Below are 288,358 nucleotides of genomic sequence, written 5' to 3'. Positions count from 1 at the left end.
CCTCCCTTAAGGGCAGTTTGATCAGTTGACCATATTTTAGCTGATTAGGTATTAACTTCTATGACTTAATGGTGGGCTCTGTGTGGCTGCTTGTTGATTTGTCAGTTTTAGTTAACCATCTGCCAGCATCCCAATTGGAAAATGAAATTTTCATTTCTTTCCTCCCTCCGTCCCCCCAAACCACCTCTCTTTCTCACTTCCTTTCCTCCCAACAGAACTATCTTGTAGTCAATATTCAGTGTACGTTATCGCAGCTGTGGAAGTGCTTCACAGTGGAGCCTTCCAGTAAACTAGATCACTTTTCTTTTTGTGGAAGAATGCATTCTTTGGTCATTTCTGCCAGGGGCTCATGGGAAGTAAATTGAGATTTACGTGAAAAGAAAAAAAAAAAAAAATCCACCCCGTCTCCCCACTGTGCTGGGATAAAGTTCACATGCCTTAACTCAGCACCCACACCCTTCCTTGCTCCAACTCCCACCAGCCCTCCCGCCAGCCGTTCTTTGCTCACGTTCTTCCCTCTGCTTCTAGTGCCCCTCCCTCCCTGTCTGGTGAAATCCCCTTTCTTCGGGGCCTGGCTTGGGTGACACTTGGGGTGGCCTTTCCAGCTGTGTGTCCGCCGCACTGTGTGTGTATTGAGGCCTTAGTGTTTATCACGCTGCCTTATACTTGTCTATTTACTGCTTGAATTTAAATCTTGGTTCTGCCATTTCCCAGCTCCGTGGCTTCAGGCATGTTACCCTCGGGCCTCAGTTTTCCTCTTCGTAAAATGCGAATAACAGCAGTATAGCACCTGCCTGATCAGGCTGTGATTGCACGAATTGAAAGCATTTGTGGTCACGTCTGCCACATAGTAAATTGCCCATCTGGGCTCTGCATCCCTCTCCCTCCCTCAGAAAGGCAGGCTTGGTGGGCTATATTCACCCGTGCCCAGAATAGCTCTTGGCAAATCAACAGTCTCCGGGAGCCGGGCTGGGCACCTCAATGGGTGATGCAGGCTGGCTGTGATTCAGGCAAAGGGCTGGTGGGGACTGGAAAGGGAAAGCCGGGCTGGGCACCTCAATGGGTGATGCAGGCTGGCTGTGATTCAGGCAAAGGGCTGGTGGGGACTGGAAAGGGAAATCTCTTTCTAAGGGGGCGTCTCCTCCACTTCTAGCCAGTGGTTTCCAGGTAGGAATGAGGGCCCCATGTTGCTAGATTATCAGATTCTTTTTATGAGAAAATTGAGAATCCACTTTAAAAAAAAAAAAATACAGATTTTCCTGACATTTAGTACCCAGCGTACGGACCAAAGGCACTAAGCCTACTGGCCCAGGGGCCACTGGTTTGGGGCCCAATTCTCATTTTACAAAAGAGACCCGGAGTGATGATGTGATCTGCCCTGGGTCACACGCTGTTGATGGCCCTCCGTTTTCTCACCTGTGGTCTGGATACAGCACTGGTCCTGCGTCTCGTCAGGGTGGGGACTTGAAGAATTCAGTCATGCTTGTGAGTGCATTTGCAAAGCATCTGCCTACACGGTGTGACAGGTTGTTACTTCCGTCCTGTCAGCTGCCCCTGCCTCAGAGGGACGACCTCCGTGTTTTTAAAACAGGATCATGGGTCTCTTTTTGTGCCAGGTGGTAATGGGGGATTGCGTGTACTTGCTGAGCATGTGCTGTGCATCCAGGAGCTATTAGTTGTGTTACATTTGCATTCTCCTTTATTCCTTTTTTTCTGCCCTCCCTATGAGATGGAAAGTAACGATTTAATTGGTAATAAAAATGATGAGTCCAGAAGTTGCCTGATGAGGGCCTCACAGAGGTTTGGTGGAGATTGGATCCATCTCTCTGGTTAAAAAAAGAAAAAAAAAATCCCGGGCTTCAGACAACATGCTGCCTCCTACATATTGGAAATGCAGTCTGGCCGGGGCTCAGCGGGGCTAGTCCCTGGGCTGCCCTGTGCACCCACGCCACTTCCTCTCCAGGACAGACCTGGTGTGCTTTGTTTCCAGAAGCTGTAGCAGGTGACTGCGGGCCTGGCCACATAGAAGAGAAGGCAGAGAAGAAGATGATGATACGGGGCCCGCGGAAGGGACCAAGGCCAGTGTCAGAAGTAGGATGGGGCTCAGGAGCTGAGAAGCGCCCATGTGAGGCAAAGGCAGCACCCTCGTATGCTCGAGTGCCGGCATCATTTTCAAACCCATCTGGCAAGTCCTGGTGCAGTAGGATGGAGGACACACAAGTGGGACACACAAGTGGGACACACAAGTGGGACACACAAGTGGGCAGAGCCTTCTTCACCCCCTTGAGCCATCCCCTTGGCCCAAGAGGCCCCTACAGTTCGATGCTTAGAGATAGTCTTCAGATAGTTGCTCATGAGGCGGGCCCTCTGCAGCCAGTGGAGCACACGTGTTTGTGTGTTTGTTTTAATTTTTTTTAACGTTTGTTTTTGAGAGAGAGAGAGGGAGGGAGGGAGGGGCAGAGAGAGAGGGAGACACAGAATGTGAAGCAGGCTCCAGGCTCCGAGCTGTCAGTACAGAGCCCGACGTAGTGCTCAAACTCACGAACCTCAAGATCATGACCTGAGCCGAAGATCGGACGCTTCACTGACTGAGCCACCCAGGTGCCCCAGCACATGTGTTTTACCAGCTGGGTGGCTGCTCGGTCTTGGGGCAGCCCCACGGCTGGTGTTCATGCATTGTTCCTTCTCTGAGTATCTATTTCCCCTCTCAGATGTGTGCCCCTTTCATCCCACCCCCACGAGGCTGTGTCAGGCAAATGCCTAAGGGAAAAGGAGTAGAGGGGTGTGGGGTCTGGAAAGTACTAACCCAACCCTCCAATATGTCGCCCTAGACATTGGACTGAGTTCCTTCTTTTTAATTTTATTTCCTCCTCGTGAAGTCCGTGGATCTGGGTTTCTTGACTTTGACACTGTGGTTAAGCCTAGAATGGCCTGCCTCCCTCTTCCTCCCTTCCAACCCCTAATTGAGACCTAAGTTGCTTGTAGCTGCCTCCAGGATGGGTGGCCACCCTTATCTCTTGCTGTTTTCCACATTTCAGACTTCTAGTTTCATTCAGACCGTGCCGTTCCCTCTCCCCTCTTGGCTGAATATGGCTTCTCTGCCTGCTCGGGGCTCAGTATCTCCTCTCCCTCTCTCCCAAGTGACCATTCATGCTCCGGGCTTCTGTATAGATATCACCCCTCTGGATGTTTTCCAAGCCTCTCTCTCACCACCCCGTCCCGCCTTACCAGACCTTGTGAGGTTCTCTGCTGCTGGGTTCCGTGGCACCTGTACCAGTCTCATCCTGGCTTGGACTTTTCTGGAATGGCTATAATGCCTACCTCACCCGCCAGACTGGACGTGTCCTGTGGGCAGGGACCAAGCCCCACACCCAGCATAGGGTCTGGCATGTGAGAAGTTTCTGATCAGTGTTTCTGCATGGAGGACTACATTATATGGTTGAGGACTCCATGGGAGCATAGGACATGGTGCCATCACTGAAGCTGCCCACTGAGGAGATAGAGCTTTTAAATCAAGCCTGAGCTGTCCACCTTCATATAGTAGTCGCTGGCCACACTTACTTTTATTTTTATTTACTTTCATTAAAAACTTTTTTGGGGGCGCCTGGGTGGCTCAGCCGGTTGAGCCTCCGACTTCAGCTCAGGTAGTGATCTCACGGTCCGTGAATTTGAGCCCCGCGTCGGGCTCTGTGCTGACTGCTCAGAGCCTGGAGCCTGTTTCGGATTCTGTGTCTCCCTCTCTCTCTGACCCTCCCCCATTCATGCTCTGCCTCTCGCTGTCTCAAAGATAAATAAATGTTTAAAAAAAAAAAATTAAAAACTTTTTTTAATGTTTATTTTTGAGAGAGAGAGCACAAGTGGAGGAGCAGAGGGAGAGGGAGACACAGAATCCGAAGCAGGCTCCAGGCTCTGAACTGTCAGCAGAGCCCCGCGAGGGACTGCGAGATCATGACCTGAGCCAAAGTTGGCTGCTTAACCGACTGAGCCACCCCGGTGCCCCCGTGCTTATTTTTAAAATAGAAATATACTTAATTAAAACTGAATAAATTGGAAACCCATTTCCTCAGCCTCCTTAGCCAATTTCAAGTGCTCAGTAGCCAAATGTGGCTAGTGGCTACCATATTAGACAGTGTGATAGAACATTTCCAGTATCACAGAGTTTTAGACGGTGCTGCTCACAAAGATATTAATTTAGGAGCTTGTAGGTTCTGTGAAGGCCCTCCTTGGTGCTTTTGGATAGAGAAAGTCGATTTTCGCGGATGCCTCCTTAAGCCTCAACTGTTCCTCGTTTTCTCTTGGCTGCAGGATGCTCGTCAGAAGTTCCGCTCCGTTCTGGTGGAAGCAACGGTGAAGCTGGACGAGCTGGTGAAGAAAATTGGCAAAGCTGTGGAAGACTCGAAGCCCTACTGGGAGGCCCGGAGGGTGGCGAGGCAGGTAAGGTAGCCCCGCTGACCGTCTCCCTTGCCTCCGCCCCAAACCGTGTTTTGGATGCGCCTTCTGACTTCTGTGTCCCCGGTCGAAGGTTAGAAGCACGAATCCCCCAGGATGCAGAGCCACCACGACTTTGTATACACTGCATTTGAAGACAGCGTCTTGCTTTCTCCTTCCCCCTACCCAAGCTGCTCCATTCCAGCTCCTGATGCTATTAATAGAGTGTGGGTGCTGGCATTTGGCCGACCCTGTGAGTGGGTGCCACCTGGATACCGAGATAGTGCCCAGATCCGCCCCTCCCAGGCAGCTGGGCCAGCTGGTGTGGACGAGAGGACGTGTCTAGAAGACAAGGTGTCTTCCTCTGCCCTCTCTGGTGATCGGCTGGCAGGCAGCAGGCAGAAGACTCCCTCCCTTGCAGCGTTTCCTCTCTGGTTTGAGAGGAATTTACCATTTGCTTCTCTTGAGACGTGGGTTCTTTGCCCCGACAGCCCAAATCGGCAACTGGGGAACTGGCACCAACAAAGGGGCAGCAGAGGGGAGCTGTGGTCAGGCGATTGCTGGACGGCATGGGACCGGGCTCTGGTTTCAGAGTGTGTCCTCCTTTGTCCCCACTGAGGTGGTGCAGTGTTCTGCCTCTGTCCCCTCCCAGCCTCCGCTAGCCGGGCCCCATGAGTGGGGGGAGGAAAAGAGCCCCCGACCCTCACCGGTGTCTGCTGGGTGCCAGCCTCGGGGCTTTCGCACACCCCCGCTCGCTCTGGCTTCCTCGCACCATGTCTTTTCAGTGTGCGTGGCCACCCAGAACGGGCCTAAGCGGTTGGTCCAGAGTGTCGGTCCCATCCGTGTCGTGTGTTTATGTGACGGAAGGTGCCGGTAAGAAAGTGTTCAGTGAGTGATGGGACGTGTGCACCAGGGTGCACATGCGTGCGGTTGGGCACGGTAGAGCAGGGAGGGTGAACTCTTGGGGAGACGAAGCCTCAGAAATCTAGGAACATGTTCAGACCAGACCTGTTGAGGGTCAGGGGCCAGGACTTGGGCGTTCTTCCTCTTTGCCCTGCCTCCGCGGGCCTCTCAAATTTCTCATCAGGGGATTCCCTTGATGCTTTAGTGGCTCTCCTGAGATCCTAGCTGCATATGTGTGTTCATACTCTGAACCCTGAGCTGAGCTTTCTGTTTGGAACCTGCCAGATAGGTTGCCTTATTCCTAGACAGAATGGCCACCTGAACCCTTCCTCCTTCCTGACCAGCTAAACCGGGTTGGTCAGCATGAGTGCCTGTTACTCACTGGGCTGCAGCAAACTCTGAGCAGCCGCCCCCTCTTTCTGCCTTTCTCTGGGAGGTGAAACCCTTCTTAAAAGGTCCTCCGGACCCTGAGGTATTGTCTCCAAAGTGCCTGTGTCTCACTGGTCTTTAAGGGGCACCCCCAGCTGGGATGTAGCCCAGAGTAGCAGTATTCTTGACCTGAAATTGCAGTGCAAAGGGTTTGGGTTTTGGGTTTGAGGAGAAATTTACGATAATTTAACATAAACATTGATCAGTACCAAGGAGGTCGTGAAACCTTTTCTGAAAGTCTTCAACACTTGAATTTATTGCCCTCTGACTCTCTTGAGCCCACAAATATCTCTTAGAACTGTCTATGTGCCCGTGCCTCGGGATCGTTAAGACTGGTCTGTTAACCTCTTGGAGTTGTGGCAGTGGTTTCCTCACTTGGTCCCCTGAGCTCGGGCTTCGACACCAAGCTGGTGAACAGGACCTTTGTGTTCAGGGACCAGTGGAGGTTGGCCCATCAGGTCACTGGCCCCAGCAGGTGGGAGGTGTCCATTTTTGGCTGTACTTGTGTCACATGTGCTCCTACCTCAGAGTCGTGGAATTTGCTGGTCCTTCTGTTTGGCATTGTCTAGTTTTTTAGTGTTTATTTTGAGAGAGAGCGTGCACAAGTGGGGGAAGAGCAGAGGTGGGGAGAGAGAGAGAGAGAATGAATGAACGAACGAACGAATGAATGAATGAATTAATCCCAAGCAGGCTCCACGCTGTCAGCACAGAGCCCGACATGGGACTTGAACTCATGAGCCGTGAGATCGTGACCTGAGCCGAAATCGAGAGTCAGATGCTTAACTGTCTGAGCCAGCCAGGTGCCCCTCTGTTTGGCATTGTCTTAACCCCAGAATCTTCGTGGTCTGCTCACTCAGCTGTTCTTCACTTTTCTGCTCAAATGTCACTTTATCAACAACAAAGCCTCCCTGGGCCACCATTTAAATAACTGCTACTTGCTGTCTCCACCACCGCCATCCCTTGTTCCTTGATGTGCTTTTTCTCCATGGCACTCTTTCTGACTTGTTATTGTTGTTTGTAGTAGCGAAGCTCCGTGAGGGCTAACGGAACAAATGAGTGAACCATGCATTGACAGGCCTCCAGCAGGGCCAGTGTTCCTCCCGGCCCTTCCTTGGCATTCTGAGCGTTTCCTTTGTTGTCCCTGGTCCTCCCCACCCCCCCGCCCCCCGGCTTTCCTGCCCTGTGGCCACATAAGCGGAAGGATAGGAACACAGCTGGCAAATCTGTTCATTTAAATCTCATTTGCCGGGTAGGTCCCCAGTTGTCTGTGACACATCTGGGATAGATCTCCTACCACTCTCTTCTTTTCCCTCCCCAAATCCTCTTTGATGGGAAAAGAGGTAGGAGGGAGCTGGGTTGGCAGAGTCTCACTGCTGGGCAGCTGTGAACTATGGCATCGCTCCTTCCTCTCATCCCTTCTCGTGGCTAGTGAGGCTAGTGATCGTGACAATTACGGAGTCCCTTGGGTGAGCCACTGAGTCATCAGGTCTCACAAGATAATAGCCAGACCCTGGGGATGACTGAGTGACTCACTGTCAACCGGCAGAGGCCAAGAAGAATGTGAAGGGAACCCCTGCCTTCTTGCAGGTGGGGCAGGAAAAGGAGGGCGGAGAAGGCCCAGAGTGACCTCTGCCCCTCGCCCGCAAGGGACCTTGCTGGCGTATAGCCGAGGAACTGGAAGGATGCTCAAAGGCTGAGGCAGGGCACGGATGTCACATTTCATCTGGGCCCACGGTGGGCTCTCTGGGCTTGGGCCAGGTGACTGGGTCTGTTTGTGTACCAGCATCCTCTGACCTTCCTGATGGCGAAGGGGGTGGGGCCCACCTCCAGCGGCTGCCAGTTGGGCTTCCTGTTTTCTTCCTCTCTCTGATCCCCACCCCCTTCCCTTCTGTATTTACAGACCCTCTGGCTGTGTACAGCAGGGGCGGTCTCTGAGCATCTCCTTCAACGTGTATCGTGAGGCACTGTGTTCCCAGAGCCTCTGCCTCCTGGTCTAGGAAGCAGGGGTGGTTACGGGAGCCGCCTCGGCTCTCCCGTGAGGTTGTCTCAGGACTTCAGGGAGGCACCGTGTTTGACAGGGGAATCCCTGCATGAGCGTAGGTTTCAGCTGCATTAAACAACTTTTTTTGTTGGAGAAAATTTCGAAAATAGACGAAATGAAGAAAAGAAGTCCCTGTATCTTCTGTTAATATTTGATGTGTGTCTCCTTTTTTTTTTTGTTTTTTTGTATGAGATCATCCTGGTGGTGGTTTTATGATCTGTCTCTCTGAATGCCCATCCGAGCCCTGATGCAGAAGAGACTTAAAGAGCTTGGTTTTCCATAAAGAGTCTACAAAGAGTTGTAATTGTTGGGTCAGTAGAAATTGTATTTGCTCATCAAAAATTTGCGTTAACTTTATTGGTCCTGTTGTCACGTTGGATAAGGGATGAGTCAGCTCCAGTCCTCTGATTGTGAAAATCCAGCCCAAATTCCGCCAAGAGGAGGGAGAACATAGCCCCCCATGCCCAGCTGGGGTGGGGGCAGGGAACTGGCTTTCATTTATTTGAGGGTTTTTGTCCTTGAGCCAGAGCATGTGTGTAAGGCTGCTTTGACATACCTGTCAGCCCACGTGGCCTTCAGCGTGTAGAAGGCGTCAGTGTCTGATGAGGGGGTGGAGCCATGTGAGCCCGAACAGTTGAGCGTTTCTTGCTAGCTTTGCTCCTGGGGCTCTGACTGGTCTAGCAGTGGCCCTGGGCCTGTCGTTTTTATCACTGCCAGTCCCAATGCTTCCGCTTTTTTGTTTCTCTTTTGAAAGTGTGGTAAACTATAGAGAAGGTACATATCACCATTTGAGCCATTTCGAAATGTGTAACCGAGCAGCATTAAGTATGTTCCTATTAGGGAGCAGCCCCACCGCCATCCATCTTCAAGTTGTGTTAGATGCCAACTCTCCCTTCCTCCCTCCACCCCAGCCCTTGGCAACCATGGTTCTACTTTCTGTCTCTGGGATTTTGAGTCTTGAAGTGCCCCATACAAGTGGAATCATGCAGGGGCGCCTGGGTGGCGCAGTTGGTTAAGCGTCCGACTTCAGCCAGGTCACGATCTCGTGGTCCGTGAGTTCGAGCCCCGCGTCAGGCTCTGGGCTGATGGCTCGGAGCCTGGAGCCTGTTTCTGATTCTGTGTCTCCCTCTCTCTCTGCCCCTCCCCCGTTCATGCTCTGTCTCTCTCTGTCCCAAAAATAAATAAACGTTGAAAAAAAAATTAAAAAAAAAAAACAACAAGTGGAATCATGCAGTATTTGCCCTTCTGTGACTGGCTGATTTCACTTTGCATAACCTCTTCAAGGTTCGTCCATGTTACGGTGTATGTTAAAATTTCATTCTTTTTTAAGGCTGAGTAATATTTTGTGGTATGGGTATAGCACATTTTGTTAATCTGATGGTGAACATTTGGGCAACTTTTGTTTTTTATTAAGTTTGTTTGTTTATTTATTTATTTATTTATTTATTTATTTTGAGAGAGAGCAAGACACAGACCACAAGCAGGGAAGGGGCAGAGAGAGAGAATCTCAAGCAGGCTCTGCACTGAGCCCAATGCGGGGCTTGAACCCATGAACCATGAGATCATGACTTGAGCTGAAACCAAGCGTCAGATGCTTAACTGACTGAGCCACCAGGATGCCCCAACTCGTATTTTTAAATGGTTGCAGTGTGTCAGAAGACTTTGCAAACCTGAAGAGCAACATAAATGCAAAATAGGGTCATTCAGTGCTAGAAGTTGCCTGTATTGTGTTTATGAGGCCATGTGAGTCCACGTTCTATACTCAGCCTCCTTTGGGGAAGTAGGTGAGAGGAGAGGCATTTGAAACTTGTAGAGTGACTTAGCTGTAGGACAACCGGCAAATCTTGGCCTTTCCTCTGAGCCAGACAGATTGGCTTTGAATCCCACCTTACCATTTAATAGGTGTGGGACTTGGGGTGGATTACTTAATCTCTGTGCCTCAGTTTCTTCATCTATAAAATTGTGTATGTTAGCTTTTTCTGTGAAACAAACCACCCCAAACCTAAAATGGCCTAAAACATTTATTTAGCTCATGATTCGGGTGGGCAGTTTTTCTGATGTTAGATGGCTTCATCTGTTAGGCACTTGGCCTGTCGTCAGCGAAGGCATCCCGGGTGACTGGACCATATGAGTCTCATCCAACAGGCTGGCTTCTTCCCGTGGTGTTGGGATTCCAGGAACTAAAAGGACAAGCTCTCTTCGAGCCTCTTCCTGCATCACATGTGTTAATGTCCTGTTGGGCAGAATAAGGCACACGGTCAGTCCAAATTCAAGAGGTGGGGAAAAATAAAGTCCACCTGTAAAGCACCTGTGAAATGTTGTAGCCATTTTTGGCAACTTACCATAGTAATGGAATTAGTACTTGTAAAACGTTTGCACCAAAAAAAAAAAAAAAAAAAATCTTCTTATTCCAGATGTATTTTCCTCTCAAATATTGTGTCTGTCTCTCTGGTGAATCTGCTGCCTTGAAAACAAAAGACCACCACACCAAAAACCTCTGGATGGAAGAAACAGTCCTGTGTTGGGTAAAGTGTCAAGAGTGTGAGGACAGGAGGGTGACCCCACGCAGTCAAGGAAATACCGAGTTGCTTGTGGGGGTAACATGTGCCAGAAGGTCAATAATAATGCAGAGGGAGTCTCTGACTTGCCTGTTCACTGATCGCAAACACCCTGAGCCCTCACAGACAGTGTGGTGAGGGCCTTGAATGCGTGGATGGAGAGTCACGTTTGCCACGAGATGAGACCGGTCAAGTGCATCAAATAATGCCTTGAATTCTTACGTTAGTCATAGAGGAACAGAGCATTGTAGTCTTTTTTTTGGTTGGGGAATTCTAGATGCTGATTTTGTTGGCAGGAGACCTTCGGTAAGTAGAGAAGTAGAGGGCCAGGTTCCACAAACTTGGGACGCAAACTCGAAGACATGTGAAGCATGGGTCCTTGCTCTCTTTACTTGTTGGTTTTGTTTTTTTTTCCTTCTAATTTATTTTCTTTCATTCAACAAGTATTTACTGGGTTCCTACTAATTGTAGAGCACTGTTGTAGCCACTTGTCAAGAATGGGACAAAGACCCTAACCCTGTGGAGCTGGCATTCCCCTTTTAGTCTTATAAAAGCATGTGGGGTGGGGTGGGGTGTTTGGGGGCAAAAGTGGAATCTCTGTTACTGATCTGATTTAAAGTGTGGGGTTGCTCCCCCCTCCATCTGAGACATAGAGTGAGTCCGTGGATTATAGTGGGCTAGTGGGTTGGCAAGTTAAAGGTTTCTGAAAGTGTTTTCTGAGCATCTCCCCTTTGTCTGTGCTGGCCATTGTGGAGCATAAAATGTGGTCTGTATCATCCAGGAGCCCTGTCAACACATACAAATAAGATGATTTTTACGGCATAGGTAATTACAGTCCATTGTTCTTATTCACAATAGTTATGTTCTCCAAAGCCCCTACCCGGATGCCTGGGTGGCTCAGTCAGGGGTCTGACTCGGTTTCAGCTCAGGTCATGATCTCACAGTTTGTGGGATTATTGGGCTCTGTGCTGACAGCATGGAACCTGTTTGGGATTCTCTCACTTCCCTCCCCTGCTCATTTGCATGCTCTTTCGCTCTCAAAATAAACTTAAAAAGTTGCTACCCGTGCTGAATTAGAGAGGCATCCTGTTGAGGTATTGCTTGTAGGTGAAATACAGGGTCAAGTTCCTGAGAGCCTCTGGTCACATTTTCATCAACTGCCCCATACGTAGCCTTGTTTTACATATGTCTGTCTTTAAAGGCATCTTACTTTATATATTTCTTAATAATTATATACAGCACTTCTTTATAACAAAACACTAGCCAAGGAGGGTCAAACATTTTTCCGACCCCGGGTGACACGATTGTAAATTTACTTGGCTTTGAGCATCACACAGTGCTTTTTAAGTTGGTCAAGACCTCCCATGCATTGATACCAAACAGAGTCCACAAATTTAAACTTGTCCGTAGCTTCCTCATGCGCTACGGACGTGACTTTAGCACTCACTGGAACAGCCTCTTGTAGGAATCTGCAAATTTCCTCTTTCTTTTTCTAGATGCACTGTATTGTTGATTCATTAACAGTAGACTCATGGCCAACAGCACTATGACTCACACCTGAATGAAGCTTATGTAAAACATGTATTTTCTCCTTACATAAGGCATGTCAGAGCCTTCTTGCACTTAGGAGCACTAGACAGCGCTTCAGCACTAGGCTTGGGGGCCAAACAGCTGAATCGAACAAAAAGCACAAAAATGTGAGAAATGTGGCACTAAGACAGAGATGGACAGTTGTTTACAACATGAGAGTTGAAACAAGGAGGCAGAGTGTTGCCTTGTTGGACCTCAGCTGGGAACATGCATGTTGAATAACTAAATGTTTTGCTTCTCTCGGTGGGTCTGGACCCTGGAGATACCATAAATGCTGATTTGGGGTAACAAGTTGTAGCGAGTAGACACATTTGCAAATATGGGATCCGTGAATAAGGAGAATCATTTGTATTCACTGAGTAAAGAGTCCGATGGGTGAGGCTCGTTGGTTAGACAACTGAACCACAGGGCACAGAGGTAGACATCGTGTGGAAGAAGCCAGCGGGTGGTGAGGTCACTGTAGGGGCTGGAGTTGGAAGCCTGGGCAGAAAGGTGCACCTGAGCCCCGAAGTGCAAGAGTCTGGGTAGAAAAGAGAAAAGAGCTGAGATCTGAGGGAGAAGTCAGTGTGGACGTAACCTGGGGTAAGTGCATCATCAGCTCCAGAGCTGTGGAAAGGAAGCTTTCTGGGAGCTGAAGAGCCAGAAAGGGAAGGAATGACGGCCAGCTGAGCGAGTACCAGACAGCCTCAGCCCGGCCTCCACTCAGGGTTGAGATACCACAGAGCAGCCACAGTGGGCTCTTATGTGGGGGGTTCTATTCTTTGAGACGGTGATTAGACATTGAAGCCAAATATTGTGTCTTCCGTTAATAGCGGCATCATCTTTTGAGATCTGTGTGCCAGGCACCATGTGTACTGCTCTGTGTAAGGGAGAGCATTTATCTTTCCTGTTTGTCCCCATATCACAGGTGAGGGACCTGGTCTTAGAGCCCAAAGACCATTACTTGTGTCCGTGCGTAAACCCTTCTGGTGTCATGGCTTAGTCTGAGAGCATACGAAGGCCAGCTTTAACAGATAGAGTGGTTAACCGGCAGTCAAGAATGAGTCACTGGGAACTCCGAGGTTTTGACCTGAATAGCCTGAATGCTAGTAGGAAGTTGACTGTGGGGATCCAGCTTTGGGAGAAGGGGTTGCGCTCACCCTCCTGAATGTTAAGCCACGACGGGGGCCGCGGTGGGAATGTCATGGGCGAGGATGCAGGATGGCTTGGAGGGGGGGAGCTGGGAGTCGACTCTGGACAGTTTACTGGAAGCGTGTGCATGGAAAGAACTGAGTCAGAGCTTCAGGATGGAGGGAAGGAGGGAGAGGAGAGGAACTTTGGCACTCTGTGTACAGAGCACTTTTCTACATACTTCAGATGCAGGAGGGAGGTACTTTTGTAGGTTTTGCAGAGCGGGAAACTGAGGTTTAGCGAAGTCGAGTTACTCAAGGCAGTGTCCCTGCCTTTTCTGCTCAGGGGGTAACTGTGAGGCTCTTCTTCCAAGCAATTTGGGGCCCTTTGAAACTCCTTCCCCTTGTGGCACGCCCTCCTGGTTCTCCTGCGACTCGGGCGCGACCTCGTCATGCCTCCCTTCTTCCCGGCCACCTTTCATTTCCGCTGGGCGGCAGCTCCCACGTAGGACTCGGGTGAGGAGGTCTGGGTCACTGACGTCCTTCCCCATGGCCCCGATCATGTTCCCACTGGGGGGCCACAGGCCAGTTTCTGGGAACTGCGTCATCCCTGCGGCCCAGGGTAAGGGCAGGCGGTGAGTGATGGGGCACCTGCCCCAAGGCAGAGCTCCTGGTGATTTACAGTCGGAGAGGAGAATGGACTGTTAACTCTTGCCTGTAAGACTGCATCCTGCTTTGCAGTCTTGCTTAGAATTTCTGGGGAAGAAGCAGGTGCATTTGGGAAGCCTAGATGCTTGATCACAGATGGGGTCAGTGGGAGGGTCGAAGTGACCCAGGTCGAAGCCTCCTGACACAGAGTAGGTCTTGAGGCTTACGTCGTCAGGGCTCACCTCCCTGGAGTCACTGCGCCTCGTGCTTGGCTGGCTGTGCATCAGGCTGTGTTGGGGCTGCAGCAGGGCGTGTTGCTGATCCTGGGGTTTTCTCCTCTGGTGGTGCAGTGGGCCGCTTGCTTTGACCCTTTCCTGCCTGGCAGGTGTCAGGAAGCTACCAGTGCGGGTCTGGTCGCAACAGAGTCTCAGCCCAGCAGTATTACCCCCCATTACCTTGTCAGTTGGGAGTGTCGTCAGGGCCAATTCCCTCTTCCTTGTCCCCTTTGCCTTTCATGGGGTCATGGCTGATGCCCAGTAAGTGCTGCTTGGCGGGCAATGTGCTGCCTGAAGCTGACACAGGTGGTTTGTCACCGCGGCTCGAAGGTAGTGGGAGGTGTGGAGTTTGGTACTGTATCCAAAACCGTGAGGCTTCTTGGATGTTTCTCTTCTTTCTTTCCATCTTCAATAAAATTGTTGCGTTAACACGGATCGACCCTTCCCTCCCCTCTCTGTAAACCGCTCTGGAACCAGTGGTAGGACGACCGATGTCTCAGCTGAAGAAAATCAGACTATGGGACATATTTTTGTTTTGTAAATGGGGGTGGGTCTTTTTATGCTGTCAGGTAACAAGGTTTGGTGCCGGACAGATGGTGGTGTTTCTCTTGAGCGCTTTTGGCTCACCTTTTCGTTCCCTTTCCTCACCTTGTGGATACCGTCTGCCCACCCTGCTTTCCTTCCTTTCTCCTCCAGTCCCCCTCCAAGCCCTCCCAGTGTGACTTCATATTCTCCTCCTTTCCTTCTGTGAAAATCTACCCTGAAGAATCGATGGCCTTATTCACACTAAGAAGCAGATGAGCGAAAACAGTCAATCAGAGAAAGACAAATACCATATGATTTCACTCGTATGTGGACTTTAAGAAACAAAACAGATGAACATAGGGGAAGGGTGGGTGGGGTAGAGAAGAGAGGGAAAAAACCACAAGAGACTTTTTTTTTTTTTTAATTTTTTTTTTCAACGTTTATTTATTTTTGGGACAGAGAGAGACAGAGCATGAACGGGGGAGGGGCAGAGAGAGAGGGAGACACAGAATCGGAAACAGGCTCCAGGCTCTGAGCCATCAGCCCAGAGCCTGACGCGGGGCTCGAACTCCCGGACCGCGAGATCGTGACCTGGCTGAAGTCGGACGCTTAACCGACTGCGCCACCCAGGCGCCCCCACAAGAGACTTTTAAGGACAGAACAAACTGAGGGTTGACGGAGAGAGGTGGTAGGGGATGGGCTAGATGTATAATGGGCATTAAGGAGGGCACTTGTGATGAGCACTGGGTGTTATATGAAAGTGATGAACCACTGAAATCTACTCCTGAAACTTGTATTACACTGTGTGTTAACTAACTTAAAAAAGAAACACTCAAAATAATAAATTAAAATTAAAGCAATGTAAATACCTGAACCTAAAAAAAAAAAAAAAAGTAGATGAGTGATAAGGCTTAGGGATTTACAGACTCTGGACATCTGAGTAGCTCTGCTTTAGAAGCATTCCCCTGTGTTGGGACACTCTGCTTCCTGTGTGTAGGACTGCAGATTCCCAGCTCAGGGTCTGTGGCACAGCAGAAGCTTCTTGTGTGTGAAGGAACCACATCCATTCCCAGGAGGGGAGTGTGTGTTCATTTCCGCATGGTGGAATGTTTTCATGGAACGTAAACCAGAGGTGGAGGCAGCAGACAGAATACAGGATTTTTGGTTGATATGAATTTCAGATAGTTTTTTAAAAATACCTCCGTCTTATCAAACTCAACACCCCAAAAACAAATAGTCCAGTGAAGAAATGGGCAAAAGACATGAATAGACACTTCTCCCCCAAAGAAGCCATCCAGGTGGCTAACGGACACATGAAAAAACGCTCAACATCACTTGCCATCCAGGAAATACAAATCAACACCACAAAGAGATACCACCTCACACCCGTCAGAATGGCTAAAATTAACAACTCAGGAAACAACAGATGTTAACAGGATGCGGATAAAGAGGGACCCTTTTGCACTGCTGGTGGGAATGCAAACTGGTGCAGCTACTTGGGAAAACAGTGTGGAGGTTCCTCAAAAAATTAAAAATGGAACTACCCTATGATCCCACAATTGCACTAGGTATTTATCTGAGGGATACAGGTGTGATGTTTTGAAGGGGCACATGCACCCCCATGTTTATAGCAGCCCTATCGACAATAGCCAAAGTATGGAAAGAGCCCAAATGTCCATCGACGGATGAATGGATAAAGAAGATGTGGTGTATATATATATGATGGAGTATTACTTGGCAATCAAAAAGAATGAAATCTTGCCATTTGCAACTACGTGGATGGAACTGGAGGGTATTATGCTAACTGAAATTAGAGAAAGACAAATATCATATGACTTCACTCGTATGAAGAATTTAAGATACAAGACAGATGAGCATAAGGGAAGGGAAGCAAAAATAATATAAAAACAGGGAGGGGGACCAAACATAAGAGACTCTTAAACATGGAGGATAAACAGAAGGTTGCCGGAGGGGTTGTGGGAGGGGGGATGAGCTAAATGGGTAAGGGGCTTAAGGAATCTACTCCTGAAACCATTGTTGCATTGTATGCTAATAATTGGATGTGAATTAAAAAGTAAATTAAAAAAGGTAAAAGATACCTCTATCTCATGTGATATTTGGGACTTACGTAACTAAAAAAAAATTATTTGTTGTGTACCTGAAATAAAATTTCACTGGGAGTCCTCTGTTTGTATGTGTTAGATCTAGCAGCCCTCCAAAGGATGGGAGCTGTGTCATCAGCCAGATGGATAAGGTGGTTTTTGGAGTCAGCCCTGCCCCACCTCAGGTCCCTGAATTCATGGCATGTGCTGCTATGGAGGGATTCTGGTCCCTGCTGTGCCATTCCTTAGTCTGTAGCCTTGGGCGGGTACAAGGGAACGTGTAGGAGCGTCCAGGACAACTGAGAGCACTCAGCATCTCTCACTGAAGTTCTGCTCTCCTAAGCCTAGTGTTCCCAGGAAGCAATGGGTTTCTAAGAAAAGTGGCTGAGTCTACGATCACGGCCCCCCTCAGCCTTACCAGCTTGATTGCTGAGAGCTGGTCAGCTCCAGACAGAATTCTGAAGGGCTCCGTGAACGGGCCACACAAACTAGGTCTCTTCTGAAGGATCTTCCCAAATGTGGGCCCCTCAGCCACTCTTTCCCCCCGACTTATCCAGGCACCAACTGGCATCTGCCTCCCTTGAACTGTCTCCCCTTCCCCGTGCTCAAGTGTCTTTGTTAGTTTGATCGTTTATTCACGTTTGTGTGTTAATTTTTCATTTGAAAGCTTTGCTAGGCGCCGCGGCGCCTACATTCTCACAGGGGAAGGAGTGCCTCTTTGGTTCACTTAGGGCAATGATCTGCTAAGTTCAGGAAGCCTTGCTTTGTATGTTTCCCTTGGAGGAAGTAGGTTGAATGGAAGTAAGGAGGAGACCATTTGTTCTTCAATTCGTTACCAGCCTCAGCACATTCCTGTGGCAGAACACCGTACCGCAGAGAAGATGGTGGGCCTTTTTTATTTCTAAAAGTCATGGTGTATCGATCTCCTCTAAGCTTCTCTTATTCTTTGAATTTAAGTCTCTTGATCTCAGGCTGAGGCCAACTAAGAGAAGGTTGTCTTTACACAGAGGAGACTGGGAAGTCTGTTTTCACACCGGCCTGGGCACTCAACCAAGGTGATTGAAGGCATCTCTAGTGGGTTCTTTTGAGAACAGTTGGAAGGAAATCATGAGAAGAGGGCGCTGTATTGAGTTTATGTAGATTCCTCTTCTGTCTGGCCTCATCCCAACACCTCAGGCCGTAAGAAGATATAAAGCTCCACAGCCTGAAGTCCTGAAATTTACATTGCCTTATGCACAAAATAATGGCCTCCTCTTATGTCAACCAGGAATTGCATTTGGTTGCAAGTAACCAAGGACTCAAAGACAGTCGTCTACACACATTAGGATACTTTCTCCTGCTTAAAAGGAGGACCCGAAGGAGGCAGTCTAGGTTGGTGCTCTGACCCCATGGTCATCTGAGACCTAGCGACTTACGTGTTGCTCAGTCCTATGTGAGTCCCAGCCTCCAAGCCACATCATGGTCCAGGGTAGCTCCGGGAGCTCCAACTGTCACATCTGCATTTCAGAAGAGAAGGGGTAAAAGAGGAGTGGGGAAGAGACATGTGCTTCTTCTCTTTTAAAGAGTCTACTTGGGGGGCGCCTGGGTGGTGCAGTCGGTTAAGCGTCCGACTTCAGCCAGGTCACGATCTCGCGGTCCGTGGGTTCGAGCCCCGCGTCGGGCTCTGGGCTGATGGCTCAGAGCCTGGAGCCTGTTTCCGATTCTGTGTCTCCCTCTCTCTCTGGCCCTGCCCCGTTCATGCTCTGTCTCTCTCTGTCCCAAAAATAAATAAACATTGAAAAAAAAAATTAAAAAAAAAAAAAAGAGTCTACTTGGAATTCTCAGACACCACTCTGCTTCCATTTTACTTCCAGAACCCAGTCACATAGTCATGGGTAGCTGCAAGGGAGGCTTGGTTTGGGTGGTTTTTTAGTTGTACGTTAGGGTGGAGGGGAGGATAGATATTGGGAGGCAGCCAACCAATTGTGCCACGTCTGTGCTGTGGTTTGCCTGTCTGTCTTGTAGAAAGACTCTGGGTTGGAAGGAGTTAGAGGTGAGCAGGTGTGACCCCAGAGCAGACCAAGGACTCACTGGAGTAGGGAAATGTTACACCCCGTTTTCCTCTGCTATGTCACTTCCCTCCCTTCGTGGTATGTGGAGAGACTTCCTGTCCTTTATATTATGTGGGAGACCTAGGAGGAAATCGTAGTAGCTTCCCACGAAGGTGTAACCGTGTGCGTGTATGTGTTTTGTCAAGTCACAGAATCCATTGATACTTTTCTTTTAACAAATACGAATTAAATGACTCATTTCCTATCGACACTTCTTTGGTAGAAGCCCTGCTGTCTTGCGGGGATGATTGAAATAGCCTTTCAGTTGGTGTCCCTGCCTCCTGGTGCGCGCCCCCCCCCCCCCCCAATGCCTCCCAACTGAATCTTGCCAGAGTCAGTTCTGCTGGTAGTTCCCAAAAAGTTTGGCGTGCGGGCGGGATGGTTGATTTTGTATGTCAACTTGGCTGGGCCACACCAGCGCCGAGGTATGTGGTCAAACATCATTCTGAACGTTTCTGTGAGGGTGTTTATCGGATGAGATTTGCATTCAAACTGGTGGGATTGGAGTAAAGCAGATTGCCCTCCATAATGGGGGGGGGGGGGGAAGGTGCTTGTCCAATCAGTTGAAGGCCTGAATGGAACAAAAGAGCGACCTGCCCCAAGCAAAAGAGAGTTCTGTAGCAGATGGTCTCTGGACTTGATTAAAGTAGTGGCTGTTCTCTGAGTGTTCAGCCTGTTGTCCCACCCTGCAGATTTGGACCTGCCAGCCCCATAGTTACGTGAGTTGATTCCCTAAAACCGTTTTCTTTACAAACAGACATACCTTGGGGATATGGCAGGCTTGGTTCCAGACCACTGCAGTGGCACAGTAAAGCAAGTCAAGTGATTTTTTTTTTTCCACCGTGCATACATAAACTTTGTTTATCTTGTACCGTAGCGTATTAAAAGTGCAATAGCATTATGTCTAAAAAAAAAAAAAAAAAAGCACATGCCTTAATTTAATCGCCCAGTCAGTAGGTTGAGCGTCCAACTCTTGATTTCAGCTCAGGTCGTGATCCCGGGGTCACGGGATGAAGCCCTGTGTCAGGCTACGCACTTAGCATGGAGCCTGCTTGGGGTTCTCACTGTCCCTCCCTCCCTCTCCCCCCCCCCCACCTCTCTCTCTCTCTCTCTCTCTCTCTCTCTCTCTGCCCTTCTCTCTTGCTCATGTGCTTGGTCGCTCTTTTAAAACAAAAGGCCTTAATTTAAAAATATCTTATTGCTTGAAAGAAACGTGTTAACCGTCATCTGAGCTTTCAGTGAGTTGTAATCTTTTTGCCGGTGGAGGGTTCGTCTTGGTGAATGATCAGACGGTAGTTGGTGCAGGTTGGGGTGACTGGGGCACTTTCTTCAGACAACAGTGTGAAGTCTGCCTTTTCAGTTGATTTTCCCTTTCTCGAATGATTTCTCTGCAGCGTGTGATGCTGTTTGATAACATTTTACCCGCAGTAGAATTTCTTTCAAAGTTGGGAGTCAGGGGGCGCCTGGGTGGCTCAGTCAGTTGAGCGTCCGACTTCCGCTCAGGTCACGATCTCGCGGTCCGTGGGTTCGCTCCCCGCGTCGGTCTCTGGGCTGATGGCTCGGAGCCTGGAGCCTGCTTCCGATTCTGTGTCTCCCTCTCTCTCTGCCCCTCCCCCGCTCATGCTCTGTCTCTCTCTGTCTCAAAAATAAATACATGTTAAAAAAAAAAATTAAAAAAAGTTGGGAGTCAGTCTTCCCACACCCTGCTGCTGCTTCGTCAACTAAGTTTACGCGATACTCTAAATCCTTCATTGTCATTTGAACGACGTTCACGGCATTTTCACCGGGAGTAGTTCCCATCTCAAGGAACCACTTACGTTGCTCATCCCTGCAAAGCACATCCTCATCCATTCGAGTTCTATCGTGACATTGCAGCAACCCAATATAATAATAATGAAAACGTTTGAAATATTACGGGAATCACCAAAACGTGACAGACTTGTGAATAGATGCTGTCGAAAAGTGGCGCTGATGGGCTTGCGGGACACAAGGTTGCTACAGACCTTCAGTTTGTAAAAACCTCAGTGCTCTTGAAGTGCAGTAAAGGGAAGCAGCATGGACGTCGGTGGGCACGTCCTTTTGGTTCTGTTTCTCTGGAAAACCTTGACCCGTACAGCATTCCTGTGTCCAATGTCAGGCCCGGATCTGAGTGCGGACACAGGGCTTTTCAGTCTGGCTCGTGCACTGGCACCTGTGTTCTCGGTGCTGCGCCCCCATGTACACCCTCAGCCCCCCGCCCCCGCCGCTGGGTCCATCCTATGGTTGTGCTCCCAGCTTCGGAGCACACGATCCAGCATTTTGCATTGTTGCGTATTCTGTTCTCTGCCTGTGGTGTCTTCCTCCTCAAGCTGACTGGCTCTGTGATGAGCAGAATGGCAGCCGTTAGCCACATGTGACTACTTAAAGGCCAGTTAATGAAACTGAAAGTTCAGTTCTTCAGTCTCCTTAGCCACATTTCAGATGCCCAGAAGCCACATGAGGCCGATGGCTACTATTTTGGGGACGGCACACATAGAGAACATTTCTGTCATTGCAGAAAGTTCTCTTGGGCAGCTCTACTTGGCTTTTATCCTTTGCCTAGTTAACAGGAGGGCACAGGTAACTGCTGCAGTTGCCCTGCAGTCCCCTCGTTCACTAAGCTTTCCTTCAGCTTTGCTTCTTGAGAATTCGATGAAGTCTACGGCCATCCCACCCTGAACGCGCCCGATCTTGTCTGATCTCGAGAATTCGATGAAGGCTACGGGTATTATCCTCGGAAAACCTGTGTGCACGGGGGCATAAATTACAAACATAGTTTCAAGGTATTCACCAGCTTCCCTTAAAGGTCACCCACGTCCTGTGGGTTAATAACTATGAGCTAATAGTGCTCATGCCGCTCGCCTATGTAACCGCTGGCACTTCTGGAAGGCTTACCGTGTGCCTGTTCTGAGCAGTTGGCGTGTATTAACGCATTCCTCTGAGCCACACCATGAGCTAGCTTCTGTCGTCACCTGCATTTTGCAGATGAGGAAATTGAGGCACAGAGAATGGAAGTGCTTGGGGTCACCCAGCCAGTGAGAGGCCTGGCCGGGATTTGACCCAGGCAATCTGGGTTCCAAGTCTGCGTTCCTCACCTCTACGCCCGGGGCTATGAACCCTGCCCTGGAAACCTGAGCTCCCCGAAGACAGAAATTGCTTGTTATCCTTTGCAGACCTTCACAATGTGCGGTGCACAGTGAAGGTGAAACAAATGCCTGACGAAAGGAATGCTTGGAATTGAGTTACACAGGCTTAAGGCATAATCGTCTTGGCCCTGGGACGTTTGGATTCTTCCACGGGGTGTCTTATCCTTTTTCTTAGTTTTATTGGCTGCAATTTGTTTCTGACCCCTTAGAGCTGGGAGACAGCCCGAGTGCTCAGAGCAGCTTTGCTTGGCAATCGCAGGCGGAAAGGAGAGGGTTTGCCGGGAGACCCGGCTCACTTGGAACACCCCCGCCACGCCAGCTAGTGCTGCCCTGAGCTGGGGACCCAGCTGCCGCTGCGGCCCTGCCACAAGGCCGTTCCTGTCTTTTTCAGATTCCTAGGTGACTCAAAGTGGCACCACTCTAGCAGCCAGGGGGCCCTGGATGCCTGTGTTCTTGTGTCCCCGTCACTTTCTGACCGTCAGCTCCTGCTGGGGTTTGCTGGCCTTAACCTTGTTGACGTCTTTGCCTTGTACTGCAGGAGACCCCCAGCTTTTCCATTTACTGAGCTAAGCAGGGAGCTGTGTTGTGCTAACTCCGGTTTATGTCAAGCCCTCCTTTTCATCTGCATCCCCCTGACCTTGAATTCTTTTGGAGATCTTACTGCAGGTAGAAGTTAAAATTAAGCCAAGTCATGCTGACCCAGAGACAGAAGATGGGCTGGAGGGGAGGGGGGTTGACATTTCAGTGAATTGGTTGTTCCCCTGGCCGTACTTAAGTGTACCTGGCAACGAATAGTGCCAGATGATCCAGGGAAGCCCGAAACTCAGAGAAGGTGGGAAGAGGCAGCCAAGGTCTTTGGCTCAAGAGGGTTTGGAATAGTCTCTAAGTGCAGATTCTTCATTATTCTGGTCATAGTGACTCACAAAGGTACAGAACGTGGTCGCTGCCTTCTGGGAGTTTGTAATTTCGAGAAGACCCAAATGAAGAGCAAAATAATTCAAGAGACGTGTTATCCATGTGTTCACATACTGGGCAGTTTTCAAAGTGCTTTTCCACTATCTTGTGATGTGGCGAACTGCTGACATGAGTATAGAAACTTGGTCCTATGGATTCAGAGGGGGTAAAGTTTCACCCAGGAACAAATTTTCTGGAGACCCACTGGGACCTGGGTTACGTATCTTTTTAGCTTGGAGGAGGCAAGGTGGAGTGGAAGGGGGAATTATTTCGATCTTGAGAGAATAGCATTCACACCACACAATTTAGCACAATTTAGTATATACAGTTAGGCCATTATTCAGGTGAGTTTTCACATCATGTAAATGGGCATTTCCAAGGAGAATTGCACCCAGAGAGACATTAATCTGAGTGTGTGAGCCACAGAAGAAAAAGAATCACAAGGCGTATTAAAAGATTGACCACAAGGGAGTTGTCTGAGGCTTATCATTGGTACCCAACCTGGTACCTTGATGAAACACGTATTTATTGAACAACTGCAGCCATGGGCCACTAGGGCTAGGTTTGGGGAATTTAAAAATTCAGTGACACAGTCCCTGTTCTTCTGAGGCTCCCCGGGTCACCACTGGTGATGGTGCTGCAGAGGTCATAGAAACCCCATGCATTGTGCAGAAAGATTCTGTGGGTCCTGGGCCTTTTCTGCTATAGCACCGACTCCAAGGATTCTGGGTCTGTGGCACTGACCAGGTGTCTCTCATCGCTGAGCCTGTGGCAGTGGCCCTGGGGTTGAGCTGTCCTACTGTTAACCTCTCTTCCCTCATCTCCCTTCAGTCCCCCTCGGTGGGTTTCTCCCAGGCTTCCAGACCAAGAATAGAAAACTTTGAGAACCTTCTTTCCAGTCATCTGTTCTGGGTTGCCAAGTGAGTTAGTGTTAAAGGAAGTCACTTTGTCTAGAATGGGGGTGTCCTCTGCCTTGTTCATGGCAGCCTTGCAGGAGTGAGGCCCAGCAGCTGTGGACCGGTGGCTCATGGGAGACCAGCGCTGGCTGATACAAGGAGGCTCTCCAGTTGAGAACTTCTTTTTATGGATCCCAGCTGGCAGGGAAGGGGCCGTCAACAGTTACTCCCGTTCATTATTTCTTGTCTCCGAGGCAGGAGGAATGTTCATGACTTTGAACCCATTTATTTTATTTATTTTTAAATGTTATTTGTTTTTGAGAGAGAACAAAAATGCTCCAGTGGGGGAGAGGCAGAGAGGGAGAGGGAGAATCCCAAGCAGGTTCTGTGCTCAGGGCAGAGCCTGACTCTGGGTGCGGTACGAAGACTGCGAAATCACGACCTGAGCTGAAATCAAGAGTTGGGCCCTTAACCTACTGAGCCACACAGGCACCCCTATTTTAGTCGTGTTAGAAAGCAGCCTCCAAATGGAGACAAGCGGAGCACAGGTAGCTCGTGAAAGTTTGGCACGCGGCATGTGTAGCCAGCGGGCGGGGGGCGAGGAGGACGAGGGGAGCTCTGGATGGCTCTGTTATCCAGAGAGTTAGCCTCCCTGTGGTGCGCTTAGTGATGTCACTCTGTCCTTTATTGTCCGTATCACCTTAGGTTAGTTTCTTAGTGATCCGAATGTGATTCGAAGGAGTTGGAGTCTTTATTGTTTTGGGAATGGTGGGTGTCTCCCGAACCAGTCAACTCTAGGCTGCTAATTAGTCTTCCTGCCTATGTCAGCAGAGTGGGATCATGGCCCCCCTTAGCAAAATGGGATACAGGAGCCAGGGATGGACAGTATAACCAGAGTGCCTGGGAGAGCAGCTTTGGGTGGGGATGTGCGTTCATCTCTGTGCTGGTCTTTGTGAGTGGTAAGGTATAAACCATACTTCCTGCCCTCAGAAAGGTTTCATTGTGCAAACTTTCACGTACCCAGCTGCTTTGGGGCAGTGCAGGTCAACCTGAATGACTTCTCCATCAAGTGTTGGAAAATTAATCAGTGGAGGTTGAGAAAAGAGGGAAACCTGTAAGTCCTAGAAGAATAGGACTGTTCACTTCGAGGAAGAGGTTGAAGGATGACAAGGACTTTTTTTTTTTTTTTTGCCTATGAAGTGTCATAAGAAAGAAGATATGATTGTTTAACAAATGAGTCCAGCCAGCTGCAGTGAAAAGAGAATTCACAGAAGATGGGGTATTTGAGATGGGTTTTAAAGGATGAATAGGAGTTCCCTAGGTGGAGACAAGGACGAAGGGCATGTGTTGCTGGCGGAAGGCATGGGACATACAAGAGCGAGGAGCGTTGAAGGAATGGTGAGTGGTCGGGCATCACTGGGTGGATGGGAAGTGAGAACCTGGGCTGTGGCTGGTGGTGTTGGGGTGGGGAGAGTGTCAGGCAGGGAGTGACATCATCAGATATACACTTCGGACAGATGACCAGGTGTCCTAAGTGGTATTGTGTGAGACTACGTGGATGCCGTGCGGAGTTTCTATGGCTATATGGGATTGGAAGCTAGGAGACGAGTTGGAAAGCTTGTAAAATAATCTGGGTAAGAACCGATGCTGGACAACATCTGCTGAGGTTCCCTTAGGGCACGTTTGTTCCTTGGTGCAGAGCTTCGAGGGGAGGGGAGCTTGGGCAGGGCTCCTCAAGCCTCTGGATGCTCTACAGAGAAAACACTTGGCCACAGTGCTCGGCGAAGTTGGTGTGCAGATGGTGTGGTGGAGATTGTTTACCGGACTGAGGGTGGCCCCTAGGGTCCTGTGATTTCTCATCCGGATCTAGGGAATCAGTTTTGTAAGTGTCCCTGCTGGAGAAGTGAGTAATACAGGGCTCTGTGTTTATGCTTTTCCTCTCTGGGCCACTGGAGTCAGAGGGCTTGGGTTTGAGTTTCCTGTCCTTTCTAGCACGTGACCTTGGGCCAGATTTCTTAACCTCCGTTTCTTTGGATGTGAAATGGGTACAACAGGACTTAACCAGCAGGGGCTATAGGATAGATTCCGTGACGGGGGACAGCTGGCACACAGCAGGATTGAATAAACACCCCTGCCCCAGCTCCTTTGTCCTTCCTCTCCCATGGCAATAGAGACACAGGGAGGGACAGGACTTAGATGCCTGCAGTTCGGTTTCAGCCTGCCTTATGTGTGCTTTGTTGCCAGTGGGTATATGTATTTTTCTTCTCTGTCTCTGCCAGAGTCGGAGAAAGAGCTGAGGGCTTCAAGTCATAGCAGAAGAGACAGAGAGATGAGAACTTCTGGATCACTCGAGTGGTTTGGCCACTAGCAGGATGTCGGGGGGCCAGTGTTGGATCCCCATGTTTTGATGCAACTTAAACGTTGCACATGGGCAGGATGGGCTTTGAGGGATCAGGAGCCCTTTCAGTCTTGGAAACTTGTCTTTCGCTTGGACAGCATTCTGACTCCAACTTTCCCTCCTTGGCGGTCTTACTCTTCTGTGGTTTTATTTATTCTTTTGCTTAAATTTTGCCTTTAGTGAGGACAACCTTTGACAAATGTCTTTGGTTTCTCTATCCTTTCAGTGAGTAGTGTTTTCTTGAGTTTTGTGATTCTGTGGTGGGTAAATAGGCAAGCCTTCAAAAAACATTTCTTTGGGGCGCCTGGGTGGCTCCATTGGGTAAGCGTCCGACTCCGGCTCAGGTCACGATCTCACGGTCCGCGAGTTCGAGCCCCGCGTCGGGCTCTGTGCTGACAGCTCAGAGCCTGGAGCCTGTTACAGATTCTGTGTCTCCCTCTCTCTCTGCCCCTCCCCTGTTCATGCTCTGTCTCTCTCTGTCTCAAAAATAAATAAACATTAAAAAAAAAACACAACAAAAAAACATTTCTTCACCATTTTTTATTATGAAATGTTTCAAGTATATACAAAAGGGAGAGAGTAGTCAGTGAACCCCCTGTATGCATCCCCAGCAACTAACATCTTGCCAGTCACGTCTTCTCCACTCTCCTGTTTTCTTCTTCTTCTTCTTTTCTTCTTCTCCTCCGCCTCCTCCTTATTTATTTTTATTTTTGAGGGAAAGAGCAAGTGGGGGAGGGGCACAGAGAGAGGGAGAATCCCAAGCAGGTTCTGCACTGTCAGCACAGAGCCCTCTGTGGGGCTCAAACTCGCCCATGAGATCCTGACCTGAGCCAAAATCAAGACTCAGGCGCTTAACCAACTGAGCCACCCGTACGCCCCTGTTTTCATATTTTACAATGTCACGGATATCCTATCACTTCTACCGTAAATACTTCAGTATTTTATCTCTAATAGATAAAAACTGGTAAAAGATCACATTTTCTTACCAAAGAAAATTAAAGTTCTTGTAATATTCTCTAGTACCCAGTCCTTTTTCAGATTTCCCAGCTGTATCAAAAGTTTTTCTCACTATTAAAGCACCTGACCTGGAACAGCTGTTCTGTTTTGACTGGACAGTATGGGCCTCCCCTTGCCCTTGCGTTCTGCCATTGCTCAACCCAGTGACCTAGTTTTGAGTGGATAGAAAGCATCATGGAGTAGATAAATAGCGAAGTGATAGCTGACTGAGAGGGGCACCGAGAAGCAATTTTGTGAACTTTTTATTTTGGGAAACTCGCAAACATGCGCAGTAAAAATGACGGCAAAAGTGAAACAGCTCGGTGGTCAGCTCCCCTGCTGAGTGACCGTTTGCACCTGTTTAAGCCGGACACTGCCTTCCAGAATGACCTTGTGAGTCCTGCTGTGATTGTGTATCCTCAATACTGAAAACACAGCTCCCTGGGAGTTAACAGAAGGCTTGGCATTCCCGTCTCAGGAGTCTGATGACTTACTTGTTCAAGGTTGTAGACGCAAGACAATGGCCCTTGTGGGTGCTAGGATTTGACCCCGTTGCTCCCAGTTCTTTGGACGTAGTGTGCTGCCTCACGGAGGCCCAGCTGTCCTGTTGAATCAGCGCCAGCTCTGTGCAGGGCTTTGGAGCGTTTCTTTTGTCGCTACCGTGGTCTGTTAAGAGCTGGGGTCCCTGGGGGTTGGAGAGTTGCAAGGGAGGCCCATTTGTCCCCTTTGCTGTTCGAGGCACTATATCTCTAGAGGGAAGTCCCCTGGAAGTGCCGCCAGCCGTGTGTGCACTTGCTGGTAGAGAGAGCTATGCCTTGGGGGGCCGAGCGGGGTTGGGGGTGGGGAGGGGTGAGGGCGACCAGCCACCTGGCTTCTCCACCGGAGGGGAAGAGGAGAGAAGCAGGGGATCAGAGCTTTGCCCCAGGGGCACCTCATGGCTTTTAGCCCTTGGCTCCCCGGCTGTGGCCGAAGGGAGGGAGATGCTGTCCCCAGTTCTGACACCCCAGTTCTTCCTACGCCCACCTCTCGGCCTCTCCATTCTTACAGGATACATGGCAGCAGCTGACTGGCGGGAGAAAGACTGTCATGTAGTTATAGAGTACGAGGTTTCTCTCCACGTGAGGGGTTCTGGTTCGCCCCCAGCCCCCGCGCTGCAGCACAGACAGCATTCTTCACTCCCTCAGAATCCAGGGTGGTGATCAGGCCACGTGTCGTGGCCTTTTGTGGTGCGGGTCTGCGTCGTGTTTCCTTGGGAAGGAGGACATGGCTCCCCTGATTGGGGTGTGTGTGTGTGTGTGTGTATCTGGCCTTGGGACGGGGTGATGCTGATGCTTCCTGGGTCCTGGGAATGACAGTGTGGGGGGCCGAGGCGGGGAGGGAAATACATTTGAGTGGACTTGCAGAGAGGAAGGTGCGGCCATGCTGAATTTGGGGAAACCCTCCGCGTTTGAAGAATTTAAGAGATGGGGTATGTGACTTACGCCCTCGAGCAGGCCATTTTAACTTGTTAGGCTCTTGAATTTTCTTCCGTAAAGTAAAAGGATTGGTTTACACCGTTTCCATTGCCTTGAGCCCGAAGACTCGGTGGTTTGTGGACCAGGGATCAAGGTGTGGTGGTGGCTCCTGGGACCGTGTTGGGTCACGTGGGCTTTGACTTTGGGCCTTGCTGCCGGCCTCTGCCTCGGGCCTCTGCCTCAAGCCTGACCCCAGACCTTGCCGGTTTGTAATTCTGTAGCCAGCGGACACTGCTCCAGCCCAGCCAGCCTGTGTGCGAGAGCAAGAGGAAGCCCGTAGAGGAACACGGATGTTGCCTTGCTAGCTGGGGTGGGGACGGCTAGGCACCTGTCGTGTCCCTGCACCCACAGAAAGGATTTGGTTTGGGGTCCTGCAGGGAGGTGCCACTCCTGGTTAGCAGGTTTCGTAATCCGCTGGTAGTTGAATGGGGTAGGAGTATGTGAAGGGGTCAGAGACCTCCCGCTGGCTGACCAGCTCTGACATGCCGAACTGGACTAAGTAGCCCCTGGTGGCCTGGGGAAGTACAAGGCATGTGCCTTCCTCCTGCCGGAGTTTTTGGCTGAACTGGGGAGATTCGGTAGGATGACAGTGGTGCCACCCTAAAGCAGAGGGACAAGGGGCACACGAGTGGATCCGGAAGCCCTTTGGTCTGATTGGGATGCGTATGCTTGCGTCCAGAGGTGAGTTGCGGGCTGATGCCCAGCACAGAAGAGGAGACAAGGTGGGCTCAATCTTGGAGGAACCTCCCCAAAGCCCCCAACTGAAACCCTTGAGTTCGACCCACCTCTGGTCAGCACGAGGCCCGGCGTGACCACGGGGAGTAGGGGATCATCCGGCCGGAAACTAAGTCACTGCACACTATTGGGTTGGCTGGGCCTTCCCATACCCAAGGTCTAGTCACATCGTAGCCTCCAGGTTCATTATGGGTTTTTAATTTTTTTTTTCATGTTTCTTAGAGAGAGAGAGACAGAGTGAGAGCAGGGGAGGGCAGAGAGAGAGGGAGACAGAATCCGAAGCAGGCTCCAGACTGAATTGTCTGCACAGAGCCCAACACAGGGCTGGAACTCATGAATTGCAAGATCGTGACCTGAGCTGAAGTCAGACGCTTAACCGACTGAGCCAGCCAGGCGCCCCATATTATGGTTTTTAAACGTATGATTATTTATAATCTAAAGCAGGAATGCAGATGCTGTTTTATTATTATTATTTTTTAATTTTTTTAACGTTTATTTATTTTTGAGACAGGGAGAGGCAGACCATGAACGGGGGAGGGTCAGAGAGAGGGAGACACAGAATCCGAAACAGGCTCCAGGCTCTGAGCTGTCAGCACAGAGCCCGACGCGGGGCTCGAACTCACGGACTGCGAGATCATGACCTGAGCCGAAGTCGGATGCTTAACCGACTGAGCCACCCAGGCGCCCCTACCTGTACTATTTTGAAGCAGGTAATAGCTTTTTAATTTTTATTATTTTTTTTTTTTAATTTTTTTTTCAACGTTTATTTATTTTTGGGACAGAGAGAGACAGAGCATGAACGGGGGAGGGGCAGAGAGAGAGGGAGACACAGAATCGAAACAGGCTCCAGGCTCCGAGCCATCGGCCCAGAGCCCGACGCGGGGCTCGAACTCACGGACCGCGAGATCGTAACCTGGCTGAAGTCGGACGCTTAACCGACTGCGCCACCCAGGCGCCCCTTTAATTTTTATTATTAAACAGCTTGTCTCCAGGACAGAGCAAAACTATTTGACCTTGATTTTTCTGATCCCCTGAGGCTCCTCGGACCCGGGATCTGTTAAAGAGCTTTGGGGCCTGTCCCCTGAAATGGCTTCAGGCCCTCCGTTATATCTCCCGGAACTGCGCACAGCTTCCTCATGGGTTTCAGATATACATACCATGGACCTTTCACTTAACTTAGAATCTCTATCGTTTCGTTTACTGTATCCTGTATTAGGCAATTTGCTGTTAACTGATAATGGCTCAACCTGTACCTGATAACAGTTGGGACTGAGTGAGAATTGTTGTCCCGTATGCTCAATTGATTCTTAGATGTGTACAAAATCGATCCAGGAAAACTGAACTGGGTAGAACTGATGAAAAGCTCCATGGCACAAGCTGCATTTAGTAAAGGTTGATATGGATGAAACTATTCAGTGGATCAAACCTATGGATTTGAAATAGGAAAGAACTGATCCTAATTAAAATAACTGACCAAAGAAAAATGAAAAAAATTAGGAACACTGGGTTTGAAAAATGATCAAGGACCTAAATGGGCTTAATGGCATTTTTTCTAGAAAATGCTTGCAAATGAAAATGTGTCTACTCTGGGATAACTCTGATTAAAATGTTTGTATCCAAAACATCCTCAGGGGCCGAATGGCCTCGTCAAAATGGCCGGCACCCACCTCTGGCCAGACAGTAATTTTTGCTCAGACAGAAGTTGTTTTTTGGTTTTTTGTTTGTTTGTTTGTTTTTTACTTTTTTTAAAGTTTGTTTATTTTGAGAGAGAGCGTGTGCTCGCGCAAGGAAGCAGGGGAGGGGCAGAGAGAGAAGGAGAGCGAGAATCCCAACAGGCTCTGTGCTGACACAGAGATCGAACCCACGAACCGTGACCTGAGCTGAAATCAAGAGTCAGATGCTTCATGGACTGAGCCACCCAGATGCCCCCCCCCCCCAGAAGTTTGAAAAGGGAGAAGAAGGAGAGGAAAATTTCCGAATGGAAAGACTCAGACTGTCAGCTGCTGATGAGTGGGATTGCTCGGAATAGACGCAAAACTCTGGAGCTTGAATTGAACTGAGAACGGATGCCGCTGTTGTCACTGTCTGTTGTCCCCTTTGATGTTCATCAAACATGCCTCCCTCCCTGAGGCCAGCCCGGTTTTTGATCCTGCTTTCAAACATTTTGATTTCCTCAGGTGGCCTGGAGAGGAATCTGGGACTTTTCTTCACGAGCTTCTAGCTGGAAGATGGGTTCTTTTCAGCAGCACATACAACATTCACTCTAAAGGGCAAGGGCAAAATTGTATCAAGTGTAAAAAAAAAAAAAAAAAGACAAAAGGCCGGGACAGAGGGTGTCCTCCTGGTGGTTGCTCAGTGCAGCGACCATACCCTGGCGCCTGTGGGGCTCAGGGCCAGCCCAGTCAGAGCACCGACCCGGCAGGAATAGGCCAGGCCTCTCTTTCCCCAGTGACCTGCGGCTCATGTCAGCTGAAGGGTCAGTGCTGACCTCATTCTCGGGCAGCCTCTGCTTCCCCCCCACAGGCTGATGTCTTTCCGACCCTGTTTAGATGGAAGTGGGCGTGCCCCCCACTTCCATTTCATGCCCAAGTATCCAGCGGCTTCTGGAAACCTCGTTGCTCTGTAACTTGCCCTTCCAGGAGGGCCCACACTTCCCTGTGTCTCTTCCTTCCCCGCCCCCCCCCCCCCAGCTTCCCTGTGAGTGGATCCCAAGTTGTTCCCAACAGCAGATAGGGAAACGGTGTTGGGTGGCAGGAGAAGTTAAACCCAGCATTCAGGATCAGCTCCCAGACCCCACGGTCGGCATGCTGGCTCCACACTGTGAACACTCTGCTCTGACGAAGCAGCCTGTTCCCTGCCTGCTCTGGTGGGGGGGGGGGGGGGGCGGGGAACAACGTGCTCCCCTTGGTGGTTGGCCTGGTTTCTCCCGGTAACCCCCCTACCTTCTTTGATCTGTGTAGCAGTGGCCAGTGTGGCCTTGATTAGGGTGAAGGCGTAAGACCCAACTTAGCTTGACCTCTTTGTGAGGAGTTTGTAGCCCCAGCAGGTGGTATTTAATAGAAATCTAGAACGGAGGCTCAGGGTTTGAACCTTGACCTCACCCTTGGTGATGTGGAGCAATTTATTCAACCTTTCTGTGCCTTGGTCTCCTTTATAAAATAGGGATGATCATTGGACCACCCTCATCGCATAATTTTGAGATGGAAATGAGGCACTGTACTCAGAACACCTTTCATACGTTATCGGACTCAGGAGAAATGCCCAAACAGTAACTGCTATGATTATTATCCTATAACCATCTATGTCCACCCTTAGGGGTTTGCTAGTGGTCGGGTACAAGACTGGTCTCATCGTGGGGGCTTCCTCTGTGACGTAAGGCCATCCCCAGCTGGAGTATGGCTTTGGGAAGCCATGTGACAAGACTCCTTCATCTTTCCGGTTTCCTTAGCTGACTGGCTGGTGTGTTAGTGACACCTGCATGAGCCATAGTGGGAGGCAGCAGTCCCACACGACAGCTTGAATTCCCGTCTCATCTTTGGCCCCCTGAGCAGCTCTTCTTGCTGTGTATTAGTTACAGGTAGGCTGTCCAACTCTCCAATGATTGTGTCCTTGCCAGAGGTCTACACCTTGGCAGATACTGCCTGGCGGAAGAGAAACAGCCCTGTTTAGGGGTCAGAGGCTCTGGTTTCCTGGCTCTGGCCAGGCCTCAAGAGCTGTGTGACATTCGGCAAGTTGCCTTGCATTTCTGGGCTGTCTTTTGAAAAGTGAAAATGAAGGTCTTGAACCGGGTGGTCTGTAAACTTCCTCCTACTCTGAACCTTTGTTGCAACCACGTAAATGTCCGGATACCGTTGTTCCTTCCTGAGACCAAATATGGGCCGGGTTGGAAGTCCAATGCAGCCTCTCTCTTCTCCCGGCAGCCTCAACCACGGGGTCCTCTTCCCTCATGCCCCCCCCACCCCGCCCCGCCTTGTTGATGACACAGGGGACAATACGTGTGAGTGCTTCATAGTCACAACTGGCCCCAGGCCAGAGTCTAATGAAGGTCACTGTCAAATTCATTCGTAAGCAGCCTTTTAAAATTCTTTCCAGCGAGCTGTTTCCATGAAAGTCATTAGTATCCCTGAGTCATGAAGATATTTCAAATTTTCCTATGTTGCGTCTGACAGTGAAAACCCAGCTCCCCCAACATTTTCCTCGTCGGTGCTCTTCTAAGTAGAGCCTCAGCCAGTTTGCTAACTGGGTTTCTCTGCAATGAGACCCACTGTCTGATTTGTGTACACCGGGGAGTAATATATTCGTAACTAGAGCTTGAAAGGGCCTTTTTTTTCTTTTTTAGAGTTTGAAGATAAAACTTGTTGGTGTTGGTCATGCCAAAGATTTCTGGGTGTCCTCTTTCATACATTGGTGAGAACCAGATAGTCAGCTCTTGGTGGGATTGCTAAGTCAGTTTCTGATTTTGGTGGTCATGTGTCCCCCTTGTGACGAGCCGTCTCGGAGGTAAGCCCTCCCCAGGTAGATATGTGTGTAAACTCATGGGTGCCTCCTGTATTTCCATGACCTAGCCTGGTGTCTCACCCTCTCCTGGATGAATCTTCCTTAGGAAACCTTTGATAAATCATTCTGTCTTCCCTGTGTTCCCATAGCGCTTTCCACCTCTGTTAAGGTCACGATCTGTCTTGGATTGGAGTTTGTACTGAACGTGTCTGTTTTCCTGACTGACTTGGAACCCCTTATTTGGTGTGGGCCCCCTGTCTCCAGAAATCAGGTTCCAAGACGTATCTCAGCAGTGTTGAACGGAGTATATCCTACTAGCAAGGGTACGATAGAATGTTTCCTGCCTTGCGTGTGCACCTGCCTGTGAATGTGGTTTTAGAAAATGTCTTATGAAATGCCTTACAAAGAAGCTATGAACTTTGGGATTCTTTAGGAATCCCCGAAAGTTTGGTTCCTTGGGCTTATTAGTAGTAAAATGGGCTGTGAGCAGCCAGAAAGCTGTTGAGGGAGATTTGGCCAGTCTATGCTAGTTGCTGTAGTCCCTTCTGTCATGTTTACAGAATAGCCCAGCTGTATAGAAGGGAACGTGTGATCACTTGGGTTTAGATTTAACCAAATGTAGCACAAAACTGGCTTAAACATGAGTCTTTATTATATTTTTTTCTGTCATTTAAAAAGTTAGGAGGTAGGCAATCCAGGGCAGGGACCTAACTTACTTTTCTTGTACCCTTAGGAGAGTTGCCTCATGATCCAAAATGGCTGTTGAAGCACCAGCCATTGTGTTGATAACACAAATGGAAAGACAAAGAAGCCCTCTTGGAAGGCTCCAAGAGTGTCCATTTATATCTCATTAGCTAGAAGTTAGTAACAGGAGTCCTAGCTAACTTGACGGCTGGGAAGTAAGGTCTTTAGCTGGCACATTGCCTCGCCGTAAGACACAAAGGCTCTCTCACCAGGGAAGATGGAGAGAACAGACTGTGGTCCTGAAGAGCCACCCACCATTTACTTGAATAAATGAGTAGGTAGGGAAGGGATGGAGAGATGCCAGTCGGTTTCCGTGGGTCAAGTGTTGACTGAAGCCTCCGACTAGATCTTTGATATGACAAGGCCAGCACATTTCTGACACCACCACGTGGGAGAAAGAGCCTTGAGGAAAATTCAGAAACTCACAGACTTGACAGAAAGCATGTTCTTCTAAAGGCCCCTTCAGATGGGCCTCCTTTTTTCCTTCCTTGTAGAGATCCGGTTCCCTTACTTCGAACTCATCAGATGCAAGATAGCAGGCGAAAAGGGTGCGGGTCTGTGATACAGCAGCCACATTTCAGCTCGCTCTTTTGTTTGCTGGAAGAAAGAAAAGCTTCATAATTCAAATAGGGAGACGGCGGGGGGGGGGGTACGAGGGGGGGGTGGGGGTGGGGGCGGGGAAGAGAGTTTACCCTTAAATGGTGCTGAATTGAAATACTAACATTTCCGGAGCGCCTGGGTGGCTCAGTCAGTTAAGCGTCTGACTTTGGCTCAGGTCATGATCTCACGGTCTGTGAGTTCGAGCCCCACGTCGGGCTCTGTGCTGACAGCTCAGAGCCTGGAGCCTGTTTTGGATTCTGTGTCTCCCTCTCTTTCTGACCCTCCTCCGCTCATGCTCTGTCTCTCTCTGTCTCAAAAATAAATAAACATTAAAAAAAAATTAAAAAAGAGAAATACTAACATTTCCTTGAAAAAAAACAAACACAAGTACAAATCCCGCCTAGGGAACTGTTAGAATCCTGTGGGATTGATGGTCTCTTGGTGTGGTTCAAAGCCCATAGGTGGTCTGTGGGGCAGGTTGGGGGTAGCTTTGAAGTGCCAGGTCCCAGTGCCTCCCCACTTGTCCCTCAGTGCACCTAGGCAGAAGGGGGTGGGAGAGCCACCGGGGCTGTCCTCTCATGGGACTTCCATGGACTGGCCTAGAGGCCTGGGGTCTGGAGTGACGTGTCATGTGCCGAGAGCATCCACACGTGCTCAGTTGGTCAGTTCTGTAGGACGCAGGCCCCTTGTCCCCATGTGTGGCTGAGTTACGCCTGTGTGGGCATGTGGCCTGGGGCCACGCAATGGTCACAGCAGGCAGGCCCCTGGGCTACTGGTTGAAGCATTAGCCGGGCGTTCCCTCAGGCCCACGCTCTTCATGTTTTTTGAAACTTTTTTTTTTTTTTAAGTTTACTTACGTATTTTGAAAGAGCGCATGTGAGTGGTGGAGGGGAGGGGCAGAGAGAGACGGAGAGAGAGAAGCCCAAGTAGCCCAACATGGGGCTCTACCCCACCGACCCCGGAGATCATGATCTGAGTGAAATCAAGAGTCAGACGCTCAACCGACTGAGCCACCCAGGTGCTCCTGTGTCATTTTTGATAGCAATGTACGTATTTTAATTTTAATTCTAGCGGAGTTAACATACAGGGCTATATTAGTTTCAGGAGTGCGATATAGTGATTCAGCAATTCCATACGTCACCCAGGGCTCCTCGAGATACGTGTGCCCTTCCATTTTGAAATTTTGATCCTCCTCTTTGTCAAGGTCTCCTGCAGATACCGTGTCTCATGAGGCCCCTTCCTCCTGGCCCCCCCACCAAGGCTGAATTTTTCAGGTCATCTTGTCCTCCAGTCCTCCGTTCCTGCTCATTCTCTTTTCGGAAGGAGCCCCGGATTCCCTCTCCTGGAACCAGTTTCCTCTTCACACCCTGGTACTGTCTGTATCTCCCTCCAGTAGCAGTCTTCGCGCGCAGCTCTTGAGAACGGTTTCTGGATGTCCGCTCCATGCCTGTTTCTGTTCCCCGACCAGATTGTCATCCTGGAAGGTCAGGCTGGGTGTGGTGCACAGCACGAGTCCACCGTTTGCTGAAGGGTGGAGAGCGGCACCCACAGGGTCGCAGAGCTGTTCCTTGCCTCGGGGGCTGCTGTGTTCCAGGTCTGTTTTGTTCCCCTTAACCGTCTGTGCCCTGTGGTTCCCGAAGACTTCCTCTAAGTCATGTGAGACTCACCCTGGGGATGGATGGGGATGGTTGTTCCTCTTGCTCCTGAGCCCCAGGGGCTACCCCGTGGATGTCCCCGGGGTTTGTGGAACTGATCTGGTTAACCAAAGGTGGTGGGTAGGCGGCTGCAACGGGCCAGCGTGTGCTTGTGCTCTGCTGGGAAATTCAGAGTGGTGGCCGGAGGGTTTTGTTGCTGGTTCCTGATGCAATCTCATGGGCCACTCTTGGGGGAGAAGTGTTTACTGTCCAAAAGAAATAGAAAGTGAGCCAACAATGTAATTTTAAATTATCCGGTAGTTTCATTAAAAAAAAAAAAAAGTCGAAAGACACAGGTGAATTAAGATAGTCTATTCAACCAACGATATCCGAAATACCATCATTTCATCATGTAGTCATTCTGAATACGGAGATGGTTTAACAATTCTTTTTTCGTACTAAGTCTTTAAAATTTGGGGCGCTTTAGGGGCACCTGGGTGGCTCAGTTGGTTAAGCGTCTGACTCTTGGTTGGTCTCAGCTCAGGTCATGATCTCACGGTTCGTGGGTTCAAGCCCTTGTGTCAGGCTCTGTGCTGACAGTGCAGAGCCTGCTTGGGGTCCTCTCTCCCTCTCTTTCTGCCCCTCCCCTGCTCGCGCGCTCTCTCTCTCTCTCTCTCTCAAATAAACTTAAAAAAAAAATACAGAAAAATACCTTTAAAATAAAGTCTGAGGTGCTTTGCACTCAGCATGGATTAAGGACCTTTGAGGTGCTCAACAGGCGCGTGCGGCTAGCGGTGCTCTAACATACAGCCCGCTACGATTTGTGTCCGTCGCTCCCTCTGCCTGTCGCTGTTGGTGAGTGCGAATTGGACGAGAGCCTATCTGGCAGAGTGACAGCACTTAGTGGGACTTTGAGTAACTGGGGTCACAGCTCTGCTGCTCGCCCGTGTCGGGTGGCCTGGCCGGGTCTCTCAGAGCCACAGTTACCACCTGTAGAATGAAGGAGGCCGTTGGACTGCAATCCCCTGGGCCCCTCTGGCTCTGACCTGTGGGCAGAGAGCCACGGATCTGGGCAGGGATGGTGCTGGGAACTGCTGTGTCTGCCGTGGCATCCTTAGCAAATGAGAGCTGCTCTACGAAAGGCCACAGCCGGCCTCACCTGGCTCGTGAGGGGCTGGTTTGCCGTCTCCAGCTGACTGAGCCGGCATCCGTATCTGACCTCTTGGGTCCTGGACTCTGGAAATCGTCTGCTCCTCTACCTGCTGCCTGTCCCCTTATCCAGCATTTGCGAGGCCCTGCAGGTGCCCGGCTTGTCCCCACGTGGGAAGGCAGAGATGGACAGGGCAGCCCCCGACCCTCAGGAAGCTCATCTTTTGGAGGGTGTGACGGGCCAGAGGGAGCCCCTGCCGTTTCCTGAGGCCTCATGAGGGTTCTTTCTTGCACAGGCCCAGCTAGAAGCTCAGAAAGCCACACAGGACTTCCAGAGGGCCACAGAGGTGCTCCGAGCCGCCAAGGAAACCATCTCCTTGGCTGAACAGCGGCTGCTGGAGGATGACAAGCGGCAGTTCGACTCAGCCTGGCAGGAGATGCTGAATCATGCCACCCAGAGGGTATGAGTCACAGCCATGTGTGCCGGGAGTGGGGGGGGGGGGGCTGGTTCGTGCGCATGTGTCTGTGTCTGCAGGTGGGTGGGGGGGCATCTGCGTCAGTGCCTCCCCTTTGTGGGTGGGGGGTGGGAGCATCCTTCACACTGCTCGTCCATGCGATCCAGACTGGTTCTTTTATTTATTTATTTATTTTAACGTTTATTTATTTTTGAGACAGAGAGAGCATGAACGGGGGAGGGGCAGAGAGAGAGGGAGACACAGAATCGGAAGCAGGCTGTAGGCTCTGAGCCATCAGCCCAGAGCCCGATGTGGGGCTCGAACTCACGGACCGCGAGATCGTGACCTGAGCGGAAGTCGGACGCTTAACTGACTGAGCCACCCAGGCGCCCCGCGACCCAGACTGGTTCTGATGAGCTCTGCGTGCCCTGCTTCTCCCAGCAGAGGCTTGGTGCCTAAAAACACTCTCTGAAAGTCACAGGCTGTCTCTCCCTGGGGTCTCTGCTGGCCTGGTACTAAGGTGTACTCGGAGTGAGTCTCCCAGTAATGGGTACAGCTGTTCCTTCCCTGGTCACTTGAGTTTGTCTGGTTCGGATCCTCTCTCTGAAGGTCTTGACTGTGGATTGGCCTTCCCAGAGGGACCAAGTTGTTTTCCGGGGTCTGTTCCCACTAAGTTCCAGGAGAATGGTTGAATATAGAATCCAAGGTGGAAAACCTTGATTAACGGCCCCAAACCACGTAGGGCCTGGACTGTGTGTGTGTGTATGCACGCCCGCACGTGTCTATAACGTTGGCGGGAGGGTGGGGGCCATGGTAGATGAAACCAGAATCCAGTGGCCACTCCAGCTTGGCCTTTGGGCTCGGCTGGGATTTGAGGTGGCAGCACGGGAGCCGGAAGTGGGCCGTGTATGATCTTGACCCCAATTTGACTCCTAGGTTTTGTAGCCATTATTGTTCGGGTCTTTACCAGCTCACATGACCTGCGCTCTGACCACACTGCTCAGAATCGAGACAGCTGCTCGGTTCAGCAGGACTTGATACCTTCACCTAACTCCACTGGGTTTTCTAGGAGTCGCACTGAGTGTTCTCGATACCCCCCGCCCCCCCAGGCTGACTTGGCTTGCCGCAGGGTGGGTGGGTGAGCTGACATGTGGCTTTGGCGGCTGTAGCTAAGGCCTTAGACGGAGGGGTGATGGAGAGGAGGCAGTGGGGGAGGGTAGCCACAATTCCCCCTGGCCTTGCCACCTGTGGGGCTAGGAAAGTCAGGAGTTGGTGCCACAGCCTCTCCTTTTTCAATGTCACCTGCCACAGTTCAAGTCCCAGGGGATCTGATAATTAAAGATGGGCTTGTGCTTCCCTAAATAGAAAGCCTGACATGCAAATAAATGACTTCCAGTCAAATCAGCGTCGAGTGTACTGCCTCCCTCTGAAGCCTGAGATACGGGCCTGGCTTTGTGTGGCTTTGGGCCTCCTGCCCCCTCGTGGACATGATGCCCAGAGAGCCAGACACAGGCCGAGCTAGCTTTTCTGGGTCAGCCCGTCAAAAACCCAAGTAGAAGTTGGAAATCTTGGAAGTTTACAAGCCACAGGCTGACAGATGTGGAAAGGACCAAAACAAAAAGAAGGGAGGTGGCGGGGGGGTGGGGTGGCTCAGTCAGTTAAGCGTTTGACTTCGGCTCAGGTCATGATCTTCCGGTTTGTGAGTTCTGGCCCCGTGTCGGGCTTCTTCTGTCAGCGTGGAGTCCACTTTGGATCCTCTGTCCCCTTCTCCCTGCCCCTCCCCCTCTTGTTCTTTCTCTCTCTCTCTCAAAACATAAACACTTAAGAAAAAAAAAGGGGGGGTAGCTTCTTCTAAGAAATTAGCGAAAGAGCCGTTTCCTTTTTGCCCTCCCTCCCCCCCAACTGGAGCTCAAAATCAGGCTTAATAAAATCATTTCAGAAGCTATTTAATCTGTTCTTTAGAAAGGAACAAATCATGTGTGTGCTTAAAACAACAACAACAAAAGCATGTATTTTTTAAGTCCCAGGGTGCTAGCATGGATGGTGAGCGGCTGGTCAAGGAGAGGTGTCCCCAGGACCTCTACGTTGCACAACTCTTGGGAGCACCGTTTATGCCATCGTCTTTGAGAATGATGCTTCTTGGGGTTGGGCAGTGCATAACTTGTGGGGCTAAGAAGGCAGTGAGGTCACACGGGCTCCTAAGGGCCTGGGAAGGGTCATCTGAAGTGTGCCCTCCCTGAGGCCACTGGAGGTTTCTAGGCGGTGGGGATGACTACTGCAGATTAGCAGGTGCTCTGGGTCACAGGCCGGGATTTCCCCCCTGGAGCCGCCATTCTGCTTTCCCAGGTTCCTTCACGGTTGCACAGGTTTGAACCACTGAGAGAGAAGCAAAGTTCGAAACTGAAACCAGCAAGAGACAGGCTCTGGTGGCAGAGCCTTCCCCAACCAAGGCCCTGTGTTGCTGAGAACCTTAACCTGGAACGGGGCATGCGGAATTTGATGGGGGTGGGGTGCAGACCCTCACTTTCGGCCTGGCTGTGGGTCTCCGTCTGGATTTAGCACTCACGAAGTGGGGTTCGTGTTGCCTGCTCCCCAGACCTCATGGGGCTGGCACACCCAACCTGCTGCATGCTGGGTGGTGAGGACAGTGACAAGTGCAGACTGTTTCCTGCCTTGTCTGACTTCCGGATGCTCCAGGAAGCCCATTCTTTCAGAAGGAGCTAGCTTTATCTCACCCTCTTCTTCCGAGGAAAGTGCCACTTAATGGTCTAGTCAGAGATCCAGAGCTCAGAAAGGTCCGCCGTCTTGAGAAAGTGGCAGTGGTTTGGGCTGCGTGATGCCCTCACCCCAGGCAATTGGAGAAATGCTGGAGTGAGCGCCCTTGTTCCTTGCCCAAGCCCATCAGTGTGTCCCCTTTGCTCCCTTTAGACTTCTTATGGTGACGTGGGGCAGCCACACCCTGAAGCCATGGCTGAAGCCAGAATTCTAGGAGACCCTGAGCAATGCCAGGAGTCCCAGTTTCTCTGTTAGGCCACATGTAATGCCAGACAGGGACAAAGGGACAGTTCTCCACTTGGTGTTGGGGTCAAGGAGGGCCTTAAAAGCCACAGTGGGTGAGGCAGCGTGGCTGAGCAGGCCATACCTGTACGTAAGTGGCTTTCCAGAGGACACACGGCCTAGGGTCCCTGCTGCTCACCACTTGGGGCCTTGGGCAGCAGAGGCCCCTACAGCCTCGGCCGTTTTGGCCTTGAAACAGCCTTTTTGGGAAGGGGATAGCTTTTCATCAAATGGGAGAGGAGGCCCAGCATCTGAGGGGAGAGGAATTGGCTTTTCTTTAAAAAAAAAAAAAAAAAAAAAAAAAAAAATTTTTAATGTTTATTTTTGAGAGAGAGTGTGAGTGGGGCAGGGGCAGAGAAAGAGGGAGACACAGAATCCAAAGCAGGCTCCAGGCTCCAAGCTGTCAGCACAGTGCCCGACGCGGGGCTTGAACCCGCAAACTGTGAGATCATGACCTGAGCCGAAGTCGGACGCTCAACCGACTGAGCCACCCCGGCGCCCCAGAATTGGCTTTTCTGATTGATATCTGTTGAAAGAGAGCAGATTGGGGAAGGGGCTGTGACTTGGAAATGGGGAGGCATTAACTGTGGGTGAGCAGGCAGCAGGTGGCCTCTGGGGAGGAAAGGGCACAGGGCCAGCGTCTCACCCCAGGTCTGGGTGCGTGGAGACTGCCTGGCAGCGGGGATCCAAGGCCTGGGGTGGCACACGCGGAGCCGGTGAGGCCAGCTGCCCTGGGCTGCCTCCCGCACGGCGGTGAGAAGCCATCTCCGCGGGCCCCCTTGCCCAGGGAGGCAGCAGAATCAGAAAACATTGAGGAGCTGACTGAGGTTCTGAGAACCCGCAACCGCCCTCCCTGGGAGGACCCTGATTTTGGCTCTGGGATGTCAGGGGTGGTGGAGCGAGGGTGGAATGCTTTGGGGCTTGAAGAGGAGTTGAGAAAGGGGGAACTCGAGGCCATGAGGGGCCAGGCCAGGTAGAGGTCTTCTGGCCGGTGCGGGTGGTTCTGCAGGCGTGGGGCCAGGGGGAGGCTGGGCCCAGTGCAGCTGGCACACCAGCTCGGTGCCCATCAGGATCCGGGCAGGACGGCCGCAGCTGTTTGAGCAGCTGTGTGCTGCTGTGAGCAGGGTCCCTTGGACCGTTGGGACCCAGCTGCCTGCCTGCCCTGGGCTTTCAGGAGGGGCCAGTTGGGCATCCCGGACCCCACGCTTCTCTCTGTCCTGCTGACCTAGGAGGAGGGGCAGAGACCTGTGTCTTTCCCCGGATCCTGAGCACAGGTGGCTGCTGGCCTGCGTGCTCTCCCCAGGGCCCCCTGCCCGCTTGCCTGCCCATGCCTATCCTGGAGCAGACCCTTCGGCACTGGTTCTAGCCACTCGGGGTGACCAGGCCCCAAGCCTTGCCGTTGGGCCCCGGTGGATGGTCGGTTCTTGAGCATTTGGGACAGACCCTGAGATGGACACACCCAGAAGTGGACACAGCCAGAGGGTTACCTCCAGGACTGGGTCCTCTCTGGGGAGAGAGTTCTCAACTACCCCGAGGGAGTCCAAGACTGTTCCTGTTGAACAGTTCCTTCCTTCTGGAGCCTTCCAGCTCCAGGAGAGGAGGTGGGAAGCCCAGCACTGCCTGTCTTCCTTTGTTGAGTCCTCATGCACATCCCAGTGGGGGTGGCAGATGGGGCTTGGGGGACGTGTGCGAGGCAGGGGAGGGCTGTCCGTGCTGACCCCGTTTCAGCCAGCCCTGCTTCCTCCCTTCATAGCCTTGACCCCAGCTGCCCACCCTGAAGACCTCTCTCGAGTGCCCCCTCCGAGCTGCCGTGGCCGTCCTGACAGCCCAGACCCCCTGCTGCCTTGAATGGAGGCCGCTGCTGCCGGGCAGATCTATCCCTGCTGGGCTGTCCGCCCGAGGTTTGGTCTACGGCGTGCCCCGTGCGCACGGCAGGTGCTTGAGCACCGTGTGTGGCTCCGAATTGAGTGGGAAGGTGGCAAAAACGCCAGAGCATGGCACAGACGTGGGGGCAGCTCTGTGCAGAGGTTAGAGTCAGGACCCAATAGCTATCGATCCCAGGCTCCGAGGAGGGCAGGGGTGGCCCCGGGAGGCCCAGGGTGATGGCGGTGTGCACCCCAGTTCTGAGTTGCACCTGCCCATTGGGTTGCTCGGCCTGGCTCGTGACTGCCCTGGGGTGCCGAGGGGCTTAGTTGTTGCTTTATTTCGTGGCTCTCCCTGTTTCCTGTGGCTTCAGCCTCCCTAGCGGAGCCCCTGTTCCCGTGCTGCCCTGCCCTCTCTTTCCCCGCCATTGCAGACCTCTCGTGCCTGATGCTGGGCTTCAGATGGGGGTGCTCCTTGGTTACCCTGCAGCCAAGGCAACATGCATGGTGTCTTTCTCCCTGGAGGTGGAAGGAGGAGTTCGGGGGGTTGGGGGTCTCCTCCAGGAGCTGGGGGTTGTTTTTCTGTGGGAGTGCAGATCGGGATGGGATACGGCAGACATGGCCTGGTAGGGGTGAAGCGGGGGACCGTGACACGTCTCTTCCTCAGTCTTCACTGGCTCCAAGTCCTCAGAGCTTTCTGAGTGTTTAATTTCAGACAGACTTGGCTTCTTTTTGCAGACTAGGGGCTGAGATAGACGAGGGCCTGTGTGCAGCTGGTGTGGATCCTGCTTCTGGTGGGGACCCTTCTTGTTCTGTAGCCACAAATCACAGCTTTTGTGAATCGGTCTATTTAAAATGCTTTCGCCAGCTCCTTGAAGGGAACCCTGTGTCGCCTCCTGTTGTAATGGGACAGTTCTCCACCAGTACGAGTCTTCATCTGCCTGATAAAGTTGGGGTTTGTGCTTTCGTGAAGGTTACACCGGTAAATCCTTAGCACTTACCATTTAAGACGAGGCTGAAGAGTTACTGCGGTTTCCCTAAGTGGTCAAGTTTTTGTGCACTTCGTTTCAAAATTGTGAAATCTTTGGTGTTTGAAGCCAAGGGAAAGGGGTTTCTTAGCCCCTTGGGCTTGGCTGAGAAGTCATTTTAGGGAGCATGTTCCCTCCTGCCCACTTAGCTCAGTTCCTCATACTTCCCTGCTTTGGCGTGGTTTTAATTCCATTGTTTAAAAGTATCTCAAGCATTGAAGCCTTTTGCTAAGGTATGTATATTTTTTAAAAAAAAAAGCATAACTGGTAAATATAAAGTGTTCAAAATTTTAACTCTCTCATTGAGGACACTAATGAGATGTTACAGTTATTTCAAAGGAGAATTACACACACGCACACACGCACACACACATCAGGAATGCTGAAATGAATTTACAAACATACGAAATTGGTCAATATTTACGGGCAATCAATAATCAGATCCATCTCTACCGGGACATAATTCATCTTCATTTCTAGGGAGAAGAATCATTTGTATTACTATTCGTTTCTACAACGTGTACAGGGTTGTAAAATACCTCCGAGACCATAAAACCCAGGATAACCTGGAAGGGTACACTAGGCAGGACACCCGCTAGTTTTTTTATGCTCATTTGAGTCTTTCATAATTTTTTCTGACACTTTAAACAATCTTTTTTTTTTTTTTAAGTTTATTAATTTGAGAGAGAGTGAGTGAGCACGAGCTGGGTAAGGGCAGAGAGAGAGGGGCGGGGTGGACAGAGAGAATTCCAAGTAGGCTCCCTACTGTCAGCACAAAGCTGGATGCGGGGCTCGAACTCATGAACTGTGAGGTCATGACCTGAGCCAAAATCAAGAATCAGACACTTAGCTGAGCCACGCAGACGCCCCTAAAATCCTTCTTATGAGTAAGTGCATAAACAAACGCTCTCAGGGCTGCCTGGCTGTTGACTGGAGGGGATGGTAGGGCGTCAGCAGCCTCAAGTTAAAGGCATGGTGGTGCCTCCCTAAAGTTGTCCTGCTGGGGTCCGAGGGAGTGGACCCATGACCTGAGGGCCCTCTGGGCTCCACTCTGATGCTCTTCAAGTAAAAATAAGTATGGGCCTGTAGCCTGACCTCGCCCCTGCCTCCAGTTGACTTTAATTATTTTTAATTTTTTAAGTTAAAAATGTTTTAAGGATTTATTTTTGAGAGAGAGTGAGCACGAGCAAGCATGAGTGGGAGAGGGGCAGGAAGAGAAGGAGACACAGAATCCGAAGCAGGCTCCAGGCTCTGAGCTGTCAGCACAGAGCCCGATGTGGGGCTCAAACCCACGAACCATGAGATCATGACCTGAGCCAAAGTCAGTAGCTTTACCGACTGAGCCACCCAGCCAACTGGTTGACTTTATAACATGTGTGTGAGCTCTAACAGGAAGATGGGATAGAACTGGTGAGCTGGGCCTGTGGCCTCAGCTGCCTTTCGTTTCCTTCATCCTCTCTCCTCAAGGCAGGCCTCCTTCTGATGCTTTTCTTTCGCTAAGAACTAACATTTCCATGTGTTAGGGAACGTGCTTTCAGCCTCCTTGTTTTTGGCCATCGACGGCTCCTGATTGTTGGTTTTAAAACTCATTTTTATCAACAGGCTCAACACAATGTTTCCTCCAGAATTTCCTGCCAGGATGCTGACTGGTCTCCTCCTGGTCACGAATGTCTGTGAACCTCAAACTCTTGATATGAATGACTTGGTACTAATTTGTTTAAATGTTAACGTTTGACTCTTTTGGATCCTGGGTTCTGGTGTGTCCATTGGCTAGTGCAGGATATTTGGGAAAGGGCCAACAAGCTGAGATTGCGATTGCCTTGCTATTCTGATGCAGTCATGCCTGGTTGTGCTAGGCGTGACCGTCCCTTGACATCTCTGCCGGTGCTGTTGGCCCATTTGTGAGCCCGTCAGCCCCTGTCTCAAGGCAGGAACCCAGGAGTCCATGGTGGTTACTTAGTGCCAGGAGGGAGGAGCAGGAGAAAGTGGACATTGGTTGACTCACAGAATGTTTTCAGTTTTCTGATTTTTCTTTCTCCTTGTTTTCTTTCTCAGTCATTGCCACAGCCGGTTTTGGCTGTTTAATCTCACCTAATAAGACTTTGCCGGAACAGATCAATGAGAAAAGTGATCCTCTCCTGTTTGGAATTTAGTTTAATCTTAGTCCACTAAATCCCTCGAGGAATATTTTTAAAAAATGATATAAGTAATACTCCAACAGGGGACAGTCTGGTCAGCTGACATCTGCTGTTGTTTGAAGGTCATGGAGGCGGAGCAGACCAAGACGCGGAGCGAGCTGGTGCACAAGGAGACCGCGGCCAGGTACAACGCGGCCATGGGCCGCATGCGGCAGCTGGAGAAGAAACTCAAGAGAGCCATCAACAAGTCCAAGTGAGTCTGGCCACGTGGGTCCCCGGCGCTGTGTGTGATTGTCCTCCTCGTGCAGCTTCTTCTCCTTTCGTGTTCTCAGGGACCCGCCTCATCAGAGCCTCCCGCCCCGGGCTGTGTCTGCCCCCCAAGTTCTGTATAACCCCCAGAGGCAGGAAGTGCTGCTCCAGGCACGACCGACCCAGGAGACAAAGAAAAAGCATTTTCAGAAGCAAACTATTGCGTGGTTCATTGGCTGGGGCTTGAGGCTGGCCTTTGGGAAACGCTGATTGTGCCCTTGGCTCTGGGGCAGCCAGTGTGGACGAGCCCTGTCCTTCATTTTACCTGTCAGCATCCTGGGGAGGAGCTGTGTGGACCAAGAGCTGATGAGATGACCCAAGACTCATTTTGATGGGGGTTTTTGCAAACTTTTTTCACTATTCCTCCTATATATTTTTATTTTTAATTTTTATTATTTTTAACTTTTATTTTTTTAATTTACATCCAAGTTAGCATATAGTGCAACAGTGATTTCAGGAGAAGATTCCTTAATGTCCTTTACCCATTTAGCCCATCCCCCCTCCCACATTCCCTCTAGTAACCCTGTGTTTGTTCTCCATATTTAAGAGTCTCTTATTTTTTGTCCCCCTCCCTGTTTTTATATTATTTTTGCTTTCCTTCCCTTATGTTCATCTGTTTTGTCTCTTAAAGTCCTCATATGAGTGAAGTCATATGATATTTGTCTTTCTCTGACTTATTTCGCTTAGCATAATACCCCCTAGTTCCATCCATGTAGTTGCAAATGGCAAGATTTCATTCTTTTTGATTGCCGAGTAATACTCTATTGTATATATATACCACATCTTCTGTATCCATTCATCCATCAATGGACATCTGGGCTCTTTCCATACTGTGGCTATTGTTGGTAGTGCTGCTATAAACATGGGGGTGCATGTGTCCCTTCGAAACAGCACACCTGTATCCTGTGGATAGATGCCTAGTAGTGCAACTGCTGGGTCGTAGGATAGTTCTATTTTTAGTTTTTTGAGGAACCTCCATACTGTTTCCCAGAGTAGCTGCACCAGCTTGCATTCCCAGCAACAATGCAAAAGAGATCCTCTTTCTCCGCATCCTCACCAACATCTGTTGTTGCCTGGGTTGTTAATGTTAGCCATTCTGACAGGTGTGAGGTGGTATCTCATGTCATTTTGATTTATATTTCCCTGATGATGAGTGATGCGGAGCATTTTCTCATGTGTCGGTTGGCCATCTGGATGTCTTCTGTGGAGAAGTGTCTATTCATGTCTTTAGCCCATTTCTTCACTGGATTTTTTTTGGGGGGTGGGGGAGGTTGTTGAGTTTGATGCATTCTTTATAGATTTCGGATACTAACCCTTTATCTGATATGTTGTGTGCAAATATCTTCTCCCATTCCATCAGTTGCCTTTTAGTTTTGCCTTCTATATATTTTTAAATAGTAATCATCTTGGGGACATGCTCCCTGCTTCATTCACAGTTGCTGGGTCTCCAAGCAAAAGAGCTTCGTAGCGGGTGAACAGCTGGAGAAAAAAGCTCTGGTCTACTCTTAATGCTCAGACACCCAAGTTCCTAAAAAGAGCCAGGGTCTTTTGACCCAGAGCCGGAGGACTAGTAGAATGTTGGCATTTGTCCTCTCTCTTGCCCATGACCTGGCCAGGTCTGCAGACCGTCTGATACCTCCGGTCCTGGACAGAATTCAAGAGGACCAGTCTGAGACCCCCTCATTTTGGTGAGGGAGGGATGGCACTTTTCCCTTCCCCCAGTGATCTCAGCAGAGAAGGGAATGTGTTGAGGCAGTCCCCTCCCCCGCCCCATCTAGCCTTCATTCTCGGGGGAGCCGACGTCCTCCTCAGGAGAGGAGATCCAGGCTGCCTCAGCTGCCGGGCACACACTGTGTGGCCCTGAACAACCTCTTAGAGAGGAAAGCGAGCCAGGGTACAAAGGCTCAGGATAAGCGTTCCCATGTGTGGGTTCCGCAGATCTTGAGGTGGGCCTTCTGTCAGCTCAGCCCCAGGTGAGTCCAGCAGCAGTGACTGGCTCATGTACCTCCCTGGCTCCAGAGCTGGGTGCGATCTCTTCATCTGATGGCCTTGTCAGGGTTTGCTAAATCCCGGGCGGGTGGCCTGCCAGCCATAGCTAATGCCTCTTATCCGCCCTGTGCTGTCTACTGTGGCCATCGTATTCTGTTACGCTTACGGTTTTCCTTTGTGTCTTCCACAGGCCTTATTTTGAACTCAAGGCAAAGTACTACGTGCAGCTTGAGGTAGGTGTGGCCTTCTCTGGCTTTGTCGTTGATGGGATTTTTAGTCCCACTTTTGTGGTAGCGGAGCTTTCAAATGGCACATTTGCCACAAGAGGAGGGTGGGGAGAGACACGTCCTTGACTGAGCGTTCAGTCCTCGAAATGGTCTTCGTCGGGTCTTCAGGGAGTGGCCTCTGAGGTCCTGTAAATCTGCCGTTCAGCCGCTTGCTGTATCGTGCTGGGGTGGTGGCTCTCAGTGGCTCTGAGGGGCCAGGGGCCTCAGCATCCCCGAGGAGGTGCAGATTCCTGAGCCCCACCCCAGGTCTACCGAATTAGAAACTGCAGGTGGAGCCCGGCCAGCCCGGTTTTAAAAAGGCCTCCAGGGGATTCAGATGCAAACTCCAGGGTGAAAAACCACAGTACAAGGGCTGGAATGTGTGTTTGCCACCCACTGATGTTTCTCCAATGGGGTTTATTCTGCCAGCGGTAGTTTCTGGTTATTGGCTTGAGTTTGTCACCCGGATGGGAGCCGGGGCTGGCATGTGGAGAGCCGGATAAGAGAAAATCAGCTCAGCAGTCGTGTCTCAGGGAGGTCGGGGGAGTGGAGTGAGTGCTGGGCAGAGAGTGTGCTTGAACCTTGACCTCGATCCCGAGGCCGGTAGGGGTTGCCTCCACTTACTGAGCCTTCTGTTCTCCTGACCAGCAACTGAAGAAGACCGTGGACGACCTGCAGGCCAAACTGGCTCTGGCGAAAGGCGAGTACAAGACGGCCCTGAAGAACCTGGAGATGATCTCGGACGAGATCCACGAGCGGCGGCGCTCCAGCGCCATGGGGCCTCGGGGCTGCGGTGTGGGGGCCGAGGGCAGCAGCACGTCTGTGGAGGACCTTTCGGGGAGCAAGCCTGAGCCAGACGCTGTTTCGGGTGAGCTGGGGGCTCGTGTGCGCCTGGGAGATGACGCAGCTTGTGTGGTCTCCTTCCAGGCCCGTCTCACCGATCGTGGAAGGGCTGAGAGTTGGGCACGCCTCAGGGCTCTTTCTGGTGGCTTCCCACATCTTGTGGAACACTGTGTTCATCAGGGTGCTACTGAGTGTTCCTCGGAGTCAGGATTCTGTGGTGCCTAAGTTCAGAAAATGTTACACTTTCACCCCTGACGTTCGGAGTACCTATCAGAACATTCAGGGCTCTGAGAAGTACTGCAGGAAAGAGGAGTTGCCTATGAATACGGACCGTGCAATCAGATTTGATTCAAATCCTGGCTTCCCTGTAGTACATGATGTGGGCAAGGGCTTAGCTATGTCTGTTTCTTTACCTGTAAAATGGGGACTATGAATGTCTGCTACCCACTGTGTAGACGGAGGCTGGCACCCAGTAAGTCTGAGAACGGTGGTTCTCACTGGTGTCTAACTGTGGAGACCTTTTTTCCCCAGGGCCACTCCTTGGGAAACTGATACAGAGGTTTGCTGTGCCCCTCCCCCCATTTTTTTTCATCATGATAAATGTACTCTTTAATCCCCATTCTCCCCCCCCCCCCCCCCCCACCTCCCCTCTGGTAACCATCAGTTCTCTATAGTTGAGTCTGTTTCTTGGTTTGGCTCTCTCTCTTTTGTTTTTTTTTTTTTCCATTGCTTATTTGTTTCTTAAATTCCACGTATGACTGAAATCATATGGTCTGACGTCTTTTGCTTAGTATTATATTCTCGACCTCCATCCACGTTGCAAGGGGCAAGATTTCAGTACTCCACTGCATGCGTGTGTGCATCTTCTTTGTCCATTCATCAGTCCATGGACGCCTGGGCTCTTTCTACAATTTCGCTATCGTTGATAATGCCGTAAATATCAGGGTGCGTGTATCTGTTCAAATCCCTATTTCTGTGTCCTTTGGGTAAACACCTAGTAGTACAATTGCTGGACCATAGGGTAGTTCTATTTTTAACCTTTTGAGGAAGCTCTATACTGTTTTCCACAGTGGCTGCACCAGTTTGTAGTCCCACCAGCAGTGCGTTTTTCTCCTCCTTGCCGACACTTGTTTCTTGAGTTTTTGACTTTAGCCCTTCTGACATGTACGAGGCGATACTTCATTGTCCTTTTGATTTGCATTTCCCTGATGTCGAATGACGTTGAGCGTCTTTTCGTGTGTCTGTTGGCCATCTGTGTGTTTTCTTTGGAGAAATATCTGTTCACGTCTTCTGCCCATTTTTAAAATGGATTATTTGTCTGTTGGGTGTTGAGTTGTAGCAGTTCTTCATTTTTGGATACTAACCCTTTATCAGATAGGTGATTTGCAGGAATCTTCCCCCATTCATTAGGTGGCCACTTAGTTTTGTTGATAGTTTCTTTCATTGTGCAGAAGCTTTAATTTTGAAGTAAACCCAATAGCTTATTTTTGCTTTTATCTTCCTTGCCTCAGGAGACCTATCTAGAAAAATGTTGCTATGGCCAATGTCAGACATTAGTGCCTGTGGTCTCTTCTAGTATTTTTATGGTTTCAGATCTCACGTGTAGGTCTTGAATCTATTTTGTGTTTATTTTTGTGTATGGTGTAAGAAAATGGTCCAGTTTTCCCTGTGTGAATTACGAAAACCTTTCCAGATTGTCTTTGAACACTGTCTGTCTTTCCTTGTCTGTGGAATCATTCCTCTTGGTGCTCTCCAAAGTTTTCCTTCCTCAGGAATTTTTAAATTCAGTTAACAAGTGTTTAAATGCCAGGCCCAAAGGAAGGTAAAGGAAACTAAAATTTGAGGGTCAGTGATGTGTGAGGTACTCTAATACTCATCCTTTCATATGGAGAGGAAGATGAAGCTCAGAGAGGTTAAGTAACCTGACCAAGAGTACACAGCAAGTAGCGGAGGCAGGATCTGAATTCAGGTAGGACCCTGTTTTCTGTCCTCAGCGTTACAGTGCTTCTCGTTTATGGTAGTCCTCTAGGGGACGCTACCGAGGCTGTTTTTAAAGATGAGGGAGGAGGGAAGATGAGTAGAACATGAAAGCTCTAATCAGGCTCGTGTGCAGGCTGAGGGGAAAACAGTTAAAGGTTGAAGTGGCTTTCAAACCACAAGAATGACCTGTCCTCTGGGCCTTGGTTATTCTGATCCACAAAACGAGTGAGGCGCCAGCCACAGAGCGTTCATTGTAAAGGAATTTTATCCTTTTGCAGCAAATGGTGACCCAGCTAGTTAGGCCCCGAGTGTGTCTTTTATGCACGTTACCTGGAAGATCACAAAACCCCAACAGACACTCCACACGGGACTGTGGCTTCTAGCAGCTCCTGCTTCTACCGTGTGGAAGATGAAAGCTGCTAAGTCTGACCGGCTTTGTTCAGTACGCGTCACACGGCGCCAGCTGCCTTCCCGCGTCCGTGTGGCTCTGTGCAGGGGCCCGGGGTGGAGAAAAGCCCCTGATCTGTGGCTGAATTCACCTTCCACCTTTAGGTCGTGTCTTCAGGTAGCAGACGCCGACTTCTAGGGCAGGAGCTAGAAAGTTGTTGCAAGGACACGGAGTATCCATGGGATCCAGCCGCTTCCCTTCAAGTTGTTTTATAGTCCGGTCACGCAGGCTCGGGCGCGTGCGCGCGGCGGCAAGGATTGTGCAGGCCCCTTGCCGTGTGGCGCTGCTGGCCAGCAGGGGCCACTTCTGGGGGTGTTGAGGGAACCGGGCGGCTGTCGGGCAGAGCCCTGAGCGGTGTTCTCTCTCATCCTAGTGGCCTCCGAGGCCTTTGAAGACGACAGCTGCAGCAACTTTGTGTCTGAAGACGACTCGGAAACCCAGTCTGTGTCCAGCTTCAGTTCAGGACCAGCGAGCCCGTCTGAGATGCCCGACCAATTCCCTGCGGTCGTAAGGCCTGGCAGCCTGGATCTGCCCAGCCCCGTGTCTCTGGCAGAGTTCGGGATGATGTTCCCGGTGCTGGGCCCTCGCAGCGAATGCAGCGGGGCCTCCTCCCCGGAATGTGAGGTAGAACGAGGTGAGTTACCGCGCTCTCGCCGGTAGTGCCCGTGCCAGACGACTCACTGCCTGGGCGGCCAGACCCCTGCACCGTTCTAGACCTCTGCCGGCTCTCAGGACCCCCGGCGCTGTGGTACGGGGCCCTGTGAATGTGCTGTTACGCGGTCGGTATCGATCCCTGAGACGCCAGCTGCCGTCCTGGGGGCTCCCGGCTCCGCTCCTGAGCTCTTCTTCAGAGTGCACGTTGGGTTCTGGGTCTGTCATCATAGCCGTCCCCTTGACGAACGCAGGCCAGAGAGGTTTGTTTTCCAGCTGTTAGATGAATGTGACAGATCATCTCTAAAGCTAAGGAATATATAAGATGCCTTGAGCAGTAATCCCACGATGGAGAACGCTCTGTGACAGGCACGGCTGGGCAGCGCTGGGAGATCCCAGAGGGCGGAGTTGGCTCGGGCCCAGGTGACTCTTAGAACTGTCAGTACTCACTCAATAATCTTTGCGTTTCTGTAGGAGACAGGGCAGAAGGGGCAGAGAATAAAACAAGCGACAAAGCCAACAACAATCGAGGTCTCGGCAACAGCAGTGGCAAGAGCCAAAGCAGCAGCGCCCGCGAGGGCCAGGCCTTGGAGAACAGGATGAAGCAGCTCTCCCTCCAGTGCTCAAAGGGAAGAGACGGGATTATTGCTGACATAAAAACGGTGCAGATTGGCTGACCCATCCGAAGCCCGGGCCCAAGGGCATATCTGTATTTATACATGGAGCTGTATGGAGAACATTGTGCCAATTATCATTTAATACATGCCAAATCTTAAGCGTTTACTCTACACTGCACTAATGAAGTTGTGACCGTGAGGGCTGAAGAGTTTTCTTCTGGGAAAGAGCTCTTGGGCTGGTTTGTTTTTCAGAGCAGAGGCGTTGTTGCGGTGGACTGTGACCAGGGTCACAGCCTTTGTGGAATATTACCTGTGACCGTGTTGTGGAAGCAATAACTAGTTCCTGTGAAAGAACCAGAGCCAGGAAAGGGACTGGGAAGCTGAGCCAACCTGGGGTCAACAGCTTGCTCCTCTTTCCTTTCTCTTACCCTCAATTTGGGAAAATGGGAGATGTTCTCTCCTTTACATCCCAGGGGATCTAAATGAAAAAACACAAGAACAAAACTCACATCTTCAGAAAACACCTTTTTGACCCAGCAAAGGCTTAAAAAAAAAAAAAAAAAAATCCAAGAACACGATTCCTTTTCACCACCTCTGGTATTCGGAAGGGGCTTTTAAAAAAGCATAGAAGCTGGGATACCCATTAGAACCATTTTCTATAAAGGTTACCACGAACTGCACTTTTTGGGGTGGGAAAGGTGAATGCCAACGTGGGGATGGGAGGGACGGAGAGTAGCAGGGACATACCATAGAAGGTGATTTGTGGCTGTGGGAGAGAAGAGTCTGTAGCATAAACCTTATCCTGCCAGCCAAGGGACTTGATTCTTAAGAGAAGTGCATGTGAAGAATGGTTGCCATTGTTATATCTAGATTGACAAGGTGTCAATTTCTCTGTAGGTTGTGACTTTAAACATAAATTATTTAAGGGTTATGCTGCATTAGTATTTCTTAGAGGGAATCGTTCCTTAAAGATAGGAAAGGGAGTAGGCATGTGTTGGCACAGGCTGTTAAATAGAAGCAATGAAGTCTGTTATGCTAATAGTAGTAAGTGTTAAGATTGCTTTTCTTTAATGTTTTCACGGTTACACGTATTTAGAGCACTGTATTTTATTTGTCCTTTTTTGTTAAGAAAAGTTAGCATTTCTAAAAGGAAAAAAAAAGCAAACCCATTTCAAGTTGTCTGTGAATTCTGACACAGCTTGTCTATTTTAGTCATTTGTAAATCTCTTCATACTATAGTGTTTTCTCCTTTTTTAATGACTGATCCAGTATCCTAATTCCAAGGTTATTTTGTACTTGTCTTAATTCCTTGAGTGTAATAAAAATGGCTTCAGAAACTGTTTACCTTTCTGTGTCTTCAAAGAACAAACCCCGATGTTGCCTAAATCTTCCATTCTAAGCAGCCTGCTTCAAGGAGGGGCATGGAACGCAGTGACCATCGGTCCTCATTTGCAGTTAAGGTCCTGGGTCCTAATAATTGAAGTCCCGATTACCAAGGTTTGAGTTAGAATTCTACTTTGGCTGCTACTAAAGCTGAGCGGTAAGGAGACACGGCATCGGGGAAAAGTAGACAAGGTGATGGTGTTGGAGGAATGCTTCTCAGTCGGCTGCGCTTGAGTCTCCTGGGAAGCTTAAAAACTCCCTGGTCTTAACCCTAGAGACCAGTATTATTAATTTGGGGTATACTTGGGTACTGAGCTTTTAAAAGCTCCCCCAGGTGCTTGTCCTGTGCCTCTAGTTGAGGATCTGTTTTCTGTGTTGGTCCAGCCACACCTGGTCTGCTATGTCTGTAGCACCATGCGTGGAGCTCTATTATAGAATTCAATAGTGTATTGCTCATGTGTAGGCCTCTATTAGAATTTTGAAGGCAGGGATTTGGTTTTATTTCATTTTCCACCCTGTACAATATACAGTAAAATCTTGGATTGCGGTAACTTGTTCTGTGAATTTTCTGCAAGACGAGCAAAGATTTCTAATTTTAAGTTGATACACGAGCCAGGTCTTGCAATAGTAGTATGCGATGCTGAATGTCACATGATCACAACTTAGCCAGCGGTGGTTCGTTCTCTCTGTGGGATTGTGGGTGATGTCTCCCATGCTCAGTCTCAGGCCATAGTGTTCAGCAGAAATCAATGATTTTTCAGAATGTTGGGAGGTGCCTATAACTGGCCCTAGTGTATTTTTTGTCACTTTAAAGCACCTACGGACAGCCCTTTGCTTTTCCATACAAGAGTAAACTTAGGAATGCTTTGCTTCATTCTAGGTCAGGCTGCCTGCGGATGTAGAACCTTTCCTTATTGCCAGTAACATTAAATACAGTATATGACAAGTTTATTAATATCGCAGTCCATATCTGTGCGAGCATATATACAATGGCCCGAATGCGGAAAAAGGTTGAAAAGAAAAGCAGTAAGGCGGAGGAGATCATTACGGCGGAAGTTAAGAAGTCATCGAGAAGTAGGAGCAAGGTATGCAAGTGGCCGAAATTGCAAGATTTTGTAAGAAGTCTACATCTGCGTCTCGTCTAAGAGGAATCCCTCACTTCAAATGAAATTAGGGAGATGTGTAAAATGTGGAAAACAGTGCAAAATTTTGTAGAAAAGCACCACTCGAATAAGGCTGTAGCAGTGTGAGCGATGAATCTGTTTAACGACAACACAATGTCACATTTCCACGATATCCTCAAAAGGAGACAAAAGCAAATGTCATTGGGTAGGTTGTTAAAGTCACACAAAAAGAAAAAGTTTCCATTGAGCCGATAGCCGTGATTCCATTATAGGGAAAGTCGTCCTACACAATCACCCTCCCCTCTCGTCTCCGTCACACCAGCCACGAAGGTTTTCAAAGGTAAGTAAGTGCAGATTTTTTTCTTTATATTTTGTATTATATTACAGTGTTATAATCATTTTTATACGAATTTATTTGGGTTGTGGAATGAATCAACTGAGTTTCCATTATTTCTTATGGAGAAATTCACTTTGATATACAAGTGCTTTGGATTACAAGCATGTTTCTGGAATGAATTATGCTTGCAAACGAAGGTTTTACTGTATTGAATACAAAAGGTTCCAGTCATGTGTTTAAAATACACTTCACGCTACAAATTTTTCTTTTTAAAGGGCTACAGAAAATTAATCCATCTAAAATTGAAAGCACAAAATAGTTACCAAAGTAGAAATCACTGTTCTGAATATGAAACAGATTTAAGTATAAATTTTCATTTAGATGGAACGTACTAGATGAAGTCCTTTAATAATTTCTCTAGGTTAAACTATGCAGTTTCCATAAGTATAAAGATTTTATTTCAATTAAAGGAAGTAGAAATACAAAATAAGTTGTGATAATTATAAAGCAGAGACAATGAAAAATTCCACCTTATTTTCAGATGTTTAAAACCTTGAGCATCATTCTGCTCTGATGGATTTTTATGTAAACTGGGAATTTATACACAGCAGTAGTACCTTGGCAGTTGCTCTAAATGCAACCACAGTTACCATATAAATTTTCCACTGTATTTTCTTCAGTGTCACCATAAGAGCAGTTTTTAAGATTATTACCTTCAGTCAGCCTGATAAAAAATAAGCATTCCAATAATGAATTTATCTCAGTTCTCTTCACATGAATTAATGGGAGACAGGTACCTAAGTTCAACAACCTTCATTGTTAACTAAGTTAAAATATTTCTTAAAGCTTTATTCTTTCATAACATCTGGGCCACAAACACTGAAAGTCATAGTACAGAATTAAAATCTGTTATGGCGACATGATTCATTTGGTAATTCGTTGCCCAAGATGTAGAGTCACAACACAAGCAAGTTTAACTTACGACATGCTTTGCCAAAAGACAAATATAAATATTTCGGGATCTATGTCGGCCTACTATTCCACCATGTGAGCGGATATGTCCTGTTGCTATCTGGTCACAGCTCTTTCAGCAAAGGCATCTCACAGTGCGGAGTCTAACCTTTAATTATCAGCACGTGCTTTTATAAGATGTGGCCCCTCGATGCAAACCAACTCCTTGTACACACAAAACCGTGGAACTAGGACTTCTAAGTGATTTAGGGTAATTCTGACTACATACATTTCTAAACACTGTGACCCAAGCACCAGATCCCACTGTGACATTTTTAGAGATTTAATTCTGTTCTGAGGGTTTCTGTCTTCATTCGGAGAGTTGATGTTCGGTAAGTATAAAATCCAGTAAATGCTGAAATCTGCATCATTGAAGTTGTGTTGTCTTGATGGGGATAACACTATTGAAGTCCAAGAAAAAAGGTCCTTCTTGTTTAGGCAAAAAAGTACTAGGAATGATATTGTAGATCCCGGCAGGTATATTTTCTAATTCCAGGTAGCAAAACCCACACCTGTATGCAAGGAAAATGAGAACAAAGTTTACAGAAGATGAAGCCACAGAAAGTAAAGTACAAGTTAGATGCAATCAAAATGCCAACATTACCTATAGTCACCACTAGATTTCCTCTGAAAGCCATGGGGACCAGGGTCTCCCACCATGGAAACTGTTACAACCTCAAATCCAACACTATATTGCCTGCCAACAACAACAACAAAAACCAATTACTGTTATTAAGTAGTATCAAACACATACCTAAAAATAAAGTACAGATACACTATTAAATCAAGCATATGCTTTCTAAAGCTTTAGGAGCAGGCAACACTCTGAAATGCATACTATTTTTACTCTTAATTATACAAAATACCATTTATATTTTTAAATTGAAGGTATGGAGATTAATATTTAACTTACTTTAGAAGAAACTATTTTTACCACAGGCTCTCAAGAGAATACTGTGGAATTTCAGTGGTAAAATACTGTCTTTGTATGCAGAAAAAGTGGAAGGAGAGGGAAAGCCCTGAAATAAAACCTAAATTTACAAAAGTAATAAGCATATAGTAAACATGACATTCTAAATCCGTAAAGACAGGATTAAGATGGTGAAAAAAAAAAACCCTGTCAAATTGTATTCACACCAAATATACATTCTATGTGGATGTTAACAGTAAACCATAAAAGAACTAGAAAAATGTAAAAATTTGATATCGGGGTGAGATTTCCTGCCCATAGCAAAATAAACTAGAAAAGACAGGTCTGATTACTTTAAACTGGAAATTTTTCTCTATGCAAAACAAAACAAAACAAAACACAATCTGGGAAAAATATTTGCAAATATGTGCTACAGATCCTTATTCATGCTTACAATTCAGAAAAACATGACAATTCCAAGAGAAAAATGGGCAAAAGACATGAATAGGCAAAGGAAAAAATACACACTGTCCAATGCTTTTACTCTATTGACGAATACAAAAGGGCAACTAAATACATTATTTCACCTATCAAACTGTAGAAAAATAGCTTAACCACATCTAAAGGATTGAGTTTTTGAAGTAGTTTGTAAAAAAGGCAAAAACTGTTTTATTTAGATATATGTACTATTCTTATTCTGTGTGCTTTAAACCTTTTTAAGTTGAAAAAAACAGGGGCGCCTGGGTGGCTCGGTCGGTTAAGCGTCCGACTTCAGCTCAGGTCACCATCTCGTGGTCTGTGAGTTCGAGCCCTGCGTCAGGCTCTGGGCTGATGGCTCAGAGCCTGGAGCCTGCTTCCAATTCTGTGTCTCCCTCTCTCTCTGCCCCTCCCCCGTTCATGCTCTGTCTCTGTCTCAAAAATAAACATTAAAAAAAAAAAATTAAAAAACAGAACACAACGTACACAGAATAACCTAAATAACCTATAAATGAATACACATACGGGTTGCCACTACCTAAATCAATACAACCCTCTCTGCACCACAGAAGTCCCTGTACGCTCCTTTCCTTACCAATCCCGTCCCCATAAAGCAAACATTTAACACTTCCTTGCTTTTTAAAAAAAAAGCTTGGTTGACATATCAATTTCAGGAATACAACATAGTGATTCGACAGTTCTCTATGTCATGCTCACCAGGGTAACTGTAGTCACCACATAACAATATTATTGACCGTATTCTCTATGTTGTACTTTTCATCCTTCTGACTTATAAATGGAAGTTTGTGCCTCTGAATCCTTCACCTATCTCACCCAATCTCCAACCTCCTCCTTTTCTTGCTTTTATACAGTTTGATAACCTAAGTGTGCATCTTTAGATAATAGTTTAGTTTTGCCTGACTTCACAGAAGTGGAATCACACAGCTGACATTCTGTTATGTGTGGCTTCTGCTCAGCATTGTTTTTAAGACTTCTCTATCTTATTCTGGGTAGTTGTAATTTATTTTCATTGTCATGCAGGACTCTAGGACTATTCTATAATCTTCAATGCCACGATGAACACTTGGGTTGTTACAAATGGTTGGCTCTTATAAAGGCTTATTAGCCATTTGGGACTCTTCCACTTACATCATGCCTATTTGAGTTTTTATTTTTTTTTTAAACTCGATTTTTTTTTCTTTTTTACTAATGTAGCATATTTATAAATCTTTGTCCTGTAGTCATTAACATAGATTTGATGTGAGAAAGCTGTCTAATGACCTTTTTGGCACACAGATACTCAATTATTTCAGCACATTTACTCAACAGACCATCCTTCCCCCACTCCTCTGCAATGCCATCTTTTTCATTAATCAAGTGCATGTATATGCATAAGTCTGTTTCAAAACCCTACTGTGTTCCACTAAACTCATTTTTAAGAAGATATTAATTTAAGAAAGTTACTTAATCACAAACCTTGGTCCTCTTAGCTCAATCAGTAATGGCCCAGTCTTTTCTATATGGAACTGGTAGATGGGGTTATTTTTGTGAGTTTCCTGGAAATTTCCACATCCTCCAGCACTCTGACCACTCCACTTTCCATTAATCTAATAAAACAAAGTTTCTGTATTAATAAAACTTCTCATTCTCCAATTCTACTTTAAAGACTTTAGAAAGGGAATGAGGTCACCAAGATGGCAACAAAGGTTCCTCCTCTGCTCCCACTCATAAGGACAACAAACAGCTATTCAAGAGTAGGACACCACTGAGAGAATCCTAAACATGGGGGTGAGACTGAAGGACCCCCGTGCACCACAGAGACCAGGACAAACTGCCTTAGAAGGCGAAGAGAAATAATACTTGTGGACCCCATTGTCTCTAGGCCAGCACCGCACCATGTGGACAGGTCTCCCCTGAGTCCGATTACTCCAGTGGCCAACCAGCATCCCCCAGCATTATGGATTACTCTGCAGAAGCCCTTACTCTGACCTTCCACCATGAGGACTGCAGGGCAATCTGCGGCAGCGGAGGCAGGGGGAGCTTGCAACAACCAGTGCATGGACCTTGGCAGACTGAATTCATACCTGCAGTGTCCAAGTAGTAATTGGCTCATGCAGAACCAAGTGCAGGGTACGCTCTGACCAGGGATCTTGGCGGGGTGCAGATCTGCCTGATCTGGACACTCGAACGAGTTTTGCCAGCCCTAGAGCCTGGTTTGCCCATACCCACCCAAGGAGCTGAATCACAGCTCCAACTGCTGTAGAGTGCCTTCCAGCCCAATCTGATCAGAAGGGCTGGTGACAACTACTGGATGCTGTGCGCTCTAGTGGCGCTTTAGCCAAGTGGTAGGCAGAACTGATAGTTTTCAGAGCAAAGCCTGTGGCCTTGTTTGGTTATGGAATGTGGTATATAGGTGGGCTTGTGTTAAGATGACAAAGAGCTGCATCTCCTGCTGAGCCCACCAGGCGAGGAATTTGTAGCCCCGTTCATCATGGAATACAACCTTCAGGCTGTCTAAGGAATCTAACCAGAGCACATGGGAAGCCGCCAAACCCAACACCCCTGCTCACAGTGGCACTCGAGCAAAGCACAGCTTGTGGCTTGCCCTGTCTGCAGAGCAACACTGGTGGCCTCTCCGGACTAGGAAATTCAGTGCACATTCTGGCCTGATTTGGGTTCCCGCACGATGAACTGCACAATGCCTGGGTCCTGTTCTGTTGCCCAGCCAAAGCAGGGAAACTAATTCACTGCTATTACGATCTACTACTGACTACAGTAGTCCCAAGTAGTACGTAAGCCTGACCAGAGAATGTAAGCAGCTGTGCAGCCAGATCCACAGCTTCATTTGGGTAGGGACCAAGCCAGCAGTCCTACCCAACTGTTCTCAGCTAGTGGCACAACCGCCATCCCTGTCCTCAGAGTTCTAACAGCTGCCTTGCCCAAAAACAGACAATCATAGCAGGCCCCAATCTGCCCAAGGCCAATACCAACAGACACACCCAGAAACCCAAACTAAACTAACTGGTGGAAAACTGTTCTTGCCCAAACAAAGCTGTAAAGTCTGCTAGAGGAGCCTGATTACTCAAATGTGAAGATTCACAAACATAAGAAACCAAGGATCACAAAAATGCAGGTAAATATGACATCACTAAAAAAACTAATAATGCTCCAATAACCCTAAGAAAATGGAGATCTAAACTGTCAAAGAATGGAGAATAATCTTTAAGGATGTTTAATGAACTATAAGAAAACAAAATTAAGAAAACAACGAATGAACAAAACAAGTTTGATAAGGAAATAGCAATCATCCAAAGGAAAAAAACAACAACACGCAAACAAATCCTAGAGTTGAAATATACAATAATTGAAGAAATCAGTAGAGAGTTTTAAAGGTAGACTCAATAGTGCTGAAGAAACAATCAACGATCTGGAGCACAGGACATCGAAAACTACCCAGAGGAATAAAACAAAAAAAGAATGAAAAAGAGTGAAGAAAGCCTATAGGAATTATAGGACACAATGAAAAGAAACAATATTTGCATTACATAAATTCTAGAAAGAGAAGAGAGAGAAAGGCAGAGAAAGTATATTTAGAGCAAACCTTTCCCAAACCCTGGGGAGAGAGAGGAATATCCAGGTCCATGAGGCCCAAGGATTAGACAGCTGAACCCAAACTGGGCTACACCAAACACATTATTAATTAAACTGTCAAAAGTCAAAGACAGTTTTAAGAGCAGCAAACGAAAGAGAGATTACATACAAGGACCTCCTATAAGATTATTAGCATATTTCTCAACAGATACTTTTTCAGGCTAGGACAGAACAGGATGACATATTTCAAATACTAAAAGAAGGTAGCAATCAACCAAGAATTCTATACCTGGTGAAGCTATCCTTTAGAAATGGAGGGATAAAAGGGTTTCCTAAACAAAAGCTGAGGGAGTCCATTACCCCTAGATCTGCCTTATAAGAAATGCTAAAGGGAGTTCATTAAGTGGAAGTAAAAGAATGCTAATTAATATCATAAAAACATAAAAAGATAGTGTAAATCTCACTGGTAATAGTAAATATATAGTCATAGTTAGAGTCTGGAATATGGTAATAGTTGATGCATAATTCACTTAGCACTGCAGTTTAAAAGTTAAAAAACCCTGAATGTAGTAAAAATAATAACTACAATAATCTGTTATTAGTTATGCAATATTAAAAACATGTAAACTGTAACAGCAATAACCTAAAATGTGAAGAGGAAGAGAAGTATAAAACATGAATTCCACTGAAGTCATTAAGTTATTATCAGTTTAAAATAAAGTATTATAAGTTTAAGATACTTTATGCATGCCTCATGGTAATAGTAAGGAAAAATCCTGTAGTAATTACACAAAAGAACCCAATAAAGTCAGAGCATACTTATTGTATACCAAAAGACTTCAAAACACACACAAAAAGACAACAGGATAAGAAACAAAGAATGGATCTATAAAACAACCAGAAAACAATAAAATGGCAATAGTAAGTCCTTAACTATCATTAATGTAAACATAAGCGTTAAAATTTCCAATTAAAAGACAAAGAATGGGGCACCTGGGTAGCTCAGTCAGTTAAGCACCTGACTCTTGATTTTGGCTAGGGTTGTGATCTGTTAGTGGGATCAAGCCCCACATCAGGCTCTGCACTGACAGCAAAGAACCTGCTTCGGATTCCCTCTGCTGCTACTGAACTCATGCACTTTCCCTCTCTCTCAAAATAAATAAATAAACAGCAACAAAAAAGAAGCAAGGAAGATCCCAAATAACCTTACTCTATGCCTTAAGGAACTAGAAAAAGAACAAGCTGAGCCCAAAGTTAGCAGAAGGAAATAATAAAGATCAGAGCAGAAATAAATGAAATAGAAAACAGGAAAAAAAAAAAAAAAAGATGAACAGAGTTGGTTCCTTGAAAAGATAAAACTAACAAACCCTTAGACTAAGCAAGAAAAAGGACCCAAGTCAATAAAATTATAAATGAAAAAGGCTACACTGCAACTGATAACATAGAAATTCAAAGGCTCATAACAGGACACCTATATGCTAACAAACTAGACAACCTAGAAGAAATGGAAAATCTGAATAGACCAACTACCAGTAAGGAGACAATCTGTAATCTGAAGATCTGATGAAAAAAAACCCAGGACTAGATGACTTCACGGGTGAATTTTACCAAACATGTAAAAAAGAATTAACACCAATGCTTCTCAAGCTCTTCCAAAAAAATCAAAGAGCGCTCCCAAACTCATTTTACAAGGCCAGCATTATCGGGATACCAACAACAGAAAAGGACACTACTGGAAAAGAAATCTACAGGCCTGGGGCGCCTGGGTGGCTCAGTCAGTTGAACGTCTGACTTGGGCTCAGGGCATGATCTCATGGCTCAGGAGTTCGAGCCCCGTGTGGGGCTCTGTGCTGATGGCTCATAGCCTGAAGCCTGCTTTGGATTCTGTGTGTTTGTGTGTGTGTGTGTCTGCCCCTCCCCTGCTCATGTGCTATCTCTCTTTCTCTCTCTCAAAAATAAAAACATTTATAAAAAAAAAAAAAAAAAGAAATCTATAGGCCAATATATCCCTGATGAACACAGATATAAACATTTTCTTTTTTTTTTTTTAAGTTTATTAATTTTGAAGGAGAACAAATAGGGGAGGCACAGAGAGAGAGGGAGAAAGAGAGAATCCAAAGCAGGCCCCATGCTGCCAGCACAGAGCCTGAGATGGGGCTCGAACTCATGAACCAGTGAGATCATGACCTGAGCGGAGATTGAGAGTTGGATGCTCCACTGAGACATCCAGGCACCCCCAGATATAAATGTTTTCAACAAAATATTTAGCAAATCGAATTCCACTGCACATTAAAACGATCATTCACCACAATTATGTGGGATTTATTCCCAGGGATGCAAGGATGGTTCAGCATATGCTAATCAGTCAATGTGATACATCATAAAAGACAGAACAAAAGAAAACAATCTTCTAATCATCTCAACAGATGCAGAAAAAGCATTTGAGAAAATTCAGTATCTGTTCATGATATAAACTCTTCTCTAAGAAATGAGCCATAGATGGAACATATCTCAACATAATAAAGGCTCACAATTAACATCATACTCTATGGTGAAAAACTGAAAACTTCTCCTCTAAGATCAGGAGAACAAGACAAGGATGTTCACTCTCACCACTGGTATTCAGTATAATTCTGGAAGTCCTAGCTAGAGCAATCAAGCAAGAAAAAGAAAATGTATTAGAACTGGAGGGAAGAAGTAAAATTGTCTCTCTTTGGACGTGACATTTTATATATAGAAAACCCTAAAGACTCAACCAAAAACCTGTTAGATTTAATCAACAAATTCAGTAAAGCTGCGGGATACAAAATTAACATACAGAATATCAGTAATATTTCTGTTAACAAATTTTCTGAAAAAGAAACTGATCCCATTTACAGTAACATCAAAAACAATAAGATCCTTAGGAATAAATTTAAGGAGGTGAAAGATCTCTAATCTGAAAACTACTATATTCTAATAAAAGAAATTGAAGATGACACAATAATGGAAAGGTATTCTATGTTCATGAACTGAAAGAATATTGTTAAAATGTCAACACCACCAAAAGCCATCGATAAATTCAATGCAATCCCTATCAGGACTCTAATGACAAGTAAAAAAAAAAACACTCCTAAAGTTTACATAAAACCACAAAAGACCCTGAATTGCCAAAGAAATCCCAAGAAAGAAAAAGCAGGAGATATCAAACTTTCTGATTTCAAGCTATGCTATAAAGCTACGGTTATCAAAACAATCCCAAATATGTATGGTCAATTAACATTTGACAAGGGAGCCACGAATTCTCCCTCGAATCTTGCGCTACACATCTAGCACACCCTGCAAAACCAGTCTCAAATTCTACTTTAAAGGTTCGTCTACATGATGAACCCTTCCCTAATGACCAAAGTCTACATAATCTTCTTTCTGTGAACTTTAGTTCTTCCCACAGATTCACTGAATGTTGTTCACTGAAGATCTCGTATTCCAACCCAGACTGCAGGCTACTTACATTTCCCTTGTGTTACTGTCAAGTCCAGAATGTTTAATTGTTAAATGTGAAAGATAAAGTGAGAAAAGGAGAAAAAGGCAAGGGAATTCTAAGATTTTTCTGAGATTATGACCCAGAGAAAGAATTCTCTTACCTGTTTTGATAAGGTGTACGGTGAAGGAATCTTTGAAAAAGTAAAGCTGCAGGCTGAATATACCTAGATTAAAAAAAAAGTGATTGAAAAAAAGAAAAAAGTTTATTGTACTGATAAAGTGTATACTTATAAAAATACCAAAGTGATAAAAGAATATATTGGAAGGCTGAAAACTTAGTTGGCATACATAAAAGCCATGATTCTGTACACAGCCTAGTTATCAAGTCAGGTTTAATGAATTGGGAACTGAACAGCTGGGGTTCTTGTCCTGGCTTTCTGTGTGTTTGACGCAGGACAATTTCGCCAGGCCTCAGTTTCTGCATCTGAAGAATAAAGGGGTAGAAGCAGTTCCCCAATGTCTCTAAAAGTCTATTCAAATTGAGCTCCCTTACTGATGTATGGGAAAACAGCCTATGCAGAACAAAATTAAAATAACCTTCCCAGCTACATGAGAACAGTATGTTTATAAGCAATTGATTTCCTTTCACTAAGTTCAAAGTCGTGTTTTTTAACTCAATGAAAGTATTATAGAGGTTAAAGAAGTTTTTAACTGCTTGATCTGAAATAGAACTTATTAGTCCAACATACCACATTACCTTAGGACTAAATTATTATTCTGAAAACTAAAATGTTCACTCAAAATAAAAACATTACTTTTCAAAAGCATTACTCTCTGCAGGAAGCATAATTTAATACCGAACTGATATACAGATAAACACACAAATTTATAGAGGACAATCAATTTTCAGATATAAACTTCTTCTATAGCTAATCCCACTTATGAGGCCAAGCATACTATGTACTTTATATTATCGTGTTCTGTCACTGTATGTTGGTTTACTCACCCGGACAGTGTAATGGATTGTATTCTGTTTTTCATACTGAGAAACCACTAATGTAAAGGTATGGGTCCCAGGCGTGGTCAGCTTTATCTTAGTCAAATAATGAGGGCTGTTAATTCGAATGCCATCAATATATGGAGGTGGGTCACCTACAGAAAAGTAGGTTTATGCTTTAGTTTCTGTAGTTTTTAAATTTAAGTTTTATAATTCATGATACGAAAAAAATTAAATGGATGGACCCCCCCCAACTGATTCAATCTTTAAAATATAATGCTACTAGAGAATTTAAATTTCAACTTAAAACTTTGTAATTAAACACTTTAAAACTTTAAATAATTTCTAGTAAGTAAAAGGAATCTTTTGGAATACATTCAATGAGGTATAAAATAATCCCTAGTAAGCCTTATGTAGCATTTTTCTCTAACGGGATTTTAAAGTCAAGATTGGCTTTGCTTTGTTTTGTTTTGAGGAAATGTTTTAAGATGCAAAGAACTATATAAAAATATACTTCCCACCAACAGATATATTCCCCACCATTCATAACTGAATAACACTTTTTGTCATACTAGATTCTTTATAAAACAAAGTCCCTTTTAAACACCACCCTTAGTCCTATTCTGTTCCACTCTGATGGATTTAGTGGGCTTTTCAGATGCTAACACACACACATCCCTAAAAATGAATGAATGAGTGAATGTTATTTCTGTGGGCATATATCTAAAAAAAGGACAGCATAGGTCTTATTTTAAGCTTTCATTTTGCACTCAACATGTTTTTAAGATTCATATTGTTCTACACAGATACGGTTTATTCCTTTTAAAACTGCCTGCATGATATTCCATTATATGAATGACTTATTTATACCCCCATCTAGTTATTCAGTCTGACAGATTATTTACAGTATTTTTCTATTACAAACAATGTTACTGAATATATTCTCTGATGTCTCCTCAATCAAGGCCAATGCAATAGAATCATTTCATGCATGTCAATTAGTACATGTCATTTAAAATCAATGCTATATCACTTAGCTTATTTAGGAACACTGAATATTTATAATGTAATCTATTGAAATAACTAACATTTTACTATCTATCTGTAACAGGCAAAGTCTCTAATGCTCACAGTGGTGTGATCTAGTGAAGAGAAAAAGGGCCTATCTGTGATCTTGGACAAGGTTTTTTTTTTTTTTTTTTTCAACGTTTTATTTTTTTTTTTATTTTTGGGACAGAGAGAGACAGAGCATGAACGGGGGAGGGGCAGAGAGAGAGGGACACACAGAATCGGAAACAAGCTCCAGGCTCTGAGCCATCAGCCCAGAGCCCGACGCGGGGCTCGAACTCCCGGACCGCGAGATCGTGACCTGGCTGAAGTCGGACGCTTAACCGACTGCGCCACCCAGGCGCCCCAAGGACAAGGTTTTTAACCTTTCTATGTCTCAGTTTACTCTTCTGTGAAATGAGAAACAATTTCAGAGTATTTTAAAAATTTTCTTCAGCGTGTTGTGATGAAAATAAAATTATAAACCAGAAAGTACTCTTTTCTGAAAAGGCAGTATCATCATATGTAAGAGGGAGCATTGTTTTAAAAAAAACAAAAAGAGAATCCAAATAAAAAGAGTAACAAAAATATTTTTGAAGGTCGAAAGCCTACATATAAACATCTTAATGCTAAGAATATATAGCCACAGTATTTGGTTTTTTGGTTGTATAGTGGCCAACATATGAATAGAAAATCTGGCTAGTTTAACTTTAATTCTTAGACATACTGCCTTGTCCATTCCAGGATATCTAGGGATATTGACTGATAGGAATCAGTGCCCGCCTCATGACCTTCACAGTGTAATGGGTATGAGTATCATTTTCCTCTGATTAAATAAGACTTAACAAAACCACTTTCCATCTCATCTCCCCCAGTAATGCCCATTTCTTTGCCCTTTTTAAAAGAACTGTCAATAATTGCTTCCTTACCTCCCAGCCTCTCCTCAATTCACTTCTAACTGGGCTTATAAGTCCACCTATCCACCAACTCTGTTCTTGTTAAGGTCAACAATGACTGCCAAGATGCTATGTCCATTTGTTTCTTCTCTAACCTAAATTTCCTGACCTCTAAAATAGCAACAGATGCAGTTGCTCATTCTTTCCCTCATGAAATATTCTCTCTCCTTGGGTCATGTGAAACCTTATTCTATTTCATCAGGTATTTTGTTCTAATTTTTTGCAGCAACCTTCCTCTGCTCAACTTTAAGATGTTTGAATCCCAGGGTCAGGTTCTGAGTGTTCATCTCTATACCTACAACTCTCTCCATTGGTATACAGTCCTGTCTTCAAATGGCAGGACTTTATCCCAGAACTCTTCCCCCAAATCCAATTGCTTAATTAGTTTATACACTTGCATATCTAATAGATATCTTAAATGTAACAAAACCACAAAATTTACTTTTGATTTTACTCCAGAACAAAACTGGTCCCTCCCCACCCCCACCAACTCTTACCCATCTCAGTAAATGTTGCAGCGGCTTTTTATGAATTAAGCCAAAAAACAGGAAATCAGTCTTGATTCCTCTTTGCCCCCTACATCAACTCAAGTCCTGATAATCCTACTGAAATCCAAATCTGTCCACTCTTTCTCTACTAAGTTCAAACCACCATTATTTCTCATACAAAATCATGTAATTTGTTTCTCTGCTTCTATTTTTTTGCCCCCTCCAATATATTCTACAGAGAATGTTCTTTAAAAAAAAGTTTCTATCAAGTCATTTTCCTGATCAAGGCCCTCCAAAGATTTCTCAACACACTGAGAATGAAATCCAAATCCTTGTGGCTTACAGAACATCATGTGATCTGAGCCTGCATATCTTTCTGACTTCTTGGTATCACACCACCCTTGGCCTACTGGTCTTTTTTCTGTTTCTTTTTCTCATTTCAGAGTCCTTGTATTTGTTCTTCCCTCTGCCTGTAATGCTTTTCCCTCGATTTCTTTACATGACTGATTCCTTTTTGTCATTTAGGGTTCCTCTTATCCTTTCCCAAAGAGGCCCTCCATGGCCACCTAACCAAAGCAACCAACCAGTCACTAACACATGACTCCATTTATCTCTTTACACACATATCACTATCTGGTATTTTTCTTATTATCTGTTTCTCCAACAAGAACATAAACTAACAGTTCCTATCATTTAATATGTGATAAACTTTTTTTAAAATGTGAAAGCAAAGTGGTTCCAATACAGCATGTTAAATGCCTCAGGAGTCCTGCAGAGGGAAAGATTCACTTTGCCTGGCAGAAAGGTTATCACAGAGAAGTAACATATAAGCTGGATATTAACCATGTTCATTACACAAACTAGGGTAAAAGGAAAAAAATGGGTAGAGGACAAGGAGGAGAGAGATCCTTAGGAGAAGAAACTGTATGAAAAGAGGGGAAACAAGGGCATGGTATGTTCAGGAGTAGCCAGTACCTCACTGAGGGTACTGTGAAAAGCTACGGCATGAGATAAAAGGTGACAGGAAGGTTAAGGTCAGAATATCAAAAGGCTTATAAACCATGCCAAAGAGCTTAGATTTTATCCAGGAGTTCAGGGAAAAACCACAGAATTTTTGATCAGAGAAAAAGATATTAGTTTTAGAAATAAAACTCTGACAGCAACATATAAGAATATAGGAATCCCAAATTCCTGAGGTCTCTAAATTAAAAACAAATCAAAACAAAACACAAAAGTAGTATAAATACCACCTCGTCTGTATGAGTGGTTTTTGTTAGTCTATCAGCATTATTATTTCTGCATATTATCTACGTAAAGCGTGTCATTTTAAATGTAATCAGGTAAATAAAATTTCAATTGTTTGTCTGAATGTTTGTCTACCAAACATACCTGGGTAATAAACTTTTTTCCCATCAGTCTTGTATACAACCATTGTGATAAATTCTCGATTATTGGCAAAATCATCCTAAAAGTACAAAGAATCCAATGTAGTTAGGAAAACGGGCTCACAATGCTCTTAAGTGGGAAGAAAATTCAAATTTTAAGAGCATTTAAGCTACTTAGTGTTATAAAAAATGTTCTCTGAATTAAATTCATTTCAAGGATGACTAACACTGTATAAAGTAATACATTAAACAAGACTAAGGCTATTAAGATTATGGTAGTTTCCCTTTATAGAATCAGGCCTAATGATTTAACATCTCCAAACCCCCTTCAGAGTATTTTAATGTTAATACTCTTAAGACCTAAAGCATATATAATCAACCTCAAAACCCTCACTGAAAAGCATAAACTCCCATTTTTCTTCAAAGATGATTTCTGAACAAGATTGTAAGTATATAAATTTCCTTAGAGGAAAACATTTACCTAATACTACACTATTTTCAAGCCACTTACATAAATGAAACAGGCTGGTGATCAAATTACATATCTTGTTCACATTGGTCTAATTACATTTTTTAAAGTTTCTGTACGGGATAGATATATAAGGAAGGGATCAGTACCTTGTCTGTTATGTGTCTGCTGAGCAAAACCCAAACTGCAGCGCCCCCTTGTGGACACTGCACCTCCAGTTTGTACTGGGGATTGTTAGCCAGGCTATAGGCATCTTTCACAGGTCCTTGCTTAGCATCCCAAGTACTAAAAGATAAAGTCAACAAAGAAAGTAGTAATTAATTTCTCATTGAGCTAAAGTAGAACACTATTTTTAAAAGCTTTGTGTGTCTAATACAACTAAGTTATCAGGATTTTTGTTTTATTGTTTAAAAACTTTTTGGCATAACTGAGAAATACATAAACAAAATAACTAATTACGTGGCAGTCATCTGTGGGCATGGCAAAAGAATGCTGGTCTTCATAAATGATATAATATATATATAACTTAATCCTTCATAAATGAATCCTCATATATGAAAAAAGTAGAGACTACCATAAAGCATATTCTGAAATGTGAAAAAAAGTTACCTGTGAATACATGTTGATTCTTTAAAAAGACCTGGATTCCAACTCAAATAAATCACATCATAATACTGGCAGAGATCATCCCATGAAATCCAAAATATTCCTGAAAATTAGATGTCTGTTAATCCATAAAATATCTTAATGATAAATGACTTGAATAAATACCTTTCATATTATGAAACCGTGTTATTTAAAGATCAAATGGTATTAAAATTAAAAAGATACTTACCATTGTCTATTTTCTGAGCTGTTCGAGGATCAAAGTTTAAGTATTTTTGTAACTCTGGGGTCCAGTTTTTTACATCATTTTCACTGTATCTTCCTTTCCAACGTAAATGACTCCAAGGATTTTTCAGTTGGATAAATCGCAGCCCCTATTAATAAAAAAGCAGGAGATAAAGTTGCAAAAGAGTTTTACCCTATTTTTAATTAATTATATTTGAACACTTTTCCTTCCAAATCCACTTGAAATATTCTTTAATCAACACTTTCACTAGGTCACACATCTGATCAAAAACTGTAAATGGCTACCTATTCCTGAGGGCTATGCTGTCCGTATGGTAGTCACTAACCACAGGTGATAATTAAAATTTTAAAATTTAAAAAATCCTTAGTCACACAAGCCACATTCCAAGTGTTCAAGGACCATGTGCAGCTAGCAGTTAATGCGCAGCCCAGATACACAATATTTCCATCACGGTAGGAGGTTCTTTTGCATGGTGCTGCCTTAGAGCATCAAGACTTTCCCATCCTTTCAAAGCCTACTCTGCCCTGGCCCCACTCTATTTTCCAGTATTCATACCCCATGTATCTTTGGCTCTAACTTAGTCTTTCCTCTCAAAATTCCCACAAATAATCCTTATTCAGTTTTACCTCGAAAGGGATTTACCACGCTGTCTCCCTTCCCCAGAAGGCCCTTTCTGATCCCTTGTGACCACCCTCCCTTCAGATCCTGTCAGGTCCTCCTTAGCTTTTTCCTCCACTGACCCTCTCTCAGTGCAGACTGAAGCAGTGAAGAGGAAAAGAACATGGACTTTGGAGTCAGAATGAAATGGGACCGAACACCAGCTCTATCAGTTTTATGGGCCTTGGGTGGGGATCATTTACTCTCTGAGCATTTGTTTCTTCACACATAAAATAAAAATTACAATGTTTCCTAGAACACTCTTGTGAAGATTAAATGAAGTAATGTATGCAAAATATTTAGCAATCAGTTTTCTTCTCCTTTTAATTAATTACTACCTTTTCTTTAAACATTTTAGTGCTAACACTCCATATTACTTTAGTTTAAAACAAATAAGTTCCCATTGTATCTTGCTTCCTACTTGTGCAAATGTACCAGCCTTGACTCCCCAGTGAGATTGTACACTCCCTGAAATGGTAACACTATTGTCCTTTTCAAAAGTCTCCACTGAGCTTATAAAACCGAGCGTTAAGGTTATGGTAAGTGCTCAACAAATACTGGGTATGTCTACAGAACTGATTACATGGACTCAGAAAATCCAAAGAGCTTGTAAATCCAGAAGGGTATTTGTCTTATTTCACGCAGTCAAATTAGGAAATCGTATTAATTTTCTAATGAAGTCATAAACTGTTTGGGGGATGTTTTTGAAAAACACATTCCTCTCCTATTTTTAAATGTGGCAAATCATAGCCTGGGATAGATGTGATTTCTAGACATAAGACTCATTCCTCTCAGGAATCTTCAAATTCCTTTTCTCAGTGTTTTCTTACCACTTGTCCACTCTTGCCCCTGCCACACAGATATTTAACTCTAATTTACTACTATTTTTTTCATTAAACCTAGTTCTACATAAACAGGAAACGTGCCTTATTTCAGAACTCTATCACTTTAAGTTTTTGAGAGAGAGCGCGTGAGTGCACAAGTGGGGGGAGGGCCAGAGCGAGGAAGAGCGAGAATCCCAAGCAGTACCCAAGCGCTACCAGTGCAGAGCTGGACCTAGCGCTCAATCCCGTAAACCAGGAGATCATGACCCAAGCTGGAAATCAAGAGTCAGACGTTCAACGGAGCCACAAGTGCCCCAGAAGTCTAACACTTCTTTAAAAAGGAATATAAAAGAGAGGAAATTGCTGCTAAGCTTTTCTGGGGCAGGTCTGAGCAATCACTGACATTCAAGGACACTAAGATATAGTTGTAGATTTTGTTTGAATAGAGAGCCTACAAGTCAGAGGCCCTGAATAGGGGAAGAAATGTTAGACTAAAAAAGGATCTGGATCTGGTTTACGATGAAACGTCCCATTTTCAAAGTTATTTCCACGTGGCAGCAAATGCAACGTCGTGGATGGATTCAGAAATCCCTTGGTGAGACTTGCTGCACTTAGAGACAGCAGCCTGAGACCGAGATATATCTTCAGAGTAGACTATGGAATATCACCTTAAGGAGGAGACAAAAAAAATGACCCAAAGGACTGCTGAGACTAAAGTCTTAGATCTTAGAAAAGATCTTAGGAAACTCAAGCTGGTTAGAGACAAACAAAAAGGATAACCTTTTCACACAAGTGTTAATAAAATCTTATTTAATGAAGAAACTCACAAATGATAGAAGATTGGCAGTAGCTTTAGTTTAAGATTAGGTCTACCTGCACAACAGAGGTTCTAGAAATTAATGCCTCAGGGAGAGAAATATTTTTGGAAATATTTTTTTTTAAGTTTATTTTGAGAGAGAGAGAGAGAGAAGGAGGGAGAACACGAGTAGGGTAGGGGCAGAGAGAGAGGGAGAGAGAATTTCAAGCAGGCTCCACGCTATCAGCATGGAGCCCAATGTAGGGCTCAAGTTCAAGGTCACGAGATTGCGACCTGAGCCGAAGTTAAGAGTTGGACGCTTAACTGACTGAGCCACCCAGGCACCCCTGGAAATATTTACAAATACAAGTCAGAACTAAGGAATGATCTCAAAATACAGCAAAAATAGCATGAAAATGATGAACCCAGGAAACTCACCAAATGTATAACCAATCAAAGATACTAGAGAAAACCCCTAAAAATTTTAACACATGAAGAAGCCTTTAGATAAAGATCAACACTGACTACAAAGAGTTCATGTAAGCAAAAGGAGAGCAGGGTCAACTCCACAAGGTGAGATGTCTGCTCAAGCTGGGTAATACCGCTTTTGATCAGGGATTTGCACAGAATTAAGATATGACCATAAAGCACACATATGAACCGAGTGAAGAAACCTGTCTTGGGGCCACAGTTTACTCCATCTACACAGGCTCTAAAATGCCTTAATCTCTACGAAATAACTGCCATGTGGAACTGATACTATGTGAATAATGCTTCTGATTTTGTAAAAAGGCTATTATTTGAAATTCTTTACTGACATTCAGCAAATTTTTAAATGTTTTGTTTTCAGGTCAAACCACAGATGCCTATTTCTCTCATAAGCATGTTATCTGTCTAGTTTCCTCTGAACAACCAGAAAAATAGCCTTGTAAATGATATAATCTTCACAGAAAATTTCCTCAAATTCAAGATTAAACTTCCATATTGACTTTCATTATCTAAATTTAATTATCTTACTATTACCTCACTATTGATCACCTATCAGGATGTTTTAACAATAAAATAACATACACATAGTACTAAATAATAGCAACTGTTATTCCTAATGTTTTGACTGATGTTTGTGGAAAATCACATTTCTAAAACACAAAGCTCTCAACTTATTCAATTTCATATATTTTTAATTTTTTTGCTTTAAGTCATCAAATTTTATGCTACTTTTAAAGGAATACATAATTCTACACAGTATGGTTAGGGATACACGAGTGGCTGATTTAGAAAGCCTTGAGACGGGGCGCCTGGGTGGTGCAGTCGGTTAAGCGTCCGACTTCAGCCAGGTCACGATCTCGTGGTCCGCGAGTTCGAGCCCCGCGTCGGGCTCTGGGCTGATGGCTCAGAGCCTGGAGCCTGTTTCCCATTCTGTGTCTCCCTCTCTCTCTGCCCCTCCCCCGTTCATGCTCTGTCTCTCTCTGTCCCAAAAATAAATAAACGTTGAAAAAAAAAAAAAAAAAAGAAAGCCTTGAGACTATAAAGACTTGAAAAACAATGTTGCAGCAGGTCCCGATTGCCTTCATAATTCATATAATTGCATATAATTGCCTGTGTCATCTAAGAAGATCAATCTAATAAATACACAGTGGAACACTGTCATTACTGATTGATAACTACTTCCTTCTGTAAGTTGAAACAGGGGAAAGTGGAACACATGGCTAGTTAAACTTTCTAGTGACTACATAGCTCAGGTACTATATAACATCAGGGAAAATGAATCCTCCTGTAATCTTTGTATTTTCTAATCCGTAGAACAGACCTATTTTTCAGTTGAAAATAACTAATCAATAACCTGAGAAGTAATGAAGTCAACCATTCCAACACCAGAGCACAGGGCCAGGGTCTGAAATACGTGAGGGCAACTAGGAAGAGAAACATTTGCAAAACCAATGGCATGTTTCTTATTCACAGACACTCTCTTATTTTCTGTCCTTTCACAAATATTTATTGAAATCTACCATGCTCTACAGCCTAACACTATGACTGACCCTAACGCCAGAGTATAGCCTGGAACCTTAAGGGCCATGTATTTATCTCAACCCTTTACTTTTATGAACAATAAAAAGAGGCATACAGCATGTCTGTTTTGTCATCAGTATCTGTCCTTGTCATTACATTTCCCATCTTTTGATTTCATAATTTCCAATGGTGAGGTCAAATTATTTAATGGAACATAGGCTGACTGATTTTTAAAACTTCATCCAAACCTTGACTTGTCAGTATTCAAAAGTCTATTATACTATTAGGGATCCTTGCAATGTCTTACTATTAAGTAAGAGAAAGGAGGAAAAAATGTAAAGCAAACCTTGAACTCTCTAATATCCAAAACAGCATATGCGTGTGTGGGAACCAGACCCCACTTCTCTCCTTCAGCTTCCGTCATCATTCCAGTTGATGCAGTGATGAGGACGTCCCCTTTGTGAAATCTGGAATGACCCCGACAGAGAAATAATTAAAGAAAACATTTCTGTAACCTCAGATCACACCAGCTTTCCTTTAGTCTCAAGGTTTACATGAAAATTTCCGCAAATTTGAAATCTTTTCTAAAATGGGCTATTCCCGACACCCTTCAAAGAACAGGAAGTACATTTGTATTTCACAATGTAGCAGATAAATGATCATACTGCCCACTCTCCTCCAGTTTTAGTCAATTATTAGGTAGAAACTTATCAGTGAAGGAAAGTAAATGCTAAGTTTTCAAATGATTTACAAATAAAGTTGAAGATGTGAAATACATTTTGTGAGATCTTTGAAGTTTTCTAGTTTAACTAATGAATGTGTACTGTATAGACAATTTTCCAGTCCTTACATGTGGATCATTCTTTTAAGGCTTAAGCTACCTTCCTCTTTATATTCTCAGACTTCTCTTTTTCCACCTTCCCTCAAATTGTAGGTACTTAGGAAGTACAAAACAAGTTGTCCATAGGACATATTCCAGATTCAAATGTTTTGGGATTATTTATAATCTGGATTAATTGTAACCATCAGTGAGGATAACTGAGGGCTGGCCGTAGCAAGTACATAAAGTGAACTCTATTTTAGAAACACAATTTCCCGGGTTGCCTAGCTGGCTCAGTTGGTGGAGCATGCGACTCTTGATCTCAGGGTTGTTGAGTTCGAGCCCCATGCTGGGTGTCGAGATTACTTAAACCAAAAACAAAATAAATAAAATCACATTTTCTCTAAGTAATTAATAATGTTTCCTCTGCAATATCTCTTCTATAAATAAGGCATAAAGTTTTAAAACAGCCTCTTTTACTACCAAAAAAAGGGGGGGGGGAAGGGAGGGAGAGAGAGAGAGAATATGAGTATGTTTACCTTTGATAAAGCATTCTGAAAGAATTATCCTTACTGAAAGTTTGGCTATCTGAATGCATAGCGATCCTTTCTGGTATCCACCCGGTCAGTGCATGAAGATCAATATTCTGTAACATAAACACATTTTCAGGAGTGTCTATGTTGTTGCCAGACTCTTAAATCCCACTAATTTGATATAATGATTTCGATAGAATAAATCAGAGGGTAGTAAGCTGTTTTCTACCACTAATAAATTTCTTGTTTAACTCAAATTCCTACTTGGATTTAAGCACAAGTTTATCTATTCCTTATAATCTCTGTTGCTTTCCCTGAATGAAAGAATTATTTTACTGGTAAGTATGATGAAAACTCAAAACATGTAACAGGAAAAAGCTGCTTTAATAATGATGGTGACTGTCATTCACCATTTAGTACTCACTAAAGTGACTCACTTGTGAGAGTCACTTTCCTAATGATTTACATATATTCTCATTTTCTAGGCTATGCTGGGTAAATTAAAAGGCACTGAATTGGAAAGCTAAACTGAAAATATTTGAAGGACAGAACAATTGAGCATGCAGGCTGAGAAAAAATTTTAACATACTATTTCATTTACCTATCACCTATACATTCTCTGCCTAACATTGTAAGAACCAGAGAGTGAAGGAGGCCTGTACCAGGCAGGGAAACTAACCAGCTATGAACAATCGATGATTTGCATACATTATTTCATTTAGTCTTTACAATTCTGCGAGGTGGGTGTTATCCTGATATTTTATTTTATTTATTTATTTTTTTTCGACGTTTATTTATTTTTGGGACAGAGAGAGACAGAGCATGAACGGGGGAGGGGCAGAGAGAGAGGGAGACACAGAATCGGAAACAGGCTCCAGGCTCCAAGCCATCAGCCCAGAGCCCGACGCGGGGCTCGAACTCCCGGACCGCGAGATCGTGACCTGGCTGAAGTCGGACGCTTAACCGACTGCGCCACCCAGGCGCCCCTATCCTGATATTTTAGACAAGCAAAGAGGCTAAGAATGCTTAAATACCGTTTCTAAGGCTCCAGACTGGTTAGTGCCATAATTCAAAGTTATACTAATATGACTAATCTAAGCCCAGTTTACCTCATACAACTAAAGGACACTGGCACACACCTTGTTTTATAGGCTAAGTAGTGTTAGGATTGGGAAAAATTAAGAAACAAGAAACCCCTTGAATGTGAATTTATAAAATATATATATACATATGTATGTGTATATATATATATATGTATGTATGTGTGTATATATATATGTATGTATGTATATATACGTAAGGATGACAATATGACACATCCTTTGATCTGAAGAGACTTCTTTGGAAAGGTACACTGTATCTAACCGGTCTTGTATCCCAACAGGACAGGAGACATATATTGTAAGCTTCCCTGAATACTGAGTCTTTACAACGCTCTATCCTTGTAAAAGAAAATAAGTACTTCCTTAATAGGGGAATTGGATCAGCATTTTTCAGGAGTTAATATTGTTTTATTTTCCTTTAAACAAACATACCCTCCATAATCTCTCAAAATAGTCATACTGGATAGTATAAGTCTGTCTGGATCATCCTGTTACTTACTGAATTGGATCCTGGGAAATCATATCCTCCCATGACCTTCATATATGCTTTCTCTATGAGAGAAACCCATAATTCACTTTTGTTGTTAGAATAAGAACAGAGCAATTCTCCCTTATGATCAACAGGTAACTGATCATCAATTATCACCTGGATAAAGAGAACATTAATTTCCTTAGGTGGTACAAAATATCTTAAAATCCTTCCTATCAAGGAAAAAAATACCTTTCATACAGATGAAACAAAGGCACAATATGACTATTATAAAGATCATGATAGTTTCAGATTTCTAGAATCTGGTCAATTATAAAATGTTATACATATATGTCTTTATTCAATTTTATAGGCTAATCTCCCTATCAGGTGATACCTTTGAGCCAACTGGTTAAATGGATCTACCATCAAAATTATTACAGATTCTAGAAATGTACATTATATCTAAAATAATTACAAAAGGGCTTCACTATTAAGGTAAAAATATTATTACTATCTGTAACTTTAACCTAAACCTAGAAAAAGACTCATGTTCAGTTGTAAAAGTAGAATATTATGGCTAAAAAATATATTTAAATAAGGGAAGAGATCACCATAAATACAGTTTCTAGTTCACATTATAAAGTGATTTGGGAAACAAGGATAGGAAGAATTTCGATCTAACACTAATATGAGAATCATGCAACTACATTTTCAAAGATTCTTTAAACAAGGAGTTAAAGATTACAGTTCAGAAAAACCATTCTCAGTAATTTTAAGTAATCAGCTAGAGCAGTTCTCAAAGGGTGTTCTCAGCAGCATCCGTGTCACCTGGGAACTTGTTAGAAATGCAAATTATGGCCCCACCCACAACTTCTGAACCAGAAACTCTGGGTGTGGGGCCCAAAAATCTGTTTTAACAAGCCCTGCACCTACTTCTATACACACAAAAATTTGAGTATTACTGAGCCACTGAACAACAACTCAGCTTCTCAAACTGAAAGGACTGTTTAAATGCAGATTCTCATTCAGTAGGTTCAAGGTAAGGCCTAAAATTCTGCAATTCTAGTAAGTTCCCAGGAAATGCTAATGTTGATCCACAGACTTCAGAGTAGACAAGAGCTAGAGAATCCCAACAATGCCAGGCCATCACAACAGGTTCACAGTTCTTCAAGAAACTAGTGTAATTTAAAACTGCGTATATATTTCATAAAGGAAAACATAATTCTAAAGACTTCTTAGATCTGAAGTTATGAGTATACATATAAACTCTTGTGACCTAACAGATTTAGTTTTGTCTGATTTCCTTTTCTTTTTTAATCAATTAAAAACTATCAGATTAAAGTTTAAGCATTGGTAGTCATTAGATCATTGTTACTTTCTGAAACTTTCTATAAATTTCCCAAAACCATTTTTAAAATGACTTTCTTGATTTTTAGTTTTAATTATTAACATATGATGTTATCGGTAGTAATATGCATAAAACCAGACTCAAAATCTTTTTAAATGTTTACACAAATTAACATTTCTTAATGATTCTACTCAATATTCAAAGGTGGGGAAGGGAGAGAGAGAAGGGGTTGGGGATGGGGAGAGACATTATTCACCTTTCTTGGGACACCATTGAGGTGAAGTTTTACCATATACTTTCCACATGGATTGTATTCTGGCTCACCATCCTTATTCTGAGGATAAATTATGCTTTTGTAAGGAAAATAAATATTGAAATACCAAATTAATATTCAATATAAACTACTAAGCAGGATATTATATTTTATTTAGACAGATGTCTTGGCAATTTTATAAAAATAAACTTGAGAATATTTTTCTATAATAGGCCTAGAAAAAGAATTTCATGCTTATTTAATACAAAGAAAGTATCTTACGAGATCACACAACAGGGAATAAATTTCACAATACTCTGAAAAATACTAAGCTTTTAATTATGTACTCTAATAAATTTTCTACTAAGTGGATATATTTTAAGCCAGTTAAAATAATCTTCTACCACTGGCTCAAGAAAAGACCATTTCAGTTAACCAGAACTACTTAACTACAACTCTGACAGAGATAAAGTTACACAAAATTATCCAATAAGATACTTGTATCAGTATCAATTTTCTTTTACACTACATATTAATTATTTATATGATCTATTTATCCAAGATGGTAAACAGCTTGAAACTAAGGTCTGTATTTAATTCATCTTTGTAGTCTCAGGACTTACACAAAAATCACTCAGGACAAATTGCATGAAAAAATTATAACGCTTAATTTTTACAATGAATGATTTTAAGCTAATAAAACTTTTAAAAATTGAGAAAAAAAGTATTTTGGTAACATTTCAGGACACTCTAAAGCAGTTCTAGCCAACAGAAATATTTTATATTTTTCAGTAGGATATTAAGTTAAAAAGGTGAGATTTTAATATATTTTATTTAACTGAACTTATCCAAAATGCTATTTCAATGTGTTATCACTATAAAAATTTGAGATATTTTCCAATTTTATATTTTTTTGTGCTTTGTTTTAAAAAATCTGATGCATTTTACACTTAACAACCCGTTTTGATTCAGACTAGCCCATTTCAAGTATTCAATATCCACATGTGGCTAGTGGCTACCATAGAGTATAATTATACATGACATAATTTTATTTTACCAATTTACCAATTTCATTTACTTCAAAATATACTTATTTCATATATATGTATACATATATATATATATATATATTTAACACACATGCATATGTTCTTAGACTATTTTAGGGAACCTTTTCACATTCACAAATCATCTGCTTAACACACAAGGTAACATATTCTAAGTGAAATGCCTTCTTCACTTTCTATGCAGATAAGACCTAAGCTATTAATTTCTAGTTAGGAAACAATTACATGAAAAGGGCTAAAGGGACAAATACAAAATTTTACCTGGTAATCAACTTCTTATTAAATCGTCTTTCATAAGCTGCACTGATAGCCAGTGATGCCACAAAGGAACAATCTGATACTATTGTCTGTTAATAAGAATTTATTAATATATCAATTCGTTCATTCATGTAATTTCAACATTATTTAATCACTGCACCTAAGCACCAACTTTTTATACGAAGTACCCTAACTGTTGCTTGAATACTAAAATAATAAATAGAAATGCTATGCTGCCAACTCATACAAATTTTCTTCAAACGAATCCTAGAAAAACTAAGGTATTTCAATACAGTTAATTTAGAATACATATGAATGATGTATTTCTTACATGGATAAAAGCATACTTCACCAAATCCACACATTTTTAATGATAATTTAAAGGTATTTTAAAAAATGGTTTATTATCATATTACCAATTAAAGTGAACACGCACATGAAAAGATTCTTGAATCATAATATTTTAGGACCATTGTTTTTATACCAATTGGAAGATATCTGTACATCAATGCAAAACTTTTATTAATAAAGCTTGCAATAAAGCCATATTGTTGTTCTACCACTGAAGTGTTTTTAATAAGCCTAATAGCTCCCTTTTTAAAAAATATATATTCTCTTATCAAAGGTGATGTTCAGATCTTCAACTTTCTCATCTGTAAGAACATATTGATAAACAGGGTCTATATAAAAATCTGTAACTGCTCAAAACACTTACTTATATTATCCCAGTATGTCTAAGTCAAAGTGTGCAGAATAATCTTTCCAATTATACTCATGCACCTCCGTATATAATAAAAACTAAGAAAAAACCCAAATCTACATTTAAATTACTTCAAAATGTTAGCTTTCATATAAAATTATATAAAATATTTACCTGCTTTATGCTAAAACTGGACACAGTATAAATCATTGTAGGATTGTTGGTGAGGTCTTCTGGTCGTACCCATTTGGAAAATGTAGCTTTTTGTTTAGGTGATAACGGTAGCTTGCCCCATCTATCACTGAGGTAATAATAAAAATTAAATACTACTACTAATAACAAAATTAATCTTTAAAAATAACACAAAAACAAAATTAAATTTCCTAGAGATTTTTTAGGGGGGAGGTATAATGATCATAGCTATGCTTGTACCATCCTAAAATACTGCTTTAAGAATATAACTTAAAAGTTTATTGTAGCATTGTTATATTCAAGGAATTCAGTTTCAATAAAATGGAGCCATTAATTACAATACAAACTGATTCAAATCAAAGGGACCTAGGAAGCTACAGATCCTTACCGTGGCTCGACAGACTCTTTCTGCAAGCTAACATTGAGAGTAGCTAATTACTAAGTAATAACCACGTGTTAGGCATCATGCTAAAGTATTTTACATACGCTATTCATTTAACCTTTAAAACAATTCCATTAAAGCAAGTATTTTTGTAAAAGGCTTAAAGTGATTAACTTGCCAAGGTTACACAGCTAAAAAGTGGCAGAAGTGGTATTTGAATCCAGGTCTCTGGTGCCAAATCCACCATTCTTATCCATTACCCTCTAACTCACTGTGTGTTGGGAATACACTGTGTAGAATTCCTCTAAAATTAATGTATAGCACAAGATAAAAAACATCTACCTTTCCTTAAACCTCTTCTAGAAGAAGGGTAACAGTCTTCAGGTTTCTTAAGATTTCTAGGATAATACAAACTTTATGATATGCAAACTGAAGCAAATATGCTTTTTGCAGAAAGTGTTGATACTAGGCAAAAGGAGGTTCTGTGATCAGGTGTGATCTACAAACTCCTACATTGTTTTTTTCCATTAGAGGACATCTGTAAATGTTTAATAAACCAAGGTTTATGTAAATTTCTTAGACTATCATATATAACACTTCTCAAACTTTTTGATGATCATCTCATAGAACCACTGGTGTTCTAGGTAACATTTTGGTACCTGAGTAGTTAACAGTAGCTGAACGTTAATGGAAAGTGAGCTGAATGAATTAAAAAGAATTTAAAGACAGCCATCACAAAATTTTAGGGGAAAATATAAAGTTAATTCAAATCCACAGTTTAATCACTTTGTATTAACCTGCCATATGAGAATAGAGTAAATCCAAGATTCCTTAATATCCGATCTCTCAAAAGTCCCCACAGTTATCAAATTCAATGTTTTCTTATAACTTTAACCACTCAACCTTTCTAGCCAAAGATTTACAAATTGTGGAGCCCTTCTTCATTAGTCTGTTACCTGTGAATTTTGAAATATTTACTGTTACTTTTTCTTCTGATTACTGGAGCATAATTTAATTAAAGTAGACATGTTCTCTGTCCTTATGAAATTTATAATCCACCGTGGAAGCCTGGCATTAAACAAGTAATCTTATACAAAACATGTAAAATTCCAACTGTGACCGGTGTTATGCCTAAATTAAGGGAATTTGCATGGTGTTACATTTTAGTGTTTCAATTATAAGCATTTTCCCATGTTACTTAATTTCTTGAAAACATGTTGTTCATCGTTGTATAGTATTTGTCTTAAAGACTTTCTGTTGCATGAGCACTAAAAACATGATTTATTTTAACTTGTTACACAAAAACTGGAACTGCAAGTTTACATCTCTACTTGGACATAACCATTTAAGAATATATTAGAATAACTGATTCACACGTTCACAATTACAATATTGATGAATCTCTTTTATATCAATTTTTTACTACATCCATAAACACTTTTCAGAAATGGTTTCCTGAAGTGAAATTATTGTTCAAAGGGATACATTTTTTGTTTTCTTGTGTATTGTAAACACTTTGAAGTGTCTGAAATGTACAACCAAATTTTGTAATATAATTTAGCATTTAACAAAGTAATTATTTTTCTACCAGTTAACCCTTATTATATTAACAATATAACAAGCACCAGTAAGTGCTTTGTATTTTATTGACTAATTACAGTAACACTATGAGGCAGATTCTACTATTATTTTAAAATCTGAGACAGATTTAACAACTTGCCCAGCATCATACAGGATATGAAACTGGATAGTCTGGCTCTAGAATTTGTGTGCCCTTAACATCGATCAATACTATAGAACCTCTCAGATATAAAAATGTCTCAGACTCTAATCAGTAACCAGCATCACGTGGTTGAGTGCAAAAACTTAGGTTGATAACCCATTGGCTTGGAGATATCTAACTTTTGCCCATCTAAGAATAACAAAATACTAGAAAATGGGAAAGAGCCCTTTTGTTCTTTATAGAGCCTTTTACATATTCTGTATATAATAAACAATCAACTCTGATTTTTTTCTGGTAAGTGTAACAAGCTCATTGCAAAAATTTTGAAAAATTTAAAAAAATTAAATCACCCAATTTTCCCATCAAGATAACCACTGTAAATACTGGATGTGTACCTTTATATCTTTTTTCTACATCTCTGTAAATACATAAAAAAGGAAAAATACACATACAACATCCAAATTTTTTCTTTTTTAATTTACTACACTGCAAGCGTTTTCCCTACATCTTTCAAAGATGCGTTTTTTATTGGTAGCATAAACATTTACTATAACATAGATGAGCCATTAATTTAATCATTTCCATATTTTTGGATAGTTTGTTTCAATAATTTTTTGCTCTCACAGATGTTTTGATGAATGCTCTTATTATACACATATTTAGCCAAATCTTTATTTCCTTAGGATTAGTAGAAGCCAGGAGTCATGAACCAAATAACATTTTTAAGGCTCTTAATATAAGTTGCCACAGTGCTGGAAGGCTGTGCTTAACCAACACTTTCAAAATTAACCCTTTCTTGAACTGGATTTTAGTAAACAATGACACTGTCATTCCGTAACTTTTCCATTCAATTTCTTTACTGACTTTGTTGTTGGGATTCAAACACCAATTTGACAAACATTTACTGACGGCTTACTCTGTGCCAGGTACTGTGCTAGTGTAATGGTAGGCAAAAGGAGATTCGTACGTACCCATTACCAGGCAAATGACCACAGAGATACTCTTGCTATGTTGCCTTACCTTTTTCTCACAGCTGTACCTCTCTTCCAAATTTTTATTACAAACTATAATTTCAAGGCTGTGAATTAAGTTGGATTTCAGAGTATGGAAAAACTACAGAAAAATTAAAATGATCTTGGAGGTAGAAATTACAGTAGTACTTACTTACCAAAAAGGCATTGGATAGGCAAAACGTTCCCTCAGATCAATACTCATGAAAGGAACATATTCTATACCATTTATTTTTGATGTTGTCCTATAAAGCACAAGAAAAAAAATCTAATTGTTCAAGTTTATCTTAACTACCAATCTCATTTAAACGCCTTAAAATTATATGACAAGGTATGGCGCTGTAGTAAAATTAAAGTGATAATCTCATACTGTTGATACCTTTATTTTAATATCATTTTCACAAAATAGTTGAATACTAAAAAATAACTGATTCAGTTCAATTCAGTGAGAGTTATCCTTTTAAAACTAACACCCTTCGCAACTAAACCATGGTCTCAAGATAAGCCTATACTAAAGGTATCAAAAGTATCCCTGACACCAGGACACAAAACTTAGGCTTCTATCCTAAGCCCAAAGGGAGAAAGTGATCACTTAGTTATTTTGGAACTTAAAAAACATGACATTTACAATTCTGAAAAATATGTCCTTCAGATATTCTGGTTATGAGCATGAGCGATGGGTAGTGCAAGAAGGAAGCTATGGTCGTTGACAAATTAAAGAAATGTGGTTTGTAGCAGCTTTGCATATTTTGTGTATATGTTTATTTGTATGTAACAACTATTCTCTTCTTCTGTTTCTTTCCCTCATTTTATTTAGAAGTAGTTTCAGGGTAGCTTCACAATTTAGTCTTTAGGTAATAATATTCAGTGAGACTGTGACTGACCTTGAGGACTGGTTAATAATACAGTGAGCAATGGATATAATGACTGTGTATTCTCATTTTGAGAGGATGAGAACTTTTCACCTGTATAAAGGATAGCTGAATTCTGTTAGGTAGAAATGGTAGAGTTGTTTTGTTGTAGCATGAAATTCAAATGTGTGTAGAAAGGAGCATATGGATGCTGAGTGGCCTCAGTGTCGGACTGTGACTTATGGTCTCTCAACTCCAAAACCACCCTTCTTTGTCCTGTGTGTTGTATTGGTTCATGTGCAATTGTTCTAGGCAAAACGAGTCACAATAGTAGAAGAATGAAAATCTTCAGGAAGAAAAAAAAGAAAACTGCCTTCTGGTGGCTGTTGCAAACGAAGGAAGCCTTTCAGTTCAATTTTAGGAAATTAAAAGTGAGACTACATGACTTGCACAGTTATGAGCACTTTGGATCTCCTCCAACTGAAGAAAAGCCACACTGGCTTTAGCCCATCTACACTGGCTCACAACACAATCACAAGGATTTCCACAACTTTGTTGTTTTGCATTTTTAATATCCCCTGAGGCTGCTTCCAGACTCTGAGTTGGCTTCCTAAACAAGGGATTGGCAAATGTTTTCTGTAAAGAACCAGACAGTACATCATTTTGGCTTTGCAATGAGGTCTCTGTCACATATTCTGTTTTTTCTTCATTTTCTTTTTTATAACCCTTTAAAGACCATTCCCTTTGCTGACCTAGGTCTAAACTATTTCAAGGTGACAACTGTTTTCCCTAATGGGCTCTGGTTACCAGTTGCATAGATTATGAGTGGTCTACCATAGCTCTCTTTTATTGTTTAACCTTTTCAGTGTTCGATTTTAAAGTACGTTAGGATTTTCAGAAAGACCTACTAGAAATGCTAACACCAAAATATGTGAGAACAAATTTTAACTATTTCAAGTTATGGCTATATGGCAATATAATTTATACCTGAATAAGAGCACAACACACCATAACAAAGATGTGAATACAACTCAGCGAACCTGATGAAAATTAAATTACCTGTGTTGATTATGTTAACAAAATTATTCATTACAATGAATTGTAAACTGATTTACCTGAGAACTTCTATTTCTTCTGCTGTATATCTCTGTCCTTGTGCATCACATGACTGTGGACTTATAAAGGGCTGAGGTCTTTCAAGGAAGGGACTAGTCCCTAGTGGAAAATGTGCTCTCGTTGGAGGTGGCTTTGGTTTGATATTTGTTGACTTGATTTTACATAATGGTTTTGTTAAAGGCTCACTCAATGCTTCTGCTCTGTAATAGAAAAAGGTACAGAAAAACTGTTCTAGTTTTTAAGCTTTCCAGAAAATAAAATTTACTTCAAGAACCAGTCAAGCATTCCTAATGTAAAACTAGTAAGATTCATACATACCAGTCAACAGTTCACTACTTAAGCTACTTCCCAAAGTAAGATTCAGTATTTCGCTACTGATAAACATTAATTGATAATATTACTGAGAACATTAATTGAGCACTTATTGCATGTCAGATACTATGCAAAGTAAGGGGGATATAAGAATGTATAAAATGCAATCTCTTCTCTTAAGGTGTTCAGAATTTTGTGGGGAAAGAAAGACAACTGCATCAAAAGTGACAGATGCTAGAAGTATTACATGCGAGTGAACGCACGGCAGAAGACATTAACTTAATGACCAAGAAAAAAGGGTGAGTCAGGGGAGGTTTTTCTGAACTGGATGTGTGAGCCACAGAAGTCCACCTGGGGAGTGAGGGAGCATTCTAAGTAGAGAGAAGAGCACGTGCAGATGTGCAGGAGTATGAAATAGCACAACAAGTTAAAGATAACTTCAAAAGAATGGATGACGCCCCTGTGAAAAGTACAAATGAGAGGCAGGAGGAGATGAGACCAGGGCAAGAGTTGATCATGGAATGTGTCACATGATATCCAAGGAAATTGTGGCTTTGTTTTGTCAAAGGTTCAAACAGAAGTTCTTAACTTGAGGTCCACATAGGAGCTTCAGGAATCTTGTGAACACTGAAATTACATGAAATGTACATGAAAAAAATTTTATGTACATTTTTCTTAGGAAGAGGACCCATAATTTTGAACAGACCCTCAAAGAAGCCAATGACCGACCCACCCCTCTGTGCTTAGGGTGCACTCAGAGGATACCGGATGGGTTATCCACATGGGTAATAAACATCACCTATGATTCTGACTAGTGAAGTGAAAATGGAGAAGATAACTATGTGTCAAGTGCTCATACCCTCATGAATCTGGAGACACAAACTAAATGTTAGATGATGGCAACAAAAAGGAAGGATGACTCTTATACCTCAATAAAAAAAAAAGAAGGGCTAGGGGTGGTATAGCTACCTAGTAAGATCCTCAACAAGAGGTAATTTTATTCATACATAAATGTAATTTCCATCCTTTACTTTCATCTCTAACATTTTTTTTTTTTTATTAAATTTTTTTTTTTTTCAACGTTTATTTACTTTTGGGACAGCGAGAGACAGAGCATGAACAGGGGAGGGGCAGAGAGAGAGGGAGACACAGAATCCGAAACAGGCTCCAGGCTCTGAGCCATCAGCCCTGAGCCTGACGCGGGGCTCGAACTCACGGACTGCGAGATCGTGACCTGGCTGAAGTCGGACGCTTAACCGACTGCGCCACCCAGGCGCCCCTCTAACACTCTTTTTTAAGAGGTATAGTTCTCTTGCACAAATCTACTCATTCTCAAATACCCACTGAGCACATACTATATGTCTGGCACTCAGCTAGGTGGCTACGGCATTGAACAAAACAGACAAAATTCTCTGCACTCACAGTTTACGTGGAGGGTTGGAGTTCAAAGGGGCACAGACATTCATAATAGACATGATAAAACTGGTAAATGTCATATACTTTAGAAAGTGGTAAGGTCTGTGGGAAAAAGAGTAAGCAAGATGAAAGTACTGGAGGAGATTCCATCTTAAATGAAATGGTTAGGGCAAAGCCTTGTTGGAAAGTTGACATCTGAGCAAAGAGTTGAAAGAGCTACAGATACTATATAATTTGGGGGTATGTATATGGATGCAGGCCAGCGCAATGTCAATTTCTCTAATTTTAATAGTAGTTCTGGAAGGCTCTCTGGAAATCTGGTATGACACAACAGAAGGAAGTCTTCCACTTCAATATCATAATCGAATCAATATCATAATCATTTTGTTTTACACATAGCAAACACTAAATAAAAAGTGTCTTGACTGATTTGTTATTTCTTGAGTTGAAAGCAGGGAACTAGAAAGAAATAAATTCACCCGGAGGAAGAAGGTCGACTAGCTCTAGATCTCAGGTTAAAGATGGACGTCTGTCACTATGAACTCTACAACACATTTAGAGACATCTGTCAAATTTAAGTAACACAGTACACTGCCATCCATGATAAGAACTTGAGTGACCAAAACTCACCTATCTAGTGCCTGTCGAGCCAACTGTTTCAGTTTATTTTGCAGAGTTTTATCAGCAGTTTCATAAGACTTAAGAGAAAGAGAGACAGACATTCTGAAGCATAATAATTTTTTTCTTTGCTTGATCCATATTTCTAAGCAGATAATTTACAACACAATATATTTCTTCAAATAACAAGAGAATAAACCAAGATGACCATTTGTTTTCATCCTTAAAGGTATCATTTAAAACAGCACTGAAAACTTGTCACTGAGGTAAACTTTAAGACCACGTCATGTGGTAAACGAGCCACAACTGTACAAACATGGTGTCATGGAAAGCTGAGCAGCAGGAGCCTCAGGAGACCAACACTCACCCCCAGTCTCAGGTTCCTACAGTATCAGGCAAGATGGTTTCCCTGGACAAAAAGCCAGTCCTCTGACAATACTGAGAACACCACTCTCTATCATTCCACCTCATCTTCCTATCGAATATACTACACTGCTCTCTCTCATGCCCTAGATGTCCCTTAAAGCTAACGGTCCCAACTAGGGTCCACAGGAAGCAGTAAAAGCCACTCAGCATATAGATTTTACATTGCAACATAATAAAGCTCTCCCAAACCACTTATTTTTTAATGTATGAAATTAAAAAAAAAATGGGGGGAGGTTTATTCTAAATTCATGGATTTGTGTTGGTGAATTCTTCCTGTAATAATTTTAGGTACATGGGTTTAAATAGGTTAAAAAATAACACCTAAAATTAAAAACAACAACAACACTGCCTAACGATTCAATCTTAAAACTCCATTTTTTAACAAAATGTTAAAAACCCATCATTAATTATCTACTCTTCATCATCTTTTAATGAGGAGTGACTTAATTATATTTCTTAACGATACAGTAATTTTTTTTCTTAAAGGAATTGCTAAATAAAATTCACCAGTAACAGAAGAAATCTCTTTGCTTAATCCCACCAAATTTAACTAGTAGCTATACATACGGTTTTCAGACAGAGATCTACAGCTTCGGTATACAATTCTATGGCATCTTCCACATTCCCTTTTTCATCTTCGTCAAAAGCTTGTGTAACAAGGAAATGAGCACGCTCTAAGTCCAACTGATGTTTTGATTTCAAAGGATCTGCACTCTTTGACTGAACTAGGATAGGAAAAGGGCCATATAGATGAAATATTACATTTATGTGTATTTATATATACCCAGGAAACACACCACTTTAATACATTTAAGACATTTTTTATCAAAACTTTGTAATTTTTCATTTTAAAAACAAGGTCAAATAATGATCCCTAAAAACTAATTTCTCCCCTTTCAATCCGAATTTTAAGACCTAAAAAGAAAAAAATCCCTACTTTTGTAATTCATCACACAATACACGCCAGAGACCAAAAATATCAAAAATGTATTATTTACAAAAAAAAAAAAATTTCCCCTGAATTTATCCTTGCCAGCACTTTCTTCCTTTAAAAAATAAAACACCTGGAGTACTCCTCACATACCCCTGCCCTGCCCCAAAGACAAAACAAAAAAATTTGGAAAATGTTGATTCTAAGACAATGTTTTTCAGTACAGACAATAATTGTGTGGCACAATATCTTAGGCCCTGATGATAAAGTTCCTGCTGTTTCCTATTCATCTGAGTCCAGGTTAAATAATCATATATTTTTACTGCTCTTTGAAATAAGTATTTGTTTGTTTTTAATATAAAGGTTTATAAGGGACTTATTTCAAGAATGTAAAAAATCTCTTACAACTAAATAATAAAAAGACAACTCCAATTTTAAAAATGAGTGTGATGATTAATCTTGTCAATTTGTATCAACTCTACTGGGTGCCTAGATACTTGTCTAGACTTGGTTTCTAGGTACATCTAAGAGAGTGATTCTGAATGAAATTAAACTTTGAATTGGTAGTAAAAGCAGACTGTCTTCCCCAATGTAGGTGGGCATCAACTAATCCCCTGAGGAGCTGAAAAGAATAAAAAGGCAGAGGAAGGAAGAATTTACCCTCTCCAAATGATGGCTTTCTGTCTCTCTCTCTCTCTCTTTTTTTTTTTTTAGTCTTTTCCTGCCCCAGGGACTGGGACTTACACAATCAACTCCCCTTGCCTCTCAGGCTTTTCGACTTGGACAAAACTATACCACTGGCTTTCTTAGGTCTTTCTTGCTTGCAGACTGCACATGATGGGATTTCTTAGCCTCCATAATGAGGCTCTGTTATGATTCAATTCCTTATGCTAAATATCTTTATATCCTATTGCTTCCGTTTCTCTGGAAAGCCCTGATTTACATAATAGGCAAAAGATCTGTACAACCCTTTCTCCAAAGACATTCAAATGGCCAACTGGCCCATGAGAAGATGCTCAACATTAGCCAGCAGGGAAATGCATACCAAAACCCAAGATGCCACATTTATACCCACTCGGGTGGCTAAAATTAAGAAAGACAGAAAATAATAAATGTTGGTAAGAATGTGAAGGAAATGGAACCCTCATACATTGCTGGTGGAAATAAATGGTGTTGCTACTTCGGAAAACAGTTCAGCAGTTCCTCAAAAAGTTAGACATAAAACTACCACATGACCCAGCAACTTCACTCCTGGGTATATATCAAAGAGAATGAACAATCTATGTCCACACAAAAACACACACACGTACATTCCAAACAGTATTATTCACAACAGCCAAAAGGTAGAAGCAAGACAATGTCCATCAACTGATGAATCGATAAACAACATATGGTATATTGACACAATGGCTTTATTATTCAGCCATAAAAAGGAATGAAGTGTTGACACATACTACAACACGGATAAACCCTGAAAACATTAATGCTAAAGGAAAGAAGTCAGACACAAAAGGCTACATACTGGATGACTCTATTTACATGAAATGTCCAGAATAGGCAACTCCAGGGAGATACAAAGTAGGTTAGTGTAGTGGCTGCTAGAGGACAGTGGGTGGGAGGAATGGAGAGGGGGTGACTGCTAACGGATAAGAGGTTTCCTTTGGGGCAACAAAAATGTTCTACAATTAGCAGTGATGGCTGCACAACTCTGGAAATATACCAAAAACCACTGAATTGTATACTCTAAAAAGGTGAATCTTATGGTAAGTGAATTACAGCTCAATAAAGCTGTTATTTAAAAAAAAAAAAAAGCTTCACATTTTCTCTCTTAAAGGTATGGTGGCAACTTTTTAGAACTTTAACACCTCTCTGAAGCATATACTCATCCCATTTACAAAATGAAGACACAAAGTTCAAAAATGTTAAAATATCTAGCCCAAAGTTTCTCAGTCACACATGACTGACATTTTCACCTGGATAATTCTTTGCTGTAGACTGTCCTCTGCATCGGAGGATCTTTAGTAAGATCTCTGGCCTTTACCCAACTAGTTGCCATAGTATACTTCCCACCTCTCCCTATTCTAAAACCCCAAAAATCTCTCCAGACACTGCCCAAAATCTTCTGAGGTACAAAACTGTTCCCAGTTGAGATGGACTGATCTAGCCTAAGGTTTTGCAGCTACAAGCTACAATTTAGATCTTTTAATTCTAAATCTTGAGCTCTTTATACTATACTGGTGAATTTCAAACTGTGTTACCCTTCCCCACCCAGAAATCAACTTATCCCTCAAGAGTCCCCTGTCAGCAAAACTTGTTTTACACATTGTCTGAAATGTTCACCTGAAAAGGGATTCTTTTGCTTAAAATAATAATTACTCCATTGGATTCTCTACAAATTATACTTCATTTGTTGAACAAAGAGGGTCAAAAAGCTAGCAAAACAATTAAGGTACGCTATGCTTTAAAAATCCTTTTGAACTTTACCTCTGTTTCACTGGCAAACCTTTACTCCTCAAGAGATTAGAGTTGTCACAATCCATGCCTGAATATCACATTTAAAAATATCTTATTTATAAACTCATTTGGCTGGGAAGACAGAGTTACTTTGAATTTCATGTTATTTTGACTACATGAATCAGCAGAACTTTGTATTAATTGAGGTCAACACAGGCAGTTGACTTTTCAATACATGCAATTTCTGGGCACTGTCTTAAACTAAACTACCTCGTCCTTAAGACGATTATCCTAACAAGAAATCCAATGATGGGATCTACTTTTTCCTAACCATGTGCTAATAACTGCTCTGATCTACTGAGAACAAGTGATGGAAAACAGCACAAAGTCCAGCACGGAATGCTGAATAAAGACTCCTCTAAGCTGCTTGTGGTTTTATTACAGGGTCACAGAAGAAAAGGGGTAAGAAGAGCTCTTAGTGAGATGAATCCATTTTTAAGGCAAAATATCAGTAGGTTACCACTTCCTTTTCTACCATGTCAACAGCAGATTTTGACAGCGGCCACATACCTCTAACAAAACTGTGATCGTTAAGCCTGTGTGCTTGTGTCACAGCATTTGCCATGCTGTTTACTATAAAAGTAAATACAAGTTGTTCCAGGTATCAACTTACATGTTGGTTTCCAAGATATGGCTTAAAAAAAGAGTTTAGTTAAGGTCTTGAGGTTGAGGATACTGATATAGAAGAGATTATGAACACGCTGCTGAAGTCAACACTGGAGACATAACCCCTGAACAATGAAGAGGTTAGGGGCACTGACAGAAATCCGCATGTAACTTTTGACTCCCCCAAAACTTAACTACTAATAGCCTACTGCTCACTGGAAGCCTTACAAGTTGATAAACACGTATTTTAAATATGTGTTATATACTATATTCTTACAATAAAGTAAGCTAGACAAAAGAAGATGTTATTAAGAAAATCATAAGGAAGAAAATATATTCACAGTACCATAAAAAAAGTCTGTGTGTAAGTGGACCTACACAGTTCAAACCCCTGTTTCTTCAAGGGTCAACTGAAGTCATTTAATCTTAATATCAGGAGAGGGCATGTGACAGATATTTAAAAAGTAGACTTTAACAAGGTCCTAATCCTGACTCTGCCACTGATACAGTTTAAGTATAGGTAATTCAGTATCTCTGTACTCCTGAGAAATTAGAGGAGACTGGACTATATTATCCCTAAGTTTCCTATTCACAGATCTATCACTTATTTCCATATTATGACTTATAAAGACATGACTACCAAAAAAGAAATGAGCAGCAAGAGTGAAGATCAAGACGCAATGATGAAAATGAAAAGGAAAGAGAAACATAGGGGGCTAATATAACACTATATATGTCAACTATACTTAATAAAAATTAAAAAAAGAGAAACATGGGGGAAAGGATGTGATGAGAGAAAGAAAAAAATGACATTTAGTAGTCCTTTACTAACCTGCTGAATGCAAAGCCTGAACTCTTTCCAGATACTCATTTATTTTTTCTTGAATATGTTCCAGGCTTGATCCTGCCATCTCAGCATAAATTAAGGCTTGTGCAGCTTCCTAAAAAAAATAAAAATAAAAAAAAAAAAAATCAAAGGAATCTAATAAATGAATTACAATTTGAATTTTCTCTACCACTTTCTAACTCACTACTGCTTTCTATAAATGACAAAATAAGGTCTTTAAGACAGTAGTAAGTGGGTTTTATATAACCCCCTGATACCTTTTCCTCAGTTCTCAATTTTTTCATACTGTTAAAAATTTATAAACTCAAATATGAGATTATAAACATTTTCTCAGGATAGCTGTACGTCTACGTTTTCTGCTTTCCTTTTTTATGCAATAGGTCAGACTTAAAATTAAATACCTTGAAAATATGAATTAGGCCTGAAAAGCATTAGAATAAGTATATAATAATAATACTGGTTATTACTGGTTCATACTAATAGGCTAATGATAACTAAAAAAATTAAGTGTCAAAAAAAGATTGTAAGAAATTATAAAGCTTAGGGTGCCTTGCTGGCTCAGTCAGTAGAGTATGTGACTCCTGATCTCAAGGTTCTAAGTTTGAGCCCCTTGTTGAATGTTGAGATTAAAAATTAAAAAAAAAAAAGGGGGGGGGGGAATTATAAAGGTTAAATATCTCACAGTGGAAAATCTTTTTTTCCATGTAAAACATTGCCAAAGGGTGACACATTTTTTTTAAACTTTATTTTGAGACAGAGAGAGAGATCATGCCAGCTGGAGGGACAGATTGAGAGAAAGAATCCCAAACAGCACTATGCAGAGCTGGAACTCAGGAACAGTGAGATCGTGACCTGACCCCAAATCAAGAGTCGGACCCTTGACTGAGCCATGTAGGTGCCCTAGGTGCCCTTTTAAATCTATTTTAAAGCAGATTTCAGTTGTACGGAATCAACGTATTTTAATTAAGAAAATCTGCATTCATCTTCCAGTTCTTTTAATACTCCCATAGCCAGTTATGCTGCGGCTAGTTCTCCCCATTACCATTTTAGGATAACAGGTTACAAATGCTATGGCGAGAAGGACCATAAAGAGATTTCTCCAAGCAACACCTTCCTAGCAATAACCTAAGCATGTGCACTTTGCAGAGGCTGTTGCCAAATTGTCTGGATCCAAAGAAGCCAGCTATCTACTGAACAAAACTTTCTGAATACAGTTAGTGGAGCAGGGGTTGTTTCACTGAACTTAACAAAATCAGTAAGAAGAGTATGGTTTTGATCCATATGAAAATTTATTGAAAGGCTGTGGGGGGTAAGGAAGATGATTTCCTCAGATTCTGTAACTCAAACATTTCATAGGAGAAAGAAAATTTTACATGTAAACATTAAATATTTTATGTACTATTATTATCTAAATACAACATAGTTTATCTCAAACTGATGTTATATATGTATAAATATATATTTCATACCTCCAATTATCTTGCATGTAAATACTGATTTTCAAATAACTATCTGGCTTAAAAGAAATAAAGCCAACTAAAAACTTGCTGGTATCAGTTTTTATTCATTTAATCTATATTTGAAAATGACAATTAAGGAATCCCTCAACAACAGTATGAAGACAGAAAATGCTAAATATCTGGTAAAGTTTACATAAACAGTTCCTAGAAGCACAACCACTTTTCTGACTTTCTCAAGGATAAAAAATTCTTCATGCATGCAATCTTACAGCAAAATAAGAGGCACTGGTGTAGTATTTTCTTTTGCTTTAGACAAAGCTGTTTCATATGGCACTATTGTAACCTATGAATATCTGTCAGTTATTTCATAAAAGTAAAACACATTGAATTTTAAACACATACCACCTTCGCGAAATTGTTAAAAAAAAAAACAGTCCAAAAGGAATGATTCTGAAACACACCAAAAGTCTCTAAATATGGATTATTAAATGAAGGCAATAAAATAATAATCTGAGAAAAGCAAACCACACATTACTGATAGCAAACACGTTTATATATAAAAAAAAATTACTACTACTGGTATGATCAAAGTCCGACATTCTTTCTTTAAAAAAAAAAAAAAAGATGACTGTATCACGAGGATACAGCTACCTCCACTAGGAAGCAGAGGCCATGGCTAAGAGCTGGAGGAGTGTATTTGCAAATCCTCAGGACCGGAGAGCAGAGAGTGGGCTGTAGAAGGTCATATTCTTTAATTATTCCGCCCCCGGTAATTTAGGAATAAACTGCCAAGAAATGTGTAAAGCGTTAGTTATAAGGAGATTAACAGCACCAATACTTACGATGCTGAAAAATCAGAATGAACCTAAATGTCCATTAGTCTGTAAATAAATTATGGCACATCCACACAATGGAATACTACGCATCTGTCGTTAATAAGATTAAACAAGCAACTTTAATGACTTTTTAAAGCTCAAATACAAAGAACAGGCCAAAATACTATAAACAGCATAATCCAAGTTTGTCTTGTACAGAGAAGCTGAATCACTGTGTTGTTCACCTGAAACTCATGTAACGTTCCACGTCAACTATACTCCCTTTTTTTAAACGTGTGTACGTGCATACGCATAGACAAACAAGCACAAAGATAAATGCTCCGGTAAGAGACGTGTTATTCTTCTTTAAAACTTTATTTTCTTCAACGAACATGCATTATTTCAGTGTTTATCAGAGACCACTTCCCACTAGCCATAAATCAGAGCCAAATGACAGCGAGAATTAGCTGGCTACTTAACAACCCATGCCTAACTACTGCTGCCATGCGTAGCTCTACGGTGGACACTGGCCATCCAAGACTGTAACCAGAGAAGTGGTGGCTCCCAAGCCGCGACCAAACCCGCCCACGGTGGCAGGAGCCCGGGTGGCCTCTCCCCTGCAAAGGAGCGCAACAGAGCAGGAAGAGGGAAAAGCAAAGCTCAGTGGGCCTGGCCGCCGCGGCACCTGGACCCGCCCCCTGGCTTCATAAACAGTGCAGCGATCCCCCCGCTCTACCTTGTAGTAAAACACAGCCTCGGAGTAGCGACCTTCGTGGTCGCGCTGCACCGCCAGCCGGGCGAACTGCACGGCGTCCCGCTCCAGCGCCGTGGCGTCCATGGCGCCAAGGCCCGGCACCGGCGGAGGGAGGGAGGGAAAACCTGACGAACGAAGGCTCCTGGCCGACCTCCGCACAGGCCGGGAGGCGGACTCGAGAACGCCGCCAAAAGAGCAGCAAAGTTTATTTTCAGTGACTGAGGGAGGAGAGCGGGTCTTCCCAGCCCGGGTCCGCGGCCACACCGAACCGCCTCAACGCCGCGCCGGCTCCCAGCCTGTACGGCCACCCCACTTCTCGGCCACCGCATTTCCCCCGTCCCGCCCACCGGTTCCACTGCGCAGGCGCAGCCCGACCCTCGGGAGTTTCTCGGGAGATGGGGCGGCCGAGGCCGGGCTCGCGGGAGTACGTGAGTGATAGGCGGGGCCTGGCCTGCGCGGAGGCAGCGCGCACGTGATCGCCAAGGCTTCGGGGATTGGGCAGGCGAAAGCAGAGTGGCGTTCGGGTGGCCCACCTCCCCTTGGTTTGTGGGGGTGTGGCAATGCCTACGGCGGCTGTTGCTGGCAACGCTAGGCAGGAGCGGCGCATGCGCCTTAGGGAGCTGTTTTCTTCACAAGGTGTAAAGGTGGGGAAGCGTAAAGGGCCATGGAAGAACAGTTTCCAGAGTCATCTGGACCGATTTCTTAAAAATTAGGGACGTAAAATAGGACATAGGATTCTCTTAAGATACCCTTTAATAGCATTTATTTTCTACCAACTCAATCATAACCCTATATAGCACCCCCCACCGTGTGTGATATTGGTTGAATTGTCAACAAACAAGGTGATTTATCTTCACTTGTACTTATCCTTTGTTCAACTCAATGCTGTTGTAATTAATGGCTTAATTAGGTGGTTATTTGATTAATGTCTTTCTCACGTGGCAATATGGATGAAAGTCGAAATTCAATCATGATGATTCAAAGCAGCAAGACGCCAGAGTACATATTGCATGGTTCTGTTCGTAAGAAACACTGGAAAGGACAAGTCTAATCAATAATGCTAGAAATCAATAATTGGGGAGGGATACAAGGGAAACTTGGGATAATGGAAATTTTTTATGTCTTTTATGTCTTTTTACGTGTGCCAAAATGTAAACGTTTGTCAAAACCCATTAAAGTCTACATTTTACATGTGTGATACAATGTTTTTCTTAATAACACCTTAATAAATTTTTTTTTTAGTCATAGTCTTTATTTAAATGGAACTTTCCATAGTTTCTTTAATTCTTCACATTTAGTGACGTTAATAGTAACTATCAAACTGGGCTGTTGTAAAAAGCACAAGAGTTGGACGCTGCGTGGAACAAAGATAGTTCTCGTCACTAGCTACTATATACAGTTTTATAACTGAAGCAGGGATGTCTTCTGTCTTTACCAGTTTTATGGTAATACTGAACACAAGCCTTGATCCACAGCAGGTGTTTAGCAAGTATTGTCAAACATGAATGAATGAACTCCCCTACTAAATATATTCAATGTGCCTTCCCCCATCTTGATTACTGAAGAATGAAATATAAATTCCTTAGCACAGGTTAGAAGGTCCTTCAGAACATGACCTCAGGCCATATTCCCAAGGTATTTACAGTCACTATCTTGCACAAACTGATTAGAAGCTACAGCAGACAAATGCAGTTTTACTCACAAGAGGATTTCTATGACTTAATGTTCTTTCCTTCATTACAGCTTATAGAATTCCTAGTCCATCTTGAAGGAAGCCTTTTCTGGCACTCCTACGTAGTTGTGATCCCTTCCTGTACTTATTCATTTATTCCCCATACACGTAATCCTATTTCTTATTCATTTATTCAATGAACACTGGACACCTACTTTGTGTCAGAGACAGAGCTACTACATATTGAAGACACAAAGGCCAGAGAGTGAAATAAGGCAGGGTAAAAGCAAGTTGAAGCTCCAAAATATCTGCAGTCTCGGGGAAATGGAGTTTTCTAATCCATGAACACAGTAAATCTCTTCATGTGTTCAGGTCTGTTTTATCTTAACAATGTTTTACAGTGCACAGGTCTTGCACATCATTGAATGAATTTTATCACTAAGCATATCACTAATGCTATTTTCAATTGCATTGCTTAGTTTCAATTGTTTTTGGTAGTGTATAGGAAGAGAATTGATATTTATTTATTGACCTTGTATTGGGTAATTATGAATTCTCCAGAAATCTTGAGAGTTTGGTTGTAGAACCTCGTGACAGGCCACCTCCGTGGACCATCTGCCAGGATGTCCAATCACACCTCCACCTTAGGCTAGGTGTGTGACACATATCACAGTAGAACTTGTCCAATGTTAAGGTCAAGAGTCAAAATGCCCTCATCCTTCACTATGACAGCCCACATGGAGAGCTGGGACAGACCCAGAGGGAGGGGTAGGCTTGAGAAGACACTGATCAGCACACAAGCCCTCCTCAGGACGCCCCATGGATTGTCGAATTCCTTGCCGCCCCCCCTGCAAATGGCTTCACTGTCACAGCAGCAAAATAAAGAAGCAGCAAAAGTTTTGCAATTCAGCCTTGCAAAGGGCTTCGGGAAATAGCACTGCCCTGGGACACTGTAGGCGGAAGAGAGAATATCATTGCTAGTAGTAGTGTATTACTCTCTTTAAAGCTGCCAGCCTAGGAATGGTCATTTGTTACTTTGGTCAACAAATGCTAAGAATTCCTTTGACGGGACACGGGGGATTCGGGGGATTCGAACAAAGGGACCGAAGCTGTTCACACTGGAGCAGGTAGGAGGCACAGAAGCTAACAGTGCAAACACCACTGGATGACTGCTGAGAGAGGGGGCAGGCAGGGGCTGGCAGGGCCAGAGGAGCAGCTTGTCAATCAGCCTGGGGAGTCTCACACCCAGTCCCAGAGGAAGGCAGACAAGAGCAAAGCAGAGAGGAATAGACGATGTGTCAGGCTCAGGATGAGGCAGGAGTGTGGAGCCCAGGGTGCAGGGAGGATTTCTGTTCCCGGGTATGGCTGTATGGCTGTATGGCTGTGGGGAAGTGACGGCAATGACACTGGAAGGAGGCAGGGCTCCTCACACTTTGGCTGAATTGGGCTCACCTGGGGGGGGGGGGTAGTGGGGTTCCACCCCCAGGGTTTCTGATTCAGCAGGTCTGGCTGGGGCTCTCTCCAATGTGCATTTCTGACAGGTTCCCAGGTGCTGCTGCTCTAGAGTTTAAAAGGAGGCATGGGAAGCCCAAGGTCAGTTCCCAGCCAAGACTCTTGACCATGGCTCCATGGCCTTGTGGCCTTGAACTTGCAGGGGTCGGGGAGGGCGTGTGTCATGCTAATGATGCCAGGACAGGGCTGGGACCCATGGCTGCTGTGCCAGCTCCATGTTCTTAAACTTTCCTGCTTTCCTAATCTCTTCCTCTGCAGCCCTTTAGGCTGTTTGGGTTTTGGCCCTGCAATGTGTCTGAACACAGCTTTTCCGGGCCTCACCACCTCACAGGGCTTGTAAGGAGACAAAGCTTTTATGAGTTATCTGGGTGCAGGTGGATCGCTCTCGGGTGCTCCCACACTCCCTCCAGACTCCAGTCCTGGTGCCTCAGTCCCTGCCTGACTTGTTGTAGAAACTGTCCGATTTCAGTGACCTCCTTTCCTCCCCACATAATGGGAAAATGGAATAATTTCCCTACCTACCAACACTGCCCTGTGATTTCCCATATGCAAAATAATCATTGGTTTTTGTTTTTTTGTTATAGCTCCTCAACAGTATGAGGAGGGAACAATTTTTCAAATCATAAAGAATTGGGACACTGGAACTAGAAACAACGGAAGAGTCTGGGGAAAAGTTGCACAAAATGAGCTTCGAACGCCAGTAAATATTATTATTTTGGCTCATTTAAAGTATTAGGCTCAGCCATATCAAATCACCGCTTTTGTAGGTCAAAAATAGTCAAATATCTGTCACGATAAGCAACTTCCTATGGTTCAACCTAATTCTACATATATATGTATATACCCTAATTATATATTCAAAATTCTTAATCCCCTTTATATCTATATATTCTAAATATATATCCTAAATTAAATATAAATATAATTAGATATATATTTTAATTGTATATGAATACCCTATGTATAAATTATATATTAATAGGTTATATGTGTAATTATGCATAGATTATATATAATAGGTTATTTTATATATAGCTTAATTATATATCCTTATCAAATATATGCCTGCAATTAGAATAAATATATATACATATGCACAGAATTAGGATATATATATATATGTAAAATTAGAATGTATGCATATATATGTGCATTTGTGTAAGTTAGGGGTTGGTATTAAAATTTTTTTTTTTTCAACGTTTATTTATTTTTGGGCCAGAGAGAGACAGAGCATGAACGGGGGAGGGGCAGAGAGAGAGGGAGACACAGAATCGGAAACAGGCTCCAGGCTCTGAGCCATCAGCCCAGAGCCCGACGCGGGGCTCGAACTCACGGACCGCGAGATCGTGACCTGGCTGAAGTCGGACGCTTAACCGACTGCGCCACCCAGGTGCCCCTAGGGCTTGGTATTAGACACATGTCACAACAGCTTGCTCTCATGACCCAGAACCCTGGCTACCCTAATCCCTGCCTCTCACGCACGTACAGCACATATCCCGCCAACACATAGAGGGCATCTGGGGTCATCCAGGCTGGTGGAGTTCTGATGGGTCTCAAACCACCTGCATAACCTCTAGGGTGAAAGGAGCCCACCTCCTAAAAATCTGTGGTGGCAGCTTTCCACAGTGATAGCTAGTCCCCAGTTACACTGGCTGTCTGATGGGTCCCAGGCTTACCAGTCATCAAAAGTCCCAGGTGTCTTAGGGAAGGCCATCGGGACAGGCCCCATACTAACAAGGCAGTCCAGACTCCTGCAGCTTTACCTTCAGGGCAAATATTTCCTCGCATTTATGTAGATTAAGGGCTTGGAATTAGTCAGGTACCTTTCACCCCCAACAGCCTGTTCCTGTAATCAGGCCTCTCCCCACAGCTGTCCTGTGCCCAGTCTCTGGCTACCCTGACCTGCACCGCTTAGCTTGCAGTAAGCACCTGTCAGCCGGCCTGGAGCTCCAGTGGAAACCACCTATGTGGCCTCCAGGGTGGGGGGACTCCTAGCCTGAAATTCCTTGTGAGGCATCAGTTTTTTGTTTTTGTTTTTTGTCTTTTTTTAGTTTATTTATTTATTTATCTTGAGAGAAGAGAGAGACAGAGAGACAGAGAGAGAGAGAGAGAGAGAGAGAGAGAGCATGAGCAGGGAAGGGGCAGAGAAAGAGGAAGAGAGAATCCCAAGCAGGCTCCACACAGTCAGCGCAGAGCACGATGTGGGGCTCGAACTCACGAACCATGAGATTACGACCCAAGCCAAAACCAAGAGCCAGACGCTTAATGGACTGAGCCACCCCGTTGCCCCAGAGGGAGCAGTTTTAAACTGGCAACAGTCAGTCCCCATCCGACCACATGCCTGATGGGGGTCCTGATCTCAGGCACATGCCTGAGGAGTTCTGATGGGTCCCAGCCCATTGAGGGCAGCTGGGGCCCTCCAGCAACATCGAGCTTGGGTCTTCTCAACTACCTGCATCGTCTCCAGGGCAAAGGGGGCCTAACTCCCCAAAATCTTTCTGAGGCAGCAGCTTTAACCTGGCAGCTTTCAGGCCCCATTTGGCCTGGCTGCCTGACGGAGTCCTTGGTTACTTGTTATCAAGGCTCAGAAATTTCTTACTGGAGGATACCCTGGCAGACCTCGAGGCCCAGCCTGGAAAGGCAGTCCAGACTCTGCCAGCTTTACCTTTGGGGGGACACAGGCACACCTTGTTTTATTGCATTTCACAGTTACTGCGCTTTTTTACAGCTCAAAGGATTGCAGCAACCTTGCATCAAAGAAGTGCCTCAGCACCATTTTCCAATAGTCTTTGCTCACTTGGCGTCTCTTTGTCACATTTTGCTAATTTTTCCAATATTTCAAACTTTGTCATTATTATATTTGTTATGGTGATCTGTGATCAATGATTATGACTCTGAAAGTTCAGATTATGGTTAACCTATTTTAGCAGTAAAATATTTTTAAAATAAGTCATATACATTGTTTAAGACATAATGCTATTGCACACTTAATGGATGACAGTGTGCACGCACTTTTAAATGCACTGAAAAAATTTAAAAAATTCATTTGACTTGCATCGAGATGTTCACTTTGTTGTAGTGAGCTAGAACCAAACCGTAACATCTCTGAGTTATGCCTGGATCATTTATACACACAATGGACATCCAAATTATCTTTCTATCCCGATTTTTTTTTTTTAATTTTTTTTTTCAACGTTTATTTATTTTTGGGACAGAGAGAGACAGAGCATGAACGGGGGAGGGGCAGAGAGAGAGGGAGACACAGAATCGGAAACAGGCTCCAGGCTCTGAGCCATCAGCCCAGAGCCTGACGCGGGGCTCGAACTCACGGACCGCGAGATCGTGACCTGGCTGAAGTCGGACGCTCAACCGACTGCGCCACCCAGGCGCCCCTATCCCGATTTTTAAATATAGCCCAACTATATGTACATATTTTTATCTGTACACACTCTAAATTTATTTGTATATATCTAATATACAGATTTTATAATCCTCATTTATAGAACTCCTAAGTTTATATACATATCCTTATTTTATACTTATATATGCTTATGTACTTATTTCATACATATCCTAATATGTACCCACACTCAAGTGGCCCTAGATTTAAAGCCTGGCAGGTAGTAAGAATGGAGAAAGGACTTGTTTGGACACAGGAGTGTGCTGATGCTGGTCCTTCACAGTTGCCATCTCATACACATAAAAGACCCAAAATGAAACAAAACAGGTCCGAGGAACAACTCGTCCTATTTACTACAGAGCTTCACCAGCCACGCTGGGTTTATGTGAGTTTCTGAGATCACACTGCTACTCCTGTTTCTGTGTGGCCCTGGGGCTGTATACGGTAATGTGACATGGCTGCATGTTACCCCCCAAGTGCTTATGGTCACTAGTTTACTTTTTTTTTTTACTTTTTTTTTTAGCGTTTTTATTTATTTTTGAGACAGAGAGAGACAGAGCATGAACGGGGGAGGGGCAGAGAGAGAGGGAGGCACAGAATCGGAAGCAGGCTCCAGGCTCTGAGCCATCAGCCCAGAGCCTGACGTGGGGCTCGAACTCGCGGACCGTGAGATCGTGACCTGAGCCGAAGTCGGACGCCCAACCGACTAAGCCACCCAGGCGCCCCACTAGTTTACTCTTTTGAACAAATATTTATTTAAAACCCTTACCGTGATGCCCAAGAGCACAATGGTTCCCAGTCCCAAGCCTTTGTGGGGCTAACAGCTCCATCCCTAGGGCAAGGAAAGGAAACAGAAGTAGGCTGGGGTTGGGAAGGGGAGTTGGAGGGTCAATGTCCCACCTAACTGGGCTAGCCACTGCTCAGTTCTTAACAGTTCAAGGGAATTGGGGACCCAGTACTTTTTAATTTTTTAAGTAAGTATTTATTTATTTTGAGAGAGAGAGCACATGCATGCATGGGGGAAGGGCAGAGAGAGAGGGAGAGAGAGAATCCCAAGCAGGCTTCCCGCTGTCAGTGCAAAGCTTGACGCAGGGCTTGATTTCAGAAACTGTGAGATCATGATCTGAGCCAAGATCAAGAGTCCAATGCTCAACTGACTGAGCCACCCAGGCACCCTCCAGTACTTTTTTTTTTTTTTTAACTTTACTTATTTTTGAGAGAGAGAGAGAGAGAGAGAGAGAAACAGAGAGTGAGTGGGGGAGGGACAGAAAGAGAGAGAGACACAGAATCCCAAGCAGGCTCCCCTGACACAGGGCTCATGAACTATGAGATCATGACCTGAGCTGAAGTTGGACGCTTAACTGACTGGCCCACCCAGGCGCCCCTCCAGTACTTTTTAAAAGAGAAGTCAGAACTGAAAATTTTGGTGTAAAAATCTCCGTTTTTAAATAAACATGAATAAACATGTTTTTCTAGATACAATGAGCCAACAGTGTGTATCTGTAGGCTATCATGGGCCCACATCCTGACATTTCGATCTTTTGGTTTGAACTTTATTTCTTTTGCTTTTTATAGAGGGATCTCTGTTGGGGGCATGGGGGAGGGGTAATGCTGGTACCTGTGGACGCAATGGTGAGTGAAAACAGAAACAGCCTTCTGCTTGTGGACCTTTTCGGTCTAGTGGGAGATACAATGACAAAAAAAAAAAATCCACTGGCAAATGAATAGTTACAAGTGGAGATGAATATTCCAAAGGTAATTCTATTCTGGAAGAGCTTATGAAAAGGAAACTGACCTTAACTAGGGGGTCAGCAAAGACTTCCTTCAAATAGAGGGACCTCTTTGTACAGTGGTTCTGTGACCAGACTTAAAAAATGGGACAGGACCACTGTGGCTGAAGCAGAGAGAGTAAGAACAGTAAGATGTACAGAGAGGCTAGGGAGGTGGGTGGTCAAGTACCAGACCTGTAGGGTCTTGCTGGCCATGTTAAGGATTTAGATTCTATCTTAATCCTCAGTACACGTTATAGACCACTGGACCCAATTTTAGTTTTTGACTTGCTTTATGGAAGATGCTTAGCATCTAAACAACCTTTGGAGATCTTTCTGTGTGTTAAAAATATTTTACTATTTTATGATTCAATGATGAAATTCCTTAATGAATAATTACTAAATATTACTACTAACATTACTAAGTAATTCCAATCTATGCTTCAAAAATGCTAGGATAACAGGGAAATAGAGGATGGAATGCCTAAGTCAATGAAGTAATAATGAAATAAATCATTACATGACATCGCTCTTCAGTTTTCTCACTGAATTGCTTGAAGAATTGTATCATCTCTCAAAAAGATATAAAAGAAGTCTGGAGAAACCATCTTTGTAGGATAACTTTAGTGTATTTTAAAAAACTTTTTTTATTTTGAGTTGTGAATTAACATACCATTGTAAGAAATAATACAGATAAACTAAAATAAATAATGCTAAAATTTGTATGCAAGCACAAATGACCCCAAACCATCAAGCAATCTTGAGAAAGAAGAGTAAAGCTGGAGGTATCACAATCTCAGACTCAAGGTATACTATAAAGCCATAGTAATCAAAACAGTATGGTAAGGGCATAAAAATAGACACAGATCAGTGGAACAAGATAGGGCACCCAGAAGTAAACCCACACCTATATGGTCAATTAATCTATAACAAAGGAGGCAAGAATATACAGTGAAGAAAAAGAATCTGTTCAACAAATAATGTTGGGAAAACTGGACAGCAACATGCAGAAGAACGAAACTGGACCACTTTCTTACACCATACTCAAACATAAACTCAAACTGTATTAAAGACCTAAATGTGAGACCTGAAACCATCAGACTCTAAAAGAAAATATAGTAAGTAATTCCTTGGTCTTCACCCATAGCAACATAGTTATGGACACGTCTCCTGAGACAATGGAAAAAAAGCAAAAATAAACAATTGGGACAACACCAAAATAAATAGCCTTTGCACAGTGAAGGAAACCATCAACAAAACAAAAAGGCAACCTATGGAATGGGAGAAGATAGTTGCAAATGATTATGTCCAATAAAGGATTAATATCCAAAATATATAAAGAACTTATATAACTCAATACACACACACACACACACACACACACACACACACACACTAAAAAAAGAAAACAAATAAAAATGGGCAGAGGACCTGAACAGATTTTTTCCAAAGAAAACATACAGGGGACGCCTGGTTAGCTCAGTCAGTTAAGCGTCCAACTCTTGGTTTCAGCTCAGGTCATGATCTCATGGTTTGTGAGTTTGAGCCCCGCATCATGATCTGTGCTGACTGTGTGGAGCCTGCTTGGGATCCTCTCTCTCTTTCTGCCCTTCCCATGAATGCTCACTTTCTCTCTCTCTCTCAAAATAAATGAATAAAATTTAGAATAAAATAAAACAAAATATACGGATGGCCAACAGACATATGAAAAGATGCTCAACACCACTAACCATCAGGGAAATGAAAATCAAAACCACAATGAGATATCACCTCACACCAGTCAGAATAGCTAGTATCAAAAAGATAGGAAATAATAAATGTTGGCAAAGATGTGGAGAAAAGGGAATTCTTATGCGCTGTTGGTGGGAATGCAAATTGGTACAACTAGTGTGGAAAACAGTATGGAGGTTCCTCAAGAAATTAAAAGTAGAATTACCATATGACCCAGTAATTATACTACTGGGCATTTTCCCAAAGAAAATGAAAACACTAAGTTGAAAAGATATATGCACCCCTATGTTTATTGCAGCATTATTTACAATAGCCAACATATGGAAGCACCTCAATTGTCCATTGATAGATGAATGGGTAAAGAAGATGTGCTATGTACAGACACACACACACACACAGAGAATATTAGCCATAGAGAAGAATGTGATCTTGCCATTTGCAACAACATAGATAAACCTAGAGGGCATTATAGTAAGTGAAAGAAATCAGGCAGAGAAAGACAAATACCATATGATTGCGCTTATATGTGGAATCTAAAAAACAAAGCAAATAAACAAAAACCAGAAACAGAATCAGATACTGACAACAAAACTGGTGGTTGCCAAAGGAGAGGGTAGTGGGGTAGGGGGGGTTGGCGAAATAGGTGAAGGGGATTAAGAGGTACAAACTTCCAGTTATATAGAATAAGTAATCGTGGGGATGAAAAGTACAGTATAGGGAATATAGGCCCTAGTATTGTAATAATGTTTTATGGTAACAGATGATAATTACACTTATCATGATAAGCACTAAGTAATGTACAGAATTGTTGAATCACTATATCGTACACCTGAAACTAATATAACACTGTATGTCAACTATACTTCAGTAAGAAAGAAAACAAAGGAAACAATATGGAGAGATCATATCCCATGTACCTTTACCCGGTTTCTTTCAATGGTAACATCTTGCCAATCTGTAATATAATATCATAATCAGGAAAGTAGTGTTGTAACAATCCGCCAATTTATACTTAGGTTTTCACTGGACAAAGTGGAAAATTTAGAAATTTTCATTTCTACCGTAATAGCAAAGACAAGAAAATTGATGGAGAAGGTTGCTTCACAATTTCTGCTACCATCTTCTAGGTTTACAAACTTTGAGCATATTACCTAACATCTCTAAGTCTCAACTATCCCACCTAAGTGGGCCAACATAAATGGGGAGATTTATACAAGCACAGGGTTTGCAGAAGATTGAATGAGATAATGTTGGAAAGGCCCTTTGTACAGTGCCTGGTATATTTGAGGCATTGGACAGTTATGTCCTGCAACACTTTGCTGTGCTCTATAGCCTTCTGGTTGTTTCAGGGGATGATCTGTCAGTGTAGGGCCAAAAGGGATGGTCCTGGAACAGTGTTGCCTTTGAGCTGTTTAGATTCAGCTTCCTGGAGACTGATCACCTTGGTGAAACAGAAGCAACAATAGCATCATCTGAAGAGCTTGGTTATTAATAGGTGATGTGTTTATCAGGTTTTTTTCTTACACTCTGTGGGTGCAGATCCACAATTCTTTTTTTTTTTTTAATTTTTTTTTCAACGTTTTTATTTTATTTTTGGGACAGAGAGAGACAGAGCATGAACGGGGGAGGGGCAGAGAGAGAGGGAGACACAGAATCGGAAACAGGCTCCAGGCTCCGAGCCATCAGCCCAGAGCCTGACTCGGGGCTCGAACTCACAGACCGCGAGATCGTGACCTGGCTGAAGTCGGACGCCTAACCGACTGTGCCACCCAGGCGCCCCCAGATCCACAATTCTTTACAACACCTTTGGAACCAGATGTATTTTGGAATTTGGAATTCATAGGAAAAAATTCCCTGAAAGTAAGAATAAGACCGAGTTCTTTTTCAAGTTTATTTATTTATTTTGAGAGACAGTGTGTGAGCGGGGGAGAGGCAGAGAGTATCCCAAGCAGACTCTGCACTGTCAGTGCAGAGCCCAACGCGGGGCTCAAATCTACGAACTGTGAGATCATGACCTGAGCCGAAATCAAGAGCTGGATGCCCAACTGACTGAGCCACCAAGGTGCCCCAGGACCAAGTTCAAATAAGGAACTGGAAGTGTGTATTCAGCTGGATTTCAGAATTAGTATGAACTATTGCTGTGTGCCTCCTGCCTCCCTTCCCCATGCCCTTTTGAATAAGATTTTCTGTACTGATCGCCCTGTGTCTGTCTTATCATGGTATGTTGAGTACGTGTATATGTGAAGCAAATCACTAGTCTTTTCAATTAACAGCTCCCCAGTCAAAAGGAGTGGTATTAAAGGAGCTGTACCCAGTGAATCACACCCAAGGGTCTCATCCACACCTGGACGTGATGTAGAGGACAAGATCAAGCTCATGCCATAATGGTCTAAGGCAGGTTGCTCATGTGGACCAATTATCACCTATACCTTCCAGGAAGTTTGTCTGCCACCAAGGGGCAGGCCTCTCCTTCAAATAGGTTACTCTGGTAGGATGCATATGCCCGTGGCAACCATACCCTCTGCCAGGAGACCTGAATGTCAGCCTTCCAGGGCACCGTAGCCCGTGCCTAAATTTCTCAGCTCCTTCCTTGCTCACTTTCTCTCAGCCATAGTAGTGGTAGCTTTCTGCAATTGCTACTTCTATAGGACTAAGAATGCTAAAAAAAAACCCAAAAAATCCTTTTCAGTAATTAACTACCTTTTAAGAGTTAGCATTTCTTCATGTTTAATTTTCCAATTGGCATTACTTAAATGGTTTCTATCTCCTATTACCTTCTATCTCATAATTAAATATGCTTTTACTACACCCTGTAGTTAATTATGCCCACTGATTGTAGAATCCAGAACAAAGAAAGAATACATCGTTTCTAGTAAAGGAGGTAAAGGTTCTTGGAACTAGATGACAAGATTGTCAATGTTTTAGTGGTTTTACTAGTTAAGCTTCCATCTGGCTGGTGTCTAAAATAGTATCCACCAACCTTTCCTGGGTAGCAATTTAAAAGTACTTCCTCCCCACAAATTCCCAAAGGTTAAATGTGTAATATCAAATTAAGGAAGTTTATGCTTTTCTGGTGATCTCAAGCTGGTGTATGAAGCAGAAACAGAAAATATGATTGTTTTCCATCTTTTTCTAAAGAAATTACGTGTTTCTATTTCAGATATTCCTGTTGTCCAATACATGGCAGTTGGGTTGGTTTGTACACATCTTTTCCTGGGCGTGGGGAGCCATCCTAGGATGCGCAGAATTAAAAACATCAGCAGGAAAGGAAAGGAAAAGCTCTCTGATGGCGACTACCCGGTAAAGAGCTGTTTCAGCTCAAGTTTAAGAAAATGAACAATGAATGTGTGCATGCCTTGCACACTGCCGGCGGGTTGTGTCTCTTCCCACGTCCGCCTGAAGAGTACCTCTGCTAGTTCAGAGCCCCACTCCACCCTCTTTGTCGCAGAGTACCATCCAGGAGTTCCACATTGTGTTTCTGTGCATTTACAAACATCCTCCTACTAAGCCTCTTGACGTTCTGGGGGGCTGCCTAGATTATTTCAACCTAACAACTGTTCCTTTTTTTAGGGATTGGTTACAAAGTTGCACAGGTTGTGAGTGATCCACTCACAGCCCTCCTGGTAGGGTCCCCTCCCTAAGGAAAGAAGAAAAAAAAAAAACCTCAAGCAACCTGGCTATATATAGGTGACAACATTCCTCACGACCTTGTAACTCTTGTAAGGGGAGAACACCTACTCGGACTTTATGTTTGTGTGTTACCATATATGGTAGACAAAGAAGTAAAAGATATGTAAAAAAAAACTATGCCACATGGCGTTTGGGGCTCCGTTCTTCGGATACAAACCCAGTTGAGCCATGTGGGCACCAATAAAGTTGTTTCCTGGAAAGAAAAGCCTTGGTGTCATGGCTCTGTGTGAAAATCCCGCTACACCCTATTTTTCTTCATTAGTTTCCAGTGCTTAATTTTGCAGACTACCAGGCCAGGTATGTCAGAAACTTATCATGTCTAGAAGGAATGCATATTAAAGACTGTTAGAGGCAACACATTTTAGCAGATTATTTCAAGTTTTGACTACAGGGTGATATCACTTCTAATTACATAATAACAATACTATACACTGTGACACAGGTTTGAGTAGGAGAAGCCTAATGAGAATAAAATTGCCTGCCTTTATCATGTTAACAAAATCCCTCATGTCAGTGACTCATAAGCTAGTTCCTGACTTATCTGAGCATTTTCATATAGCATTTTCATATAGCATTTCTTCTGCTATGTATCTCTATCCTGGTACGTCACATGACTGTGGATTTATAAATGGCTTTCCAGGATGGGATTAGATTCTAGGGGAAAATGTGCTCTCACTAAGACGTTTCTCTTTAATATTTGTTGACTTGGTTTTCTAACATGACTGTCAAGAGGTCACTCAACGTTTCTCTTCTAAAATGAAAGGAAAAATATAGGTGGAGAAAAGTGTTTTTCTTCTCACATTTAAGCTTTCCAGGACATCAAATTTATTTCAAGACCCAGTAAAATATTCTTTTGACAAAATTTTAAAAATTTTATATTTGAGAAAGAGAGAGACAGAGCACGAGCAGGGGAGGGGCAGAGAGACAGAGACAGAATCTGAAGCAGGCTCCAGGCTCTGAGCTGTCAGCCCAGCGCCAGATGTGGGCTTGAACTCACTAGCAGTGAGATCTTGACCTGAGCTGAAGTCAGGCGCTTCACCAACTGAGCCACCCAGGCGCCCCGACCCAGTAATATATTCTTAGTGCAATAATTAATACATACAATTCATACATATCTGCCAGCAACTGACAGTGTAAACTATTTCCAAAGGTAAGGTAAGTATTTTTCTAAACAACATTCCGTTAACATTAATTGGGCACCAGTTGCATTGCAGACTTGACACAAGGTGATAGGGATACCATGTGTAAAACACAACCCTACCCTGAAGGTGCTCAAAGTTTTGTGGAGGAAGACAGATGTTTGAACAAATTATTGTGTCAAAAAGTATCAAAAAGCTGTATCAAATAGTATTGCGGATGCTAGCACCGAAGTGATTGAAAGCACAACAGAAGATATTAACTCAATGGCTGGGAAGAGTGTGTGTCAGGGAAGGTTTCTTTTAATCAATATTTGAGCTGCAGAGAAGTCCACTTGAGGGGTGAGAAAGCATTGTTAAGTAGAGAGAAGAGCATGTAGATGTGCAGAAGTATGAAACAGCATAGCGAGTTACGCAAACTGCAAAAGGATGGATGGAGCCCCTGTGAAAACTAAAGGTGAGAGGCAGTGGAGAGTTGGTACCAGAAAGGACGGTGGGGTTCAATGGCAGAATGCCTCTCATGATATACAAGGGAATTTTGACTTCGTTCTGTGGAAGAAATGAACTAAAGATACACACTCTTAACCTGGGATTCATTGATAGCTTTAGGAGTGCTGTGGACACCAGGAAATTAGATGCAACATTTTGTTTATGTACATTTTTCTTTGCAAAAGGGACCATAGGTTTTAAGATCCCCAGAGAAGTCCATGGCTACTTCTTCCTGCCAGGCACTTAGGAGCACTGGGAGAACACTGGATGGGTCATCCATGTAGGTAATAATGACACTTATGATTCTGCCTGGTGACAGAAGTAGAAATGGAGAGGACAGCTGTGTGGCAAGTGCCCAGCTCTTCATGAATTTGGGGGAACAAACCAAAGTTTGGTATATGATGGTGAAAAGGAGGAGTGTTATATCTCAGTGAAAACATAAAAAAGAGAAGGGCTGGGGTGGTACAGCGGCCTCATCAGAACGTCAAAAGGAGACAATTTTATTCATTCATGCTATTAGTACAAACGCAATCCCTGCCTTTTCCCTTTGTCCACAATACTCTTTAACTTCCCTACTTTTTAGCAGACTTCTTCTCCTTGAAAGCACTTGACATGTGGCTAGCCCAAATTGAGATGTGCTGTACGTATAAAATTTATACCAGATCTCGAAGGCTTAGTACAAAAGAGAACAGAAAATATCTCATTAATTATTTTTAATATTGGTTACATGTTGAAATGACAATATTCTAAACAAGGTGGGTTAAATAAGATATTTAAAAAAGAAATTTCACCTGGTTTGTTAACCTTTTATATGTGTCTACCAGAAAATTAAAAACTATACATGTGGCTAACATATCTCTGTCGTCAGCATTATTCTAAGACATTCTGTCAGGGCATTTCATTCAGACTGTAACACTTGCTTTTCTTTTTAAAAAAATTTTTTTTAACGTTTTTTATTTATTTTTGGGCCAGAGAGAGACAGAGCATGAACGGGGGAGGGGCAGAGAGAGAGGGAGACACAGAATCGGAAACAGGCTCCAGGCTCTGAGCCATTAGCCCAGAGCCCGACACAGGGCTCGAACTCACAGACCGGGAGATTGTGACCTGGCTGAAGTCGGACGCTTAACCGACTGCGCCACCCAGGCACCCCTAACACTTGCTTTTCAAACAACATCTAGGTGGTGCTCTAGTCCTATGTAACATGCTGGGTTCTCCGGGAATCAGAGGCTGAAATGGACAAAAAGGAGTCTTATTGGGAACACTTGGGAAAGAAAGTGGGAGGAAGAAAGATTGGGAAGGCGAGTGATTGGCCAGCTATATAGACAAAGCCTCCCCTGGTCTATTGGGAAACTTCAGAGCAAATACTGTTCTCTAGAGGTGTCTCGCTTGGGGCATGTCAGGTCCTTGTATTGCTGCCTTGCTCTGATATAGCTTGAGGGCTGTTGCCAGAAGAGGATGCCTCCATTGAAAGCTGAAGCAGATGCAAAAGGGTTAACAGCTGGAAGCACTCAGTTAACCATACTCTTCTTCACTATAGATCGAGTTTTTCCTTGAAGGGGTTCTGACCAGAACATCCCTGTGTCTGCTAGATTATGTTTAAGCTCACTTTTCAAGGTCCCTCCTTTACATTCTCTAAGGGTCAATAGCCTGAACAATTTCGTATAAAATGTAATAAGAGCTACTCTTTGGCAAGTACATCCAGCTCCGAATTGCACACGTCCCTAGGGATTCTAATTTGTTTGATCTTTTACAAATTTAGTAATAATAATAATCCAATAAAGTGCACAAGTTGCATGTGTGTATCTCAATACACTCTTACATTTGTGTACCATATTTAGCCATACCCAAATTAGATTATAAAACATTTCCAACATCCTAGAAGAGTCCCTTCTGTCACCTTGCAGGCAGTATCTCCCTTCACCCAGAAATGAGCACTATTCTGACTACTATTATATAGATTAGTTTTACCTGTACTTTAATTTTATACATTTGCACTCGTATGGTTATGTACTCTTTTAGTCTTGTTTCTGTAACCCATCATTATGTTTTCAGATTAAAAATTTTTTTTAAGTTTATTTATTTATTTTGAGAGAGACAGAGACAGTGCAAGTAGAGGAGGGGCAGAGAGAGAGGGAGAGAGACAGAGATTATCCCAAGCAGGCTCCACGCTGTCTGCGCAAAGACCGATGCGGGGCTTGAACCCATGAATCATGAGATCATGACCTGAGCTGAAATCAAGAGCCAGATGCTTAACCCACTAAGCCACCCAGATGCCCCTTATTTCAAGATTTATTCATATTTTTAATGTATCAGCATCAGTGATTTTTTTCCTGTAAAGAACTACTGTATGATATTCAATTGTAGAGGTATGGCAGAATTTATCCATTCTATTCATGATGAACATTTGGTTGTTTACGGTTTTGTGCTATTATGAATAAAGTTGCCGAGAACATTTTTCCACATGTCTTTTAGTGGACACATGCACTCATTTTTCTTGGGTGTATACCTGGGAATAAACTTGCTGAATCTAGGATATGCATATGTTCAGCTCTATAAGATATTACAAAAACAGCTCTTCAAAGTGGTGTAATAGTTTACATACCTGTTGGGAATGTGATAAAAAGGACATGACCCCCTATTGACCTGTGAGCTGGACCCGGGCACTCGGAGGCTCCTTTCCCCTGTATTTGGAGGGTGGGTTCCCCTTGCTTTTTCTGCTCCCAGAGGCTGCTCCAAGGATGTAGCCTCTAGATGGTGATGGGAGTGTTAAAACACATGCACAGTATGTGTTACTGAGCCCAGTTAGGGACACTTTATAAGCTTTTAAGATTTCAAGGGTGGGTGCAGGGATCCATTGTCTTACTGACGCCCAAGATAAGCCTTATATGTAAGTTCCCTTTGCTATTATTATTATTTTTCAAGTTTATTTATTTTGAGAGACAGAGAGAGAGAGAGAATCCCAAGCAGACTCTGCACTGTCAGTGCAGAGCCTTATGCGAGGCTCGATTTTGTCAATCGTGAGGTCATGACATGAGCCAAAATCAAGAGTCAGATGCTTAACAAACTGAGCCACACAGGGACCCCTCCTTAGTTATTTATTAAAACTGCCAACCTGGGGGGGTGGTGCCTGGGTGACTCAGTCGGTTAAGTGTCTGACTTCGGCTCAGGTCATGGTCTCACTGTTCATAGGTTCAAGCCCCGTGTTGGGCTCTGTGCTGACAGTCTGGAGCCTACTTTGGATCCTCTGTCTCCCTCTCTCTGCCCACCCCCCCCCCCCCCGCCGTCCACCACTGTGCTCTATCAAAAATAAACAAACTTTTTTTTATTATATGAAATTTATTGTCAAATTAGTTTCCATACAACACCCAGTGCTCATCCCAGAAGATGCCCTCTTCAATGCCCATCACCTACCCTACCCTCCCTCCTACCCCCCATCAACCCTCAGTTTGTTCTCAGTTAAAAAAAATTTTTTTTGATGTTTTTATTTATTTTTGAGACAGAGAGAGCATGAGCAGGGGAGGGGCAGAGAGAGAGGGAGACACAGAATCCGAAGCAGGCTCCAGGCTGTCAGCACAGAGCCTGACGTGGGGCTCGAACCCACGGACCGTGAGATCATGACCTGAGCCGAAGTCGGACGCTTAACCGACTGAGTCACCCAGGTGCACCTGTTCTCAGTTTCTAAGAGTCTCTTATGCTTTGGCTCTCTCTCCCACTCTAACCTCTTTTTTTCTTTTTTTTTTCCTTCCCCTCTCCCATGGGTTTCTGTTAAGTTTCTCAGGATCCACATAAGAGTGAAACATATGGTATCTGTCTTTCTCTGTATGGCTTATTTCACTTAGCATAACAGTCTCCAGTTCCATCCAAGTTGCTACAAAGGGCCATATTTCATTCTTTCTCATTGCCACGTAGTACTCCATTGTGTATATAAACCATAATTTCTTTATCCATTCATCAGTTGGTGGACATTTAGGCTTTTTCCACAATTTGGCTATTGTTGAGAGTGCTGCTATAAACATTGGGGTACAAGTGCCCCTATGCATCAGTACTCCTGTATCCCTTGGGTAAATTCCTGGCAGTGCTATTGCTGGGTCATAGGGTAGGTCTATTTTTACTTTTGGGGGAACCTCCACACTGTTTTCCAGAGCGGCTGCACCAGTTTGCATTCCCACCAACAGTGCAAGAGGGTTCCCGAAAAATAAACAAACATTTTGACAACAACAACAACAACAACAACAAAAAACAACTGCCACCTACCAACCTGCCTCTTTCTTTGGTTTCTCCCTGCCCTGTGTATGCAGGGCTGGTTTCAGATTATACCAGGAAAGCTCCAGAGAGGGTTGTGAACTTGCAACACCCATCAGCAATGTATGAACATTCCAGTTCCTCCACATTTTCACCAACACTTCATGTTGTCAGCCTTATCAATTTTAGTCATTCTGGTGGGGGTTCTAATGTATTTTTATTAGTTTTGAATTCTCTTGGTACTAGTCACAGTGAGCAGGGGTATGGTTGATCTCGAGCTTTGTGCACATTTTCCTCTACCAATTTAACCCCCACCTTAGATGGTGAGATGTACTGAAGCAGATGCTTAGCTCCTTGTTAAGGTGGGGGAGGGGAGAGGTACTATTTGTTCCTCTTTATCACCTACTCTCTGTTATGTGACTTGCCAAGATTAAGAACTGGCAGATTGTTAGCTTATTCCAGAGCAAAGTCTGTAGGTATGCTAGACTGCTGTGCTTTTTACCAGTCTAGAAAATACTCTTATCAATGTAGATGTTAGGAATTGCCATTTTTGTAACCTCATGAGAGGAGGGCTGTGTCTGTGTTTGCTCACTACTGTATCCCCAGGGGTCAGTATTTATCCGCTCTCATTCATGAGGCCCCACCAGAATGATGGAAAGGGATACAGAAAGGGATAAAGAAAACCAGGGGTTCCAAACCGGCAGGATGTGAGCTGAGCCCACAGACGCATGATGTTGGCTTACGGTGTTTAGACATAATTAGAATTTGCTGTTATGTAAAAGTTGGATTTTCACACCAAAATTTGAATTTCTGGCTTCTCTTGGGAGAGAATACTAGGCCCATACTCTCTTCTGCCTTCTTGGAGAAGCTGTCTAGAGCTGAGCAGTGACTGCTCCAGTTAGGTGGGACATGAGCTGTTCTACTTGCTTCCTACACCCAGCCTGCTTCGCACACGGACGTTCTTTGCATGCGGTATGAAGCTAATGTTGTCTGAAGAGCTCCAGAGAAACTTCAGACTACAAATCATCGTACCTGGAATCTATCCTTGTGCAAAGTTCATAGTAGGTGTTAAATAAATGTTTACTAAACGAACAAACGAGCGGCCACAAGTCCCTTCCAGAGTAAGAGGCTATGAGACTCACAGTTCCTCAAGGAGACACAAGGTGGTGATGTGCTCTCAGAAATCCACATACGTCCGAGGTGTAGCCAGAGAAGTGGAACAGAACAGTCCTGATTTTCTTCACAGGCCAGAATTTCAATTCTGTCTGCCATGAATGTGTGTGCACATCTTTTAATAACATAAATATATTGTAATTTTACGTATTTCCTAATGTGTGTTTCTTTACCCCCACATATCCACACATATCACATGTAATAAAAATGTTTAAAATTAGAAGATACATAATTAGGATATATCTAATTGACATGTAATTGGGATATAAATCTGATTAGGATATATGATAGAATGTATAGGTATAGTTAAAATACATTTACAATTTGTTATATAATTAAAGTATATATACATATATATAAAACTAGTGTCTGTTAAATACATATAATTAGGATATATATGAAATTAGGATATGTAATCAGAAATACATTAAAGACAAGTAAGATATATATGTATAGAATTATATATATTTAATACAAGTAGAATATAAGATTATGTCGAATCATATGAAAGCACAAATATTTGACTATTTAGACCTTCAAAATCAGCAGTTTTCTGGAGTTGACCCGAATGTTTCAAGTGGGCCACATTTATTTTATCTGTTAGAAAACAAAGCTTAACTTATGTTCACTTTCACTAGGATCTTCTCTCTTAGTTTCTAGTTCAAATGTCCTCAATCCGTCAGTGACATGAAAAATTGGTCCCTTTTTGGAATAAGTGAGACAATATAAACAAGAAACCAAGGACCAACAGTTATTTTTGCTTCTCCCATGTGGGAAATCACAGGGCAGTGTTGGTAGGTAGGGAAATTATTCCATTTTCCCATTATGTGGGGAGGAAAGGAGGTCACTGAAATCGGACAGTTTCTACAACAAGTCAGGCAGGGACTGAGGCACCAGGACTGGAGTCTGGAGGGAGTGTGGGAGCACCCGAGGGCGATCCACCTGCACCCAGATAACTCATAAAAGCTTTGTCTCCTTACAAGCCCTGTGAGGTGGTGAGGCCCGGAAAAGCTGTGTTCAGACACATTGCAGGGCCAAAACCCAAACAGCCTAAAGGGCTGCAGAGGAAGAGATTAGGAAAGCAGGAAAGTTTAAGAACATGGAGCTGGCACAGCAGCCATGGGTCCCAGCCCTGTCCTGGCATCATTAGCATGACACACGCCCTCTCTGAGCCCTGCAAGTTCAAGGCCACGAGGCCATGGAGCCATGGTCAAGAGTCTTGGCTGGGAACTGACCTTGGGCTTCCCATGCCTCCTTTTAAACTCCAGAGCAGCAGCACCTGGGAACCTGTCAGAAATGCACTTTGGAGAGAGCCCCAGCCAGACCTGCTGAATCAGAAACCCTGGGGGTGGAACCCCACTACCCCCCCCCCCCCCCCAGGGTGAGCCCGATTCAGCCAAAGTGTGAGGAGCCCTGCCTCCTTCCAGGGTCATTGCCGTCACTTCCCCACAGCCATACAGCCATACAGCCATACCCGGGAACGGAAATCCTCCCTGCACCCTGGGCTCCACACTCCTGCCTCATCCTGAGCCTGACACATCCCTCTATTCCTCTCTGCTTTGCTCTTGTCTGCCTTCCTCTGGGACTGGGTGTGAGACTCCCCAGGCTGATTGACAAGCTGCTCCTCTGGCCCTGCCAGCCCCTGCCTGCCCCCTCTCTCAGCAGTCATCCAGTGGTGTTTGCACTGTTAGCTTCTGTGCCTCCTACGGGCTCCAGTGTGAACAGCTTCGGTCCCTTTGTTCGAATTCCTCGTGTCCCGTCCAAGGAATTCTTAGCATTTGTTGACCAAAGTAACAAATGACCATTCCTAGGCTGGCAGCTTTAAAGAGAGTAATACACTACTACTAGCAATGATATTCTCTCTTCCGCCTACAGCGTCCCAGGGCAGTGCTATTTCCCGAAGCCCTTTGCAAGGCTGAATTGCAAAACTTTTGCTGCTTCTTTATTTTGCTGCTGTGACAGTGAAGCCATTTGCAGGGAGGGCGGCAAGGAATTCGACAACCCATGGGGCGTCCTGAGGAGGGCTTGTGTGCTGATCAGTGTCTTCTCAAGCCTACCCCTCCCTCTGGGTCTGTCCCAGCTCTCCATGTGGGTTGTCACTGTGCAGGATGAGGGTATTTTGACCAAGTAGCTTTGAGTCCTTAACATTGGACAAGTTCTTTTTTTTTTTTTTTTTTTTTTTTTTGAGAGAACGAGGGAGAGAGGGCTCAAATGAATGAGGGGCAGAGAGAGAGAGAGAGGGAGAGAGAGAGAGAAGCAGGGCTGGAGCTCACCCGATGTGGGACTCCAACTCACGAACCATGAGATCATGACCTGAGCCGAAGTCAGATGCTTCACCGGCTGAGCCACCCAGGTGCCCCAACATTGGACAAATTCTGCTGTGGTACAGTCACAGACCTGGCCTAAGGTGGAAGTGTGATTGGACATCCTGGCAGACAATCCACAGAGACGGCCTGTCACAAGGTTCCAAATCTCAAGAGTTTCTGGGGAATCCATGAACTACTGTAGGTGTGTTCCTTCCTAGCCTCATCAGCCTATTCAGTACAGAATGCGACTCTAGATTCATTGCCTGTTTCCAGCCTCACCCCCCCCCCCGCCCCCTGGAAAATGTGCAGATAAGACCCACTGTAAGTTTTGTAGTCTCCCATCTCCCATAAATCCTGTTTTCGCTTTTGTTCCTTCACGCATTTTACCCATTCCCTAATAACTGAGCAAACGATTTGCATGCAAAACAACCAAATAGCATGAAGAGTGGCTAACTATGTGTATGAGTTACTCTTTGACACATTTAAATTGTCCTGGGAAGAAACTCTTGCTAAGGCAGCAAAACAATACACTCAGAATAATACTAATGGTATGATTTAGTATATGTAAACGTTTCTTTTAAAGATATATATATTTCTGTGTACATTAACATTTAATCGTATATATACATTTAATCGTATATATACATTGAATCGTATATATACATTTAATCGTATATATACACAGGTATGGATGTATACAGAAATGCATAAAGAAGAGACTGGAAGGGTGCATACAAAACTAGTGGTTTTGTATACAAAATTTTGTATTTTTTTTAAAAAAGCTTGGGACATCTGGGTGGCTCAGTTGGTTAAGCATCTGACTTTGGCTCAGGTCATGGCTCAGGGCTCATGAGTTCGAGCCCTGCACTAGGCTCCGTGCTGACAGCTCAGAGCCTGGAGCCTGCTTTGGGTTCTGTGTCTCCCTTTCTCTTTGCCCCTCCCTCACTCTCTCTCTCTCCCCTCCTCAAAAATCAGTAAACACTAAAAAAATTTTTTTTTAAGTTTATTTATTTCTTTTGAGAGAGAGAGCATGAGCAGGGGAGGGGCAGAGAGAGAGAGAGGGAGAGAGACAATCCCAAGCAGGCACAGAGCCTGACTCAGGGCACAAACTCACTAACAGCGAGATATGACCTAAGCTGAAACCAAGAGTCAGATACTTAAGTGACTGAGCCACCTAAGTGCCCTCCAATTTTGTATTTTGTCTACAAAAATAGTGGTTACCTCTGGGGAGCGGGTGGGGAGGTGCTGGAGGGTTTAGAAGGAGGACTTTCACATAGGGCTCGATACACCTAAATGCTGTGTGAATACCAAATATCTTAGTTTGGGTTCTCTAGAGTCCGGCCCCTACACTTAGGAAGTACAAACCTGGGGAGCAGGAGTGAGGGATGGTTGTGAGGGAGGAGGTGGAACCTAGGCAGAGAGTTATTGAGTTGGCTGTTTTGTTTAATCCCATGGGGTCCTCCACCTAAGTTTGTTAAGACTGCTCAGTCTCGGGGCTGTCTGGAGTCAGTTAAACATGGTGAATTCAAAGGAGAAACACCACTCTTGCACATAAAGGAAATTTCACTTTGGTGGCCAGTGGTGCCCAGGGGTCAGCGGTGCACAGATTACCCCAAGAGGTTCATTCTTAGAAGGCTGGTTGGGTTTAGTTTTACCAGTCTGCTTTCTTTATGACTCTGAGGTCAGAGCCTATGAGCCGACATATATATATATATATATATATATATATATATATATATAGGAAGCAGTAGTGACCAAGGGTCTGGCTATCTTTGCTTGGTGGCATAAGGAGGAAGAAGGTTGTCAAGAAGGTACCAGATATAGGAACTCCCATATATGCCTGCCCATGGACGAGGATGACTTCAACCGACACGTGTGAGGGAAGCAGCTATGAAGTTGATGTTAATACTCTCAAACCCCATGCTCTCTCTTTAAGTTCTCGGTGGATAGAATCTTCCGGCAAACCAGATGCTAATAAACATTTCCTTGCTTTGTGAAGCATTGATCTGGCTCGGGCTGGCTTTGTTCCAAGGCTGCTTTCTCCAGGGGAAAAAGTGCTTTTAGGGACCCCATTTATGTAGAAAAAACTGAGGAGGGGCCTGGGTGGCCCAGCCGCTTGAACTCCTGACTCTTGATTTCAGTTCAGGTCATGACATGATCTCACGATTTGTGGCATTGAGCCCCACATCGGGCTCCGTGCTGTCAGCATGGAGCCTGCTTGAGATTCTCTCCCTCCCTCTCTCTTTGCCCTTCCCCCCCCAACTCGTTCAATCTCTGTCTCTCAAAATAGATAAATAAACATTAAAAAAATTAAAGAAAAAACCCCCCTGATTCCCAAGTCCTTAGTGTGGCATACACTCCCTCTGTGATCTGGCCATAGTTTGTCTTACTCTACGTCTCCCCACTGCCCCTCGCACACTTTTACTACAGCTGTGGTCAGTCCTGTGAGGTCATACAGTCTGTCCCGGGTAAAGTACGGTACTGTCCCCGCTGCCAGAATTCTTGTTACCATCTCTTCCCAGTTACATCTGGCTGGCTTCTCTTTCTACAGTCACCTCCTTCGAGAAGCCTTCCCTGGGGCACCTGGGTGGCTCAGTTGGTTAAGCATCCGACTTCGGCTCAGGGCATGATCTCACGGTTCGTGAGTTCAAGCCCCACGCCGGGCTCTGGGCTGACAGCTCGGAGCCTGGAGCCTGCTTCAGATTCTGTGTCTCCCTCTCTCTCTGCCCCTCCCCCTCTCATGCTCTGTCTTCTGTCTCTCAAAAATAAACATTGAAAAAAAAAAAAAAAAAGAAGAAGCTTTCCCTGAATACTCCTCATCTCCAATTGGGTTAGTTCTCCTCACTTCCCCCAGTTATGGAGCTGGTCCTACCGTATTGCATTCCCTCTTTGTGGGTCGTCTCTCCACTAAGCAGAAAGCTCTTTGAGAGAAAAGCCCACAGTCTTGTTTGCCAGCGCCTCATAGATGCCTGCCACATAATAGTACTACAGCACTTACTGAATGAAAGAAGAAACTTAATTGCAAGATTTTTATAGCTTATTTATAGTATTTATAGCTTATTATACTAAGATAATTTGGGTTAAAATCCAGTTCATCACAAGAGAATGAAAAGACACATACTGGGAGAAAATATTTGCAGAAGACACATCGGATAAAGGACTGTTTCCCAAATACACAAAGAACACTTACAACTCGATAATGAGAAGACAAACAACCTGATTTGTAAAACGTGGACAAAATATCTGAACAGAAACCTCACCAAAGAGGCGGTACAGATGGCAAGGAAGCATGTGAAAAGATGCTCACATCATATCATTAGGGAATTGCAAATTAAACAACTTTGAGACTGCGCTGCACCTATTAGAATGGCAAAAGCCCAGAACACTGACCTCACCAAATGCTGGCTAGGATATGGAGCGACAGGAGCTCTCATTTCTCCGTGCTGGGAATGGAAAATAGTACAGCCACTTTAGAAGACAGTTTGGAAGTTTTTTTTATAAGACTAAACAATGCTCCAGCAACAATGCTCCTTGGCATTGACCCCCATGAGCCAAATCCTCACAAAAACCTGCACACCGATGTTTGTATGCAGCTTTATTCACAATTGCCCAAACGTGGAAGCAATCACGATGTTCTTCAGTGGATGAATGGGTAAATTGTGCTGCCTGCAGACAATGGAATATTATTCAACACTGAAAATTAGTGAGCTATGAAACCAGAAATGTTAACATTAGCCGGTGTGTAGATTTTGCTGCGACAGATATAACAGAGCCGTGTCAAATAGTTTCTCTAGCTGAAGGAAATCGGCTAGACCTGGGCTGGAGAAATCTTGCTCAGGGACCTACAGGTCCCTGGTGTGGTAATGGTGACATATGGGTGATGATGGTGGCGATGGTGGATGTGGGAGAAAGCCTAGCACAGGTGACAGTGGTAGGGATGGTGATGGTTGTGGTGATGAAAATGACCTTGGTGGTGCTAATGCTATGTGGTATGTCTGGGGTTGAAGGTGATAATTGTGACCATGGTGGGAGCAGTGGCAGTGAGGCACGTGACGCTGGTGACGATGGTCTAGCTTGAAGAAGAAATTGCCTCTGCCAAGAAGTTACCAGGTAGCAGAGGGAGCCCCCAGGAAATGGGGTTCTCTTATGGACCAGACATCGTGCAAGTGTTTTTCCTACAGGAATTCACCGAGTTTTTACAACGTTCCCATCTTGCAATAAGCTCATACCGCAGCTGAGAAAACCCAGGCCTCAAGTTATACTTTGTCTTAGCCTGAATTCCCTGAGAAAGCAGAAGGTGAGATGAGGGCTTGTGTGCAAGTTGTTTATTTTGGAAAGTGATCCCAGAGAATATGAATGCAAGGAGGAAAACTAATGCCAGGGTGGATTGTCTTGAATTGGCCATCACTCTAGGCAACAGGGGCTGCTTCCTCATAGCTTTCTCGGGGAATCTTCTGAGGAGCTGAGTAGAATGTGCTTCAGAATTATGTGCATGGGAGAGAAAAGTAAAGACTTTGTTATGGGCTCTGGACCCCTGTGGTTAAGGTTACGTCAGGGATGGAACATATGCGTGAAGGGCATCCCAAGCACCCTCTGCCTTAGAGGAGCCTTGGGCAAGACACAAGGAGATACTCAGCGAAGCCGGGGCCAGCCGCCATCACTCTACACAGGCTACACCTGTGAGCCAAGATGTGCAATCAGGCACAAAATGTGGCCGTAGCTTTTAGGTGACAGAGCCGGGATTTCAACCAAGTCTGCCGAATTCCAAAGTCCGTGTTCTTTCCATTCTCGCAAGCAGTCAAGGAAGGACACACAGCAAATTCTCACAGTTACTTACGACTAAAAAAAAATCAAACCCTCATCATTGGTGGTTCCCAAAGTTCAGTCTCTTGTTTGCTGCAGTCAAGCACAGAGGACGTCTTGTTTTGCACTTAGCGTGTGCCCCTAGTGGCCTTTAGGTGGCGCTAGTACATCTTGGCTGCTTGGAGGCGGGTAAAACGTGTGGGTTGTTCGGCAAGTCACAACTGGAGCATGTGATTTGGTAACCGGCAAGTTTTTTTATTAATAGAGCAAGTAACATTTATGAGCCCTCAATAAATAGAATTTTAAAATAACCTTTAGAACATCATGCTAACATAAATAGCAAATTTTTAATCTCCCACCGCTGCCTTTCTGTAAAGATACTCTCTGATGTTCCCTCAATTAAAATAACCTGCAGCCACCAGCTTTTGCAGCCGGGGTAGATTTGGGAGTTTGCAAGTTGACTTGCAAGCCGCTAGAAAAGTCTTGAGTGTGGACTAAGGTTCACTGGTGGGAGAATCATTTTGGGTGTTAGTTGAAACACAGATTCCCGGGAGTCCTCCCGGACCTTCCAGGATCATGGGGGGGGGGGGGGGAATCTGTATGTTTACCACAAAGTGGGGGATTTTTATGGAGTCCAATTTCTGTGTCTAGATTGCATTTCTCATCTTGTCCTGAAGAGCCAGCTTGTCAAGAATCTGTCCTGAGTTGCCTCCCTTGGCTAATTGGTATGAAATCCATCTGAAATCAATTACACCTCCTAAAATTTCCAAGGTTGCAGTTTGCACTCTGCCCCTCTTCTGTTCAACATCTTTTCTGAGAACTGGCTGTGAGTTAGGGTTTATCGCCAGCACCTGATTCTTGTGCTTAGACCCTCTCTGAGTTGGAGCAAGGAGCTTCACCCTCAGGAGAGTCTGACTTCTGGCCACCATGCCAGGGGTTGTGGTGGGTTTCTTTCACGTCGACTCCTCTTAGTTGGGACTACATTTTCCAGAGTTTTCTTTTCTGCATGGTGGGGACCCCATGTGACATTTTGTGTGAAACTTGGAAGGCAGAAATGAATCAGCAGCTATATTGTCTTCAGTGCTTGGAAGGTGGGTTTGGGGTACTGGTTGGTGTGGTAGGTGATGCTTGTTGTTGCTCTTCACCTGGTTGGTGGGGGGGCAGCAGCCCTGTCCGTAGAGACTCTGCTTCTGCCGAATCTCCTCTCTGGCTTCTCCAACTCCCGTGCCAGCTGCGTGTTTATCTCTGTGACAAAGGGCACCAACTTTGCCTACAGGTCCCTGCATCACCGAAGATGGCGGCTGGGAGGCCGTGAGAGTCTGACATGGCTCCATCCATCTTTGTGCTTTCCTGCTCAGCCTGAAAAGTCTAGCTTGTCCCGTTTTCTCCCACTTCATATCCACCTTTGCTTTCGCCGACCAGCCCTGCTGACTCAGTCCCCCGTACCAGATGTGGAAACAACAGCCCTGTATAAACTGTTTAACTGGCGCTCATGATTACGAACGTTCAGATCCCTTTAAAAAAGCCATAATTGCTTATATTTCTCCTGGCGGTTCTCTGATTAAACCCTGACTGATACAGGTATGGAAAGAAACAATATTAGCAGCCAAATTTGAAGCCTGTCTACATACTGCTTTCTTATGACTCCCAGTTTCTTGAATTTACCACAGCCACCATATAGCGCCAGTGTCAAAACAGATTAAAAAAAAATAAAACCTGTCAACTATTACCTTGTTTAGTAACTTGATTAGGAAATCAGCATTTCTTGAGCTCCTATTGCTTCCCAGGTGCCGTGTATGAGGTGCTGAGTCTCAAAGAGGTGTGAAAGCTGCGCCTGGGACTGGCAGGGGGGCGGAACAGTGGGACTGAGGGTTTTGGAGGCTGCACGAGACCGGATATGCTCTGTCAGCCCCATTCTTTGTCTCTCGGTTTCCCGGAAGTCCCAGGAAAAGTCCAGGCCTGAGACTGCAGCTGCTGAAGCCAGGGTGTTGGTCAGGCCCCGGCTCTACAAAATCAGAGGTCGGTCCGCAGTCCCCTGCTCGCCACAGGCCAGTGTGGCAGGGTCTGATCAGGTTGGATGCCAGCTTTTCTGCCCCCCACCCCTTCCCCTGGATGGATTAGGTTGCAAAGAGCTACACCCCCACCACAGTCCAGGATTCTGCAAACGTGGACCTTCTTTTCAGATACCCTTGCCAACAAAGGTAGTCAGAGCTGGTTTTGTAATTATAAATTATTCCTGAAGCTTTTCTTAAGATTCTACTTTATTTTTTTTTCTAATGAAGAGCCACGATAAGACAGTTTGGGACAGCCTCTAGGTTACTTTGCTTCTTGTCACTGTTAGTACAATTTACAATAATATGAAAATAATATTAAACTTCCCTATTTAATTGCGATTTGAATAAATCACAGGTGTTCAGCTTTGAGAGAGGTCTTATAAACATGGGAAATGTTCTTCTCAGTTGCCCTTCCTGGATAAAGACTTACATAAGCGGACGAGTGAAAATTTGCTTGGCTTCCTTTCAGGTTCTGGCAAGGGATGTGGCCGTCCTGCTAATAAGACTACAGCCCAGAACTTTGTTAAGCCACAGCCTAGGTGTTGCCTTTGTTATCTAGTTAATCCCCAGGAAGTCTGATCTTTTTTCTGCTAGAAATAATAGCCCCCATGTATTGAGCTCTTACTATGCACCAGGACTGTACTAAACATTTAAAATACATTACTTCCGTTCTTTCCACAGTCGTTGGAAGTGAGAGTGTGGATGAAGAACGTCTCTGTCATTTGCCCAGATTCAAGTAGCTAGCAAACAGCCTGCTCTTTCCCTACACCAGTGGCTCCCTTGCTGCAGTCCCCAGAGCAGCAGCATCGCCTGGGAGCTCGTCAGAAATGCAGGTTCTTGAGCCCCGTCCCATACCTGCTGAATTAGAAACCCTGGGAGTGGAGCCCAGCAATCTGTTTAAAACCCTCCAGGTGCTTCTTATGCACACCAGCATTTGGGGAGCACTGAATTAAAGAGTTTACAAGGTCATAGACAACCAACTGTTAAGTTGGATTCTAAAGGTCCTAAAATACTGGATGGCATTGGGAAAAAGAGACGTATAATGGGTACTACAGGGAGGTTCTTGGGGAGTGGATTTGGTTTATACAAAAGTGTCAGAGACTGGACTTAGTGTAGCAGAAAGGAAGAAATTTGGGAGTGATGTTTCATATTTTTTTTTACAAATACTTTTACGATTTTAAGGATTAAACTATAATTAACATACAATGTTATGTTACTTTCAGGTGTACACCATATTGATTAGACAAGTCTATATATTATTCAGTGATCATCATGGTAAGTGTAGTGACCATCTGTCATCATCTAATGTTATCACAATATCATTGCCTATATTCCCTATGCTGGATTTTTAATACCTGTGACTTATTTATTTTATAATTGGAAGTCTGTACCTATTAATCCTACCACCCACTATCCCTCTGGCAATGACCAGTTTGTACTCTGTATGTAAGAGTCTGTTTGTTTGAATTTTTTGGTTTGTTTTATTTTTTAGGTTCTATATAAGTAAAATCATATGGTATTTATCTTTCTCTGTCTGACTTATTTCACTTAGCATGATATCCTCTAGTTCCATCCCATGTTGTTGCAAATAACAAGACATTCTTTTTTTTTAAAATATATGAAATTTATTGTCATATTGGTTTCCATACAACACCCAGTGCTCATCCCAACAGGTGCCCTCCTCAATACCCATCACCCATCCTCCCCACCCTCCCACCCCCCATCAGTCCTCAGTTTGTTGTCAGTTTTTAAAATTTTTTTTAATGTTTTTATTTATTTTTGAGACAGAGAGAGACAGAGCATGAGCAGGGGAGGGGCAGAGAGAGAGGGAGACACAGAATCCGAAGAAGGCTCCAGGCTCTGAGCTGTCAGCACAGAGCCCGACGCAGGGCTCGAACCCACGAACCCCTTGAGATCATTGCCTGAGCTGAAGTCGGATGCTTAACCGACTGAGCCACCCAGGCGCCCCTGTTCTCAGTTTTTAAGAGTCTCTTATGCTTTGGCTCTCTCCCACTCTAACCTCTTTTTTTTTTCACTTCCCCTCCCCATGGGTTCCTGTTAAGTTTCTCAGGATCCACATAAGAATGAACACATATGGTATCTGTCTTTCTCTGTATGGTTTATTTCACTTACCATAACACTCGTTCCATCCACGTTGCTACAGAGGGCCATATTTCATTCTTTCTCATTGCCACGTAGTACTCCATTGTGTATATAAACCACAATTCTTTATCCATACAAGATATTCTTTTTTTTGGCAGAATAATATATATATATCTTTTTAAAAAATTTTTTAATGTTTATTTTTGGGACAGAGAGACAGATCATGAGCAGGGGAGGGGCAGAGAGAGAGGGAGACACAGAATCTGAAGCAGTCTCCAGGCTCTGAGCTGTCAGCACAGAGACCAACGTGGGGCTTGAACTCATGAACTATGAGATCAAGACTTGAGCCAAAGTTGGATACTTAACCAACTGAGCCACCCAGATACCCCTATATATATATATTATATATGTTATATAGGTTACATAGGTGTTATATATATGTTATATAGGTGTTATATGTATATAGGTTATATAGGTGTTATATGTATTATATGTGTTGTGTTATATGTGTTATATATGTTATGTATATATATATATAAAATTTCTTATTTATGTTTCTTATATATGTATCTTTATCCATTCATCTATCAGTAGGCACTTGGGTTACTTCCATATCTTGGCTATTGTAAATAATACTGTAATAAACATAGGGTGCATGTATTTTTTTGAATTAGTGTTTCATTTTCTTTGAGAAAATACCCAGTAGTAGAATAACTGGATCATGCAGTAATTCTATTTTTAAGTTTTTGAGGATCCTCCATACTATTATCCAGTGGTTGCACTAATTTACATTCCCACCAACAGTGCACAAGGGTTCCCTTGTCTCCACATCCTTGTCAACACTTGTTATTTCTTGCCTTTTTGATACTAGCCGTTCTGACTTGTGTGAGGTGGTATCTCATTGTGGTTTTAGTTTTCATTTCCCTGATGGTTACTGGTGTTGAGCATCTTTTTCATGTGTCTGTTGGCCATCTGTATGTCTTCTTTGGAAAAATGTCTATTCAGGTCCTTTACCCATTTTTTAATTGAATTGTTTGGGTCTTTTTGGTGTTGGATTATATGGATTCTTTGTGTTTTTTTTGGATATTAACCCCTTATCAGATACGTCCTTTGCAAATATCTTTTCCCATTCAGTAGCTTGCTTTTTTGTTTTGTTGATGGTTTCCTTCACCGTGCAAAAGCTTTTTATTTTGGTGTAGTCCCAATTGCTTAGTTTTGCTTTTCCCCCTTTGTTTGAAGAGATCTATCTATACATGTGTTGCTACAAGTGATGGCCAAGAGATTAATGTTTTCTTCTAGGAGTTTGATGGTTTCAGGCCTCATTTTTAGGTCTTTAATCCATTTTGAGTTTATGTTTGTATAGAGTGTAAGAAAGTGGTCCACTTTCATTCTTTTGCATGTAGCTATCTAGTCTTTCCAACACCATTTATTGAAAAGACTGTCTTTCCCCCATTGTATATTCTTGCCTCCTTTGCTGTAGAGTAATTGACAATATAGGTGTGGATTTATTTCTGGGCTCTCTATTCTGTTCCACTGATCTATGTATCTGTTTTTATGCCAGTATCATACTATTTTGATTACTACAGCTGTGTAGTGTATCTTGAAATCTGAGATTGTGATACCTCCTGCTTTGTTCTTCTTTCTCAAGATTGTTTTGACTAGTTAGGGTTTAATTTTACGGTTCCATACAAATTTTAGGAGTATTTGTTCTAGTTCTATGAAAAATGCCATTGATATTTTGATAGGGATTGCATTGAATTTGTAGATTGCTAGATTGCTTTGGGGAGTATGGATATTTTAACAATATTAGTTCTTCAAATCTATGAGCATGACATATCTTTCCACTTGTTTGTGTCCTTTTTCATCAATGTCTTATAGTTTTCATAGTATAGGTCTTGCACCTCCTTGGTAAAATTCATTCCTAGGTAGTTTGTTCTTTTCAGTGTAATTGTAAATGGAATTGTTTTCTTAATTTCTCTTTCTTTTACTTTGTTATTAGTGTATAGAAATGTGACCGGTTTCTATATATTAATTTTGTATCCCACAACTGCACTGAATTCATGTATCAGTTGTAATAGTTTTTTGGTGGAGTCTTGAGGGTTTTCTCTATATGGTATCATGTCATCTGTGAACAGTGACACTTTTAACCTCTTCCTTACCACTTTGGATGCCTTTTATTATTATTTATTATTATTTATTATTTATTATTCTTTTTCTTATTTTATTGCTGAAGCTAGGTCTTCAAGTACTGTGTTGAATAAAAGTGATGAGTGGACACCCCTGTCTTGTTCCTGATCTTAGAGGAAACGCTTTCGGTTTGTCACCATTGAGTATGATGTTACCTGTGGGTTTTTCATATATGGACTTTGTTATTTTGAGGAATACTCCTTCTTAACCCACTTTGTTGAGAGTTTTTATCATGAGTGGATGTCTATTTTGTCAAATGCTTTTTTTTGCATCTATTGAGGTACTCTTATGGTTTTTATCGTCTCTCCTACTAATGTAATATATCACATTGATTTGTGATTGTTGAACTACCTTTGCATCTCTGGAATAAATCTCATTTGATTGTGGTGAATAATTTTTATAATGTTGAATTTGGCTTGCTAATATTTTGTTGAGGATTTTTGCATCTATGTTCATCAGAGATACTGGCTTGTAGCTGCTTTTTTTTTTTTTTTTTTGGCGTGTCTTTGTCTGTTTTTGGTATCTGAGTAATGCTGGCCTTGTAGAATGAACATGGAAGTTTTACTTTCTTATCTACTTCTTAGAATACAGTGCTTTAAAATTTTACTGATGAAAGGAGTATTGCTCATACTGCAATGAGCAATATGGAGCTATTCTAAGTCTGAGCAAGGGAGTGGTCCAGTTGGCTCAACAAACTGGGAAAGTTTGCTGAGTTGGGGAATTTTTTGTGCCTTTATATTTCAGTGAAAAAAAAAAGCTGGAGTAAATTTCAGGTGCAGGATGTGTGGATGTGCACATGTGTGTAAGTGTGTGAGTGTGTGTAAAGTGCTGGGATGGTGCAGCTCCTTCCATGGGGCAACTTCCATGGGGCAGCTACGTTCAGTGACACTTGTGAGGAATCAGGGGATGGGGAAGATGTTGGCTAACTTACTAAGACAAAGCATTTTTGCCCATTACCTATGCTTACTCCATTTTGGGCAATAAACAACCATTATTGATTCGTATTAACCTCTATTCTTACATCTTCAGCTGTCTTCACACAATGTTGGCAAGAGTAGAGATGAGGGAAAATGTGCTGAGATGCAATTTCTGGGAATTTATTAAGATATGCAAACTAACAATGTTTATACTTACACATTTCAAGAATAATTTTCATTTCTAAGGAAATTTTCAGTGTAAACATTAATCTCACAGTCGGTCTCCTTCAAAGAATCGTATGGGTTTATCTTTCTATGTTACTTCTGTCAGGAAACAACTTGTAATGAAACATTGTGCAGTGGATGGGGAATGCAAAAAGACTAGAGATTCTCAAATGCAAGCATATGACATTAAAGACTGCATTATGCTACTGCAAGCTGAAGATTGGGATATGGAGTCAGGGATAACTGGATCTGAATTTTAGGTCCCCTACTTAGCAAACTGTGTGGCCTTGGGCAGGTCACATTTTTCCAAACCTCTAGAGAGATAGAAATAATTGACCTTTGAGAGTTGTGCAAAAGATTAGAAAGAATAGGTGTAAAGCAGGTAGCATGCTGGGCACATGGAAGGCCACGTAATAATAATTAGGATCATCTAATATACTTAATAGTGTTGTGGTCTCCTTAAATGGAGAAATGCACCCAGATTTTTTCTTCTTTTTTTAGTGGAAATGCTGGCTCTACTTCTTGAACACTCCTGAAATATTGGAGTTGACTTGTAATTTGCGTTGACCACATCCGGAAGTTAAATTCCCAGAAGTGGAATTGATCCATCTAAGAGTATATGCATTTGTAATTTTGATACATATTCCCAAATTGGTTTCTATGGGGCTTATGTTAATTTATTTTCCCACCAGCAGAGTATATGAGTTAGGCAGATACTTTTTGAACGCCACCAGATGACATTTTGGTGGAAGTTTTACATGTCTGCACATTCTTTGATGCACCTCCCATCGGGAGGTAGACTGTATGTCCCCTCCCTCTGAACCTGGATGGGTTGTGACTGCTTCAAGAAATAGTTGTGGTCAAGTGATGCTCTATGATTTCTGAGGCTATGCCATAAAAGGCCATGTAGCTTCTACCCAGTTCAGTTTGGGAGCTCGCACTATGGAAAGCAACCATTATGAAAGAAGTCTGACCACCCTGACCACCAGGCTGGAGTGGCCGCGTGTAGGCACTCCAGTCGACAGCTCAGCTGAACTGCCAGCCACAGAAAGGACTAACTGGTGGCCATGTGAGTGAGGGCGACATCTGGACCTCCAGGACAGTGGAGCCATTAGATGAGCACAGGCCCAGCTGACATCTGGCTGCAACTTCATTAGATACCCCAACCATGTTGGACACCCCCAGGAGCGAAAACTGTAGGCAAGCCCTTCCTGAATCCCTGACCCAGAGTAGTGAGCAAAATGAAACGGTTGCCTCAAGTGTTGGGGTACTTTGTTATGCAGCAATAGTAACTTGGACGCTTTTCTACATTGGTTCTTAAACTTTATTTTCAGCTTCCCTAGAAAGCTTTTACAGTGAGGGTTACATGGGTTTACCCGGGTGAGATGGAATTTCTAGCTCCCAGTCCAACTCCAGTCCTCTCTAGGCCAAGAAAACATAGAAGGAAGTGACTAAGAATGACAGTACCATCGGGACAACTTGGAATCAGCACTAACTTACATTTTTAAAAGTTATTCATTAGTTAATTACAATATTTCAGCTATTATCCAGGAGACAGGGAAAGGACACAAGAGGCCTTCTTTGAGGTCTGAGAGACCTTGCTGTGAGAATTTGGGAAAGATGCTTCATTTCTCTGAGCCTCATTTTATCCATTTGTATTGTTAATATTCAGCTCATGGAGTTCCCGGGACATTAAATGATACAATGTAGGGAAAATGCATAATGGTGACTGTCTAAATACTTTAGCTAGGATATGATGGAGAGTTTCCTATAACTCCTGCCCTCCTAGGCAGTCGCTCAAGGCTGGGCATCACTAGGCTTATTACAGGAAGCCACTCCCTGCAGAAGTGATACTTCTGTAAAACTAATACTTATAACCTCCTCAAGTAGTTGCCCTGCTCCCACCTTTGCCCTCTCTTTTCACCTCACAGGTAGTGTGATTTTAAGTTAAATCCTATCACTTCTCTGCTCAGAGCTGTCTGATGGCTCCCATTTCATCCAGGGTAAAAGCCAGCGTCCTTACTGTAACTTAGAAGACATATTTACCTCATCTTCTGTTACCACTCCTCGCCTCAGTCAGCTCCAGCCTCTTAGACCTCCTTGCTGTTCCTTGAGCCCTCCCAGAACCACCACAATCCGTTGTGTGAATTGAGCTCTGTAGGAAGCACCCAACCAAGGGGGCAGAGAGAGGAGAAATCCAGCCTGGGCTGCACTTGGCACTCTCTGTTCTTGGCATGATTGACACCAAGGTGTCCTCTTACCTGGCAGCAGTCTTGATTTCCTAAGGCATGCTCCTTCCCCAGGGCCTTTGCACTTGTTGTTGTTTGCCTTGTATTTTCTCCACTCAGAATACCTGAATTGCTCATTAACTTCCCTCAGGCCCTTCCTCAAATGGTACCTTAATCAGAGAAATCTCCTCTGAGCCCTGTGGACGAGCTATCACCCACCTCCTTCTCCCTGCTTTGTTTTTCTTCACATTACTAATTGCCATCTGGCATATGCTGTCTTTACTTACTTTACCTTCTAGACAATGATTCTAGAAGATCAGCTCCTCGACCAGCAGGAGCAGCCTTACCTGGGAACTTGTCAGAAATGCAAACTTCCTGGCCCTACCCCAGACCTTTTGAATCAGAAACCCTGGAAGTGGGACCCATTTACCTGTGTTTTAATAAACCCTGGAAGTAATTCTGATGCACACTCAAGTTTGTTTTTTTGTTTGTTTTTTGTCTATTTTTCATTAGCACCATGCACTAGGAATTCTAAACATTGCCCAGGATAAAATACTCCTTCCTATGGATTAGACTGTATAGCAGCCTACCTCCTCCCTTGCTATACCGCTGAACATACGTAGGTAAATGCTTGTGTATACCATATACATGCAGGCAAATGTATAAATACGTATTTTGCACAACATCTATTCTTTGCCAAATACAAATGGAATAGCACTATGCATTTTTTTTAATTTTTAAAAATTATTTTATTTTTATTTTAAAATTTGCATCCCAGTGAGCTAGCATACAGTGCAGTAATGATTTCAGGAGTAGAATCCAGTGTTTCATGCCCTACGTATAACACCCAGTGATGCACATGCAAGTTTGAGAATCACTGGTCTGGGAAATGAGAGAGAAGAAGTTTTATCTGTTCGTTTTCTGCCACATCTTCAGAACTTAGAACAGTGTCTGACATAAAGTAGGTGTTCAGTGAATATCTGTTGAGTGAGGACTGAATTTATTGAGCACTTCCCAAGAACAGGGCTGCCTTTTCGTGCTTTATAAATATTAATTCATTTCAGCCTCAATCAGTGCTATGAATTAGATACTATGATTATCACATTTTATAGCTGAGGAACCTGAAGCACAGACTAGGTAATGAGCTCAAGGTCAGAATGGCAGAGCCAGGAACCCAGAGCTCATGTGTTTAACTACAGGCTGCACGACACTGACTTTCGGTGGGACCAGGGGGGGCTCCAGGGGAAGTGCTGGGCTGCTTTGAGATCCCAGGTAGGGGAGCTTTTTGTAAGAAAAGAAGAGAGGGAAGGATCTCCGTGTCCTGCCGTCATGAGTGGGGCTGGGGCTGAAGGAAGACTGTGTCAGGTAGCAGGAGACCCAGATTCAGTCCTTTGTTCCCACTTTCTGGAGGTGCGAAATTGCAAGCCATTCAAACTCTTTGAACCTCAACTGTGAAATGAGGTTAATGCTGGAATGCGCCTAAAGCTGGAAGTCTGGAAATTGGGGCCAGGATGGGTCTGCAGCCAGCTCACGCTGTGCTGAAGCGGACACCGTCTGTGCCCCCCTTCATGTCTCCTTGGCCACCTCTGACTTCAGCAGCTGCTGTGGTGGAGAGTGCAGGGGGAGCCCAGAAGCCCCTTACCCTGATGACTTGCCCCTCAAGTGTGGCCCCTGAATCTCCCCTCTTTTTGAAAAATTTTTTAAAATATTTATTTTTGAGAGAGATGGGGGGAGAGAGGGGCAGAGAGAGAGGGAGACACAGAATCCGAAGCAGGCTCCAGGCTCCGAGCTGTCAGCACAGAGCCTGACGTGGGACTCAAGCCCACGAACTGTGAGATCATGACCTGAGCTGAAGTCAGATGCGTGACTGACTGAGCCACCCAGGGGCCCTGAACGTCCCCACTTTTTTTTTTTTAAATGGTTATTTATTTTTGAGAGAGAGAGAGAGAGAAAGAGAGAGAGAGCAAGCAGGGAAGGGGCAGAGAGAGACGCACACACACACAGAATCTGAAGTCAGGCTCCAGGCTCCCAGCTGTCAGCACAGAACCTGTCGCAGGGCTCGAACTCCTGAACAATGAGATCATGACCTGAGCAGAAGTCAGACGCTTAAATGACTGAGCCACCCAGGTGCCCCTCCCCTCTTTTTAATCCAGGGCTTTCTCCAATGCTAAGGGGGGCAGTCCATTGGGCTTTTTGGTCAGCTTGGTTGAAGTTGATGCCCTTGGAAGCGACGCTCAGCTAAGAGGTAACTGAGCCATTCAGTGTGGTTTACTTCTCACAAGGCTGCAGCAGGATCAGGCCCTCACCTGGTTTGGTAACACAGCCTCCGGTCTGCCTTTCCTCCTTCCCTGCCTTCCTCTCTCCTGCTTCCTGGCCTTACCTTCCAAATTAATCACCTGCCTCCAGGTTGCTGTGTCTAAGGCTCTGCTTTAACTAAAACACTTATCTCTCTCCAGGTTGGGGAAAAAAGGAAACCACTCAGGGAGAACACAGATCCAAGGTGCACATCTCTGCCAGGAGTGTGGCTGGACGATTGCCTTTGGGCTGTAAATGTGCCTGGCAGCCCGAATTCTGGTCTAAGCTCTGATCAGATAGATGGGGAAACAGATTTTTTCCTCTTTCCTCTGGCAATCAGCTCATTCATTCCAGATTTTAAATGAGCTTTGCAGAAAGACTGACATCTCCAGCATTGTGTTCAGAAGCTGGAGCCAGAGGCTAAAATTTGCTGAAAGTTCAGCTTTTATCCTTTGGATTCAGGAAAGACCTGCCAAGAAAACCCTGCCAGTGGCCGTGCTGTGTAGATCAGAGAGATCAATTCAGCTGCTGGTGGTCATGTGGCCAACCCAAGTCTTCATCTCTGCCCTCTGGGCCATTCTTTTTTTTCCCCCCTCTGGGCAGTACCTGGCTCATCTCACACCACTTCCAAACACAGGAAGGAAAACAACCTTCAAAGAGCAAAACAAGGCACATTTTCCTTTTTAAAAGGATCCCTGAGGTTATTTCTGAGTGATGGGTTGTATTATGGGTGATGTTTATTTTTCCTTTAGGCTTGCTTGTATTTTTTAGATTTTTTGTTAATACCCTGGGACATGTATTTTGTGTGTGTGTGCATGCGTGTGTGTGCAGCACAAAGATTAAAAAAAAATAAATTCAGCTGCACAGATAATTTGTAAATTAAATAAATCATCAAACAGCTGAACGTAGAGAGGGATAATACATATATGTACATATATTTATATCTGTATATATTTCCTTCCTTAGGTCTTAAGTCAAATTCCTGCATACTTGGTCCAAATCTCTCCACCAACCCCACCCTGCACCGACTCCACAGCAGCTTTGCAGAAACAAGCTTAAATCTTAGGAACTCAACTTCCTGCAGAACAAAGTGAGAAACAGAAGTAAGACACTTTTGCCGATGGGCAATATTATTATTTTTTTTAAGTTTATTTATTTTAAAGTTTATTTATTTTGAGAGAGAGAGAGAGAATGAACCAGTGGGGGAAGAGCAGAAGGAGAGAGAATCTCAAGCAAGCCCCACACTGTCATCACAGAGCCTGACATGGGGCCTGAACCCACGAACCACGAGATTGTGACCTGAGCTGAAACCAAGAGTTGGGTGGTTAACTCACGGAGCCATCCAGGTGTCCCTAAGTTTTTTTTTTTTTTTTTTTTTTTGAGAAAGAGGGACAGGGGATCTGAAGCAGGCTCCGCACTGACAGCAGAGAGCCCGATGTGGGGCTCAAACTGGACACCTAACTGACTGAGCCACTGAGGTGCCCCTAAAATTGTTCTTAAGGACGTAGTTCATCCCTGCTGAGGGCTGTAGATGTAGCAGGTGTGACTTTTACTCCACTGCATTTGAGTTTCAGAATAAGTAACTGGCCCAAGTCACACAGCTAATAAGGGGCAGGGCCAGAATTTAAACCTAGAACTATCTGGCCCCAGAGTCCCTGCTCTCAACTCTGTACTTTTTTCTCTCACTGTGGTGACCTCTTCCAAGGATCCCTCTACCTGGCTGGCAGGAAACTTCAGATATTACTGAGGTTCTCGTCTCTGCAGGGTCAAATACAAATTCTCAGCTTGGAGCGAGGAGGGGGTCATGAGTCCAAGGTGCTCTCCCTTGGACTGTGACTCCTTGAGTTCCATAGTGGCAGCCATCCTCAGAACTGGTTTTCCCACCTGGCTCCTAGCAAGCTAAGGAGGCACTCTTCAGGACCCCTGCATGGGCCCCCATCTACTGGGCCCCACTCCAAGAGTATAGTCTCACGGCATTTCTGCCTCCTTTCTCAATCCAGATAATGGCCCCTGTCATCTCTTCCTGCAAACGCCCGGTTGAATCCTCAGTTGTGCTGAAACAAAGGATTTTTGATTAATTCATGAGGTTGCCTGGAGAAGGGGGCAAATATCTTAGTGCCATCCCTCCGATCAGGGTGGGAGGTAGGGAAGGACAGACTAATAGCATGTATAAGTTTGTAAATAATTTATCCTCCTGCACATTCCCATGAACCAAGAGCATGTGAAGTAAACGAATCAGGAGGGAAGCAGAGGTGGGAAGCAGAAAAGCAAGAATGCCTTGAGGATGATTGTTAAAAATACCCAAACGCCACCCCAGATTAATGGAATCAGAATCCACCAGAGGTTTTTATAACGATGAGCACGTGAGATCCTTAGGTCTGCAGGGTCGGGAAACGTGTTGCTCCACCCATGAACTGGCCTCCTACTGTTGAGCAAGGAAAGGTAGTAGATAAGGCCTATCAGGACAGCTAGAGCAAACCTCATGGCTCTGCCCCAGCAATGGGAGGCAATGTCATGTGTGCGTGTGCAAGTGGGGTTGTTGGGGGTTGCTCCTGGCAGCACAATCAGAGGGAAAACAGGTCACTTGTTGGTTGACCGACATTAAGAAAAAAGGAAGTGTTCAGGAGAATTATCTAAAACCTGAGAAGGAAGTAAAAAGATGATTGTGTGACATTTTAAATGGCATGCCAGAGCATTTTCTAAGCCTGCCTCAGGATCATCTGAAGCTCAGGGAATGGAACTTTGTTTGATTTGCTGTTCACAAGTTGATTAGATCCCATTCATTACACAGCTCTAAAAAGTTAGAGATTAAGTTGCATTAAACTAACAATGGATTTTTTTTTTCTTGTCCAGTAGAGGAGATTACTCAGACATTACAGTTTTATTGCCTTGTGTGGCGTTCCTCAACATTGTACATCTGACCATATGAACCAAATTTCTCATAGCCTCCTAGAACTGTCTTTGCCTTTCTGCTAGTTCCCACATTAATGAATTGAATACAACTTTGAGTGTGCTTATTACCATTTGTATGAGAATTATGATAACCTTCAAATTATGTTTGGGCAAAGCATACTGAGTGTTTTTAGGTCTGAGGAGGAAGCTGAGGCAGCGAACAGGAAACTAGTCAGATGCCAGCTGACAGGAAGAGCCCTAGGAAAGGTGTGGTGAGCAGTTCAGAATGAAGGTCACGAACCCAAAAAGCCTCACGAGAGTCATACTATTCAGGTGCAGCATCGCTGGGGTGGACTGGGATTGTTTTGAGGAACTGTTCTGGACCAATCACCCAACTCTTGCCCTGTTAGGAAGTTCAATATTAAGTCCTATGCTCATTTGTTCTTCCTCTTTTCAGCCCACAGGTTTTTACTCATTTTTCTCCATTCTTATTTTTTTCTTAATTGGTCTGGTTTTTTTTCTTTATTTAAATACTGGTTACTTAGCATACAGTGCTGTATTGATTTCAAGAGTAGAATTCAGTGATTCATCACTTACATACAACACCCAGGACTTATTACAACAAGTACCCTCCTTAATACCCACCACCCATTTAGCCCATCTCCTACCCATACTCCCTCCAGCAACCCTCAGTTTCTTCTACGTATTTAAGAGTCTCTTATGATTTGTTCCCCCCCCTCTTTTTCCCTACCCAGATACGTTCATCTGTTTTGTTTCTTTAATTTGTAAAATCATATGGTATTTGTCTTTCTGTGAATTACTTATTTCACTCAGTATAATACACTATAGCTCCATCCATATTGTTACAAACAGCAAGATTTCATTTTTTTGATGGCTGAGCAATATTCCATTGTGTGTGTGTGTGGGGGGGTGTATACCACATCTTCTTTATTCATTCATCAGTCAGTGGACACTTGGGCTCTTACCATAATTTGGGTGTTGTTGATAATTCTGCTATAAACATTAGGGTACATCTATGCCTTCAAATCTGTATTCTTGGATCCTTTGGGGAAATACTTAGCAGTGCAGTTGCTGGATCATAGGTAATTCTATCTTTAACTCTTTGAGGAACCTCCATATGGTTTTCCAGAGTGGCTGCACCAGTTTGCATTCTCACCAACAGTGTAAGAGGGTTCCCCTTTCTCCACTTCCTCACCAACACCTGTTGTCTCTTGTGTTGTTAATTTTAGCCATTCTGACTGGTATGATATGGTATCTCATTGTGGTTGTGATTTGTATTTCCCTGATGATAAGTGATATTGAGCATCTTTTCATGTGTCTGTTAGCCATCTGGGTGTCTTCTGTCCATTTCTTCACAGGATTATTTGTTTTTTGGATGTCGAGTTTGATAAGTTCTTTGTAGATTTTGGATAGTAACCCTTTATTAGATATGTCATTTACAAATATCTTCTTCCATTCTGTAGGCTGCCTTTTAGTTGCCTTTTAGTTTTGTTGATTATGTCCTTCGCGATGCAGAAGCTTTTTATCTTGAAGTCCCAATAGTTTATTTTTTTTTTTTATTTAAAAAAATTTTTTTTTTCAACGTTTATTTATTTTTGGGACAGAGAGAGACAGAGCATGAACCGGGGAGGGGCAGAGAGAGAGGGAGACACAGAATCGGAAACAGGCTCCGGGCTCTGAGCCATCAGCCCAGAGCCCGACGCGGGGCTCGAACTCGCGGACCGCGAGATCGTGACCTGGCTGAAGTCGGACGCTTAACCGACTGCGCCACCCAGGCGCCCCCCAATAGTTTATTTTTGATTTGTTTTCCGTGCCTCTGGTGATGTGTCTAGTAAGAAGTTGCTCCGGTCAAGGGGAAAGAGGTTGTGGCCTGTGTTCTCCTCTAGGATTTTGATGGTTTCCTGTCTTGCATTTAGGTCTTTCATCCATTTTGAATTTATTTTTATGTATGGTGTAAGAAAGTGGTCCAGTTTCATTCTAACATGTTGCTGTCCAGTTTTCCCAATACTAGTTGTTGAATAGGCTGTCTTTTTTTGATTGGATGTTCTTTCCTACTTTGTTGAAGATTAGTTGACCATATAGTATGGGGGCATTTCTGGATTTTCTATTTTGTTCCCTTGATCTCTGTGTCTGTTTTTGTGCCAGTATCATACTGTCTTGATGACTACAGCTTTGTAATATAGCCTGAAGTCCAGAATCATGATGACTCCAGCTCTGCTTTTCTTTGTCAGGATTGCTTTGGCTATTTAGGGTCTTTGAGGTTCCATACAAATGTTAGGGTTGTTTGTTCTAGCTCTGTGAAAAATACTGGTGGTTTTGATAGGGGTTGCATTAAATGCAACAATATTCTTTTAACAATGTTTGTTCTTTTAACAAACAATGTTTGTTCTTTCAATCCATGAGCATGGAATGTTTTTCCATTGTTTTGTGTCCTCTTCAGTTTCTTTCATAAATGTTCTATAGTTTTCAGAGTACAGATCACTTACCTCTTTGGTTAGGTTTATTGATAGGTATCTTACTGTTTTTGGTACAGTTGTAAATGGGATTGAACCCTTGATTTTTTTTTTCTGTTGCTTCATTATCGGTGTATAGAGACGCAACCAATGTCTGTAAATTGATTTTATATCCTGCGATTTTGCTGAATCTGTGTCTTAGTTCTAGCAATGTTTTGGTGGAATCTTTCAGGTTGTCTACATACAGGATCATGTTGTGAGCATATAGTGAAAATTTGACTTCTTCCTTGCTGATTTAGATGCCTTTTATTTCTTTTTGTTGTCTGATTGCTGAGGCTAAGACTTCTAGTACTATGTTAAATAGTAATGGTGGGAACAAAATCCCTATTTTGTTCCTGCCTGTAGGGGAAAGGCTCTCAGATTTTCCCCATTGAGGATGATATTAGTTGTGCGTCTTTCATATGTGGCTTTATGATGTTGATCAATTCCTACTTTAATGAGGGTTTTCATTAAGAATGGATGCTATATTTTGTCAAATGCTTTCTCTGAATCTATTGAGAAGATCATATGGTCCTTATTCTCTTTAGTAATGTTGTGTATCATGTTGATTGATTTGCAGATACTGAACCAAACAAATCCCATTTGGTCATGGTGAATAATTCTTTTAATGTACTGTTGGATTCTATTTGTTAGTATCTTGTTTAGAATTTTTGCATCCATGTTCCTCAGGGATATGGCTTATAGTTCTCCATTTTAATGGCATCTTGGTCTGGTTTTGGAATCAAGGTAATGCTGTCCTTATAGTATGAGTTTGGAAGTTTTCATTCCATTTCTATTTTTTGGAACAGTTTGAGAAGAATAGGTATGAACTCTTCTTTAAATGTCTGATAGAATTCTTCTGGGATGCCATATGGCCTTTGACTTTTGTTTGTTGGGAGATTTTTGATCAGTGTTTCAATTTCTTTGATGGTTACGGGTCTATTCAAATTATCTATTTCTTCCTGTTTCAGTTTTGGTAGTTTTTATGTTTCTAGGAATTTGTCCATTTCTTCCAGGTTGCCCATTTGTTGGCATATAATTTTTCATAATATTCTCTTATAATTGTTTGTACTTCTGTGATGTTGGTTGTGATCTTTCCTCTTTCATTTGTGACTTTGTTTATTTGGGTCCTTTCTATTTTCTTTTTGATAAGTCTGGCTAGGGGGTTATTAATTTTATAAATTCTTTCAAAGAACCAGCTCTTAGTTTCATTGATCTCTTCTACTGGTTTGTTTGTTTGTTTGTATATCATTTATTTTTGCTGTAGTCTTTATTATTTCCCCTTTTCTGCTGGCTTTAGGCTTTATTTGCTATTCCTTTTCCAGCTCCTTTAGGTGTAAGATTAGGTTGTGTATTTGAGACTTTTCTTGCTTCTTGAAGTAGGTCTGTATTGCAATATACTTCCCTTTTTGGACTATGTTTGCATCCCAAAGGTTTTGGACTATTGTGTTTTCATTTTCATTTGCTTCTGTGTACTTTTTAATTTCTTCTTTAATTTCCTGGTCAATCCCACCATTCTTTAGGAGGATGGTCTTTAATCTCCATGTATTTGTGGTCTTTCCAATTTTTTTCTTGTGGTTGACTTCAAGTTTCATAGCGTGTGTTCAGAAGATATTCATGGTATGAGCTCAATATTTTTGTACTTGTTGAGGCTTGATTTGTGACCCAGTATGTAATCTATTCTGGAGAATGTCCCATGTGCATGTGAGAAGAATGTGTATTCTGCTGCTTTAGGATTGAATGTTCTGAATATATCTGTTAAGTCCATCCATTCCAGTGTGTCATTCAGAGCTATTGTTTCCTTGTTGATTTTCTGCTTAGATGATCTGTCCATTGCTATAAGTGGGGTTTCAAATCCCCCTACAATTATTGTATTATTATTAATGAGTTCTTTATGTTTGTGATTAATTGATTTACATATTTGGGTGTTCCAAGTTGGCATAAATATTTATAATTGTTAGATCTTCTCTGTGGGTAGACCTCTTAATTATGATGTAATGCCCTTCTTCATCTCTTTTTACAGTCTTTGGTTTAAAGTCTAGATTGTCTGATATAAGTATGGCTACTCCGTCATTCTTTTGATGTCTATTAGCATAATAGATTGTTATCCATTCCCTTGCTTTGAATCTGCAGGTGCCTTGTGTCTAAAATGAGTGTCTTGTAGGAAACCTATGGATGGATCCTGTTATTTTATCCATTCTGATACTCTATGTCTTTTGATTGGAGCATTTAGTCCATTTACATTCAGAGTGATTATTGATAGATGTGAATTTCATGCCTTTGTGTTACCTGTAGAGTTGGTGTTTCTGGTAATGCTCTTTGTTGCTTTTGGTCACCCCACCCCCTGCAAAGAGTCCCCTTTAGTATTTCTTTCAGGGCTGGTTTAGTGGTCATGAACTCCCTTAGTTTTTGTTTGTCTGGGAAACTCTTTATCTCTCCCTTCATTCTGAATGTCAGCCTTGCTGGATAAAGTATTCTTGGCTGCCTAGTTGTCCCATTCAGCATGTTCAATATATCATGCCATTCCCTTCTGTCCTGTCACGTTTGTGTGACAGATGTGCTGCAAACCTGATCTGTCTTCTCTTATAGGTGAGGACTTAATCCCCCCTTGCTGCTTTTAGGATGCTTTCTTTGTCTTTGTATTTTGTGAATTTGAGTATGGTATGTCTTAGTGATGGCTGGCTTTTGTTGAATTTAATGGGAGTTCTCTATTTCTTGGATTTCGATGTCTGTTTCCATCCCCAGGTGAAGGAAATTTTCAACTATAATTTGTTCAAATAAACCTCCTGCCCCTTTTTTTCTCTCTTCATCTTCTGGGACTCCTATGATATGAATGTTATGCTTTAAGGAGTTGCTGAATATCCTTTGTCTACATTCGTAATCCAATACTTATCTTTTCCCTCTGTAGACAAGCTTACGCCCACCACTCCTCGGGAAGCCCTCATAGAAGAGCAAACAATCACTCCTCCTGTGTCCCTAGCTTGTGTCAGATCTCTGCCTTCTCCCTGTGTCTGAGCTGTCCACCTGGTTCCCCTGTGTTTTATCGTAGGTGCAGGTGGGTTTCAAAGCTCCAAACTTCAGGGACCCTCATGGCACAGACCCATAATGATTCTCAGGCAGAGGTCCTCCCTGTGCTGTGGCCAGGAGCTGTTTTTTCCTGGCCGGAAAAAGGGTCGGTCAACCACATAGCACCTTGGAGTTTATGGTAAAGCATAGCAGGAAGCCGGCACCAAGGCTCACTGCCCGCAGTCAGAGTCCCTGTTCCTATGCTAGTGAATGGGGCAGCTCAATGGTGCCCTCAGGGTTTTTTGTCCCCAAAGAGGCCGTGCCACCTCTCCCAAATCACTCCAAGAAGAGGAACTATTTCTCCCCATGTGACCCAGGAACTGTTTCTCTCCATATGACTCAGATGGAGCTGCCCAATTCCTAGTCTCTGCCCTCCTTCCCCACCGGAACATTGCTAAGCCCACAGGCATGACTCTGGTGATGGTGCAGACCTCTAAAACTTCAGACTTTGCTCTATGTTGCTTATTAAAACTTGTGGTTATTTATCCCCCCCTCCTTTTTCCAATCAATGGGTTTAGGAAGAGTTTTTCTTGTGGAATCACTTGTGCATGTTTTCACTCTCTCTCTCTCTTTCTCCCTTGCTCCTCTCTTTGTGATCAGGGTTCTTTTCCCTTAAAAGCACTTGTAGCCCCTTTCTTGCCCAAATGAACTCTCTGCAGCTCCTACCTTCTATGAGGTGGTCATTTTTCTACTTGTGTATGTGCAGTTTTGTTCTCTCAGTTGTCCGATCAATTTCTTGGATATTCACAATAATTTGATATTTATCTCACTGTGTTTGAGGGACAAGGCAAGCTTGGGGTCCCTCTACTCCTCTGCCAGCTTAACTCCTCCCTTCTTTTGTTTTGTGTTTGTTATTTGAAGTACCATTATATTATAAGCTGTTTAAATTCCTGTTATAACTTAGCAGAGAAAGAAAAATCCACAAAATAAAGGTAGATGCCTCAGTATTAAAACCTGATTTAAGTGGACATGGTTGTCCATAATTATTATGCCCTTTGTTTTTATTTTGTTTTACTTATTGATTAACATCTATTGTGTCCAATACTTAGAGGCTAGAGCTGTAAGTCTAGATATAAGTCTTTATATTAAGTTCTAAGAGAGCAAGTTTCAAGTTACATTTATGCAGTTAGACATTTATGCTTAAGCAGGAACAAACAAGCAGAGTAAAGTTGGAATTAGAGTTAGTTTACAGACCACCTGCTTGGCAAGATCTGGAAAGTTCTAGTTCTTTATCTTGTAGGAGTTTTTTTCTTGTTTTTGTTTTTGTTTTGTTTTGTGTTTTGTGTTTTGTCTTTTTGTTTTTTTCCCTGTAAGCTTTATACTCAGTGCAGAGCCCAATGTGGGGCTTGAACTTATGGCCCTGAAATCAAGACTTGAGCTAAGATCAAGAGTCAGATGCTCAATTGACTGAGCCACCCAGGCACCATTTGTAGTAGCTCTTGATAGCACCTTGCACAAAAGAAAGTCTCTCTAACATGACAATGTTCTAGGGATATGGTTTGGCTCACTGTTTAGGTAAGTGAGGGAACCAAGAATCCTTTTAATTAAGGGGCTAGACCCAGAACTTTTGAGAATCATCTCTCAGGCAACATTTCCAAAAATATACCAGGATTGTTAAATTCTTATATCCTGTTTGTATAATGATGGGAAGCATCTGTAGCATATGTGGAAATTCCCATATGTAGGACATCACTGATTTCACCAAAGAATCCATTTCCAATGGTCATGTTAATTAACAAAATACCTGGTGTTGGAGATAAAAACATCTAAAACACTGGTGGTAGCGATCTCTGGTGTGTGGCCTTTTGATTAAGTGCTACTTGACCATTCAGATTAGGGCAATACACTTCTCCTAGGGTGTAGATGAAAACCAAAACCTACATGCCATACTGTGGGAAAATGTTTTAAAGAATTTTCCATAGCATCACACTCAGGATATGGGAAAATTTACTGAGCTCTATCTGGCTTGTGTAGGAATTAAATAATAAGTCAGTCAGAATATCTTTGAGTCAAAGTTTGATAATTTCCATAGCAGTAACTTTGAAAAAATAGTAAGTGCTTTGAAAATGGAAAGCACTGCTTTATGTAGATTATGATAATTAAAAAAGAAACTTCAAAAAATGGGATTAAGCATGCTTTTAACCTGTATCTTGGCATCATAAAGTTGACTTTCAGGCTAAGTCAGTTTTCTAGAAAGGCAGAGTTTCCTGTAATACTCAAAAGTTTACTTAATATAAACCTTGGAAAGATTGTTGATTAGTAACCTTGGGATCATTAGTTTGTGTTATGAGGAACTACATTTGTTAGAATATTTATTATAGCCTGCAGCGTTTATCATTTAAAGTTGAAAGCTATGTTTGTCATTGAGATTGAATTTATGGCTAACCTTGGGATCACTGATCCCCTGACTATGATCTCTTGATCTTATTGTAATTAGCAAGTCATAGCATGAAAATGAACTTTTTTTTTTTTTTAGGAAGGACTGTTATTCTTCCTTCCATAAGTTCTATCTAAATAAACATTAAATATGTGACATAAAACAAATTATTTTTCTCCCACAATGGGTTTGGATCTCTTGCCCTGTAGCCTGATGAAGTTGTGTTACAGAATTACTGAATATTCTGGATATAGTTTTAAAAATGATGATATTACATGAATGACCAAAAGTGTAGGCTTTGACTATATGAAGATAGGCTGTTCTTTTTGTTTGTGTTTTGTTTCTTAATTCCTTCCTATGTGCTCTTTGTCATGGGTGCAGAAATCTTGTCTCTCCAAAGAACATAGAGTTTGGGATTAGTCTGGATTCCAAGAGCCAATGAAGTACCACTCCCACTGTGAATTTTCAGCTTGCATTTGTTGGTGATGACTGGGGTTCTTCATCTTTGGGGATCCAAAAATCCTCATATCTTCCTTTCTGGCCCCAAATGAAGAAGGTCTTTAGGTCTCTGTTCTTTAGGTCTCTGTTTATAGGGATGAGGATGGAGGACAAGACTGTGGTCCTGAGTGTCCCTTCCAGCTTCCAGATCAAGAGATGTTTGAGAGGGGGACAAGGCTGATGTTACCAATGAAGTTAGTTTTTTCGCTAAGGCATAGTCTTCTGATGGGGTCTGATGTTGGTTCATGGAGTTGACAATTATCCATCTTCTTCATGGCAGCTAGCATCTTACCTCCTGAAGACTTCATAAAGGCAGTATGAATCACAGATGACATTTCTTGCATCACTTCCCCTCTTGCTATTTTTCATCCATGAAGGGCTTGTGAGGGGTGGCTTACATCTGAGATTCTGTTGCAGGCTGGCTGTTATACACCTTTAATTGAATACACCAAGTTATAAACTTGTGACTAGCATTGCCTGACTCATTCCATGAGTCGCATGTAAATGTCTTTAAGTTTTCAGAGTACTAGAGCTGTAATCATTTTTTAGGAATTCCTGTGTATAGCACCAAGCCTAAGTCTTCTCTTGACAGCCTTAAAACTCTCTTCCCTGGCTCCTCAATAATCCCTTCCCTTTCTGGAATCACTGTGAACTCCATCTCTCATGTAAACTTCCAGGCTTTCAGTAGGGCCTGAAAAATATTTACTCCTTGGTTAAATTCTGTTATAGGTGCCCCTTTCCCTCCATAACTTCCTAGAATCATCCCTTCATCCTCTGCCATCTGTCCTCCCATTAGTGAAGATGAAAATGGAGATGGTTATTTAAGGCAGTTTTCAGGTAGAAGAGCAGAGAGAATATAACAGCAGTAGAGTGAGTAGAGGTCATTAGTTATTGAAGAAAATTACCATTAATTGCTTACGTGTTTCTTGGGAAAATTGCATCACCTTTTATGACCTCAAGTTTTCCCTGCAAAATAATGAGATTTGACTAGATGATCTGAAAGATCCTTTCCAGGGCTAAATTTTGTAAACTGCACAAATATTTGTTGCTGCTGAATATTGTATTTGACTCTAGGATTCCTGGTAGCAAAAGAAAACAGGAAGAGATGTTGAATTATCTGGTGTTCATTGACAAAAAGATATGTAGGCTTGCATCTGCAGAAAGGGAATAAAACTCAAGAAAATCTAATATTGGACCCTGGAAAAAGTTTTAGATTGTGTCCACCTAAGTGTCATAATGATGATTCTGAGTTACAAATGACAAAAATCAAAATAAAACAACCACCCCCAAACAAACAAAAACAGTAGAAGGGCAGATACTTGAATGCCCTCAGAGTTTCATCTCTGCTTTCCTTTGCATTTTGAGGTCAGGCTGGCTGCCCATGAAGTTGAAACCATGGCAACAGACAAATTCAGCATCATATCTTAAAAAAGTTTTTTTTAATGTTTATTTTTGAGAGACAGAGTGTGAGCAGGTGAGGGGCAGAGAGGGAGACACAGAATCTGAAGCAGGCTCCAGGCTGCACCGAGCTGTCAGCACAGAGCCAGATACAGGGCTTGAACTCACGAACCATGAGATCATGACCTGAGCCGAAGTCAGATGCTTAACCGACTGAGCTACCCAGGTGCCCCTATGCTTTTAAAACTTTATAACTGAGATGTTGGGGGGGGGGGAAATCTAAGGAAGAATTTTGATTGGCCAGTCTTGGGTCACATGCTGATTCCTAGACCAATCATGGGGTGGGGACTGCAGCTCCCACTGGAACAGAGGTTGGAATGGAAGTTTCTCACAAGGTGGCTGGTTATCATTCCAGGTGGGCAAAAAGTAAATGATTGTTTTACCTTGTCCTGGTTGTTCTCTTTATCCCTTCTACTCTAGGTTTGGGTCTACCATATAAATTTGCCCTTCTCAAAAGTTCATTATACAGTGAAAGCCCTAGGTCTTCCAAAAAAAATTATGACTTAGCTCCTGACCAAAGTTTATGTGCCCAGTCTTCTCAGTGTCTCTCTCTAAGGGCTTTTTATGATAATGACTAGCAACCTTGATCAATTTGTGCTACTAGCAAATTGGCCAGAGATGATTAAAGTCCATCTGATAAAAACCACCAAGGAGACACTTCTCATCCAACAAAGTTAACCTGCTGAGCAAGGGGACTCATGCACCAAAAGGATGATAGGACACCTCACCAAAGGAAGACACAAGCTTGTCCTAGTATTTGGGGAAATGGTGGGGTTTAAGTAAAATTTCAACAAAGCAGTGATAGGCTCACTCAGAGCAAAGCGGTGGGGGTATATTAAGAGTTGACATTAGGCCTGGACTGAGATGAGAACTCAGGGTCCTGTTTCCTGGGAAACTACACAGTTGAGATAAGTATGGAATGTTGTGTTTAAAACCCTTATCTGAAGCTCTGGATCTGGGTTGGAAATCCAGGCTGTTTTTCTGTGTTAAAATGACTTAGATCCTCTAGGCAAAAAAGAGGTGTTTCATTCTCACTAAATGTGATTTCAAACAGCAGTTTCTGACAGTCAATGATTTTAGAGAACAAGTTTTTTCATGTCCTTTTGTTAATTAACAAAAGCATTTTTTTTTTCCTCCCAGAGCTTCACAGAAGAGATTCTTTCTCTTCTACTTATCAGATATATGCTTGATCAGGGTCTCTCTTGAAATACCAGCATGGCTTTTGTAGCCAATATCAAGGAGTGAGTTAAGGTGGAAATGTCATGTCATTCACAAAGAGAAGTTGAAGGATCTTAGGAGTTTCTGTATATTATTGAGGCAATTATTTGCCATTTATTCACTCTGCAGGTATTTGCGGAGCTCCTACTGTGTGTTAATCTTTGCAAAGGAGATAGAATTTCTACCCTTGAGCAGCTCACACTTTAGTGATGGATACAATGAGTAAGGAAAAAAAAAACAACTCCGTGAGCCAGGGTGAGGGCAACAGTGGATTTTGTCATACACGTTTGCGAGAGCAAAGAGGAGGAAGTTGTGAACTCTGAGCTTGGGAATCTGGTTCTACCCATGGGGAGAACAGTCAGTGGGAGGAGGAATCTGGGGTCCTGAGGAGAGGAGACTTTGTTCTGAAGAAGTTGGCATGCGTAGGAGACACTGTTGGTGCCATGCTCCAGATCCACTCAATGCATCTCTGAGCTCCCCTGCAGCCCAGCACAGTTTCTGAGCATGTGTACAGTTGCCCACCACAGCCTTCCAGCTTCTCCACTTGAAGGAGGGCTTTTTTGATTGCCAAGGAGGCTTACTCAGTCTGCTCACAGGGCAGCTTGGAAGTGCCCAGGACTTCATCCTTCCCATTCCCCCTACCCCTGTAGTTCTCAACCACCGAGAGATGGCATTTAGTGATGAAATCCAAGCTGTCTCTCACTGGGATGGTTCTGAGGGACATTCTGAGTTTTTCAGAGGGTCCCCAGTGAGACTGAACCTCAGTTGCCTACAGAGTTAACACATACGTTAAGGCAAATTTTGGCTTTTATTCTTTCAGGTCTTACTTTCCATATTCCCTCTCTTGCTTCCTCACATGGCTTTCCAAATAAATTGCCTACACTGAAGTCCTTGTCTCAGGGTCTGCTTTTGGGGGAACCCAAGAAGCAAGCTTCTTTCTGGTGGGGGGATAGCACACAAGGAGAAGCAGAAATATTGCTTGAAGGTCAAGGAGAGGATACAGAGCACAGCCAAATGGTGACTTCTGAAGTAACAGAATAAATAAGGACCTTGCTATTTAACCAGGGTCAGTGTTAGAGTTTAAGACCTTGAGCCTAAACCTATCTTGGGGTCTAAGCTACCTGTTTGGGGAATGAAAGGGAGACAGAGGAGCGGGATGCTGTTGGGTGGGTGAGTCAGAGGGGAGAACATGACTTCCTGAGCAGGAGGGAACAAAAGACTGAAAGCATCATATGGCATTAAATATCTGCACTTCACTGTTTTCGCTGAAGAATCTTACATATGATAGTTTGATTATTTCCCTCAGGGAATCAGACTATTTAGCGAGCTCTTACTGTTTCTTAGCTATATGTGAAGTGACTCTATTTCCGCGTAGAGCAAAACTTTGCCCCTGTTATCCACACCTCATGAATAATGAAGGGACAATTGATGAAGAGTGAACTAACCTATCATTTTGGAAGTTATCCTCTGTGGAGGAGACTCTCTAGGTTTTATGTCAAATTTAACAATCCCGGAAAAACACAGAGAAGCTTGCATTCAACTCCGTTAATGACACACTGTCCTTCTATTGACAATTTATTTTGAGAAACTTCATTTGACCCCACTTCCTTGAATACTCATGCCAGAAACAAAACAACACTGCATTCCAAGTACGGGTCTTCAGATTTTGAGATAATGGTGAAAAACATGTATACAAAATGTGATGGAGATGGCCGCTGACCACCCCCTCCTCCCCCTCCATTCTCCCTCTCCTTCTTTTATGGTCACAGTTGAGCAAGGCACATGGCTGCCTAGCTGGAAATAAAATCTCAAGTATCCCTGCAGCTGGATGTGGCTGTGTGACTAAGGTCTGACCAGCAGAATGTGAGTGGAAGAACTATGAGCAACCTCTGCCTCACTTGTTTAGGAGGCAGTCTGCAGAGTTAGCTCTTTCACCGTCCCCACTGGCTACCCTGGTGGTAATTGCAGAAACCTCAGGTGCCACATGTTGAATATTAGCCTGGGTCCCTGAATGACTATGTGGAGGAAAGCCTCTTGCTGACCTGGAATAGACACCTTGGACTGAACTATGTGAGAAGGAAATGATCTTGGTTATTACATCTCCTGTTACAGCAGCTTAATTGTTTAACTCATGTATGTGCACACACAAAAATACTTCTCTATTTCCTTTGACTCCATCCTGATCCCTAATCTGGTTGGTATGAGCTAGTTTAGAGCATCCAAGATGCTCTAAGAGCTTTACCTTGTTATCAATGCAGGGAGTGTTTGCTATTGTTCAGTTCATTGATTTATCCACCTATCCATCCATCCATTATATCTGCTGTTTTGAGACCTAGTATGTACAAGGCTCTTTGCTAGGGGATATCCAGGGGATATGAGTGACCCAAAGATGAATTATACCTGTTCCTGCTCTCAAGTGGCTCATAGTCTAGAGACTTCAGGCGGAGACTAAATAATTGAAATAAGGATAATTAGGATTAATTTTTATTCTAGGAATTTTAAATTAAATTTGAAAAAGGTTAGTTTCATTTATATTATTTAAAAAATATTATTATTACTATTTTTTGAGAATACTCTCCCTGGGAACTTTTTGTATTCATTTTTAGGATCAGTGTTTACAGAGTGAAGGATCCTTTTGATTTAATGGCAATAAAGCACGCATAAGAACAAGCAATGCGTCAGTCATCATAAACATCGTTTTTGCTCCTCCCCTCACCACCACCCCCCATTCCCTTTCCCCCAGGAGAGTATTAAATACCGGAAAAGCTGGTGTGTCTTTGTACCCTTGAGACTTCCTGTGCTCTAGGGAATTCCCAAGGCTCAAACAGCTTCTTAAGGGATGAAGACAAGAAGGAGGAATTAAAAGAACAAGTTGCAAAGGTTTTGCCAGGTAGGAGGAAATTCCTTTTCCCTGGGAGAGTTGGGTAGGTGGGAACTCTAGTTTGTTTCTATGTGTTTTTGCAAATACACTGCTTCTCTTTCACTTCCAGGCAGAGAGAGACAGGGACTCAATGATAGACCAACAGAGGAGAAAGTGATAGAGACTGAAAGAGAGATCTTGCAGAGCAAAGAGATGGAGAGAAATTGAGACAGGGACAAAGACACAGAGGAAAAAACCCAAAAGGTATCTCTGTTAGACACACAGAGAAAGAGTAACTTTCAAGGTTCAAACTGTGGCAGAACGAGACGTGTAACTCTGAACTTTTATGGAGCAGGAAAATGTGAAATGTTTTAAGATGGGGTCCAGAATTTACCATCTGTGTGGAAAGGGGAAACCAATGTATGGGGACTCACAGATGTCTCATGAATTATTTCACTGATGCAAATCTTTGGGAGAATTTAAACATGGAGATTAGTATTAGAATCATAAGGCGAAGGGAAGAAGAAAACACTAAAGAATCAGGGAATAAACAGGCTTAGTAGAGATATAAAACTTAGGTAAAAATGACTCTCTCAAAACAATGCCAGGTGCAATTTTGAGTTGGAAATAAAGTTTTCTTCCATCTAGTTTGCCAGGATGCCTGTAACTCCACTACTAGGTTTCTTTTCATTTGACCACCATACACAGTTTTAAGAAACAAGTGAGATGGTTATTTACATTTTTAATAAAAAATTTCAAACATACAGCAAAAGTTAAAGGATCCACAGGGAATACATGTATACTCACCACTTAGATTCACTATGAACATTTTAATATCGTTGTTTTTTCACATCATCCCTCTGGCCATGTGTTACTCTACCTTATTTTTAAATGCATTTTAAATTAGAAACATCAGTAAACTCCCTAAGGACATCAGCATGCATATCATTTACTAGAGCTGAAGAAAATGATTATTTTTATAAAGAACTTCAAGAAAGGTGAATGTGAAATTGATCAGGTTCAGATTTTATGTATAATTTTTTGGTCACTGGGGTTGATACCTACACATTTAAATTCACTGAATTTAGTGATGGTGACAACTATTCAGGATGACTTCTGTGGGGTGGAAGAATCACATATTGACTGAGAATTATTCCACAGGAGTACAGGAGAAAAATCTAGCACCTTTTTGTTCTCTTTTGTATTGATCTTCAGAGGCTACGAAATAAGCCCAGGGAATTGCAAATGTAGGATGGTCCTTTTTATTTCAACCCAGAGTGTGCATGCCACAGGCCTTTGAAAGTAGTCTGCCATCACATAATTTTGTCTGATAGTTTCTGGCTCATAGGAATAGGCCTCGAGAGGTCTGTGGATGCATTTATTCCATCACTGACCAAGAACAATGAAGCCCTGTCTACATTTTTGCAGAAACAGTAAATATGGTCCCTTACAGAGTCGCTAGAAAGTGAAATAATGAATATTATCTACCTGATATTTTGGTCTGAAATAAAAGCACCATGAGTCCTGTTAAAAAGATCCTATAGGAAATTGTTTTGCCCAAACATTCCAACCTAATCTTGTGTCTTTATGTTTGAGCAACTCACTGTATAAGTGGATTTTTGTGACTGTGAGTTTTTAAAGGTTCACCTCTGGCTGCGTCTCTCTCCTGCCTCCTTGGGCACAGTTGTAGTTGCAGACTGGCTCCATTTTGGATTCCTCAAAGGTCTTAAACCAAGACCCTTCAATACTACGCCTGTGATCTGGTTTTACTTATTCTACAAATTTGCCAAATGTTTAGTTTTATGCTATTTGTTCTGATTATATTTTTAATACAAATGAATGAAAAATAGAATTAAAATATAAAAGTGAACCCAACTGGCTTTGAGTCCTCCATTTACCAAAAAAGAATAGCCTAGGGAGCGCCAACCTTCCCAAGAATGCCTCTAAATCTTTGCTTAGAACATTCTGTCTTAAGAACAGGCAATCATTCTTTTTCTGAACAAATGAATTTATGCAACGAATCTTTTTTGAGCACCTACTATATGTCAAGCACTGGGGATATGTCATGGAAAACAAGATTCCTCGTAGTGCTTCTATTCTAGGTGAAGGTGCGGCATGATTACAGGTAATGGATAAAAACCATGATGAATATTACATAGCCTGTTAGAAGGTGATAGGAAAAGAGGAAAAGCAGAGCAGGGTAAGGGGGCTTGGGTGTGCTGGGACAACAAGGGTAGGTTGCAATTTTAAGTAGAATGGCTAAGATGGACTGCACTGAGAAGGTGATACCTGAGCAAAGACTTGACGGAAGTCTTTGTGGACATATGTGGACATATGTGTAGATATGTATAGATATGAGTGGATATATGGGGATATATAATGTTACATGGGAACATATGGGAAAGTATGTAGATATATGGATACCTGTGGGAATATATATGGATATATGTGGACGTAAGTGGATATTTAGGAGATACGTGGATATTTGTGGATATATGTAGATACATGTGGGTATGTGTAGATGTGTGTGGGTATATAGGGATATATGTGAGTAAATGGGGATAGGAGGGGAAGAGCATTCCAGATGGAGGAAACAATAAACAGTATGTACAAAAACCCTAGGCAGTGAGTATAACTGGCTTATCTGAAGAACAGCCAGTAGGCCAAAGTGATCCGAGTCTAACGTGCCAGGGTGAGAAATGAGTCGGAGAAAACTGGGGGCCGGTTTATATAGGAGCTTGTAGTCTATTTTGTTTTTTTACTCTGAATGAAACAGGAAGCCATTGAAAGGCTCTGAGCAGAGGTCACCTAGGTTTTAAAAGGATTTCTCTGGTTATATTTTGAGAATAGACTTCGGAGGGAAAGGTTAGAAATAGGGAGAGCCATGGAGGTTGCTGTAGTAATCAAGCAAGAGACGCTTGAATCAGCCTGTTAGTAGAAATGACAAGAGCATCAGTTTCTGTGTAAACAGCTTTAAAGGTTGATCCAGCATGATTTCCTGGCAGGTTGGATGTAGGGGGTGTGTGTGAGAGAGGAGTTAATGATAGCTCCGTGGCTTTGGGTCCATGCTGTGAGAAGGTTGCAGTTGCCATGAACTGAGAGAAATGAACAGAGGGAGGGAAGAAGGAAGGAAGGGAGAGAGAGAAAAAAGAGAGCAGAGAAAGGAACTGTTCTAGGTGCTGAGCATATATTAATAGTAAAGACACAGTCCTAACAAATCCCAAAGAATTCATTGAAATAAATGTACAGACTTCAGAGGAAGAACAGAACAGGGAGTGCTTTGCCATCAAGCTTGAGTTAGGAAGGTGACGCCTGAGCTGGGTTTTGAAAGGTGAATAGAGCCTGCCGTGTGTGTGTGTGTGTGTGTGTGTGTGTGTGTGTGTGTGCGCGCGCGCGCATGCATGCACATGTGTCCCGGGCCAAGGAGTAGTATGCAGCCTTCCAGGTAAAGGGAAGGAATAATGACATTCAGAATCATCAAAGTCTGATAGACTTGGAAAACCACACTGACTTATAATTCTATAAACTTCAGAAAGATTTGTAGCCTAGTCAGGGCATCTTGGAATCTCTAAGAAATATCGCAAACTTTCTGAGGGTCAGGTAAGTTTGTGTCACTGCATTTAGTGGATATTCTTTCAGTTTGTCTTTAAACATTTTATTATACACTATTTCAGAAACTCAAAAAAGATACAAAGAGAAGTTCAATGGCCCTTAAGTTATTTTAAGCTAAAGCCCTGGAAACAACAGTAAAAGATTAAGCTCAAAGAACATGGACAGCTAAGGTTTCGTAACATAAGGTTTCAAAGAGCTTAGTGAAATAAGCCGTACAGAGAAAGACAGATACCATATGTTTTCACTCTTATGCGGATCCTGAGAAACTTAACAGAAACCCATGGGGGAGGGGAAGGAAAAAAAAAAAGAGGTTAGATTGGGAGAGAGCCAAACATAAGAGACCCTTAAAAACTGAGAACAAACTGAGGGTTGATGGGGGGTGGGAGGGAGGGGAGGGTGGGTGATGGGTATTGAAGAGGGCATTTTTTGGGATGAGCACTGGGTGTTGTATGGAAACCAATTTGACAATAAATTTCATTAAAAAAAAAAAAACAACCCAAAAAACAAAGAGCTTATCTCATCCAGGTGACCACCAGCTTGCTGTCACACCTGGTACTCCACTTCTCTGATTTAGGGAATCTTCTCTCACTACTGTCAAATGTCTGTTACTATCCAAAATCTCACTTACATCATAGTGTGATTATTTCCTAGACATAATGAAGTGAAAATGTAGCCAGGACTCTTTTGGTTCAAGCAATGCATTTCTCTTGGAATAAAAATTCTGAGGCTTGGTTCTAAGGCGACAAAGTATTAAATTTTTGGACTTTTGTTTTGTAGATTATTGCTTGACAAAAGTGATAGTAACCTCTGAAGTTTTCTAGCTTTCTCCAAAGTTTTTGCTACCCCCCATTAGCTTATGTTGTGCCCACAATAACCCTGTCAATAACTGGGTGAAGGCACAGTTTATGCTGCCAGGACTGAGTCTTAGTGAGTTCAAGAGACTTCCAAGAAGCTGCATAACAAGAACGTGGCAGGGTTGAAACTTGAACCAGAACATTCAAAGTCAAGTTCTATGCAATTTTTTATTGCTCCATACGATGCTTGCTTTACAGATTCTGAAGCAACCTTCTTAAAGGACATGAAATAAATAATGGATAGGGTATATGAGGCCAAACCAGACAATTGCAGAGGGCCATCTTGCCCTTATTCACTATCATGACCTGCTCTTCCTACATTTCCTGGTGACAGGAAGTAGGGAGTAGCAGAGTGCGCTGACCTGCCCACCGTCTTTGGAGGGGCCTGATCTGCTTAGCGGATTGCAGGCATTCTTCCTGAATGAAATACTTGAGAAAGACAGGGTAGTTGTCCCCATCTCTCTGGCAAAACCAAGCTCATGAAACGCTGGGGTGGTGGAATTTATAAGTTACACGTCAGTTGTTAAGAGTTTGAATATTCTTTTTCCTTGGATTAAAGCGTTCAGCAGTTTGTTCAAACGTGAAATAATGATCATAAAAGGGAAAGATTTATTCGTTTCAACAACGTAGCCAGCACTACAAAGATTTCTTGGGCCGAGACTCTTCTCTCTGTGTGTTCACAGCCCAGTGGGGTAGATAAATGATCGACGGCAATACATACGGCAAATGGTGTAGGTGATGTATGAACCAGGCACTTTGGGAAACTAGGTGAATCAGGATATGAAAAGGGCCTAAGATAGAGAAAAACTGCCCCAAAGCTGGGATGCTATTCACTTCCAAAATTTTAAATACCTCACAAATCGTGTGCTGATCTTGAAATTATTGCAGCTGATGGGAGTGTCAGGGCCCTGCTGAACTCTGACATTGTCATCCTTATCCCTCCCTGGAGCAATGCTCCAAGATTCTGCATCTTGTTATGGTTTTTTTCTTTTTTGAGCCTAATAACACATTAATTGTCATTGAAATGTTTGACACAGCCTCCCTCAAATATTTTACAACAAAGTTGTGTATATATCCAAGCCGTCATAAGATTTGTGAATGGGCACGGAAGCAAATGTTAATGTTTATGAAATAGGTTAAGGCTAACCTTTAGTTTTTCTTAACTGTTAAACATGCCGTGTGAATTCTAATGTGATGTGTACAGAAGAATCTGTTCACGTCCCCCAATTGTTTGCCTCCTGGAGCTTCCTCTTGCCCAGATGTGGTATACTCCAAGACTATCTTGTAAGAAAGCCAAGTATACACTGCCTGAAAGAGTCCTGTTTAAATGACCAGAAAAATTTGGAAAAAAAAGAAAGGACATAGCTCTTCATTATTTCTGGGAATAGAGTATAATTAGAAGGCAAATTGAAAAATGCATTAAATTAATTTTTCACATTTGCATTGGATCTTTCATCTAAATATTTTGAAGCTTCTGCTTACCTCTCAGTCATGTATATATAAAGAAAACATTTTAAATTGATCGTTTCTTCCCTTTCCCCACGTAGTTGATAAGAGACACTTGTTTTCTTCCCTGTGGAGCTAGAGATGCTGTTGAAAGTCAATGGAGCAGACATCTGCCTGGTTGGGAACCACTGCATGCTAAATGCATGGAAGAATGGTTTTCAAAGTGTGGTCCCTTGATTCCACTCAGCATGCAAATTCTCACCACTCAGACTTACTACATCAGAAACTCTGGAGATGGGGTCCAGGAAACTGGGTTTTAACAGGTCCTCTGGGTGATTCTGACTCAATGCTCAGGCTAAGAACCAGTGGCATAGAACGTTAGAGATGGCGTCTTTTCATTTCATTTTTAAGGGACCCATAGAGGGAGAATAGAAACCTTGAGGGAGACTTGTATATGAAACACTGCTGGTTTAATTAAATGAAGTTAAGGCAGTTTATGGATGAAAACTGAGAAATTCTACCCGGATCGCCTCTTATATCCCACCTTCTGAGTTCATGCATTTCAGAAAGCCAAAGGTTTCTATTAGATGCATGCCCTCAGAGCCTGTGCAGCAAGGGGGTATGAGCTCCAAGAAGGCTTAACCAGGTCTCCTGTGGTCAAAAACCTTAGCTTCCAAGGCCTTGGATGAGCTCAACCTGGGGTGTCCAATACCTCTTCTGAGTCCTTGCTCATGCTGTTCCGACGAATTCCCTTTCTCCACTTGCTCACTTGTACATTTCTACTCCTTTTTTAAGTCTCAACTCCAGCATCATCTGCTCTTTGAAGCCTTTACCAAGTGCAGAGGGATGCTCACCCACTGTGTTCCTCAACACCTTGTACAGATTTCGATATAATTTTGCTCATCCCACAATATTACAATTCATCCATTTCTTCCTCTCCCCTAGGGTTCCAAGTCCTCCCAGGAAAAGAACTATTTCTTTAATACGCCTGACATATTATGTGGTAAACAATAAACACTCAATGAAAAAGTTATAAGATTCTCACCATACGTTGTTTCTTTATGAATTATTATAATTCTGCTGAACATTTGAGAGTAAGTTGGTGACCCCAAGACCCTGTGCTTCATATTATGTATATTTCTTTTTTTTTTTCAACGTTTATTTATTTTTGGGACAGAGAGAGACAGAGCATGAACAGGGGAGGGGCAGAGAGAGAGGGAGACACAGAATCGGAAACAGGCTCCAGGCTCTGAGCCATCAGCCCAGAGCCCGACGCGGGGCTCGAACTCCCAGACCGCGAGATTGTGACCTGGCTGAAGTCGGACGCTTAACTGACTGCGCCACCCAGGTGCCCCATATTATGTATATTTCTTAATAACAAGGGCATTCTCTTACATGACTACAACACAATGATCAAACTCAGGAAATGTAACACTGATACAGAATTATTATATAATATTCGGTCCATGTTTAATTTTTACCTATTATCTCACTTTATGTCCTTTATAGCCGTTTTTTCCCCCCAATCCATGATCATGCATTGCTTTTAGTTTTCATGTCTCTTTAGACTGTTTTAACCTCAGTTGGTTTCTCAGCTTTTCTTTGTTTTTCATGCCATTACTATTTTGGGGGCGCCTGGGTGACTGAGTGGATGGAGCATCCCACTCTTGATTTTGGCTCTGGTCATGATCCCAGGGTCATGGTATGGAGCCCCACATCGGGCTCTGTGCTGAGTGGGGAGCCTGGTTAAGATTCTCTCTCCCCCCGTCCCTCTCTCTCTCCCACTCATGCTTCCTCTCTTTCTCTCTAAAACAAAACAAAACAAAACAAAAATAAAAATAAATATATTTGAGCAGCACAAGCCAGTTGTTTTTTAGACCATCTCCAAGTTTTGGTTTGTTTGTTTATTAGATTTAAGTTGTGGATTTGGAGGAGAACTACCATATAAGTGATGTAGAGTTTTCTCATACATCAGTTCAGGAAGTATGTGATGGTGGTTTATCCCAACATTGTTGGTTAAATCATGTCCACCATGTTCCTCTTTTGTAAACATACTTTTTTACCCTTTATAACTTAGAAGTTATTTGTTAGGAGATATTTTGAAACTTGTGTTAAAATCTTGTTCCCTAACATGCTTCTACCCGATGGTTTTAGCTTCATTTGGTGATTCTTCCCTGAATCAATTATAACTATAGTGGTTGGTTGCAAGGTAATTTTAATTGAATGGATTAATCTTAAAAAAAAAAAAATAGATTGTTCTAGGGTCACCTGAGTGGCTCAGTGAATTGTCTGACTCTTGGTTTCAGCTTAAGTCATGATCTCACAGGTTCTTGAGTTTGAGGCCTGCATCAGGTTCCACATGCTGACAGTGTGGAGCCCGTTAGGGATTCTTTCTCTCTCCCTCTCTCTCTGCCCCTCCTCCTTGCTCACTCTTTCTTTCTTTTTTTTTTTTTTTTAATTTTTTTTAACATTTATTTATTTTTGAGACAGAGACAGAGCATGAACGGGGGAGGGGCAGGGAGAGGGAGACACAGAATCCGAAGCAGGCTCCAGGCTCTGAGCCGTCGGCCCAGAGCCCGACACGGGGCTCGAACTCCCGGACCGCGGGATCGTGACCTGAGTTGAAGTCGGACGCTTAACCGACTGAGCCACCCAGGGGCCCCACTCACTGTTTCTTTCAAAATAAAATAAATAAACATAAAAAATAGATTGTTCTAGTTGACTATTTAACTATTTAACTTCTTTCAGCATACTTTGTGAGAAGTATCTCTCTTCTCCACACCCATTAGAATTATTTTCAGAAAGAATCAGTATCATTCTATGCTAGACCTACCCAATTGCATGCCACTTAGTCGCTTTGGGTTTATTTTTTGTTTTTTCCTTCACAATGGGCCCTACATGTTCAATGCAAAACCCCTTCAGCAGCTTAATTGGATAGAAACATCATCAGGAAATAGTATATATAATATAGGTATTAAGTCCTTAAGCTACAGACATTTTTCTCTTCATTAATGTAAATACAAATATGCACAGCTGTAAATGTTTAGAAACTTTTGACTTTCCCATTGTATTTCCATAAACAGCTCTGGTACTTTATTTACAACTAACTAAAAATACTTCTCATTTTTTGTGATTAATTGCATTAATACTAATAATTAGGACATAGCAGAATATGAAAATGTAGGTACCCTACTTGAAGGTTTTCTACTTCCTCTAATTTCATTAAGAGTTAAAAATTACAGTATTGTGTTTTATTGTAACAATAGCAATAATCATAATATCTGAATTTATTTTCTTTTTTGTTTTGTGTATGTATGAGCAATGCCTTTTTATCTTATTTTTTTCTTTTCAAATTTTTATTTAAATTCTAGTTGGATAACATACAGTGTAATATTGTTTTCAGGTGTAGAATCTGGTGATTCATCACTTACATATAACACCCCCTATTAAACACAAGTGCCCTCCTTAATACCCATTACTCATTTAGTCCATCCCCTACCCACCTCCCTTCATCAACCTTCAATTTTTTTCTATTGTTAACCGTCTTTTATGGTTTGTTTCCCTCTTTCTCTTTTCCACCTTCCCCTACGTTCATCTGTTTTGTTTCTTAAATTTTACAAATGGGTGAAATCATGAGGTACTTGTCTTTCTCTGACCGATTAACTTTCCTTAGCATAATACACTTTAGCTCCATCCATGTCATTGCAAATGGCAAGATTTCATTCTTTTTTTTTTCTTAATTTTTTAATGTTTATTTATTTTGGAGAGACAAAGAAAGAGAGAGCATGAGTGGGGAAGGGGCACAGAGAAGGGGAGAGCGAATTCCAAGCAGACTCTGTGCTGTCAGCACAGACCCAATGTGGGGCTCCATCTCATTAATTGTGAGATCATGACCTGAGCTGAGATCAAGAGTCCAGTACTTAACTGACTGAACTGCCCAGATGCCCCAAGACTTCATTCTTTTTGATGGCTGAGCAATATTCCATTGTGAAATGGAGCGCGCATGTGCGCGCGCGCACACACACACACACACACACACACACACACACACCACATCTTTTTCCATTCATCAGTTGATGGATATTTGGGCTCTTTCCATAGTTTGGCTATTGTTGAGAATGCTTCTATAAACGGCGGGGTATCTCTACCACTTCAAATCTGTATGTTTGTATCCTTTGGGTAAATACCTAGTAGTGCAATTGCTGGATCATATGGTAGTTCTAAATTTAACTTTCTGAGGAACCTCCATACTATTCTCTAGAGTGGCTACACCAGTTTGCATTCCCACAACAGTGGTAGAGGCTTCCCCTTTCTCCACATCCTCACCAACACCTGTTGTTTCTTGTGTTGTTAATTTTAGCCAACCGGACAAGTGTGAGATGGTATCTTATCATGGTTTTGATTTGTATTTCCCTGATGGTGAGTGATGTTGAGCATCTTTTCATGTGTCTATTAGCCATCTGGATGTCTTCTTTGGAAAAGTTTCTATGTATGCTTTCTGTACATTTCTTCACTGGATTATTTGTTTTTTGGATGTTGAGTTTGATAAGTTCTTTATAGATTTTGGATACTAACACTTCATATATGTCATTTGCAAATATCTTCTCCCATTCCATAGACTCCCTTTTAGATTTGCTGATTGTTTCCTTCACTGTGCAGAAGCTATTTATCTTTAAGTCCCAATAGTTTATTTTTGCTTTTGTTTTCCTTGCCTCCGGTGATGTGTCTAGTAAGAAGTTGCTCTGGTCAAGGTCAAAGAGGTTGTGGCCTGCGTTCTCCTCTAGGATTTTGATGATTTCCTGTCTCACATTTAAGTCTTTTATCCATTTTGAATTTATTTTTGTGTATGGGGTAAGAAAGTGGTCCAGTTTCATTCTAACATGTTGCTGTCCAGTTTTCCCAATACTAGTTGTTGAATAGGCTGTCTGTTTTTTGATTGGATGTTCTTTCCTACTTTGTTGAAGATTAGTTGACCGTATAGTATGGGGGCATTTCTGGATTTTCTATTTTGTTCCCTTGATCTCTGTGTCTGTTTTTGTGCCAGTATCATACCGTCTTGATGACTACAGCTTTGTAATATAGCCTGAAGTCCAGAATCATGATGACTCCAGCTCTGCTTTTCTTTGTCAGGATTGCTTTGGCTATTTAGGGTCTTTGAGGTTCCATACAAATGTTAGGGTTGTTTGTTCTAGCTCTGTGAAAAATGGTGGTGTTGTGATAGGGATTGCGTTAAATGTGGAGATTGCTTTGGGTAGTATAGACATTTTAACAATGTTTGTTCTTTCAACATGTTCTTTCATCATGAACATAGAATGTTTTTCCATTTCTTTGTGTCCTCTTCAGTTTCTTTCATAAGTGTTCTATAGTTTTCAGAGTACAGATTACTTACCTCTTTGGTTAGGTTTATTGCTAGGTATCTTACTGTTTTTTGTACAGTTGTAAATGGGATTGAACCCTTGATTTTTCTTTCTGTTGCTTCATTATTGGTGTATAGAGATGCAACTGATTTTTGTACATTGATTTTATATCCTGCAACTTTGCTGAATTCATGTATTAATTCTAGCAATTTTTTGCTGGAGTCTTTCAGGTTTTCTACATGGAGTATCATGTCATCTGCAAATAGTGAAAGTTTGACTTCTTCCTTGCTGATTTGGATGCCTTTTATTTTTTGTTGTTGTTGTTGTCTGATTGCTGAGGCTATGACTTCCAGTACTATAGTAATGGTGAGAGTGGCCATCGCTGTTTTGTTCCTGCCTGTAGGAGAAAGGCTCTCAGTTTTTTCCCCATTGAGAATGATATTAGCTGTGGGTCTTTCATATATTGCCTTATGATGTTGAGGTATGTTCCATATAAAATAAATTGCCTTTTCTTTTTGTAAGGAAAAAAATAACAATATTTCCCTAGAGCTGAAGCTTTATAGTACCCTATGATCAGTAGACTTGGTGCATGTGAGGGGTTTGTGCTAGTCTTCTGGGGGTGGGGCCTGCTTTGCTGATTCTCAGGTAGACTTGCCCTAGAGGTGAGGCACCTGCAGGGCGCAGAGGGGAGGTGGTAGGAGACTTGTGTATGTGGCCCCAGCCTCCACTTGGTGGCGCTGTTTTACCCACTGAAGTTGGTTAGTGCTGACTGGTGAGAGGCATGGCCCCACTCTCTTGTCCCCGGAGTGGGGATCTCACACCTGTCACTCTTCTGGAAGCCCTCAAAGAAGAGCAAGCAATCACCTCTCTTGTGTCCCTGGCTTCTGCCAGATCCCCACCTTTACTCTGCCTGCATCTGAGCTGCCCACTGCCAGGTGGCACAGCACTCCTGTGTTTTATCTCAGGCACGTGGCTGGGTTTCAGAACTGCACATTTTAGCCATCTGCGCAGTGCTGACCCATGCTGATCCTCTGGGGGAGGGTCTCGCTTTGCTGTGGTGGGTACTGGCTTTCCCCAGAATTCAGTTGCGTGAACTTCAGAGTTTATGATAAAGTGCAGCAGAAAGCTGGCACCATGGCTCACTGCCCTCAGCCAGTGACTCTCTTCCTATTCCAGCGAATGGGGCAGCTCATTGGTGCCCACAGAGTCTTTTGCCCCCCATAGGGGCTATGCCACCTCTCCAAAATGTACCCAAGCAGGGGACTTGTTTCTCTCTGTGTGACCCGGGGTCTCCTCAGAACACACTGCCTGCTCCTGGGTGTCTGCCCTCTTTCCCCCCTGCAGCACTGCTAAGCCCACCACGTGTGACCCGGGCAACGACACAGACCTCCAAAACTTCAAGCTCTGTGCTTTGCTCTTTCGAAGAACTTGGAGGTATTCAGCCCCTCTCCCTTTCCCAGTCCATGGTTCTGGGGAAGGATTTTTCTTGTGCAATTCCCTGCACATGCTTTCACTCTTTCTACCTCTCTCCTTTCTCTCTCACTCTCACACTCTCTGCCCAATTAGGGCTCCTTCCTCATCGCAGCACCCACAGCTCTTCTCTCCCCCAAATCAACTCTCTGCAGCCCCTACCTTCCGTGAGGTGACAGTTTTTTCACCTCTAGTTGTACATTTTTGCTCTCTCAGTCCTTGGATGGATTTCTTGGGTTTCAAAATGATTCGATATTTACCTAGCTGTGTTGGAGGGATGAGGCAAGCCTAGGGCCTCCTGACTCCTCGGCCATCTTAACTTCTCTCCTATGCATCCGATTTATTTTGGATCATTCTTCCTGGCACTGTCAGACTCTGAAGCTCTTTACTCTTACACTGCCCTTAATCCATCAGAAGAGTCTATTCTTTATGATCATGCATTCATTTGTTTGCCGTGAGATGAACGTTTGTTGGGGAAGAGGATATTTACAGTCTGAAAGTGCCTTCCCTCAAATTACTTAGTCTCCTTGAGGAGGCATTAGTGGGAGGTTGATGTAGAAACTGAGGAACAGGGAAGTCCAATTATATCACTTGTGCTTATTGGAAAATTACCGGACCAATACCCTGGGGAGTGTTTGTAATATCATGGGAAATGTAGTAGGTGTTCCAAATCAGCACCAAGCCCTTGAGAGTCGGCACATAAACCTTCAAAGGTGAAGTGGATAGCTCAAGTCCACAAAGGCAATGGTCAAGCTGACAGGAGAATCAAGGTTTCCAGCTTCTTTTGAGTTCAAGGCTTCTCCCGGTGTTTTCTGTTAGCATAAGATAATAAAATAGATGTGTTTGTCTCACATCCTTGAATCCTTTCTAAGGAGTAAATTAAACATGAATAGTAGAAATATGTCCTATGGGAAGCAGAATGGCTCCACTTACACTTTCTGGAAAGAGGACTTCAGTTGCTGGGTAGCTGGGATTTCTGGGCATCATGATATAATTTTTACACACTGTCCCACTTAAAGGGCCCAAGACTGCAAAGTGATGTAGGCCCAATGAGATTCTATCTGAAACTCTTTGATATATTTAAAGTACGCGTTTAAACTTTCCTAAATTTCTTCGTGTTTCCGGTGTGTAACATTTCTCTCCCCAAATTGTTCAGTTCTCTAAACGTGAAAGCAGGTTTGTAATTCCATTATCTGGAGGATCTAATACAGTGTTTTGTACATAAAACCGTTGTCTTTGAAGACAAATTGGTGGATGCTAACACTTAGGGCTTGAGCTCACATTTTTACCCCATGGCAAATCGCTCTTCATTTTACATCATTTGGGCTCTGGGGGCAGGCGGGGGGGTGGGGGGGGTGTTGAGTGACAGTCTGGGCTTAGCTATTTTCATTGAAGGGTTTGAGTTCCTGCCATGCACTGCACCCAGGGTCGGGTTACCTGGTATAGAACCTGACAGTCCATGGCCAGGGGGTTGGAATATGCAACTTAACCTTTGTGGGGCCCAATGTCTCCATTTCCATGAACAAGATGAGCAGGGCCTTTCCCAGGCTTGAGGTGAGGAACATAGAGATATTAGCATAGTGACTTACAAAGCAGTGATTGAGAGTGAAAATTAAATAAGTTAAATAAAAACATACAAAACAAAATAACTTCCTTACGAACGTGCACTACAGAGTGTTACTGTTCCTCTGCTTCTACGGATTCTGAGTCTCAAGTTGGGGGCCATACTTTGTCACTTTCACATTGTGGGCATCCAAGGAGACTTATTTCACTTAACAAGCACTGAAAGAGTGATTTCTCTGTGCCAGGTATAGGTGAAGCATTTTGCAGCAATGAGCTCACTTACTCCTGATTTCAAGGCTCTGAGGTAGAGGGGCCAGGCAGTGAAGCAACTTGCCCAAGATTAACTATTAAGTAGCGGGCCTGGGATTCCAACTCAGACGGTTTATCTTCAAGAATCCTTACTTTTAACCTTCGAGGATGCTGAGGGGAGCTGGCTAAGAAGACAAAGGCGGGGTATTCCTTGTTCCAGCTGAAATCTCCTTCAATGTGAATGCCATGATTTTCTTAATTTTAAACACATGGCCTTGCTTTGAGTCAAAAAATAGAATGGAATTGGGGACTTGATCATTTTCATGGAGGCCTTTGGAAATGAGTCCAAGTTGAAGGGAGGACACTGACGCTCTCCTCCTTCTGGCAACGTAGAAAACATTTTCTGGCTAGCCTGAATTCATCAGGCAGATGTGCTCCTCCGATATTTGAATATTTCTGCATGCCACGAATGTTTATAAGGTCACCCAGTGCTTGTATAAAAATACAAGCAAAATCATCCAGAAATGTTTACGTTCCACCAAATGAATTCAGTGTGTGAAATGGAAGTCCAACCCATGCCCTATATACTTTATCCTTTTATAGCCGCATCTGGACAACTTGAAACAGTAAAGTCTGAGGTATAGGCTTTGGGTGTTTACAAAATTCTTCCTGAGTTGGGTCAGCAAGGCCATCTTCTTTGTACAATTGAAACAATGTAGCAACAATCCCTTTATTTTTATCAAGTTTCTGTTGGTCTGTGGAAAGACATGGAGACATATATATATATATACATGTATGTTTGTATGTATACACACACACTATTTATAAATCAACTTTTTGAGATATAATTAACATATGGTATACTCATTTTAAATGTATGAAGACATAATTTTAATTACGAAGTTTTTTTTTTCCCCCCAGGTATATATCTAGAATGGAGATTCGGAAGATGTTTTGGGAGTTCATCTTTCTTGCAGCTAGTTTTGGCTTCGTCAAATCACAGAGAATGGGTAATGCATTGGATTCCCTAAGCCAAAAACGATGACCTTGCTGGGAACCTAGCGGTAGTGATAATCCTAAAAGAAAATATTACAGAAGCTTCATAATTAGCAAAAGGGAAATGCTTCTTTTCAGTAGAGCTTAGAACCTAGAAGCTTTTAGTGAACAGCGGGCACTTGATGTTTTCAAAGCTTAACCTCAAACGGCAAAAAAAAAATAGATGTGAAAAAATGTTCTAATTCTGAATGTATTACCAGGCTGTCAAATGCTTTTGTAAATATAAGCCTGTTCTCTTGACTCTGCATTTTGCTTTCTCTCTTTGGGCAGAGTTGTTCTGAGGGGTAATTGTTGTTACAAGATGGATAGCTTCACTGAACACTAGCGACAGCTTTGCAATTTTTTTTTGCAGTTATTTTAACAGATTGTTGTGACTTTTCACAATGAAAGTCTCATGAAGAGAAGATTGGTTAAGTAGCCTAAAGCCCCACTGAGACAATCTTGAAGCTTAAATATTTATATATAATTACACAGACTGTTATTTGTTAGGAAAAATACATGAAGCTCTCTAAATTTTCCCTCTAGCTCTGAATCCTCTCTCTTGTGGACAGAAGCTGTGACAGTCAGTCTTTTCATGTTTCAAACACCTTCTAAAATGACAAAGGACTTGTGGAGGGGCTAAGAAAAGCAACAATGTATGAAAATGTAATATATCTCTCAAGGTGCACATGATGGAACCAATACTTAATTTGTCTGAAAAGAAATATTCTACAACTGTGAGGTTTCTCCTGATTGGAATGATCAGGAAAATACTTTCACGGTCTGTGTTTGATCTCCTCTGAAAGAAATGTTAAGGGGGGACAAACCAGTTGGCCCTTCCTGGGGCACTCACTGAATACTCTCCTCTCAACAGGAGTGCGTTCTGGAGGGCCAAGGGGAAATAAAGCTCAAAAGGCCATAAGCTCATTTATTATCTGCCTTTTCGGAAATCATGACTCCACTTGGCTTTATGACCAAGATTAGGCAAGCTCCTGAGAGGTAGGACTCTGGGATCTAGAAGTGACAAATGGATTTAGTCTCCCTAGGGTACACCAACCTTCATGAGCTCTTCTCTGCTTAAACTCTCACAGGGTCTTTGCCTTTCTATAATACGGGCTTTTCGCTTAATCTTCATGGCAGTCCAGAGTATGGACTGGATGTCAGGAGACCTGGTTTCTAATATTGACCGTTTGAACTGATTACATGGGTTACTTTGCCTTTCTCGGTCTCATTTTCTGTATCTGTGAGATGGATGAATTGGACTCATTATTCTCTACTCGCATTTTTCAATACAGTGGCCACTAGCCACATATGACTATTTAAATTAAAATAAGTTAAAATTCAGGAAAATTTTAAATTTAGTTTCTCATTTGTACTAGCTACATTCCAAGTGTTCAACAGCCACATGTACCTGGTGGCTACAGTATTTCATTGCATAATCTCATAAGATTATTTGTAACTCTAAAATTTTCTGATTCCCTTATTTGATTTCATAATTTCAATATTTCCATTCTTGTAAGTGACACCTTCTCCTTTTCTCCCTCCCTCTCTCCTTTTCTCTTCCTAAGTATTTATTTCCTTGAATATTTTTGGGGTGATTACTCTAGGCTAGACACGAGTGATGGACAAAGAAAAGTTATGGTATGTGTTTTCATGAAGCCCACAGTCTAATTGGGGAGATTGGCATTAATTGAATAAACACTTTAATGAATGTTGCATTACAAACCAAGATAAAAGAACATGATTCTATGAGAATTTATCAGGAGGAGGAGGGGAGGGAGGGAAAGGAAAAGAAATGAAACTCAATGGAAAGAAACTCAATGGAATTGTATGTTGGAGGCAATAGCAAGTGGGAACGTGGCAGGTTGAGAACTTAGGCTAAGGAGCCTGGACCATGGAGAACAACGTGATAAGGCAGAGAGACAAGGAGAAGGCAGAGAGATCAAACTAGAGAGTGCAGGGTCAGCCCAAGGCAGTATTTAAACCCTCTTCCTGGCACAAAACCAAACATAAGATGTGTTTAACCAGTGTGGGATCATCATCCCCCTTTTTCAGCCACTTGAAACTAACACCATCTTGAGGTGGTTTCTGCTTTTGTTTCTCTTCTCTCTCATCTCTAATTCATGTGTTCTCCTACCATCATCACAGATAATCACATTGCGAGGTATGGGGGAGACGTCATGCTGGTCACTGATGAGTAGATCATAATCACCTCTTCCTTTTTTTTTTTTTTTTGGTCCACACAAGCACTGTGTTTATTTTTTATTTTTTATTTAAAAAAATTTTTTTTTCAACGTTTATTTATTTTTGGGACAGAGAGAGACAGAGCATGAACGGGGGAGGGGCAGAGAGAGAGGGAGACACAGAATTGGAAACAGGCTCCAGGCTCCGAGCCATCAGCCCAGAGCCCGACGCGGGGCTCGAACTCACGGACCGCGAGATCGTGGCCTGGCTGCAGTCGGACGCTTAACCGACTGCGCCACCCAGGCGCCCCACAAGCACTGTGTTTAATCTGTGTACTTATTTCTTGTCACAGAAATGTAATGTTTGAGATGGAAGAAACCAGATCATCTGGTCAAACCCTTATTGTAGAGAAGACGAAATCTGAGAAGCAGAAAGGTTAGCTATTTGCTCAAGTCCTGCAGCCACCTGGTGTCTGATCCCTTCCATATTGGAGACCAGGGTGGGCCCAGCTGGATCACCACTTGTCTGACCACCACTGGGATCATGGTTCCCAGGGTTACAACTGGGTTTGGGAAAAGTAGTTGTACAGTGCAGACTTGAGTTCAGGGAGCCAAAGGACAAATGAGAGCCACACTTATGGTAATGCCATGAGTCAAACTAAAAGGGGATGGTGGTAAGTAGGGAGTGCCAGAGGTCAAAGCTGGAAAGCTGATCTTAGTTCGGGTCTCTAGAAGCAGAGCCTGGGACAGGGATTTGGTGAATGTGTTATTTTGAGGGAGAAACCTATAAGGGAAAGAGAGAAGTGAGATAGGCTGGAGGTGAATAAGCCGAGGAAGGATGTAGTCGCAGGTAAAATGCAGCCTTGGCCTGAGCCATGGAAGATGTCGGAGCATAAATAGCACCATGAATTATTTCAGTTAAAGGAAGGTGGCCAGATGTTTGTATCCCCATGTGATGGAACATTGGCCACCCAGGCAGTGTAACTTTCCAGGTGTCTTCAGATGTGGCTGCTCCTTTCAGCCAGGGTCTGGTCTCTAGACAAAGTCTCAGAGGGGAACAGTTAACTGTAGTGCTTGAAGCAGCTGGGCATAGGTGTGCCCACCAGCAGAGATCTAGGTGAGGTACCAACAGCATCCTCTGCTGGTAGAAAGGTGGTTTCTTTTATTAAGTTTAAGGGATGGGTGGAGGGCCATGGTCAGAGATCTCACTGAAGGGGGCAGGAGTCTGTTAAAATGGAACAGAGGCTGGCAGGTGAACGAGGGGAGCCATGAGGCAGCAAGGGAAGATGGTGGCGTGCCTAAGCCGTGCATATTAGCTATCGTCAAAGAGCTGTGCAGGCAGATCTCCGGGGTGTAAAGGCAATGAATGGGGAGAGAGATATTCACAGCCAGGAGCTGGCAATTTTGTGATGTTTTATCTTGAATTAACTCTCTTCCCCAGTCTGCAGGGACGCCTCTGTGGGAGATGTCGTGTTCCTGGTGGACGCCATCATCAACCCCCAACATGCCCGTGACGTGCGGAACTTCTTGTACATCATGGTGAATGGCTTCAATGTCAGCAGAGAGACCATCCGCGTGGGCCTGGCTCAGTACGGCGACGTACCTCGTTCTGGATTCCTCCTTTCCACCTACAACCGCAAAAGCGACGTGCTGAAACACATTCAAAGGTTTCAATTTAAGTCTGGGGGCCGCAAGATGGGCCTGGCCCTGCAGTTCCTCCTAGATCACCACTTCCAGGAAACAGCAGGGAGTCGGGCCAGCCAGGGTGTGCCTCAGGTGGCCGTGGTGATCAGCAGCAGCCCATCTGAGGACCACGTGCCGGAAGCTGCGGAGGCATTGAAGAAGGCAGGTGTCCTGCTTTATACCGTCGGTGTCAAAGATGCAGTCTTGGCGGAGCTCAGGGAGATTGCGAGCAGTCCGGTGGAGAAGTTTGCCTCCTTTGTCCCTAACTTCTCTGATCTGAGCAGTCATGCTCAGAAGCTGCGGCAACGGCTCTGTGATACTTTGGCAAAGGCAGCTCAACCTGCCGGCTACATCTTGCCAGGTACAGAGGATTTCCCCTTCTTATTTCTGATCTAGAAGTCACAGAGCTCAAACCTTTATCTCTTACTCATCTCTCCCGCCATCCTTCTTATTTCCCATATGTGTGCATGTTGAATTTTAGTATTACAGTCTCACTAAGCTATCTGTGCTCTATGCTCCTCTCCAATCATTGACCAGAGACTTAGCAACGTTTTAAATAAATCCTGTGGGCCTGATGCTGGTTCTATATACAGATGTAGTGTAAGTCCATTTCTGAAGGAAGAATGTTTGTGCCCAGAATTATATTATTATGCCTAGATTAACTTATCCATGTTGTCTGGATGGGGGGCAGGGCAGAGGAGGAGAGAGGGGCAGCAGATCCCCCAGGAAGCTTATTTAATTTACTGCCAGCGTGTTGGTATAGTGTAATGGTTATGAGAATGAATTTAGGGAGAACTAAGGTCTAGGTTCAAATTCCAGTTCTCCACTTTTTAACTGTGTCCGTTTGAACAAGCTACTTTATCTCTGGGAATCTAAATTTTCTTCCCAGGATGGTAGGACCTGCCTCAGAGAGTTGTTGCAAGCATTAAGTAAAATTGTGCAAGTCGAGTGCTTCTCACAGTGCTCAGTCCTTCAGAAGTGATAAGCATCGTGGTGATAAGCATTGTGCTCATTACTTGTGATGACGTAACTATCATTAGCTTTGTACTTCCGTTGGTGGTGATGGGCATAAACTTGCAGAAATCCTCTACAAATTAATTACTTAATTCTGCCAGAAAGCAGAGACCTTTGAGCAGAGGAAGAGAAACTTGTTAGTGGTTTTCATCAAAATCCATAAGAGGATAGAGCCTTCATTCCTTATTCATTATTTTGGGATTTCTAGATAAGATAGGTAGATGAGAAGAAGTGCTAAAATTTTTCACCCATTTGATCCTGCTTGGGTACTATATAGTTTGCCAAACTTATTTACATTGCTCACCTGACAGATAGGTAGATACATAAGGCAATTCTTTGTTAGACACATAAGGGAGTGTATGCTATGTAGGGCAAATAGTATTTACTCTTATATAGATGTGTAAGGCAATTGGTATTGTTAGTTGCATTTTTCATGTGCGGCAACTGAGACCAAAGGTAACATAACTGGATGGCAGAGCTAGGATCTGATCTCAGGTTTGTTAGAGCAGATCCATCCCAATAGAACAAGGGTCAGAGATTGTGTTCCCCAGAAGCAGAGCCTGAGGCAAGGATTTGGCTATACATTATTTCTTGTGGAAGAGCTCCCACAATTTATTGGTAAGGATGTGGGGGGTGCAGGATGGAGAGGCAGAGGAAAGAAAGGAAGGATGTGATCTCAGGTAAAAGTTCCACAGAGGGTAGTTTTAGTTTGATCCTACAGGAGAACTCAGGAACAAAAATTATGCTTCAGCTAGGCTTTCCTATACTGTAGGCAAGGCAGCCCCAGTAGCTGAAGAGAAGTCCTCCAAAAAGCAGTGTCCAGAAATGGGAAAAAGGAATTCGAAAGGACCTGGGCAGAGCACTAATGATTGTACTACAGTGGATTATCTGACTTTATCCTCAAAACAACTCTGTGAAAGTGTGAGGGCTGGTATAAAGATTTCAGTGCTGCAGGGAAGAGAATTGAGTCTCAAAAAGGTGAGTGATAAATAGGGCACAGGGCTCCTAAGTGATGGAGCTATAATGAGATGTATCATGGAATACATGGGTATATTCCAGCTTTCTGACCTGTTGCTAGCAGCACACTTGTAGAGATGAAGTTTAATGCCATTGGGAAGAGGAAAACCGCTTTCTCAGCACGCTGCTATGTTTATAAAAGGGTTTTTCTTCTTAATGAGGTTCAAGGGATTGTCCAAATGGATTCTAAGACTGGAGGTATCAACAGAACAGGACAGAAGCCTCAGAAGATGATGGAGTCGAAGGAAGGAAAAGCTCAGGGAATGTTGTCAGTTCTCTGAGCATTGTCATTTAGGGTGGCTGAGGGTCATGGAGTGTAGTCTGGCTGGTACTGCTCTCCTTTCTGTACACCGTTCAGCTCCATTGGTTCTGAGCATTTTGAGTGAAGCCCCACAGACCCCCATGCCTTTTGTCCTCTTTCTCGCAGCTTGCCGAGAGGCAGTCCTGGCAGACATTGTCTTCCTAGTAGATATCTCAGCCAACCTTGGACCCCAGAACTTCCAGAAAGTGAAGAACTTCCTTCACTCTGTTGTCTTGGGGCTTGGCATCAGCAGTGATCAGGTCCGAGTGGGACTTGCTCAGTATAATGACAACATCTACCCAGCCTTTCGGCTGAACCAGTACCCTCTGAAGAGTGTGGTCCTGGAACAGATCCAGAATCTTCCCTACCGTACAGGAGCAAACACAGGCAGTGCCCTGGAGTTTATCAGGATAGACTACTTCACTGAGGCAGCTGGCAGCCGGGCCAAGGACAGGGTTCCTCAGATAGTTATCCCAGTGACAGATGGGGAGTCAAATGATGAAGTCCAGGAGGCAGCCGACAAGTTAAAAGAATATGGAGTTCTTGTGTATGTGGTAGGGGTCAATGTGCAGGATGTTCAGGAACTGCAAAAAAAATAGCCAGTGAGCCATTTGAGAAGTTTCTCTTCGACACCGAAAACTTCAACACCCCGCTGGATTTCTCAGGAGGGATTCTTCAGACTCTGTGCTTGGCAGTGGAGGGTAAGGTAAAAGGTAAGCAGCTATGTCAAAATCCAGTATTCCGACCAAGACACGTAATTACAGTATGATTCAGGACACACAGAGTGTAGTGAGAGGGCAGGAGAAGGAGTCGGCTGCCATCACTGTGGAACCTGGGAGGACTTCCCGGGTGAAGGAACATTGGAGCTGAGGGTTGAAGGATGAATGCCGTTCTCACAGCTAGAAAAGGACATCCTGCCATGTTGTTCAGAGGAAGTCTAGAAGACTCGTGTTTTTGATCCTGCCTTTGCCACTTTCTAGTTATGTGAGTGTCAGCGTGCAGGTTTCACTTCTTCACTTTAGTGTTCTCCTCTGTACAGTGAAGATGACACTTGCCTACTAGGATGGTTGATGAGGATTAAATCAGGCAACATATAAAAATTGCTAGCACAAAATAACTGCTCTGTATGTGTCCATTTCCCTTGCCTCTTTCTTTGGTGGAAGAACAGGTAAGAGGTACTTTCGTCTAAGAAAGCAGACAGCAAAGGAAGTGGAGTGTGAGAGGGAGAGAGCCTTGTGATAGTCTCACATGGAGGAGGTGGGAGTACCATACGTACCGTGTTACAAAAAGAGCGGACCTCTCCCTCTTATGTTCCCCACGTCCTTGTATCCAATTTTCATGCGATCTTGATTTGATTTACTTTCTCCTCTGTGTCTTTTCTTTCCTTCTTCTCTCTTTAATTCCAGAATTCACCGAGGCTTATGCAGATGTGGTCTTTCTTGCCGACACTTCACAGAACACATCACAGGCGAGTTTCCGGTGGATGCGGAATTTCATGTCCAGAGTGGTTGGCCTGCTGGATGTTGGCAGGGACAAGTACCAGATTGGACTGGCTCAGTATGGCGGTCAAGGTCACACTGAATTTTTGCTCAATACCTATCAGACCCAGGATGAGATGATTGCGCACATCCACGGACACTTTTTGCTCCGGGGTGGCTCCAGGAGGACAGGCAAAGCTCTGCGATTCCTTCATCGGACCTTCTTCCAGGAGGCATCAGGAAGCCGGTTTCTCCAGGGTGTTCCCCAATATGCAGTGGTTATGACCTCAGGCAAATCTGAAGATGAGGTCTGGGAGGCCGCACAGACTTTGAGGGAGAAAGGCGTGAAAGTCATGTCTGTGGGTGTACAGGACTTTGTCCAGAGAGAACTGGAGGGGATGGCAACCCCACCCCTTGTATTTGAGATGCAAGGACAAGATGGAGTCAGACAGATTATGCAGGATGTGAGTGTGGTGATCCAAGGGACTGGGAAGACTGAGTTTGGGATTGAGTCCGAGAAGGAGGCTGTAGTAGGTAAGGTTTGGTCCCTATGTGTGTGAGCCACCAAGAGGTCTCAGATACTCTGGGGAAAGAACAGAGAAGGGGGCATTCTGGATTCAGTACTGGGATTCAACATCAGTGAATGGGGAAGAGGAGGAGGAATGGGGTTCCCTCAGGCACACACCTTATATTCGTTAGCTGTGGTCACAATGACGCCACTTAAGAAGCCATCCAGAAAAAAGAATCATTTATTTTCTCAGATCTGCTGGGGATCATCTAATCTTTGTTGGGCTCAACTGAATGGCTTTGCTGATCTTGCCTGGGCTTATTCACGGATCTGAGATTTGTCTGAGGGTTGGTTGATCTACATTTGGCTTTGCTCCATAGCTCTCATCTTCCTCCTGGGATTATTAGGCTAGTCTGGGCATATTCTTCCCGTGGTAATTACACAGGTGCAAGAGAGAAAACTCAACTACATAAGCACTTTTAAGACCTCTGAATCATCATCTGCTGATATCCCATTGGCCAAAGCAAGTCATGTAGTTATGTCATCATCAATGGAGTAAGGAAGTATATTCCTCCCATGGAAGTGAGGTGTAGGGAGTGAATATTTCTGCACAATAATTCAAGTTACCCTATGCCTTTTTCAGGAGAAAGGAGCATTCAGGCTTATCCCCAGAGATTAAACAAAGTCTGTCCTTAAATTGGTGTTCAAGATGTTCAAGGGAGGTGCTATTGACATTCTGAGAGGGACAATTCATAGTGTAGGATTGTACTGTGCATTGTGAGAGGCCTAACATTCCTGGTTCCTGCCAGTAGCATCCCCAGATCTTATGACAATTCGAAACACCACCGTATATTTCAAAATGTCCCCTGGGGATGAGAACCATGGAGACTTAGCTCCTGTTAAGTCCTTTTATACATTCTAATCACTAGCCAAGCTGAACTACTCAGCCTTTACTGTATACTTGTCATACTTTCCCACCACTGTCTCTGCCCTTGAATACACTGTACTAGCAGCCTAGAAGGCCCACAGGCAAAACTTTATCCTTCAGTAGCTAAGTTATTTTCTTGGTGGAGCTTCTAGTTGATCCTCACAACAGATGTGATAAATCCCTTTTTTCTCTGAACTATCATAGCTCTGCCCAGACCTCTCAACACGTAGAGCTTGAGGGTCCTTGGAATTTTATAGGCGGAAGAGACAAACACATGTGAGACAACATGAGGAAAATCTAAGTAGAGGTAATAAAGAACTAAGAAGCACCTTCCAGACACTACACTAGGTAGAAGTAGAAAGGAGGATATAATGGAGAATCTGACCTGAGAGGAATTGTGTTGGTTCCTCAATAATAAGTATGATTTTAATATATGGGGAGAAGGGAGGAGGCTACTCTTGGTAAGGGGAAGAGTAGGGGTGTGGAAATGTGAATGGGCTGGATAAATGGGGAAGAGAATGGAAAAATGGAACAAATGGGAGGAAGGGGGAGGGTTTAGAAGTAGTGAGAGATAAGATTGGATGAGGTAGGATGGACCCCAAGGGTCCCAATGGTACTGGTAAGTAACTGTAGGCTTTTAAGCAGGAAAAATGACATGACCAAAGTGGTCTTTAAAGAAGTCTTCAGGGGCCAGGCTGCATTCCACAGGACACCTCAAACTCAGAAGGACTTTAAGGCTGAGCTGTCCCGTAGCCACATAGGATGGCTGGGTCTAGCCTTATGGTGCCTCTGATAATGAGAACAACTTGAAAGGAGAATACAGTTGACCCTTGAACAACTCAGGGGTTAGGGGCACTTACCCCAGCCCCCATATTTGAAAATCTCCATATAAATTTTGATGCCCCCCAAAACTTAACTATTTATAGCCTTCCGTTGACAGAAACCTTATGGATAGCCTAAACAGTGGATTAACACATTTTTGTGTGTTACATGTATCATATATTGTATTCTTACAATAAAGTAAGCTAGAGAAAAGAAAATGTTATTAAGAAAATTATAAGGATGAGAAAGTACATTTACAGTACTGAAAAAAAAATCTGCACACAGGCAGGCTGGGCCAGGGGCTGCACAGGGTAGGTGTGGCACAGCCTGGTGATTTCGGGTTGGTAAGGGCAGCTGCCAGGTGGGCCCATGGGTGGTGGCATACATACAGCCTTGAGGTTCAGTACATCTGCCCCATCTGCCTGGAGGTGTAGCGCCAGCCTGTGGCCATGGGTAGCTGTGGCCACACATGAGTGTACTGGCCTCTGCAAGATGCAGGGGCAAGGGCAGCACATGGAAAGAGGTCTGCCTGGGAGCTCGGTGAGCAGAGAACGGAAGGGAAGGGTGCGGGTACACCAGGGGCTCGGGGTCCCCACACGGTGCCATCCCTGCCATCTGGGTGTTTTCCTCTGCTTCAGCCCAGCCTCCTGCCCCAGCCCTGGCACTTTACCTGACCATCTCATGGACATGCAGGGCAACCTGTGGCCCTGCCCAGTTCTGGGGCCCCAGGGGGCTGCCGACAGCCTCAGCAGGCCTCCCTGGTGCTCAGAGGGCAGCGGGCGCCTTTGGTTGTGTCTGTGGAGATTTGGGTGACCTGCATCTTTTGGGGTCAACTCTTAAAAGCAAAACCCACGTGTGTAAGAGGACCAGCACAGGTCAAACCCATGTTGATCAAGGGTCAGCTATAATACTAGCAGGTATAACTTTGTACTAGCAGGTGAAGGAAAGGAGAAGTCAAAGGTGCCTGGAGTTTCTAAAGAAAGTGTTTTAGGCTTGGCAAAATTTTTGGTTCCTTATAAAAAGGGGGAAATCACGGGACATCACGAGGCCACAGGTAAGTCACAAGGTTACTCTTTGGCTTCTCTGAACTTTGTGTCACAGTGCCCAGCTGTCTGTAGCCTGGCTTCAGCCTTCTGCATGTGTGGCTTTGCTCTGTGCTAGGCAGGCTTCTGTCTTCACATGTCAAAGCAGATCTGGACCTTTTTTGGTGTGTGGACGCCGTGGATTTCTGTTAGGAACTGCCTTAAATTGGGTGGGAGGAGTCTGCATTCCTCTGGGAAGGGAGTTTATGCACTTACAGCTCCATTCTCCCATTTGAGGAACATTCAAGAGAAGGCTCTCTTATAGCCAAGTGAAAAAGTTTGCCCAGGTTTTGGACAAAGATTTTTCATAGGAACTTGCAACATTGCACGTTGTCTCTGTTGAAATGACATGAGATCTTTCAGAGAAAGGGGCACAAGTTAATAGTCACAATTTCTTATTTTCTTCTGTACCAAGAGGAAAAATTATTAAATCAAGGAGGCTTTAGGTCTATAATAGAGAATTTGACCCAGTGTTTCCTGAAACTAGAAAAATGAACAAAAGAACTAGTCAAGCAAGACTCAGATGCTTTTAATGAACTTTGATGAATTGAAAAATGATCTTAAAGCACTTTCTTGTGGATATTCATACATTTACATATTTTGCAAGTAATGTGAATACTCCTTCCAGTGAAAAATTTTGCAATAGGTATGAAACCTGTGATGTTCTTTGACTGTCATGCCAAATAGTGGTCATAAATAAAGGCTTCTACTAAATTCTAAAATTCATTAGTATAAGTTAGTATAACATATTTATTAGAATTTTTGATCCTAAGTATATTATTACAGAATTTAAAAATGTAGCATACTACAACATAAGAATATAGCAAAAATTGGTGACTCAGTTGGTTAAGTGTTGGACTCTTGATTTCAGCTCAGGTCATGCACTAGGGATTCATAAAATTGAGCCCAATGTCGGGCTCTGCACTGACAGCATGGGGCCTGCTTGGGATTGTCTCTCTCCCTCTTTCTCTGCCCCTCCCTCACCTGCACACGTATGCGTTCTCTCTCTCTCTCAAAAAATAAAAATTAAAATAATTTAAAATATGGCAAAAATGTAGCATGATGCAAAAATGAGTATCATCTTTTACTCTGTTCTCATCCTAAAGCCCTTCTTTCTGTTTTTGTTTACAGTATGTCCCACTGCTGTCCCAGCTGATTTAGTCTTCCTCATTGAGGAATTCAGCAAGGACAGGCAGTCGAATTTCCAACAAGTTGTCAACTTCTTAAAGACCACTGTCCGCTCTCTACGCATTCATCCTGATGTTGTGAGAATTGGCTTGGTATTTTACAGTGAGGAGCCACGACTTGAGTTTTCCCTGGATGCATTTCAGAACCAAGCCAAAATCTTGGAGCATTTGGACAAATTAACCTACCGGAGAAGAAGTGGAGGGACCAAAACTGGTGCTGCTTTGGATTTCCTAAGGAACGAGGTTTTCATTGAGGAGAAGGGTAGCCGGTCGAAGCAGGGTGTGCAGCAGATGGCTGTGGTTATCACAGAAGGCTTCTCCCAAGACCATGTGTCTGTTCCAGCTTCTCTCCTCCGCAGGGCAGGGGTTACCATCTATGCGGTGGGCACCCAGCTTGCCTCAAACAGAAAGGACCTGGAGATGATGGCATCATATCCTCCTTGGAAGCATGTCATTTCGCTGGAATCCTTTCTGCAACTCTCTGTTGTGGGGAGCAAGATTAAGAATCAGCTCTGCCCTGAGATTGTGGACAACAGTGTTTCCATTTCTGGGATTGGCCGTGCTCTGAAAGAAGGTAGGAGGACCTTCTCAAAATCTGATCTTTTTTTTTTTTTTTTTTTTAATCTTTACTCTGTTTGTTCCATATACCCACATCCTCCACTCCTCATCCAAGGAAGGATTTCAGGGTCAGTTTATTAAAAAACAGGAACACAAAACTTACAAAGTCTTTATTGTGTTTTGATTCCAAAAGAATATAAAGAGTGAACATGCCTCACTCTACCTTTCTTGGCTCTCATCCCTTTTATCAGTTTGATGAAGATCTATGTATATTTACAGTAGAGGCCTTAGGGATCTAGGTATGGATTTACTAAATCTTAAGCTACTTGAAGTGGAAAATTATTTCTAAAAAGATACCAACATTCCTGAAATTGAAAGATTTTAACTTTAAAATATAAATGAACGTTAATTTGCCAATCTTTTGTGGAGGACCGAGGCTTCTTTGCATCTGAGCCCAGCTGATTGGAGTTCTGTATATTTTCTTCATCAATCATCCAATGGTATCTATAATTTCCAGTTTCAGTTTCTTTAAAGTGGGATGAAAACTTAGTTGCTTTTGAAACAGCTGAGTATAGAAATCCCTATTTTTAAAAAAAAATTTTTTTTTTCAACGTTTATTTATTTTTGGGACAGAGAGAGACAGAGCATGAACGGGGGAGGGGCAGAGAGAGAGGGAGACACAGAATCGGAAACAGGCTCCAGGCTCTGAGCCATCAGCCCAGAGCCCGACGCGGGGCTCGAACTCACGGACCGCGAGATCGTGACCTGGCTGAAGTCGGACACTTAACCGACTGCGCCACCCAGGCGCCCCTAGAAATCCCTATTTTTACGATCTCAAAAATTCAATTTTTGTAGTGCTATCTTGTACGTCAACAATTTCCTTTAAAACAATTTACTTTCATTGGGTCTTTTCTAAGCAGTTAACCTGGTTTTCATAGACGTAATAAACCTCTTTTCTTCACACTCCTGTCCTATTGATCTGCACAATATTTGATTTGTTGTGTAATTGTAGTAACAAAACTGCCATAAATAGGCTGAGAACAAACTCACGTTGTTCTTGGTAGGCTTATTCTTTGTTGGCCTTACAAATAAAAGAGTCAGTTATTTTACCAGGAAAAATGGGTTTATTTGGGAATAGCAGAGAACTGCAACGAGGGACAGCAAGGCACAGTAACAGTGGGTGAGTCCAACAAACAAAGGAGAAGAATGTTATTTTATTGAGAAGAAGGAAGAAATCAGGAGGGATTGTTCTGAACAAAAGCCCATTGGAAAAATGCAAGAGTTCAAAATGATGGCAGTTTCTCATTGGCTGAGTTGCTGGGGTAGTTGGTTTTTTGTAGGAGATGCATTATTCATATTTTTCCTGTTGGGGCTGTAATTGATTCTTTCCTACTGAGGATTCTTCTGTTGAGGTCTGTAATGGACAAGTGGTAGGGTGTGAGAGCTCCCCTTTTACTTTCCCGTGTCCATTTTAGAGAGGTTTCCCTTTATTAATGTTCACATCTTCCACTGAGTGAAGCAGAACTGTTTAATGTTGCCCTTGGGGGCTTCTAAGGGGAGGGAACTCAGTGTATTGTGTGGGCATCACTCATGTGTTATAGAGGGAAGGGAGAAAGTCAATTATCTGGTGAGCTGCTTCAGAGGAAGTTGGTTAGGAGAGCTCCTACTGCATATGCAGTTTGAAAAGCACACCCGAGAAAACATAGCAGTTAAGTATATGCACCATGGAGTCAAACTGCCTGAGCTTTTTGTTAAATATTTTTTTTTTAGAGAGTGAAAGAGCAAGTGGGGGTGGACAGAGAGAGAAAATCTTAAATAGGCCCCACACTCGACCTGGGGCTTGACCTGGGACTCGGCGCAGGGCTCAATCCCATGACCCTGGGATCATGACCTGAGCCAAATTCAAGGGTCTGATGCTTAACCGACTGAGCCATCCAGGCACCCCACAAACTGCCTGAATTGTAAATCCCTAATTTTCCATTTACTGGTTATTACAAGTATCTTTGTGTCTGTCTATTTTTGTCCACCCATGCTAATATTTCTAAGATTCAGATCAGAATAATAGAAGTTGACTACTTAAAATGTAAATAATTAACTTAAAAATTCAAGGCTGTGATTATATCATCAGGGGAAAAGCACTGAGTCTTTTTTGAAAAATAATCATTAAATAATTTTGTAGTTTCTTGATTACTTGTGCTAAAGTCTGGAAATTTAAAATATCTAAATAAATTCCCATCTTTCGCTTTGACCTGTATCTTTAATCCCTTTCTCTGTTCTGGGAATGAGAAACAAAATCATTAAATATGAATTTCATTTCCTTGTGCACCCTTCCCTACAATCTGTAGGGGACAGGGAGAGAAGCTCCTTTTCTCTTCTAATTCATAGACAGTATAAGGGCTGAGAGTTGATTTCATTCCCAGACTGCACAGCAGCTAACATGAAACCCGGAATCAGGAAAATCAGCCCAAAGTCTACAGTGGTTAGAGGCAAATGGAAGTTTGGGAAGTTTTACCAGAAATCTGTCCTGGGTGATCACAAGATCACATTATCTATCATTTATTGGTCATTAGCTATGTGTCAGATACTCTGCTAAGGACTTTATGTATGTAATAGATATGGATGCATAGCAGCATCCAGACTGTAAAAATTATTCTGCCTGCCTTCCTGCCTCAAATTTCCATCTGCCAAGACTGGCATGAATGTGTAGTGCCAGACAGTCTTCAGGGCTCTGGGATACCTTTGGACACCGCAAAGGCCCTGGGCTACAGTGGAGTGTCTTTGGAGCATTGCTGCATGGGACTGGCTCCAGAGATGCCCCTTCCTGCCCCATGGTCTTTTTCTCAGACTCAGGCCAGCCACATACCTATTACCAGTGGTTGCTGACTTCCAGCAAGATCTGAATTTCTGCCTTCTTTTTCTATCACTTCCCCTCGATTCGCCAAGCATTCAAAAAACACTTGACCAGAGAGGTGGATAACTATCTCCACACCTTTCCAGTGCTTTCCCTGCTGGGGTAGGATTTCCAGGTACAATATGGGATGCCCAGTTACATTTGAATCTAATTCAGATAAATAATAATACTTATTTTTAAAAGTATAAGTGTATACTCCATATTGGGTCAACCAAGATCCTCTCAAATGAAGGCCTGAGCAAGGAAGCCCATCTCCAGCCTCAGACCGCTTCCCTTTCAGCCAAGAAACATGAAAAGGCTCTTGATTCTTCCCTGAAACAAAGGATTCTAGAGATGCATGACACACGGCTGGCCCACCTTTTATGAGAGGTGCAAGGAGAAAATTATGTTTCATTCTTTTTTTAAAAGTCTATGAATTTATTTTGAGAGGTGGGGGAGAGAGGAGTGGGGAAGAGGCAGAGAGAGAGGGAGAGAGAGACTCCCAGGCAGGCTCTGCACCATCATCATGGAGCCTGATATGGGGCTTGATCCCAGAAACCATGAGATCATGACCTGAGCAAAAATCAAGAGTCAGACGCTCAACTGACTGGGCCACCCAGGCACCCCTTTTTGATTCTTTCTGAGGAATCTGCTATGTGATAATAAGTGATCTTAACCATTACTTTAAAAAATCAGTTCTGCTGTTTTTCTATGATCTTATTTAATCCTTACTATAATCTTACTGAGGAAGTGTTAAGATCATCATTTGACGATTAGGAAATTGAGATGCAAAGGGGCAAGCCTGATACTAAGTGGTTGAGAAAGGATCTGATTGTAGAGCCATTTTGCCTTTGGAGTCTAAGCCTTAATACAAAGTGATTCATTTAAGTAAAGCTAATTTAAAACAAAGTTTTATGTTAGCTTAAATTAATAAAGCTTCAGCAAGTGTACTCTTTTGCCCTTGTTTTAAAAGTCTGACTTGCATGGGAAACAGGGATATTGGATACTGAGACAATTCCTAGCTTCAAATATGTCCTGATATTTTACTTTAGCTTGTCTTCAACTTCCCCATTTGAGAAAGGTCAAGTACTGTTACTTCAGATCTTAAGTGGGGTTCACCAGAAATAGACCTTGAGACAAGGATATGTATGCAAGTGATTTATCGGGGAAGTGCCCCCAGGGGATACTGGTAGGGGAGTGGAGATTTGAGAAAAGAAGGGAAGGCAGCCAACAGAGACTGAATTGGTGAGCACATAATTGCTGTTGGTAGCTGGGGCTCAGTTCTGTTGGGGACTCAGGCAAACCGTGTAGAGCTCACCTCAGAGTTGTCCCACCCAAGGGGATGGGAGCTGGGTGTTTATCCACCAGCCCCTGTCAGTTGTTGGTTCGTGGCTTCTTTGAAACTCATTCCCAGTCACTGTGGTCTGCCTGGTGTGCTCTTGGTCAAACAGTACCTCTAGGCAGAGTCACAGGTGTTTTCAGTAAAAAGCTGTTGGCTCCCAAGGGAACAATGAAAGCTGAGGAGGTATGGCTGGGGATCAGGATGAATAGCTTTGGCTACTTGCTATCTCACCCTGTGTTCTAACGGGTTCCTCCTTCTTCTTATTGCCTAGACTGTGTGCACATCGAGAAGGCTGACATCTACTTCCTTGTTGATGGGTCTAGCAACATCAAGCACAATGATTTTCTTGAAATGAAGGTGTTCATGAATGAGGTGATAAAGATGTTCCGTATTGGGCCTGACAGAGTACGGTTTGGAGTCGTTCAATACTCAGATAGAATTAATAGTCAATTTATCCTCAGCCAGTATTCCAGTGTGGCAGAGCTGAAGGTAGCCATTGCTGGCATCCAACAGAGGGGAGGTGGCACCATGACCGGTTTGGCCTTGGGCAGCATGGCTCAGGTCTTTGTGAACACTGCTCGCAGCAATGTGCCTTGGTATCTCATAGTCATCACTGGTGGTAAATCTGAGGACCTGGTGGCTGAGCCTGCAGACGCATTGAGGGCAGAGGGAGTCATCATTTATGCTATTGGAATCAAAAACGCTAATGATAATGAACTCAAGGAGATAGCTAAAGACAAGATGTTTTTTGCAGCTGAGTTTGATTCCTTGAAGGCCATTCAACAAGACGTGGTACAGGACATCTGCTCCTCAGAGTGTAAGAATTTTTTCCCTTAGTCTCTCTTTCCTACCAAGTATATGCATTGTAAGAATTTTTTCCCTTAGTCTCTCTTTCCTACCAAGTATATGCATGCAATCTATTTGAATAGGCTTCATTCTCAAAGTGTGGACTCACTGGTCCAAAAGTGAATATTGGACACAGAGTGACCGTGACCTGGAATGAAGCAAGTTGGTTAAATTTTATCTTTATCATACAGCTGTATCTCATTTGTGCTGGGTCACAGAAAATTTATTTCATTGACTTCCTCTCCCACCCCCTTTAAAAATGTTTTCATGCTGTGTCTATGCCACCCCAGACTGTCCTGGGGATTTATAATTCATTGGTTTCAGGCTCTGAGTGAATGTTCTGTTCTCCTTTTTTTTCCCCAGCCTGTAAGAATAGGCAAGCTGATATTATCTTCCTGATAGATGGTTCAGAATCCATCTCTGCAATAAACTTTGAAAAGATGAAAGGATTCATGAAGAGGATGGTGAACCATGCTAATATTGGTGCTGATGAAATTCAGATTGGCCTTTTGCAGTTCAGCTCAACCCCCCAGGAAGAATTCAGGCTCAACCAGTACTCCTCAAAGGTGGACATCCACAGAGCCATCTCAGATGTTCAGCAAATGAATCATGGCACCTACACTGGGAAAGCCCTGACTTTCACTCTGCCTTTTTTTGACAGTCCAAGAGGAGGGAGACCCAGTGTTCATCAGTATTTGATTGTGATCACCGATGGGGTTGCCCAGGATAATGTAGCCATACCAGCCAAGGCTCTCAGGGACAGGAACATCATTATTTTTGCCATTGGGGTGGGAGCAGCCAAAAGTGCTCAGCTTTTGGAGATTACTAATGACCCACAAAAAGTATACTATGAGGAGAATTTTGAGTCCCTGCAGAACCTGGAGAAGAAAATTCTTCTTAAGGTCTGCATTCCACAAGGTAAGTGACAGAGGGTTTGTTATTTGATCCAAGAGCCCATTGTAAGTGTCAGGGACACTGTTGTCTCTCTTAATAAAATGAAACAAGTCCTTCTAACTGGAGGAGGGAGGGAGGGTCACCCTGAGGAGAGGACAGCTGGCCTGAACTCTGAATGCTGTGGTTCATTTTCACCAGGTTTTTTTTTTTTTTTTAGTCATTCTCAAGGCTGTCACCATTCTGGACTCCAGTGGCCCGAACCTTCCCAGGACTCTGTAGAAAGTCCTTACAATTCTTCAGTGTATTCCTTGTAGATAGAAGAACTAGAATGGAATATTTAAACACAACTTTAATGAAGATTTGGGCATACCAAAAAGGAAATCAAAGCAGAGAGTAATATCAGTTACATGGGTGCTCTTATGAAATAAAACACATTGTTTTTTTCTATGTGGCTTTGAAAAGAGGTCTCTCTGCTTTGTTGACAAAGCTCCTCCTCCCAACAGTTTGGGTCTATGCTGGTCCCCAAACTTGCCTTTCAGTGGGAGATTGACCCAGAGAATATCTTCATGGACAGTGCTCCCTCCTACCCACAGGGAGTGAGATTCTCCAACACAATCACATTGTAGTCAGAATGGCCAAGCTTTAGATGGTCCTTTTTTGTGTGTGTGTGTATGTGTGCTAGGGGCTATTCTGAGGGCTTCCATGTATAAAAACATTTAATCTTCACATAACCCTATTAAGTAAATACCATTTTACAGTTGAGGAAATGAAAACACAGCAAAATCAGGTTATTTGGCCTGAGTAAATGGCACAGCTGAGATTTAAACTTGAGGCAGTCTGGTTCTAGAGTCTGTGTACTGGATATTGTTCTAGAGTATCTTTTGGTATAGTGTGGTAGAGCAAAAGAGGGCCTCTCAACCTTGAATATACATTCAAATCACCTGGAGATCTTGTTGAAATGTAGATTCTGATTCAGTAGGTGAGGGTGGGATTCTGCATTTCTAACAAGCTCCCAGGTGATGTTGATCCAGTTGGTCCTCAAATTACACCTTGAATAGGAGAGTAGTCTAGTAAGTCTAGTGTAGTAGAGTGTGTAGTATAGTACAGTACAGCATAGTATGGTATTGTAGGGATAATGAAGGATAATATAGTATAGAAGAGTATAATATAGTATGATATAGAATACCATAGAATGGCATACAATGGTATAATATGGCATAGTAATGCATAGTATAGTATAATAAAGCAAAGTATAATATTAAATCATATAAAGGAGCATATGATGAAACCCATAAAGCCCAACATTCCTACATCAACTCCATGGGAAGCAGATACTTTTATCATACATAATTCCCAGGTGAGAAATGCAGATGGGAAATAATGGAGGCAGGGTTTGAACTTCCCAGAAATTTGGTGTTGAAAGCTGGAGCCAACTTTCTAGAGCATTCAATTGATATTTTTGTTCATATCGTGTAAAGGATATCACTTTGTTGTGTCCTTGTGAATTCAGAAATCAATTGAAAAGAGTGGATGTGTAAAATTATTTTCTAAAAAGTGTGGATTGTGGGATGTCTTGTATTAAGCAGTTTGGATTTTTCAGGAGTCAAAGTCCTATTTTTGTTTGTTGTTTGGGTTATTATACACACACACACACACACACACACACACACACACCCCTGGGTATTATCCTGGGCAGGAGAAGAAATACAAGATTCCTGCTTCTCTTTTTAGGCTATTTTATAGCATGTAGTAAATTAGCATTTACATTCATCTTCAGCTTTGTCTTCTGACTTTTTTGATAGAAGTAGCTGGATACCTCCATAATGACTGGAATCTAATTAATTCCAGAATTCCAGAATCATAAAACTGAATCATAAAGACGTTAGAGATTACCTGGCAAGGTTCAACCCTCTACATTAATAGGGAAAGAAAATGCTTGCATATTCTTGCATTACAGAATAAAGCCAGCTGGAAATGTTCCTGGGAAAAAATGTAAATTAGAAATGTTGGAATAATACACCATACTGCAAAAGGGAAATTTCTGTTTTTCTGAAATTGGATCCAATGTAGAAATGGGATTTACATCTGTGGAAATCCCTTTTGGTGAATTTCAATTAGAGATTTAAAAGTCAAAACAAAACCAAGATATTTTATATGAAAGGAGGGGAGAAAGGCATTTTGTGTCTTGGCACTTCTGGAAACATCTGGCCAGCTAGCATGGATGTATATTATTTAGGGGATGGAAAACTCATGGCTCAGCCCTGGATCTCAGATCCCTGAGATATTGTTTATGACCATTTTCACTGATAAAGGGTTCAGTATTTATTTATTTTCCTCAAATTTCCTCCTAAAATCTGCAGTTTTGTTTTTACAACTTCTGAGCCAAATACTCTAATGTGCACTGGACTAAGGAGAAAATATCCACGTGTCTTGGCTTGTCCTGGACAAATTGCAAGTTATGCTTGTTGTCTAAAAGTAGTTAATGGTAGTGGCCCTTTTATTATTGATAAGTTACATTTTAAGTTATTTGTCCGCATTCTAACCCAGGTGCATCTATGACCAACTTTTGCCTCATTGGAATTCTGTGCATGGTTTTATTATTCACCTGTGAGTGAGTGGGTATAGCCTGAAGGATCACTGGGTTTTCAAATTTTAGCTCTCTTCCAGAAGAGCTTAACAATTTTTAGGTACAAGAAACAGAAGATTGGGAGTGATTGTCAGTTTTGATATCTTCTAATATGCTTCCCTGAAATAAAGGATACATGTGAGTGGTGAATGAGGAAAAAAACTTTGAGGGGAGAAGGAAATAGTACAGCTTTGTGCTGGAAGAAGACTCAAGGCTCATTCATATTCCCTTCTTCATTCATTTGTCAAACATTTAATAAGCATCTGTCTGTATCAGGCATTGGGGAAGTTAGATGTCATAGTTCTTACTATGAAGAAACTTTGTTTAGTGGGAGAGAAGGTCAAGTAAAATAACGGTGGACATGCAGGGGTATTTAATAAGTCAACTTGAGTACCTGGAGACATGAGTCAGAGCTTTAGGGAAGGGGATCACTTGAACTACAACTTGAAGGACATGTATGGGTTAACCAGATTGGGGTTGAGGAGATGAGAAAGGACACTTCAGGTAAAGGGAATAGCAACTGCAGAGGAACAGAGCTATGAAACACTATATATTGTATCAGTTAGCTTTGCTAGTGTAACAAACCACTCCCCAAATCAAATAATCCCTACCATTATTTAGCTTATATTCTGTGGGTTGGCTGCAGGTTCTTCTTTCAGGGTTGGCTGATATATTCTGGGCCTGGTCATGCATCTAGAGATGACTAATTTGATTTTTTTCTCCTCCACTTTCAAAGGATGCAACATAGATTTGTCCGTAGGAATTGATATTTCCAGTCCCATTAAGCAAGATCAGCAGAAGCTTCAAGGGTTACTGCCAGAGCTGATGCAACAGATGGCCCAGCTTTCCAGCATCAGCTGTAGGGCTCCTGGTCGCCCCAACGTGATGTTCCGCTACTTGGTCCCTGCCTCAAATGGCCAGCTTATTTTTGACTCCGGCTTTAAAAATTATAGTGATAAGATTATTCAGACGTTCTTAATTCATCAGGCTGCCAAGAGGAACTATATGGATGTGGATTTTTTGCAGTCCTTGGGAGATAATGCTATCCAGCTCTCTTCTGCTACAGTGAAGGTAATAAAGGCTGAGAATCCATAATATGGAGCCAATTGCCAGGGTGGGAGGGATTGGGCTTTTGTGACTGAGGCCAATAAGTTGTCCTTCACCGGAGATTCTACGTAGAGAAAAACCATAGTCTTATTCAGTAAAGACCAACGAGGGATATGTTTTCATTCAATCAACAAATACTCACTAAGCCCAAGAAGCTCTGTGCTAAATAATGCCAGTAGGGATAAAAGGATAAATCCCTGCCCTCAAGTTGCTCACAGTTTAGTGATCCAGATTCTTCCATGATGCAAATTCACTCCAAAGACAACTTGGAAGATATTAGCTCATTATGGTCACTCATTGTCATGTAGAGTAGAGCCCATTATTTTTCAGTCGGCACTTTGAACTGTCTTTAGTAACTCACTAAGGGCTTGTTGGTTGTTTTCCCTTCCTGGTGCCCAAGAACTATACACCTGCTAAAGCCTGTAGAGATGAAAAGACCTTACGTGATGTTTATTTCGAAATGACAGCCCCAAACTTTGAAAGTTACATTTAGTTTTTCCTTCAATCATGCAGCCAGTGGATTTATTTCTTAAATATGTAATTCACTTTTAAATTAAAATTTTCTGTGAGTAAAGGTAACCCATTTTAATTATTAAAAACGCATTAAAATTTTGGTATTTTTTTGTGTCAGTAAAGATGGATATTGCAAGACAGTTTTTGGAGGTATTTTAAGTGAACAAGTTAAGCTGGTTCCAATTCTCTTTTTGGTGGGGGGTCTTGAGATTGAAGTAAAAACGAATGTGTGATAAAGTAACAGATAAATGAAGGGGTGAAACAAAACAGGGTGAAAGGCTGGATACAACCAGAAAAGCTAAGCTTATCTTTGCATTTTTATAAAATGTGCAACACTCAGCATCCATTTTCTCCCTCTTCTTTCTTCCCTTTCCCCTCTCCCCTTCCTTTCACTCCATCCCTGCTCCCCACTACTCTCCTTTCTCTCATAAACAACAGGTCCTTTTAGTGTTTACAGATGGACTGGATGATGATCTCCAGAGACTGAAGGAAACCTCTGAGCTCCTCCGCAGCAAAGGTGGGTGCATGTGGTTACCCTGGGTGGGTGGTTCCTCCCACAGGAACTGAGACACTCGTTGAGATTTCCAGATGGCACTGGATTCCGTTAAGCCATCCATAGACTAACCATAGAGTGGTTGGCGCTCAGTGCCCACAAGGGTGATGCTTTGTATGAATTAGGGGCTGTTCAGGGCTGAGAGAACCCAGGATCCCATAACCCTGACAATGATCAAGGGTCTGACTGAGACAGGATTGGCCAATTATCAGCCTGGCATCTGCTTTTGAAGGTTGAATGTGCAACTTCATGATAATTGAGTGCTGTTTGTGTTTTCTTAACAAGGGTCTCTTTTTCCTAAACTCTGGAATCACCCTAGAGCTGGGCTTCGTTTTTTCCACTGCCCGCCCTTCCTCCTCTGCTCACCAATTCTTCCTCTTTGACCATCCCCAAGGGCTGCTACTAGTCTGTACAGCATCTTTGTGAAATTAAAAAAAGATGCCAATGCTCCTGGTGTATGCGACCCTGTGCCTGGGCGCCTGGCTTAATGAATGGTGTGCTGGCTGGATTTCGGTGCCCACCAGCTCCCTCAGCTGGGTGTGCTTGGGCAATAACGCCTGTGTGGCTGTGCGCGATTGCCGTTCTGTCCCCATTTGGTGCCACTCAAAAGCTCTAAAGCAAACTCAAGATGAACCACCAGCAACTCATGCTCCGTCTACCTTTCTCCCTCCTCGGTAGAGTATGTTCAGTGTATTTGTCTTGAGATGATGCTTTCCATTGGTCGACACTATGCTGGAATATTTTCTGTGATAACTTGCTTCCAACTAAATTTACCACATAGGAAGTTTTAAAAGTAAATTTTCTGGAAGAGAATTTGAAATCTTGGACGAAAGACAGCAAACTTTGCCCACATGCTAGATCAGCATTCCATTTCTAGAAATTTTAAGGAATGATTAAGACTGTGCATACAACTTAAAAAAATTTTTTTTTAACGTTTGCTTATTATTGAGAGACAGAGAGAGACAGAGCATGAGCATGGGAGAGGCAGAGAGAGGAGGAGACACACAATCCAAAGCAGGCTCCAGGCTCTGAGCTGTCAGCACAGAGCCCGATGTGGGGCTCGAGCTCACAAACCGCAAGATCATGACCTGAGCCGAAGTTGGACGCTTAACCGACTGAGCCACCCAGGCGCCCCTATGTATACAACTTTTAACCACAGGATTGTTAAGTGGTTTGTTTACGATAGCAAAAAGCTGATGTGTGTGTGTGAATGTACTGCTCAAAATATTAACAGAAATATTTGTTCAGAAATACTACAAACAGTGACTTCTAGCTGTTTGAAAAGCATCCTTGTCTGTTGGTTCTCTGTCATGTGGACAAAGCCAGATGATTTTGTAATGCCTTCATCAGGAGGATAGGTTCGTGCTGCCATAATAAACAACCTTCAAATCCCAGTGGCTTAAAGGAGCAAGAATGTATTTATCTTATGCCTCATGACCGCTAATTTGTGTCTCATTCTCATCACTCGAGGACTCAGGCTGAGAGAGGGTCTGTTCCTGTGGCAGGGGGCAGGAAATGGGGCAATGAATGTATGCACTGCTCTGAAAATTTCTCCCAGGGCGTGACACACGTCACTTCTGCTCATGTTTCATTGGTCAGAAATGCAGTTTGACACAAGACAGGTGAAGGCTGGAGAAAAGGGTGGGATGATGCATGCATATTTAGGGCCAGGACAAAGACCAGTCAAAAGACCTACAAGTAAAATCTCCCACCTGCTGGCATTTTGAAGGATTCTCTGGGCTCCTCATTATTGGCCTGGAAGGTGTGCATAAATTAGAAGAACTCCAGGAGCTAGAATTTGGCAGAGGATTCTCATACAATCAACCTCTGAGCATCACACAGCAATCCCTCCCAAGCATCTTACGGAAGCAACTTGTAAGTATTTTTTTTCTAACCCCATCCTTCACTAGGTCTGTTTATTCTAATAATTTAAAAAATGCAGAGGGAATTAAAAAAAAATTAATGTGTATTTATTTATTTTTGAGAGAGAGACACGCACAGCATGCAAGCGGGGGAGGGGCAGAGAGCGAGGCAGACACAGACTCTGAAGCAGGCTCCGGGCTCGGAGCTGTCAGCACAGAGCCTGACGCGGGGCTTGAACCCACGAACTACGGGATCATGACCTGAGCTGAAGTCAGACAGTTAACCGACTGAGCCACCCAGGCGCCCCAAAACCCAGAGGGAATTTTGTCTCTTTGGTGTATCATGTGACATAGGTTAGCACAGTTGGAAAAAATCACGTTATGTGAATTCTGTTTCTCAGGACACAATTGCAGAAAGAAGATGCTGCAATACATATACAAAGTGTTTTGGAGAAGATGGGCACCGGGGTGTTGGTGGGAACCCTGGGAACAAGGTGAGAGTTTGTTGGACGTGGACGGTGGGGGGTGAGAAATGACGTTTCAGCACCGCTAGGTACCAGGCCCCGTGTTCTGTCTTTAACGTACCTTTGCTAATTCTACCCTCTTAATAAACCTTCGAGGTGAATATTATTTTTACGGGTGTGCAATAGAGGCTTAGAGAGGGAACATTACTTTCCCAAAGTCACACTCTTACGAAGAGGCATTTGGGGATTTAAGCCCCTTTGTCCACCTGACTCCAAGTCTCACGTTCTTTCCACTCTCTTATGCTGTCTCCTTACATTTATTTGACAAAAAATTTCACAAACAAATTTCACAGCCTCTACTGCTGCACAGAAGTTTTCGCTTGTCTGCAGAATTTTCACTTGTGCCTCATCTGCCTTCTTCACAGTGGTTAGTACTTCTTTCCCTTTGAGCTAACTAACCTTCTGTTCTAGAGGATTAAACTGAGGAAAGATACAATTGCTTTCTTTGTTCAGTAGTGGTCATTTTGCATCTGCCTGTTAACTCCATGGTGAAGTGATAGAAAATTACCATGTCCCACTTTAATTTTTTTTTATTAAAAAAATTACCTTAATGTTTATTTTTTTAAGAGAGAGAGAGTGCACATGAGCGGGGGAGGGGCAGAGAAAGTGGGGGACAGAGGATCTGAAGTGGGCTCTGTGCTGCAAGCAGATAGCCCAATGTGGGGCTCGGACTCATGAACTGAGATCACAACCTGGGGCAAAGTTGGACGCTTCATTGACTGAGGCACCCAGGCTCCCCTAACGTGTCCCACTTTTAAAGGAGAATAAATCTCATTAAAAATGGTCCTCATTTATCTACGAGGTTCCCTCGTCCACAAATGACAGCTTTATGATGGGATAATCACAAATCCTCTTGTAAGATTGAGTTAAACCCATTGACTTTGCCCATCTTTTTACATTCCCTCTTTGTAAGATATTCTGTGAGGTTGTTGGAATGAGCTCTTACTGACTTTGCAGGTCAATCGTGATTTAGAAGAGTATAAAGTATATGATTACTTTTAAAGAAAAATTGTAGTTATTCCCTACTACTAGATTTTTCCCCCTTGTGTTGTTCTTAGGTATCAGACTGGAGAATTAGGAAATCAAGCTTGGGAACCTCTTGACATACGTTTTTTTGTTTTGTTTTGTTTTGTTTTGCATCTCAAGGACTCTGCCTCACAGGCCAAAGATGGGAATGCTTTGAATAGTTGACTTCTCTGCTCTGTCTTAAGAAGTCAGTGATTGGTTGGTTGCATCGACATTCATGTCTTTGTTGAGCCCAAAGAGAATACGGCTCCTATATCTTATTGCCCAGTTTTTCTATCAAATAAGCACATCTGGCTATAAATGGCAAGCCAAACTTCCTTGAGAGGAAATAGTTTATGTGTTTAGTTATCTCAGAAGAAGTAAAAAAGAGAGCGAGGAAGAGACTAAACATCTGAGTCATACAGAAATAACCATTTCTCATAAGCAATAGGGCAGTAACACCTTTGCTTACTGACTTTTTGTAGAACAAGGTCAAAGTCCTCTTTAAGAGTAACAGTGTTCCTCAAACATTTAGCTAGAAGTTAGCTTTGGCTTGGATTTTCATGATAAAATGGCTTAAAAAGTATTTTAGAAAAATAAAAGTAGGTTGATGTGCCAACAATTAAGAAAAACAGATATTCAAGACAGGCCAGAAATACTTGTTTTTGTATGTCTTTACACACTGTACTCAATGTTTAGTAGGTTCCCGATATCATGTCAACTCCATGAGACAAGGGTATCTGTTAGTAACAATTCTTATGTCATTTGGCTTTGAAGGAAGAATTTAGAATCCAAGTTACTTCTTTTGATTTCTTTTTTTCTCAGGGAAAGAAGGGTGCTGATGGGTTACCCGGTCATCCTGGTGAGGAAGGGGGACATGTAAGTACTGAATCTGATTTTTTTTCTTGGAAGGCATATGGTAAAATGGGTCAAATATTAGAAACACTTAACTGCACTTGAGTCATGAGTTTTTTTTCTCATCTATACCATTTAAAATGGGTTTAAAAATATCTTCATGAAAATAACCGTTTGTTATAACAAATGTTAGGGGGACAGGCTCCAGCAGGTGTTTAGTGATGAAGTGTGGTCATTTTAATCTGAATTTGAGGTAACTTAAAATGTGGTCTGTGTCTGATGAGTATGCATATAATAGTAGTTGTTAATTGTGAGCTAAATTGCAGGCAGTTTGTTATTATCAATGAGATCGCAATGTTGGTAAGTAGTTTGACAAAATATAATGAAGAGAATCAAGGCCATTCTTGTAACAAGATCACTTGGATGCCTCCTGGGTGGTCGAAAAGGTGATAGAGTTGTAGTTACCCACAAATAGTTTGCACATAACCCTGCCTATATCCCTGGGCACGGGAAAGTTAGCTGTCACGTGATTAGATGTGGAGAAAAATGCATACTATAGGGAGAATTGTTGGCTAAGGGACTGGAATGTGGTAGGGACCGTCTTTATTACACCGTGTAAACATCAAAAGGATGTTGGGATGTTATAGGTTTCAGTTAATTTCAAATTGTGGAAAACCCCTTTACCACAGGTATCTATTTTAAGGTTGATTTGTATACACCACTGGTTCTCAAACTTTCGGTCCCAGGAAACTCTTGAAGGGCCTCAAAGAACTTTTGTGGATGTAGTTTCTATCTATTGATCATTACCATGTTAGAAATCAAAACTGCCAGAATTTTAAATTATTTATTTATTTTATTCCCCCCAAAGAAAAACAAGCCCTTAATATAAGTGACCTCTTCCTTTGTGAAGAATAACTACATTTTCCAAGACAAAATAAGTGCGTGAGAGGTGTGGCATTGTTTTTACATGGTTTCAACGTCTGGCTTCTTAGAAGACAGCTGGATTCATATGTCTGCATCTGTGTTCAGTCTGTTGTGATATCACTTGGTTTATGGTTTCTTAAAAACTCTGCTGTGCACTTCGGAGAGAATAAGAGTAAGAAAATAAAATAGCATCTTCGTGTAATTAGGAAAGTAGTTTTAACTTTCTGAGCGCCCCCTCCCAAAGGGTGTCCTTGGACCATACGTTTCAACTTGCTGGGATAGTCAAGCATTAGTGTTCTTATTGCCCAGTTAGAGTTTCACATTGTTTTATTGTTCTAAACATTTAGGCTGCTGGAACTTGGAAAATCAACAGAAATTAAGAAAAGAAATGCAGCTGCTGAGACCTATATAAGCTGATTCATTTCTTTGATTATATTTGTTGGAGAACTGCTCGACTTTTCTCTCTTTAATTTGCCTCAGTAATTAGTCTTAGATGTTAGAAATACATTCAGAAATGTGGGCTGTGGATTTTTGCAATTTTGTTCAGGTATGGTGAAAATATTTTTTTTCCCCATTTTTATGATGTTTTAAACGTTCTTTAAGTGTTAGTTTTGAAAAATATATGTGTATGTATGTATCTGAGAGAGAGAGAGAGAAAGAGAGAGAAAGAGCGTGAGCAAGGGAGAAGGGCAGAGCGAGAGAATCTTAAGCAGGCTCAGCATGGAGCTCAATGTAGGGCTCGATCCCACTACCTTGGGATCATAACCTGACTCGAAATCGGGAGTCCAGTGCTCAATCGACTGAACATCCAGGCACCCCAAATGTTATTTTATTTTTCTGCTTGGCCTGTGGTTCAATGAGTCTGGCTAAATTTAAGACAATACTTTAGGGCCTGACCAACTGATTAGTGTCATTGACACCAATTTCAGACAAATAAGATATAAACAAGCCCTTGTCTGTGTAGAGTAAGAGGCAATTTTGTCCCCCTTCTCTGCTCTGTTAACATCCTAAAACAAAGATGGTTTATAAAGACTCTAGTACAGAGCTAAGAATATAGTGTGAGCGATATATATAATTTTATACATTTAAAATTTCATAGTAGTTATTTTAAAGACAATAAAAATAAATAACTGAAGTTAATTTTAATAATATATTTTATTTAATCCAGTCTATCCAAAATATAATTATTTCAATAGGTAATTAATATAAAAATTGATGAGATTTACTTTTTAATGTTTGTTTATTTTTGAGAGACAGAGGGACAGAGCATGAATGGGGGAGAGCCAGAGAGAGAGGGAGACACAGAATCTGAAGCGGGCTCCCGGATCTGAGCTGTCAGCACAGAGCTTGATGCGGGCCTTGAACCCACGAACCATGAGATCATGACCTGAGCCGAAGTCAGATGTCTAACCGACTGAGCCACCCAGGCGCCCCAATGAGATCTTACTTCTTAAAATATACTGTCTTTGAAATCCTGTGTGTATCTTATACCTACAGCCCATCTCAGTTTGGACTAGACACATTGCAAGTGCTCAGTAGCCATGTGTGGTATATATGGCTCTAGTAGGTGCCATTTTCTTTTTACTGCATTTCCCACGAGAGAAGGTGACAGAATATGTTGTCCTCTGAATGGCTTTTAATATTGTTTCCCCCCAAAGCAGGTCACACTGGTCTGCTCAATGGCCAAGACGGCTCTTTGCAGATGGCAGGTTCCAAAATGGGGCTATAATTTGTAGATTCAAATTGCAAGTATATAATGACAAATAGTTAATTCGTTGTTCCACTTATCTATTACTCCTCTTTCCCCAACACCCCCTCAAAAAAAAAAACCCCAGTGGTGTAAAACAACAATCATTTTATTACATCTACGGACTCTGTGGGTGGGGAAGCTGAAAAGGAAAGAGCGGATGGCTCTCTGCTAGGTGCCTGAGGTCTCAGCTGGGCTGACTGGGCAGCTGGATGACCCCTGCAGAGATGACTTCCCCTCCAGTGCTCTGGAGCTTGGCTGGGATGGCAGAAGGATGGACCATGGTGGTCCAAGGACAGGTATGGTGGTTGGTTCTAAGAGGGAGCACCCACCAAGGAGGTTCCATCCTGAGAGGGAGCATTCCAGGAGATCAAGGCTGAAGCTCAAGCCTTCTGAGGGAGCCTCAGAAGTCAAGTGGTAACTTTTCTGCCTCATTCTATTAAGTACAAGCAAGTCCCTTACCCCAGACCAGATTCAAGAGGGATGGGGGGGTGGGGTGGGGATTAGATAGATCTTTTCTCTTGATGGGGGAGTGGCAAGGTCATATGCAGAAGAGCCCTGAGATTTTGTTGTGGTCATCTTTGGAAAATACCATCTGCCAGACTCATACGTAAATTCTATATATTTTCAAAATGTACCTAGTATGAGGTGGTGGTTTAAATATGCATTGGTTACATATCAAAGCCTTACATATCGAATTAGTCAGATTATCTAGGGTCCCCAAGAACAGCTATGTAACTTCAGCAGCAACAAAACCAGCTAACATTCGTTGAGAACTTCATATGTGCCAGATGTGTGGCTAAACATTTTATATACATTTCCTCATTTCATCTATAAGATATTACTGTTATTCTCATTTCTCTTAAAATAACTTGAGCCAGCCTAGCATTTGAACAGCTTTCAGCACAGCTTTTGATGATGTTATTCTTTCCACGAAATCATGGCTATAGTTGATAGCTTTAAACAACTACTGTGAACAAATGAGGGATCGATTTTTAAGCAGATAGAGCTTCGTATCTGAATGAAAAACACAGTAAGCCCAAATTTTATCTTCGAAACCATTAGACATATGTGCTCATTATAAGGCAATTCCTGTTTTCTCATGAGAACATCTGAAAATATGCTTTTGCTCAATTAGAATATATGAACTTTGAGGAACATAGGTGGCAAGTGTCTACTTAAAACATTTAACTTATTTAGCTATACAAATACTTTAAAGTCTTTCATTATGTAAAATGATGTAAGAAATTCTGCTTTTTCTCTTTCTCATATTTTCTCAGATCATGAAAAATTCTTCCCACGGAGTTTCTATATCAGTTTTTGCAGCACTCCTAGAGTCTCTTTTATGACTGTCTTATCTGGTTTTCTAGAGTCTGTTGTGTTCACTTCTATCTAAGTTATTTAAGATAAACCACTTTTTAAGCCTGTTTATAAAGGCTGTCATTGCAAATTTCAGTTTTAGCTTCAAAAGCCCAGTGCCTCATTTTTCTTGTGGGAATATCTTTATGGTCTCCACAGTGTAATCATGAATTCTATTGCTTAGAAAAGTGATTTTTAAAAATCTCGTTTGCATGGCATCTAACGTCCGAAATTGCGAGGTCTCACTTTCAAATATGATGAATAAGTAATCTCTGTTAGATTCTTTACTTCCCTTGTTTTTCTTTTTTAACTGATCTGGTAGGTGACATCCATAGGGATCCTAGAAATATCTTAACACTGACTGGGTGTCACTACTATGCTGTTCAAAGTGAAGCAATGGAGAAAGTACTTTGAAATATGAGAATCTTTGTGAAGACTTTGTGAAAATTCAAGTTGAAGAATACTCTTTCTCTGAGGAATAATTTTGGGCAAACACATACCTGATCATGTATGCACGGCAACTGAAACTTTAGGAACTGTGAGTAGAAGTCATAAGAGTCAGCTTTTTGCTTTTTCTTCACAATTTCCTTGTAAGTGTTTAGTTGTGGCAAAATATACATAACACTTGTCATCTTAACCATTTTCAAGTGTACAGGTCGGTGGTATTAAGTCCAGTCATGCTGTCGTGCAAACCATCACCACCGTGCATCCCCAGAACTCTTTTCATCTTGCAAAACTGAAACTCTGTCCCCATGAGCCCCTCCCCACTAGCCTCTGACAAACACCATTCTACTTTCTGTCTGTATGAATTTGGCCCCGCTAGGTCCTTATAAAGTGGGAGCAAACAGTATTTGTATTTTTAGCTCATTTCGTTTGGCATGATATCCTTAAGATTCATTCGTGTTGCAGCCTGTCAGAATCTCCTTCCTTTCTAAGGCTGAGTACTATCCCATTGCATGGATATGCTACGTTTTGTTTTTCTGTTTATCTGTTAATGGACACTTGGGTTGCTTTCGCCTTACGGCTGTCGTGAATAATGCTGCTATGAATATGGGTGTGCAAATATCTCTTTGAGACACAGTTTCCAATTCTTTGGGGGTATATACCCAGGAGTGGAATTGGGAGATCATACGGTAATTCTGTTTTTCGCTTTTTTGAGAGACTACCGTATGTTTTCCATGGCAGCTGCACTCTTATAGCCCCACTAACGGTGCATAAGGGTTCCAGTTTCTTCACATCCTCTCCCACACTTGTGTTTTTTTTTGTTTTGTTTTTGTTTTTGATGATAGCTATCCTTAGCGTGTTTTGTTTTATTTTGTTTTGTTAAGAATAAATTTTAAGAATTTTCCCTTTGTGTCCCTGCTTTGTTAGGGACATTTGTTTTGTAGGTAACTATTTTCTGATAAAGGCAACAACCGATTATTCATGACTGATAACACTATATAGTGCAATATTGTAAGTGGATATGTTAAAATTAGATTGTCCAGATGAAACGTAAACACCATACATTGAACCTAAAAATGTGGATAGCTAGGAAAAAGGGGGAGAATAGACATTGACTTGGCATCTACTGTGCGTTAGGTTTTGCATTCGGCATTTTATACACATTATGACATTTAGTTTTTCTCACAACCCCCTCCAGATAAGTGCTAATACCTTTATTTTATGGATGTAGAGTTCAAAACTCAGAGAGTGTGACTTTTAAGGTCAGACAGAGATGGTTGCCGATGTGCCCAAATCCATGTCTGTCTGATGCCAAGACCTCTGCTTTTCTCATCATCTCTTGCTATCTAATTATAAAACACCTCATGTGTCTAATCTATATGACTTGTGAAGTACTTTCAATACAGTATCTCATGCATGCAATACAACAATCCTGTGAATGGGCAGAATCAGTATGACCCAGATCCATATTTTGTAAATGGAGAAAATTGTAATTCATAGAGTCATGTGCTCATCCAAGCTCACAAAGCAAATTAGAAGCAGAACTAGGACTTGAACCTGGGACCTTTTCACTTTTGATCCAAAGTGTTTCTCACTTTACCATGTTCTCTTTTACTGTCCTGGGCAGCTTATGTGGTGAAGTTATCTAACATTTTTAAATCAAAGTGAGATTATATTTGTAGACTCTTTTGATGAAAGCTCACAGGCCATACAGTACTTTCTAATTTATAATTAATTAATTTGGCAAAAAGGCATGCTATTTATCATTCTCTTCCCTATCCAATACCTAGATAAAAAGATTATGTTCACTAATATAATTTAGGCAGTCATTCTTCAAATTCGGAATGGACGTCCTGAGGGCTGGAAACTCAGAGATAAATAAGTGAGTCCTTGTCTCCTTAGAAGCTCTCCATATAGCAGGAAACACAGAAACAGGTAATAACACACAGTGTAACAGAAAAATCGTCTCAGAAGAGGACGTGACGTATGGTCTATACCTTAGGAATGGGCAGGATTTCACCTAGAAGAGAAAGAGTTAAATAGTGGTTTATTCTTTGTGAGCTCACAAGGAAACCTTTATCCAATTTTAGCTGCCTGAAGGCAGTGTTCAGACACACCTTCTGTTTTGTTTGAATTCCGAAGTGGCTTGAATGAATTGGTCAAAAATATAGATAAGGCGGATTTGTATGATTTGGGGTTGTCAATATGGGCAGTTGACAGATAAACATTCTGATTACCTTGCAGGTGATCTGGTCAGGTCTTTGAGGATGTAGAAGTAATTGGAAGGGCAGCACCATATTTTAGTCATTCTGACGGTCACTATTGCTGATTCGAATCGGTTGGGTGATGATAGAGATAGTTGCTTGACTCTTTCTGTGTGTATTTTTATTCCACAGGGAGAAAGAGGCCCCCAAGGTCTTCCTGGACCCCAAGGTGAGGAAGGATGCCCGGGTATGAGAGGACCTAAGGTGAGTGTGGACCTAAAGCTGTGGAATTCTTTCCCTATCCAGGCTTTATCCCTTGAGTTTGAGGAAAATCTTAATTCTTCAACATAGCATTTTAGCTCCTTCCCAGTGTAGGGTTTCCCAGAAGTAGAGCCTGAGAAAAGGAGTCAAGTGCAAATAGTGCATAGGGAGGGGATCTCAGTAAATACTATCAAGACAGGAGAGAATTTAGGGAAAGGAGGTGGCCTAAGAAGGGTATGGTTGCAATTAGATCACCACTGTGGGTAGATAGAGCCTCATCCTGCTAAGGAACTGTGTGAGCCAGTGTTGAACTTGCACCTCAATGTTACCCCATCCAAGCGGTGAGAGAGCTGGGATATATATGCACCAAATCCTATCAGGCATTAGTTGCAAGCTGGTCCCAGTGGATATTAATTCCCCAGTCATTCTGGCTTGTCTTTTGTGTGGACAGGCTCCAGTGCCAGAAAAAAGCCCTCAGGAAAAGACATAGTGCTGGTGGTTGGAAGGGGGTTTGAGAATACTGACATTTTAAAGCCTAAAGCAATAATGGGTGGGGCTCCCTTTTCAGTGGTGTCGTCAGTGTCTCTTCACCTTCCAGGATTAGAGAATCTCCTTGAAGAAGGCCAGAAAATTTTCTCTACAACTCAGAGTCCTATGGAGAATTTTTCTGACCAAAGTTACCGTATTCTGTACACTTTTAACAAGTTACTCTTTCAGTTCATTTGTGCGGTTGTTTCTGGAAGCCTTCTCACGCTTGTTAGCCGGTGTACTCTCACTTTTGTTTGAAAAATACGATTCTTCTATTAATAAGCGGCAGGTCACTGTCATTTCCTGCTCACCCCTGCTATGTGAGGAGTTACCAATGTGATTTTTATCAAAGTCACACTCAAAGGGGAGCAGTAGTAATCAAGGTGCTATGATGTGCATTGTAGTTGCTGGAGACGAAATCTCCATTTTGATCTACTAATTAATTGCCTTTTCTTGGATTTGGGGAATATATGGTGTCCTAAGAGAGAAAAATCTTATTCGAACTCAATTCTTTTCATTTTTTTTCCCCCTAACTTTAGGGAGCAAGAGGATTTTCAGGAGAGAAGGTAGGTGACCTTCCTTACCCTTCTTAAACGGGAGAGCAATTTCTGTGGGAAACAGTAACAGGTCACTTGCTTTTCCTTTGCTTGAGTGAAGTGAGCCTCCAAACTTTCTGACAAGGGGATATGTCAGATGATATTAACAGCCAAACTGCTATGCCAATAAATGGCTATTTGTCAGGTATGTATTTCATATTTAAGGCAGGGACATATATAATTTTCCTGCCCTGCTAACTCTATAACAATTGAGCCACCATATTCATCATATGCTCTGGGAGAGTTGGTCCTGAATTCAAGGTGTGGCAGGGAAGAGTCTGGTCAAGCTGAGTATCAAATGGGAGATGGACACCAGGACAGGGTTGGTAGGAAAGGAGCTGCACAATAAGGGAATGACTTTACATTCAGATTCAGAAGCAAAGTATCCATTTGCTCATTCGTGCACTCAAGAAATATTTGTGTAGGTACCCATTCTGTTCCCCACATTATCCTTGAGAGTGGTTACAAAGTGATGGACAAGACAGACAAGGGCTGACAGAACTTTACTCCTATCTCCTGGTACCACAGATTCACCCATGTGGCTTGTGGCAGATACATTGCATAATTTTAGTATGGGAGTTTGGTGTGCTTATTTTCATGCACTAACTCAGCTGTCTTTTGGTTTAAAAAAAGTGCCTGACATGAAAAGATGCTCAACGTTGCTCCTCATCAGGGAAATACAAATCAAAACCACACTCAGGTATCACCTCACGCCAGTCAGAGTGGCCAAAATGAACAAATCAGGAGACTATAGATGCTGGAGAGGATGTGGAGAAACGGGAACCCTCTTGCACTGTTGGTGGGAATGCAAACTGGTGCAGCCGCTCTGGAAAACGGTGTGGAGGTTCCTCAAAAAATTAAAAATAGATCTACCCTATGACCCAGCAATAGCACTGCTAGGAATTTACCCAAGGGATACAGGAGTGCTGATGCATAGGGGCACTTGTACCCCAATGTTCATAGCAGCACTCTCAACAATAGCCAAATTATGGAAAGAGCCTAAATGTCCATCAACCAATGAATGGATAAAGAAATTGTGGTTTATATACACAATGGAGTACTATGTGGCAATGAGAAAGAATGAAATATGGCCTTTTGTAGCAATGTGGATGGAACTGGAGAGTGTTATGCTAAGTGAAGTAAGTCATACAGAGAAAGACGGATACCATATGTTTTCACTCTTATGTGTATCCTGAGAAACTTAACAGAAGACCATGGGGGAGGGGAAGGAAAAAAAAAAAAGAGAGAAAGGGAGCCAAAACATAAGACTCTTAAAAACTGAGAACAAACTGAGGGCTGATGGGGGGTGGGAGGGCGGGGAGGGTGGGTGATGGGTATTGAGGAGGGTACCTGTTGGGATGAGCACTGGGTGTTGTATGGAAACCAATTTGACAATAATTTTCATATTAAAAACAAAGTGCCTGAAACTTGATTTCCTCATGCGGATGGTAGGAATGAATAAACTATTCCACATGCGTAATATGCATTTAATTTGGCTGGCAAAACTCTGGACTTTTTTTTTTTTTTTCCAAAAAATGCTTTGTAATAAATACGTTAACTGTCATTCTGAGACAGTCAGTAAAGCGAAGGGCCCACGAGATGGAAGTGATGGAATATTTGAGGAGATGTCACCACACCACGTAGCATCAATTTTTCAGTTCTTAAGGACTTTTCTTATTGTAAGTTTCCCCAAATGCATACACGTGGACGCACTCCCATTTAATTCCTCCTTAATCTGGGCTCTTCTAAGTTTCCATTATGTGAATTAATTCAGGCATATTTGTCTGTCTTTTTAAAATAAAAAAAGTCAATGACAAAAGGACCATCTTTAAAATTTTTTAAATGTTTATTTTTGAGTGAGGGAGGGAGACAGAGCACAAGGGGGAAGGGGCAGAGAGACAGGGAGACCCAGAATCCGAAGCAGCCCCCAGGCTCTGGGATGTCAGCACACAGCCCAACGTGGGGCTTGAACTCACAAACTGTGAGATCATGACCTGAGCCGAAGTCAAATGCTTAATGACTGAGCTACCCAGGCGCCCCGGACCATCTTTAACATGTAGACAACCAGTGGGAAATGTTTTATCCAGTCTTTTGAAAGAGTGACTACTTGTTCCCCGTGCAAAAGTGGAAAAAAGAAGTCTTTATACCCATTTGAATTTTGAGTTTCTTTTTTTTTTAATCTTTTTTTCCCCCCTTTAGCACTTAAAACTGTCAGGGAAAACAGTGTATAATCATTGTTTTTTAGTATGTGAATGCAGCATATAAATGTCATTTCGGAAGGTCTAGACTCTTCTACAGACTAAAAAAAAATATTAGCAAGGATATCAACATCAAAGCAGTAGTCATGTACCCCTGGTCCTCTTTTCTTCGATAGTTTATCTTCCTTTGCTCCACAGGGAGATCCTGGTGACCAAGGCGCTGATGGCTTGGATGGGGAACAGGTATAGAAAGTTTCTCATTCTATGTTTCTCCCTCTACTAGTTTGGCATTTATACTCTCTATTTATATTTTCCCCGATATAGCCTAGAAACGTTAGCATGCATACTCAACAAAGTCTTAAGTGAATCTATTATTTTTCCTTATCCTCAGAATATAAGGACCTTAGAAACTTAGCTCTAATCAACTGCCTTCTGTAATACATATTATTGTTCAGTATTTTGTTTCCATTCAGTTTTGTTCAAGTCTATCACTTAGTTGTTGTTATTATTTTATTTAGTCATTGCTCATCTAGCTTTACCCTTATTTGTTACTTTCACTGATGCCTTCAAAAGAACATGAAAGATCCTGTGTCTTTTGCCTGAGGTACCACTTTTGGAATTTCCTTTGATGAAGTTTATAAACTTTGGTTTTTGTTTCTCTAAAAATCTCTTTATTTTACAATTTTTCTTGTAAGATAGTTCTTGGGGAAATAATGACTTTCTTTTGGCACTTAGAAAATGTCATTTCATAGTCTTCTGGCTTCTGTTGTCTTCTGTCTTTCATTATTGCTGTTAAGAAGTTATTTGTCAAACTAATTATTGTTCCTTTGTCAGCAGTCTTAACAAAAAATATTATATTGCTTTAAAAATTTCCCCTTCTAGGGGAAGCAAAAATAAGATAAAAACAGAAAGGGAGACAGAGTATAAGAGACTCTTAAATACAGAGAACAAACTGAGGGTTGCTGGAGGGGTGTTGGGAGGGGGGATGGGCTAAACGGGCAAGGGGCCATTGGGCCACTGACGCTTGTTGGGATGAGCACTGGATGTCATATGCAAGTTTTGAATCACTAAATTCTATTCCTGAAATCATTATTATACTATATGTTAAGTAGCTTGGATGTGAATTAAAAAAAATTTCCCCCTTCTTTCTAGTGTTCTGTAGTTTCAATATGATGTGTCCAGGTGTGGCTTTCTTTTTATTTATACTGCTTGGGACTTGTTAGGTTTTTTAATCTGAGCATTTGTGCCTTCTATCGTTTTTGGAAACTCCTTAGCAAATTCTTACTTTGAAGTTTTTATCCTTCCCATTTTCTCTATTACCTGTTTTTGGAAGAAATTTGTCCTGATGTCTCTTAATCTCCCTTTCATGTGTTGTTTGTCTTCCTGTGCTGCATTCTGAACACTTTCTTCAGTTTCAAGTTCATTAATCCTTATGTCACTTGTGTCTAATATACCATTTAACCTGTCCATTGGATTTTTAATTTCATTTATTCTGATTTTCACTTCAAGAAGTTCTATCTTTCTCAGTTCTGCTTGGTGTCTCTCTCTCTCTCTCTCTTTTAACAGTTGCTTGTTATTTTACTCATTCTTTTTTTACCTATTTAAATGTATTAAAAATACTTATTTTATATTCTGCATATGATAATTCCAACAGCTATAGTCATTGCAAGTCTGATTTTGTTGCCTGTGGTTTCTACTGGCGTCGCCGCCATGGTGTCTCCCTCACGTGTATGATGACTTTTGATTTAAACTCATTTTTGATTGAACTTCAGCTGTGAGAAGTCTTTAAGGCCTGAATTGAGGTTATTTGCTTCTGCCACGTACTTGGGCACTTCCTCCTGAGATCACTTTAAAGTAAATGATGAGGTTTTGGTTTTTCCTCAACTCACAGAGTGACTAGAGCTCCTCAGGATGGCCAATGGCTATTACTTCTCTGGATTTCTACTTTCCCTTTACTCTGAACTCTAAGACTTTCTCTTGTTCTTTATCAGCTCATTAATGTATATAAAATATTTTAAACTTTGCTATATGGAATTTTATATGATTTTCAAAGGGCATCTAGTCTGTCACATACAAGGAGAATGGTAACCTTTCTGCTCTTGGCTAGAATGTGAAACTACATGGAAAAAGTTCCCACTGTGACCTGATATACAAAGCTTCTTTGTATATTTCTTTTTCTAGGGTAATCGTGGAGCCCCGGGGTCATCTGGAGAAAAAGGAAATAGAGGAAATCGGGTAAAGTGTGAGAATTATTCTTCTCTCATATTTCTGTTGCATAAACTGACCTTGATAGTTTATGTTTAAGTTCTGGGAAAGAATCCTCTAATGGTTTAAGTTCTAGATCGGGAGTTAAAGGGCAATAAATATTATCTTTTTGGAGTCTTTAGTTGAGACCCTCCTGTGCTGCTAGTGAAATGAGTGATAAAAATCCAGTTACTTAGCCTTTGGAACAGTAATCACTGCGTCCTACCTCATGGGCTTTGCAAAACTCCCTGTCACCAGTGATCCAGTCCCACACCCCAGGCCTCTCAGCCACGACCTTCATTACTCTCAGTCCAGAAGGGTCCTTCCCAATCAGATTGTACTACTCATTGTACCCTGAAGATTTCTTGTGCATGCCCACCGCTGTGTCTTAGCTCGTCCCAGGCACCCCATCCTGGAGTGGTTTTTCCCTGCCTCCGTCTTCAGGGCTTATTTGAATATCAGTTTTTCTCCAATTTCCAGCTCCTCTCTTTCCTCCTCAGGACACCCTCCTTGACCATGTCAGCCTGTAGTGCTTGCTCTCTCCCTTCTCTACATCCTTCTCATGTACATTATTTGCACTATCTGCTTGACAGGGACTATTCACTGCCTCATGCTGGTAATTATGTTTCTATGCAAGGGAAAGCAGATCCCTATGCCCACTGCAGACATTACTAAGAGATTATGAAATCCAGTCTGAAGGATCCATCTCAGAACTGTTATAGTCAGCTTCTGTCGATTGATTGGATTAGATAAGGGGGGAGGGGAGGTAAATTTTATTTACTTTTGTTCTTTTTTTTTATTTTGGGGACCCCTCATGCAATTAGAGTAATACTTTTACCCCAAGGTGTGGATTGATTTCCCAATAAGTAAAGCAGGGAGTCACAAGAAATGTTTTTTTATTGAGGGAGGTTTAATCGATAACGTGCAATTTGTGGATTCGATTTTAGAGAAGGTGGGGGACACCACATTTCTTTCAAGACTGGAGAGCCTTCAGCTTCCATTGAATTTAGTTAAATTCTACAAACACCTGTCAAAGTCTTCCTACCTGTAGAGTGTTTTGCTAGATACAAAGAAGGGTTCAAAGATAAATAAGTCATGGTTGTGACCAACAAAGAGCTTATTCACAGTATAGGAGATAAGATTTGTACAGGAAGAACTATAATCCAAGATAGGATAAGATAAAGGTTGTAAGAATGGTGTAAATAAAGAATCAATGGGAGTATAGTGACTTGGAGAAGAATCTAAACTAGAGCGGCATTTCTTCATCTGAACAATAATAAAAATTTGCTGAGTATCTACCTATTGTAATCCAGGTATGATTTTAGAATGGGGAACAAGACAGGCATGGGTTCTGTGCCTCAAAACTGGCCTCTGTGAGGACTGAAAGATATTAATGAAATAATCACAAAGTAGCTGTAAGGTTATGGCTGAGATAAGGATATGAAGGACAGATAAATGACGGGGATCTGATCCAGACTGTGTGTATTCAGGAAGGCTTCATCAAGGGAGTGAGGATGGCATGAAATTTGAAAGATGAGTAACAACCAGATGGTAAAGGAGGAGGGAAAGGGGCAAGAGGTCAGTCTTCCATACTAAGGTCCTGTGGTAATTGATCATGGTGCCCAAGGCAGGAGAGGACCCTGACATTCCAGGGAGTACAGGAAATCAAGGCATTTTTCATAGACCTCTGTGAGGGAGACACACAGCCCTGTTAAGACACGCAATTCCAGGCAAAGAAAAAGGAAAGGCTTAGAGTTAGCGGAGCTCAGTGTGAGTTTGGACAAACAATGATTCCAAGTCCACAGGAGTGGAGGGTGAGATAAAAGGTATAAAGAGTGGGAAGAGGGGCGCCTGGGTGGCTCAGTCGTTAAGCATCCGACTTTGACCCAGGTCATGATCTCATGGCTCGTGGGTTCGAGCCCCACATCAGGCTCTGTGCTGACAGCTCAGAGCCTGGAGCCTACTTTGTATTCTGTGTCTCCCTCTCTCTCTGCCCCTCCCTAGCTCATGCATGCTATTTCTCTCTCTGTCAAAAATAAATAAACTTAAAAAAAAAGAGTGGGAAGAAAGTCTGGAAGGGCAAGTTGGAGTCAATGTAGTGCCATGGTGAGGAATTTGGGATTTTCTGGGTCAGAAAAAGGAAGGACTGGAAGTTGGGCACATCATGATAAGAACCAAATGCCAGCCTCTGTATTCAGCATTTTAATTTATTATTCCATTTAATCTCTATAACAGCTTGATAAAATGGGTATATCTATTTGACAAATGAGAAGTCTATAATGTTATATGTTAATGTTATATGTTATATGTTAATGCTATATGTTAATCTCTATAACAGCTTGATAAAATGGGTATATCTATTTCACATCTTAGAGAAGTCAAAAAAATTCACCTAGCTAGTAAATTGGACAGTAGGGTTGGAATTTAGAATTAACTAACTCCCTTTTACCATTATATGAGGCCAGGAAAGAGGTAAGGAGGAGTAACATTATGAGGTGGCTGTTTTTAGAGCCTAGAGAACATTCCATTCCCTGTGTGTCGGAGAACCATATCTCAGAGATGGGTCCCACTCCACTGTCCTCAGAGTGTGGCATATACCCTCTAGAACCAGGCACATAACCCCATTTGAGGAAGGTTCCTGGGGTGGGGGCTCTCCCTGACGCCGTGGCTCTGTAGGAACTACTACACAGAGAGAGTACCAGTAACCACAGATTTTTAAGAGAGGCAACCATTTGTTTATCATGTCATAGTCTTATGGCAAATTGCTTCACTTCACTGGTTCCCCTTCTACAGTAGGAGCTCCAGAAGCATTTTTCTCTCATTTGCCTCTTTTTCATGAGATCTTGCTGTGCCAGTGCTGCCCACATTTGTGGTAGAGACCACCTTCTTCTTCTCATGTGTGTTTCTGTGTAAGAGTATCAGGGAGATGTGGAAAGATTAGGAATTTGGTGGTAGGGACAACTGGGTCCAACTTTGCTGAGCCTTAGGTTCCTTGCATGCAGTATGTAATTCCTGAGTTGTAAGGGTTCACATACCTACGGTGAGGTCATGCATACTTAGGGCCACATATATCAGAGATTTCCAGTAAAAGTATGTTCTTTTCTTCATCTCCTCCTCACCTCTTGGGCAGCAAATGCTTTAAAGTTCAAGTACTAAATTGCTCTTTTAATGTGATTCTCATTTTGCCTCTTAATGTTCTCTTTCCTTTGGGCAATAGATGATCTTTTAATGTGACACATTTTTCCCCCTGTGATTTCAGGGCTTGACGGGACCACCTGGACCACCTGGAAAGCGTGGAGAGCCTGGGTTAAGGGGAGATCCTGTGAGTGCTTTAATCCAGGGCCTTATAAACAGTTTGCTTAGACACAAAGTCAGAGAGCAATTAATTATTCATTAATGAGGCATCTGTTCAGCCTGTCTCAGCACTGCAACAAATAAGAGATTTGTGAGGAGATCCATCTTATAGAACATTTGGGTTCTTAAAGAGTTTGCAACTTTAATTGCATTGGGTATTTGGGATTTCTAAGCAAAATCAGACAATTAAAAAGGTACACTTTGATGCCTTTAAAAAATCATACTTCCTGTAATTTCTTTTCCTATCTTTTCTGTCCATTTGAGGTAAGCAACCTTTTCTTTTCTCAGGGGGATCCTGGAGCAGATAGTTTCATCCAAGGCCCTAAGGGAGAAAAAGGAAGGCGTGGACATCAGGTAAGATCACCTCTGTTGACTTGGTGATATTGGTACATGGGGGGGTGGGGTGGAGGTGGGGCTGGGGCGGGTGCGGGGGGCGGTTGGAAATTCTAGTTGGTGAGGAAGGCTAGAGCACTCTGGTTGGATCAGCACTGAAAACTAGGGAGCAAACCTCTGGGACTCCACTGCCCATGGAGACAAGAGCTCCGAATGCTAATCCCCAGTTATATCCTTATATTCTTGCATCCTTGTCTTGTGGTTTCTTTTTATCTTGAAAAAAATCTCATTTCCCACAACACTAGCAATACAGGTTACTTTATGTCTTTTGTGCTTGGTTTCTTCACCTCGAAAGTGAAAGCATCAGGCTCCGTGATGCCTAAGATCTTTGCAGTTTAAAAATTCTCCAAGGTCATCATGATGCCTTGATTCAAAAGACGGTCAGGACATTACACTGTTGACTTGCTTTCCACCACTGCCATTGTTGACTGATGTGAATCGAGTAGTAGCCAGTTGTAGAGATAAGCTCCTTATCTGGTTTTGAAAACTGGAAGTGTTATGACAGAAGGTAGCACCAAAGGAAAAAGACTTGTTCACTTTGCAAATGCTGCTGATTGGAAGCCATCTTTAGAATTTTTTTTGATGTCCTGGTTATTAAAATGCATGACTGAAAGATGACTACCCCCAGTGCCTCAGTCCTCACATCTTGTCATTCCAAATTTCCAGAAACAAGGTCTGCACAGCAAAATGTTTATAACTGTAAAGCAACCTCTATTTCCTTTGAACTCCAGTTTGCCTCCTTTGACAAAGCCTTAGGATGTTGATTCTTTTCCCTGAATTGTGACTCGGTTGCATCCATTTTGTAGATGGCCAGGTCCTGTGTAAAATCCAGTTTGTAACAAGATCATTATTATGTAGCTATGGGAGAAAACTGTAACTCCTTGCTGCAAGAATTTCTCATCCTGTTGTGAATTACAGTTATTTTGGACAAACTCCATTGAGAGGGTTCTCTTGGGTGAATTGAGATTGGAGAGCCCTGTGAATAGCCAATCAGTTATAGAATTGAGCAAAGAGAAGCAACCCTTAACCCATCTGGGTCCCAGTTCCCTCATCTATAAGGTGGGAAGGTTAGAAAAACCATTTCAAATTTCCCATGAGTTAATGGGCGTCATGGGAAGGAAGGCATATAAATTGAGCTTTGATTCCATGGTTTGCTCATGGTTTTACAGCTGGAAAGAACTCAGGCCTCTATACAAACTGTCCAGTACTGTGTGCATCACAGCACCCCAGCCATGGGGAAAGTCCCATGCTCTCAGTTTTCAGAGGTCTCCATCACTGACTTCAGCTGAGGGTTAACTTAGAACATTAGATCCCTGAATTGTGTGTGCAAACAAAAATTGGAACCCTCTGAGGTGGTGCCATGTAACAGTGAACTTGTGTTCCACATGGTTTCTACTCCCATTCCGAGCTCAAAGAAGGTTGCTAAATATTCTTTGAATAGACTTGGGTAATAGAAGTCACTCTCACAAATTATACAAGCCGATAGCTGGGAATGCTGAAATTCTAGGTTGGTAAGTGCCATTAGAAGATAGACCTCTAGGGGGCAATCTTTCCTCGGTACAAGTTTTCTTGGCTGTGCGAAAGCAGAGAGTTCCTCTGAAACCAATCAGAAGCGGAAATGGAGTCAGCGAAGAAACAATTACCATTAATTTATATGGAAACATATTTGAGTGTTCCAAGACCCCCCCAAATAACTTCTAGGCTTCTCTGATACCTTAGGACACATCTTGCTAAGGGATGAGCAAATAAATTGAGATGCAGGGATGCTCCCAGAGTTCAAAGCTATGGCAGCTGGATGCTGAGATGCTGAGTGTGGTCCCCAGGGAAGGAGCTTGGCGGGGCCTCTCGCTGCTTGGGGTGCGGGCTGCTTCTGTAAAGGCTCAGTGCAAAACACATGCTGATGCCTAAGATCTGAGCGCTGATCAAGGACTGTGTGGTATATTTAGTTGTCTTGCCTCAGTAGTATCCCTCAGTCACAGCTGTTGTCCAGTCCTTTGTTTCCGTGACATGGGCGTTCCTGACCAGTTATTTTGCCAAACATCCCTCAGTTAGGATTTGACTGATTGTTTCCTCATGATAAGATTCAGTTTAAATATTTTTTTTTCAGGAGATTAAGTAAGGCTGTAGCCTTCTCAGTCACCAGGAGAGAAACTATGTCTGGCTGTCTCATTACTGGTACATTAATTTGGTCACTTGATTCAGATGCTGTTCACGAGACTTAGCCATTGTAAACACACTTTTTCCCTCTTTGTAATGATCAAGTAATCTGGCAGTGATACTCAGATTGTAAATTTCTTGTTTCCCGACAGTCTTTTACCCAATGATTCCAACATCTGCCCAAATGACTCCTTTGCTACACTGGCTGCAAAAAACTGTCTACTATTGAAGTGAGAAAATGATAAATGTTTTAAGAAAGAATCTTTTGGGGCGCCTGGGTGGTGCAGTCGGTTAAGCGTCCGACTTCAGCCAGGTCACGATCTCGCGGCCCGTGAGTTCGAGCCCCGCGTCGGGCTCTGGGCTGATGGCTCAGAGCCTGGAGCCTGTTTCTGATTCTGTGTCTCCCTCTCTCTCTGCCCCTCCCCCGTTCATGCTCTGTCTCTCTCTGTCCCCAAAATAAATAAATGTTGAAAAAAAAAATTAAAAAAAAAAAAGAATCTTTTTTATATCTAGACCAGTTGTTAGAGTGCCTTGTCTAAAGCCTCGTTTCTCATACAGCCTACTATATTTAAAAAAAATTTTACAGTAAAAGTAACACTATAGATATTTGGGAATACAGGATGTAAAATGTAAAGAAAAAAATGAATAGTTCCAGTAACCAAGAAAAAAAGTAAGTTTACAGAACTTTCCTAACTTGGTGATGCAATTACTTTCCCTGAGAAAGTCAAATAAGGATCCCATTGGCTTATTAAAAAATGTTCTAGTACAATATAAAGAAATGAGGAACTGTCATTTTCTCTTTCTCCGTATTTGGGATAAATTATTCTTTCAGCAAATTTAATATACTTGAAAAGAATGTTATAACACATTTTTTCTCCTTTATAAACTTTTGATAAACGTAATTTGTAATTGTTGCATACTATTTCAATAAGTGTTCCTACCATAATTTAATCAACACTTCCTTCCATGTTGTGGAATATTTATATTGTTTTCGAATCTAATCTATCATAAGTAACCGTTGGAAGAACAGCTTTGCACAAATGCTTTTATTTCTGTATTTCACATTCTTACCCTGTTTCTGTGTTCTTACTGAGTTGGCATGGGACTTTACTGAGTAACTGAAATGTCCCTCTTTGGCATCCAAGGTAGTTTCTGTTTCTCCTGAAAGATGGACTCATTTTTTTCTCTGGACACCATTTATTTTCCCGCTTCTGGGCTTAAAGAAGTGAGAGCAGCACAAAGCTTCCTCATCGTGACTGTGTGTAAAACCTCTCCCTCCATCATCATCTGTGCATACTGATCGCTCCACATGTGCAGAGACACGTTCATCTACCTTCTGGTTCTGTCTGCCACTCTGTACCTATAGGATGGGTAGAAAGGGAAATCCCAGTATTTTTCAAATATTAAGCATAGCTCATTGGGGAAACGTGTATGACTACTGTCGCAGCACGATGAACCCTGAAGAGTTGTCACATGAACAATCTTTGGGGGAGGCTGCCTACAGTGCGGATATTTTAGAACACCAGAATTAATCCGTTTGCTTCTAGAGAAGCGCTGACCCACAGAACTTTTTGAGATCAAATATTTTATATCTGTGCTAATATGGTAGCCACTGGCCACGTGTAGTTACTGGACACTTGAAATGAGCCGAGTATAACTGAGAAGCTAAAATTTTAATTTAATTTTAATGAATTTAAAATTAATAGCCACATGTAGCTAGTGGCTTCTGTATTAGAGAGCCCATGTCTGAAGAGTAAATCCAGAAGGATGTAGACATCGAAACTTATATTCCCTTTACTTCTTCCTTTTCAGGGAAGGTCTAGTTTTGACGGACCTCAGGGGGAACCTGGAAATGTTGGCCCTCAGGTAACTATAACCACTCTTGGGTTGAATTTCACTTGCTTTTGTGGAAGAGTGAGGTAGGCTGGGGTGAAAATTGGGTTGTTTCTTTCTCTAAGGTCTTTGCTTCGCTTCTGTTCTTAGGGGTCAAGAGGAAGACGCGGTGTGCCAGGGCTGGAGGTCAGTGCTTTCCGCAAAGACTTGCTTTACGTTCTGCACGTATGGCTACTTTAAAGAGTTCTCTCTGAGGTCAAGGGGAGTGCTGGCTGGGCTGTCTGAGATTGCAGGAAGATCACTGAGAGGTTTTCATGGGACCTTTTCCACGAAGAAGACAAAGTTTGTATGGTTCCCTGCTTCCCCTCCAACCTGGAATATTTCATTTAGATTGAAAAGAAGCTAATACCTTAGTGAAAAATGGTTTTACCTCTGAAATAATGATTTTTCCATGTAAAGAAGTAGGGCTTCCTATGAGTGCTTAAGGGGATTGCATGGTCCCTAAATGAAGGAAAAAGATCGAGCTTTTACCATTTATCCAAATGGGAAGGATGCGATTAGAGGGTGGGATAAGGGGATATCTCTGTGGGGGAATTGTATTTTACTAAGCAATTATCCAGCACCAGTCACTGCATTAGACCTTATTTTTATCACCTTCTGTAAACCTTTATACAACCCTCAGAGTTATGAGCATCATTGGTTCCCTTTTATGAATAAGAGAGAAAATATGGTTTAGCAAAACTTGTCAGAGGCCACATACTAATAATAATTGGTAGAGCTGGATTCAAATCCAAAGATCAGGATCCTTTTGGAATTTTTTTACAAAATAAGTTTATTGTGTAGACTTCTCTCTAATACAGTGTGGTCGTGCTCTGCTGGTATTATTTTTTCTAGCATCGTCCTGATTTAGTGATGGAGGAAAATCACAGATTGATTTATGTCAACTCTGAGCCCAAGTGTGTGTGTGTGTGTGTGTGTGTGTGTGTGTGTGTGTGTGTGTTGGGCAATCACCTCCGAGGTACAAAGAAGATGTGACTCCTGTGTCTTTATAACAACAGTGTTGGAAAAGCACGGATGTTAAGAAATTTCAAGTCTCAAAAATCCAAACAAGTTTTGTTGACACCAAGTGAAATGTTTTTTTCTCACAAAATGTTAGGATTTGAAATAAGTTCTTAAATAGATATTTCCTGTTAATTTGGTTTTAATGCTTATGAAATAAATAATGTCTGGAACTATCATTTTATCTTACTGTTTTTATCCCCAAAAGGCAGACAGAAATAGACTGTTTTGGAGAAATTAAGTGGCTCTAGGCAGTGGAAGGAATTTCCTACTTTTGAATCATTTAATTCTTTTGTGACACTACATATCGTTTATCTAAATATCCATTAACAGTGGGTTCTCTGTTCAGTTGAGTCATGGTTATTTTTCTTTCCCTATGTCACTTCATCTCCTGTGGGTTTTTTTTAAGGTTTATTTTGAGAGACAGAGAGAGGGGTGGGGGAGAGAGAGAGACCCCCAAGTAGGTTTCACGCTGTCAGCACAGAGCCCAACACGGTGCTTGATCTCATGACTGTGAGATCATGACCTGAGTGGAAATCAAGAGTTACACCTTAACCAACCAGGTCACCTACATGCTCCCCCGCCCCCATCTCCTGTGTTATTTTAAATTTAATTTAAATCAGAGTGAAGCCTGTGCATACATTTGAAGTCAGATTGCATTATCTCCCTGTCCATTCTTCCCAGCTCTTCAGGAGCAACTCACTGCAGGCTAAGTCCTTCTGGTATAATTGCCCTTTTTCTAAACAGCATGGTTACTTTGGTATTTCTTGGTTTTCAGTTTGGGATGTTGTTCTATTGATTTCTTGCTTGTGGGGGGGATAAAGATTTTTCTTAACCTATCCATCTGCTTCTTACACTTCCCACAACTCATCCTTGCGAGATACTTACTTTCTCCACTTTTGGTCAAGACAGTTCATTGTTCATACGATTGCTAGGTAAATATTATTTGCAGCTATGTAACTCTTATTTTCTCTGAGGTACTCTTTCCCCTCATTTGCTTGTAAATTAACTTTGCCAGTTAATTATAAAGCTCTTTGACAAAACCAGTAACCTCCTAGTATATTCAAACATGTCAGGTTTATTTCTCTTGGATTTCTCCTTTCTGGCCTTCTGACCTCCTGCTCTGATTCAGACCGATTGCTGCTTGGGCCTCTGCTCTGTTTTCTTATTGGGAAGGATTGTGGAACAGTAACCGCTTATTTTGGGAGCAGAGAAAAATGTGTGCAAACTACTGTCTTTAATAGGAGACCTCTCCATTTAACACATTGTAATCTTGATGAATCCCTGTAGTTGTCTGCTCTTTTTCCTATTCAAGCTTTGATTTTTTAAATAAGAGATAAAATCATATTGAAGCGGACTACTAACATGTCAGTAGTTTGCTAGTTAACCTAGTCTTGGAACATTGGTCACATAGATTCATTTATGTTTTTGAGGCTGTGACTTGCTAACGATGAGCAAGTAATGTTGGAAGATTATAGTTTCCAAGGGTGCTGAATTCCAGATTACAGCATCCCTTGGATCTGGGGAAAATATGGCTCATTACTGTCTATAAAATTAGATATGCTGACATCTACAAGATGTATAATATGTTGAAAATTTAAATAAGATTTTGTTTATGGAAAATATTGTATTATGGCAGACAAGGCAATGCATAGATTATTTTGGCAATAAGGGGAAACTTTAATTAAGAATATCATTTTTAGGGGTGCCTGAGTGGCTCAGTCGGTTAAGCGTCTGACTTTGACTTAGGTCATGATCTCGCGGTTTTGTGAGTTCAAGCCCCGCATCGGGTTCTGTGCTGACAGCTCAGAGCCTGGAGCCTGCTTCGTATTCTGTGTCTCCTCCTCTCTCTGCCCCTCCCATGCTCATGCTCTGTCTCTCTCTGTCTCTCAATAAAAAATAAATGTTAAAAAAATTTTAAAAAAGAATATCATTTTTAAAGTGTAAGCTCACTAGCTTCCTGCAATTATTTTCATGTTTGTGTGTTTCCTGTAAGAGATAGATAGTAAGAGTTATTATAATGGATATATTATTTTATAGTCTGCTTTTCTGTTTCCAAATCATCCTATTATCATTTAAATATATTATAGCATACTCTGTAGAAGAACAACTATTTGCTAAACTATTCTTACGTTAAGCATTTAGATAATTTCTGTTAGATATTGTGGTTAGTGATGAAAAGAAAAACTGTATTACAGGGTTTTTTTCTTGCTTTTGCTTTGCTGAAATGATTCCCTTAATATAAATGTACAAGCGTGGAGGTATAACAAGAGTTTGAACTTGGCTGTATAGAACCAAGTTGTTTTCAGGATGTTGCACTCTGAATGTCACTAATGTGATGTGCAAAGATTTTCACAACCTATTTCAAAATTTCTAGCTACAGTCCTTTTAAAACTTAGCTATGTTCATAAATCTAGAAGTCAACTGTTAAAGAGCAGAATAAGATAACGATAATGATTAAGACAAGTGTTGGGGTGCCTGGGTGGCGCAGTCGGTTGAGCGTCCGACTTCAGCCAGGTCACGATCTCGCGGTCTGTGAGTTCGAGCCCCGCGTCGGGCTCTGGGCTGATGGCTCGGAGCCTGGAGCCTGTTTCCGATTCTGTGTCTCCCTCTCTCTCTGCCCCTCCCCCGTTCATGCTCTGTCTCTCTCTGTCCCAAAAATAAATAAACGTTGAAAAAAAAATTAAAAAAAAAAAAAAAGACAAGTGTTTCCCAGGATGCCTGGGTGCCTCAGTTAAGCATCAGACCCTTGGTTTTGGCTCATGGTTCGTGAGTTCAAACCCCATGTTGGGCTCTGTGCTGACCGCGCGGAGCCTGCTTGGAACTCTCTGTCTCCCTCTGTCTCTGCTTCTCCCCTGTTCATGTGCATTCACATGCTCTATAAAAAATAAATAAATACTGGGGCGCCTGGGTGGCTCAGTCGGTTAAGCATCCGACTTCAGCTCAGGTCATGATCTCGCGGTCTGTGAGTTCGAGCCCCGCATCAGCTCTGGGCTGATGGCTCAGAGCCTGGAGCCTGCTTCCGATTCTGTGTCTCCCTCGTTCTCTGCCCCTCCCCTGTTCATGCTGTGTCTCTCTCTGTCTTAAAAATAAATAAACGTTAAAAAAATTAAAAATAAATAAATAAATGCACATTTAAGAAAAAAACTTAAAAAAAGGAGTGTTTCCCATTTACCTGAACAGTTTAAAAAACTTAATAAGCACAAGAAATTGACCTACACAGTGATTAATTCTCAGTTTAAGGTTTTTTCTCTTTGCAAATCTATGAATAATTAGTAGCCTTTCTGACACATGAGCAACATGAAAAAGAAGGCAGAATAATTCACAAAATGGGTATTATCTTCAATCTTAGAAAATGTATCTTCTCTGTAGAAGTGAAACTTTTAATACGAGGGAGAAATGAAGTCAGTTATTAGACGAATTCTGTTAAGGGCTCACCCTTTGCTCAGAGAGCCAGCTTAATCCTGTAAGAATCTGTAGGGTTTATTTTTGGTTTTGTTTCAAGAACCCGTAGGGTTTAGAATTTTTTTTTTTAATGTTTTATTTATTTTTGAGACAGAGACAGAGCATGAGCAGGGGAGGGGCAGAGAGAGAAGGAGACACAGAATCCGAAGCAAGCTCCAGGCTCTGAGCTGTCAGCACAGAGCCCGACGCAGGGCTTAAATCCACGAACTGTGAGATCATGACCTGACCAAAGTCAGACGCTTAACCAACTGAGCCACCCAGGCGCCACACAAGAACCCGTAGGGTTTTAAAGTCAGGTTTCTGCCCTTTCTCTTTGTGCTTCATGTGCCTTCCCCCAGAAGGTCCGCTTGTTGCTGTGTTCAACATTCTGAGTTCCTTCACGTGGGATAAGAGTCCTTAACACCAGTGAATACTTAGCCCATATCCCTTAAAAGGAATGGATGGCCTTTGAGGAACCCGTTATTATGTCAAATGGGAGCTTGAGTTGTTTAAACAAGGTGTTTTTCTTCTATCACTAAGCTAAGACATTGGAAAGAGTCATGCAAAAACTGAAAAAAAAATCTGGCTTTGCAACATAAGTGGAGCCCCCTCCCCCCATATCTTCTCACATTCCATATCCTAACAGAACTGAGCACAGACAATCAAATCTTTCTTATCTTTCTCTTGTGGCTGTCAAATGACATATTGCAGGGAAGCCTGCCTTCAATAGGAACCCTAAGGGTGCCTGGTGAACTCACTAAGTTTTGTTCATTTTAACAGGGTATGCGTGGAGAATCCGGTGAACGGGGTTACCCGGGAGAGCTTGGATACTCAGGCCCACAGGTTGTATCAGTGAAGTTGATTTTAGTGCTAAAGGATATTTGTTTGAAATTATAACTTAGATATTTGGATGGGGATTTAACATATATCAGAATGGCCTTGGATACCTCTTTTCCAGGGCCTTTCCCAAGCAGATTGTGTATCTCTCTCCTGGGCAGGTTGAACCCTAATAGCAATATTTGTGAATTCTTAAGATGTCTTAAATATGGCCTTAAGCAGTTGTATTAACCCATTTAATCCTTTAAGGGGGGGGGTTATTATCCCTATTTTACAGAGAGAAGTAGAGGGGGGGATAGAGAAGTAAGGTAAAGTGGCCAAGCTCCCACAGTTAGTAAATGATAAAGATGGGATTCAAACTCAAGCAGTCTAGTTATCAAATCTGTGCTCTTAATTACTGCCTTTGAAACCGTATTGAACTTACTCAAACAGTACTTAATTCATTAAAATTTTATTCAGTTTGGCATAAAAAATCAGCGAAGTGTTTATTGAGTATCTGTAATACATAAGTCACTTTGCTAATAGGCGTGGGACCTTCAGGAAGGACGTTAAGGCCAGGAAGAGTCTTGCCCTCAAGCAGGGTGTTGTAACGGATTCAGTGATAACTGGAAATTTAAATTTCCCCGTCCAGTTCTTTTGGAATCTTCTAAGCATAACCCAAATCTGTCATTCTGTAAACCCTTCTGGAACATGTTCTGCATCTTTCTTTTAAAAGCCAAATTGTTCCCAACTATCAAGTGGAAGAACTTGAAAACAACACATTTTACTCACACATTGAATCATTCTCCATAACCTTAAAAACTCTATGAGCGTCAGGTGATAACTTTGAAAGGTTTCTGTTGTTTTTCGACTTGACAAAGGTACTAAAGGAAGAAATGGGTAATCAAAGTGTAATTAGGGATTGTATTTATTTTATGATAGAAAAGTGTCTGAACATAGGGGAAAACAACCTAGAGATATATTTTTGCCTTTATTTTGATCGCTGGCTTAATTCAAATTTGGACCCCCTGCCACCGTTGTGTCCTGGGTTTCTCTTTTATATTCACTCTATCCTACTGCTGAATGCAAGGGGAACATGTTGTTTTGTGAACCATGAGCAAGATAATCAATAAAACCTCTCCTTAATTTCACCTCCCACTGGGATGTGGGTATGATGCTGTGTTTAAATAGATGACTACAATACCTCACCCAGGAGTATAGAGGCCATGATAAATGCTTTTAATAGGAAAACATTTTTTTTCAGAAAAGCTGGAGAAAAATTAGTGTTGAAATCAGTACAATAAAATAGATTGGGGAGAAAATGGGTAACTCCCCAGCAATGTGTCCAGTGTGATTAGGCTTCTTAAAGGTCCTATTGGTTCTTGAAAAAATCAAAATGTGCTCTTGTGTGTGTACAGAGAAGGTTGAATTTTCAAAGGAGATCAATATCCCAGCAGCCCCTTTCATTCCCCTTTGAGGATTTAAAACTAGTTGGGTGTATTAAAATATAAAAGCAATGTTCTGAGATTTTAGGGCTCATCAGATTCAACTGCAGAGGTGGTCACAAATATGGATGCTGAAGGCTCATATCCAGTGCTTCAGATGGAGTGAGTCTGGGTTGCTTTGGTGCTGATGCTGCTGAATAAAGTGTGATACATGTGATAGTGATGGGTCAGGGCACCTTGATTTGTGCTCCCGTCGGTGACCAAGGCGACTTTGTGGTTACATGGGAAATAGATCATAAACACTGATTGAATTCTAATGTCATCTTTGAATCAGGGACCAAGAGGAAGGCAAGGACAACCAGGAAATTCTGGACCAAAAGGCTCACTGGGTGCTAAGGTACATTTGAAAAACGAAAAACTACAGCAGAGTTGCATATTAACAGTGGCCAATTCATACACCTGAGTGTTCCTGGATAAATAACATAAAGCTACACTGTTTGTTCTGGAATTGGTAGGTATCAGGGGTTTCTAGAAATAGCTAACTTGATCACTGGCTGTACCGCCTTCTATTCTGGTAAATTGTGGGAATATGGTGATCAGTGAGATTGGGTTAGAGCCCCAAGGGTGTTTAACACAAACTGATCATGACTTACCTATAGTGCAAGGAAAAATAGAGCTGTACAGAGGTATAAACGGCCAATATGATCCTCACAAGCATAAAAAGAAGCGTTACTATCCCAATTTTATAGATAAGGAAACCGAGGCTCAAAGGGATTAAAAATGATTTGTCATGGGGATGGTACATGGTGGATTTGGCTTCCAACTTGTTCTTTCTAGTGCCCCTTCTACTCCTGACCCAGTCTCCCAGTGGTTCATAGAAGCGTCAGACCACATTGAGACAGATGATTAGGAGTGGCTTCCTGATGATGGGAGCATTTGACATAGCTTAAATTCTGAGCAGCATGGTTTAAGTTAGGGATAAGCGTCTTGATCTGGAGATTCAAAATAGCAACACCAGGATGGCCTATGCCCTAGTTCTGTTCGTATTGACTCTCGATCAGAAAAAGTCTAGCCTTGGGGCGCCTGGGTGGCACAGTTGGTTGAGCGTCCGACTTCAGCCAGGTCACGATCTCGCAGTCCGGGAGTTCGAGCCCCGCGTCAGGCTCTGGGCTGATGGCTCAGAGCCTGGAGCCTGTTTCCGATTCTGTGTCTCCCTCTCTCTCTGCCCCTCCCCCGTTCATGCTCTGTCTCTCTCTGTCCCCAAAATAAATAAAAACGTTGAAAAAAAAAATTAAAAAAAAAAAAAAGAAAAAAAAAAGAAAAAAAAAGAAAAAGTCTAGCCTTGTACTGATTGTATTATTTTCATTCTCATTTGATAGTATTTTCTGTTTGGAGTAGGTGAAAGTCTAGGTGTTTGTCTTCCTGATCTCTTAATCAAACGGCGTTTTTCCCTCTAGTAGCCAGATCATCGCTCCAGTGCTCAGAGCTTGGTAGATGTGGCCTCTTACATAGAACGCCTCCCCCCTTCTCCCCCACCCCACCACCAGCCCAGACGTTAAATGTGTATATGAAGCATTTTGTATGTTGAAGGATACAATTAATTGTATAAAACACTAAAGGTGATTTATGAGTATATTACCAGTTCCAGACCATTTCAATAATAACAAGAGAGTCAGGGAGTTAACTTTGTGGCCCTTGAGTTGATTTTGGTTGTGGTCTTGTTGTAGGGGATTCCTGGGCCTCCAGGGACAGTTGGTTCAAAAGGGAAAGCGGGACCAACAGGAATGAAGGTAAATGTCAGAGAACACATCTTTTTTTTTTTTTTTTTTCTTGGAAGTTGGGTATTCTCATGTGAATCTCTCCGTATGTGATCATTTCCAGTGTGAGTTTTTGATATCATTGGTGATGGTATTGACTATACCTTATAGTTGGACAGTGGATACAGAGAAGGAAAGACATATAGACTGACGTATAGAAAGATAGATAGACGGCCACCTATATCACTAGGCAAAGACATATCAATAAATAAATATATGGGTTCTCTACATTCACACCTAGGAAAAGCCAGAAAAATATAAAATTCTGTCACGGATGCCATATACCTCATTTCACTAATTTTCAGTGCCCAAATCTCCACTATATTTGTTAGTAATCTCTGTGTAACAAAGTCCAGAGGAAGATACTCACCTTAGACTGTATGGTGTTGGCAACAGGACCTGAATAAGTGTGACTGTAAACTCTCTAAGGAAAATGACATAAAACTGCATGAACTCATAGGAAAAAATTAACTTCATGTTTACCTTTTGTTACAAAAGGGAGATCTTGGTGACACAGGAGCCACAGGCCCACGGGGTCGACAAGGACTCAGAGGGCAACCTGTAAGTCTGGCTTCTCTGTTTTGGACTCTCGGCTGAATTTCTTGTTTGTTATTTGTTCTTGTTTCACACAAAGTTCGAATATTCCTGATGAATTTTGGGGTGCAAATATGATATGATCGCCAGAGCTGTTGTGACCCTAAAGAGTCAAAGGTTCTCAAACTCCTCCCATAAATAAAGAACCGAAAGATGTCTTGGGATTTATTTTGCCTCCTCACATGTTGTGGAAGAGGGATACGCCAGTGAGCCTCGTCTGTTTGACAAAGATGTTTTCTTTTTTTTTTTTTTTTTAATTTTTTTTTTCAACGTTTATTTATTTTTGGGACAGAGAGAGACAGAGCATGAATGGGCGAGGGGCAGAGAGAGAGGGAGACACAGAATCGGAAACAGGCTCCAGGCTCTGAGCCATCAGCCCAGAGCCCGACGCGGGGCTCGAACTCACGGACCATGAGATCGTGACCTGGCTGAAGTCGGACGCTTAACCGACTGCGCCACCCAGGCGCCCCGACAAAGATGTTTTCTAAGCATTTGAGATTTTTTGGAATACAGATGTGTTCAATGAAACAATTTTTCCAGGGACACAAATAAGACAGGCAATCAGACTTGCAAACTTTTAAGTGCATGGCCTCAATTACCCAGAACATAGAAATAACCTTTGGAGACCAAGGATCATCAAAGGTTTACTTGAACAGATAATCCTCCCAGGGACAGGGCTCTGCATTTAGACCTTAGCCATCCCTCTGAACATGAGAGCCAGTTAGTTTTTTTATGACTATTTTCAATTCATCATTTTATTGGAATGAGCTTTATGATAGGGAGAAATGTGGTCTCTCCTGCAGCTCCTATGTTTGAGATTTCTTTCATCAACAGTGGGAACACCCTGCCATTGTTTTGCACTCAACATTGAAATTGCATTTGTTAGCAAGGGGAGAAGAAAAAAGCAGGCCAAAAAGCTTAAAATTAAATGTGCAAGGGGGAGAAAATAGAACAAGATTACTGTCAAAAGGAATATGGGATAAGTAGTGTTCTGCATCTACTCTCAGTTCGGGTGATGAAGTTAATGCTGTTTCACTTTATTAAAATTTCCTGGTTTAAAATAACACAAAGGTTGTTTCTACCGGTCTCTCCTTGGGACGGATGAAGCTGGGGAGCAATGCCTTTCTGGAAGGTGTCATTTCAGGAGTGTCAGAAGCGGTTATCTCCAAGATAGGCGGTTTGGATCTCTGAAATTTGTAGGTGCCCGAGGCTGTGTGTGTCCTTCAGCAGAGAGAAAACGGAGGAGCAGCAAATGAACCTCATTTGCATCTTTTTTGTCCCCAAACAATTCATCTTTGGCAATCTTCTTTATCTTATTCTTTTTCATTTTTCTAATGTTTCAGGCTTTTCCCCCTTAGGCCATAGGAATGATCTTTGTGGCTTAAAACTTAAAATTGTTCTCCTCAGTTGACTGCTTGGTTTAGGTGCAGTTTTTGTCCATTCAGCAAGGTGCACCTAAAAGGTTCTGAATTTACCCGTTGTCATAGGAAGTTCACTGTGTATATGTACAGATGCTAAGATCCCAGTAGTGTCATGAACATATTCATAATTGTTGTCATCACCATCACCTCTGCTTCCACTATCACTGCCTCCACCACGAACACTGTCATCATGACCAAGATCACCACCATTGCCATCATCACCTCCACCGCCCCCTCCCCCCCCTCCCCCCCCCAGAATAACTTGCTTCCAACCAGTGTTGGAAGTGGAATGAAAATTCAGGTCTGTCTGGGTATACGTCCTATGCACTTATTCACTAAAGTCTATTGCCTCCATCCCAGTCTTTTCCTCCGTAAGTCTGCATTTATCTCTAGAGATTTGCCAAATTCTAGAGTTTCTTCCTTTGTTACTTTACCCTGCAAAGAAAGGAAATTTAGCCCAAGAGGGATTTTGTACAGTGATGTGGCTCCCTACATCTGTGGCATCATTTTGGTGAGGTACAGAATCTTGCTAAAGAAGAAGTTAAAATTGAAAAAAAAATACTTTTCAGGTTTTAAATCCTTATCCTCTCCTTATCCTATAAAGGTAGCCGAGGATTTATCCTATGATACAGTATAAGCCTCCACCAAGCCCCTCTGCCTTCTCCACTTCCTTGCACTGCTGATTAATCCAAGGGTTCAGATAATATTGTCAACCAGTATTGATCTGGATGACTCTACCATTCATCTTGTGTCATTTTCTTAGGGTCTTACTGGTCCAGATGGATATGGACATCCGGGAAGAAAAGGAAAAAAGGTGAGGGTTATCTTACAGGGTATTCTGAACTAACTACTACGGTGATTTGTTTTTAATTTTACTAGAATAAGTCTTTATTATCCAAGTGGTATGCCAGAAATGGTTTCTAAATGCTGCTTATGACATGTTATAGCTGCCAGACCTCCCTCCTTAAAAAATAAAAGCTGATTTTGTTACTGCCTTATTTAAAACTTGAACTCCTTTCCTCATCTTCCACCTATGCCAGATATTTCCACCCCAGCCAAGAACTTCCCTAATTTCCTGTCTTTGCAAACACTCTTGACTCTATTTAGGCATGTCCTTACACACCTCCCTCCTTTGGACTTTTTTCACACATTTTCTCAGATCAACTCACGTATCAACTTTTCCTTGTGGAACCCTTCTTGGACTCCCCCATGGAAAGATTTGGTTGTCCTATACTCTGTGTTCCTCACGCACATTGGTCATGTTTCTATAGTAGCCCCTTTCTATTGAGGTTATATTGAGGTTTATCCCTACATATCTGGCTACCTCCCAGTTTGTGAATTTGACAGTCGATTGCACCTTATTCAATTTCGTATTGCTGGAATGAGCCTGGCACAGAGTAGGTACTCAGTAAGTATATTTGGATATTTCTACTCTCATAAGGATATGGTATTTTAACATGTAGTTAATGGGTTACTGACAGGTTTTTAAGAATGGAAATCACATGAAGACTGTTGAACAAATGTCAATAGCTACAGTTATTCTGAGTGCTTCAGTCTGCGAGTTACCATTTATTGCTTCACAACATAAGAAATCACTAGGATGTTTAGTGATGCCCAGCTACTTAACCCTGCAATTGTCTTGTTTCCCTGGATGACACTGTTGCCATTTTATTGATCAGGATATTGCCCTTAGTATAATTAATGTGTATACATGCCCAAAACATAGTAGGCTCTTAGTAAATATCTGCGCAATGACGAACCATGGGTGCCTTGGTGATCATCTAGTTCAGCCTTTTTGATTTATAGATACGAAAATTGAGATGTGGAGAAATGGAGTGATTTGCCGATAGTCACACAGCTGCTTAGAGACAGAGCTGAGTGTAGAAGCTAGCCCATTGGAGCTCCATCCTGGCAAATTAAGTCTTTCTTCTCTAGGGGAGAGTTTGCATAACAGGGGAATTCTGGGTAGAATTCAAATGTCCAGTTTTTCAAAGTTTATTTTATTTATTTTGACAGACAGAGAGAGTGTGCATGAGCAGGGAGGGCACAGAGGGAGAGAGAGAGAATCCCAAGCCGGCTCCACACTGTCAGCACAGGGCTGGATATGGGGCTCGATGTCACGAGCCGTGAGATTATGACCCGAGCTGAGATTAAGAGTCAGGTGATTAACTGGCTGAGCCACCCAGGCCCCCCTCAAATGTTCACGTTTTAAGCCACATACCAGCCCTGGTACTACATCCAAAGCAGCCTATGCTTATTGTGGTATGGCTAACACTGTGGATTCAGTCCACACTGCATGGGTTTTTCCTGGCAAGGCTTCATGGCCTCACTTTAAATAGCCCTATTGCTGCTTGGCCAGCTGGCTACCATTCCCTTCTCTGTTCATTTTCCTCTCTGAATCAATTGATTCATCCCTGCTCCCCTCTCCTCAGACTTCCAAGACCTGCTTTCTCTCCCACGTTTTCAGCAGGTGATTGTGCTTCTTGTTTCATTAATTAAATAGGAGCAGTGAGCAGAGAACCTCTACATACATCTGCCACTACGTAGGCCAGCCTCTGTACCCTGCCTTCCCTCTTCCTGCTGTGGATAAGAGTCCATGCCCTTGTCTAAGACTGATCTCTTCTCTCATGGGCTGCACTCTGTTCCCCTTTTGCTTCCTTCCTGGGTCCTTTCCCTTCTGCAATTCCCTTCTGTAATGTTTTTCCCTCTCCACAGATCATTCCTGTCAGTATACAAAGAAGTGGGAATATCACCCCTCCCACAAGCAAACAGACAATAAAAAAAACAACAACACTCATTTAACTACACAATACCATTGTCCCTTTTCTCTCTGGCAAAATTCTTTGAAAGAGTAAGTCTAGATCTGTGGTTCTCACCCAGGGGTGATTTTACCCTCTAGAAGATGTTCTGGTTGTCACGCCAGGGGAGGGGATGCAAATGGCACCTAGTGAGTAGAGACCAGAGATACTATTTTTCATCCTACAAAACACAGGACACCCCTCGCAACGAAGAAGAATGGTCAGGTCGAAAATGTTAGTAGTGCCGAGGTTGAGAAACTCCACTTTCTTTCCTCTGGTTCTCTCTAACTGGTGACAATTGAGCCTTCACCCCTCAGCTCTGCCCGCGCAACGACTAAACACCTTTAGTCAAGGTGAGACCCATGGTGCTGAATCCATTGGTCACTTCTCTGCCCACATCATACTCTGCGTCTCAGCAGAATTTGACAAAGGGGATCAGGAGCTTATTCTTGGAACCTTTCCTCTCTCATCGTCCAGACCAGCCCACTCACTTGTTTTTTGCTGACTGCTCTTTCTCAGTTTCTTTGGAATGTTCTTGACCTCTAAATATTAGAAAACTCAGGGATCTATCTTTCTACTTCTCTTACTTCCCTCTTTACTCACTTCTCAGGTGACCTTATCCAGTTACATAGCATCAAGTATCATCTATCCTGTGATCTCCAGCGTATTTCTCCAGCTTGGACCATACTCTTAAACTCTAAATATGTTTCCACCTTAAAGTTGGCATGTCCCCAAACAGCCTCCTCCTCCTCCTTCCTTCTTCTTCTTTTGTTTGTTAACCTTTGATTCTGGAAAAATTCAAACATGTGTACAAGTGGAGAGACTAATATAATGACACCTATCCCCATGCTCAAAGAATAAAAATCCTTGACCAATTTAATGTTGTTTTTTATGTATTCCACCACACATATATCTTTCTCCCAATTATTTTGAAGCAAATCCCAGATATCATATATTCCATGAGTAAATATTTCAAGCTGCATCTCTAAAAAATTCTTTAAAAACATAACCACAGGGGCATCTGGGTGGCTCAGTCTGTCAAGCGTCTGACCCTTGATCTCAGCTCAGGTCTTGATCTCAGGGCCATGAGTTCAAGCTCCGTGTTGTGCCCCACATTAGGTGTGCAGCCTACTCAAAAAACTAATAAAATAAAATAACAACAATACATTATCAACCGAAGAATTAACACCGATCCTTTAATTTCATCAAACATCTGGTCAGCCACAACAATTGCCCTGACAACCTGCCTCTCCTCCAGCCTTCCCCATCTCAGGGAGTGGAGCCTCCCTCCTGCCAGTTGCTCAGGGCAGACATTTCCCCATCTTTAACAAATGTCTGTCTCTCACCCCCTATATTTAATCCATCAACAAATAATGGTGAGTCCACCCTCCAAATACGTGCAGCCTCTCATCACCTCTCACCACCACCACTGCCATCCTCTGGGCCAAGACAGCATGATTTGCACCTGGATTACTGCAGTGGCCTCCTAAATGTTCTCCCTGCTTCTACTCTTGCCTCATCTAGTTAGTCCTCCATGTAGCAGCCAGAGCCCTATTTTATTTTATTTTATCTTGTATTTTAAATATTTTATTTTCAAGCAAACTCTACACCCAACATGGGACTTGAACTTGCAACCCCAAGATCAAGAGTCACATGCTGTACTGACTGAGCCAGTCAGGTACCCCCAGAGCCATCTTTTAAATGCATAGTTAGATCACTCAAAGTCCAGCTGTGCCTCCTGATGTCATTCAGAATTAACCCCACTGTTAACATGGCCTACAGGATTCTATATAATCTGGCCCCTCTGTGAACTCTCTGACATTATCTCCGCCTCCTCCCCTCCCCCTATTCTGCTTCAGTGTCCCTCAAACACAGGACAGGTTCATATTCTTGCCTCCGGATTCTTCATACACTCTTCCCTCTGCTCAGAATGCTCTTTTCCCAGATACCTGTTTGGCTGGCTTTCTTGATTTATGCTGGTCTTGGCCCAAATGCCACCTTCACCAAAAAGCTTTGTCCAACCACCTCATATAAAATAATGACCCTCTTCCTAACCCCATCGATATCATTCTTTATTCTTTAATCTCCTTTCTGGAATAGCATTTCTCTCTCCCTGACATACTTTTCTTCCTTACTAACAGTTAAGTTCCATGATAGCAGGGTCTTTGTTCAGTGCTGAATTCCCAGTGCTTAGAAAAGTGGTTAGCATATAGGTGCTAAATAAATATTTGTTGAATGAACAGTTGCTTTGTAGTGTGCCTTTGATCTGACAACGGGCACCTGCTTCCCACCAGTCAGTTTGGTCCCCTTTCCTTTGGTTTCCATTGGGTCAGACCTCTGGATATTTAGACCAACAGATAAAATTGTTTAAGAAGGAAGTTCCATTACATAATATATCAAGGAAGTGGAAAAATTTGTAAAAGTCATTTGCAAGTTGTTTCACTTTGAATTATAAAAATAAAATATGGCCACTTGGGAGTAGTTCAAGATAACAACTGTTGCTCTAGTTGTTTTTCCTGGCACCTGTTTTGAGTCTGTTTTCTCAAAATTATAATTTATTCTTTTTCTCGGAGGAGTGTGAAAGAAAGACTTAATCACATGACAGTAAACAAGACCTTATCTCTTTTCTGACACTAGGGTGAACCTGGATTTCCTGGCTCTCCTGGTGCACAAGTAAGAAGCTATCTTTTGGGGTCTGGCATCTGGTATGCAGCATGTGTCATTTGTTTGTACTTATTTTTCTTTACACTCAACGCTCTGCTTTTGATTCTATTAAGGGAGAAGATGGTGACCCGGGCCACCGAGGAGAGAAGGGGGCGAAGGGAGTCAGAGGGAGGAGGGTAAGAACCAAAGGAATTTCCCAAGATCTGTAGAGGCCCACATGACACCGCTCACAGGAGCAGATTTCTATTGACTTAATGGACTTAGCAGGAAGGCCATTGTCCCCCTAAGTCAGTGCATATTCCACACCTCCCTTGGGCTACTCCACTCTCCCACTTAATACCACTCTCACTTACCTTATAAATGCAAATGTGGCTCATCAAACCGTAATAACAGAAAATCTAAGTTGGAGTTTCAGTTACACAATATCAATATCTGTGTGAAGTCTGGATATCATTCAGAAGGGCATTGTTTTAGCTGCAGAGTAAACACTGATGTTTCTTCAAGATTCTTCCAAGCCTTAAATTTTTCTTTGTTAATTTAGGACTAGAATCTCAAGAATATGGCTGCCATCTTGGTGGACTTTGAGCCATGTTTTCACTGTGCTTTGTAGAGTCTACCATTAAAAATCCATTCCTTCAGGATGTAAAGACTCAATATTGAAAGGCTGCTATCACTGGTGGCTCTATTCAGAAAGAGAAATCTTGTGGATATCTAAAACCCTGGTAGTGTTTAGCTGATAGACATTAGAGAGCAAGGCTTTTGGGAAAAGGACACGAGTAATGTTCAGTGCAGAAGAGAGGAAAGAGAATATTTATTATCTAAGCACTCAATAATTGGTATTTTCACACATTGGCAAAGACATAAAGAAAAATTTGATCTATGTCTAACTTGGTTTGCTCCTGGCTAATATTGCCCTGCTCAGCTAAACTTATCTCTCTGGTTTCAAATAAAAAAAGATAAAGCATCAATTACATGCAGGTAATGCTGTGTCGGTTCAAATACCTGTAAGACGAGCAGCGAGCTAAGGTCAGCTAATACCTTTTTTCAGACTCCAAAGACCAGAAGGTGGTGAAAGAAGTTTTCCTTTCTCTTGTTGCCAGGCCCTCAATATGTATTTCCTGCATTATTTTAATTATACGACCTGGAATCTCAACTGAGTATTGAGTCAATTTGGACTCAATTGTGTGTCTGTATGTATGTCCTCATGTTGGCTTGGATTAGGTATGAGCCCCCTCCTTTTCTAGTCTTGGTGTCTCACCCCATTGATACAGTTCATAAACTAACTGGTCCATAGCAGACTCATGGGACCTTAGAAATAATGACAGCTTGGTATCTTAAAATGGGTCTGATGGTTTTAATCAAGTTGTATTCAAGAGGAGAAGCTTATTCCTTTGGTTTGGCTATTTTTAGGGTAATGCTGGCTTTCCTGGATTTATTGGAACTCCAGGTGACCAAGGCCCTCCAGGACCAGTGGTAACATTGACTCTTCTTTCTATTTTCAACCCCTGGGTAAAAGTAAATGAGAATTTGCAAAGAGCTATCTTAATGAAGAAATGAACATTTAGGATGCACTAGAGGATGTATATAGGGAATGGGCCAGATTTGCTTTAGAGGACATCAACTGATACAGTATATTTATTCGGTATATATTTTTTACCTGAACATGGGGAAGATATTAGAGTGGCTGGAGATTTATAAACATGTCTAAATACATAATACATAAAACTCACTGGACAGTGAGTTTATCAATGCAAACAAGGCGAGTAACAACATAATGCAAACACTAGAAGGAAATCCTAACAAAATATGACATTTATACAATCTTAACTAAACTAACAATGTTGCTGGTCCACAAATATTTTTAAAATTGCCTGGGAGTTCATCTGGTATGAAAGGAAAGACTTTGGGGCTATTGTCACTTTGTGCCACGCCTTATCCTATGAGGCTAGGCTGTCAGTTCGTGAGGGATGGTGTAGTGAGTGAATCCTGGGTTGAACCTGGTGGTTTCACTGCATTTACCATTCACTGTAGAGCAGCAACAAAGTCATAGAATCAAAAATCTTAGAAGCAGAAGGACTGGACGTGGCCATTTACAGTTGAGAAAACAAAAGCTGAGAAGATTATAGTTATCTGCCCGAGATGACAAGTTACTACCTTGTAGAATCTAAATAGAAGCAAGGGTCCTTCGACTCCCAGAGTAGCTGCAGTAAGGCTTATCTGTTCTGAGGGTTTCCAGGGATGACTTGTGCAGCACAAGAGCAGAGATGGGGTGTCAGTGAGTAGCCTGAGGAGAAGGGATAGGGAATGACTGAGGTCTGCTTTACAATTGTCTATGAACGGTCCTGAGATCTTGAAAGGTCTTTTTCTGAATTGGATCCTATACTGTGGCTTGGTCACAAGATGACCTGATCTTCTAAAGGTCCTTATGTACCATAATCCTGGATATCCTGGATTCTGAGGTCTGGGCCACACCTCCTAGACACTCCAACTTTCTTCCTTAAGGAGTCAGAATTTCAGGGCCAGGAGTAAAGGGCAGAAAGTGGGCTATACTGTGGTAGCTTTCTCAGAATCTCTTGCCAGCTCTGGAGAATAATATGTTGTACCTCAGAATCTTGCATTTTAAACTCATATCTGTTCTTTCCAGGGCATCAAGGGTGCCAAAGGTTTGGTAGATGTGATGGTACGTGAACATTTTAATTCTAAGCCTTATCCTTTTTAGCATACAAAGCTTTCCATTTTCACCAAATAGAAATCTATGAAGATTCTTTAGTTTCTCCTCTTGTAAATTATTTTAGTACTTTAAGTTGATCTATAAACTTTACTCAGAGATGTTAGAATCACATCAGTGAAAAGAGTTGGATAATATTTTAAATTGTGGAAGGAATTTGGTTGTTTTTGAGTACTGCAGGTGGAAGGAAAGACTTTGAGGCTACTACCCCTGTGCTATATGCCTTGTTGTAAAGTTTAAAAGTTGCTTATAAAGTATTTATAAGCCAACATATAGTATAGTACAGGTTCGCGTGTCTCGTGACACACCTGAAAACAATCTCAGAAGCTATGATGGCTTTTTATCTCACAAGTACAAAAATACTACTTTGTGGGGGAAGGAAGTGGGAACAAATGAGAATCAAGAAGTAATGGGGTCAAGGGATGAACAGAACAGAGGGGAGAGATCAAAGGAACACAGCAGAATTCTAGGGGAGGTGTGAGGGGCCCATGTCTTGGCAGTTATTCTAATGAACTGTTCCAAGAATTGCTGACATAGAGATCCAAGAATTGAAGGCATTTCTTTGCCTTTTATGCCAAGATTTCTGGATTGAAACTTCTTCAAAATCAGATTTGATTCCACTGCTTTGTGAGGCAGATAAAAAAATAAAGAATTCCCCTTATTTACCTATCTCTAATAATACGAGCACTGTGTTGTATATAAAATGTATTTTAAATGTTTTTAAATATCTGCTGTGTCTAGAAGTATAACTTCTGGATAGTTTCATGTGCTGTAACAATTTTTTGGTTTTCGATTATACCTTAAAAAGCTTCAGAAAGGCACTGATAACACACATATAACATTTCTAAGTCCTGGGGTTAAGAAGGAATATGCTTCACATTAAATACCTTTTACTTTTCTCTCTTTTTCCATCTTTCTAGCAATCTTGTGAAATCATTGACTTAATACAAGAAAACTGCCGTAAGTTGTTTGGGAAAAGGCTCAAATGGGGGCCAGTGGTGAGAAGTTGGAATGGGTCACGGATTGGGGACTTAAGTCACCTGTGGATTTGTCTCACATGAAAAGCTCTTATCAGTTAATGTATTTGGCTCGGTCTCCCCTGGGGCAAGTAATCTTCATGAATGTGGTCTCAGAAATGAAGTGGTTAAAAGGCATGCCATCTCAGTGGTGGAGAAAAATTCTCTTGTAATGTGGCACCTCCTGAAATGCACTGGCAATTGCACACCTACATGTCTGCATCTTGGTGCTTCTTATAACAAAACAAATACAGAGAAGCTTTGTTATTTTTATCCCACCCATTTAAACAAGAGGGATCACCAGTGAGCCTTCAATAAGAAATGTGTCTTTTTAAATTTACATTTATGTTTTAAAAATGGATTTGCAAATGATCGGATCTTAATGTTTTGTCACATTCCCAGACTGGAATTTACTTAGTGTCTTCAATGTATGCCAGGATATTTGCATCCTGTAACATGTACTTTTCCCTATTCACTAGCAATAGGGAGAGAATGTTGATTTGGCAGAGTGCTTAATTTAGATGCTTGGGTTTTCTCCACATACACCCGGCCCTCCTTATTCAAACTCTAAATTCTGTCCATTTCCTTTCAGTTTCTGGTACAGGAGATTCTGGGGTCCTCTTTCCTAGAAATCATAAAGAATAATACTATAATTTTGACCCCAAAGGGAGAACATCAGAGTTGACCATGTCAAAAATTAAAACCCCTTTATATTGAAGAGCACCGTGAGGTCAAAAGCACACAGAAAAATGGGAGGAAATATATGCAATATAAGCAATGGACCCAAGCAAAGGACCTATCTTTTTAACTCTGTCAGGTCAAAGTATATACAGTTGGTCCTACTCAATCATTTTCACCTACAAGCACAGATATTTCATATTTGTTAAACCTGATGTAAAAAACTCTTGGATTGAAAATGGGAGAAAAGACATGAATGAATGGAAGATTCGGAGAAGAAAAAAATACAAACAAACAATAAACCTGTAAAAATGTTTGACCTCCCAAGAGGTCAAAGAATACAAGTGAAAATGAGATACTCTTTTTGTTTCTCAAATTGGAAATACTTTTGAGATGAGAAAAAATTCTCTACCTAAATTTGGGAAATGTATAAAAGTACACACTGCGGGTAGGAGTGTCAGTTGGTACAACCTTTCTGAAGAGCAATTGGACACTGCATATCAAAAGCCACAATTATAGAGATATTATAGAACCATGATTGGACAGAGATGCACAGATATATCTATAAACGCACTCATCACAAAGGGATGTTGGTGGGAGTATCATGAGACATCTATAGTAGACGAGGTGATACTGCTCTAAACTTATGGATGAGAAGAATAGATGTTCATCATATATTAAGTGAAAAAAGATTCAACATAGGACATATACTAAGGTCCGAGTTTTATAAAACTAAATTAACAATTAAATATACATACACATGCATATACATTATAGATTAAAGGTAATTTTAATTTTTGGTTTTCTGATATTTTCCATAAAACATATTACTTGTGCATACACACTTATACATAATATATGGTATATGGTATATGATATATATATATAGTATATTATACATAGTTTTAGCTTTGTGTGTATATGTATATGTGTGTGTGTGTATATATATACATATATATGTGTGTGTGTATATATATATATATATATATATATATATATATATATATATAGTTTCAGAATATCTCAGTGTATTAGTTAGGTTTAAGTTCAGTACAGAGCGACCTCAGTGCTCAATAGCAATGACACAAGTGTATTTCTCAGATCAAAGCCAGGAAGTGGCCAGTCCAGGGTTGATACAGAGCTCCACAGTATTCAGGGACACAGGGTCTTTATAGTTTCTTGTCTTGCCATTAGGGTAAGGGGGCCCTGTTTCCCAAGTGCCCTCAAGGTCCAAGATGTCTATCAAGCTTTAGCTGGTAGTAAAAGGAAGGGAAAAGGGAAGAATATCTTTTTGAAATTGTTTCTACCATTTCTCTTATTCTATTACTCAGAACTTAGTAAGATAGCTCCCCCACTGGGAAATGCCCTCTTTGTGCCAGGCAGCCATATGCCCAGAGACTGGGATCTACTGCTATAGAAAAAAGGAAGAATGGATATTGGGGAGCAAATAGGCAAGAGAGAAGTTCACTGCTTGAATTTCTCAGAGGAGATGGTTTTTTCATATTAAAGCACTCAGCTGGAAAACATACCACTGCCTTTATAAACTAACAATGTCTTGTGTTTTCTCCAAAACAATTTCCCTTCCAGCTTGCTCAACAGGTATGTAATAGATCTTCTTTTTCACTTGAATCTCAAACTTCACCTGTTCAGAGGCATTACAGAAAATCTTAAATCTGTGTATCCATTGTGTCAAGGTGTTTCCAAATGCCCCGTGTTCCCTAGTGAAGTGGTCTTTGCCTTGGACATGTCAAATGACGTCTCCCACTTGGATTTTGAGAGAATGAGAAACATTCTATTATCCCTACTGATGAAGATGGATATAAGTGAAAGTAACTGCCCAACAGGTGCCCGAGTGGCTGTCGTTTCGTACAACTCCAAAACAGACTACCTGACTCGCTTCTCAGACTACAAGGGGAAGCCTGCACTCCTGCAGGCGGTCAGGAGAATCCCCTTGCAAGGGTCAACTGGCAGCAGGAGCCTTGGGGAAGCCATGAGGTTTGTGGCAAGACATGTATTCAAACGTGTGCGCTCTGGCCTTCTCATGAGGAAGGTGGCTGTGTTCTTCCAGGCGGGCTGGGCCCATGATACAGATACCATCAACACTGCCATTTTGGAACTCAATGCGCTGGATATCACCCCTGCGGTCATCACCTTCACAAGAGAGCACAACCTCCCAGATGCCCTGTTGGTAAGTAGGGGAGCTGCTCGGGGGCAAGCGTTAGTACCTGCTTCTTACTCCTCCACCGAGGACCACATGAGGAGTGAGAGTTTTTCAGAGGAAGGGATTCCCTAGAAATTGATGTGTATGCACGGGAAGGGGTAGTCCTCAGTGTGGACTCTGCTCCTAGTGTTACCACTAGTACCAACAGGCCATCTTTTAGTACTTATTCTGTGCCATGTGCCTCACAATATTAACTTATTTAATATCCCCAAAGCTCTATGAGGTGGGTATTCCTGTATGTCTCCATTTCAGAGATAAGAAAACTGAGGCTTAAAGAGGTTAAGTGTACCATCAAAGGTCAAATAGCTAATATCTAGTTAGTAGCAGACTGGTATCTGTCTTCAGAGCCTATGCTTATCTACTATGCTAAATTGTATCATGAGGGTCTATAGAATGTGGTTTTCTTCCTCCTTCCCTTCCTCCCTTCCTTCCTTCCTTCCTTCCTTCCTTCCTTCCTTCCTTCCTCTCTTCCTTCCTGTCTTCCTCCCTCTCTCACCCTTCCTTCCTTTTTCTTTTTCTTTCTTTCTTTCTTTCTTTCTTTCTTTCTTTCTTTCTTTCTTTCTTTCTTTCTTTCTTTCTTTCTTTCTTTCTAAAATATATGCCCATATAGCAAAATGGGTAAAGTGCATTAATTTAAAATACACAGCTGGATGGATTTTTATAAATGTTTAAACCTTCGTGACCAAGACATGGTTCAAGATATTGAACACTTTCAGCATCCAATCAGTTTTCCCAAACCATACACTCCCCAGAGGCACTGCTCTTGCGTCTTCTATCACAGTCAAACAAGGAGTTGGGGTAGTTCCAAACCTTCATGTCATTTGAATCCTATAGCATGTAATCTTTTGTATCTGGCTTTTTCCACTCGCCATAATATCTGTTCTCTTTGTTTATCTATGTTGTGTATATAGGTAGCCTGTTCTTTGTTACTGCTGTTCTGAACTATTTAAAGTGTGTATATACACCACAATTTATTTACCTATTCTCCAGACTTGGCTTTTCTAACTGAAGCTCACATAACACATTTCATGGAATATAAGGGATGATCTATCAAAATAAAGAGTGATTCTCTATTAAGAGACACCAGGATGCTTATGAATGTCATACTGAACCATGTGACATTGCCAATATTCAACTGTGTTGGACCAACAAAATTGGATTTATCATATGGTTCAACCTACTAGCTAATTAATTTGGCTGTGCTAGCCCATTTAATTTTCTCTTAAGCAGAAATGGGAGTTGAGGGATATTATTATCATAGCTGTGAATATGCTCCTAAGAATCACTAGGTAAAATTGTGACAGCTTACAGACTATTGGACTGCATACCTTGGGTTTTGAGAAACAAAGTGAAAATGCAGAAGCGAAGTTCCTTGTTTGCTGTTACATCCCTCTTGCCCACCAGGATGCGTGGACAGGGATGGGTTGGCGAGGCAGGGTGTAAACGAATAACAGGTAAAATCAGAGCGCTTTTATCAATAATGAGGTGTGTTTGGAAAAGTCTCTTCATCTCTCTGGGTCTCATTTTGCTTAGCTCTAAAATAGAGAGAGGGTCACAAATGAATGTGACCTAGCTCTCTTACAGGTATAATGATCTATTTTCCAAAAAGCATTTCCCTAACATTTGGAGAGTGATCCTTGGGGTACAGTTATGTCCCCCAAATGCCCATCACTGCTCTTCTCTGACAGGGGATCCTGGGCAGACAGTGTTGGGATCTGATGTAGAGATGATTTTGGTTAGGATGTTCTTGCCCTCTTCGTTGCTTTGGGTTCCAGGTAAAAGAATGTAATGGTATATGAAAAGAATTTGCCAGCTTCAATATACTCGAACCTCAGCTCTGTTGTTTCTGTCTGCTCTCCTTTCTATTTCCTGGACATATTCTTGCCCCAGGATGCTGGAAACCAATTCTGTTTCTTAAGTGTAGCAATGTAGAAATGTTACATGGTGTTAAATGGCGCTTGCCAGCTCAAATATAATGGATGACCTCATTTCTGGTGACACTAGTAAGGGGAGAAATTGTAAAAATAAAAATCCCCTTCTCAGGACCTGTCAGAAAATTCTCATTTCTTCATAGCTGGGCATATTATAGCCCTTACCCTCCCCTGCTACTCTGTGTGTTATGCTTAGGGGGATCCTATTAGGAGAGTAGGAATATCCTATAATTTGTCTTTATAATTATCTGTCAGAGGAATCTCTGACTATCTGTGGGGTTTTGTTTTTTTGTTTTGTTTTGTTTTGTTTTGTTTGTCTTTCACCTCTATGTTATTTTATTTCACAGAACAATGCTTACATGCTTCTTCTGGAAAAATGATGATTGTTCAATTTGAAACAATTATATAAACAGATGCCCTAATTTCTTGTTCCATTTAAACATGCTCAAGGCTATAGGACATATTGAAAAGACTTTTTAAAGCCATCCACTGGGTCATCTTAGCCCTAAATAAAAGTTTTTAGGGGCACCTGCATGGCTTAGTTGGTTAAGCATCTGACTTCAGCTCAGGTCATGATCTCACAGTCCATGAGTTTGAGCCCCGTGTCGGGCTCTGTGCTGACAGCTCAGAGCCTGGAGCCTGCTTCAGATTCTGTGTCTCCCTCTCTCTCCGCCCCTCCCCCATTTGTTCTCTCTCTCTCTCTCTCTCTCTCTCTCTCTCTCTCTCTCTCTCAAAAATAAACACAAAAAAATTTAAAAAGTTTTTTAAATCCAACTTCCATTTCTACCACTGTAATGGAAATGATGGGCAAATGGCTACATTCCTAGCCCCCCCTGCATTTAGATGTAGCTATTTGTGTCCTCTACAATGGACTTAAATACAATATCGCAAATGACAAAAATATATTTAATATAAAAGCAGAAAAAGGCTTTAAGAAAAAGACACAAAAATTAAGTTTAAAAAGTTATTCTCTGAAATAGATTCATAAAATAGATAAATTACTAGGTAACCTATCAAGAAAACAAAACAGCTTCCAGTCCAAGATGGCAGTGCAGAAAGATTCTGAACACAACTTCTCTATGAACGCACAAATCCACTTATAGAGCAATTCCTCTTGAAGAACTGAGGGCTGACCGAACAGCTTCTGCACACCGAGAGAGACACTAGAGAGGGAAAGGCGAGAGAGACGCTGACACGGCAATGAAGGGAACTTCACCTTTGATGTTGAACTGTAGTGGGGAAGGCTGTGCAGAGGGAACCCTGAGCAGACTTGTCTGCCCTGGGGCACAGAAAAAAAAGCCACAGTCTAAAAGGACACCTAGAATATAAAGAAACCATGGGGCCCCTGGGTGGCTCAGTCGGTTAAGCGTCTGACTTCGGCTCAGGTCATGATCTCACAGTCCATGAGTTTGAGCCCCATGTCAGGCTCTGTGCTGACAGCTCACAGCCTGGAGCCTGCTTTGGATTCTGTGTCTCCCTCTCTTTCTGCTCGTCACTCCCTTTGCTCGCGCTCTCTGTCTCTCTCAAAAATAAACATCAAAAGTTTTGTAGCCTTGGACTATTTGTGCCTGATCCCATTGTTTTCTTGGTCTTATTTTTTAAATTTATGTAAATTCAAGTTAGTTAACATATAATGTAGTATTGGTTTCAGGAGTAGAATGTAGTGATCCATCACTTACATATACCACACAGTGCGCGTTCCAACAAGTGTCCTCCCTAATGCCCATCACCCATCTAGCCCCTCTCCTCCCCTCCAGTAACCCTCAGTTTGTTTTCTGTGTTTAAGAGTCTCTTATGGTTTCTTCACTTTCTGTTTTCATTTTATTCTATGTTTGTTATTTTATATTTATATAAAATATTTTTATATATTTTATATACATAAATATTTTATATATTTTATAACAAATATAATTTCATATATTATATATATTTATATTTATATAATATTTATATTTATTGTTATTTTATATTTTATTTTTATTATTTATTTTTATTTTAATGTTGATTTAATTTTGAGAGAGAGACCACGCAAGCAGGGGAGGGGCAGAGAGAGAGGGAAACAGAATTCCAAGCAGGATCCATGCTCAACGTGGAGCCTGACACGGGTCTCAATCTCACAAACTGTGAGATCACAACCTGAGCCAAAATCAAGAGCTGGACTCTCAACTGACTGAGCCACCTAGGCGCCCCTATCTTATCTTATTTTTCCTTCTGTTCTCCTATGTTCATCTGTTTTGTTTCTTAAATTCCACATATGGGTGAGATCACATGGTATTTGTCTTTCTCTGACTGACTTATTTCGCTTAGCATAATACCCTCTAGTTTGATCCACATTGTTGCAAATGGCAAGATTTTATTCTTTTTGATCGCCAAGGAATTGTATATATGTATTACCACTTCTTCTTTATCCATTTGTCTGTTGATGGACATTTGGGCTCTTTCCATAATGTTATTGTTGATAGTGCTGCTATAAACAATAGAGTGGAGAAGGGTGCATGGGCCCCTTCGAATCAGCATCTGTGTATCCTTTGGATAAATAAACTAGAAGTGTAATTTCTGGGTCATAGGGTAGTTCTGTTTTTAATCTTTTGACCTCCGTATAGTTTTCCACAGTGGCTGCACCAGTTTACATTCCCACCAGCAGTGCAAAAGTGTTCCCCCTTCATTGCATACTTGCCAACATCTGTTATTTCTTGGGTTGTTGATTTTAGCTATTCTGACAGGGGCGAGGTGGTATATCATTGTGGTTTTTATTTTGTATCTCCCTGATGATGAGTGATGTTGAGCATCTTTTCATGTCTCTGTTAGCCATATGGATGTCTTCTTTGGAAAAGTGTTACTTCATGACTTCTGCCCATTTCTTTACCAGACTATTTGTTTTGCGGGTGTTGAGTTTGATAAATTCTTTATAGATACTAACCCTTTATCTGATATGTCATTTGCAAATATCTTCCCCCATTCCATCAGTTGCCTTTTAGTTTTGTTGATTGCTTCCTTCACTGTGTAGAAGTTTTTTATCTTGATGAAGTCCCAATAGTTCATTTTTGCTATGTTCTCCTTGCCTCTGGAGACATGTCTGGTAAAAAGTTGCTGCGGCCGATGTCAAAGAGATTGTTGCCTGTTCTCCCCTCTAGGATTTGGATGGTTTCCTGTCTCACATTTAGGTCTTTCATCCATTTTGAGTTTAGTTTGCGTATGGTGTCAGAGAGTGGTCCAGGTCCATTCTTCTGCATGTCGCTGTCCAGTTTTCCTAACACCATTTGCTGAAGAGACAGTCTTTTTTCCATTGGATATTCTTTCCTGCTTTGTTGAACATTAGCTGACCATATGTTTGTGGGTCCATTTCTGGGTTCTCTATTCTGTTGCATTGATCTATGCATCTGTTTTTTTGCCAGTATCATACTGTCTTGATGATTACAGCCTTGTAATACAGCTTGAGGTCCAGAAATGTGATGCCTCCAGCTTTGGTTTTCTTTTTCAACATTACTTTGGTTATTTGAGGCCTTTTCTGGTTCCACACACATTTTAGGATTGATTGTTCTAGCTCTGTGAAGAATGGTGATGTTATTGTGATAGGGATTGCATTGAATGTGTAGATTTCTTTGGGTAGTATAGACATTTTAACAATGTTTGTTCTTCCAATCCCTGAGTATGGAATATTTTTCATTTCTTTGTGTCTTCTTCAATTTCTGTCACAAAATTTCTATAGCTTTCAGCATACAAATCTTACCTTTTTGGTTAGGTTTATTTATAGTTACCTTACAGTTTTTGGTGCAATTATAAATGGGATTGATTCCTCGATTTTGCTTTCTGCTGCTTCATTCATTATTGGTGTATAGAAAGGCAAATGATTTCTGTACATTGACTTTATATCCTCCAACTTTCTGGATTCATGTAGGAGTTCTAGCAGTTTTTTGATGGAGTCTTTTGGGTATCCCACACAAAGTATCATGTCATCTGTGAAGAATGAAAGTTTCACTTCTTCCTTGTATGCCTTTTATTTCTTTTCATTGTCTGATTGCTGAGGCTAGGACTTCCAGTACTATGTTGAACAGTGGTGAGAGTGGACATCCCTGTCGTGTTCCTGACTTTAGGGAGAAAGCTGTCAGTTTTTCCTCCATTGAAGATGATAGTAGTTGTGGGTCGTCTGTATATGGCCTTTATGATCCTGAGGTATGTTCCTTCTATCGCTGCTTTCCTGAGGGTTTTTATCTATAAAGGATGCTGTATTTTGTCAAATGTTTTTTTTCTGCATCTATTGAGAGGATCATGTGGTTCTTATTCTTTTTTAAATTAATGTGGTGTATCACATTGATAGATTTGCAGATATTGAGCCACCTCCTGCATCCCAGGAATAAATCCCACTTGATTGTGGTTAATAACTCTTAAAATATTGTTGCATTAGATTAGCTAGTAATGTGTTGAGAATTTTTGCATCCACGTTCATTGGGATATTGGTCTGTAATTCTTATTTTAGTGGGTCTTTGGTTTTGGAATCAAGGTAATGCAGGCCTCATATAATTGTTTGGAAAATTTCCTTCCATTTCTATTTTATGGAACATCTTCAAAAGATTAGGTATTGGCTCTTCTTTAAATCTTTGCTAGAATTCCCCTGGGAAGCCATGCAGCCCTGGACTCTTGTTGGGAGATTTTTGTTTACTGAATCGATATCTTTACTGGTTAGAGGTCTGTCTATTTCTTCTTGTTTAAGTTTTGGTAGTTTATATGTTTCTAGGAATTTATCCATTTCTTCCAGAGTGCCCAATTATTGGCATATAATTGCCCATAATATTCTCTTTTTATTGTTTGTATTTCTGCAGTGCTGTTTGTCATCTCTCCTCCTTCATTTGTTATTTATTTGGGTCCTTTCCTCTTTATTTTTGATCAATCTGGCTAGGGGTTTATCAATTTTGTTAATTCTTTCAAGGAACCAGCTGCTAGTTTCATTGATGTGTTCTACTCTTTTTTAATTTTTTTTTATTTCAGTATTATTGATTTCCCATCCTCTGCTGGTTTGGGGCTTTATTTACTGTTCTTTTTACAGCTCTTTTAAGTGTAAGTTTAGGTTGCACATTTGAGACCTTTCTTCCTTTTTAGGAAGGCTTGGATTGCTATATACTTCCCTCTTATGACCACCTTTGTTGCATCCCAAAGGTTTGGGATTGTCTTGTTTTCATTTTCATTGGTTTCCATGTACTTTGTAATTTCCTCTTTAATTTCTTGGTTAATCCATCCATTCTTTAGTAGTGTGTTCTTCAACCTCCATGTATTTGAGGGCTTTGCAATGTTTTCCTTGTTGATTTCAAGTTCCATAGTGTTGTGATCTGAAAATATGCATGGTATGATCTCGATCTTTAGTGCTTGTTCAGGCTGATTTGTGACTCAGTATGTGATCTATTCCAGAGAATGTTCCACCTGCACTCGAGAAGAATGTGTATTCTGCTGCTTTAGAATGAAATGTTCTGAATGTATCTGTTAAGTCCCATCTGGTCCAGTGTGTCATTCAAAGCCATTGTTTCCTTGTTGATTTGCTGCTTAGATGATCTGTCCATTGTTGTAAATTGGGTGTTAAAGTCCCCTAATATTATGGTATTATTATTATTTATGAGTTTATGTTTGTGATTAACTGATTTATATATTTTGGTGTTTCAAGTTGGGGCATAAATATTTATACTTGTTAGATCTCCTTGGTGGATAGATTCCTCCATTATGATATGAGGCCTTTCTTCATATCTTGTTACAGTCTTTGTTTTAAAATCTAGTTTGTCTGATATGATTATGGCTACTCTGGCTTTCTTTTGACGTCCATGAGCAGCATAGAAGATCCTTCATCCCCTCACGTTCAATCTGCAGACATCTTTAGGTCTAAAATGAGTCTCTTGTAGGCAGCATATAGGTGGGTCTTGTTTTCTTATCCATCCTGATACCCTATGTCTTTTGATTGGAGTATTTAGTTCATTTACATTCACTGTGATTATTGAAAGATATGAATTTATTGCCATTGTGTTGCCTGTAGAGTTGGTATTACTGGTGATGTTCTCTGGTCCATTCCAGTCCTTGTTGCTTTTGGTCTTGTTTAGTTTTGTTTGGTTTTGTTTTTTCTCCACTCAATGAGTCCTCCTTAAAATTTCTTGCAGGTTTAGTGGTCACGAACTCCTTCAGTGTTGTTTGCTTGCGAAACTCTTTATCTCTCCTATTTTGAATGACAGCCTTGCTGGATAAAGAATTATTGGCTGCATATTTTTCCCAGTCAGCATGTTGAATATATCCCGCCACTCCTTTCTGGCCTGTCAAGTTCCTGTGGATAGATCTGCTGCCAACCTGATCTGTATTCCCTTGTAGGTTAAGGACTTCTTTCCTTTGCTGCTTTCAAGCTTTTTTCCTTGTTTATGTGTTTTGTAATCTGACTATGATATGCCTTGGTGATGGTCAGTTTTTGTTGAATTTATGGGAGTTCTCTGTGCTTCTTGGATTTTGATGTCTGTGTCCATCCCCAGATTAGAGAAGTTTCCTGCTATAATTTGCTCACATAAACCTTCTGCCCCCTTTTCTCTCTCTACATCTTCTGGGACTCCTATGATTCAGATGTTATTCCTTTTCAATGAGTCACTGAGTTCTCTAAGTCTTTTTTTTCCCCTTTCTTTCCCTCTTTTTTTCCTGCTTCATTATTCTCCATAATTTTATCTTTTTTTTTTTGATGTTTATGTATTTTTGCGAAAGAGTGAGCACAAGTGGGAGTGGAGCAGAGAGAGACAGGGAGAGAGAATCCTAAACAGGCTCCATACTGACAGCAGAGAGCCTGATGTGGGGCTCAAACTCACAAATGTTGAGATCATGACCTGAGCTGAAATCCAGATGCTTAACCAACTGAGTCACCCAGATGCCCCCATAATTTTTCTTCTATATTGCTGATTCACTGCTCTGCTTCATCCTTGCATGCTGTCACAGCATCCATTCAAGATTGCATCTCGGTTATAGCACTTTTAATTTCAGCCTGACTAGAATTTATTTCTTTTATCTCCACAGAAAGGGATTCTCTGATGTCTTCTATGCTTATTTGAACCCAAGCTAGTATTCTTATAATTGTGGTTTTAAATTCCAGTTCAGACATCTTACCTATTTTGTATTGATTAAATCCCTGGCTGTCATTTTTCCCTGTTCTTTTTTGGGGGGTGGATTTCTCCATCTTGTCATTTTGGGAGGACGAAAAAAAATTAATAAAATTAAATGTAAAATTAAAATTAAAAAATTAAAAACAAAAAAAACCCACAATCAGATAAAGGAAGCTAGATTCAAGGCGTGTTTTGGTCTACTTTTTGAGAGAAGCTTGATAGAAAAGACAAAAGAAAAAAAAGCTAAAAAATGAAAAAAAAGATTTTTTAAAAATAATAAATAGAATAAAAAATGTGCTGTTTCCAAGAAAGAAAAAGAAACAAAATAAAGAGAAAAAACAACATAAGCAGGAAAAGAAGCAAGGAAAATGAACAAACAAACAAGCAAACAAAATGAAATCCAGTTGAAGCTATATCAAGTTTCCCTTAGAACTGGAACTTTGCAGAGTGGAAGGGATTGTGCTGGTCTTCGTGGGGAGGGTCCTGCTGCTCTAATTCTCAGGCTGACTTGCCCTAGTGGAGATATGCCACTAGGTTGTACAGGTTGGCAGGGCTTGTTGTAAATGGGTCTGTTCGCCACTTGATGGCACTGCTTAGCTCACTGGGGTTGATCAGTGAGAGCGTGCTAGAGGTGAAAATGGCTTCACCCTACTCTCTAATCTCCAGTGCAGGAATTTTGCACCCTCACAGATGCATGATCAGTCACTCCTCCTTTGTCTCAGGCTGTCCTCAACTCTCTGCCTTTACCCTATCTTTGTCCAAGCTGTCTGCCTGCCAGGTGGTGCCTCCATCCAGAGTTTTGTCTCACACAGGGCTATGTTTCAAAACTCCACGCTTTAGCGAGGCTTGGATCTGTGCTGGTCCTCAGGGAGGGTCTTGCTGAGTAATGGCCAGGTGCCACCTTGTCCCGGAAAATGCTCGTGTGATCACTCAGTGGCAGAGGCTCAGAGTTTATGGTAAATCACAACACATAGCTGGCACCAGTGTTTGCTGCACTCTGGTGTCTTTGTTCCAATATGAGTAAATGTGGCAGCTCTCTGGGTCTTCCAGGACTTTTACCCATGGCGTGGCCATATTGTCTCTACCAAATACACTCCAGCCAAAGGAACTGCTTCTCTGTGGGGCATATGGGCCCCTCAGACTAAACTGTCTGCTCCTAGGGATTCACCCTGCATTTCTGCTGGAGCACCACCAGGCATTGGGCTGCAAACCTTCAGACTCTGTGCTCCACTGTTTATAGAAAATTGGCAGTATTGAAACCCTCTCCTTTTTCCCCATCAGTGGCTTTGGGGAATAGTTTTCTTGTCCAGTCCTCTGTATTTTCACTCTTTCTCTCTCGCTTTCTCTCCAGCTACTTTCAGGAGGAGTGCTTTTCTTGTAGGATCCAATGCACTGCACTCTATCCCCCTTTCTCTTTCTTTCTCTGTCCTCTCTCCATGAAAATTGCTCCCTACCTTCCACGGCACCATGGCTTTTCTCTCCCCCAATTCACCTCTCCACACTGCATACCTGCCAAGATCTATTGCTCAAATTATGCAGATTGGTGTGTTAATCCTCAGACCAATTTTCTAGGTGTTCAAAATGGTTTGATGCTGATCTAGCTGTGTTTCAGGGACAAGACAAGCTCAGGTCCCCATACCTTTCTTTTTCCCTGATCCCATTTGTTAAGAACTGTCCAGTTGCCCGTGTCTCAAAATATTTGCCCTATTTTTAAAGTTAAAAAGCAGAGGATTGCAGGGAAAATGCAATTTCAGTGCCAGGTTTAAAATTTCATGTTTCTTTATGAAAAGTCTAGTACATGTTCCTTTGAAACATTACCTAGGATAATAGCTCACGTTTATTGACTCAGGCACTGTGCTAAGTCACTTATGTCTTTTAATCCTTAAACAACTCAGTGAGATAACTATTATCATAGCCTATTTTTCAGATGATGAGACTGACACACCGAGAAGTTAAATAACTTGCTCAAGATGTGGAATTCCCAACAGCAATAAGATTTTGAGTTCAAAAGTGAAAAATAGGAAGAGAGTTTAGAAGTTCTAAGTTCTTCCATGTATTAATTCATTTTATCTTTACAACAACACTATGAGATAAATCTATGAACTGGTTCTATTTTTATTTCTATGTATTGCTCTTTAAAAAAAATCCAAATCCATGGGGCGCCTGGGTGGCGCAGTTGGTTAAGCGTCCGACTTCAGCCAGGTCATGATCTCGCGGTCCGTGAGTTCGAGCCCCGCGTCAGGCTCTGGGCTGATGGCTCGGAGCCTGGAGCCTGTTTCCGATTCTGTGTCTCCCTCTCTCTCTGCCCCTCCCCCGTTCATGCTCTGTCTCTCTCTGTCCCCAAAATAAATAAAAACGTTGAAAAAAAAAATTAAAAAAAAATCCAAATCCAAAGATTGGAATGCTGGCTATCGTGGAGACAAAAGAAATCAGCTTTAGAAGATGAAAACATTAAGAGGAGGGCCAAAAAATTTTGGGGGGGTCACTTTAAATTTTTGTTTAATTTCAGGACTCAGAAAAGTTAGAGGAGGACATTCTTTTTATTTTATTTTATTTTTAATTTTTTAAATTTTACATCCAAATTAGCATATAGTGAAACAATGATTTCAGGAGTAGATTCCTTAATGCCCCTTACCCATGTAGCCCATCCCTCCTCCCACAACCCTTCCAGCAACCCTCAGTTTGTTCTCCATATTTGAGTCTCTTTTGTTTTGTCCCCCTCCCTGTTTTTATATTATTTTTGTTTCCCTTCCCTTATGTTCATCTGTTTTCTCTCATAAAGTCCTCATATGAGTGAAGTCATATGATTTTTGTCTTTCTCTAACTCATTTCGCTTAGCATAATACCCTCCAGTTCCATCCACGTAGTTGCAAATGGCAAGATTTCATTCTTTTTGATTGCCGAATAATACTCCATTGTATATATACACCACATCTTCTTTATCCATTCATCCATCGATGGACATTTGGGCTCTTTCCATACTTCGGCTATTGTTGATAGTGCTGCTATAAACATGGGGGTGCACGTGTCCCTTTGAAACAGCACACCTGTATCCCTTGGATAAATGCCTAGTACTGCAATTACTGGGTCGTAGGGTAGTTCTATTTTTAATTTTTGAGGAACCTCTATACTGTTTTCCAGAGTGCCTATACCATTTTGCATTCCCACCAGCAGTGCAAAAGGGATCCTCTCTCTCCTCATCCTCACCAACATCTGTTGTTGCTTGAGTTGTTAATGTTAGCCATTCTGACAGGTGTAAGGTGATATCTCATTGTGGTTTTGATTTGTATTTCCCTGATGATGAGTGATGTGGAGCATTTTTTCATGTGTCATTTGGCCATCTGGATGTCTTCCTTGGAGTTCTCTATAGATTTTGGATACTAACCCTTTATCTGATATGTCATTTGCAAATATCTTCTCCCATTCTGTCGGTTGCCTTTTAGTTTTGCTGATTGTTTCCTTCGCTGTGCAGAAGCTTTTTATTTTGATGAGGTCCCAGTAGTTCATTTTTGTTTTTGTTTCCCTTGCCTGCGGAGACGCGTTGAGTAAGAAGTTGCTGCGGCCAAGATCAAAGAGATTTTTGCCTGCTTTCTCCTCTAGGATTTTGACGGCTTCCTGTCTTACATTTAGGTCTTTCATCCATTTTGAGTTTATTTTTGTGTCTGGTGGAAGAAAGTGGTCCAGGTTCATTCTTCTGCATGTCGCTGTCCAGTTTTCCCAGCACCACTTGCTGAAGAGACTGTCTTTATTCCATTGGATAGTCTTTCCTCCTTTGTCAAAGATTAGTTGCCCATATGTTTTTGGGTCCATTTCTGGGTTTTGTATTCTGTTTCACTGATCTGAGTATCTGTTTTTGTGCCAGAGGAGGACATTCTTTTTTGAAGAAAGTGTTGGGTTGTCCAAAGAGGCTCTTGCAGAGGTCATGGATGACCTGCTGCCGAGGCCATGTGGGTTGTTATTTTCTATTAGATTTTTACTCCCATACAGCCAGGATCAGCAACCAAGGGAAGAAATTAGGCAATTAGGCTTCACACTATGTTTTTGTTCCTTGTGTTATCTAGACATGTTTTCTTGGCACTGGAGCCTCACTTATTCACCTGTAAAATAGGAATAAACTCACAGATTTGTTCTAAGAGTTCTAGGAGATAGTGTCTACTGGCACAAAAACTGACACTTTCTATTTATATACTCAGTGTATAGCTGTTATTATTACCATCACTTCAAGGACCTTAAGAGTGCCTCTATGCCCAGTAACTATTTATTAAATTAGACAGCTTCCATTAAGTAGGCACCTATGACGTTCCAACCACGTGCTATGTGGTTTTAATGCCTTGTCACCTTCACCCCTCACTGCTCAGAATGTGGCCCCAGGACTGGCAGCATGAGCATTACCCAGGTCCATGAGAAATGCCAAATCTCAGACTCTACCCGATCTAATTAATCAGGTTCTGCATTTTTAACAAGATCCGCAGATGGTTTGCATGGACATTTAAATTTGAGGAGTGTTGGCCTAATCTTCATAACTATCACACAAGTTAATAATGATAATCTGCATTTCCCAGATGAGGTAAGGGAAGGTCAATGGTAAAGCGACTTGTTCCTGGGGCGCCTGGGTGGCTCAGTTGGTTAAGTGTCCGACTTTGGCTCGGGTCATGATCTCATGGTTTGTGAGTTCGAGCCCCACATCAGGCTCTGTGCTGACAAATCAGTGTCTGGAGCCTGCTTCGGATTCTTGTCTCCCTCTATCTCTGCCCCTCCCCCACTCATGTTCTATCTCTGTCTCTCAAAAATAAACGTTTAAAAAAAGATTGAAAGCAACATGTTCTAAACTGCATAATCCTGGAATTTGCACTCCAATCTGTCAGGTTCCCAAGTCCCACTGTGCCACCTGACACCCCATTCTATCTAATGCCAACCCCTGGGGAGTCCAGAAGAAGGCAGCTGTTTCATAGCAGTCTTGGGGTGGGATGGGACCATGCCGACCGTGAGGAGTTGGGGCTGGACTCAACCTCCTGGAGTCCGTCACAGGTTACATGATGATTCTCTTTTTCTATTTCCGTCTCCTTCCCTAATTTGTCTAGTTTCCCCTTCTTGTTCCCCAAGTCCTTGCCTCAACTGGAAGCCAGATGGTTTCCAGCTCTCCCTCCTTAGGGTCAAGTTAGCTCCCCATCTGTCCAAAGCAAATCCTCCTTCCCAACCCTTGGTTCCTTCTCTTCTACTCCCATCTGTCCAAGCCAAGAGCCTCCCCCAACTTAGTTCTAGAAACAAACATTGTCCCATGACCCTGGCAGCTTAGTACAGCAGCTGAAACATTGAATCAAACCCTGTGGATCTCTCCAGCTCAGGGCTCATGGATACTTCTTTAACATTGGGGCTAGGGTTTGAAGGTTGTCTGGATCCTTTGAAAAAAATATCTGTCTTTGAAACAAAAGAGGACATTAATACAAATCCATGTGCCATGTCTTCTCTCCTCCATACACTCCTGTCTTTTGTACACAACTAATCCCAACAGACCACAGCCAGGCATTCAGGAGGCTGGTTGAGAGAATCACCAAAGGTGTCAATTTAAACCACTGTAAAGCTTCGCCCACCAAGCAGATCACTTAGTGTTTAAGGTACTCTATATTTGAAATTTCCTACTCTGGTGCTGATGGGAGTTTGTAGTAAGGATCAAAGAGCCAATTTTCTCCTCTCTTTCTACTGGATTCCCTCCTATACTGTTTCTCTGCTTAAGCTTTCCCAGGAATTGTCTCATTCACCTTATCAATGACAAGGACCATGCTGGCAAGTCCAAATTCAAAGTAATTAATTTTTCATTGATAACAACTACATACAGATGATCTATACTGAATCATATTTCCCTGTGGACTTGCATTGGATTTTGTGTACTTGTTCCCACAATTTTATTTTAAGAACAGGAAAAATTTTAAGCGTGACCATAAAATTATTCTCCCTAAGAAAAGTTTTTAAAAAGATGTAAGTTTGTAACTATTCCAATTCAGTTGAATTTGGTAATTTTCCAATAAGCGTACAAGAGATGGAATAGTTATATCTTCTGAGTTGCTCAGAGTTGAAAAGGTAACACAGTGTCCTGAACATGAGGCAAATACAGAAGACTGTAACTGAAGACCAGGCTGTATTGAAACAGAAAGAAATCCCATGGCATCCATTCAGATCCTAAACTCTGTTGCTGAGGAATCAGAGGCCAGAGGCTTGTCCAAGGTCACACAGCCAACTATGGGAGAGGACCCTTCCCATGGGTCAAACTTGGGGAGATGTTTGAATTTCTTTGAAGTTTTTCATAGTATCTTAAAATTCCACACAAATCCTGCATTTTGTAATACACTTCACCGAGGTTTCCTGTGGTTTAAAAAATAATATACACTAACTTAGCATTTCCCCACAACTCTGCATAAAATTGATACTCCTAGGATGATTTTGGACCTCTCACAGCTTCTGGAACACTGCTATGGGTCCTGCTTTCAGAAGCATTTCACATTGTCTCTTGTGGATTCCAGTAAAGCCATCAATGTGTCATATCTGTGCCTACGCTCTTCTCTTTAATTCCTGATGATTTGTTTGGTTTGGTCAGTATTCAGATCTGATGACCATTTGGAGTAAATCAGAATGTTGAATTTTGGCAACGCTGCACTTTTCCTTCATGTCAGCTTCCTCCATCTGTCAGGGGAGGGGGTTCCAGGGTTTCACATGTGCTGTGTAGCTGCACATTGAAGGTGGGTGTTCTCTAATCTCTGGGGAGTGGGAACACTGGGGAGAATTCTATAGGCAACCACTGTCTACTCTGGGCCTTCATACATGGTGTTCCTCCACACTGTAATACTTTTGCCTGCTTCTTTGCTAAGTATCCTACTCATTCTCCCCAAAGTGCTAGATGTCGCTATCTGCATCAGGCTCCCTCTATCCCTTGCTCTTGAAATGAACATTCCTAAAACATATCAATAGATCTCTTTCTTGAAAATTGTTTTTCTCTCCTTCTTGTTAGGTTTTAAGCTCTTTGAAGGTGTGATTATGTCAGTTTTGTATCGCCACATGTTTTGTTAAGGCTTTTATGTAGTAGCTGTTTAATTGATCTTAGTTAATGTGAATTTCTAATTCAGCAAAAGGTATAACCATGTGAGGAAGAAGAGAAGATGCATTTTGCCTTTCTTCTCAAGAGCCTTAGTAAAGTTTCCATGGTTTTTTTTTTGTGTTACATTAGCACGAACAAAAGTCCAACTCTTTATATTTCTTTCTCCACATGGGATTTTCTTTCAAGTAAGCTCACTCTGAGAGATAAAGCTTGGGATACGTTGCAGTCCCAAACAAAAAGAGTGAAGAGCTCTATAAGGAGTACATGTTACAGAAAATTATTTTCCACAGTAACATGATGTTAGCCCTAGACCTTAGGCCCTCGATTCCAGAGGAGGGTCCAGAGCCTGCTTGGTCCTGGCCACAGGGATGAAGGAGGAGGAGATTCTCCTCAGTGGGCCACTGTCCTTCATGGTTTGGCAGAGAGCAGACAATGGGATGGATATGACTAACCTAACAACCACCTCACATCTGGAGAGAAATAATCTGAAAGTATTCCTAATTTTATCACGAGTTAGAAGTCCTGGAAATAATCTGCATCTGTCAGAGAAGATTAATTGTGGAACCATTCATGCCCAAGTCTCAGTGGCTTATCATAGTAAAGTAATATTTATGCCATACTTTGGCATAATGCAATTCCTTTGATGTGCATTGGAGGACAGGAGTGTTTTGTGCTATGGACCCATTTCAGCACCTGGGCTCCTGTGAATGTCCCCACCATACCCAAGGTCCTCAGAACCTTTTTCTGGACCATCTACATTTGACTGGGAGATGTGCATGCACTAGAAATGGCATCCATCTGCTTGCTAGACATTGGCTAGACCCTAGTCATGGTCCAATTAGTTACGAGGAAAGGTGGGGAGGAGTTAAGATGGCAGAGCAGCATGAAGACCCTGAGCTTTTCTCATCCCTGAAATGCAGTTAGATCATCACCAAGCCATTTTGAACACCTATGAAATTGATCTGAGGATTAACACACCAATCTGCATAACTTGAGCCATAGAACTTGGCAGGTACATGGTGTGGAGAGGTGAATTGGGAGAGAAAAGCCACAGAGGGTAGGGAGCTGTTTTTGTAGACAGAGAGGACAGAGAGAGAAAGAGAAAGGGGGAGAGTGTGGCACGTTGGGATCGTGCAAGAAAAACACTCCCCCCCAAAAGTAACTGGAGAGAGAGAAAGAATGAAAACACTTGCAGGTGACTAAGCAAGAAATCTGTTCCCCAAAACCATTGATGGAGAGAAAGAGAGAGTTTCAATAGCACCACTATATAAACAGTGAAGAGCAGCGCCTGAAGGTTTGAAGCTCAGTGCCTGGTAGTGTTTGGTTGAGGAAGTAGGGCAAATCCCCAGGAGCAGGCAGTGGGGTCTGAGGGGCCTGTGTGCCACAAGAGGAGAAGTGGTTCTCCTGGTTGGAGTGCATCTGGTAGAGACCATACAGCCTCCTCACAGGCAAAGGTCCTAATGGACCCCAGAGAGCAGCCACGTTTGCTGGTATTGGGACAAAGATGCCAGAGTACAATGAAACCTGGCACTGGCTGTGTGTTATGATTTGCCATAATCTCTGAATCTCTGCCACTGTGCAATTGCATGAGCACTTTCTGGGGCAAGGTGGCACTCGGCCATTGAGACCCTCCCCCAGAGAGTTGGTGTGGGTCCAAGCTTCAGGGGTTTCTGAAGTGTGGGGTTTTGAAACATAACCCCATCTGAGATAGGGGAGGGATGCTTGACAGCGGGTCCATGGGAGTGTGAAGTTCCAGCACCAGAGGCTAGGGAGCTGGGTGAAGCCATTTTCACATCTACTGTACGCCCATGTGTGCATGCACACGAACCCACCTCAGTAAGCTAAGCAGTGCCTCCTAGTGGAGAATGGAGACATTACACCAAGCCCCACCCAACTGAGTGCCCCAGGCACATCCCCCAGAAGACCAGCACAAATCCCTCCACCTGCTTAGTGTATGGATTATAGAGTGGTTCATAGTTTCAGTTCTAGGCGAAACTGGATGTAACTACATTTGAATTTCATTCTGTTTACTGGTTTGTTTATTCAGTTTCTTTCCTTCTGTTTTTGCTTAAATTGTTTTCTTTCTCTTTCTTGGATACAGAAAGAACAAATTATTTTTTGTTTGATTTATTTTATTTTCAATTTAAAAAAATATTCTATTTTATTTTCGTTATTTTACTACATATATATTTTTTTAATTTTTAAAAATTTCCTTTCTCTTTCTCTTTCCTTTCCCTTTTTTCTCTATCAAGCTTCTTTCAATCAGCAGGCTGAAACATACCTAGGATCTAGCTTTCTTAATTGATATTTTTGTTTTGTTTCTGATTTTTTAATTTAAGTTTTTTGGTTAATTTTTTCTTCCTCCAAAATGACAAGATGAAGGCATTCACCCCAAAAGAAAGAACAGGAAGAAATGATGGCCAGAGATTTAATCAACACAGATATAAGTAGAATTTCTGAACTAGAATTTAAATCCAGGATTATAAGAATACTAGCTGGGATTGAAAACAGCATAGAAGACACCAGAGAATCCCTTTCTGCAAAGATAAAAGAAATAAATTCTAGTCAGGCCAAAATTAAAAAGGCTATAACTGAGATGCAACCTTGAATAGATGCCCTGACGGCAGGGATGGACAAAGCAGAGTGCAAATCAGCATATGGAAGATAAGATTATGGAGAACGATGAAGCAGGAAAAAAAGAGGGAAAGAAAGGGAAAAAAATCATGACACAAGATTTAGAGAACTCAGTGACTCATTAAAAAGGGATAACATCTGAATCATAGAAAAAAAAGCCCAAATGTCCATTGACTGATGAATGGGTAAAGAAGATGTGGTGTGTGTACACACACACACACACACACACACACACACACACACAGACACACAGAATGGAATATTATTCTGCGATCAAAAAGAATGAAATCTTGCCATTTGCAACAATGTGCATAGAACTAGAGAGTATTATGCTAACTAAGCAAAATAAGTCAGAGAAAGACAAATATGATATGATTTCACTCATATATAGAATTTAAGAAACAAAACAGATGATCACAGGGGAAGGGAAGCAAAAATAAGATAAAAACAGAGAGGGAGACAAACCATAAGAAACTCTTCAATACAGAGAATAAACAGGGTTGCTGGAGGAGAGATGGGTAGGGAATGGGCTAAACGGGTGATGGGCAGTAAGGAGGGTGCTTGTTGGGATGAGCACTGGGTGTTATACGTAAGTGATGAATCACTAAATTCTATTCCTGAAATCATTATTATACTATATGTTAACTAACTTCAATTTAAATTCAAAAAAATTTTTTAATTAAAAAAAATGTTTTTAAATAGCTACAAGGTAGGGTGGGAAATGTAGTCTAGTTGTGGCCTTAAGAAGAAGAGGGAATGGTTTGTTGATAACCAGTTGTCACATGGACTTTGCTGGATGATTTATTATTATTATTATTATCATTATCACTATTTTGATTTATTAATAGTTTGCTTTTAAGCTTTGATATCAGTTATTAAATTAGTCATAATTGGAAAGGTTGAAGGAAAGAGATAAACATATTTGCCTTCCCCCAAAGCCTTCCCTGAGTGCTCCTCACTCTTGGCTTCTGGCTTGGGCATGTACCAGCCCTAAACACCAGGAATATGCTAGAAAGGCCTCCCTTATGGTATCTACCTCTTTGTATTTTAATGCTGTATTACCTATATGGCCACCACCACCATGAAGGGTCTGCCTGTTCGTGTTTGTAACTCCCACCACACTGCATCTTGCATACTGTGGGCAGCTCCAGATGTATGGAATTTATAAATGACCGAACCTTCAACTCCCTGATCTGCATTCCAACACGACATGACATTGACTGAGTTTTACACACATTGGGAGTCTGAAGACCTGCACGTACCCACAGCAATGATAGTCTCATATCCAGTTTAGAACTGGAGAACTAAATGGCAATAAATGACTGTAATAGATAATACCAACTTCTAATTATGTATATAAGTATACATGTTCTCTAAAAATATCATATTAATGTCCTTCTCATCGGAATTGGGAAAAGCATGAACAGCATGGCTGGAAATTTAACTCAGCTAATGATAACCTTATGTATGTGTTTGGATTAGGTGGATGGATCCAACAGATTTCACGTGTTCGTGTGGGAGACCGAGAGTCCACAGGATGTGGAGCACATGGCCCGCTGCACTCTGTGTTATGGTAAGCCCAGATAGTATTTCTGATAGGACTGATGTTTTTAGAATGGGATGAATTAACTGGTGGCCACAGGCCAGGTCTGCTCTGCAGATGTGTATTTGCTTGATATGTGCAGAGTCTTAGAATCTGGGAATCACTTTTTCTTAGGAATCATCTTGAGAATCACACACACACACCGCATTCCCTTGTGGCCACAGTCAGCCCAAACCAAGTTGTGCCTGACCTCTGTTGATGGGGCAGGCATCTGTGAGTGCCCCATAGTCCCTTTCATCCCTATTGTCTTATCCCTGATCTGCTCTTACCTGTGCTGGCAGGCTCCTGTAGATGGCTGGGCTTGTGTTCCTTACTTAGTGACCCCTTAGTGTATAAGGCAGACCTCTGAAGCTAGACACAAGGGTCCGGGGTTCTAGGAGAACACGGGTGACTGAGTTGGTTAAGCTTCTGACTCTTGATTTTGGCTCAGGTCATGATCTCATGGTCGTGAGATGGAGCCCCACTTAGGATTTTCTCTCCCCCTCGTCCTCTGCCCCTCCTCCCTCTCTAAAAAATACTTAAATTAAATTAAAAGAGTCCTGGGCTCTTTTAACTGGAACTTCCATTGACCACTGGTGGGATATTGGCAAGCCATCCAGTGTCTCTGGGTCTCCAGGTTTCATCACTGTACCTGCCCCCCATGTTAATCTGTGCCAGAGAGAAATTTGTACTAAAGCCCATGCATGCCCAAGTGTGAAGGACTCTCATCCACACCCATAGTTTCTGGGGCCAGAGTGAGGTGAAATTGAAATGAGATTTAATTTTTCCCTCTACTTGATCCACACTTAGACCAAACACTGCCATGGGACATTTGGCTCTGAGAACTCAGTCGAGTCAAATGCAGTAACCGCCATTTGTAGAATATGTTACAGTTGATGAGCTGCTTTCACACCCATCAAATCGTTTGACACATGGCCTCTGGGGGCCTCAGTTCCTTCTCCTGTAGAAGCTTAAACCTAGCTGGTGTTTATTGAGCTTGAACTCTTACATACACCAGGCATTGTTCTGAGCACTTACATCTATTAACTCACTTTTTTTTAAATTTAAACTTCACAAACAACCTCATAAGGTAGGTACTGTTATTATTATCGTTACCTCCATCTGACAAATAAGGAAAACAGTCAGGAAGAAGGCTGGATAATTCATCCAAGTAAGAGAGCCAGGACTGAACCAGGCAGGTGTCTGTGAACCTAGAGATTAGAATGCTGTGGCCTAGTGGCTAAAAAACTTCTAAGTGTGGGATCAGATCTTCTGAATCCTTTCTTCTGAAAAATGGGCACGTTTACTTACAGGGCCCATCAGCTTGCCTTGTTAACACAATGCTGGTAGAGCTCAGCAGCAGCTATTCTTACCGAGAGGCTGGAAATGTGTTTGCATGGAAAAGAAAGGGATGCCTGGTAACCCCAACCTCTCTTGGCGCTTCCTCCCCAGACAAGTGCAGACCAGCCCCAGAGTGCACGGCGAGCGTGCCGGGACCCCTGGCAGTAGACATGGACGTGGCATTCATGGTGGACAGCTCCTATGGCGTTGGGGCTGACGTGTACCGTGCCGCCCTGAGTCTAGTGGACGCCATGCTCGGCGATCTGGAGGTGGCCGCACAGCCGAGCACGTCCCCCCATGGGTCGCGCGTGGCCCTGGTGACGCACACAACTCCAGGCTTCTGGCCAGGTGCGGGGCAACCCCCTGTGCTGGAGGGCTTCCATCTCACCTCCTACGGCCACCGGCTGCAGATGCAGAGGCACCTCCGCGAGGCCGCCAGTGGCCCTCTACGGGGAGCTCCCGCCCTGGGCCACGCCCTGGAATGGACTCTGGAGAAGGTGCTCCTGGCAGCCCCTCTGCCCAGGCGGGTGCAGGTCCTCTTCCCCATCGTGGCCAGCGAGACCAGCGCCTGGGACCGGGAGAAGCTAAGGACTCTGTCCCTGGAGGCCAAGTGCAAGGGCATCACTGTGTTTGTGCTGGCCTTGGGCCCCGGTGTAGGGGCCCACGAGCTGGCGGAGCTGACTGACGTGGCCAGCCTCCCCTCTGAGCAGCATCTGCTGCGCCTGGAGGGCGTCTCAGGCCCAGAAGTAGCCTATGCCCAGGGGTTCACCCGGGCCTTCCTGAAGCTCCTAAAAAGTAAGCACTGGGGATGCTCTGGGTGGGGTGGGGAGAGGAACTTACCAGAGCCTGGCATCTGGGAGATCAGGCACCCATTGCCCCCTTCACCTTGCTGAGGTGTGCCTCAAAACCCTGAGCTATCATTGCCCTGACACCGTGCCAAGCCTGGTGCTGGCTTGATGGCTCACTTGGTGGCTGAGAGGCCTCAGGTTTCTGCTTAACCTTTTGATTTTCTCATTTACCCAAATGAGGATCACAGTCTCTTCCTTATTTGTGAAGCCTACATTCAAATATGGGTGCTTTGAAAGCCCAGTGTTGTACAAATTTAAGGCATAGTTATTGTTATTCTGTATCCAGGAATAGAGTCTGGAATCCAGTGGCATATAACAGTGCTTCTTGAATTTTAATGTGCACATCTGTCTCCCAGGGATCATGTTAAAATGTAGATTCTGACTCAGTCGGTCTCGGTTGAGGCCTGACATTCTGCATTTTTAATAAGCTCACAGCGATGCTAGTGATGCCGGTCCATGGACCACACCTTGGATAATAAGAGTGAAGGACATTTATTTTCAGAGGTCTCCAGAGACTTTCCAGGAACTGGGGACACAGGACGGATGTCTCGGGTCTCCCACCTCAGGCTGGGTGGATGAAGCCAGCAGGGAAGATGAAGGGGCACTGTGCCAGTGGGTCCTGGCCCAGATTCTTCCCTGCCTCCTGTCCTAGGATCCCTACCTCCAGTCAGAACTAGTTGAACCAAATTCATAGACAGCCAGTTCCTGTGTCCCTAGCACGATAATGCAGAGTGTTAGGGTTGGGTGTGGGTATTATCACGATCACCTTTCCAGGAGCTTCTGTTGGGCTTTGTCTACCAACATGCAGTCTAAGACAACTCATGTGCAGGGTGCCTTCTTGTGACACATCGGGCCTTCTTGCTCTCCTTACAGGGCGACATTCGCTTCTGCATTTATAAGGGGGTATGACATCCCATTGGGGCCTTGAGGGATGCCTGCCCCTTCATCACTGAAGGAATAAAGGGAAGCTAATGGACATCTTAGAAGTACTGACAGCATTTGTGCCTCTTGGATTCTAGAAGTACAAAGATCAGTGAATTGGTGCTAGTCCTGGCTTTACCACAAGTGAGCTGTGTGACCCTAGAAAGTCATCGAGGGGCGCCTGGGTGGCGCAGTCAGTTGAGCGTCCGACTTCAGCCAGGTCACGATCTTGCGGTCCGTGAGTTCGAGCCCCGCGTCAGGCTCTGGGCTGATGGCTTGGAGCCTGGAGCCTGTTTCCGATTCTGTGGTCTCCCTCTCTCTCTGCCCCTCCCCTGTTCATGCTCTGTCTCTCTCTGTCTCAAAAATAAATAAAAAATGTTGAAAAAAAAAAAAAGAAAGTCATCGAAACACTCTGAATTTCAGATTCCTTATCTTCGTAGGAGGTACAGGAGAGAATTATAATAGACGGCTGGTGGCTTAGTGACTCTGAGGGAGAAGCAGGTGGAGGGAATCACTTTTCTAGTCTGTTCCAATTTCATTTTGTTTTTGTATGTTTTATTTTGTTAGGTTTAATTTTATGTTTTGGTATATTTTATGTTCGATTTTATTTTATATTATTTATGGGATAGAATGAATTTTATGGGGTTTTTTTTGTTTTTCTTTGCTTGTATTTTAGTATTTATTTTATGCTTTATTTGAATTTATTTTATATATATAGTTTTTTCATTTTGTGTCAGGGACTTCTGGGATTTTGTTTTGTTTGATTTTATTTTTATTTTTGATGCTTTTTATTTTGTTTTAGTGCATATTTGATTTTATTTTGTCTTTAAAATTTTATGTCTTAATGGACAACATTTTGTTTTTATGCTTTATTTTACTATATGCTTCTGTTACTTTAAAAAAATTTTTTTTAAGCGTTTATTTATTTTTGAGAGAGACTGAGACAGAATGCGAGTGGGTTAGGGACAGAGAGAGAGGGAGACACAGAATCCGAAGCCGGCTCCAGGCTCCGAGCTGTCAGCACAGAGCCAGACGCGGGGCTCGAACTCACGAGCTGTGAGATCATGACCTGAGCCGAAGTCGAACGTGCCACCCAGGCGCCCCAATGCTTCTGTTATTTTTAAGTTTTATGTTATTTTATGCTTGATTTGACTTGACTTAATTTTTTATTTTCTTTGTAGGTGGAGCAAACCAGTACCCATCTCCAGAGCTCATTAGAAAATGCGGGGGCCCGAACCGAGGGGACACTCTGCTGCAGTCATTTAGGTCTCCCAGCAGGTAGGCTGAAGGCAGAGCTGAGGTTGTGTCACATCTCTGTCCCTTGCAGGAGACTCTGTCCCTAAAGAAAGGTCACAGGCAATGCCAGTCCTTGACCTGACCCAAACCACAGGGGCAAGGATGCTCCTGTGTTTGACAACTCCGAAATGGTTTGGGTTTTCTTATTTTTTAATGTTAAGAGTAATATAGGGACAATATAAAAAATTTAAAGGGCCCATCAGTATATAAAAGCAAAAAATAACACAGTCTCATTCTACTACACCCTGCCAGCCCCTCATACCATGTCTCAGAGGCAAAATTAATAATGCTAAACATATTATTTTGATATTTGTCCAAACCTGAGACCATAGCTAATTGGATACCGAAGTCATCAGGAAATGCTCAAAACCTACAGTTTATCGAGCCTGCCAGTGTCAACTGGGAACTGAACCTTCCAGTTCCTGCGGTTCAGTTTTGCAGTTTGAGATGGATTGTCTCTGTGCAGGTTGCCCAAGGGCCAGGTTGGCATATCTGGCTTTGCTGACGATTTGGAAGCACTTGAAATGACAGACTTTTTCCGAGAGAATAGAAAAGCCACAGTGAAATCTATAACTCAGCAAGAAGCACTAGAAAATTATAAGAATGTATATGATGCTGAAGGAAATGAACAAGAAATGCCTGCAAAACAGAAACGAACCGGGATAAAAAGAAATTCAGGTACTGCCTATGGTAACAACCAAACTACTCCTTGTTCCTTCGGTTGTTTTTATTTTTAATTCCTGTGCACTGTGTTCACATGCAAATTTTGGCTTTGAATACACTTTTTCCTTTCAAATGCGCAAATTCAGTAGGGGGGTCAGCCCTACTTAGGTTAAATGAAAGATAATGGTCTAGAAGTTTTGAATGTGCCCAGATGGTTTACCATCTGGGGCTACTAGCTAGGTGGCCATGGGAAAATTATTTCATCCTTCTGTGGCTCAGTTTTCTGATCTGTAAAATGGGGATTATGTGAATCTTTACTTCATAGGATTATTTGAAGAATGAAACTTGATAATGCATGTGTTTGTCACAGAGAGGGATACAAGTTAGCTATTAAGATATCAGTGGTATGTCCTACCTCTTGGATTCTAACGCAAACACATGTCCAAAGGGAAATAACAAAACCAGACAGATCTAGGAACTGGGACTCCTGGCATAGACAGCAACGTTTCACCTCCTTAGGCTGAACATTAAGCATAGAAGAACTTACCTTGTCAGTTATTATATTTTCAGTATATAATATCCTCAGGTAATCTTACTAAAGCAATGATTTTAAGTCTTGGCTGTACACCAGAACCACCTTAGAATCCAAACACTGTCAATGCCTGGACCTCAGCCCAGACCAATGCAGTCACGGGCTCTGGGTGTGGAACTTACCCAGCGAGTCCACTGAGCAAACAAGTGTGACAACTGTTCTAAGGCTCCGTATCCCTCACGTTCAAAGTGAAAGAGATGGAGGAGAGCTTACTGGTTATCGAATCCGATCCCATTCGCAGCCAAACACTGAGGCCGGAAGTCCCCTCAAATTTCCCACCCCTCTGTAACGTGGCTCTGGTCAGTTCCTCTCCTGATGCATTCCAAGGGCACCCTAAACCTTCACCACCTCCCCAAGCTCCTTCCGCCACGTCCCTTCCTCTAACAGATGCCCTTATTTTATTTTTATGATTTTTTTTGCTTTGAAAAGAAATAAAGGTGGCCAGGTACAACTTCCTGTGACATCCCATATGCCTGGCCGCACACCTTCTCCTCCAGCCGTCCACTCAGAGAAGAGAGCAAGCCCTTGTCTTCAAGCATGTTCCAAACCGTCGAGAAAGACCAAAGGGCTCTTTCAAGCCCCACTGACTTGGGTTCGTTGGGGACTGTTAACCACTAGCCTCCTCTTCAAACCTCATCCTCTCTTAGCTTCAGATATAGCATTCTTATCTTGGTCTTCCACTCCCGACTGGTCTATCCTGTGGGCTCCTCCCCCCGGGTCCATCCTCACAGCGGGGGTCTAGGTTTTATGGAACCTGATGTTTACACAACACCTACATTTAAGCCTCTCTTTAAGAAAACAAAATTATAACAATTCAGTACAAAGAGTATTTCTTTAGAAGAGGATTATGCAGGTGAAGGGCCCAGAAGCTTAGGCTTAGTTAATTTCATGGTGAACCCGCAATACTCTCCCCCAGAGGCTGCGGTCAGCCCCCTGAGCACTCTGGGCACATGCCCTGGGGCGAGCTTTCCTGCCATGACTTCGGCTCTCCCCTGTGTGCTCCAAATCCGTATCTTCTACCTTCACTCTCTTGAGCTGCAGACCAGTGTATTCACCTACCCTCCACATTGCACCACGGCACATGCCCTCAGTCATCTCAAACAAATTCAGTTAAATGAGCTGGATTTGTCTTTCCCATTCATACCTTCTCCTCCTCTGTTCCTTTACTGGAATGCACCACCATCAGCCCAGGAATGGAAAGTCAAAACCCAAACATCACGCTTCTCATTCTCTCCTCGCCTCCCACCTCCAGCTGGTGACCAGATCTTGGTGTGACTTCCTCCTTGGCATCTCCGAGGTCCATCTCTCTTTCCTGCATCTTCCTCCCCACAGCTTGGCTTTCACTTCAAGTGTAACTGTGGAGTTCTCCATCTGGTCTCATTTCTTCCAATTTGGCTTGCTTCCACTTGCAGTTTGAGCACCAAGTTCATTTTCTGATGTTCCTGCACATGTGGCCATGCCGTTTCTTTTCTTCTGCATTTCCCCATCATTTAGCAAACAATGTTTCCGTGCCGGGGTAAGGGACACATGCCTCTGTGATCACACCCCTGCTGTGGTCCTCCAGGGCCTCATTGGCTGCCACTCCCCTGCAGATGCCTTTTGCACTATTTGCCCCTGATGCCCTGTTATTTATCCCGACCCACCATGGAGGTGCTCACTCTCACCTGCCCTTCTCTACAGTGTCCACCTATACCACATCTACTCACCTTTGGCTACGCAGTTCAAGTTTCACCTCTACTTAGAGTCTATTCTGGCCCAGGGAGATATTAAATTTTCATAGCCTCCTTTGTGTCCCTGCATCTTCAGGTAAATTCTGCCACAGCACTGGCAACCATCTATTGCACCTACTTGTGAAGAATTAAATGAGTATCCTCTCTTTTCACAGAACAAGGCTGCTCTTGGTATATTTTCAATTTCAGTGTATTCTCCAAAGCACACAGGTCTATTTTTTTTGTGTGTTTTTTTTCCCCCTGCAGATAGGACTACATGATAAGGCATATATACTAGGAGACGGACCCATACCTGTCCAACAAACTTCTTTCTCTCCCCCTTTTTTCCCCTTCATTCTTGGATTTTATGGACCTGTTTGAGTAATGCTGTTGTTGGATCTTTCTAATAAGACAAAAGTTAATACTCATGGTGAAAATAATGTAAATGTAAAATTGGGGGGCTAGCACTAATTGCTTGGGTAACACTCATTGCCCCCCATGCCATATCCTACTGATAGAATGAAGACTCTGAGTGTTAGGTTACAAAGAATACCTCAGAGACAAAGCATCAAAGATTTACTCACTTCTAGGTGCACCGAACAACCACTAGCCATATTGGCTATCTAAATTTAAATAATTTGGGGGCGCCTGGGTGGCTCAGTTGCTTAAGCAGCCAACTTCAGCTCAGGTCATGATCTCACAGCTCAAAGGCTCATGAGTTCGAGCCCCATGTTGGGCTCTGTGCTGACAGCTCAGAGCCTGGAGCCTGCTTCAGATTCTGTGTCTCTCTCTTTCTCTGCCCCTCCCCTGCTAGCGCTCTGCCTCTGTCTCCAAAATAAATTAACATTAAAAACAATAAATTTAAATAATTTGAAATTAAATAAAACCAAAAAATCACTTTCTTACTCGCAATAGCTACACTTCAAATACTCAGTAGACACTGGGTATTTATGTGCAAAGATAGAACGTTTCCCTCATTGAAGGAAGTTCTGGATGGTGCTGCTCTAGAAGTATAATCTAGAAGAAGCAGCCTCTGTTTGTCTCCCAGACTAAAGGCAAGGGTAGGGCTTTAAAGGCAAAAGCCACAGTGTCACTAAGAGAAGTGAATTATCTGTTTATTTTTTTTCTTCCAAGTTTTTATTTAAATTCCAATTAACATACAGTGTAATATTAGTTTCAGGTGTAGAATTTAGTGACTCAACACTATGGTAGAATACCCGGTATTCATCACAAGTGTCCTTAATACCCATCACCCATTTAACCCATCCCCTCACCCACCTCCCCTCCAGCAACCCTCAGTGTGTTCTCTGTAGTTAAAAATCTGTTTCTTGGTTTTCCTCTCTTTTTCTTCCTTTTTATGTTTGTTTGTTAAATTCCATATGAGTGAAATCATATGGTATGTCTTTCTCTGACTTATTTCACTTGGCATCATACTCTCTAACTCCATCCATGTTATTGCAAATGGCAAGATTTCATTCTTTTTGATAGCTGAATTATATTCCATTATATATATATATGAATTATATTCCATTATATATATGTATATTGTGTATATACACTCTCTCTATATACACACTATACATATATACACATATATTTTGTGTATATATGTGTGTGTATATATGTGTGTGTATATATGTGTGTATATATATGTGTATATATATGTGTATATATGTATAGTGTGTATATATATATGTGTATGTATATATGTGTATATATATGTGTGTGTGTCTACACACACACACACACACACACACACCCCACATCTTTATCCATTCATCAGTCAATGAACATTTGGGTTTTCCATAATTGGGCTACTGTTGATAATGCTGCTGTAAACATTAGGATACATGTACCCCTTCAAATCTGTATTTTGTAGCCTTTGGGTAAATAGTAGTTCAGTTACTGGATCGTAAGGTAGTTCTATTTTTAACTTTTGAGGAACCTCTGTACTGTTTTTCAGAGTGGCTGCACCAGTTTGCAAGCCCACCAACAGTACAGCAGGGTTCCCGTTTCTCAGTAGAAATTGGCAGATATTGGCAGAAAAGCCAATATCTGTTGCTTCCTGTGTTGTTGATTTTAGCCATTCTGACAGGTGTGAAGTGATATCACATTGTAGTTTTTTAAAGTTTGTTTGCTTGTTTGTTTGTTTATTTATTTATTTTGAGGGGGGGGAGGGGCAGAGAGAGAGGAAAGAGAGAGAATCCCAAGCAGGCTCTGCACTGTGGGGTTTGAACTTGGCCAGCTGTGAGATCACGACCTGAGCTGAAATCAAGAGTTGGATACTTAACTGAATGAGCCACCCAGTTGTCCCTCATTGTAGTTTTTTTAAAGTTTATTTTATTTATTTTGAGAGAGCACACCTGTATGCTGAATGGGGGAGGGCCAGAGAGAGAGGGAGAGAGAGAGTCACAGGCAGGCTCTGTGCTGTCAACATGGAGCCCAATGTGGGGTTTGATCTCATGAACTGTGCGATCATGACTTGAGCTGAAATTAAGAGCCAGATGCTTAACTGAGTAAGCCACCCAGGCTTCCCTCTCATTGTAGTTTTGATTTACATTTCCCTGATGATGAGTGGTGTTGAGCATCTTTTCATGTGTTTTTCATCTGTATGTCTTCTTTAGAAAAATGTCTGTTCATGTCTTTTGCCCAGTTTTTAACTTGGATTGTCTTTTGGGTATTGAGTTTAAAAGTTCTTTGCATAGTTTGGATATTAACACTTTGTCAGATATGTCATTTGCAAGTATCTTCTCCCATTCCATAGGTTGCCTTTTATTTTGTTGATTGTTTCCTTCACTGTGAAGAAGTTTTTTATTTTGATGAAGTCCCAGTAGTTTATTTTTGCTTTATGAATGATTGGTTTAAACAAGTCCTTGGCTTGTTAAATTAGAGGGCACCAGATGATTGCTGAGCCGCAAGTCTGTTTATTGAATCTACAGAGTATAGCCAAAAGTTCGCCACTGGAGTGTTTTCCTGTTGACTCCAACAAGTTTTGGAGAAGCATTTGCTTCTCGTGGACAATTTCCATGATCAAATCTTTACCCTACTAAGAGTATATTTCCTTCCCTTGGGTCCAGCACATCTGATCACTCCTTCAAGAAAACTAGTCTGTGCTGATTATGCCAATGGGAGGTGTCTTCCAAGGAACAGACAATGAATTTTAGCCCCTTGCTTTCTGAAGACATTATCTTCTTTATTTGGTGGTGCTTGGAAGACCCAGGGGAAACCATCTGGAGCATGGTTTATTCTATACTGTATGGTCGAACTCAGACAGGAATATTTTTCTGTGACTTCAAGTGTACCCAAGGAAATTGGTTCTCTCTGGAAGGCACAAGTTACATACGTGGGGAAATTAGCGTCTGATTTAAAATTCAGGGCATCTCAAATCTTGCTCTGTTGTAACTTGTTGATCTCAAAACTATTTTATTCTCCAGAAACATCATGTTTTTCTTAGAAGAGATATTTTAACTTCTTGGGCAAGTGTCAGGGTATACTATATAATAAATAAGCTGCCTTTTTGCTAGGCCATTAGATGGCTGGAGGTTTGGGATTAGGCAAGGGATTGATACGGTTTGAAAAAGAGGGAGAGGGGCCCCTGGGTGGCTCAGTCGGTTAAGCGGCCGACTTCGGCTCAGGTCACAATCTCGCGGTTCGTGAGTTCGAGCCCCACGTCGGGCTCTGTGCTGACTGCTCAGAGCCTGGAGCCTGTTTCGGATTCTGTGTCTCCCTCTCTCTCTGCCCCTCCCCTGTTCATGCTCTGTCTCTGTCTCAAAAATAAATAAACATTAAAAAAAAAAAGAAAAAGAGGGAGATGAGTATTATAAGCAACTGAGGAGTTTCTTGGTATCAGAAAGCTTTATTCATTCATTTGTTCACTCATTTCTACATTGTCTAGCATACATTCCATATGCCAGGTACTGATCAAAATGATAGTTACAACTGTATTGCACTTTTCATGCACTTATAAAAACATTGGGATGTGGGTTTTTTTTAATTGCTTTTACGGTTGAAGAAATTGAGGCTCAGAGAGGATAAGCTCAGGCTCACACAGCCAGTTGGGGGTGAGATTAGGATTCATTCCCAGTCTGTGTCTCCAAACCATCGTTCCTTTGCTGTCAGGCTCACGCAGGAAGTTCAGCTCTCTCTGCATTCGTTTTGCTGCAGGCCCTTGTTCCCTCGATCCAATGGAAGGCGAGTGCCAGAATTACACCCTGAGATGGTACTATGACAAGGAGAAGCAGGCCTGCCAACAGTTCTGGTATGGCAGTTGCGGGGGCAACGCGAACGGGTTCCAAACTAAGGCAGAGTGTGAGGCCCGGTGTGTCCCAACACCCCTGTAGGGCCTTGCAGCTGCTTCTGTTTTCAGAGCTGACGAAAATGAGATTACCTTTCCTGAGACAGTACCACACGGCTCATAAATTATGTAGCTCACTCTACAATCTCATTGGTCGGGTTCCTAACCCCTGAATTTTTTCCTACGAGCGAGGACGTGGGCCAGATGATTTGTCACTTGAGAAGGACTGCATTCTAGTGGTTAAAAAGACTAACCGAAAGTTCCTGCAAGTATGTCAAGGACTTAGAACTGAATGAAAAAGAAACTTGAATTTTACCTACAACATTACTTAAAAGAAAAATTTTTTTTTTGGCTCTGTGGCAAAAGAAAACTCAATGGAAGCAGTGAATAAAGCCTAATTTGGAAGTGAGTTGCAACTTGAATTCTTGTTTGTCACTAAGAGAACATGGAAGTGTTAGTCAAAGTGGGGGTCTGGGAATTTTTAATGTGATATTTAATCCATGCTACTCAGTGTAAAAATAAAGGTATTTTGACTAAGTCACTTGGTGTGAAACTGCGTGTGATACCTGCTCACTGCAACCTGTGTTATATTTTGTGACATAGCAGATGATGGTGAGAAAGCAGTGAGTTTGCCGTGGGACTGAGTCTTTGTCATCTGTTATGACTCTTGTGCTTTGAAACTTGGTGACTCAACAATTAAAGGTGATGTTTTCAATGCAAATATGAAATGAAGGGTCTAGGTTCACCCTGGATGAGAAGTTTTTCCATATAGATAGTGAAGACATTATGATTTTGGGAGCTCTTCCTCTGGCTTCATGGCTCTATCCCCCAGGCCTCTAACTTGGGCCCAGCTTCAGGGCAGAAATGGGCACTACATGGAATTCTAGAGTTGCTAGATATTGAGGGTGCCTGATGTGGGGCCTTGGGAGGGTCATGTACGAGTCCGTTTGGGCTGCCATAGCAGAATACCACAGACTGCGTGGCTTAAACATCAGGAACTTCCTTCTCATAGTTCTGGAAGTCCAAACTAGACTGGAAGTCTAAGACCAAAGTGTGGACGGTTTGAAAAAAGAAGAGGGCTCCTGGGTTTGAGAAAGCTGCCCTCTCACTCTGCCCTCAAATGGCCTTTCCTCTGTGGGGAGAGAGTGAAGGAGGGAGGAAGGGAGGGAGTGAGGGAATGAGGATGGGGGCGGGGAGAGAGGGAGAAGGAGAGAAAGGGAGGGAGAGTTCTCTCGTGTCTCTTCTGACGAGGACACTAATTCCATAGAATTAGAACTCTATCCTTATGACCTCATTTAACCTTAATTACCTCCTAAAGGCTGTATCTCCAAATGCAGTCACATTGGGGCTTCAGTATATGAATTTTGAGGTGACATAAACATTCAGTCTATGAAGGATCACAAGCAGCTGGTGGGTGCCCCCACAGACCCAGAGGGGAGTTTGCTCTCTGGCAAGTTTCTGGTTCAACAGAATCCTATTTGTTCCTCCTCTCAGCCCAGTGACAAAGGAGATGGGATAGGAACCAGTTTTATATAAAATAATCACAGAAACATTAACGTTTTGATTCCATTTCTATGGCAATTATTTTTATCTGATCACAAAATGATAACTATGTGTTCATGGCAAGAAGTTTGTCAAACACAGAAAAGCACATGAAAGAAATAAATATCACTTGTAATCTTTTCTCCAAAAGGTAATCATTTGGTATAATCCAGAAATGCCTAGAATACTATCTTTTTGCCCTTCCTTAGCACACTACCTTGTACCTGATTTTGCTAACACATTTTCATGATTAGAATGAAACGGAAATGTTCCATCTTGTTTGAAAGAGCTGCTCGTTGTGCAGGTGTGTGTATGCGTTTCTCTCTTTTAGGCGTAACCTCAGCTGCCTGGGCATAAAGGGGTTGAGCATATCTATCCTGAGGATGGTATGTGATTTGAGCTGTGATCTGTTTTCCACTTCTTATCCACACCCTGCCCTTCCAGTGTCTAGAAATTGAGAACCCAAAGGCAAAGATTCAATATAAGAGGAATGTTGGGAGGAGTTGTTCAGGTGTTGGCTGTTGCCATCCTTGGAACGCTTAGAAGGTCCGCCTGTAGTTCTCCTTGCATTTAGTAGATGGTGGTATAACTCTTCCTCAGAGCTCCTCTGACCCAAGCAGAAAGTGTACTTGGAAAGCTTTCAGGGAAGAGAGGGCAATAAACCACAAGAGACTCTTAATGATAGAGAACAAACTAAGGGTTGATGGAGGGATGTGGGTGGAAGATGGGCTGGATGGCTGATGGGTATTAAGGAGGGCAACTGTTGTGATGAACACTGGATATTGTGTGTAAGTGATGAATCGCTGAATTCTTCTGAAACCAATATTGCACTATATGTTAACTAAAATGTAAATTTTAAAAATGTTAAAAAAAAAAGAAAAGAAAAGAAAAAAGAAAAGCCATGAGTTAGACAATCTGACCAAGGATTGGAAACAATATCTATTGTTCTAGATAGTATTCAATTTATAAGACACTTTCCAACATTATTTCATGTACTTACCTACTCCTACCACTAAATCTTGGATGTTGGCATTGTTCTTTCTAATTTTTCCCCTTGTTCTTCCCATTCTCAGAAAGGTGAAGCTTCTTGACCCAGGCACCTAACAGAAACTGGCTTGGAATTCTTTTTGATCCCCAGAACAGTGCTCCTTCAGCTCTACTCCATTGTTCCAAAACATTGGCTGCCACCGAAGGTCAGAGAATTCTGAAGGTCAGAGCCCAAAGTGGGTCGGGTAGGAGGATAGACTGAGACAGAAGAGAGAAATTTCCTGCTTGACGTAAAGGAGCTGGACTTTGCTGTCTACCTCAGATGCTCCCCTCCCAGCCCTGGGGGTTCTGGTCTGGCCCAAGTCTGGAAGAGGAAACAGCAGGGATGGACTGAAAGAAAAGCTGACCTGTGAGGCAAGGAATCTTAAGGACAGCCCTGGCCAACCCCACAGGGAGCTTTGGAGCTAAAAGTCTGGCCAAAGTTGTCTCAGGTGTGTGGAATTAGTTGGGACCAATGGCTGCCTCCACTAGCCGTTGAAAGTGGGATGCCCCAGGAAGGGCACACTCGTGGGTGAGGCAGCTCTGAAGGGGCCCACCTGAGAGCTGTCTGCCAACCGTGCTCCTGGAAGCTGGGGCAACATCCCTCTGTTGAGGGGACCTCTGGGGGATGCATCTGCATCACAGTGCTGTTACAGGGAATGTCCTTCTGCATTGTTTCCAAATTTCCAAAGCTTCCTGAATCCGATAGGACACACTCAGAAGCATTAGTGTAGCATCCGAGGCCTCAGAGATTGGGTCTTCGCATCCAGTCTCTGGCTTCACCGACGGTGACAGTTGTTCTGTCCCTTCAAGTTTTCACTTGAACAATACTAAATAGAACATGTATAGTTTTCTGGAAATTCGACATCCTATTTATCCATGCTGCTGCCTTTGGTGATACTTCTGTGGGGAGTGCCCTTTTAATTCTTTTGTTTGTAAAGTATTTCATAGGCATCTACCAGATCCATTACCTGTATCAAAATCCAGCTCAGGTCTCATTGCCTCTCTGAAAACTCCTCTGATTATCCCTTTTAAAGAAAGAATTAGTCATTACCTGCCATAGGCTGACTTGGGCACACTTCTGTTTTTGCCTTTTTTCCACTATGTTTACATCATTTACCTATCAGTCTCCTTAGACTGTGAGTTTTTTCACCTTAGAACCGACTGCCCTGCACAGGGCCCAACTGATTTTCTTTCAGTCCTGATTTTGTAACTCTCTATCTGTTTTTAGAGACTGTTAGAAAGGAACCCCCACCCCCAACAATGCTTGACTCATGCCATACCTCTCACTGTAGAAACTTTCTCTGCTTTGTAGATGTTCTGCACTTGTTCCAGATGTCAGGACATCAGTGCCCCATCAGCCAAGTGGAAAAAGTTTTGTGTGTTTTTAATTTCCTCTTTGGATCAGTTATCATATCATCACTATAAACTGTTTTGGGGATATTGGTTTTTCTGATGAAGGAATTAAGATTAGAAAGGCCAAGTGAAATCAAATCTCATGTAATGAATCATTTGGTAGCCTAAAGTTAGAATAATTTTTGTTATTAAATTTTATTAAACTTTGTTAAATTTTTGCCATCTTGAGATCTTGTGTTGGATTATTCCTTTGGTTTTTGAATAGTCCCAGAGGTATGTTTTCAATGTAGCTGGGGATTCATAGTTGGGACGGTGGTGTTATGGGAAATACCAAGACTGGGCACCAGAATTCAGCATCTGATTCCCTCTGTGATTTCCCTGGTGACGTACACAACTGACTCCATTTTTTCTGGACCTTGGTCTTTTCTGGCTGAGGAGACAGGGATGAGAAGAACATCTCTTGCCTCCTGTAGTCTGTCTAAATTTTGCACACAAACTAATCCATTCCTTCTTTGGCTCTTCTCTTACCTTAGGCACCTAAAAGAAGCAAGCCCAGCTGAGGACAAAATAACCACCCAGTGGAGTCCAACACAAATTGTTGCCCCGCAGTATAATGAGCTGAATAAATGATTGTTGTTTTAGAACACTAAGTTTTGGGGTGATATAATTTGAAGAAAGTTGGGCTGAGCTGGCTCATGTATCTGCAGCCAGCCACCAGTCTGTTGACCAGTTAGCTGGCTTAGGGTATCTTCCTAATGAGAAAACAATTATATATTTGTATGCATCTAGTAATAAAGCCTTAAAATATATAAAACACCAATGCAGTTAAGTTAAAGGAAGCTTTAGAAGCAGAAGAATGGGAAAGGAAGAAGTAATATAATCTCTGTTTGTAGATGATATGGATATGTTTCTGGAAAAATAAAAAGATCTAAGAGAACAGCAGTGTTACAGATAGAGACTGCTCTATCAGCCTGGATCTTGCGGTGATCAGGAACAACTTACCATGAAGGACACAAAATACAGCTGAGAAGGAACCTTTTTTGCTGTAAACCACTGAGATTTAGGGGATGTTACTGCAGCATTACCGAGCCTATTCCCAGGGATATGGATAGAGAGCAATGGGGACTCACAAACATGGTTCTAAGGAGTGAAAATTAGAAATAATTCTGGCATTTTCTATTCAAATTAAAAATACAAATACCCTGGACCAGCAACTTCAGTCTTAGGTGTATCCCCTGGAAACTCATGTGCATGAATGATCACCGGGATACATACACGTTAATGTGCAATGTTCACAGCACCAAGTTCAGACCCCCAAGTCATGAACAACCCATATGTCCATTAATAAAGACATGGGTGAACATGCTGTGCTACATTAAAACAGGGTGTACAGAAATGGAAATGAGTTAATGAAACTGAATTAAGATTTGGCAACATGGCTGAATCTTACAAAAGATATTTTTGAGAGAAAGGAATATGCACAGAATAGGATTCCATTCATCTGAGCTTCAAAAACAGGCAAAATTAAATTATATTGCTATACCTTATGTGGTGAGACTAGGCAGAAAAAAAGCAAAGATGCAGTTACCATTGGAGTCAGGATGGCAATGTGGTACAGGCTGTGATGTGTCACCCATACCCGCCTTTTAGGAATGAAGAATTCTTTCCTCCAGCTGCTGTGAGTGCTGCTGGTTGGTGACCCTCAGAGGCTAGCCTTCACTGGAGATTTCCTCGGTTGAAGAAAAACTCGCATCCTGCCATGGGCAGATGTAACCGGTGACTGGTCAGTATTAAATTTAAATTATAAAGGTCCAACCCCACCACTTGGGACACTTACGGGGCCATCCCAGCTCTGAGCTGTCTGTGGGGTCAGCTAAGAACTTCTTTGGGACTCCCACACAGCCCAACTATTGTCTCTGCCTAATTGGATTCTCTTCCCTTCCTTTCCACGGTGTTGGCCTCAAAAGCACTCCCTTATAAATAGTCTACATGTTAAGCTCTGTTTCAGAGCCTGCTTCCTAGGGTCCCTAGCTTGTCATCCTTTTGCAAAGGGAGGTGCCTGGGATTGGGAAGTAGAACATGGATGGCAGTTATGTTCAAGTCTCCTACCAGAGTTCTGTCTCCACAGGTATTTCCTTTACGTGTAGTCCCTAAAGTGTACATTTATGTTTTGTGCCATTGATTTATGTTCTACGCACCACAGTACTCCAGAAATTCCTTGGAAATACAAAGCCAGAACATGTGAGCTAATGTTATCTGCATATAACTTTGGATTCAGGCAAGTAGAACACGTTCTATGTTGGTCTGAGTTAATGTCTTTCTTTGGAAGCGAAGCAAGCTCTTCACTATGTATTTATGAGTGGGCTCATTGTAAAAGCATGAGTTTTTCATTCATCAGAAGACAGCAATTACATCAGAATGCCTTCTGTTAGGAAAAGAAATACTCAGACTGGGCCCGGGTTTGATTTCTTAATCATTTTCCGCAGGGGAAAGTGAAGAGTTATGTCCGATGTTCAGTCTCATTTTAATCTCGAAGTCCATTGAAATACCTTGGTTGTTTTATTTTAATTCTAGTACAATTAATGTACAGTGTTATATTAGTTTCAGGTGTACAATACATACAGTGATTCAACAGTTCTATATTAGTGCTCATCAGTATAAGTGTACTCTTTTTTTTTCTTTTTTAAAGTTTATTTAGAGAGAGAGAGAGAGACAGAGAGCGCGCGAGCGCGCACAGTCAGGGGAGGGGCAGAGACAGAGGGAGAGAGAGAATCCCAAGCAGGCTGTGCACCACCAGCACAGAGCCCAATGTGGGGCTCGAACTCACAAACTTTGAGATCATGACCTGAGCTTAAGTCATACACTTAACTCACTGAGCCACCCAGGTGCCCAATATAAGCGTACTCTTAATCCCCATCACGCATTTAACCCATCCCCCCACCTGCCTCCCCTCTGGTAACCATCAGTTTGTTCTCTATACTTAAGAGTCTGTTTTTTCATTTGTATCTTTTTTTTAATTTGTTTTTTATTTATTAAATTCCACGTATGTGTGGAATCACCTGGTATTTGTCCTTCTCTTACTTCACTTACCACTATACCCTCTAGCTCCATCCCTGTTGTTGCAAATGGCAAGATTTCGTTCTTTTTATGGCTGAATAATATTCCATTGTGTATATATACCACATCTTCTTTATCCATTTATCTATTGAGGGATGCTTGAGTTACTTCTACAATTTGACTATTGAGAACAATGCTGCAATGAGCATAGGGGTGCGTATATCTTTTTGAACTGGTGTTTTTGATTTTGGGTGGGGGGTAAATAGCCAGTAGTTGAATTACTAGATCATATGGTAATTCTATTTTTCATTTTTTGAGGAACTTCCATACTGTCTTCCAGAGCGGCTGTACCAGTTTGCATTCCCACCAATAGTGCATGAGGGTTCCCTTTTCTCCACATCCTTACCAACACTTGTTTCTTGTGTTGTTCATTTTAGCCATTTTGACAGGTGTGAGGTGATAGCCCATTGTGGTTTTGATTTGCATTTCCCTGATGATGAGTGATGCTGAGCATTTTTTCATGTCTGTTGGCTATGTAGGTGTCTTCTTTGAGAAAAATCAGTTTATGCCTTCTGTCCATTTTTAATTGGATTATTTGTTTTGTTTGGGGGTTGAGTTGTATAAATTCTTTATATATTTTGGATACTGACCCCTAATCAGATATATCATTTGCAAATATTTTCTCCCATTTAATAGATTGTCATAATTTTGACTCTTAGAACTGGGCAGGACTTAGAAAGAAATTTAAAAGGAGAGATATAAGAAGTAATATTTATTTATCCAAATAAAAATTTACTGAACCCTTCTTATCTTAGTTATTATATGCTAAGAACACTTCTATTAGCTTGGGTTATAGAAGTGAAGAATAAAGAAATGAATTCTTGCTTTCATCTGCTCATGTAGTTACCTTTTATTTTTATTTAAAAAAATTTTTTTAATTTTAGAGAGAAAGTATGAGTGAGAGAGAGGGGCAGAGGGAGAGAGAGAGAGAGAGAGAGAGAGAGAGAGAGAGAATCTTAAGCAGGCTCCACACTCAGTGCAGAGCCTGATGTGGGGCTCGATCCCACAACCTTGGGATCATGACCTGAGCTGAAATCAAGCATTGGATGCTCAACTGACTGAGCCATCTGGGAACCCCCCCCCCCCCATTTTTTCTTTTGGTATGTGGTGAGAGCACTTGAAATCTACCCTTTTAGCAAATTTCCAGTATACAACACAGAATTATTAACTAGAGTCATAATGCTGTACATTATATCTTTAAATATTCATCCTACATAACTGCAACTTTGTACCCCTTAATCAACATCTCCCCATTTCTCCCACCTGTTAACCACTCTTCTCTCTGTTTCCATGTATTTGATTTCTTTTTTAGATTCCACATATAACTGAGATCATACAGTATTTTTCTTTCCATATCTGAATTCTTTCCCTAGTGTAATGTCTTCTAAGTTCATCCATGTTGTTGCAAGTGGAAGGGTAACCATTTTTTAAGACTGAGTAATGTCACATTGTATATACACACCGTAATTTCTTTATTCATCTGTCAAAGGACACTTAGGTTGTTTTCACATCTTGGCCATTGTGAATAATGCTGTAGTGAATGTGGGAGCACAGATATTTCCAAGGTACTGGGTTCAATTCCTTTGGATAAACACCCAGAAGTGGTATTGCTGGATCATATGATAGTTCTAATTTTCATTTTTTTAGAGGCCTCCGTATTATTTTCCATAATGATTGTGCCAATTTACATTCCCACCAACAGTGTACAAGTAGTTCTTCTTTCTCCACATCCTCACTGACATGTGTTACCTCTTTTTAATGATTGCCATCCAAGTGTGAAGTGATTTCTCATTGTGGTTTTGATTAGAATTTCCCTGATGATTAGTGATGTTTAGCACCTTTTCATGTACTTTTGGCCATTGGTATATCTTCTTTTGAAAAATGCCTATTCAGGTACTTTGTTTCTTTTTTTTCAGCCTGGTTGTTTGCTTTCTTGCTATTGAGTTGTAGAAGTTCCTTATATATTTTGGATATTAACTCCTTATTGAATATATGGTTTGCAAATATTTTCTCCCATTCCATAGGTTGCCTTTTCATTCTGTCAATTGTTTCCTTTGCTGTGCAGAGCTTTTTAGTTTGAGGTTGTCCCTCTTGTTTATTTTTGCTTTTGTTGCCTAAGCTTTCGATGTCACATTCAAAAAATCATTGCTGGTCAGCAGCGTGACAGAGTACTTGATCCTGGCCTTTGTCTCCTCACACACCAGCACCAAAACAATAGCAATTAGGCCACTATCCGAAATAACAATGGAAGGGCTCGAATTCCATCAAGAATCTACTGTAACACAGTGCAGCAAAAAATGAATCACTGCATAAAAAAGATCACTGGGGAAATTGTCTTAGTTGGGACATTGGAGACGACTAGGACGAAGAAGAGGGGCAGGGGCTGCCACAATCAGCTGTGCAGCAGGTGCTACTTGCTGCCATCTCCCTGGTGACCTTCTCTGCAGAGGGACCCCTCCTGCCTTTGCCACGGAGGGCCTCACAGCCCCCGCAACAGTGGCAGATTCCCCATAGCTCTCATAGCAGAGGACCCCATAACGTTCACTGGCATGGACCCCAAGAGCCCACAGCTTTTGCCACAGACATACCAAGAGCCGTAGCTGCCACGGACCCCCAGAAGAAAGATGCTGCAGTGCACCTTTCAGAAGGAGCTGCTGTTGTGTTGCCCTGGAACTCGCACTTCTTGCCCCCACAGCCCCGTGCATGCCTCGGACCCCAGAGCCATAGCTGCTCCACATGTAGCTGCATTTCAGACACCAGCTTTGTGTGCACCTGCACTCCAGACCCTGGCTTAATGGCTGCTGTGTGCACACTCACATCTCAGGCGCCAGAGCCACATAATGCAGGAAAACCAGCCCCTCAGCCCCTCAGATGCTATCTCTGTCTATATCTTTGCTCTAGAACCTGGTTCTGTGGCCTCTTGGTGCTCACCTGTGACTCAAGTACCCAAGTCATCATATTGTAGGCTAGCCAGTTGCCCTGGACCTGCCCTGCCACTGTTGCTCTGTGAATGCTCATACTCCAGAACCCACGTCCACAGTTGTGCCACAAGCACTCATACCTGAGGCACTGGAGCCACTACCACTGAGGCTAGCCAGTGCCCCAGACCTTGGAGCAGCTGTCACTCTGTGAGCACCAGCGCTCCCGATTCCAGCTCACTGGCTGTTCGATAGGCACAAATGCATCAGACACCAGTGCTGCCACCACCATGAGGGCACCCATAGGCTTGACTCAGCACCAAGAGGAATCCCCTTGGCCGTGACATCGCTCATAGGACAAAAAGAGATCAGGTGGTCCCCCGTGGCTGTTACCACTGAAGACTCCAGCAAGCTTTACTGCAGCTACAGACATCTTGGTTGAAACCTTGATTGTTGAGGATCCCTACAATCTTTGCCAGCACTAACCTCAGCTGAGAGATTTGCACAGAGATGATACTAGACCTTCCCCAAATCTGAAAGCACCACACCCCACCCAGCTGGCACCCTAGCACCCATCTGCAGGTGAACGATTTGTATGTCTGAAGGAGGTGATTGCTTCAACAAATATGTAGACATCAAGGCTACAAAAAACATGAAAAATCAAGGAAACAGGATACTACCAAAGGAACATAATTTTCCAGTAACGGACCCCAACGCAAAAGAGCTCTATGTATTGTTGGACAAAGAATTCAAAATGGTTTTCTTTTAGGGAAGCCCAGCAAGTTATAGGAGAACACAGATAGACAACTCGATGAAATCAGGAAAACAGTATGTGAATAAAATGACAAGTTCAACAGAGAGATAGAATTCATTAAAAAGAACAAACCGAAATTCTAGAGCTAAAGTATATGATGAATGAGATTTAAAAATGCAATAGCACCAACAGCAAACTTGATCAAACAGAAAGTAAGAATCTGATCTGGAAGATAAGTCATTTGAAATTACCTGGTCAAAGAAGAACAAAAAATGAAAAAGGGTGAAACAAGCTTGTGTGAATTATAGGACACCACCAACTAAAACTATATTTGCATTATGGGAATTTCAGAAGAAGGACAGAAAAAAAGGAGCTGAAAGATAATTAAAGAAATAATGGCTGAAAATTTCCTAAATCTGAGGAGGCATATGAACAGCCAGGCACATAAAGCTCAGAAGTCCCCAGACAGATTTAACACAAAGAGGACTTCATTGAGACACATTCTAATAAAACCGTCAAATATCAAAGAGAGACCTTATTCACAATTAGTAAGTCAAAGAAAAAATCAAAAGAGAAATAAAAAAATATCTTGAGACAAATGAAAATGGAATTGTCACATACCAAAACATATGAACTATAGTAAAAGCAGTTCTAAGAGGGAAGTTTATAGTAATAACTGTCTACAGTAAGAAAAAAACAATCTCAAATAACCTAACTCTGTACCTCAAGGAAATAAAAAAAGAACAAACTAACCTTAAAGTTAGCAGAGGAAAGGAAATAACAAAGATTAGAGCAGAGAGCAATGAAATAGAGACTAGAAAGACAACCGAAAAGATGAACAAAAGAAAGAGCTCGTTTTCTAAAAATGTACACGAAATTGTCAAACCTTTAGCTGGACTAAAAAAAAAAGAGAGGAGACTCAAAATCACAAATGAAAGGGAGACATTATAATTGATATCACAAAAATATAATGGATCATAAGAGATTACTGTGAACAATTATACACCCCAAAATTGAATAACCTAGAAGGGATGCATTCCTAGAAGCATACATTTACCAAGACTGAATCATGAAGAAATAGAAAATCTGAACAGATCGATAATGAGTAAGAAGATTGAATCAATAGTCAAAAATCTCCCAACAAAGAAAAGCCCATGTTTTTTGTTGGTCTCAGCCTATCAGTAGTGATGCTATGAGCTAGAAATACATGGGGGCACTCACCTGGACTGGTACCTGGTCTGGAAAGCCCCCACAGACATTTCCCTGACCAGAGCTAATGTTATGGCTGCACTGACCCTTGAGGTTCTTATTGTGATTGTAAGATGCACTTCAGCAACAACTCTCTGAGAACCTCGAAAAAAAGTAAGGTTTATTACAAATCCTGGAGGGCACGTAGTATGCCCTGGGGCCAATAGCAAGGTTGTGGGTAGAGAGACCGTGAGAATGTGGTCCTGGGTTCTGCATTTATTAGGGTTGAAGGAGGAGTACCTAGGGTTTCACAGGCTCACTCACTACTGGTGAATTTAAAACAGAAGAGCAGGAGTTAAGTCACAGGAAGGGAAATGCAGGGTCACTCAAATGGTCAGTTTCGTAGGTCACCCAAGACTTGCATGGGTATGGCAACCTGGCCATTTCTCTTGTGTGTGGCGATACGTTTATTTGAGATGGAGGTCTTTGAAATGAATGCCTCCGCAACCAGAAGATTAATGTTGGGAACTTAAACTAAAATCAAAAAAGCTAATTGTCAGGCATTTACAACACATCCCAGAACCAGAGGGCTTCAGTGATTAATTCCATCACACATTTAAAGAATTAACATGATCCTTTTCATACTTTTCCAAAAAACTGACCATGAAGGAACACTTCCAACCTCATTTTATGAAGCTGAAATTACCCTGTTACTAAAGCCAGATAAGTACACTAAAGAATAGAAAATGACAGGCCAGTGTCTCTGAGGAATATAGATGTAAAAATCCTCAACAAAATGCTAGTAGACAAAATTCTACAGCACATGAAAAGGATAATATACCGCAATGAAGTGAGATTCATCCCTGGGATGCAAGGATGGTTTAGCATATGCAAATCAATAAATGTGAGACACTACATTAACAGAACAAAGGATAAAATTGATCACGTCAATAGATGCAGAAAAAGCATTTGACAAAACTCAATATCTTTTTATGATAGAAACTCTTAACAAATTGGATATAGAAGAAATGTATGTCAACATAATAATGAACATATACGACCAGCCCACAGCTAGCATCATACTCAATGGTGAAAGGTTGAGAGCTTTTCCTCCAAGATCAGGCATAAGACAATGGTGCCCACTCTCCTCACTCCTATTCAACACAGTACTAGAAGTCCTAGACAGAAGCAATTAGGAAAAGAAAAGGGAAATAAAAGACATTCAAATCAGGAAAGACGAAATAACATGGCCTTTCTGCAGATGATGTGCTCTTATATTTGGAAAACCCTATAGAATCCACCAACAAGCTGCTATATTAATAAGCAAATTCAGTAAAGTGGAAGGATGCAAAGTGAACATACAAAAACCAGTTGCATTTTATACACAAACAGCAAACTATTTGAAAGAGAAATTAGGAGAGCAGTCACATTTGCAATTGCATCAAAAAGAATAAAGTACTTAGGCATAAATTGAACTAAGGAGGTGAAAAACTAGTGCACCGGAAATTATAAGACATCATTGAAGGAAACTGAATTTGACACAAATAAATAGAAAGATGTCACATATTCTTGGATTGGAAGACCGCAATCTACTGAACTAGTCTCCTACGGACAGATGAGTTGGTAACTTCCAGCTTTTAGTCAGTAGATACATTTTAAGACTGATATTAAAGACATTACATGGGCACTGATCCAACAGATGGACACCAGCAGAGGACCATAACAGCATACAAAGGTTGAATATAAGTTTTGATTGCATTATGTTTTTGGCAAATGTTGATAAAGAAATTCACTACTAGCAATGAGATTGCTGCAGCAAAAGAAGTATGTGTCTTAAATTTTATAGATCTTGCCAAATAGCCCTGCAAACTTAAATTCCTCCCTGTGGTATCATAATGCCCACTTCCTCATACATTTGTGAAATACATTATGAAATTACAAAACCAGCACAAGTTTCATCAAATTTCAAAATTTTGGTGAATCCTATCTATTAAAAATGGTAGCTTGTTTTTATTATGGTTATTTGATTAGGAATATGTTGGTCACCTTTTTTAGGAGGGCTATTTTGATTTCTGGGTTTTCTTCAACAACTGCCAATCTATAGCCTTTAAGTCAAATTTTCTACAGAGTTCATTATCTCTACTTATTGATATTGGGATTTCTTTGCAAATAAAGAAAATTATCTGTCATATATGTAACTGATATTTTTTATAGTTTGCCATTAGTTTTCAGACCTTGTTTTACATATATATATGTGTGTGTGTGTGTGTGTGTGTGTGTGTGTGTGTGTGTAGTAAAGATAGAGAGTAGAAGTTTTCAAATTTTATGTAGCCAATCTGCCAATCATTTCCTTGTGGTCCCTCCCTTTGTGTATTTTTTTGTGTCTTTTCTCCTTTA

At 42.4% G+C, this 288,358-nt stretch overlaps 3 protein-coding genes and 2 long non-coding RNA genes across 8 annotated transcripts in view; 3 read left to right on the top strand and 2 right to left on the bottom strand.

The window, feature by feature from the left end:
- The window catches only part of SH3BP5 (SH3 domain binding protein 5), a 77,171-nt gene extending 22,207 nt beyond the window's left edge, over positions 1-54,964 (top strand). The window contains exons 3-9 of the mRNA XM_043595432.1: positions 4,306-4,434; positions 38,276-38,440; positions 46,642-46,772; positions 49,008-49,050; positions 49,732-49,951; positions 52,728-52,988; positions 53,480-54,964. Of these exons, the coding sequence (XP_043451367.1) occupies positions 4,306-4,434; positions 38,276-38,440; positions 46,642-46,772; positions 49,008-49,050; positions 49,732-49,951; positions 52,728-52,988; positions 53,480-53,682 (1,152 nt within the window). The 3' untranslated portion in view covers positions 53,683-54,964. The remainder of the gene's footprint in view (positions 1-4,305; positions 4,435-38,275; positions 38,441-46,641; positions 46,773-49,007; positions 49,051-49,731; positions 49,952-52,727; positions 52,989-53,479) is intronic.
- Positions 54,965-56,901: 1,937 nt separating this feature from the next.
- Positions 56,902-99,257, bottom strand: CAPN7 (calpain 7). 2 transcript variants are annotated; one of them, XM_043595430.1, is made up of 21 exons: positions 98,909-99,257; positions 95,883-95,991; positions 91,567-91,724; positions 90,586-90,653; positions 88,227-88,427; positions 86,419-86,505; positions 83,128-83,254; positions 82,257-82,342; positions 80,932-81,025; positions 79,355-79,501; positions 77,759-77,865; positions 76,746-76,866; positions 72,095-72,239; positions 71,869-71,968; positions 71,409-71,544; positions 70,795-70,870; positions 66,924-67,069; positions 66,079-66,141; positions 60,341-60,471; positions 58,082-58,174; positions 56,902-57,989 (listed from the first exon to the last, which is right to left on the bottom strand). In XM_043595430.1, exons 1-21 carry the CDS (start codon positions 99,008-99,010, stop codon positions 57,845-57,847), a joined length of 2,442 nt encoding a protein of 813 aa, XP_043451365.1. In that variant the 5' UTR covers positions 99,011-99,257; the 3' UTR covers positions 56,902-57,844. The 2 variants fall into 2 exon arrangements, with proteins under 2 accessions (XP_043451365.1, XP_043451366.1); XM_043595431.1 differs by lacking the exons at positions 66,924-67,069; positions 71,409-71,544 and having other exon boundaries at positions 98,909-99,256.
- A 56,393-nt stretch (positions 99,258-155,650) lies between these two features.
- LOC122492004 (collagen alpha-4(VI) chain-like) lies at positions 155,651-274,601 on the top strand. 3 transcript variants are annotated; one of them, XM_043595425.1, is made up of 37 exons: positions 155,651-155,770; positions 171,213-171,301; positions 174,951-175,553; positions 178,931-179,536; positions 183,474-184,103; positions 188,591-189,136; positions 189,529-190,083; positions 193,422-193,756; positions 194,744-194,822; positions 196,588-196,733; positions 197,122-197,214; positions 199,075-199,128; positions 205,975-206,046; positions 207,111-207,137; positions 209,564-209,608; positions 211,547-211,600; positions 214,869-214,931; positions 215,252-215,317; positions 219,326-219,379; positions 219,497-219,532; positions 224,630-224,692; positions 226,445-226,507; positions 227,838-227,900; positions 228,426-228,488; positions 230,706-230,756; positions 235,378-235,413; positions 235,518-235,580; positions 236,815-236,877; positions 238,049-238,084; positions 239,053-239,092; positions 241,414-241,425; positions 241,521-242,014; positions 262,297-262,387; positions 263,849-264,532; positions 266,688-266,784; positions 267,269-267,480; positions 273,931-274,601. In XM_043595425.1, exons 2-37 carry the CDS (start codon positions 171,226-171,228, stop codon positions 274,104-274,106), a joined length of 6,447 nt encoding a protein of 2,148 aa, XP_043451360.1. In that variant the 5' UTR covers positions 155,651-155,770; positions 171,213-171,225; the 3' UTR covers positions 274,107-274,601. The 3 variants fall into 3 exon arrangements, with proteins under 3 accessions (XP_043451360.1, XP_043451363.1, XP_043451362.1); XM_043595428.1 differs by lacking the exon at positions 263,849-264,532; XM_043595427.1 differs by lacking the exon at positions 267,269-267,480 and having other exon boundaries at positions 273,931-274,057.
- On the bottom strand, positions 269,971-276,707 carry LOC122492006. The gene is made up of 2 exons (XR_006299509.1): positions 276,603-276,707; positions 269,971-270,169 (listed from the first exon to the last, which is right to left on the bottom strand). It is a non-coding gene; the product is annotated as an uncharacterized LOC122492006 (long non-coding RNA).
- Positions 276,708-276,972: 265 nt separating this feature from the next.
- On the top strand, positions 276,973-278,634 carry LOC122492005. Its single transcript, XR_006299508.1, has 2 exons — positions 276,973-277,080; positions 278,518-278,634. It is a non-coding gene; the product is annotated as an uncharacterized LOC122492005 (long non-coding RNA).
- The last annotated feature ends 9,724 nt before the right edge of the window (positions 278,635-288,358 follow it).

Source organism: Prionailurus bengalensis, chromosome C2 (assembly GCF_016509475.1).
Source record: "Prionailurus bengalensis isolate Pbe53 chromosome C2, Fcat_Pben_1.1_paternal_pri, whole genome shotgun sequence".
Lineage (NCBI taxonomy): Eukaryota > Metazoa > Chordata > Mammalia > Carnivora > Felidae > Prionailurus > Prionailurus bengalensis.
This window is presented reverse-complemented; position numbering and strand designations above follow the sequence as displayed.

Bases quoted from the DNA above. Each gene is read 5' to 3' on its own strand.
- LOC122492004 (XM_043595425.1), top strand. From the start codon at position 171,226: ATGGAGATTCGGAAGATGTTTTGGGAGTTCATCTTTCTTGCAGCTAGT. The intron at 235,414-235,517 runs GTAAGAAGCTAT...GATTCTATTAAG, and splicing joins CTGGCTCTCCTGGTGCACAA to GGAGAAGATGGTGACCCGGG. The intron at 238,085-239,052 runs GTACGTGAACAT...CCATCTTTCTAG, and splicing joins AAGGTTTGGTAGATGTGATG to CAATCTTGTGAAATCATTGA.
- CAPN7 (XM_043595430.1), bottom strand. From the start codon at position 99,010: ATGGACGCCACGGCGCTGGAGCGGGACGCCGTGCAGTTCGCCCGGCTG. The intron at 86,506-88,226 runs GTAAATCAGTTT...TGTGCTTTATAG, and splicing joins GAAGAAATAGAAGTTCTCAG to GACAACATCAAAAATAAATG. The intron at 70,871-71,408 runs GTACTGATCCCT...TTGTACTTTTAG, and splicing joins GCAGACACATAACAGACAAG to GATGATTTTGCCAATAATCG.